This window comes from Xiphophorus maculatus, chromosome 21 (assembly GCF_002775205.1).
Source record: "Xiphophorus maculatus strain JP 163 A chromosome 21, X_maculatus-5.0-male, whole genome shotgun sequence".
Taxonomy (NCBI): Eukaryota; Metazoa; Chordata; class Actinopteri; order Cyprinodontiformes; family Poeciliidae; genus Xiphophorus; species Xiphophorus maculatus.
The window spans coordinates 7,575,800-7,779,085 of NC_036463.1; the positions used below are offsets into that span (position 1 = coordinate 7,575,800).

General features: G+C 37.3%; 10 protein-coding genes across 17 annotated transcripts; 5 read left to right on the forward strand and 5 right to left on the reverse strand.

Moving 5' to 3' along the window:
• The first annotated feature begins 40,248 nt into the window (after positions 1-40,248).
• On the forward strand, positions 40,249-49,814 carry oprk1 (opioid receptor kappa 1). Of its 2 annotated transcripts, none has more exons than XM_023325931.1 (4): positions 40,249-40,509; positions 40,813-41,059; positions 45,338-45,690; positions 46,261-49,814. In XM_023325931.1, the coding sequence occupies exons 2-4, from the start codon at positions 40,833-40,835 to the stop codon at positions 46,788-46,790; spliced, it is 1,110 nt and encodes a 369-aa protein (XP_023181699.1). In that variant the 5' UTR covers positions 40,249-40,509; positions 40,813-40,832; the 3' UTR covers positions 46,791-49,814. The 2 variants fall into 2 exon arrangements, with proteins under 2 accessions (XP_023181699.1, XP_005798611.1); XM_005798554.2 differs by having other exon boundaries at positions 40,251-40,509; positions 40,813-41,074.
• A 1,055-nt stretch (positions 49,815-50,869) lies between these two features.
• LOC102227507 (charged multivesicular body protein 5) lies at positions 50,870-54,871 on the forward strand. The gene is made up of 8 exons (XM_005798555.3): positions 50,870-50,938; positions 51,532-51,636; positions 52,975-53,021; positions 53,281-53,374; positions 53,454-53,525; positions 53,684-53,792; positions 54,319-54,434; positions 54,524-54,871. Exons 1-8 carry the CDS (start codon positions 50,870-50,872, stop codon positions 54,572-54,574), a joined length of 663 nt encoding a protein of 220 aa, XP_005798612.1. The 3' UTR covers positions 54,575-54,871.
• fastkd3 (FAST kinase domains 3) lies at positions 53,732-61,412 on the reverse strand. Of its 2 annotated transcripts, XM_023326663.1 has the most exons (8): positions 61,325-61,412; positions 58,426-59,911; positions 57,045-57,130; positions 55,932-56,106; positions 55,782-55,851; positions 55,236-55,350; positions 55,037-55,142; positions 53,732-53,808 (listed from the first exon to the last, which is right to left on the reverse strand). In XM_023326663.1, the coding sequence occupies exons 2-7, from the start codon at positions 59,879-59,881 to the stop codon at positions 55,044-55,046; spliced, it is 2,001 nt and encodes a 666-aa protein (XP_023182431.1). In that variant the 5' UTR covers positions 59,882-59,911; positions 61,325-61,412; the 3' UTR covers positions 53,732-53,808; positions 55,037-55,043. The 2 variants fall into 2 exon arrangements, with proteins under 2 accessions (XP_023182431.1, XP_005798613.1); XM_005798556.3 differs by lacking the exon at positions 53,732-53,808 and having other exon boundaries at positions 54,914-55,142.
• An 889-nt stretch (positions 61,413-62,301) lies between these two features.
• Positions 62,302-67,549, reverse strand: LOC102228027 (myosin regulatory light chain 2, smooth muscle minor isoform). Its single transcript, XM_005798557.2, has 4 exons — positions 67,462-67,549; positions 65,474-65,678; positions 64,476-64,637; positions 62,302-63,227 (listed from the first exon to the last, which is right to left on the reverse strand). Exons 2-4 carry the CDS (start codon positions 65,655-65,657, stop codon positions 63,055-63,057), a joined length of 519 nt encoding a protein of 172 aa, XP_005798614.1. The 5' UTR covers positions 65,658-65,678; positions 67,462-67,549; the 3' UTR covers positions 62,302-63,054.
• A 4,482-nt stretch (positions 67,550-72,031) lies between these two features.
• Positions 72,032-99,507, forward strand: myom1 (myomesin 1). Of its 4 annotated transcripts, XM_023326321.1 has the most exons (40): positions 72,032-72,120; positions 72,406-72,580; positions 74,077-74,211; positions 74,324-74,498; positions 76,410-76,567; positions 76,733-76,825; positions 78,162-78,250; positions 78,455-78,496; positions 78,699-78,860; positions 78,974-79,135; positions 80,370-80,511; positions 81,050-81,249; positions 81,487-81,540; positions 81,619-81,743; positions 81,823-82,006; positions 82,827-83,001; positions 83,092-83,213; positions 85,142-85,159; positions 87,109-87,305; positions 87,398-87,524; positions 88,341-88,525; positions 88,615-88,729; positions 88,820-88,976; positions 90,238-90,344; positions 90,426-90,470; positions 90,562-90,698; positions 90,797-90,941; positions 91,475-91,534; positions 91,691-91,758; positions 91,846-91,959; positions 92,639-92,726; positions 92,800-92,838; positions 92,927-93,032; positions 93,193-93,356; positions 93,470-93,506; positions 93,939-93,961; positions 94,197-94,252; positions 94,357-94,572; positions 98,175-98,316; positions 98,394-99,507. In XM_023326321.1, exons 2-40 carry the CDS (start codon positions 72,435-72,437, stop codon positions 98,591-98,593), a joined length of 4,710 nt encoding a protein of 1,569 aa, XP_023182089.1. In that variant the 5' UTR covers positions 72,032-72,120; positions 72,406-72,434; the 3' UTR covers positions 98,594-99,507. The 4 variants fall into 4 exon arrangements, with proteins under 4 accessions (XP_023182089.1, XP_023182090.1, XP_023182091.1 ...); XM_023326322.1 differs by lacking the exon at positions 85,142-85,159; XM_023326323.1 differs by lacking the exons at positions 72,406-72,580; positions 74,077-74,211; positions 74,324-74,498.
• Positions 99,508-100,128: 621 nt separating this feature from the next.
• Positions 100,129-115,838, forward strand: lpin2 (lipin 2). The gene is made up of 20 exons (XM_014468602.2): positions 100,129-100,326; positions 104,999-105,199; positions 106,083-106,178; positions 106,785-107,074; positions 107,143-107,259; positions 108,307-108,430; positions 108,542-108,995; positions 109,388-109,487; positions 109,628-109,815; positions 110,797-110,890; positions 110,979-111,048; positions 111,125-111,208; positions 111,412-111,491; positions 112,006-112,156; positions 112,881-113,029; positions 113,604-113,690; positions 113,775-113,927; positions 114,156-114,270; positions 114,361-114,464; positions 114,556-115,838. The coding sequence occupies exons 2-20, from the start codon at positions 105,008-105,010 to the stop codon at positions 114,698-114,700; spliced, it is 2,793 nt and encodes a 930-aa protein (XP_014324088.1). The 5' UTR covers positions 100,129-100,326; positions 104,999-105,007; the 3' UTR covers positions 114,701-115,838.
• emilin2 (elastin microfibril interfacer 2) lies at positions 115,735-131,736 on the reverse strand. The gene is made up of 9 exons (XM_014468613.2): positions 131,479-131,736; positions 131,257-131,382; positions 129,973-130,154; positions 128,138-129,886; positions 118,899-119,093; positions 118,773-118,817; positions 118,635-118,685; positions 118,435-118,551; positions 115,735-116,678 (listed from the first exon to the last, which is right to left on the reverse strand). Exons 1-9 carry the CDS (start codon positions 131,601-131,603, stop codon positions 116,347-116,349), a joined length of 2,922 nt encoding a protein of 973 aa, XP_014324099.2. The 5' UTR covers positions 131,604-131,736; the 3' UTR covers positions 115,735-116,346.
• A 506-nt stretch (positions 131,737-132,242) lies between these two features.
• On the reverse strand, positions 132,243-152,585 carry LOC102219806 (structural maintenance of chromosomes flexible hinge domain-containing protein 1-like). Of its 3 annotated transcripts, XM_023325880.1 has the most exons (47): positions 152,274-152,583; positions 151,272-151,347; positions 151,036-151,191; positions 150,855-150,937; positions 150,363-150,496; positions 150,128-150,242; positions 149,716-149,835; positions 149,468-149,631; positions 149,286-149,379; positions 148,987-149,194; positions 148,789-148,912; positions 147,741-147,918; positions 147,445-147,648; positions 147,245-147,358; positions 146,286-146,395; positions 146,024-146,106; positions 145,787-145,897; positions 144,060-144,134; positions 143,839-143,958; positions 143,611-143,752; positions 143,422-143,524; positions 143,058-143,130; positions 142,678-142,817; positions 142,469-142,594; positions 142,165-142,389; positions 141,920-142,065; positions 140,843-140,928; positions 140,637-140,755; positions 139,892-140,053; positions 139,397-139,525; positions 139,202-139,278; positions 138,165-138,322; positions 137,966-138,075; positions 137,819-137,880; positions 137,492-137,579; positions 136,711-136,842; positions 136,402-136,557; positions 136,202-136,328; positions 135,399-135,518; positions 135,099-135,184; positions 134,883-135,002; positions 134,631-134,812; positions 133,858-133,982; positions 133,600-133,670; positions 133,351-133,519; positions 132,780-132,935; positions 132,243-132,705 (listed from the first exon to the last, which is right to left on the reverse strand). In XM_023325880.1, the coding sequence occupies exons 1-47, from the start codon at positions 152,370-152,372 to the stop codon at positions 132,581-132,583; spliced, it is 5,883 nt and encodes a 1,960-aa protein (XP_023181648.1). In that variant the 5' UTR covers positions 152,373-152,583; the 3' UTR covers positions 132,243-132,580. The 3 variants fall into 3 exon arrangements, with proteins under 3 accessions (XP_023181648.1, XP_023181649.1, XP_023181650.1); XM_023325881.1 differs by lacking the exon at positions 145,787-145,897; XM_023325882.1 differs by lacking the exons at positions 132,243-132,705; positions 132,780-132,935; positions 133,351-133,519; ... (5 more) ...; positions 135,399-135,518; positions 136,202-136,328 and having other exon boundaries at positions 136,408-136,557; positions 136,701-136,842; positions 152,274-152,585.
• Positions 152,586-154,808: 2,223 nt separating this feature from the next.
• LOC102220065 (structural maintenance of chromosomes flexible hinge domain-containing protein 1-like) lies at positions 154,809-181,968 on the reverse strand. Its single transcript, XM_023326549.1, has 47 exons — positions 181,586-181,968; positions 178,726-178,801; positions 178,471-178,626; positions 178,278-178,360; positions 178,044-178,177; positions 177,818-177,932; positions 176,210-176,329; positions 175,966-176,129; positions 175,772-175,865; positions 173,810-174,023; positions 173,569-173,689; positions 170,836-171,016; positions 170,142-170,345; positions 168,773-168,886; positions 168,125-168,234; positions 167,791-167,873; positions 167,537-167,653; positions 167,299-167,385; positions 167,098-167,220; positions 166,862-167,006; positions 166,664-166,766; positions 166,487-166,559; positions 166,105-166,244; positions 165,348-165,476; positions 165,038-165,262; positions 164,765-164,907; positions 164,386-164,471; positions 164,184-164,302; positions 162,727-162,888; positions 162,517-162,645; positions 162,341-162,420; positions 162,043-162,200; positions 161,820-161,929; positions 160,447-160,508; positions 160,106-160,193; positions 159,719-159,850; positions 159,485-159,637; positions 159,273-159,399; positions 158,634-158,753; positions 158,378-158,463; positions 158,171-158,287; positions 157,912-158,093; positions 156,873-156,982; positions 156,311-156,381; positions 156,058-156,226; positions 155,825-155,968; positions 154,809-155,057 (listed from the first exon to the last, which is right to left on the reverse strand). Exons 1-47 carry the CDS (start codon positions 181,685-181,687, stop codon positions 154,951-154,953), a joined length of 5,868 nt encoding a protein of 1,955 aa, XP_023182317.1. The 5' UTR covers positions 181,688-181,968; the 3' UTR covers positions 154,809-154,950.
• Positions 181,969-182,943: 975 nt separating this feature from the next.
• On the forward strand, positions 182,944-188,535 carry mettl4 (methyltransferase like 4). Its single transcript, XM_005798559.2, has 8 exons — positions 182,944-183,344; positions 183,493-183,558; positions 183,944-184,301; positions 184,489-184,558; positions 184,911-185,085; positions 185,165-185,268; positions 186,104-186,195; positions 188,202-188,535. The coding sequence occupies exons 1-8, from the start codon at positions 183,120-183,122 to the stop codon at positions 188,393-188,395; spliced, it is 1,284 nt and encodes a 427-aa protein (XP_005798616.2). The 5' UTR covers positions 182,944-183,119; the 3' UTR covers positions 188,396-188,535.
• Positions 188,536-203,286: the final 14,751 nt, after the last annotated feature.

A 203,286-nucleotide genomic window follows, 5' to 3' on the forward strand; every position in this document is an offset into this window, starting at 1 on the left:
TTATACATCTGCTTCGACATGAAGAGTTTTTATTTTCAGTCAGATGGAGGTTTTTGTTTGCAGTTTTGGCCTTGGAGATTCTGAAGTTTATTGCTTCCATTCTGTAAAGTCCTGCGTGAAACCCTGAACTTATAAAAATAAATCCCTTTTACGCTGAGCTAAGTTTTCTCCAGTAGTTTTAAGCTTGTTGGTTGCTGGATTTATTTAGTATATTTTGTGTTTATGTCCTGTCCCTTCCCGACTTTCATTCTACGGGTTGTAACACCAAGAACATTTCCTAAAGCACCATTAAGTCCATCATCCAAAAAATAGAGTACAGAGTAAGAACATTGTCACAGTTTCATCAGTTTTATGCAGACAAAAAAAGCATAAAGACAGTTCTAAAAGTAATTGGAGATGTAAACACTGGACAGAGAACCAATTTCAAACATACAGCCAGTGCACCGATGGAGTGATTTAGATAGAAATATGTGTCCTTGAATGACCTAAAAAAATGTTTGCAAATATATCCAATTTAAAAGATTTGTAGTGCATTGGTGTTCAAAGATGCTCTTCATCCAATCTATTTCTGAATGTGCAAGGCTGGTCCCTTGAATGAGTTGTAGATCGATTTGCAGTGAAAAGTGCTTCTGAAAAGTAAGTACTTCAGTGAGCTGAAAATAAATGCACATCAGCCTTATTCACAAAAACTGCTACAAAACTTATATTGTTTTTTATCTTCACAATTATGCAGATTTTGTGTTGGTCTACCACATAAAACACACTGAAATTTGAAAAACAACATAAATTGATATTGCAATTATCAATGTTCAATATCAAATTGCAAATTGATATTTCAAATGACATAAAATGAATTTTATGCCATTTTATGTTGTAATGACATAAAACTCATTACAACATGTGACAACAATGAGAGGCCATATCGATAAAGGGGCAACACCTGTTTGAGAATCAACTAAAAGAAACCGATTGGGAATATGCAGAGTCAGAGATCCTCTATGCCTTTTTAAGAAGTTACAATCTGTCAGAGGAACATATTTTAACACATGAAACTTCCTTATTTTAACAAGATACGGCTCCTCAATTTAATGCTTTGCTTTAAATGCTTCCATCTAACATGACCACACTTTAAAATCTTGAAGGGTGTGAATATTTTTACAAGGTGCCTTATATTAGTCTCCTGGGAGACAGACTGCATTTATGGGTTGTGTGGAGCTGAGAATGGCTTTGAGAAGGATATCTCAGATTTTTATTTATGTGTAAAGAACTTGTAGATGATATGAAACCTGCTAATATTTACAATCAGGTGCATCAGTAGGTTTCTACAGAACTATAGAAGTGAGCACTGCAAGGTGCCTCTTTAAAGCTGAACAGAGACTGTTAAAACAGTTTGAACGTTTGTAGCTCACTGCTGCTGATTGATGTAATCATTTAGAGGGAAATTACAGATTTTGTAGCACTTATGAGTAGAGGAGCAACAATATTTTTACAGCCGTGAGGAAAATCTCGCGGTTCATTATTTTCCAGGATTTGTTCCAGCCTTATTACTGGATATTCTTCAGGTGTTTTTTAATTTTCTTTTGGTTGATAGGCCAAAAATCACAGCAGCAATGTCTGAAGGCTTATAATGGAGGTTTGCTATTACTTTGGTTAATGTGCCAGAACATACTGAGCTCTTCTCATTTCATTGTTTTGTAAAACCTCAGTCATCTCCCCACAGCAGTTCCTCCAAACTCCCTCAGCCATTTTTGAAAGGACTGCCAGTCTTTTTGAACAATTCACCCGCAGGCTTTTGTCCATTTGAAGTCATCAAGCCATTTGAGCGCCTGGGTGAAATCCTCGGGTGGCTGAAGTTTTGACACCACACCACAAGGTTTATGACATAAGTTTATTCCTCATGTGACTACGCAGGTTCCTGTTTTATTAACTTGTCTTACATTAAATCTGTCTGCTTACAGTGACCTCATCACTAATCAGCACACCTGGCATAGGCATGTAAAATAAATTAATCTATTTCTTTACACCCTGATCATAATGGAAATATTGCTGCAGTTCTCAAGCAATGAACTTTACCTCCCTTTTTTTTACCTCCCTTAACTTCCTCCTTAGTGTACATAGTGAGGTAATAAGCATGGCTCCTCTTTAAGCCTTGGCTGGCACACTTTCTGTTGTTTTCCAGTTGTTGCACTGACTTGAGTTCCCTCTATGAAAATAAATCTATAAAAGCCTTACATGTTTCTTTGTTTTTCCTGTTTTGAGGTGTATTTGAGAGAAATGGGAAACGGGGGTTGTTATATTTACAGGAACACAGGAAGTTACAAAGTGACAAAAAACTAATGTCTCACTTTCAAGCCCACAATTAACTTTCTTAATGCTGAAGTTGAAAACTGATTCTAAAAAGTATGGACTTTTTCAAGTGAACCAAGATTAAAGGTATAAAAATTTTCTCCTAAAAATCTTCATTGTCAGATTATGCTATTGATATTTAGAACAATTACCCATTTACCCCTTTTATTTCATCTTTACCAAGGGGTTCAAACAACGAGAATAGTGGTAAAAATATAAATTGAGACACATCTTATGTACGGAAATGTTTGGCATTTATTGACCACCAAAACTTGCATAACATACATGTTTTCTTATTTTCTCACTACCAAAACTTTCAAATTTTGCATTTTGAAAATGGTGCCATTATACAGCATACTACATTTATTTGTTGTGTTTACCCAATAAAGATCAGTTGTGTGAGCTGAGTCCGAAGACAGCTCACTGACACATTAGCATGCTTATTTTAAGAGTCATGTCTCAGTGTTTGTGGCTGATAGGTGCTTTTTATATGTTCTAGATAAAATTTTGACAGGATTGTAATTACCTCTGCCATGTAGGTTAAAACATGTAGGGTCAGCCATGTACCCATACAAGGAATGGAGCTCCTATTAGCTGGCCACCTGTCAGGCTGATAACTATTATTAGGATGGCAGTTGCTGGTTGTCAACTCCATTAGAGTAAAGAGCAGTGACATAAATTATCCATAGCCTGAACAAAGGTATGAGAGAAAGACTCAAGAAGCAATCATTCAATGTTTCAAATCAACATCTAGGGATGCAAAAGTCAGGAGTTTCTTTGTTTATATGAATACATGTATAGATCCAGTCACTCAAGGATGTTTGAGCAAGTAGGATATTTGCATTATTATTGATGTTTTCTTCTGAGGAGATAATATTATTTGTCCCTTTGTCTTATTCTGTCTACATCTTGGATGAATTATGCATACAGTTATTGTTTTCTGGCAAAATGTAATCCACATCAATTCCCATCTGAGGGGTCTCTGAAAACTGATGTTTCCAACTTAATACATTTTAAAATATCTGCTATGAGCACTCAAGGAACATTTGTCAAGTCGAGTCACATGTAGAACACTTGGGAGTATCAGAGTCTGGGGATGGAAGTGCTGAAATGGAAAAGTGTCCCCAGCATGCTTTATGTGTGAAATCATTTATTGGAGATGACAAAGAATGACTGAAACCACCTTCATTCAATAGAAAAATTACACACAATGGTTTATGAAGCCTAGGCGCAAATTCAAACTGGAAGACTCTTTAGCCCCACCTGCATCATCCAGTCGGCGTGTCCCGCTCATCACCGCTGACCTATCAACGCTGGACGAAGCCACGTCACGTCCAATCACCGACCAAGGCCCAGTTGATAAGGACCTCCATCCATGGCATCTTCCGCTTTCCAGCTGCGCTCAACCCTCCTCCACCTCTTCTCCACCTCCACTCTTCAGACTCCCATCCTTCACCGACCCCCACCACCAGTGTCGGGTCCCGGGGGATGACATTCCTAACCTACATCGGGAATGCTCATCCGAGCTGATCGCAATTCACAGCTCATTGTACTCAGCCGGGGCCTGAGCGCCAAAGAACTTTAAATTCATGCATGTCAATAAACCTTTTTAATCACTGTTTTTTCCGTCTGAGTCTCTCCAGATTGAAATGCTTTTATGTCCCCAACAATTTAGGATTGTGATATGTATGGTGAAGTCATTATGATAAATAAAAATAATTAAACAAAACTGTGTTTTTTGTTTCTCCATCTTGAAAGCTCAGGCAAACATTATGGTGGGTTTGGTTTTCATAGAGTCGGAGGCAGTTTCACTGTTTAACATTTCTGGAGCAAAACAAGTAAGACTGAAATCACAACACAAGATAATCTGTAATAAGGAAAACTAAGCCCTATTTGAGAAAGTTTCGACAGCTTTAAAATGATGAGTGTAGGTGATGTATTTGTTCACTGCTGCAGAAATACAGTTAGGATTTATTTTAGGAAACCTTTATGTGGTCTGAAACAGCATGTTTTACTGGAAACCAGTAGTCCATTCATAGTCCACGGGTTCTTTAGTTGGACTTAACTTTTTACTTTGTTTCTTTGGATAATTTCCCATCCCCTTTCACTTACTCTTGCCATCTGCTCTGTCTGCTCACCGTGTTCTGATTTGTTAATGAGAACTCCTGCCTTGCATTTTGATCATTTTGTTCCCTGGCAGACACTTTGTTCATTGATGCCAGTTGTTTTATGATTTTCTCAAGTTTCAGGACAAATTACCCAATTTTTCAATTAACTCAGTCTGCCGTATGATATTGCTTATGTTGTCCATTGTGTAGGTTATTCGTAACGCTAGCATCAATGCAGAGAGGGGGTAGAGTGGTTTACTGACAGTAAGAAAAGTCTTGAGTTTGATTTTAGTGGGCCTCTTTTGACATCTTATGAGAAATTGCAAGAGTTATATTCACTACAGGAACAGCATGATCTCCAAATTATTGATTTTACATTACCTTGAGGGACAGGTAATTTATAACTGGATCACAGAAAGACAAATCATGTCAAAGTGTTTGTAAACAGCCTTCACCGTTTTAGGATAAAACAGATTTTTCTTTTTGTGGTGCTCACCCTTTGACCTGGAAATCACCATGCTTCTCAGCAGTAACTGTGATAAACTTCCCTCATTGAAAGCCCATTTATTTTGCCTGATGATTAACTGCCTTCGTCTTCCTCGTCGAGACGTTGGAATCGGAGAGTTTTGTTATTGGCTGATGGATGTGCAGCATGTTCCGCTTTGACAAGGCTTATTAGTAAGAGTAATGTACTGCTGTCAGAAGGCCACCTCTGCCCTCCGACTGATTATATGTACGGCTGTGTGGGATGTGCTGTTTGGGTTTCTTCGTCATAGTTAAGAATAGGAGTAAGTGTGTCATGCTGCTTGTTGGTGGATGTGTGAACACCATGATGACAAATCAGAGAAACATCCAAAGCCTTCACTCAGCTGAAATATATCTGAAATGACAAGGATAAGACTTCAGAGGATATTAATATAGCAACATAAGAACTGCCATGTTACAAAAAATGCTACTGTTATTTTCATTTTGTAGAAATTAGAGCATAGACACACAAGCTGCTCACAGAAGACTACAGTTCTGGACAACACAGAACTTGAGCAAACCTCAACAGGCAAGTAACTCAGCCCATCTGGCACTTTTTTTTCCTCAGAAATCCCAGAGATTTACTTTAAATCTCAGCCCTAACAGTTTACTTCAGCCCTCTGTCTCCAAACTGAAATAATGGTGCCAAACTATGGTGCTCGGGAAAGATTGCACTCCAGCTTCAAGCTGATTAAATTGGTAAAAGCATTTCTTCACTTTATTTCAAAAAAGGGTACAAGCTAAAAAGTACCTTTCACTTTTAGGTTTTAATGGTCTTAGAAAATTGAGTTCAGAATTTTACCAATTCAATCAGTTGAAAAGTGGCTTTAATCTTTTCTTTCGAGCACCATGATTATCACCAAAATATCAGTTTGGAGGCAGAGGGCTAAAGTCAACTGTGTTAAGATTGAGATTTAAAGCAAATTAGTGGGATTTCAGAGAAAAAATGGTCATATGGAATGACGTAATCTCCTGCCATATTTATCTTCTGTATACGTTTTGGATCGGGATCGGGTCTCTGCTTTTTGTAGATGATGTGGTTCTGTTGAGTTCATCAGACTGATATAAGCTTTATTTTATTTTTAATATTTTGGTCAAATCCTAGTTTAGATATTCATAATCTTTACGTTCCTAAATCTTTTTGATAATAATTAAAACATTGGAAGTTAAATAAACCTCTGACCATTTCAGTTAAGTATTTTTTAAATAATCAATAATTACATAAAGAAGGTGAAGTAAAAGCTCACATTTTAAATAACCCCTGTAAAACAGCAGCATTGTTTCATTAAAATGGTGTGTAGCAAAACAATGGAGGGAACATTTCACCCCTCACTGAATGAAACCCGTTCTATCCACGAGCCAAACTCAAATCTGCTGAAATTTTCTGACAGCAGGAGTTTTCAGAGCAGCTTTTTGAGATATTTTAGGAATAATTGTGTGTCATTCTGCAACTAGCACGCCTTTTCTTCCACCATGTAAGTGTTGATCTGTAAAATGTCAGCAGAACTGTTCAGTTTGCTTTAATATTTACCAGCTGTTGCTTTAAGATCAATAATGTCGCATTAGTTGGCACTGAAACCCCAAATCATAAAATGTCTTTGGTTCAAATAAGGGAATTGCATGGATGAGGTTTTTTTTCTCATAACAGTTTTTAATTATTTAAGGAACATTGCTAAATTGAGACAATTCTGCATGGAGTTTGCATGTTCTCCCTGCATGCGTGGGTTCTCTCCGGGTGCTCCGGCTTCCTCCCACAGTCCAAAAAAATTACTGTCTGTAATTGGTCTCTCTAAATTCTCCCTAGGTGTGAGTGTGTGTGTGCATGGTTGTTTGTCCTGTATGTGTCTATGTTGCCCTGCGACACACTGGCGACCTGTCCAGGGTGTACCCCGCCTCTCGCCCGGAACGTAGCTGGAGATCGGCACCGGCAACCCTCCTGACCCCATTAGGGACAAAGGGTGAACAGAAAATGGATGGATGGATGGATGCTTTTATTTCCTCCCTCTTTGACTATTGTAATAATCTTTTTATATGTTTGAATTGTAAATATTTGCCTGACTTGCAAAATGTTGCAGCGAAGCTGTTGATGAAAACTAACAGAAGAGGCAAGAAGAGCACACATTACTCCTGTTCTTGCCTTTTGACTTCCTGTGCTCTTGAGGATTAATTTTTAAATCTTGGTTTTAACTTTTAAGGTAATCCAGCTTCCTGTGTACATTCTGGACATTTTGGATCCTCTAGCTTTGTCTAGGACTCTGAGGTTTTGAGATAAGCATTGTTGGCTGTAAATCAAACCTGTTTTAAAACCTGTGGAGAACGCGCTTTTTGTTTGGTGGCTCTGAGGCTTTTGAGCGCCCTCCCACTGGAGTCTGTGCTGCACAGTCTACACAAACTCTTAAGAAAAAACTAAATATTTTTATCCAGACAGTCTTTTTGCTTAATGTTTAAATTATTTGTTTTAATTGGTTAGCCTTTGCAAACCACTTTGTGATCTATTTGTCTGTTAAAGGTGCTATAAAATTAAGTTTACTTACTCACTTACTTTACTTGTAATTTAACATCTTCCCTCTCAGTGTACCATGCCTCTGGACCTGGTTAATGAAGCTGACATCTTTTTTCTCCCTCAAGCATTTTGATACCCTTGAGATATTTCTGCAATGATGATGTTTCATGCATTTTTCTAGCTTTTCGCTTCACTCTACCTCCTCCAAATAAAGTTTGAATTCTGAGTGAAAATGTGAATGGAGTAACACATTTTAGTACAGTACCATCTGTCTGACAAATGCTAGATGCTTTAATTGATTTACTTATACTCAATACAACCTTTTCCGTCTTTTGCACCGACTCTCATTCAGATTTCCAAATGTTTTATGGTCACGTGTATAAAAATCAATCATCTAAGCATGGAGATTACTTCTACAAAACTTTGGGAAAAGTTGGGTCGCTTCACAAAGTTGAAGCAATTGGAAAAGCTCCTACACCATGAAGGGTAGGGTTGAATTTTACAAGTATGTGGGTCAGTTTTGGTGCCCTATCCACTAAGGAAAAAATATTTTGTTAAAGGAAATAACAGTACATCAATAGGTAGTCCTATACATCTTCATGCATTGTAGGCTTAACACACTTTCTAGCCAATAAAGCCTAAAGGATGGAAATTGACAATTGACTATAACCTTATCATTTTCAAATACTGGAATATTGTTACATGACTTGGGTGTATGAGCTATATATAAAGTGCAAAATAAAAAAAACCCACCTATTTATTAAAAAGTGAAATAAAATCTTTGGTGTCTTCTCAATAATAAAGACCGTCTGGGTCAGCATCATATTAAACCCTATTAATAACAGGATGCCATTCTAGTTAATGTGGAAGGCAAACTTTTGACGATATATTATGTATACTTTATCTAAAAAGGCTCATTATTATGCAATGGCAGGTTACTTCTACTTTAATGAAGGGATTAGATAAATTTGCATATCTTTGCTTCCACCTTTTATATATATTTTCTTTTGAAGGTCATTTTCTGTTTAGTTTCACTTTGCAGAAACAAAAAGACAGGCAGCAGCTACATTCCTGCCTCGGCTCTGAGTTGGTCAGCTCCTTTGCAAACAAATTAATTAGACCACTGTGAGGCTGCTTTGAGTAATGGGATTTGTGCCTTATTCAGTGAGATGGATTAACCACATTCAGTCACTAAAAGTCTGACTTTTCTTACTGTTCAGAAACAAAGCAAAATGCATTAGGGTTCCAAATGAATAAACCATATTATCTTAATTATGGTGGAAAATATTAATAGTACAACAGTTCACAAGAGGGGATATGAAATGGAAGAAGAAAGTTATGTAAGCTGAGCCACCAAAGTATTATTTGGTACACCTGCTGGTTGGATATTTTCTCTGTGGATACTGACTAAAATGCTGAGTTGAGATTCAGTAAAAAGGATAAATAAACAATTAAAAATGATTTATTCCAAAGAATTGCCGTAAAATAAATGAAAACACCTGCCGAGGTGTGTATCTTTGCTAAAATGCCTGCAATTAACATTTTTTGTGTAAATAATGGTTGATCTTGTGTTCATTTGCTGCAAATTACATGCAAAATTGATTGCAGATGGTTTTCACATCTGCAATTCTTCAGAAGCAGCATTTCCAAATCCTGCTGTGAGAAACTCCGTCTCGCTCGTTTTTTTTTTTCTTTTTTATATGTTATCCTCCTTCAACACACCTGCTTCAAATGCATGAGTCATTATCTGGTCTTTGTGAGCTTGATGACAAGCTAATGAGGCGAGCCTAGTAGTTGAATGGGGTGTGTTGGAGCTGAGAGACAGCTCACACTGGAACAGCAGGGGGCTCTGAGGACAAGGATTAGAAAAAACACTAAGGAGGTTTGAAGGATAATGTTGTTCTTTTTTTCTAATAAGCATGAGTGCTGGGTAGTAATTCACACCAGGTGAATGTTAAAACTGGAAGGACCCATACTTCCATCACTATTTACTAAATATTGTACTTATGTTTGCCTTTGATTGTTGAAAAATTTTAGATTTTTACAAAATAAAAACAAAAACTAATTTATGGACTGTCCTGCAAAACTGCCAATGTTTCACCACTACTTGCAAATCTTTTTTATTTTGTTCTATTGGTTCTTGCTGGCCTCAAATTTTATGTTTATAGCTTTTTGTTCATTTTTGTTCAGTGAAACTTCTGTTGTTGTCTAAAATATAACTAACATTGACATTTGTTGTGTTTTTTGGTCAATCCTGTCTTATCCCGCACACCAGGCACATCTCGCAAATGTTATTAAAGTTTTGAATCCTTGTAATCTCAATAGGCCTTCTTCTACCTTTTTAAATAACTTATTAGTCACACTCCCCCTTTACAATATTTTAAAATATTTGTTTTTATTTATTTATTGTAAATATAATTTTGTTGGACCCAATAAGAATACCTGTAGTTGTATTGCAGCTGATGGGACTCTTAATAAACAAATTAACCCTCATTTTCCTCCTATGCAATCCCACTCATCTTTTCCCCTTGTCTTTGCAGCTCTACTTGTCCTCTTTTCTTTTTGTAACATATTTTCATCAGACTCCTTCTCTTAATCACAATATAAACATTGTTGTTCTCAAGCTACCTCTTCATTTCTCTCACTTTGTACATCTCTTCATCACACTAATCGTCTACATTCCTTCTTACATCGCCTAATCATCAATTTCATCCTTCTTATTGTCATTTATGACCCTTCCTCCTCCGTCTCATCCTCCTCATCACCCTTAATGCTCCCCCATGGTACAGTCCGAAGCCAAACAGTCGATGCATGATCACATGATTTTGGGACATTCCTATTCTCACACAATTTACTGTATATATACAGTTTGTATTTTATGACTAAGATTTTAAAGCAACAATTTACAAGGATGCAACACTTTTTTGTCAACTAAATAAACTCTCTGACATTATAGTAGAAATGCGTACGTCACATCACCGGCTTTGAACCCTGCCTTGCTTTCTTCCCCTCAGTTCGTGGGTGAATTTCAGGTTTTGATGACACCCACTTCAATATTTTTATTTCCTGAAGGTGCATTCAGATTCTCAGATGCATTAAGCCTTTATTTTCAGCATCCTATCATTATTCCCCCAGAGGCACTCTCTGGTCATTTACAGCTCCACTTCAGAAAAGAGTCAGCGCTATTGGATCCAAAAGCCTTATTGCTCAGCAACAGATGCAGCCGATGCGTTGAATCCATGTCTGGATGTCATTGTTGGAGCAGCTGGGCTTTTAGAAAGCAACACTGGGCAGAAAATTACTCCAAACATGTCAGGCTACATCAAAATTGTCTTGTTGCAACCTTGAGTCATGCCTGGCAGTTGTTTTATTTTATGTGGAATGGAAGATATAATTTATCCATTTGTTTTTGGCACATAAATGACCATATTTCAATTGTCCATGATAAACCATCTTAACCTATTTAGGATTTTCAAGTTAGAGGCAAAGTGATTTGTTAGATAACTAGAAAGAAAATTGAGCTGAAAAATGAAGATTTCACTTATTCTCTCTGTGAATAAAAAAATAAATGAAGATGTGTAAGGCGCTGCAGTAGGGGGTTCCTGTGAAGCTTCTGCTTCATCCTTTTGTTGTCACTTCAAAGAGTAATTCCCAGTGGAGTGATCTCTCTCTCTCTCTCTCTTCTCCTTCCTCTCCTCCCTGCATAAGAAAGTTTTGCCACTTGGCCCTGAAGGGCTAAAATGTTTGAACTCTGTGGGACACAGGTGCATTGTCTACCAAAAACAAGGTCTTTCAAAATGCTTCAATTAGAATATTTACTTCTGGAAAGAAAATTAATATTTCTATGCATGATGGGAAGCTGGAGGAAAAAAATAAACATAACCACTGCTGACTGCAGACTATTTCCTCCATCGCATGGAGGGATTGAGGGATGGATGGATAAAAAGGTTTGGGTGATGGAGTGGTCATATTCGCTTCCGCCATCTCCTGGGATAAAGCTAAATATTCCTACAATATCTCCAGTTGGTGATCTGCTCTGTAATCGTTTCTCAGTGGGAGGTTCATAAAAATCCTTCTAAGAGAAAAGACCAGGAGGCAAACCAAGCCACTTCGACGGGCCGTTATTTTGAGCAGTAGTTCCACCCCAAACGTGCCCCAGATAACAGAGAACCTCATTTTTGCTCCTTGTACTAAGAGACATGTTAGTCAGTCAGGACCATCTCTTGACCTCAAGTGAGGTTTGGACTTGAATGAACCTGTAGATCAAGAACTTTGCCCTTCGACCCAACTCTTTTTTTAAAAACACAGCAGTCTCAGACTCAGCTGCTGAAGCTTGCTGAAGGAGTTACAGTCAAGATGGGAGAGACTCCGCAAACAGCAACTGTTACCGAAGTCAAAACTTTGTGGGAGAGTGCCAACAAAGAAGACATTGTTGAAGGAAAAGTCATAGTAAGCTTCAATTAGAGTTTAGCAAAAGGCAAGTGGGAGACTCCATGGTGAATAACAACCAGTTTTGGGTTCTACAGTGGACCTCCCAATATTTGAAGACGTTAGGAACCACAGCTGCCGGCGAATAGCTGAAATCTGAGAACATTTGAAACCCCTTCTAAGAACACTGATAACTGCCTTTCTTAGTAGTTCAGCACTGCAGATGCTAATATGAACCATCTTCCTTATCTCCACCCTTAGACATACAACCAGGGAAAATGAATGGGGCTTTAAGATTGACTGCTTTGTAAATACCAGCCAATACCATATTTCAGCTTCCCAACCTGCATTTTATTTAGAATATTTTAAATATGCTGCACACAAAAAATAGCGAACAGGCAAATTGTTTTTGATTTGGAGCTACATTCTGCCTAAGTAAATGTTTTCCTGTGTTCAATTTAGTCACTCTGCTGATGCAGCCATGAAGAGACTTGTGGTGTATCATTCTTCAATAAAGCTGAAACTTATTGTATCAGTGCTGAATCCTTGCATCCATTAGGAAATAAGAAAATCATCTCTGTGCAACTAAAGGTCAGTGTTTTGGTAGGTTGGCCAAGAAATGGAAAGCTGCAGCAAAAATGCATGTGCTGATGATTGCTTTCCCTGTAATGTTCAATTTTACACAATCCAGCAAATGGCCTTGGAGATCTTGGAGATTGCTGGGCGGTTTTAATAAAGTGCGAAAGGTGCCTTTCTGATTAGTCATCTGAAACTTAATGAGTTTTCCTTGGGATGCCATACAAGGGCTGAGTTGGTCCAGATTATGTCTCCTGGTACCATTAACACTCATATCCTTGATATTTGTAATTAGTGAAGGTGGAATTGGTCACTTTTACAAATACTGAACATAAACTCCCTTAAAAATGTTTATAAAGCCAGCACAGAAGAAATCCTCAAGCATAATAGGCTTTTAGACATTCTTGGTGAGCATTATTGTGATTAATTTTGTGTCCTCTAACAAAGAAAGGAGAAAACTCAATCTCAGCCGTCTCCATTAAATTCCCACCTATATAGTTCTAAACTCTGCATGTTTTGTTTCTGACTTTGTGGTGGCACTAAGCACACTTCAAAATCACAAATGTTAAAAGTAACGTCACAGCAAAACTTAACTGTCTTAATAGTCTTGATTAGTCTTATGCTGTCATTTAATTCTACTAACATATCCTTTGTGTTCGGTGATGAATCTGCCACAGTCTCCCACTGATTAGAAAGCAGCATCCATGCATGCTATTTTCCAAACAAAACGCCTCAGAGGTTGAAACACGAGAGCACAATGACAGTCAAATTAAGTCAATTAATTTGAAATACCATACTTTTGACCTTTGTGTGCAGTAACCTTTTCTTGCCCAGCTCGTTGCCTGACTTTGGGTTAAGTAGCTGATCAGCTTGAACAACCAGGGGTTCTGAGAAACTCATCTAGTACATTTCACAATACCTGCTCCCTAATTTATCTTTCCATGAATGAAAGCGCTCCTGATTTATAAGTCATTGGAGGGCTTATATATGACAAGAATAAGGGCACAAATTAAGTTTCTGTCAGACATCCCTGCGGGGAAATGTTCAAAAGCAGCAGGGTGACTTTTTCACACAAACTGAGCAAGAGTGCCAGAAATTTGCTATTCCAAAACTCTACGTTCCCCCACCTTTTAGCGTTTCGACCAAACTTCCTGTATGCAAACACTTTACGAAGCGGTGGATCCACAGAGAACACCGGTAACTTTAACTTTAGCTACTGATTTGCTTTCCCAGAGATCATGCTGAGCAGAAGTAAACAAACTATATTAATGAGTCCCACATTTGCAGTGCTTTTAGGATCAAAGCATTTTTGTGCTCAGCTGAAAGGCTTTTCCAGGGCCAAACTTTATTTGACAACTTTCACAGTGCAAACCATTTCATTAAGCAGTACCTTCAAGTGTATTTTAATTAGCAGGAGCAATAAAAAAGCTTTTCCCTTCTAAGCTTTTGTAACCACCTTCCTTAATTTCTCACATTTGTGAGTGATCATTTTTAAAGCATATGGCCATCAACGTACCTCCATCACTCAGGTCTGATTAAGGTGGCTGTAAAACTGAGAGTGGATCTATAAATACGCACCAAGGCAGCTCTGCTGCCCTCTTTAATGTATTGATAATTCAAATGGACCTGACAGCACTTAATAGAAACGCACTCCCACCACCTTTAACATCCATCTCCATCTGATATATTTATTCACAAGTTCTGTGTCATCCTCTGCAAGCATCTGTACAGAAATGACAGAGGTGATGACAAGAAATGTCCGTTTGCATTCCTAAAGAGAGAAATACTAACACTTCCAACTTATTTTGTCTATTCTGGGGGAAGTGGATCCTCAAGTTTGCTTTATTTTTTTTCTTTTAATTTTTAACATTCATGACTCCACCCCAGATGATATAAACACACCTGCTCCAATATGAAAACCCGTTGATGTAACCAAGAAGATAAAACAAATTCATCTAACAACCCATGAAACATCATGAAAGGAACATTCTCCAGCTTCCTGCTGGGCTGAAAAATGTCTGATTGCAGAATTGTGACTATTTTTCTTTTTATTTAAATGGAACACAGCCTGTTTTTCACAAGTTGAAATAATATTTGGAGGTTCTGATCAAATGTCGTTTTGTTGTTGAGCTTGGTGGGAATTTAGAAACACTGTGTTCCCTCATTTCCTCAGGATGTGTTTTTGAATATGGCTGCACTGACAAATTACACTCAATAAAAGGACAAGCTACAGAGACAAAGCAATATATAAATCTCAACAACCACCTAATTCTTTTTACTAAAAGTGCAAATAGCTCAGATGAAAATTTGCTACTAAGCAAGAAAAAAGCAGTTTAATTTTCCGCTGTTGACTGTAGAGTGAATCCAACATGAGAGTTGATGCTGAAGTTTTGAAAAGATCATAGTACGAAGGCTTTGAGTTTTCTTCTCTGAACTAACTTTCCTCCTTGCTAATCTAAACTGCTCACTGAATAAGAGATGTGAAATGCACGGGACTGTTCATAAAAGTGGCAGTAAAATGAAATTTCTCTGAGTTTTTCTGTTGATAGTGGCTAGTGACACCTCAATTTATGCTGTGAACTCCAGACAAAGTTAAACTTTTAATAAAATGTTAGAGATATGGCAGGGCGAATATTAAAACTGCCATAGTTTACTCTGACGTAACTGATCTGAAACAGCTCCATTAAAATTATCCACAGCACATTACTGCTCAGGTGATAACATGTCAGCCTCAGTGCATCTGCAGGGGCGTTGATGAAACCACATTCCTAATGTGGGAGCACAAAAGGTTCTCAGGCAAATCACTTATTCTTTTGGCACTAATGCACAGCCATGTCAGCCTCTGCTTCAAAACGTACTGTGAGCTGCTTCGGACATATGTTATTAAGTGCATGCTGGGGAAAAAAAACTACTTTTGCCGCAATTCATGAGGTTAATCCTTCTAATCCTTCTAATGGTTTGTGGTCACATAAACACACCTATGCACTCGTAATGTTAAACTCTGTACAACAAATTGTGAAGCAGTAATTAGAGCGCAATCATTGCAGACTAAAACCAATGTCGACTTAATGTCAGCAATTTAATGTTTACCTTTGACTCTGCAGGGGTTCTTATGTATAAACGTCTATTTAATTTTGAAGATGACATTATAATTTCAATAAAATGGGTTGATAATTTTTAATGACACTTGTGAAAAAGTTAAAACACCCTTTGTCAGTGATTTTTGTGGACATCTTGGTCAGCTACAGAACCTATTGGTAAAAAGACCTGTTGTTGCGCAACACCCCCCCCTCCTTTCTGTCTCTACTCTCTCACTCTCGTACTTCCTCTTCTGAGAGGGGAGATGTGCTACCAGCTCTCCATCTAACGGGTTAATTGAGTTTCCTAAATCTGCCGGGATTTACCCTGTCCAGAACTGAAGTAAACTCTGTTTAAGCTGGTTTCGAGAAACGATTCGCCTGGTTTCTGACGGCCAACATCCAGGTGTCCCACCCTTCTTCCCCCTGTGAATTAGCCAGACTGAGCAGCCTACAGCCAACTAGTTTCACAGAGCACACCTGTTAACGGTCGCTCGTTCTCTATTTTACAACTTGCATTTGTTATTGAACCAGGTAGGTTTTAGTGACTCGGGCGAGTCCCAAGGATGACGTTTTAAATTTGGGCTACCAGCAACCTAAAAACATTTTAAACTTTTTCCTCTCCAGAATCAAACATCACCGCTATTTTACAACCATCAAAGAACTTTAAGGTGACTCATTAACTGAATGTCCACAACATCTTTTAGATTTTCTTTATGCTAAATATTTTATTAGTAAGGCATTTTTGCAAGGGTCAGTACAGCTTAATTCAGTAGCAGAAATAATCAAATAAGTAAAATCAATCATCTAGTCTATCTTTCCCTACTGCTGACACTGAAAACTAAAAAAGGAAACCTTTGAGAGAGACGGATGGAGTTTGGTGTTTCGAACCCCAGACCTGGCACGATGATGAAGAAGGTGCTGCAGCAGGAGGAAGACGCCGGTCGATGAAGGCCAGGATCTCCGCAGGTCTGATGAGCCTCCTCTCCGCATGGATGGCGAGGTCACACAGGACTTGGTGCTGGCAGGAAAAAAGGCACCAGTTCTTCTTCTTTGTCTTTGCCTTTGCCTTCATCTTTGTCTTTGGGGTCTGAACCCAGCCGATGAGAGAAGTGCGATTCGAAGCCACAGGTTGCAGGGCTGACGGGTTGGTCTCCATGAGAAGGACAGTCTTCGGCTCCGTGGCCCCGGCTCTTCTTCAGCTGCAGAGTTCTTTGTCCATCTCGATCTTGGCTCGAAGCTGCCCGGAGGATCCAACAAAAGGTTCCTCTTTTGCACTCACCTTTTATAGGGTTTCTTTGGCTAGCACTGTTGCTGGGCTTGTTTCATTGGCTGACTGCTCAGACAGATGATCTCATATCCATCACTGTCTTACAGACATTATGTCCTGATGTCTGTGCTAATGTCTCAACAAAACAAAAGGTTCCTCTTTTGCACTCACCTTTTATAGGGTTTCTTTGGCTAGCACTGTTGCTGGGCTTGTTTCATTGGCTGACTGCTCAGACAGATGATCTCATATCCATCACTGTCTTACAGACATTATGTCCTGATGTCTGTGCTAATGTCTCAGAGTTGCTCAACCTCCTGTCCATTGCCTGCACAACCTTTCACCTACTCTCTAAATAAGGCGTTGATCATCTCTGCTCTCCTGTTAGTTCCTTGCCTTTCACCTTTCACCTACTCTCAACATATCAGTGATGTTTAATTGCAGTTACACCTTTTACACCATTTCAAGTTCAATGTCAAAATCACATTTATATCACATTTATTTTCTTTAGCTTCTCTGATTTGGCATTCATTTATAATTTTATAACCATAACTTATATCACATTTATTTTCTTCAGCTTCTCTGATTTATCATTAATTTATGATTTTATAACCATAACTTATTAATTATACTTATTATAATCCTAATGTGAGTTATTACAGATGTTTTTCTGAAAAGAAACCAAGAATAATACATGATTCTAATTATTTGATGCAAAAGTTACAGTTACTTGTTTTTCTTGTAACTGTTCCCACAAATGTAAGTGTAAGTATTATTACAAGTAAACCAATATTAATATAAGTATTTTACTTTGAATCTTATCCAATTACTCAAAAATGTTTAGATTTCATTCTTTAAAACTTTACCTTTGAAATAAAGAATAGTCTCAGCTATTTTTATAAATCTGCAGGCTGGAACTTGCTTCCTCTTTTTCCAGGAAACCTGCGTTTCCTGTTTAATGACTCTCTCTGACTGACTATGATTTCTTATGATTAAATAGAGAAAAGTAGAATTAAAGCAAAGCTTGCATGAGACAAAAACAACACACACAACTAGATTTATTTTATTGACACTTAAGTCTACTGTTGGGCCTAGATGTCACTTGAGTGATTCATTTTAAAGATAACTTTATTTATTATTACTGTTAAACTAACTTTATTGACACTTAAGTCTACTGCTGGGCCCTGATGTCACTTGAGTGATTCATTTTAAAGATAACTTTATTTATTATTACTGTTAAACTAAAATCTCCAGCATGGGGAAGTGGGATGAGCTCGGATTTTCTTGACAGACCATAAAATGTAACTTTTTGCAAACTCAGGATCTGGCTTGTGTTCAATGTACAGCAGAAACTAGATCTTTGAAAATGTGTTAGGTTCATCACAATTGTTTATTTTCACAAAATGCCACAATAATGAGTAGAAGAAGTTAAGTTTTCCATCCCTGTAAAACAGTTTCTAAAACCTTCGGATGTCATAGTTTTGTAAATAACCATATTCACTTCATTTTGAGGTGTTTTATCTCATGATATCCTCAGTCTGCTTCTGATTGGCTGATCAGCCCCTCATGATGACTCCTCTTCCAGAAGAATTTTCTTCAGAGGTAAAATTATGATCTTCATTGTTGATCAGTTCTAAGACTGACCTTAAGTGTGTAATTATGCAGTCATATTCAATAAATTAAAATATTAGTGAAAAGTTGAGTTACTTCAGTTCACTTAGTGAAACCCATATAGATTAATTACACACAGACTGAAAATTTTAAGGCTTTATTTCTGCTAACTGTGGTGATTTTTCACTTACAACTAATAAAACCAGAAAAATTATACACAGAAATGTTGCTTTAATGAATAAAGGCATGCTTAATGTTGCTACTTTCAAAAGGTACTTTTAATCTGAGAAACAAACCTCACCAGAACACATATTCTCTAATTTATTAAATATCACTGTAGTTACTAACAGTGTACTCATGTCACAATACAAAAGTGTTACTTTTAATTACTTTTAATTTCTCCAATAATGTACTTTTCATACAGGATCAAAATGAATCTATTTTTGAAACATGATTAATATTTACCGCATTAATTTCCCATCAAACATGTCAAATTGTCACGCATGGGTGACTTGAGGGCTCCGTTAATTTTGAAGTTAATTAATATGAATTACCTCTGAGAGGCTTGTTAAGTCCTGGGGGCTTCAATTAAAAAAGTGGTTTTAGATTTACATTTGAACATGACCACAACACAAACTAAAGTTCATCTGGAAAAACACCTGCTTGAGCATGTTTTAAGAATCCTCTAGTCACTTCTGCAGGAAGGTTTATGACTCTCCAATATGCATAAAGTGTCTTCCGCTGCATTTCCACTGAGTACATAAAATAAGAGTGTTTTCAGGAACTGAAAATAAATGGCTTACTTAGAGGGAGAAAACAAATTGTCACTCACTTGTCTCCCACTTGCAAATATAAAAATATTTAACCAGAGAAGAAAATGTGAGTCGCACAACAGATTTACTGAGGACATTCTAATTCATGCTATTTCCTCACAGTAAAAATAGTTTAATTCTGAATTAAGATTCTTATTACGGACTTGATCAAAGTCAAACATTTTTGTAATGTTTAAAATTAACCCCAGACATCAAAGTATGGAAAATACTGAAAGACAAATAATCTGATTTTGACTTAAAATTAAACACTTTTACAAAAGCATGGGATGATTTTAGCAGCAACACCAGAGCTCAGAAAGAGTTGATGTGTCAAGGTGAGTAAGATACTTGACTGCTTCTGTTTGAGATTTATTGCTTGGTGGGATAAATTGGTGAGATATTTTGACGGATAAACCTTGACTGTTTGAATAGTAATATAATAGCAAAACAAAAATGTAAATTGAAAGCCGTAAAATGTGCTATTCAACTTTCGAATCATGTACGCAGGAGATTTTAAAGTGTCTACAAGGGTCTTTGGGAAACATCAAATCCTGTCATTTCTGAAGTGTGTGTGTGTCATTTTGCACATATATATTGAGATCAATGGTGTGGAATTTATAGTGTTTTGCTGCATTACTTTTCTGTCTGATTTTATGTTTACTTTCATATTAACTAACCAACTGATGTTTTAGTGCTCAATGAGTAGTCGGACAATTACCACCTGAATTAGTCAGTGATGGCATATGTTCCACATTTAAGTTTCAAGCATCCCGAGTTGAGTGAAGCATCTGCATAAAATAGCTTAGGATTAAGTATTGTTGTTATTACTTATTTGATCCAATGTTTGCATTGTAATTGCATTGGTTTTGTATGTACAGTATACTGTATGTGCGCAATGTTTTGGCATGTCTTCTACACAGTAAATCTACACATTAGTGGAAACAGAAACAAAAAAGAGTAGAAATTACAAGATCTGACCTGTGATTTGGACCTGGATGTTGCCCAGCTGTGTATTGCTTTTTTCATAATTATAGCCTATTTTTAAAAAGATTTTCTTAAGGAGTGCAGCAGTTGTCATGGTTAGACAACAAGGGAGGCAGGGGCATTGTATCGTCAGACCGTCAGTTCCCGAAACACATACAAAAAAAAATCATTGTAAAAGCACACATGAGATCAATGTGACCCGGCTGGATGAGTCTCTTAAGGTCTTGTGATGGTTAAACTCCTATAAAAACAATGTAATTTTTTTCTCAGAGGCTACATTTGGTCAAGCTCCGCTGTGGCAAAAGCTTTAATTACCTTTCTTCATGTTTGAGTGTACAACACGCTGAAGTTGTTCTGCAGTTTTCCAACACAAATATTGGGTTTTTCATGCCCTTGCCCAGAGGCCTCCTGTCTCAGTGTATCCATGTCCTACAGTCTCAATGCTGCCTGTGTAGAGCAGAGGGGGTAACAAAGGGTTATTGTTCATCTGGCCTAGTTACCTTCTATTACATTTTCAAAGAAATGTAATCATAAAAATAAAATTAGATGGTGCTGATGTTTTCTGACAGCGACCATGTGAGCATGTTTTTTTTATGAAAAGCTCTTGGAGTGGAACACGTTTAATACAGAGGACAGCGTGGTGCATCGGGGGCCTGACCCGAAATGGCAGGCTCTCTTTGTTAAAAGAGTAATGAACACAAAATAGCAGGATGATGCTTGTCTAAACTCATAATAAAGCTAAATACATGGGTTCATTCTTTGTTTGATGAAAAGATTTTTTAAAAATCCATTAGTTGAATGAAATTTTGAATGAGATGATATTGTAATAGAATTTTTTTTCAGTTTTAAAGTAGTGATATAATGTATTTTCAAAGCACATAGTGTCATTTTATAGCACACTTAACTACATTACCTTCAATTACCCAAAATAAATTTGACTTTGTGACATATTTTTTTCTTGTTCTCACAAGTCGAGTTTCAAAAAACAAAAATGTTAGGAATGTGGAAAGAATCAGATGGTGCTGTTTAGGGTGAAGGAAATGAATGTCTGAAAAGCTACATCTTAGAGTAATTTCATCAAATTTCACAGAAAACACCTTAATATTTCCAAACATGCGCTCTGCATCCTGCAGGGTGAAACACACCATCTGTGGGAGAAAAATAGAAAACAAAACAACTGAAGTCTTATGTAATATCAGTAAATATTCCTGACATACACTGAAATAGCAGTATGTTGGCTTTCACTGTGCTCTGTTGGCTAAATCATGAATTAAATACACCCACATATATATTTGCTTTCACACCCATCAAGGCAAACAAAGCTCTATATAAGTATATATGGGGATGAATGAATAACCAAACAGTGCACAGAGTCGGGAGGCACCTCAAGGCAGCAAGATGTGGAGCCAAGTCGCTGAAGTATGCATCAACCCTCCTATTGATTTTGTTCATTGACAGGTCTCAGTTCTCATTAAGTCACAGGCATGGATCAAAACGCTGGATGCTTCCCAGGTGGTTGCTGGTGGAGGATCACAACAGGAAGTATTAATGACTGATGAAACGAAGGGACTGGAAAACCTCGCTTGCTGTGGGGAGGAGAGTCCTGGTGGCAAAACAAACTATGATATCAATCAAAATGTCTGAATGTGCTTTGGAACAAAGTACTGGCCTTTATTTGTATGAACAGTAAAATAAACAGGACAAATTCTGTAGGGGCACCGAACAGGTTATATGACCACAGAAAAAATTATTACAGAGACTCAGGAAGTAAATCTGATGCTGGGAAAAAGAAGATTGCTTCGGACCTTTGCTCTACCTCTGATAATATCAGCCTACAGTGGCTTTGTTTTTACAGTTTTACTAAATATAAAGAAATGCTGCAGGGTTGCACTCAGATTGTGTTGTGACTCCATGTGAAGTGGGACTAAAAGTCTACATAATCCCACGAGAATGCCCGATTTTTGTCACTCAAAAAATGAAACCGTGATGCAAATTTTTAAAACTTTGTTGCTCTTAAATGTTATATATCCTGAACAATTCATTTAGAAAACGATTCAGTGAGAGGAAAAAAATGAAATTACAGACTCAGACACACATGAGTCATCTGGTTACTCATGTGTGCATATTTTTAATCCTGTAAAACCAAATACAGTGGGATATTGGTGTTGTTGGCTTTATTTCAGGTTCAGTGGTCACACATTTTCTGTGGTATGTAGCTCCAAATTGTTTGTAAAAAAAAATTGCCAATTTGTAGATATTTTTCAAAGTGTATAATTACAATATCCAAAAGAAAAGAGCTGGAAGCTGAAATACTTAGGTCCAGTGCTGCTTGACACGTTATGGACTGGTGTTTGTAAAAAAGCCTATCCATTATTTTTCTAGCCAATGAATTGAAATCGAGTCAAACGATGCTTAAAGCGGCATTCTTTTTTAAAGTGAAACAGTCAGCTGTTAACATGTATTTAGAAAGGATTTGTTTAACCACTAAAAATATTTATTGATGAAATATGCCATGTGTAGAGATTCCCTGAAAATTTGTTTAGCAGAAACTCTACTGGATGAAAAAGGTGCAACAACCTGGTTGCACAACCGTAACTTAGTCTTTTTGTTTAAGCAACATGAGCCTGAATTTGTATTTGATTTAATCGCTACAATACTGCTGTCTTCCTCCTATTGTCATGGGAAAATGATAAAGGCTTACTTGGTGAACAACTTGTTATTGTTTGCATTTAGGAGCTGAAAAATGAAAACACAGAACTTCCATCCAAAACTGTAAGGCTCTTAAAATATCTCTTTACTTTTATTGCTGATACTCTGTTTGTTTGAGCGTCAACACAGACACATTTATTTGTTCTACTCCTACTTTGCACATTTGCTTTTCACTCACTATTTGTTTGGGCGAATGGAAAAGAAACTACTTACTGAGGTTACATAAAAGGTTGAATTTTGAGTTTAAAAAGAAGCTTTTCAAACCAAGAGATAGCCCACTCCATCTCCTAACAGAACAAGTAATAGTTACATTAGTACACAGGAGAAAATGTTCCAGTTTCACAGCAAAGGCAATGACTATATTTTCCCTCTCATTTCCTTTCTGTGTTGACACTCAATCTACCTGTCTGCCTGTTGGTCACAACATCAAGATCGGAAGCCTCTTTACAAGATTATGTACTGCTGAGATTGGCGATTTTGCTCCAACTTGGTGTAAAAAGGAAGAGGGAGAGGCAAGGCTGTTTGGCCATTGGCAAAGAGATCAGGTTTTATTACTTATTCAGCAGATTATTGGTAGTGAAATGTATTTTAGATGCCTGCTTTATTCTGTGCAGGGTTGCATGTGGACAGTTTTCAAAAATATGGCTTGGAGAGTATCTATTGCTAGAAGGGTGCAGCTCCCATCATCAATCAAACTACAACTAACAGCAGACAAATTACTTAAATACAAGGGTTTATACTGAAATACTCAGAATTAGATAGTAAATTTAGGGTTTTTGGACTGTATAATTAAAATGTGATATAAAATTACCTTTCCTTTATTAACGGGAAGAATATCAAAGTTATACCCCTAATCCAATTTTGCTGTGCCATTTTCTTCTCCAGCTTTCAGCAGATGATAGTTTACTTTTTCTGCACAACCTGCATGACAAGAACAGCTCTTCTGTTGCCTATTACAACAGAAGAAAACACCCTTATGGTTTTATACTACAATTGTCAAATCTTCGGTAGTGGTGGATAATGTTTCAAAGCCAGCAGGTCTCATTTGACAGTTGCAATATATTTTGTTCAATAAAGTGTCAACAGGGTTTTCATTCATTGGCAAAGTAATTGCCAATTAGTTCTGGTTTGCTGGGGGAAAAAATTTGAATTAGACAATTTTTTTCATCCATTAATGCCAGAAGGAAGCCTCCTGGCACAAATCTGTACAAGGTAGAAATGCATGTGGGAGTTTTCTCTGAGCACTCCAGTTTCAGTGTTTTTTAGGATTGCTTGTGTTGGTCCCTGTAATGATCTGTCAACTTGTTCATTGTGAACCCAGCGTCCAGTCCATGCAGTGTCTAATAAGAAAAGTCCACCTCTCGTAATCCTGAAAAGGAATAAGAAGGCACAGGAACTGAATGATTGCATGTCCATATCACATTTTGTTTGCACAGGATCATCTCCGCCAGTCAGAGACACACAGGTCAAACAATAACTCAGACACGCACCCAGAGTACCTGGAGAACCACACATGTCCAGGGGGAACATACAAACCCCAGGCAGAATGACTCCAGGCCCAGAAACTAATCCAGGACCTTCTTGCTGCAAGGCAACAATGCTACAAACTGTGCCAGGGTGCAGCCCAAATAAATGTATGATTTGAAGCAAATAAACTTGATTTTTGTTCCTTTTGTTTGCTATTGAAAGAAAATTCCAGACTTGCCACAGATAAACTGAAAGAATGTAAAAAATCCACTATGCTTCAGTATGATGTTCTACATACATTCGTTTCATCTTTTATATTTTTCATGATGATTTATTTCCTTATCTGGTCCCATGTGATTCAGATTAATAACTTCTTTCCTCAAAGCAAAATTTACTCGACACAAATTTATAAACATGCTTCTAAATTTACTGACTTTATTTATTTACGATTTTCAAAAATCCAGCTACTAAGATTAGTAAAAGGTTTTACAAAAGCTAAGCCAGTTTCTTTAGTATCTGGATGAAAATTCCTCTAAGTTCTTGCTTGTTTCATCACTTTTGGCCGCTATCTGAGCCTTCCATCACATCAGCATCTCTTCCCCAACTTCTCCACCACATCTTCCCCTTAAATTTCCCAACATCCCCCATCTTTCTCAGTGATGTAGAGGACTGCCTGAGAGCAGTCTGGATGCCCAGTCATTGATTGTAAATGTCCTGGGCTCCCACATTGCACATTCAGCAGCTTTGGAGATGATCAGCCATTCCTCTGAGTCATAGATCAAAACCGATGAGTTTCACCAGCTCCGCTCTGCAGATAGCACCGCATCGGGCCGAGGAGACTCTGTTACATTCACACAACAGGATGTGTTGTATTAGTAATACCGTGAACTGGTGGCTGTTGATTTCCAAACTCTTCTGATCTTTACATCAAGCTGCTGTTCTGTTTTCTGTATTACGTTGACTTGTGTTGTAGTATGGCCATTGGGCTGTGACAGTGATTTATTAGCAGACTTTCAGAAGAGCAAATTTGTTTTTGTTTTTATTTAATTACAATCGTGGGGAAAAAAACTGGATTCAGTGTTTACTTCAAAAATGTCACAATTTTTATCTGTGGTAAAGAAAGTAACTTACATTAAACTAATATTTAGCAGAGATTTCATATCTAACACTTATATTCATACCTCCCAGTATGCACAATGTGTGACGAGAATTTCTTCATCTGTACCTGCCCACTAGGAACTGCTAGGACTTACTGTTGACGTCTGGAGTCTCTGACTAAAGAAATAAATGATTTACTTTATGTTATTAGATGATTTGAAACATTTAAGTGTGACAAAAAAGCAGGACCAGAATATGCAGGGGAACAAATACTCTTTTTTTTTTTTTTACATTTCTGTGTGTAGTTTTCATATTCCAAAGAGACCCACGTGTCATAACACCTATTTTCAGAAAATAACAGGGTTACCAAAATAATGGGTCACCTCACAATTGCTGCTTCTGCCCATCACATGCAGTTTATGGTCAAAAGACCACAAACAGTGCTTCAAAATGGATCGTACCGGATTTCCATTGGCATGTGGCCGTCCTGTTACAAAGTATTCTAATTAAATGAAGGTCATTAATCTGTCAGTTTAACAACTTTGTGGAAGCCAAGACGTTCAAGGATGAAAAACTTTTATAGCATGTTGTTTGTTTAAAAAGTTGTAACAAAGCGACACTTTTATAGCATCTATTAAAATTAACAGAACAACACAAAAGTCTGCCTGCAACACTTTCCATTCTGTCCACTCAGTGACGAATCAGTCTGGCTATCGCCGCCTTTGACTCAGCTGCTCCCGTTGATACAATTTAGAGAAAACAATTTATCCCTCTGACCTCTAAGATGGGAGATTGTAATGCCAGACTCTTTGTTTCTTTCCTCTCCTTGAGAAGCACACCCAGGCATTTCAGAGTTGGGCAGAAGAATAACACCTCTCAAAAAACAAACCAACACACTCAACGTCTCAACATATAAGCTTTATGTATCCAGGACAGAAAGCCTCCAGGGTAAAATAACTGCAGTCGCATATGAACATACATATTGTTTTTTTCTGTTTCTGCCACGTTACAAGATGGAGCTCTGATAGTACATAATAACACACAAACACAAATCCAACCTTTCAGCAACGACCTCAATCTACAAAAAAAAAAAAAAAAAAAAAACAAACGTTAAAAAAATCACTGTGGATTGGAAAGTGGGTAATGATGCCTGTAGATCTTTATATCCGAGAGGAAACTGACAACACATAATGACCAGCGTTTTCTTTCTGTTATGCATTTTGTTTGGTGGGTATGATTAAAATCTAAATGAGGAAGGTTTGGGGGCCTGAGGTTGCACTGACAACACAAAGACAAATGTGCTATGCACATCAACTAAAAGTTGCAGAGCCTTGGAAAAGTATTTAATCCCCTTGAGTATTACAATCACCATCTTCATTGCATTTTTAGGGAATACACAGATTGCAAATAATTGTGGAATAGAAAGAAAATTATATTTGGCTTAAAAATGTGTTAAAGTTAAAAATCTGTAAAATTAAAAAAAAAATGGATTAAGCCCCCTTGGAATATGGCTCTGCATTTTTCATATCCAGAGAATAAAATCTTTGTCCATTCTGCTGTGCAAAATAACTCCAACTGAGTCAGACTGGTTCGAGAGTCTGTTAACATCCGTTTTAAACCCTTGACACACATTTCAATGAGTTTCACATCTGTACTTTCACTGGGCCAGTATGCTCTGACCTGAATCAATCCATTGTAGCTCAAGATGTGTATTTAGGGTTGTTATCCTACTGGGAGATGAACCTCCTCCCCAGTCTCAAATCTCTTACATCCTTTAATTGAGTTGCCGTATTTAGCTTCATTCAACTTACAATTAACTCTGACTAGCTTCCCTGTCCCTGCTGAAATAAAGCTTCCCCATGGGACAATTCTGCCAAAACCATGTTTCACCATGGAGACATTGTGTTCAGGGTGATGTGCAGTGCCAGTCTTCTGCTACATAGCATTTTGCATCAAGGTAAAAAAAAAAAAAAGCTTGGATGAGAGCAGGTTTTTCCATGTTTGCCCTTTCAGGACCAGAGTAGAGAGGCAGTTAGTGGCACTTTTTCAACAGAAAGAAACAAAAATAGGCAAGCACTAAACGTTGCCACTTAGAAAATTGCATCAGCCTTGATCTAATGTGGTCTATTCTCAATAACAGGTGTGTCAATAACAGGCTTCTTGGACAATTGTTCAGTCAGCAGGAAACATCATGATTGATGATTTCTTTTAATTGTTCTCCCTGCTGCTCTTCTGCAAAGAGCTCTATATAACACAATCTGTTTAAAACTTTATCCCTGAGCTGTTTTCTGAGTTTCCTGACCTTCATGATGCTTTTTATTCACCAATGTTCTCTGAAAGAAAACATAGAATACCTGGATTACGCACTGAACTACTTTGATTAATTAGGGGCTTTTAAATATTGCACTGGATTTTATTTAGGGGTGTCAGAGTGAAGAGAGCCAAACACAAAAGAAATGACATCCAAGGACACAACCCTGTTTAAAGGCACAAACATTCCTATATTGTTTTCTTCATGTTCTAATTAGATCTGAGAATCCCCTCTGACCTTCCCTGGGTGTTGGCGGGGGCGAACAAAACATGTTAAGGTATCCATCTGTCCTTTTCATGGCTGCAAGCTCAGACCAAGCTGTGAAAGATACTCCACCATCCTCCCACACGCTTTCAGGAAAGCTGCAAAACACAGAGTGCTGTTAATGTCATCAGCGCCGTGCATGAGTAAACAGCGAGATCGATTGGGCCTCCTGTCAGAACGAGATCAAAACATTTTCACACCATGTGGGTAAAAATGATCGATCTGTAGCTGTCAAGATGAACATACATATCAGAAGACCGAGCTTGACAGAACTGGCCTTATGGGTGTTTTGAAGGGTGAAAAAACTGCAGTAAATGGGAGCTTACTTTTTATTTGTAGCTTGTATGAAGTATTTGTGGAATAGAGAGCCACAAATCCCAAACAAACATCACAAGTTGCATGTGATTCTATTTATTGTTTAACCAAGCAACATGGATCCAAAATAATCTTCTTCTGATTCTATTTAATCCCCCTCTGTAGGTATAATCTTTAATTTTGGGTCAGAACGGTTACACATTGACAGTTTTTTCTTTAAGCTCAGCAAATCGTGAAACTGTGCAGGGAAAGGATTGGATTGTTTCTGAATATTAATGTCATATTGATTCCCAAAGGGGAAGTCCTTCTGACTCTGCTATCCTCAGAGCAGGCAACAGGTCAGATGTCGGATAAGGAAAAGGAAGTATATGATTGAGAATTTGTTCATGAGAACCGAAGAAGTAAACTGTGCATTCAACCTATAGGTCTAAATAATTCAAAAATCACATTTTAAGAGAGCACAAGTTAGCCAAAAAACTTCTGCAAAGTTTTAGATTGTACAAAGGTACAATCTAAAAAATATCAAATAACTCAGAATAAAAGCAGAAAATAAATTTAGTCACATTTAAAGCCTGAGTATAGAAGTAGGTGTATTAGAAATCATTATAATCATCAACTTTATTTGTAAAGCACTTTAAAACCATCCACAGCTGAAAAAAGTGCTGAACATTAGTAATAGATAAATAAGATTAAGAAAACACAACAAAAGAAAACAGATGAGATCAATACCAATAAAAAAATTTTGTGAAATCGTCTTAGTTGGGTTGAAGGCCTTAACTTAAAAATAAGTTTTCAGACAACTTTTAAAAATGGACAGTGATGAGAAATGTCTAACATACTGAGAGGGTTTTTTTCCCCCCAACATCTAGCAAGTGCTACTGCAAAGGTAATTGAAAATGAGGTGGAAGTTGAACAGTAATGGGACACCACACTCAAAATTTTTGATTAACAAGGAGGCCTAATAAAGTAACCAAGTGTTACAAAGTGAAATAGGCAATAAAAAAAAAAAGAGTAAATAGTTTTGTTAATTTTAAGGCCGGAGTAAATGAACCCCAAACACTATAGATAGTAACAGATGGTTAACACTAGAGGAAGGATAATTAACACAAATAAAGGATTGAAAGCGTCATTCTGAGGGTAATCAATCTGTATAATGTGTTTCACTTGGTGAAATAAATTAACTTTTCAATAATGCCTCAAAAATCCTGGCATACCATATAAAAAACCTTGTTGCCTAATGTTCCAGGGTATTTCTGCTCTACAAAAGAATATCTAGGGGCGCTTTCCAAATTACATAATTGATTATGATAAAGAAGGTTGCTGCTGGGATCAAAGTTGACAGGTCGCATGTTGATATGACCTTCATCCTTCTTGATTACGCACATTTGGGTGATTCCATTTTATCACGGCCTCATGGGCTGTAGAGTTTTTCACATGATCTTAGCTTGACAAACTCCCCCAGTTTGGGGGTAACATCTCTTGACTATATCAATAACTTTACTTCTCTGCTGTTGGGTAGATATCATGCTTTTGGAGAAAAGTTTCCATTATGTTTAAAATCAGCCAGAATATGCCCAGATTGGATTCTATTGCTAAGATCCCTCAGAATATCCCCACAGCATACAATTCATTTTTTGTAAATTGGATTACTCCCAGGTTTTAAAATGTCCAGCCTCAGATGTCTTCAAAGGATTACAGCAGTCTGGATTAGATTGGAATGTCTATGATGTGCTGCAATGGCTGTGCTTCGGTACAATAACAACAATAAAGCATTCATTCATTCATTCATTCATTCATTCATTCATTCATTCATTCATTCATTCATTCATTCATGCAGAATAGACATTCACATGCTATTTGATATGTAAGTTAAAAGCTCAGTGTTTACTAAAGGTGGTTTGTCTATTCTGAGCATACAAAATAAAGAGCAATAGGAAACGTATGTACATGTATATGTCTTTTTTTCATAAAGAGAAGAAAAAACAAAGGCAGGTTGTGGTGGTGTAATAATCCTTACTTTGTTTCACAGCAGACTAGCTGACCACTCAGGCAGTAAGGTGTTCATTGTGTTCACCATAATGACAGCCTGGGGTTGGAAACTGTCTCTGTGGTAGCTGGTTTTTGCATAAATCGCTCTGTAGAGTTAACTTGAAGGTAAAAGGCTAAGCAGTTTGTGTCCAGGATGTGTGGGGTCTGCAGAGATGTTAGCTGCCCTTTATCTGACCCTGTGCTTCTTGTGTTGCCATAGGAAGCATAGAGTCCATCACTGGTTCAGAGAAAGAAATCAATTTGAATAAAAATAGATAAGCATTAATACAATGTCTGAAATTCTGTATTGGAGATTTTAACTGCTAAAAAAGCTGACTGAATGTGTAGTAATTTGTAGAAGTCTCTCATTTGTGTCCAATGTGATCAGCTTGATTGACCACACCAATAACAGATACTGATACAAGGCAGGGGAAAATGACAGCACAGTGATTGTTTGGTGTAATCAAACTGACTTTAGCTGATTTTTCGAAAAAAACAAAAAAAACTTGATGAGATTTTTGGCAGAACTTGTTGTGTTTGTATTTTGGGATGCAGTCAATGTTTTGAAAACAAGTATTTTGAGTCAGACCATCACACAAATATGCTACATGCTCAGATTATAACTAGAAATAACATTAGTTATCATAACTATGCAGATGATACACAGTTGTATGTTACAATGTCACCCGATGACTATAAACCCATCCAAGCACTGAGAAGATATTTAGAACAAATCAGTGCATGGATGTACTTACAGAAACAAAACTAAAGTTATTATCTTTGGATCTAAACAGGAATAATCAAAAATCAGCACACTACTGACACTAGACACTACTGATTAGGCCCTAAATCTGGATGTAGTGATGGATTCAAACCTGAAGCTTCAGAGGCACATAAAGACAATTACAAAACCAGTTTTCTGTCACCTGAAGAAAGTTTTAGGAATTAAACAACGAATGTTCAAACAAGCTGTGCCAAATTTGGCAGAATGTCAGCACAGCATATTTTAGTTAGACCAATATGAATGCAGATTAAACTGCAACTTTCATTTTTCTCTTTCCTGTTACCCAACAAGCCCTGCCTGTATTAAAGAAGCTTAAGCTCCAACTGTTGTATGATAAGTCTGGCTGGAAGAAAAGATTTGCTTCCAGGAGGGAAAAAAGCATGAAAAAAAAGACTGATCCGTTCACTTCAGGACCAGAATAAAGAGCCAGCAGAGTCCCATACGCAGACCAGAGAAGCATATGAAGCTTCCAGCAGGCAGCTGACCTGTTCTGTGGTGGAGGATTGAGTTCACGGATGTAACCGCCTGACAGATGCTGTTTTCATTCAACTTCCCATAGTTTTAGTTCTGCAGCTTGTTTATTCCCATCACCAGCTTATTTCCATTCAGTGATGTAGCCTATCCCAGCATGTACTGAACATTTCCCATTCTCATCTTTTCTTGTAGAAACACTGGAAATTCAGCAACACTGTTTTTCTAAACATCCAATCAAGAGCAACTGAACAAACAGGTTGTTTTTCCTCATATTTCCTGAGACTCAAATCAGAGTCAAAAATACAGAATTTAAATTTGTTGATAAATATACTATAAAGCCATCTGCAGCATGGATGGCAAATGAAGCAATGACTCTGTGGAGCCCATTTTGAGCTCCAAAACTGAGCATTGTAATAAAAATTCAGATGCCCTGAAGTTAAAACTAAGCTTTCATAAACCCATTAAAAAGACAAATACATTCATAAGTTATACAGTTTCTGAAAGGTTGTTTAGTGAATCAATTAGCATGAAAAGATGCATATAAATTGCTAAGTCTTCACATGGTGAAAATAATTATAGAAGATAATGGGAGAAGAAATAAATTTGTTACAGTTTGTATCAGCAGAAATGAGTTCTTCTTAATAATTTTTGACATCACAATGTTTCCCTTCAAACAATAATTAGTAAAATAAGCACAACCCACTGTGAGCCTCCAGGACTGGACAGATGAGACTCTGTAATGTCCACAGATATAAGCCATGATGTAGTAAACTGGCCATTACACCAATGAGGACATATTGTGCATGACTCACATTATGACCTACTACACTACATATCAGTGCATTAAATCTCACTAAGAATGACCAGAGGCATCTGAGCTACAATTCTGTTTGTCTTTATTAGAAATGATTTCTCTACATTGCCGAGGAACTTTGTTGGACATGATACAAAAGGAAGATGAAGCTGTTTCTGAATAACTGCATAAAGTCATTACTGTGAAAGTGGGTCACTCTTTTACGATTTTTACTTGTAAAAGATTTTAAAACCCATCTATTCTTTTCCTTCCTCATAACATTTATGCACTACTTTTTCTTGGTAGATCACATAAATGCCAATATGATAAAATGAAGATTGTGGCTGAAAAAGTTCAGAAACGTGCGAATACCTTCGAAAGCCATCTTACATGTAGTTGATCATTAAAAATTATATATCTATATTTATACAGCAAATTTCACAGATAAAATGACAAAGGGCTTTACAGAGTGCAGGAGGTTCTGATGCGATTACCAGAGAGGGCAAGCAGAAGAATAAGGAATTAAAAGATCTGTGTTGTATTTGGGGGCCTGTCCATTAAAAGCTCAAGACTAATTTCTTTAATCAATTCTAAATTTGACACAAAGAGTCAAAGTAAAGAGACTAAAACTTGTGTGATGTGTAACCATCTGAGACAAATTGTGGTACAAACAAATTAAGTGTCATTCTCGATATTCATGGAGTCATCTATTTGCTTTTTTTTTTTTGAGGAACGTAGCAGCAAATTATTTATATAAATATTTGTCTACTTGTAGATTTTTTAGAATAGAATAGAATAGATTTCAACTTTATTGTCATTGCACTGTCACAAGTACAAGCAACGAGATGTAGTTTGCATCTATCCAGAAGTGCTCTACGAGATATAAATATTTATTTACAGATGTACAAGACTATGTATGTATGGACTATAAGGGGTTATAGCAAGATATATAGATATTGTGTATAAATATAAATATGGGAGCTATATGCACAGATTATACAGATTATACAGAATATACAAGAATGTTAGGGAATGGATTATAGATAAATAATGGCAGATAAAATTTACAGGTTGTATGTGTGTGTGAAGAAAACAGTCCGTGATGTGTGTGTGTGTGTGTGTGTGTGTGTGTGTGTGAGGATAGTCCATGTGTTACTGTTGTATGAGAGGATAGGGGAGTACAGTCCTTATAGTTTATGTTTTATGTCAGGAGGCGTTCAAAAGCGTGACAGCTGTGGGAAAGAAGCTGTATTGAGCTAATCTAAAATATCCTAAAGAAACTACACTCCATTGGCTGCAAAGCAGCCAATCAAAGAGCAGCATTCATTTCCCTTGGCGCTGACTTACTGCACCCCAAGAGTGATGATAAGGAAGACTGCAATTATTAGCTTCTGCAGAAGTGCCAAGATGTTTTCCACTGTGTATATTTTAGCATATTAAGGTATATTTGTTATTTAAACAATTAAAATAGGCACTTCTAAGTGTTTGTAGAAGGACTCTCAAATATTCAAGTATTTCAGTTATTCAGGAATAGTTTTGATCCATAAACCATGCGAATAGCAGGGGTCCACTGTAGCAGCATAATACTGTGCAAACACAGAAAAAAATAAATAAATTGTATTTTTTTTATTTCCACATAGTTAACCATGGGTTGCGTGGTGAAGCAGTTGGCAGCACTGTGTCCTTGCAACAAGACAGTTCTAGTATTGAATACCGACCTGTATTCAGGTCGGAGCATGCATGGGAGAACATGCATGTTCCAATTCAGTCAGAGCCACAGGTTCCCAACAGAGCAAGCACAAGTTAAAATAAACTTCATATTTTGGTCTGACTGAATGCTGTTTTTTGCATTTCTTCATGTATGACTGCATAATAAAAACATTGTCCAAAAACAGATTTGGGAAAAATTTTCTGTGTCTGTCTGAATCATTCCATTAGTTTAACCCTGCTGATAGCAGCCTCCAGTAATAGGTGCCATATGTCCATTAATATTCCATCATGGATCCCTCCATCTGAAACAGCTTATAAAAAAACATCTGATTTCAATCAGTTCCAGGCACAACCTTGAATTTATTATTTTCAATTTTATTTGGTGGTTTAAGCACGTCACCAGTCAGGGGCCAAGTCAAAGTTTATTTCTATTGCACATTGAAAAACAGGGTATAAAATCACCTGAAGCAAATAAAAGCTAAATAATAGAAACAAATGAGTAGCAATATAATAAACATTAAAATATTGAACTAGAACATAAAGTCAAAGCACAGAAGTGTTTTTGTTTAATGATCCTTAAAATAACAGTGCATGGGTTGCAGATTTAGAGCTGATGCGTTGTCTATCAGTCAATCAAATTTTATTGTATTTGTATTTATTTTGAACAAAAAATAAACAGAAGAGGGTTTATCTGATCTTGCTTTTGGATGAAATATAGATCTTGTGAAGCCAGTGAAAACATGTTTTCTTCCCAGTGTAGCTGCATAACCCTAGAGACAAATGCACTTTACGCATTTGTGCAACTCTATCCAGCTATCATTACACTTATTTTACCAACGGTGCCAGAGTTGTAAGACAGAGAGTAGTAGTAGTAGTCGTCAGCCACACTGCAGGGGATTCTTTGGAGAACATAACAGTTTCATACAGGAGGGCTTAAGAGCTCTAGCTCTAGGAACAACAGTGAACAATCCATCAAAAGATGATTCTGCTTCTGCTGAAGTGAGGCTGAACACTTCAGAAAATGTTTTTGAGTCGCTCCTGAAATTCAAGATTAAAAGAGTTTATTGCTTGCAGATGACGCCACAGACGCAAACAGGAAAGACTGAAACCAACAAACAACAAATCTTATATCTATTAAAATATAAGAGGGGATGCAAGAAACTGATGTGACTCTCATATTGACCTTTTCACGTTAAATGTTCAAGTGGCAGAAAAATGCTTTTTGTTTTCTGTTTTTTGGTCAGGTACCCTGAGGCAGGTCTCAGCTGGGAGCAGCAGGATGGAGTGATGGGGGAGTTTTAAAGAGTCCTCAGTATAGATGCAAACTTGTTCTTTTCTTCACTTCAATGCATGTTGGGGGGGGGGGGGTTGTAGTGACGATGCTACATCAGAATGCAATATATACAGTACAGACCAAAAGTTTGGACACACTTTCTCATTGAATTCAATGAGAAAGTGTGTCCAAACTTTTGGTCTGTACTGTAGGTTGTGAGGATGTGAAATGCCTGGGAAAAATAGCCGTGTCTGTTGAACATCTTTCACATTTTGTGACTTTCTAACCACAAACATTTAAGTAATTTTGCTGAATTTATGGACCAAGACAAAGGAATGCCGTGGTCCTCTGAGGTTATGGACCACAACCACCTACGAGAAGCTAAAATCCTTGAATAACCGAGACTCCCTCTAAAAATGTTTACAACTGCCTATTTTGTTAGTTCAAACCCCAATTATACCTTAATATGCATTAATATTCATACATACTAACTGTTGTGGCTCTTGTACAGAAGTTACAATCTTCCTTACTTCTGCTTTTATTCTTTCAAATGTTTTAGATGTTCTCCATGAAAATATCTGCAAATAGGTGAATGTGAATATCGAACCACATAAGTGGGTGGGGGTCAGCTGTAATTTTAAAATATAGGAGCATTTAAGGAGATATTTTTTTATTGGTCCAAATACAGTACTTCTGACGAGGAATCATCAGATTGATTATCATTCATTTGGGGCTTTTAATAATTTACTTGGACAACTTGTTTTTATCCACATTGCATGTAGCTATAAAGCTTTAAAATAAAAAACTAATGTGAAGCAAGTTTGAATTTAATATGAATTTCCTCTCATTCCCACAGGTTGTTTAAATTTTCTTCCTATCCTTGTGGCAAAAACAAAATCTATGCCTCATCTGGCATTCCTCCAGAATGTATTTAGCTTGCCATGAAATTGGATACTGTTACTGAATCTTTTACATATTTTCTTTTAAAATTGTGGTCCAATACTTTTTTTTAGAAATTAAGTTACACCAAAGCGTTATCACGCAGAATTGTTTAACTGCCATTGCTTTGAAATAAATTCAGTCACATTATAATAAGATAACAAGTAAAAATTAGTTTGTTTTCTTGTTTTAAGGAGATATTAAACTCAGTAGGTAATTTATATCTTGCTAAGACCAAAATATGTCTTCGTTTAAATAAGAAAAGTTGCAACAATAAAACAGCAACAACCTTTTTGTTAGAATAATTATGTATTGTTATCATTCTTACATTAGTAATTTTACTAGTTTGTTTTTCATTCATAGGTTTAGTATTCACACCCCAGAGAGGAAGATTCTGTTAAACTGTAGACCTTGAAGCTGCAGCTGTTTCTAATCTAGGGATCCTCCTTAAAGGGCTTGTGTGTGTTAGTTACTGTGTTCTCTCTTCTTGTTACTTTAGAATAGGCCCCCTTGATTTATTACCTCCACGTTCCATTTTTTGTATTAAACAACATGTTCTAATGCAGAGAGTCAGGACGCATGGTAGACTCCTTGGAGAAGTGGTTTGCTATGTTTTCTCCTTTTGCAAAAGACTCGATTGAACACTAAAACGTTGTTTGTGGTTGTCTTTTTATAAAGGTTTGAAAAATACCTATCACTTTTTGTTTGTGTTTTTTTTAACATCCATGTGATGATGATTGTTTTGCCTACTTCATGTTGCAAGGCAGGTTCTGGTAAAGTATTTTTTTGATTCTACAGGCCTGGGTAGTGAAATTGAATGAAAATCTGGTTAATTGATTAGGGATTACATTTTCAAACATTGTAAGGTTGACTGGATATCGTTTTTTTCCCCCAAGAATTTAAATAATTTTTGAATTGCTTTTTGCACCTAGTTAGGTTATATTTATTTGGTATTGAAATGTGTTTGATGTTCTCAAATATATAAATAAGAAATAAGAAATGTACTCATGGACCAAAACTTTTTCAAGGCATTTGTCTGATCTCCAGTGCTTATTCTAGATGAGACATGTCACCACAAATCCAGCTATTTCCATACTCACCACTGATCTGCATGTGGGACCAACAACATTCAAATCAGACCACTCTGATGTTCAACTGTTTTGAATGGTGAGCATATTACTAAAGAGGAAAACAAGAATAAAGGCTTTTGAAAGATGAGAAACCTCCCTTCGCTTCTCCTAGAAGCTGTATAACCTTCCAGTCATGTGGAAGAAGATATTGTGTCATTGAATCATGAACAAACCATGTGCAACAGCTTCATTTCACAGGCAGTGAGGCTGCTGATTCCCCACTTAAGATTCATCTGGATGAAAAGAAATGGAAACCAACAAATGCAAGAAGTAATTTTATCATAAATAAATAGCACTGGATATTTTTGATAACTTTGTGTATCAATAATTGTACACTTTTTGTCCTTCAGAATTTTGTTTTACCCTATAGTTCCACTTTGTTGTTGTAGCATTGGTTTGTTAATAATTGTGCTATATTAGCATTAACTCGATAAAGTGGCAATAAAGTTTCCGTTTTGATAGAAAGGAGCAACTTCAAATCATGTGTACCTTTGTGCTATAATCTTGTTCCTTTAGGTTCATTTTTACAGGATTTATCCATCCAGAGGACCTAATTCTGCTCAGAAGACCTTCCAAGGATTTAAAGTTACACATTATTCGGAGTGTCCTGAAATACTCAAGCTGTTCTCTTCTAAATGGTCTCACATTGTGGAATTATGGGTCAGTTTCCTCGCTGGTTGGGTGGTTAAATTTCCGTCTGCGTAGGACCTCAGTCATACATCATCCCTTTTTTCTGTCCCTGATTTTTTTTTTCTCTGTCCAGTAAAGCAGAAATCCCTTGAAAAGTGCAGTGCTGTGTCCAGTGAAAGTGGTTATGACCCTCATCAGAGCACACACCCGGGGCTGAAAGCTCTCCGATACACGTTTCATGTCTTTTTTGAGCTCTCGCTGCATTTCACAATTTAAACACACTCTTGAAAACATGATGCCAAGGAATTTGGAAGCACAGCTGGGTCTCTGCTGTTGTCTCACGTACAGCTGACAGATATTTATATATGCTGAATAAAGACTCATAACCTTTTTTGTGTTTCCAAACTTAAATCAGGCTAATTTGTTCTTGTTTTAGGTAATTTAGAATAACTAAGGTTATTTCTGTTTGCTAAATGTCAGAATGAGAGACAATGTTGATTACATTCTTTAAACTTTGAGTTTATTAGACATTTAAAAAATGTTGTAAACCCCAGATGATAATGTGATGGCTTTATAAGCTCCTTATCCTGCAATGTTTGAGTACATTTCAGAATTGATATATTTTTATTATGGAAAAATGAACTGAAATGAGCCAACATATGAGGAGGACAAGTACAAGAGTCTTGCTCATTCTTGGATACTATTTCCTGAAGGTACCATGTTCAAATAATTATATGCAAATAAGCACCAGGAGAAAGTCCAGCCATGATGAGGTAAAAGGTTCTGTGTCCCGGAGATGAATGTGTTTTGGTGTGAAGTGTGAGAGTCAACCCCAGAGAAGAAGCAAAAAATCTTGTGAAGATGCTGGTTGTAGCTGATAAGAGAGACTCATGATCAACAAGGCCTGCACCAACATGGGCTGAAAGGACACTCAGAGTGGAAACACAGCTACATAGCAAGTCAGAGTGCAGTTTTCAAATGCACTCACGAATCAAAAAACACAAGTTCTGGACATGTCCTGTAGTCTGATGAAAACAAAACTGAGCAGTTTGGCCAAATCTAATATTATTAGAATGAGAAGAAAACAGGGAATCATGCAAGCTTGAGAACGGTGTAGTACAGAGGTGGCAGCATTATGGTGAGTTAGTGTTTTACTGCAGCAGAGACTGACTGGTGGACTTTACAAGATATATGTTGTCATGAGAAAAAAATGTTATGGGCCTTCTAAATAGACACTGAAACTAAATAAGTATACAAATTAGCTACAAATTAGTGACAAAAAATGTAAGTATTATGTATTTTCTAGGCACATAACGCCATTTTATAGCACAATCAAGTAACTATGTTACCTTCAGTTGTTATTATAAAGTTTGATCAAACATGACTTTGCAATTTAATGCCTTGAAATTGGGCCTCTGTCTCTTTAAGAAGCTGCTGCTCTTTCCAAAACTTTGCCTTTACTACTTCACCAGAATGCTTCTCCATTAAGCTTTAACATCATTCTTAGGAGCGCTGCACTAAGAAGTTTGTATGTTCAGTAAATCCCTATTGTTTTTTTATATTAAAATGGAAAAAAGGGGAGTAATTTTGAATATTTGATTCATCTACACCACACTTCTGATCATTTCTTTCAACACTTGATTTTTTCAAACTATTTTTTTTTTTATTACTTAAAGCCTTCATTGTATAGTTTCATGTTCTCTTACCTTTACAAGCTGACTGAACAAACTTTCCACCAACTGTTGTCGCTTGTTATCACATTGTTAAAAATTAAAATAAAAATTCAATAAAATTCAATAAAATAGATAAATAAGACAAATAGTTGTTTATGCATGCTCCATAGATGCTCGGGAAAATATGTTTGGAGAACGTCCCATTAATCATCGGGGTGTATTTTATGAAATTTCCCTATACAATTTAATATTTTATGTCTCCTTCAGACACTCGGAGTACACAAAGCAGGGATGTCCTGCTTAATGAAGCCGAACGGTTTTTCCTCAGTTATGACACAGATATTGCGGAGAGCTCCGCGCCTGCCTCCAGGTTATTGTCATCACTCTGTCATCTCATATTTTGTGTAAAACGTGTGCGTGCCCTTGTGTGTGGTGCGCGTGCATGTGTACGTGCTGGCCAGGTCTAGTGTGGAGAGCTGATAGCGCCCGCGCGCGCAACCCCTTCCTCGCGTGTGCACGAGGGTCCGCATAGCCGCCGCCACCGCCGCGTCTGCTTTCCGAGCGCGCAGAGCCGTCGCCAAACTTTGATAAGCTGAAACCTTCAAGCAAAGGAGGGAATAATATTTTTCTTTTTCTTAGTGTACAGAGTCCCCCGCTAATTTTGTGTGACAAAGGTGAGTAAATCTCGGGAATTGTCAATAGATGTGACTGTATGGTGCGTTTTTCTTTTCTCCTTTTGACTTAATTTCTGTTAGGATAATTCATGATCCACAAGTGTCTCCTGAATCAAAAGGTGTTAGTGCAGATCGAGTATTTTGCATTAACATGCTCAAGCGTATGCTTTTTTTAAAAAAAAAATGTTCCGCATGGTTAGAGAGATTTGGCCACTTTTTGCGCATCTCTGGCATTGTCGCGCCTATTTAATTTTAGGTCCCACTTTCTTCTTCTTTTTTTTTCTTTCTTCCTTTGCTGCCCAGCTTGAGAATACGATCTGGACATGGAAAACACACCAGTTGAAATTTTTAAAGAAGAGAACAAGTGCCTGTCCGGGCTGCTGGAGGACTGTCCGGTGAATTCCTCGGTTTGGATGTCCGGAGACAGCCGCAATGTGACCCGCGATGATGAGAGCTGGGAGCAGGAGAGCATGTCCCCCATCATCCCCATCATCACCGCGGTGTACTCTGTGGTGTTCGTGGTCGGCTTGCTGGGCAACTGCCTCGTCATGTATGTGATCATCAGGTGAGCTCATGTTTCAGACGCTCATTTTGGTTTGGAAAAATGAAATAATAATAATAAGATCATCATTTTATTGCAGTCAAACATGGAAGAGGGATTAGATGGAAGCTGAATAAATTGGAATACCATTAATATCAGTAATTCACTTCAAAAAGTAAAACTCATTATAAAGATTTCTGAGATATGTTTCAAGCATTTTTTTTATTTGGATAATTACTACTTAGGGTTAATGAAAATGAATAATTTAGTTTCTTAGAAAATTACAATATTACCAATAATAGATTATTTTTAGTACAGAAATGTTAGTCAGGTGAAAAGTGTTTTCATGTACTGTGCTTTAATGTGATGTGGTTTGGAAGCGATCAGCCTCCTGGTATTGAGGAGCTCAGATTGCTTTATTAGTGTTTGTTATCTTGTCTGTGTTGTTGGGTCTGATGTCTTTGATGACTTTGCTTTTGCAGCTTTTTTTTTCTACCACTCAATTTTCTGCTATTTTGCATTACTCTGTGGACAGCCAGTATCTTTAACAATGCTGTTGCTGGTTACCCTTGTTGTGGAGGGTGTCACTGACTGAATGTTGGACATCTTCCAAATAAACATTGTTCCCCATGATTGTGTAGGCCGTAATGTAGGCGTAGCAGTTCAGAATTTGGTGGCTTTCATTAGCTGTAAGCCATACTGATTGGAAAAATGATACTATACAATTATATTATAATGTACTTAGATACCCTTCTGGTCCTAACAATATTTTTGGAAGCATTTTTCACTTTTCTATGTAGGCAGATGTTTTATTGATTAAAATGAGGGTTATCTCAACATCTATGGTGTGGCGTTTATATTGAGTGCAAACAGGTAACTAGTTTACAAATGAACTCTAATGTCATTTTCAGTCAATAGTTTTTTATAAAACTTTGGTTGGACTTATATTTGCTTTGGGGTGCAGGTGTACCACAAGGCTCAGTCCTTGGTTCACTGTATAAGCTGTGCATAAGCAAGCATTACAAATGAGTTTTTTAATGCCTTTTTCTTTTTTGCTTGCTGTAACATTAATTGCCCTTTGAGACATAAACAATCCTGAACCAGGATTAGCAAAAGCAATGAATGTTGAAGTGTAAAATGATTGTTATGATTTAACACTTTCCCTCCCTTACACAAATAAACTAACACAAAGCTAAGTATTTAAATGTTAGATCATTTTTACTTTTTTCATTGTTCCTGTGATGTTATATGTAATAAATGATGTATGTTATTTTATAATTTAAATTATGAAAGACACATTTAAGCAACAACTTAAGCATATATTTATTCATTTGCAGCAATGTTGATTCTCTGTAGAGTGAAATCAGAAACATTTGAAATCTTTACATAATTAAAGGGTCTGGTCATCACAGACAGAATGGCATTTAGGTGAGGAAAAGGTTAAGATGTGTGTTGTCAGTTCCAATTCAGCAAAAAACTTGTGAAGCACAACGGCACTGATTCGATTCTGCCTCTTTCAGAGACAGAAAAGAGCTTGTTTTATTAATCCAATAACTCTCAAGACCTCCAAAATGCAGCACTAGTATTAGATAAATCCTTTAACGTCAGGTGAATGGGATTTTAATTACAAGTGAAACTGGTTCTGTTTACTCACATAGACATCCTGCATCTCATTGGACATTATTTATGTTCTGTGAAGGTGACAAATCTTCCTTTTATGTAATGTGAAATGCAGACGTGCCACACGGGATGTTTCAGTCCGTAGACAATTACTGAATATGGGATTGATCGCTCTTACCTGTAATTGGAGGAAAATCTTATCACGTCGGTTGCAGAAAAGATGTCTTATGATGGAAATGCTCTGTGGAGGACAATTTAACTGAAGGGAAGAAAAGGTTTCATGATGACTAAGTGGAAACAAAAAAAATAAATTACACTAATAAATGAGAGTCACAAAAATGTTTTGTTTACCTGAAACACTTTGGAAGGAGCTGTCGTTTCATATCTTTCCTGTCTGGAATTAACACTGCAAAATATTTTTGCAACTTTGGGTCCCTTTTTATAATCCAAACAGTTGTAAATAAGTCACACCAGGTCCTGTTCTTTAAGGAATGTCAGCATTTTTGCTTTCAGTCTCTGAAACACAGAAGAAATTAATTTTTTTTCCACATGTAAAATACATAACTTCCTGATAATCCACTTAACGATTTAGATTTTCTGTTGGTAACTCATTGTTTGTATTAAGTTGACTTAAAGGCTTCTAGGAAGTTTCTAAATAACAAGCCTTAAGATTTAGCTAATACACCTAATAGATATATTGGCACAGTCATTTATTCTTTCCTATCTTGCCTTCCTGAGAACTCTAATAAAACATTGTTCATTACAATATGGAGTATTTGTTACGGGGGCTGTTACAGATACTGAATGTCTTGAGCAAGATCAATATTTCACGATAAAGGCAAAAGAATCTATAAGAACATCATAAATGCTTTTGAGTTTTTTGAAGCAATTGAAAATTAGAGTATCAAACGGCTACTTTTCTAGCTTCCTGTGGCAGCCATCTGCACTGCTTAGAAGACACGAACATCTCAGACTGGAATCTACTGTAATTGTTCACTCACCTAATTTTCAAATGCTATAAGGGAATTACAGTTCTTAACTTTTAATTTCTACCCAAGAGTTTTTAGCCATTTAGCAATCTTTGTAGGTATTTTGTAAATAATCTTTCAAATGTACATAATTCCTCACCACGTCTAATAAGTGGTTCTCAAAACACAGATTGTGAAAAAAATCTGAAGCGAAAAATTGACATTTCTCTTCAAGTGCATTTCTGTATAAAACAAGTCCACAAACTGGAAAATTGCTTGTCAACTCTGCACTTTCTTTTGTTGTGCCTGCCCCTGAAAGTGCTTTTTGTGCTGCCTCGTTTCACTGAGCTTGTTTGCTGCACTTTTTGGTGGGTCGAACGGACATCTGCCTCAGTTTGTCCCAGAAAACCCGAGTGACAGCTCAGTGCCATCTGTGAGCCAAACCCAAGGGCCAATTCAAAGAACACTATACTAAAAAGTCTTGTTCATTAGACAAACAGGAGTAGACTGTCTATGCGTGTTTTAATGAGTTCTTTTTTTCTGCTATGTATGAATAAGGTCAGGCATTTGTAAGTCTAAACTGAACCTCTTTTCCTGATATGTCTTAAATCTACATTAGAATGGGAACAGCTACATTTATTTCCTTTTGTGTTTATGTAAGCTTGATGAGCTCTGAACAACCAATAGCATTTCATTATTTAAATTATGTTGTCCTGACATGTATTCATTATTTCAAATAATTGTTCTTTAATTTTATAATCAGTGGAAATAGTAATGTCTTCATGCGCAGGAAACATGATTTCTCAGAGTATGAAGGATAAGTTTTACAAGGTCAAAACAAATGGATCTATGTATGGAGTAAAAAAATATGTTTATTTCATTGCTTTTTCTGTCCAGAATTTATGAAAATACCAAACTGCAAAGATGGCTTTTGTACATAGCTGAAAAACATTTTCTCTTAGTGTGAAATGAAAGTAGGAATGGTTGAAATGGAAAGGGAATGAACTGACCCAGACCTGTTTGGTTATACTGTAGTCAGTCTTTAAGTCTGAATGGGAAAGTTCGGGATTTTTACGTTTCCTGGTTCCAATATGGTTGCTGCTCCTGGCAATGCTTTTAAAGTTGTAGATATTTTTTTTTTCATCATTTCTGATCATTAAAAAATGTCTTGCAACAAAAGTTCCTGCCACTCGGGTGTGAGGTTGTTCTCATATCCAAGCTGAACAGAAGCCTAAGCGAACCCCACTACAGAATAAAAGATGAACTGTCTCTTTAAATAAAATGATCCCCACCAAAATTTGATGATTTTTTCTTTTTGGCCGAACCTAGCTTTTCCATCAGTAGCTCTACTCTCGACTTTTGTTTTAAAACCTTAAATCAAGCCTTATGGGTGAACTTTGCTGAAGCCACTTTACTGAAAACGCCATCATAATTTAATGAAGCTTAAACAAACCGATTACATGAGGTCTGCAGTGAGCAAAGCACCATACATGACAATGAAGTGTGAGTCAGGCAAATTGTATTAGAGATTCAGGAAGGGTTTCTGGGTTAATGCACACTGTTTAATACTTAATGAGTAAAGAAGAAAGGTCTTCCACAGAGAAACGAAAGCAATAAGATGCTGATGATTCTGTCTGACTGAATGGTTGACTTGAGTCATGTCTCATCAGGACAGCCCTGTGTTCTGCATGTTTAACAGATACACAAAGATGAAGACAGCCACCAACATCTACATCTTCAACCTGGCGCTCGCAGATGCTCTCGTCACCACCACTATGCCCTTCCAGAGCACCGACTACCTTCTGAACACCTGGCCGTTTGGGGAGGTGGTGTGCAAGGTCTTCATCTCCATCGACTACTATAACATGTTCACCAGCATCTTCACTCTCACCATGATGAGCGTGGACCGGTACGTGGCGGTGTGCCACCCTGTTAAAGCCCTGGACTTCCGCACACCCATCAAAGCCAAGATGATCAACGTCTGCATCTGGATCCTGTCCTCGGCTGCAGGGATACCGGCTTTTGTTCTGGGGGGAACTCAGACAAACAGCGGTGAAGAAATGCTTTCACTCCTCATTAAACTTGCAGATTATTTTCCAAGCTCAAAAGGTTGTCTGTGAATTTTGCTAAAGGGATTTTAGGAGCAAACAAGTAATCTTTTATTTGTTAGTAGCATTGTCTGAATACACTTTCCCAAACTACAAATCTGAAACAAAATTGTATAAGGAAGGAAAAAGGACAGAAGCTACACAGATAATTGCAGCATATTTTTTTTGTATTTTCTAAGAAGTTAATGGAAATTTGCATTCTGCGTTATTTAATTTTTGAGTTACATTAAATGATTTATCTGCTCAATGATATTTCATTTTGTTGGATATATGCACACAGTATGTCCCTTTTTGACACACAATGGGCTCTAACTCACTTACACCTTAAACTGACCCTGATAGGTATAGACCCCTGGCTAGTTTTTAGGTTAAACTAAAGAGAAAGAGCAAACTGTTCCCAACTGAATGCATGTTTCATTCATAACAGAGTGGTGAAAGTGGAACTGTATTTACAAACAAATAAAATCCTTTCTTGTAACTAAATAATCCTTTTTTTCATCCTTTCTCTCTGCAGACATAACTGAATGTGCCTTACAGTTCCCAGAGCCGTACTCCTACTGGGACACGATGATGAAGATCTGTGTGTTTGTGTTTGCCTTCGTCGTGCCTGTGCTCATCATCACCGTCTGCTACACCCTCATGGTCCTGAGACTGAAGAGCGTCCGGATGCTGTCTGGCTCACGGGAGAAGGACCGCAACCTGCGGCGCATCACACGGCTGGTGGTGGTGGTGGTCGCCGTGTTCGTGGTCTGCTGGACGCCCATTCACATCTTCATCCTGGTCAAGGCACTTGTGAGCGTACCCGAGACCACCGCCATCATGGCGGCGTATTTCTTCTGCGTGGCTCTGGGCTACACCAACAGCAGCCTCAACCCCATCCTCTACGCCTTCCTGGATGAGAACTTCAAGCGCTGCTTCAAGGACTTCTGCCTGTCAGCCAAACTGAAGGGGGACAGGGCCTCCGGTAGCAAGAAGATCCCCAGCACAGTCAGGGCTGCCGCTGTTCCCCTGGAGAACCCAGATGGGACTAATAAACCCACCTGACTAGCGGTGGAACTGTCTTCAATTTCCCACATTGGAAAAGAAGATTCGCATGATCTGGGCTTAACGCACATCACTTCAGTGATGTAGACTTACTCTGCTGTGAAAGCTGATCCCCCTCTTGTTTTTAGAAACACCATAAGGCAGAGCCAAGCTGCCAAGATAGATCAAAATCTTTCACTTAAAACCACATGAAAGTCATCTGTTTGACAATTTCATCCTCTTTGGTCTTAAGATTTTGAAGTTAATGTCTGAAGTTACAGGTGGATTCAAAGAAGACATAAAAAGTGGATGAAAGTTTTCTGTAAGGGGGATACAGTGGAGCTCTAGTTATGTTTATGAATTTGCTGGCCCTTCCTCTCCCCCAACAGCCTTATATGTCTAAGAGTTTTTACAAATGTCCATTCATTGTTGGAGATGACAAACTTTAAGATACCACATATATTTATTGTTACATAATCAGAATTTCCTTCAGTCCCTCATGGCATATTTTTTTAAATAATTTTTTTAGTTTTTATGCATTAGCCAAATCTCTTTGGGGCCCCCAAAGGGGTCTCACTAAAAAAAAAAAAAAAATTTAACAGATTTTTTTTAACAGTCTCTATAGAGACTACACCTCTGGTAGTCTTTAGAACACACTCATAGGTATTTTTCAATATGTTTACACAATATGAAAGAGCTGATGAATTTATTTAGAAAGTGCAACATATATATTAAATTGATTCATTGAACATTAAACACATCTTTAATGGTTGTGGCTTAAAGTCAGTGATGACCCAAGTTTCAACTTTTCTGTTTGTATAATGTTTCTTGAGAACAGTTAGAAACAATGTTTAATCCAGAAATCTGATATTATGGGCATTTATTAATCACATATTGATTAATTACACACAAACTTATTTCAGGTGTTATTTCTGTTTGTGTGATGTTTGTTTTGTTAAAGCTATTGGAAACCCAACTTTCTTTTTATTGCCAAATCAGAAAATTACATAAGACCAATCAAACTGGGGTTTTAATACAAAAATGTGTTATAATGGTCATTTATGGTTTGCATAATCATGAGGAAGACTGCTCACTTGAACAGAAGGGTAAGCCAAAAAACATGATTTCTACTAAACTTGTCTGAGACATAAATGAAAAGCTGAGTGGAAGGAAAAAATGTGTTAGAGCAAGATTCCCATGTGACAGAGATAACCGCAGCCCCAGCCTGTGGAAAAAGAACCACATACAAATGGTTCTTTCACCACAATTGAAGTAGAAGTTCAGGAACTTCAACTTTTACCTTATTTGTGTGACCAAATTCCTGAACCAGAAATGTCTCCACTTGAAGCCCGAGTTGCTGTATTTTAATCTGCCTGGACTTTGTGTCTCTCCTCTCCTCCTCCTCCAAACTCTTGAGACCTTGATTTCCAAATGAATTGCAAAATTTACTTTCATCTAAGAAAAGGACTTGGACTACTGAGCAATAGTCCTGGCTTGGCACAATGAATTCAACAGTTCATGCTTTGATATTTATGTGTGTGTGTGGGTTCTTGAGTCTACAACACCGCAGTTATTTGCCTACCTTACTCTCCTCCATTTTTTCTTCCACTCAGTTTTCCATTAATATGCTTTCATACAGCACTCTGTGCATAGACAACTTGTTTAGCTGTTTTTGGTTTATTCTCCTTGTGGAGGATGTCAGTGGTTGTCTACTGGACAATAGTCAGGTCAGCTGTCTGCCTAATTGAACATTTCTGTTTTAAAAAGCCATTTTATTAACGTTATGTAAAACTTGAATTGGGTTTTATTTGCTGTAAGCCACGATCGTTAAAATTGACAGAAATCAGGAGATAAAAAATGTCACTCTGTGTGTATTAAATGTATATAATATATAAGTTTCAGTTTTTTATTTATAAATCTAGAGAATAATTTTTTACTACGGTAATTTATTTCGATGCATCTGTTGATCCATATTCTGTAGCAAAAATTTAAAAAGTACTTCTTTCATAATTGCTCATCTGTTAAAAATATCTGTGAAAAAACATATTAGTCTAAAAAACAAACAGATGACTGATTATTATGACCATTGCTAACTATGTCCAAACTTCTAATTTTAATTTCCTTCAGTAAGTCTAATATTTGCCAGCAGTGCCTTCAACAGTCCAGGATAACATGATTGTCGATGTGAAGAATGACTGGAGCCAATCGGCAAGTTATGTTCAAAAGATTTCCTTTTTCTATGAATTAGTTTGGGCTGTCATTGGTTTGGCTGCATGAAGCCCTGGCAGGGACCGTTGGTCAAAAGCTTTTTCGCCTCTGTGAAATGTGTGAATGGAGCTGATTGGTCACAGTGTGAGAAAACTGACTCATGGATGGACTTGGAAGTCAAAAATAGTAAACGTACATCTGCGTCACAACAAGCTTGCTCAATGAGGGAAAAGAATGGAAAAAAATGAAGGATACATCCTGGACTCAAATGTGCATTTATAATTTGTCTGAGGGCTCTCCATCGGTTTTGACGTCATGAATGGTGTCCAAACTGATGCACTGTAAAATTTTACTCAATGTGATGAATTAACCTGTGCTTTTATGGCTTTTACAGTGATGACAAGTACTCTTTCTCATGTTGTGCAATCTAATCATATGAATGGCAGACTTTACAAGTTGTGGACCTATAGTCTGTTATAATACCCACACAATAATGCAGTGTGTTTAAAATTTTGCAAAGATTACAAATTGAACAACTTTGCACAGTCATCATGTAAATAAACTGTACTCGTAGCATGTGAATCATCATCGATGTGATGTAAAAGCTGACATCAGAAGCTAAAACATGATTAATGGACTGCTGTTTGTTTCTAATGTGTTGCAAACAGACTGTTTGTGTAAAATATGTAGAAATTCAACAGCTAAAAATATTTATTTCTAATTTTCTGGCTGCTACATGTATATTATGGAATAAAACCAAAAAAGAATACATCTATAATAACAAAAAGGACCATGGATGCATAGTTTTTTTCTGTTTGTTATGATCTCTGTGTGCTCTCTTTAAATCTGTCTGCTCTCATTTGTGCAGGACGTGTATAGTTCCTGTCTGTGAAGCTGTCAAAATTAAAGCAAGTTTAATAAAGTAAAACTAATTCTTTTTTCTTGAAATGAAATTCTCACACTGCTCTCTGGTTTTAATTAAAAATCACTGTGACAATGAGAAATATTACGTGCACCACCATTTTAACTCAGCATCTTCGCTTACTTGTTCTAGACTTTTTAGATTGCTACAGTCATTATTTTAATGTTTTATATTGCGAGTTAGCAGCGCCACCCAGAGGACAAAGAGTGGTACAATGGTTGGAAAATTAAATTCCATTGATATTTCACATAAACTAGACATAGTGGAAGTACAGGTATTATTGGTTTCAAAGACAGACTGTCAATATAACAGCATGAAATAACCATGTCTGTCTTTTTTTAAATTATTTTACATTGTTGTGTTATATCATCCATTTAAATTATTAAGTGAAAAACAAAATATGGAAAAGCAACAACAACAACTATAATAATAATAATAATAATAATAATAATAATAATAATAATAATAATAATAATAATAATAATAATAATAATAATAATGATAAGTATTATTGTATTATTTTAATTTGTCTTTGTCTTCGATTCCTTGAAATTTCACATGACACTTTTGTTATTGTGCTTTTTTTAATTAGCTTGAATAATCTTTTAGCTATATATATATAGCTAAAAGATATAGCTGCAAAATAGCTATATATAGCTGCTAAAGTTGGCTAACCGACTGTTAGCCAACTTTAGCAGCTTGTAATTACAATTAGAATATAGACTATAGCTGTTTTTATTATAAGTTGATATCCTTATATATTTTATATTATAGATTTATTGAATATATATACATAAGCGCCTGCAAAATAAACAAACACTGGATGGGAGAAACAATTAAAGGGCGGTGCTGAATATGTCATGATCATGTGATTCTTCTGACGTCATCCCAGACTCTTCCGGGTTATTTCTTTAGGTAAAACTGTGGACTTCGCTGGCTTTGTGACACTTTTAACTATAGTACCGCCGAGATGAATCGTATTTTTGGCCGAGGGAAAGCCAAAGGGCCCCCACCAAACCTAACGGACTGTATAGGAAGTGTAAGTAAAATCCTGTAGTTAAACTTTCTCAACGGGGAAATTTACTAAGTAACCTAAAACCAACATGGATACCTGCTAACCGACTGTTAGCCAACTTTAGCAGCTTGTAATTACAATTAGAATATATACTATAGCTGTTTTTATTATAAGTTGGTATCCTTATATATTTTATATTATAGATTTATTGAATATAAATAGCTGATTGTTTACCTGACGGTGTTTCTTCGACCTGTTACCTTGTAAACAAGACGTGAAAACAAAACTTTCTATTCTATTGTTTTCTGTTCGGGTAATGACTCAGCGTTATCTAATTGCATGATTTGGTAGTATTTTTTTCAGCTAAATCAGAAAAAAAGTATTTTTCTTTTTCAAAACCATGTAACATAAACCAGTTAAACCGGTCGGTTGTATATATGCTATATTATTATTAGCTGACAGAAGCAGAAGAAGAAAATACTGTTACATTAGCCGAATTTAGTAGGTTTTTATCTATCACTCTTTATGTAGGTGAGAATGTTTGGCTTGGAATTTGTCTTGTAAGATTACCATCTGTTACTCTAATATTCTACTGTTTTGTTTTGTTTTCCGTGTAGGTTGACTCCAGGGCGGAGTCCATTGACAAGAAAATCGCGAGACTAGATGCTGAACTTGTCAAGTACAAGGATCAGATGAAGAAGATGAGAGATGGGCCTTCAAAGGTGAGGTCAGCTGTGTGAGGCTGCTGTAAACGAATGAAGGGGATTTTTTTTTCTCTCACAACTGCATAAGAAAAACAAATAGATCCACACAGATTACACCGGAGGTATGACTAACATGTAGGAATGTCTATAAGCAGATGACTGCATGTTTAAAAGAAGTCTGTGAGATGACTGCATTTTTAAAAATTTAAATAAAGGTGTTTTGTTTTTTATTTATTTATTTATTATTTTTCCAGTAGCTGTGCTCACAAAATTTTTTCAAGAGTTTCAGGACAAAGGATTCCATTTCAAAGAATGTTAAAAGCTCCATTACATCATAACAGGATCATGCATGTATGCTGGAAAGTTAACCTAAATTCTGTGAAAATGTATGGCAATCATTTTATACTTTATAAAGGCTCTGATTTAAAAGAGAATATTTATCTTAAAATCTGTATATTTTTCCAGTGGTTAAATAAGTATCAGTTAATTAACTTGTAATAGTTTATTAAGCTTAGTCTCTAGAGGAATTAAACTAAACTGCCAAAAGTGATCATTGTAAAGCATATTTATGCTATAAATTCTATATGCGATTAAAAATGAGCACTTATAATAAATGAAAGCAGAATATTAGCCATGGATATTGTTTGTGTCATCGTTGTACCTCTTGTTGACTTAGTAGAAATATTTGCAAATTCAGCCAAGGGTCATAAGTCTCTTCCACAGTTAAATCACAAAGTTTTACACACAAATAAATATCAGTGTTTGTCAAAAGTTCTCAAAGATAATCAGAAATCAGTGTTGCAGAAAACAGAAAATGTGTGAAACATCTTTGCACTGCCTTTCACACTAAAACTATAATTTTTGTTGTCTACTTACTAGAAACAGCCAGATATGGACTTAGGTTTATTATAATATCTTGTGCTATTTATTCCAATAACCATAAAAGTGACTATTATAGTACTTTTTAGCATGGCATGGTTCCTCAAAGCCCCACAAACACAAATACTGCTCTTCAGTTTTTGAATCTAGATCAAAAGAAGCAACTTACTGATTATTTAATAGGTTGTTCAGGACAGCAGTTTATCGTTAAACAGCACACAAACAGAAAAATATTTATTCCTACGCTCACAGAACCAACTGTGGGGGGAAAAAAAGAAAACCCGACTGTACTTATAAGTTTTGGGATATGTAAAGCACCATACTGTGATTTATTGTTGTTACTATATGTCAAAAATCTCATTACCATTAAAGTATTTTACCAATAATGATAAACTGAGTGGTAATTGCCCAATCTTACTACTTACACCATAATATTCTGTCAACATAACTTCATGAGTTTTATTTTCTGCTCTGTAGAACATGGTGAAGCAAAAGGCCATGAGAGTTCTGAAGCAGAAGAGAATGTAAGTCATTTTATCTTATATTTTTATCTTATATCTTATATTTTTGTAGTGTTAATATATAAATTAGAGCTGCACTATTGCCTTGCAGCAGGAAGGTCCTGGGTTATAACCCTGACCTGCAGTCTTTCTGCATATAGTTTGAATGTTCTCCATGTGCATGTGTGGGTTCTCTCCAGGTACTGCTATGTATATATAAATTACTCCTTTTAGGTTTTGAATGTTTTTACTTTTTAGTCTAAGATTTATAATCTATTTGCAGGTATGAGGGGCAGAGAGATAATCTCATGCAGCAGTCGTTTAACATGGAACAAGCAAACTACACAATCCAGAACTTGAAAGACACTAAAACCACAGTAAGACATGTGGCCTGTGGAATTACTGGGAAAATATATTTATTTTCTTGGTTTTTACTAATGGCACAATTCTCTTCAGGTTGATGCCATGAAAGTCGGCCTCAAAGATATGAAGAAAGCGTACAAGAACGTGAATATTGATAAGATCGAGGTGTGTATGTTTGTTGGTTAATTCAGTAGTTACTGAACTAAAAAAGCCTTAAATTAAGGTAAATAATTTCAAATAAGTTTACATTTGTTTGTGTTTTATTATAAATTAGTAAAGTGAACTTAAGAGTTGTGTTTCTAATTGTACTATTTAATATGAAGGATATCCAAGATCAGCTGGAGGACATGATGGAGGATGCAAATGAGATCCAGGAGGCGATGAGCAGGAGCTACGGCACTCCGGACATCGATGAGGACGACTTGGAAGCAGGTAAGGCGAAAAAATACTGTAAAATATAACATCACACTTTCTGTAAAACTATGAAAACTGTTACTAATCTAGTGATCAAATTGTAAATATTTCACTAGAATAGAACACAATCCACAGAGTTCCCTCAGTCTAGAATTTAAAATATTTTTTAGGTCAAGTATAGGAAAAGAAGATTAGGAACTATTTGTACTTCAAAACATATCCCATTTTTTTGTTTTAACATTGTGTCCATATTATTTATCCAAAATTGTTCTCTTGTTCATCCATGAGTTTAATTTTTGTGTTTTTCATAAACTGTGTGTGTTGACATTTGTACCAATCTGAAGTTTGGATCGTGAGCCAGACAAAATCATTCCAAGGGCAGCAAAAGGAGGACATGATGGAGGACATAGTTAGAACGTTAAGAATTCTAACTAAAGTATTTTATTTAGATTGACGTAGAATATAAACGCTCCCTTGTGAGAGCCTTAGTGTAATAAATTCTATTTTAATGCGATTGACCATTTAATGTGCTTTGTGTCTTCAGAGCTGGACGCCCTGGGAGACGAGCTCCTGATGGACGACGACAGCTCCTACCTAGATGAGGCTGCGACTGCTCCCTCCATCCCAGAGGGTATCCCTGGAGACAGATCCACCAACAGGGTACCAGATAACTTCTGGATTTGTTTTTTAAGTTCATGTGAAACATTACACTCTTTATTAAAAGGAGATATCTTTTTTGTTTGTTCCAGGATGGCGTTCTGGTGGACGAGTTCGGACTTCCTCAGATTCCTGCTTCTTAAAGGAGTAATTTGATCAAACAATGTGCAAGTTTTATATGTATCATATTATTCTTTCCCCTTTTTTCTGTATTTATCCAACTGACGCTCCAGGTCTTTGGAGACAGCGATGAAAACCAAAGCATCTTCTGACTGATGAATGATAGAATAGAAAGTTGCAATCAGGCTCCTTAAAGTTTATGATCATGTTTCTTTAACTGGACTCACTTTAGTATGTCTGAATGTTTGGAAAAGGGTTTCTCTTAACTTTGTACAGTTTCCGAAGTTACAAACGCAATAAATTATATTTTTCAAACTGAACCAAACTGTGTTGCTGAGATCTTTCAAAACAATTATCCATTGTACAAAAAAAGCCACTTTAATGATAGGTTAAATATGTCATAATTATTAACATATCTTCAAGACATTGCTTTTTTGGCAGGGACTGTAGTTAGCAAAAATAAATATGCATTTCTTTAAGCAAACCTTCTCATCACCAGCTCAGCCTGAATGTATGAGGGAAGATTTTCTGGTGAAGATACTCCACCACTTTGCTCATGCTGCGATATTTTTCAAACTCATAAAACGGAATCTGGAAAAATAAAGACAAATTTAAAAACATAAGATTAGCAAGCAGCAATCTACGCAGATGAAGCGACTAATCATTTAGTGGTGAGGGTCTGACCTGCACAACTTCATAGCCCAGCAGCTGCAGATGTCTCTGCTTGATGACCTCTTTCCCAAGAAGCTGTCTTACATTAGTTGTGAACCTCTTCCGTCCATCGATACATAGAGCTATCCTGGAATAGATTGTTTCATCAATTCTTTGTAGATGGTTTTATTTTTTCAAATATACATGAAAGGTTTAAAAAGGTGGCTTTAAAGTGGTACCCCTCAATAAGATTTTGAACAGCAAATCAAAGTATAGTTATGTGGTAAAATAGCCTAGTCAAAGTCCAGACCTAAATCCAGATGAAACTCTATCCTGAAGAAAAGGAGTTCTTTAGATATGTAAATCTGGTTGCAGTAAGGACAGTGAAAGTTGGTTTTAGAAGACACTTAGAAGGGGAGGAGCATAAATGTACACCACACCTTTCAGATTTATTTTCAAAACTCTTTTTCTCACACTTCTAAATTATGTACAACTTCTTGTTGGTCAATAAAATACACTTAAACCTGTGCTTGTAACGTGACAAAATGTGGAAATATTCAAGGTGTCTAAAACATTTACCTCTTGTACACTTCATCAGTGTGGCTGGCAGGCAGAACGTATCCCTCCTCATCGAGCTTTATCTCCACGTCTACAACAATAACAAGTTAGTCTGCAAGATGAGCCTTGAGAAAGACATGAACAAAAAAAAACCCCAAAAAAACAGGGTACCCAGCGTGTAGCAGTACGGCGTGAGAACTTGAGATCCGAAGAACGATCGGTCTCCGAGTAAATCCACCAGCCCCGATTTGACCGAGTTATACAGCTGCTGATCAACCGGCGTCTCCAGGGAGCGATTGGACGTGAGGAAGGACTTGACACGGTACTTTGGAAGGAGCTGAGGACCCTGATGTTGGGATTAAATATGAAATTTAAAAAACAGTTAAAATATGACCACAAATAAATAGAATTAAGGAATTCAAGACTCTGAGTGAGTCAATACAGTGTGCATTTTAGCTAGATGGATGGTTTAGGTTTTTAGAACAAAAGTATTTAATTGAATAAAAGTACAACTGCACAGGACGCCAAGATGCAATATTTAGTATGTAGTACCATATAGATTTCAATAAATATATAGAACTTAATGAGTAAGATCAGAAAGCTTAGCGAATGTGACAATGGGAAAGAAACAGTAGTGTGGAAAATGCAATTCCAAAATGCAGTTACGTTATTGTACAGCAATGTGTATAATATTTTTTTTTACCCAATTTAAGCGCTATAGTTGAATTATGGTTGTATAAGTTTCACTAAATAGTAAACAGTAAAGGACATATGCAAAATTCATGAGAGCACACTGCCCTGTAGGCTTTTCTAATCAACTTTCTACAGGTTTTCTGTTCTTAACATTCACTTTAAAATATAAAACACTACAGTTTACTATGTACTTGTAGCAGAAATTATGGCAGAAAGTCATTCTTAAACCTGTAATAAATAAATTATTTTAGCAACAGTAGAAATAATTGTTGCTTTTCCACTTTTTCCAAAAGCAATCAGACCATTATACAGTTTTCGTAAGTGTTCTATTGAATCTTTACCAACAAAGAAAGTATTGATGTTGTATTTTGTTTCATTCTGAAATTACGTTTGATTATTGAAATCCCACAATGTCGCATTACAGTAAATTACATGGTAAATATGTTCACATCTGTGTTCCATTTATTTTCTGAAAAAAACAAAGACCTGAACCTGTAACACTGCTGCTAATCTGCTGGGTGTGTATTCAGGTTTCTGTCACAGTTCGTTCTTGTTTGGCTCTCCAAGTATTTAACCGTCTGAAGTGTTTACCTCGTAGATGGGACACTCCAGCTTCACGGTCATGTAGAGTTGAGTCAGCTGCGCCAGAACCGTCCGTTCAATCCTCAGGTCCTGATCTGAGGCACAGAAACATGTTGCTTTCATCAAGAATTCAGAGGAAAACTGCTTCTTAAGAAATTAGAAAATCATTAAAACGTGTACTTATTTCTGTAATTCAATTTAGAAAATGAACCTCATATTATACACTCAGTTCACATTGAATGAAATGTTTCAATCGTTTATTTTTGATTGTTTTGATAATTACAGTATTTTTCGGATATAACCTATCTTATGGATTACACAGTCACTGACACCCACCAGCCTGCTTCATCTAATCATGTTACTGGAAAATTTAGCGGAAAATAAGCCCCACAAAGTGTGGTAGAAAACCGCGCACCACCCACGGGGATACTGCTTTGCTGAACTGGAGTCGGTGCTTCAAGAGACACCATACTAGGGGTCTCAAGCTGCAGGCCTCGAGGGCCGCAGTCCTGCAGTTTTTAGATGTGCCACAGGTACAAAACACTGGAATGAAATGACTTAATTACCTCCTGCTTGTGTAGATCAGTTCTCCAGAGCCTTGCTAATGACCTAATTATTCTTTTCAGGTGTGGTGCAGCAGAGGCACATCTAAAAGTTGCAGGACTGCGGCCCTCGAGGACTGGAGTTTCAGACACCTGCGGCTATGTCTTCCCTGGGCTAGGGAGAAATAGGACCAGACTTTTGCTCACTGTCCAAATTCATCTCATCGGATGAAAGAATATTATATTTGAGTTGGAAAATTATGATTCCAGAAAAAACTTGGACACAGTATCAATGCTGCTCGATATCTAGACCAACGTTTCCACAGTCTGTGATGATCTTAGGAGCTGGTCCATGCGCTGGTGTTGGACCGCTGTGTTTTATCAACTTCAAAGTCAGTGGAGCACTTCATGCTTCCCTCTGCTGACAAACTTTATAGAGATGCTCATTTTGTTTTCCAACAGGACACCGAGTGATGTTACATTATATTCTACCACACTTTTTCCTTCTACTACATTTTCCATCAGTGTTTATGAGGAGCCTGCTTCTTTTAATCAATTTCCCTCTTTTTGCTTATCCTTCATGTGGACAATGTCAAGTTAGCAGTCTTCCCAGTAATTGTGGGTGTAAACATCACATTACTATATTAAAAACACTTTATGATTTATTTTCTGTGATATGATTTCTTTTTAAATGAATGCTTTATTTTTATTAGCTCCATAATCATCAAAACTAGCAGAAATAAACGTTTGAAATCACTCTGTGTAATGAGTCTATATACGAGTTTCAATTCTTCAACTTTTCGGTGATGTTCTGATTTTCAGAGATTCCCTGACAATGTATGTTTCACCTTGTAGTTGCTGCAGGAAATAACTGCTGAAGACTTTAGAGAGAAAGTTGACGGGGAACCTCTCGACCAGGGTGCAGGCGTGCAGCAAGTTCAGCAGCATCCGAGGCTGGAACTGAGAAAAACGAGTGTGCAGGATGGTCTCCACCTTCCTGAACAGCTGGCCGACGTTGGGCGGAAGGTAGCCCAGTTTCCCAAAGGCCATGATCTGCCTGGCAACCTGGCTGGTGCTGTAGCTGTCCGCCCGGTACACGAAGTTCTCGGCGACAGCATTGAAGACCGTCGGGGACAGGATCCTCCTGCGGCTGAAGAACTCCGTCACCATGGATACGGTCTCTGGGTGCGAGGTGAAGGCCATTTTAGGGACGTGCTTCTGCATCGCGTCCACAAAGTAGCGGTCGCTGTGGCCGAAGTGGATCAGAGCGGCCAAGACGTGGCTGAGCTCTTCGTCGCTGAAGTGAGGTACGTGTCGCACGGCCTGCTTACACAGACCGATCACCAGAGGCATGGCCTGCTTCTGGTTCAGAGCGACGAGCGAACTCAGCACTCCGCTGACCGCAGGCGGGTCCATCCTGGAGGTGACCGTCACCGCGTGGGTGTGCATGGCGTTCAACAAGTCGCCGTGCTTCCCATCTTCACCCACACACACTTCCAGAAGTCTGTAGACGGCTACGAGATCCGGGAGGCTCCACTCGTCGGGCTCCTGCTTCTGGATCTGTCCCATCACCTGCTCCAGCATGGCGGACCCTGGACCTTCCATGGCCAGCATGGCCTGACCCAGCATGCACAGCTCTCCTACCGCCATTTGCTCCCCGTCGAGCCGTTTCTGGCTCTCTGTGACCAGGCGCACCATCAGTGTGCTCCAGGGATCCAGAAACAGGCGGGTGCAGGCAAGCAGCGCCGACACCAGCCCTGCTTCTGTTAGCCGCTCCGAGTCCTGCTCCAGCTGGAAACAGAGGGCCCTGATGGCATCCTTCTCCAGCACCGACGGGTCTCTCAGCGCGGCGCCGTCCTGCTCCAGGTCAGCCACGCGGTGGAGACAGGCGGCTGCCATGGTGTCAGACAGGACATCCACCGAGCACAGCAGCTTGAACACCTGCCGGGAACTGGAGCAGCACACCAGCTTCTGGTGGAAGCTCTTCTCTTCGTCAGAAGAGGGTCGGTGCAGTTGGGTCAGACGGAACCGGAGCTCAGAGTCTCTGTGGATTCCCACAGAGCTGCTGGCGAAAAACGACGGCTCCCTGACTGTGGTGGTCACATTCCTCGAGCTGAAGTCCGTCCGGAGTTTCCTGCAGCCGTGAGTCTGGATACAGCGGGCGGCTGACGTACAGAGACAGGCAGCGCAGGAGGAACGGCCCAAACTACTGCTGCAAAGGAGCCTGACCGATATGAGTCCAGCAAAGTAATGATGGATGCTGAACTGGAGAAGCTGAAGGTTCTGAGTAAATTTCAGGGCCATCAGTCTGCTCCTGAACTTTCCCGACGTCAGCTAGAACAAGAAAAAGGACAATATTTAAATAACAGGGAGGGCTGGGAAATATGGCTTAAAATTAAAATCTCAGATTTTTTTCACACCAGATCCGATTTCTGATTTTACAAGGGTTTTTATTCTTACTTTCTTTTCTAAAAATAAATTACAAATCAAATCAAAAAGTTACTTTTATTTCCGTCATTCCTTCTGTGAGTTATATGACGGAGCATTAGGGTCACGTTATGAACATTTTTGTTTAATTACAAGAACGTAATCATAATATAAACAGGATGAAGTCGCATTTTACCAGAAAAAAAATCCTAAAATTACAAGAAAAAGCTTTTTACTTAAAAGAACGAAGCTTCGACACAGTTATCAACACCCGATGTGACCAGCTCAGTCCGAGTGGTTTTTCCAAAAATTTAATCTTCAAATACCAAAAATTTGATTACTCAATAAAATCGGTTTATCACAGAGCCCTACAGATAGGTGGAAAGCTCAAATGCAACAGAAATAAACGCAGCCCAGCCCAAGTCATGAGCAAACTCAGCAGCAATAGACCTCTAAAAATACTAAAACTATCACAAAAGTTACGTTTGTTTTTAGTGCAAGTAATACATTGGAGGTAATCATCCAAAAAAGGGAAAAAGGGATGAATGATGTGTTGAACGTTTTGTCAGAGAAGTTGTCAGACATTTGAGAAAAAGCTGTACGAAGCCCAGTTTGTAGTTTGCCAAAGTTGATTTAGGGGGCAAAAATCTAAAAGAAGGAGAAACACAAGTTTAACTTTCTATCTTAGATGTAAATGCTGAATGTTGAAAACAAAATGTTATCAGCAGCATCCTGTGGAGATGCTAATTTATCTGTTCAAAGTTGAAGGGAATGTCTAGTGGATGCAGTTATATACGAGCATGAAAAACACTTCCTCTCCAGGAACTACTCTGTTTGTCTGTCAAATGAACCTACATTAAAATACACCTTAGTTTCTACAATGTGGCAAACTGAGTAAAAGTTTAAGGGTCACGAACACGGGAGCTGATACTTATTTGCTGTGGTAAATTACAATGGTTATTATAGATGTGTAGGCCGCGTACAAATTTAAACATGACTGATGTAGAGATGATATTAGTTCAGTAAGTGGAGGATCCAACAAATGTAATTATTTTAGGGTCACTTTCAGTCTTGGACAAAAACAATCTAAAGAAAACAGCTAGAATTCCTTTAATTCTCAACTCTCCCTCTGCACCTCTTAACTAACCAACCTTGAGGGCTGCTGCTAGCTATATTAGCTAGGTTTAGCGTGCAAGTTTACATCTGGTTTTAACAGTAGCCGGAATGTTTTTGATGCTACAAGTGAATTGTAAGATATAAAGTTTTATTCCCAGCAAGAAAAGCATAAGAAATTTTGATAGGGAGCAAATAAATTCATACCTGAACCTCCCGAGAGCCGCTGAGGGTCAAACCGGTGCTGACTGCAGTGACGCTAACAACGTTTTCCGGATGTTGTGTTTACGTTCCCTCATAAATAATAGTACTTTCGAAAACTAGATGAAGTTTGTGAACTTCACGTTAAATTAAACGTAGAATAAATCCCACAGCATTGCTACATTTTCCAATTTGTAAAATGACGAAATAATCAGGCTGTCATTTAAAAAACAGATAACATTGTACCTAACAATGTGTTGCTCCTCATGTGCACTTTTGGGATTTCTATCTTTTGAAGGGAGCTCATGAAGGTATCACAATAACTTTCTTTCAGACACTAGATGGCGATAAAGATACATCCAAACCTCACATAACATCATGAATACGCCAAACTTGCGGTTCGAACATAAATGGATTAAAATGTATCTTTGTCACGCATTAATTATTTCAAATGGATTCAGCAATTGTTATTGCTGAATAACAATTCACTAGGTCAATATTTTTGGACAGATTGGGATAATTTTGAATTCTCCAGTAACGGTAGTACAATTTTTGGCCAGAGCATGTCATATAATCAAACGTTAATTTGTTACAATATCCATGCTTTTCTCCTCAAGCATGTCTTTATTTCCTATTAAGAATTTTAAAAATAATTTTTAAATTCTTTTAAAATAAGAATTTAAAAATTCTTACTTTTAAAATAAGAATGTCACACAAGACCTGCGTGAGCAGTGTTCAAGCATATTACTTTAAAGTGAAGTGGGCGGAAAAACGCAAAAGCAAGTCAAACTTCAGCAATGGGAGCATTATGAAGCAAAGCCCACACAAAGCTCAGCTTGCTATTGAATTACTTTAAATATTTTTAAGTCAAATAAAGAAAATTAATTTGTTTGAACTCACCGTGTTTGTTAAAAATAAGACACATCTGAAGTGATCCATATAAACCTGAGAGAAAGGCACAGGACTATAGGGGAATAACCATCATCAGTGAGATTTTTTTTATTGGATGATATAAATTGAGCTCTGACTCAGCAATAAAACAAAACTGAATGAGGTCATACACTGTGCAGTCTTCATTTACAGCTCAATGTCCTTGTCTGTTGCATTAAACTTTTTATTACTCAAGACTTAAGATTAACAGGCAAAACCAGATAGTTCATATTTGCATTAGCACAAATTTCCCTTTATGCAAGTTTAAAGATGGCTGCCACAACAGTATGCTCTAGAACCACCACCATTTCCAGTCGGATCTAAAAGAATCCAGCTTGTGCAAGTCAGAACAAGCCGAATAAGTTTAGTGAAATAGGAGAGCAGACTTGTCAAGACAAAGTTGGTCCACAAGAATGCAATTTACACCGAGTATATTGGAGGGGAAAGACAGAATAATGCACTTTGTTACATATGTAATTTATGGAAGGGAAAGTCAGAAAAATATAATTTGATAGAGGGCTTTATTTTAAAAAGTTTACATTATAAATGTAAAAATTCAGCTAAACGTGATCACATGAACTGCAAAGTCATAAATCCCTTCGAGATACTAATGTTCTGCCACGTCTTAACACGAGATTTTACAAACTCATTTGGCAAAACTGCAAGTTCACAGCAAACAGAGTGGATAGTTATTGCTTTGGTTTGTATTAACGGGGCCTTTACTGTAAAGTCGAGACATGCAGCATGATCTAGCTGACGGCAGAGAGGCGGAGGCAGGTCAGAGGAAACAATCTGGTGTAGGCGCTTTAATCGTCCTTATCCTTGGCACCGTGCTTTAGGATGCGCGTGAACTCCACATAGTTGAAGTTATTCTTCTTGTCTATGGGAGCCTCCCTGAAGAGCTCGTCCACCTCCTCATCTGTAAACCGGTCGCCCATTGTTGTGAGCAGCTCCCTGAGGTAATCCTCTGGAATAAAACCTAATGCAAACAGTTAGAGAGCAAGGATTATAATAACCTTGTGATGAAATGCTTATCATATGATAGAATGCTCACAAAGCTGGGTAAAACAATTAGAGAAGGCAACACCGTCTTCTGGAAACCTTTTTATTTTCATTTCAAAGTATTTTGCATCATGCTGATGAAATGAAATCCACCGTGTGGCATATGCATAGCATTTTATAGTTTCAAATTCATAATTATGAGATACAGTAACTTTACACAACCACTGAAAATGACTGCTTGGACTTAATATTTGAAAGGCTGAAATTTTTCAGGTGAGATGTATTGTACTCTGCATCCCAATCATATATTCAGATTTTCTTTGTCATTTAAGGCTCTGACTTTGTCCTCCTGACCAAGATCAAAAAGCTTAAAAGGTGGTGAGGAAATGACCATAATCAGAGAGAAAGAAAAACTAGGAGAGAAATTGAAATTATGGTAAAGTTGCGTTTTCATAAATGCCTGCAATCTTAAAAGAAATCCATTTCTTAATATAATAAAGTATGATTTATGAAGTACCATGTGCAATGTTTTTTAAAACAGTTTACGTTTGAAACAATTCTTAAGCTTGCTTCTGATTCTATCATTTAATACAAGGTATTTTCATCATCATTATTTAAACTAGAGTACTTTGTCCTCTAGTTTTACAATTTAAAATACCTATGTGCAACACAGTAGAAAGAGATGAAGGTCAAATAATACTCCAAGTATTTTCTGTTAAAACACCCAATAGTGTTTAGTATTTAGCCCATAAGGTGCAAAGCGAAGTCTACAGATCTTTTCTAATCTTCTGTTCAGAAGCATCAAATTTTCAACATAAGGCTTCCCAATGACAATGACTCATCTCATTTGCTGCTGCGCCACAGTTTATTGGCCATCTACACCAAAACCATTAAAAACCACAGCTCCAGTTCAAAACACTGGTCTAAGAGGTTCTGGGGGACATAAAAGCAGGCAGACTGACTTTCCAGATTTTTTTTAACAGATCTTAAACCATGTGTGGGGGGGGGTTGTCAGTAACTCCAAATCTAAAACAATCAATAGGTAGGGCTTAAAGTTCAGTATTGATGTGGCAAATCAAATAAATCAATTTAAAAAGAAATTCTGTAAAACGGAATGTGTGAATATTTGCCCATTTCAACATTTATTTTAGACTATTCAACAATGTGAATGAACTCTGCACTTTGAGACCAATACTGGTAATATAATAAATGAACTCAGATTTACCTGTTCCCTCCTCATCGAAGCAAGCAAATGCATTTCTGATCACATCCTCAGGGTCTGTGCCGTTGAGCTTCTCTCCAAACATGGTGAGGAACATGGTGAAGTTGATTGGTCCAGGTGCTTCGTTCATCATGGCCTCCAGGTAGTCGTCATTTGGATTTTTCCCTTTAAAAAGACAAAAGGTTCTTAAAATTAAAATGTCAGCAATTTAAAGAGTAGAAGGTGAAACATAATGGTTCCTCTTTGCCAGATAGCTTTATTTCTCTGTTTGATTGAAGCCCATGTTTGTTAGCTAAACAGTAGACAAATTAATTTGCATTCAACTTTTCCAGTTTCTGCATATTCACCAGTAAAAATAAACAAGCTGGTCAAAACTTGAATGAGAACCTAATTTTAAATTAACCAGTTATCTGCTGCTTTGTTTTATCGGTTTTATGAGTGGGAACAATACTGATTGACAGGAACAAATAGGCAAACACAAGGGCTTTAAAAACATTCATAATCAAGAAACAATAACACAATGAAATGGCCTAAACATGAGCAGAAATAAAATGGACATATGCAGTTAACTGAGGCAGTTTTAAGACCTTGGGAATATGTTAATTCAATTTTAATCTTTATTTAAAAAAATCTAAAGCAACAAGAAAGAGAAAAACAATTACTGATGACTCCATTAAGTAAATATTCAATTGGGAAAAAGTCATTGTCATTACTAGAAGCTAAAACAAAATTATCTCAAGTTTGCTTTTAAAAATGAACTGCAAGAACCACTATGGCTCGAAACCAGAGCTAATTTCTCATCCGATCAGTTTGTCTGTTAAAGGTGTGGCCACTCACAGTCCAAAGCACACCACAGTTCATTTACAAACAGGCATGAAAATGTAATACTATTGCTTGCAATAAGAGCCCAAACTATATTAACTAATGTAGCATTATTTGCAAAAACTGAGTCTCACTAAGTTATGTTTAAAAAAAAACACTAATTACTACATTTTACTCACCCAGTGAGGCGAGCATGTCATGAAGATCCTCTTTGTCGACAAAGCCATCCCGGTTCTGGTCAATCATGTTGAAGGCCTCCTTGAACTCCTGAATCTGGGACTGGTCAAACATGGCGAAGACATTGGAGGTGGCGCGCTGAGGGCGCTTCTTGGTGGTCTTTCCCTTTGCCCTTTTGCTCGACATTGTGGCTGGTTTAGTATATTTCTGGAAAAGTAGAAACACAATATTGTTATAGCTCAGATCAGTGGGATGACAAAGGAGCGCTGAGTAAATAAAAAGATAAACAGATAGTTACAGTGCAAAAAAAAAATAAAATCATTCACCCCTTGAGCTGCAGATCAAATAGTGAAAACAAACCTTTTTTCTATAACATTAAATACACCAAAAAGAAAAACTGTCCCACTAACACAAATAAATGGTGGTTTAATAAGCAAAAAACAACTTTAAGGTGTCTAGGCCTGGTCCATATGAGTATATCTGAAATTATCTTTGTATTTTTTCTTTCAAAAAGATTCTTTTAAGTATGAAATAATTTTCAAGAGTCTTTATCTACACAAAGACAATAAACCATGAGTTATGGCAGACTTGAATGTGGTGTAACGCCGTCATCAAAATTCCCCAAAACAAAAAGGGGAGAGAGTGGATCATTAAAGCTTGATGTTTTAAAAAGACAAAAGGTTCTTAAAATTAAAGTCATCTGACTTGCCTGGTGGAGAAGTATTAGGATGGAAGTATGACAATCAGTTACAAATAGTTGCATATTAGTAATCCACTCTGAAATCTAATAAATGAAAAAAAGAAAAAATAGGTCTATTTTTTTTTCTACAATTGTTTTCTCTAAATATTTGTGTGGTTAAAAATTGGTTATAGACTTATAATAAGCACCAGTAAGATGCTCCAAATGTATAAACATCATTAAAAATTTTAAATATTCACATCAGCATGTGGTTTTTTACATACTGGTCAACTCAAATGGTTCAGACCAGTTGCAGAAAAAGATTATGATTAAAAGGTGCACCAGATCATGCTGCTACTCAAAATGAAATTTTGTGATGCCATATCTATCTCAGAGGCTGTGTAATTTAATACCGGAGCAGTAAATCCCTGGAGTTGCGTCCCTGGCTGAGCTAAAAATGGAAATGTTGCTCAGCTTTCTAGGTTGGTTAGCCTGCTGCCTTCACTGGGAAAGTTACTGATGTGAGGACGGATGCCCTTATCAGGAAATGTCTGGAATGCAGACTTCCACAGCTTTGTCTCGACATGAGACTCTGAAAGGCAAAGTCTCATGTCATTGAGACATGCGGTAGTTTTGTCTGTAAAAGGCGCTTAAACTGTATTTACAGCATGAGCAATTAAGAACTGGACACAAAAAAGTAAAACAACCTAATAAATTCAGATAAGATCAATTTAAACAAATTTCAATGAGTGCTCTAAACCTATTTTTAATAGCGCCTCATCAAACTACTGATTTCACAAATACAACAATAACTATTGACACATTTATTATCTACCTTTATTTTGTATCTTTGGACAAATGTCCAACTGTCACAAACGTGACTTTTATATAATTTCTTATTAATAAACAGCGGTAACCAACAATTAGCAGGTCGTCAAACCTGTTACCTTTTCCAAATCTCAAAAAGTGCTTTGCGGCCTAGTTTAAACAATAAAGTAAGCACAATAAACGCGAGCATAAGATTACTACAGCAATATTCTTTAACAGTTTAAGCAAACAACCACCTTTTCAAACGGCACCCGGTGGCTAAATAATCAAATTAAAAACGTTATGCCATAATGTTAGCTGGCGTGAGGTTAGCTGTGCCGCTAACTGTTATTATTGGTCTTAGCCGAGCACGACAAAACCATACATTTTGGCGTTATTTTCTAGTTAAGCTTAAAAGGATACAACTTCAATACAACATAGATATGTAAAGGAGATTTTGTATTGCTAAATTATGTTTAGACCTCAATTTAAATGCTTTCTTACCTTCTTACGGGGAAATAATGTTTAAGCTAATCAGCTGCTGCTTCGTTTCTCAACCACCGCCCTTTACTTCCTGATGCTGTGGGTTCAGAGCTGAACACCGGAACAAACCAAGTACATAAATATGGGGGTGACCGCCGTTTATAATACAATTCTTTCTCGTTATAAAACAAATGTAAATACTTTTCACTTATAAAAAGGTTTAAAATTATTGATTTTATTAACGTACTTATAGAAGTTCACTTGAATAGCTGAGTTTATACGGAAAATAATGTAGGAATTTCTCAACCTTCCCCCGGTTGAAAAAGTGTAACTCCCCATAAACGCTTCCTTTACATTCTTGGATATGCCCTTTTAAGGAAAGGAAGCAGATATCCTCCTTTGTCTTTCGCAATTCCTAAATCGAGATAAAAAATTTAAATAGTCCTCCCGTGCGAGTCAAATATAAATGCGTCTCAATAAATTAGAATATTATCGAAAAGTTAATTTATTTCAGTGATCAAAATCAAAATATAAAATTCATGTAACATATGGACTCATTGCACACAAATTTTGTGAGTTTATTCTGCTTTTTTAATGCTAGTTATTGAAAACTCAACTTTTAGTTCACCTGAAAATCTGAATATTACATTAGACCGAATAATAAAGAATTGTGAACAGAAATCTGAACAGAATGTTATGGACATGTGTCCAGGAGATATTGACATCCTCCACCAATGGGTAAACATCAAAAGGTAAAATTCACCAAGTTTTGTTTCCCAGCGTATTGATGGAAAGTTAGGTGGGACAAAAAAATGTAGTAGAATAACATTCAAACCATGCACACATACACACACACACTCATACCTGAAAGCAATTTAGAGAACTGACCTAACCGTCATGTTTTTGGACTTTGGTAAGAAGCTGAAGTACCTGGAGAGAACTTAAACAAGCACAGAAACATGCAGAAAGACACAAGACTGGCTTCTCTAGATTTGGTGTTGTTTTTGCAAATATCCACAATATAAAATATCTTATGAATGTATATTCATATTATCTTATGTATTATGTATTTCATAATACATGTATTATGAAATACATGTATATCTACATATGCATATCTCCATTGTTGTGTTTCCTAAAACATTTTTTGTGTTCTAAACCTGCTAGGAGATTTTTTGTCCTATATGTTGCTGTCAGGATGTAACCTTAAACACTTATTTGTCAAGTTTTCTTTTCTTTACCCCAAGTAAGACATGACGTTACTTGAATAAGATTAGAAATTAAAAATTGCTTGTTCATTTGCTTAATTGAGAGCATTAACTGAAAAAATGATGTCATGATGGATATTTATAGCTGCTGCCTGTCCAGCAATGAGTAAGACAACTGTTGTTTCAGCAGTCATTGTTTTCAGAAGAGGCTTAGAGTTTCCAGGCTTTAAACGTGACATGTGGTTGACTCAGTGTTTAAAATAAGCCACATCTGTCTTTTATGTCTAACTAATCTCTAGTATAATAACAACAAAGTTGGACATGTGCTGTGATATGTGACCTGCTGATTTTAGTTTTGATACAAGTAGTTTTGGTCAAGTGCTTCTCAGTTTGTATCTTATCATTTTATCTGTCTTCGTTTAGTCATTGCAAATGGTTGCCTTTACCAAACTAGTTTGAGCTGGAGATTTTTTTATTATTTTAAAAGGGGAAATGTTCCTCTCCAATTTGTCCCAGTAGTTCAGTACAACAATAGCGCAAATGCAAATTAGGAGGACGTTTTTTTTTTCTTTTCAAAATTTATTTGGAGGACTATTGCTTCCAGCTTGGTATATTGTGATTTTAAAGAAGTTAAAGAGATGCGTGACTTTGCTTCCTGAAAAATACCTAAAGACACACATAGAAAGCATATTGTAGTAACAACCAATAAACTTGCATCTGTAAAAAAGTGTTTTATTGAGCTTTGTGCTGCAAAAATATCCAATATTTGTGCTGCATGTTAGTAGCACTATTGCTTTGCAGCAAAGACATGGATTCGAATGATTGCATTGAGTTTGCATGTTCTCACAATACTTGGGTGGGTCATCCTAAGGGTCTCTGACTTCCTCTCACTGCCCAAAACACACATCTGTTTATGCTGTCTCTGTGTTGCCCTGTGATGAAGTGGTGAGCTGTTCAGGGAGAACTCTACCTCCTGCCCTATGACCACTGGAAATGAACACTAGCAGTCCCCTGAGACTCTATAGGATAAATGGGTAAACACAGTGGATGTTTGGGCATTATAGTTCAGCAATGTAAGCATACTTGTCTGATACTGGGTTTGCACAATCTGTATATTTCACTGCTTCACTACTGACTGTTCCACATACCAGCTAATGCAGCACATTTTCTGCACAAATACTTACATACTTTATGTTCTGCTTAGTCTATGTTTCTGTACAATTCAAATTTCTACTTGTTGATTACATTTTGTGTGCCTTATTACACCTTATTATTAATGTATTTTATATGGCATTTAGTGTTGGCAGAAAAGTAAAAAATTCATTGTATATAGAAACATGTTTCCTTACTGTGTGTAAGACTTTAAAGCTTTGAATTTCTATCGTTGTAATTTTTGTCTCAAATTTAACCATTAGGGTGCAGCGTTGTAGCAGGAAAACTCACTGTCCTTGGTGATGTTATGAAATAATTATTCTGCCTGTTTTTCACTTACAGTTGCATATATTATCATTTCTACAGTAACACTGCTGCTTTAATCCAAAACAGATAATTAATTTGTTCTTGACCCACACATAAATCAAATGTTTAGACCTATTGCAATTTTGTGCAAAAGTGTAAAAAAATCATTTTGTCGAAATACATTTTAATGTACTTTCTTATTATTTTGTGTGATAAACCAACATAAAAAGGTGTTGGAGGAACATAGTAAATGTTTTCTAAATAAGCGTTTAAAAACTGTGCAGCACATTGTGTTCAGTTTATTTACCTGGTGCAACTTCCCTTTCCCTGTAGTAAAAGAAGAACAACATGCTGCCACCACCATGTGGTGCTGCCACCACATGGTGGTGGCACCATGGGAATGGTGCGTTAAGGTGATGTGCAGTGCTAGCTTTCTATCACAACACACAGACCTTACTACACATGCCTGCTGTGTCCCTTATCTAGCTTGTGGCAAACTACTAGCAGTATTTTTGATGGTTTTTCCAACTCTCCCACAAAAGTTAGATTTGTAGAGTGCACAACTAATTATATCAAATCAAAACAAAACAAGTTCCAGCTATGTTGTCCTCTTTGTGTCTCGGGTGACCTCCCACATTTAATGGCTGGTTGATTTCTTTTAATGGGCTCACATTTCACATGACTGCCACAACATTTTAGCTATGCTGTCATGCTGACCCTCGTATTATGTGGGAATGTGATGGATAAAGGCCAGAAAAGATGGAAGGTCCCTAAACAAAAGCATCGGAAATGTTGTCGGATGGAAAATTACCGGACACTTGAGTTAATTTCCAGGATGACGCTGAAATATCTCCGGCACCTAAACTAAATCTGTCCACCTGCTGTTGGATGCTTTAATCAAAAGGGAAAGATATGTCAATCTGTTTATTCCAACATCAAACACAGTGCTTTCTGAAAGAAGTTATACCCCTTAATTCTTTTAATTCTTTTCCATTTTCTCCAGGTTTTGCTGGATTTTGCTTTGTGACAGACCAATGCAAATAGTACTTCTTTGTAAAGTAAGAATAAAATATTTCTTTTAAACATGGGATCAATTCTAAGTATAGAGTCAATATTTTGAACGGCAAGACTGCAAAATGCAGTACAGAGACAACCAGTATAACTGAGCTTAAGTAAACATTACCATCTTCATCTTACACAAAGTTTTGATTCAAAAGTGGAACACAAATTCATAACACACTTTTCAGTTTCTATAAAAAAAATAATATATATATATATATATATATATATATATATATATATATATATATATATATTTTCGATCCAGTTCACAAATATGCACAACTTTGTGATGATCTGTGACACGAAATCCCAATATAATACACTGATGAATATTGATCACTTTGATATCTAGTCTTTTTTTGCTGACTGCTGGGGACAAGAAGGGACATTCATTTTCTAGCAATGAGAGAGGCTGAAAAAGAGAGTGACATAGTGACTGGTATTTGTTGAATGTGAAGGAGTAACAATAGCATAGCTAAAGTTAGCATCAGTCACAGCTGAGGCTGCTGGAGTAAAAAGCAGGACAAAAGCTGCTGAAGGTTAACTAACTCTGACAGACAGTTGGCCACAGTGCAGATGGTAAATTAGGAAAATGTAAAAGTGCATCAGCTTAGAGAATCATTGGGGAATATTCAGTCAGTCATTGGACTAACTTTAAAAGCAGATTTGTGTTTACCTTCACACCACAGTTACTGGCATGAAGACCTGCACCCATAAATGTGTTCCACTATCAGAGTCGACTCGGCTCCCAGCTATATTTATCTCCACCCTCTCCTTAAAAGGCCGTGACTGCAGCTTGGACACTCTGGCCTGAGCCAACATTATTTTGGTTGTGTAGACCGCAGCACTGTAAGCACCTACCTGTGGGTTTGCTGGGCTATCAAGCTGTAACGAGTGGATTTGGATCTTTAATTTTTCTGAAAAGGTTGGAGTTTGAGGGATTTTGTACAGGGTAAGTGGACTCATGTGGGGATGAGAATGCAGCTTGCCAGGTTGTAATTGGTGCATATGTCTGATTAAGCATGTCAATGAAGTGCCTGACTGTCTGAAACGGATGTCTTTGAAGCAGATGCTGCAAGTTTCTTGATGCTTGAGCCTCTCTTTTTAAATCAAATCATCTAGAAGTGTTTAAGCTACAGTTATGTTTTTTTGTTATCATGAAAGCTAAATTTATGTGCAACAGCAGAGAATAAAAGATGATGAACCTGCTGTCTAACTGAACTAACGTGACAAACAGAAAGACAAGAAGAATCTCTGGGCCGCATCATGTCTGGATCAATACCCTTCTACCAGAAGCACCATCGCCACTACGACCGTAGCTACCGTAGCACGGAGGCAGAGTCTAAAATGAGGCACTACCAGTCCAGCAGCAGGTACTCTGCTGGAACCAGCCTGTCCTCCAGCAGCAGGGGGTAAGAAGGAGGATGAAGAAGATTGGGGTAGTTAACTACAATATCCAAGGAAAACCCTACTACCTTTCTAACACCTCTGCCTTCCCCACCCCAGCTGAGCTGGTTCACCTCCATCAACCCTACTGGAACTCTTCCCAGTCAGAGCTTTGGGATCATCTTTCCTTTACACCAAGTAACCACTTTTTATCCCTCTTAATTATTCCTAATTTCACTTTGATGAACCTTCATTCAAAACTGAAGATTATTCTTGTCAGTATCAACTCAAAACTGGTTGGTGTCCTGCATGCTGGCCTTTGCATGCTATTCCGGAGATGCAGCGAGTGTTTTCATACAAAATGAGACTAACATTTAACACATTCATCCCAAAGTAACTAAAATTTCACCACCAGGTCACATTTGTATTGATTGTTTTGGCAGTGTTTCTGAAGGTGTTTCTAAAGACAAAATAGTTTTTGTATGTGTTTCATTGTGTTAATGTGCGATATGTTCCCAAAAATATTAAAGACTACATAAGAATTAATTGAAATAATGAGAGAAATGTTGTAGATGATTTTGAGCTTATTCAGACTCACAAACATTTGAGAGGAGTACGCTATGCTTTTCCTTTCCCTAGTGCATAAAAGCTTACAGCTTAGTGACAAGCCAACCTGCTGAGTGTGAACAAGATCAGGGTCTTTAATCATCTCATAGCCAAAATTTTAGAAGATTGGCACAAAAATGGTGCTGTGGTGACTAAGGATAAAATGAGGAGGGTTATGAAGTTGACCAATTATTGCCCCGATTTACCTACCAACACAATGCTTATTTTACCCAGCACTTTTGATAGCTCCATTTGTACCAATATCTTTAAACCATAGCAAATGACTACATTTTTGTGAATAAAGTTGTTCTTTAGGATCTTTTTACAAGTTTTATCTTGGAAAGTCAAATGAATGCGCAAGTTATTTAAAGGGTATTGACCAAGACAGACATGGAAAAAGAGAGCTGCTCATAACTGATTGCCCTACTTTGTGGAGATTGCTTTATCGCATACTTCAAATACCAAACCCCACTTCCACACAATCACAGTCCCTAATAAAATTAAACAGAGCAGAGTTTAACCAGGATTACAGTGGACAGAAATGTATTGTTTTGAATGGAAACATTGTAAACAGAAAAGCTAAAAAGTGAACTAAGGCAATACTTCTTGGTCGTATTCATTCCTCTTGATTTTCTTGCAATGTCAAGCGGATTAGCTGTTTCAATCTCAGGATTTGGAAGATTTTAGTGAGTTAGTCAGGCCTTAATTTTATTTTTCATTATGGTAGATTGGAGCTAATTCAATCAAACTGTTTTTGGTAGGTATAAATATGCTGCAATAAAGACTAAACTTTCTCCATCATTTCATGTTAACCTACTGCTAATCAATTCCTCGCTTTACCTTTACCTTTACATTGTTTTATAAAATGTTGCACTGTCTGGCTTGTGCCAGACTGATGCTATTGTGTTTGTCTCAGACTTAAGGTGTCTTCTCACTCGGGACTGGAGGAGAACAGATTAAGCCCCTTACCCAAGCGATCCAAGCCATCTTACTTGGCTCTTGACAAAGAGAACCAAATCATCGGCTATGTAGTGCCCATCTTCAGGGGCAGGTAACAAAACGTTCACCACATAGAAAGTTCCGCACTATCTTGAGCTATTTCAGTTATGTTAATTCTTACTCCTCTAAACCCACTCCTGGTTCTGCTCCGCTGACACCAATAGTCAAGAGTTTGCTACGGGATTGTCAGACACAGAGGAGGCCAGAGTGAGAGACACGGCTGCATACATGGCCCGCAGGGACTTGTTTACGAGTGGTCTGGAGATGGAGAGGTCAGAGGTGATTTCCAGGAAGGAGGCCATGCGTGAGTCGGCTGAACGCATCTCTCTGAATAAACGGGTCAGTGCCATGTCATGTTGGTATTCAGATAACCAATTTTTGCCATAGTCAATAAAATCAGGCTAAGCTTTTCCTGTTTTAGGTCAGTTAGAATAATGAGAATAATCTAAATGCCAGAATAATAGAGTAATACTTTATAGATTTTGTTTTTATTACTATCTTCAAATTCAGAAGTTTCCTTTCACTAAGATCACTATGATTACTATGCATTTCAACAATGTGAGGTTTTCCAGGGTGATCATTTCATGTCTTTGTGAACTTCTGATCAGTTAAATCACCACACCTGACCTGAATGGAGAAACACATGTAGGTGTATTTTAGGGCAGCACCTCAGGGAGACTCTGTCCACACTACTTGTGGATGTCATAGGCAAAATATCACAAACTGTGGCCCTCCAAAAGTCTGTTTCATCCTTGAGCAGAATTTCCAGATGCCTCAAGGTTAATCTCTTCAAACAGTTTCACACAAGTATAAATACCATAGGAATGCCCAGCCATCATACCGTTTAGGGGGGAGATCAATGTGTTTTGTGTATCAACTCAAGAACAGATGCTGAAGACTTTGTAAAGAGGCAGGCTGAAGCTAGTAAGAAAGTGTCATTATCCACAGTGAAACAAATCCAGTACCAACATGGGCTGTAAGACCAATCAAAAAGGAGTGGTATTACACTCCTTTTTGAGTGGGATCAGTGCTTTGTTATTCCCTCATCTAGGCAATGTGAATCCCTAGACGAGGGAATAACAAAGCACTGATCCCATTCAGTTATTCAAAAAGAAACATAACAAGCCGGATTACACTTTGAATGTCCATTCAGGGGCAGACCTTGCTTTAGAGTCATGCGTGAAGAACATCATGTGGAGGTATTGAAGCAATATTTTAAGACATCAACCAAGAAGTTAAAGCTCCAATGGAAAATAACACTAAGCAAGCATAGTGCTAAATTAGTTACAAGTAGCAATGTTAATGCCTAGACTAGTGAATAACAAAGCACTGATCCCATTCCAATTCCACCAAATACTAAGGAAATGTATTTAAACTTTGGAGTTTAAAGAAACTAATGAAACTAATAAAACTAATAAAACGTTCAATCTTTTTATTATTCTGGGATTTGCCAAACACAAAACATATTGTTAATCCTCACTGGCCTGAAACAGGAAACATTTAGTATGGCTGAAAGTCAGATAATGACAGTCACTTTTTACATACTGTAGGTAAGCATCCAGTTTTAGCTGAATGCACACTAGCAATAATATCTGTACATACTGTTACAGAATCAATGCAAGTACTATTTAAATTCATGCAGATGTTTAGTCTGTGCTGATGAAGATTCAACTCATCCTGTAACAGTAAATGACTGTAGAATCGTTAAACTCCTTAATATAATTAATGAGACGGTAAAAGCAAAATAATGTTGAATGCATTTGGTAAAGGAGATTTTCTTACATCATTTTGCACAAGAAAGTTATTTATATATCTGAGTGATTATGTGAAGTAGTAGCTGGGCCATTTAACAAGCATTAGAAACACGAGTTACCACCCTTAGAGCCTTTATCTGTCTCTACTCTGCCAGGCAAGCTCACTAGTGGGTGACAAATTCTTAAGGAGATTGCTTTTCTTGAGGTACATGGAAGCAGAGTCCCTGAGGTCTTGTGCTGGATGGCATGTAGCCACACACATCCAGCTAAAATTAGAATATATTCAAAATCATGCACTGCACTCACTCTTAAAACACATGCTGTTGCTTCAAGGCTTGCATGTGCATCTGAAATTAAAAGACGTGCAGAATTTGCACTGTTTGGGTATGCAATGTGAATTCCTGCTGCATTTATGGAGCCTTGTTTTGTTAGGGTTAGATGTTCACTGGTGGGAAAGGTGAAATTATCCTGAATGTTTTTCCTCTGCTATGTTTAGATCCATGAACACGAGGAACACTTCAAGAGGATGAACGAAGACAGCCTGATGCACACCCCGGAGTTTGTGATTAAACCTCGCTCCCACACTGTGTGGGAGAAGCAGTGTGTGCGGCTGCACTGCACTGTCAGCGGCTGGCCTGACCCCAGGGTCATCTGGTAGGCCACAGACATAAATCACCTAGAACATAACCTCTAGTCATTCCTGGATTTCCTGACCTCTTTCTAATTCTTTATGAACATTCTCAAAATTCTCTTTCCTGGCTCTTTTAAGTCTTCTCTTTTTATCTGTCTTCTGTCATGTTTCCTACCTCCTAATCTAAGGTACAAAAACAATGTGGCAATTGACCCACTTGCCAATCCTGGCAAGTTTAAACTGGAGAGCAGATACAATGTGCACTCGCTGGAGATTAACAAGTAAGTGTAGCTTCCCCTGTCAAACTTAAAACCAATTATATAGTTCTTTACATACAGACTTACAGGGATGTAAGTTACTTTCCACAGGATAATACTTACAAGAAGAACAATGCTAACCACCTCTTAACAAAATGAATGTTCTTGAATCAACAAAATAAAAACATTACTACATGGTTGATATAACGTAAACAGGTATAGCAAGAATGTTAGGACATCCCATGACATATTTAGTGGGTTTCCTATAAAATGTAGTTTGAAAAAGCAATTTCTGGGGAGGAATAAATTAATGCACCCTCAGTTATTCTCACTTAAACGCCTGAAATCACACAAAGGCATAATACATCAGTTGCTCATGAGGACAATATTGTTAGTTAGTATTAATATGTGAATATTTGTTTTAAAATAAAATATACATTAATTTACCCAATTGAATGTTTGTACATCTCCTCACTATGAAGATTTCATAATGGAGAAATGTTGTTCACTATCAGACTATGTTCATACGACCCATATGCAAACTAGATTACAACAATAACATGTCTGTCTATTGGAGTTAAACACTTGTTTGTAGGAACTCAGCCAAATTCATGTAGCAAATGGGACTGAGATAGAGTGAGAATTTAAATTTTGTTTAGAGAAATACACTGAAGCATTTCAGAAAAAATCTGCATATGAAATTATCGCCACTTTTGTTGACACAGTGCCCATGTTAGAAAGTGATTTCATGGTTTGTGAGGAACTTGTTTTGGTGTTTGTGACTTAAAATGCACACATCTCATCTTTAGAGTACAAGCTGAACACACTATTTATCTAACTAGATGACTTCCTCTCTAAATCTTGCTAGCTAATTAACTAGTTAGCATGGAAAGAAGGAAAGATCATGTAAAGCATTATTCTAAACTGTCTATCTGCATTTCCATTAAATACCTCTCGGTACAGCCTGGTTGGAACTCTGGACCCATCCATAGGTCACATTTTGCTTCTTACGTAAACAACCAAACTCACAAGGTGGGCTGAATTTCCTGCATATTTTGTATGTGCCAACATCAGATTCAGTTTCTGGTACTTCACCCGACACGTTCCTTCAAGTACAGCGGCCCCATTGCGTTGGATGGAAATGACATCACCAGTGGTGTCTAGTTATTGCCAGCGTATTCCTGGCTCAGAGTTTTGGGATGCTTTATGGCTTGGGGCCCACATCGTTGGTATTATGTATATACAGTATATACATAAGAGGTTTGCTGCTGGAGTTACAGAGAAAGGGCGCCAAACCTGTGAATCCCTCATTGATGTTATGTGCATATTATGCACACTGATTAATGGTTTCATCTTGCAGATGTGATTTTGATGACACTGCCCAGTATCGTGTTTCTGCCATGAATTCGCAAGGAGAGCAGTCTGCATTTGCCTCTGTCGTTGTCAAAAGTAGGTTTCACCGAAGCTCAGCACTATCACAACCCCCATAATCACATATAAAATTATTTAAAGGCACATTTAAAAGTCAAAACTAGATATATGCTCTTGTAATATTTTCTTAAAATACTGTACATACAGTTCATCCTGACTGACATACAACACTGTGTGCTGCGTACTGTAAGTATTTATAGCAGCTCCTGCTCTTTTCCACAGGGTTCAAAGGTGAAATTGATGAAACACTGCCAGTGCCCAGACGTAAGTGTTTATTTCCCGCATCGGTTTTAAAATTTCTGTACCGTTGTTGGAGACAGGACACTTCCCAACAAGTCTAATCTCATTGTTACTTTATTCCTTTTACTCTACTGTCAAATTAAATATAGTAAGCAGCATGAAAAGATATCTAGATGTCATGCACAACATATAGTTTCCAATAACTAGTTGTCTTCTTTGCCTCCAGTCGGCCCAGTTTCCGAGTATGGCATCACGTTCCAGATTCACATCGTTGATACGTTTGGAGTGTCGTTTGGAAGAGAGGGGGAGACCATGAGTTTGGGCTGCACAGTAATCATCTACCCAGCTCTCCACCGCTACCAGCCGGAGGTTCAGTGGTACAGAGATGGTGGGTAGAGACGTATTACTACACTGGCTCACTTTTAAACCCTCGTCCAACCTGGTATCTTCAGTTTACGTTACTATAAATGCAATCACCACCTTCCGTGCTGTGTCTTTCAGATGTGCTGTTGTCTCCATCTAAATGGACCCACATGCACTGGAGTGGAGACCGAGCCACGTTGACACTCACCCACCTTAACAAGGAGGACGAGGGCCTGTACACTTTGCGCGTCGCCACTAAGTCTGGATACGAGACCTACTCTGCCTATGCGTTTGTCAAAGGTAAACCTCTTTTAAGGATATTTTATCAGAAAACGTTAGAGGTGAAGTTTTAATTGTGTGTTTTGGCTAAATTTGATCCACATATGTTCAAAACAATGCAACAAACCCAACACATGTTATTTGTTTACATAACTTAAATAGTTGTAATCCACGTCAACCCAAGCTTAACTCGGTGGATTGTGTCTCAGGAGATCAAGGTCACAGTCACAACACCACACTCACCGGCACCTGATAATGACGCTGTTTATTTATCAGTGTCTGAATGTCATTGAGTGGTTTTAAATAGGATATCTCTAATGGAGGCACTGCTGAGCGTCAAGTCTCTGGCATGTGTTTGAATGCCATGGAAAAAACAGGTCAGTTGAGCTTATCTTTGTTGCCTTCAGAGACATCCTGTCAAACATGGTTTCAGCATCTGCACACCAGTCATGCTGAGCATGAAGAGGTTATGAAAATAGACCCTTATTTCTCCCTTGTGGCAAGCTCATGGTTGCCCAGAAAAAGGAGAGGCAAGGTATGATCTCCATGACAAAAACACTCTGGTCTTGGCTGCAGTTATAATATTCTAAGAGGGTTTATTAATGGAATGAGTCTGGCTGTAAGAGCTGTGAGATTAATAAAGGCTTTCAGAAAGAAAGGACACGCTGCTCAAATTACTCAATGTGCTAACTTGGATATTTGATGTTATCTGCCTCACAAAGTATGCAAAGTATATTTTTGCTAATTAATAATACAAATGTTGAATATTTTAAACTCTTTTTACGAGCAACTGTTCCCTCTGAACATTTGACCCCTCTAAATATTCATTGTTTCAGAATTTGCAGTAACAGATAATGTCAAACTGTTGTTTACTGTCATGAACGTGAATGGGCATTAGCCTTGAAATTAACTTATGCTGACTTTGACATGTTAACAGGTGTCTGGAATATTGACCAAAGTAGTTATTTCATGATATGCCAGATATAAAAAACAAAATATTTCTGAAAATTATCGTTGATAATTAAGCACTTAGAAAGCAGCACTAAAAGTCAATGCGATAGCCATAACTCCCACTTGCTTCAAAAAAGCACATTGACTGAACAAGTATTCACGAATATAACTCGTAGAATAGTCAAATGAAATTATACATTAATACCCAAAAGCTTAATTATTCCCTTTTCTTGGCGATTCTAGTGCCTGGAACATAAAGAAATACATTATAAACATACTTATCATGGTGATATTGTATGCTTAGATGCAGATGCAGAGGTGGAAGGTGCTCCTGGAGCCCCACTGGACGTACGCTGTCTGGATGCCAACAAGGATTACATTATTGTTACCTGGAAGCAACCAGCTGTTGAGGGAGGAAACGCCATCTTGGGCTACTTTGTTGACAGGTTTGTAATTTTGCTCTGGTTTGTTAGCTTAGCTAATCCTACAAAGCACTATGTCACATGCTCACGTTGCTGATAGTCTATAGATAATATTTTTCTTTAAGAATAAAAATACTACCAAAAGGAAAATGTTTCAAAATAAAAAGGATGTGGTTCATACTAACCTTGAGTGAGTAATTATTGAAACGTAAGCAAAACAGTGCAAAATTACAGGCCACAGATTTCCCATATTACTGGTAAAAAAAAAATCAAAAAAGAATAACAACTAAGACACAATATCACAGAAGTTGCATTTGTACTTCTGTGTAATGCAGTAGCAGATAAAGTATGTTTGCCTCAAACATGTTAGAACCTCTGAAAGAGGAGGAAATTTAAAAAATTGTTACCTCAGTAAGATGACAGACCTTAACCACAAAATGTTTTATTCAAGGCTATGACATAAAACAATTCTTGTCATTTTATGGTTATCAAAAGTAAAGCTGCAAGTAAAACTATATTGTCAATTCAGTTTAATATTCTGCGGTTGTGTTGTTATGAACAGATGTGAGGTTGGAACAACTCACTGGGTTCAGTGCAATGACACTCCGGTCAAGTTTGCCCGTTTCCCCGTCACTGGTTTGGTGGAGGGTCGATCCTATATCTTCAGAGTCCGAGCTGTCAACAAGACCGGGATCAGCCACCCGTCTCGGGTCTCTGAACCGGTGGCAGCAATGGATCCGGCCGATCGAGCCCGCATGAGAGGTACTATACCCAGGGGATCCAGCTTTACTATGTCAGTGGTAAAAAAAACTTTGGTAAAAGAGCTAAATTCATTGAGATTCATGATCTTATAAAAGTAAAACATGCTGAGAAAAAGGAAAACTACAGCTAAGCCCTTCTCAGTTTGAAGGTAAGCAAGTAGAAAATATTGAAAATGGAAGATGAATAAAAATCAGGAAATGGTAAACATCAAAATATAATCAATGACATTTCTGTCAGGCACTTCTGCACCCTGGACCGGCCAAATCATTGTCACAGAGGAGGAGCCTGCAGGTAAGAAAGTCACAGTACTGGATGTCATGTTGCTTACCTGAGGATTGGGGCCCATCCAACTCATCCTTTTATGTCTAGAGGGCATTGTTCCTGGCAGACCTCGTGAGTTGCAAGTGACTGAAGCAACCAAAAACTATGTGGTCCTGAGCTGGAAGCCTCCTGGAGAGAAGGGCCTTGAAGGGGTCATGTACTATGTGGAGAAGGTGAATATTAGCAAACTTATTTTTTGTTGCAATTTTTAAATTTTAAAATCTGTTTGTCGCTATCGGTTTTGTTTGTCAGTGTGTCTCGGGCACAGATAACTGGCAGAGGGTGAACACAGAGATCCCAGTCAAGTCTCCTCGCTTCGCTCTGTTTGATCTCGCTGAGGGAAAGTCCTACCTGTTCCGTGTCCGCTGCTGCAACTCTGCTGGTGTTGGCGAACCGTCTGAGCCAACTGAAGCCATCACTGTGGGCGACAAGCTTGGTCAGAAGACACAGGAACTTGCAGGACATATATTTTTTCTGGCACATAGTATCACAGATGCCTTTAATTTGTTTAACAATGTCTTTGTGGAATCTTTATCCCGGAGTCAAACACTTTCCTGACTAAAAGTTCAGTTAAAAACAAAATAATTTGGGACACTTTGCTATCCTCGATCTGGTTCAACTAGATCTAGGTAGATTAAAACTGTAGGTTTTGATCAACATACAGTTGACTTAAAAATTCTCATACCTTTAGCAGATTTAAATTTCAATTCAACCAATAAACTTGTTTCTGAATGCAAATTATGCATGCATTAATAGTGGAGATGTGGATACAATGAAATAATAATAATAACAAATCTCTGTTTTTGTTTTTCTTACTTTGAAAATATTTACACCCTTTTTATTATCCAATGGAAAGCCTTTATTATCATTACAGTAATCATGTGTATTATTTGATTTGCCTAAGTAGGTCACATATTTCACCCAATGTTTCTCTAAAACTACCAGCAGAACAGCATAAACCCAGTATTCTGGGTAAAGACATAACCCAGATGTTTTTTATGTATAAAAATTCATCTTTCCCTCTAAAAATCTAAATATATTTATAAATAACCAAGTCTAACTTTGACATCATGGAGCCAAAGAAACACCTTAAACACACTGCCTGCCAACTCTTATATTAACTCTAAATCCTTAATCACTTCTGCTTATCTTGAAACCATTAATAGTATTTCTAACTTATTGGTGTTTAAGAGTAATGAACATCATTATGTAAATAAATATAGTAGCCTAAAGATATGAAACGATCTCATCCGCAGATATCCCATCGGCTCCGGGGAAAGTCGTCCCCACCAGAAACACAGACACATCCGTCGTGGTGAGCTGGGAGGCGTCTAAGGATGTCAAAGATTTGGTGGGGTACTACATTGAGTGTAGTATTGTTGGGAGCGATGTGTGGGAGCCATGCAACAACAAGCCTGTTAGGGCAACAAGGTAAAACTACTTCTTTTATACTCTTCTGATATTAATCAGATATAAATCAGCATCTGTTATGGATCATAAATTCAATTTACTGTCTTGCAGGTTCATCTGCCATGGGTTGATTACTGGAGAGCAGTACGTGTTCAGGGTGAGGGCTGTGAACGCCGCAGGGCTCAGCCAGTTCTCCCCAATATCAGAACCAGTGGAAGTAAAAGCTGCGATTGGTAAGTGAAAAAACATCAGTCACGGGATAAACTATTATGTTAATAGTCAGAAATACTGGAAATATTAGATTATTCAATCCTTTGCATAAAATTGTCATTTGAACTATATATTTTATATTTTGTATTTAGTAGGAATACCGGTAAATAAATTAAGAGTTAACTAACTGGGTGAAAATAGATCACTTGTTTACAAAATGTCTCCTGAATGCACTCAATAGTGTGACTTTTGACATCTCTTTAGTTATTGATCCCAAATTCAGAAACATATTTAGTTTGCTGGGGAAAAGTGATGGAAGAACAACAATAATAGTGAAACTGTTATTTTGTCAAAAGTGTTTTCAAATCTTCATCTGCACTCCCACACTCTCCCACTCTGTCACTCCAAAATTTTGTTCTACACCACCCTGTTCAGCTGCATCCACCCTACAGACTCCTCACTTCCTGCTTTGCCTGAAGCAGGTTGGGGTCAGGAGTTGTATACTTCCTCTATTTTGGATCAACTTGATCCAATTCAGCGGTCGTTACAAACCGGATCAATGTGGTACACCGTTTCCCACAATCCCCCTTTCCTCACACTCACCTTTCCTGGGTCGAGATTGTGTTGGTCTACGCATGGTGCTGAAGGTACCAAAAGATGGACCCTCCACACCCTGACAGATCTTTTAGACTACTCCATATTTTCTTGTTCTAGAATTTGCTTTTGAAGCTAACTTAGCAAAGAATTGTTCTGATTGTTTTAACATGCTATATTTGTCAATGCAAAGTTTTAAGAAATTTCTTCTGTTTTCTTTATTTTGTCACACTTAAATGTTTGAGATCATCCAACAAATGTTAATATTGGAAAAAAAACAATAAATACAAAAGGCTCATAATTTAAGTCTGGACTTCGAGTAAGCCATTTCAAAACTTTAATTTGGTTTGTTTAGGAACTCTCAGATGTAGACTTCCTGGGTAATGGGTCATTGTTTATTCTGCACAACCCAAGTGTATTCAAACTGAAGGTCACAACTGATTTCCAGGCTTTGTAACATCCAGACTGATTTAGGTCATTGAATTTGTTGCTCATCTCTTCTCTTCTGAAATCTTTTAGCTTACTACATGGTCTCAGATGAGTTCTATGTGCAGGATTTTTTAATTCTACAGATATGGCAGTTATCAGGCCTAGGTGTGTGTCTAGTGTAATAACATTAAAGTGTGACAAAAAAGCAAAATGAGAGGAAGTCTATTAGGGGACAAATACATTCTAATGGCAGCTCAGCATGTGCAAAAGTATTCTAATCGTCAATAAGCACCTCTCTGTTCCTAACAAAATCTTTCTCCAGCATCCTAACTAACAAAGCCTTTAGATGTCTGTCATTCACTGGCTGATTTAAAGCTGAGAGTCTTTTTGTACTCATGAAACACACTCAGAAGCAATGCCAATGCATTTAACTTGCAGGCAGATGTTTGGTAAATGTGTTTTGCTTTCTATTTGTCCAACATGTGTTAAAATTGATTATTAATTTTAATAAAAGAAAAAAAAAATCCTAGAAGACACCCAAACAAGAACAAATAACTAAAAATATCTTCCCATTAATATAAAGTCATGTTGGAAAAAATATTGTTCATAAAAATACGACCATAGCAGAACAATGAGTGCCTTGTTGGCATTGTTTTTGAACATCATAAGTTGTTGGTGCATGTTCTCATATTCCTAAATCCTTCTCACATGGATGTCACCTACTGGTCATCTTGTCTTCATTTTCCCTCCCAGTCAGATGAAGACATTGCTTTGTATTTTACAGGCTGATGTGCTGAATATTGTGTTTATGTGTTCATGTTTTTTTTTCTGTTGTTGTGCTCCATTATTGTTTTGTGATTTAGTTGCAACATATTGTGGTTGCCTGGTTTAAGTCATTGTTTTTGCTTTTCTTTGCTAACACCCATAGGGGGCGGCATTCCACATGGTGTGTTTTCGAAGATGGGGCCGGGGGGTAACGCGTGCCCACTAACCGAGCACGAGCCACGCTGGACGGACAAGCATGAAACTGTCCAGCCTTCCCCTTTCACTGTTGAAAGGCACAATAAACCTCAGGCTGACACTGAAAGCGGAGAGGGGGTCAGGGTTGCTGGTTCATGGTCTGTAGACCAGAACCCCCTCTCAGAGTCAGGCTCAGTTTCTGAATTTCTTACTGATAAAATTTCAGCTGTACACTTTGAGACAGTCATTCAGATTCAGGATCAAACTGCTGTGGTGGACAAAAAACCCGGTGGCGCACGTAAGTTCACTGTAGAGGGTCCTGGTAAATAGCAGAGTGCAAAGACCAGGAGAGAACCTGAAACCCTTTAGTGGATGCTGCAATAAATGAACAGAAAGAAGCATAATATATTTATATATATATTTTTATTTTCTGTCACCCAAGTTTACTGCACCTTGCAAAGTACACACGTTCATGCCCCATGAGCTATTTCACATAATTTTGCCACCACAAACTTCAGTCTATTATTGGGATTTTATGAGACAGACCAATGGAAGAAAGCGCATGATTATAAAGAGGAAGAAAACTGTTACACAGCTTTCAGATTTTTAACAAATAAACATTTTAAAAGTGTGTCATTAGGCCTTTTGAGTCAGTACATTGTAGAACCACGTTTTGCTGCAATTACAGTTGCAAGTCTTTGTGGAATGTTTCTACCAGCATTGCGTACATCTGAAGACTGAACTTATTTTTTCTTCTTTGAGAAAAGCTCAATCTCAGCCGAATTAGATGAAGTGCATCTATAGACCTTAATTCTCAAAAGTTTTAAACAATTTTGAGGTGTCGCTGGTAACCTGTTTAGGAACTATTGACTGCATGCCTCCATTTTTCCAATGATGGATTGAACAACTCTCTGTGACATGTGATGTTGTGATGTTGTGCCCTACTTTAAACTTCTCCACAACCTTATATATAAACGTGGTCTCTAACAAACCTTTGAGACCCTGACAGTGTAGATAAATTTAAATTATAGTTCTTAATCATATGACTTCTGAAGGATTACAAACGCATGCATGCCTCTTAAAATTCAATGGATTTTATATTAGTTACTGTATAAAGGAGGCTGAATGCCACAAATAGATAAAAACCACCCCCTTCTTCACAAAGATGCATTACTTTCTAGTGATCTGATGCATAAAATCCCATTAATATACATTAAAGTTTGTGACTATGTGAGAAAGGTTCAAGATCTATTTTTTTTTTTTTTATAAAACTCTGTACTAAAATTAATATAAATATGACAAATGGAAAACTCCACCTGCATTCTTCTGTATTAAAGGTAAGTCTTCACCAGTCCCTTCTTTAACTAAAAACTTATTTGTTAACTTAGAACATAGTTCCTTATCAGTACTTAGCCCTAAGTCACTTCCCGACTCCTTCGTCTGTCTTCTGTCACCTCAGCACCAGCTTCCTCTCTCCTGATGATTGCCCCTGAGCACTTTAACTTTCAAACATGCAGAAACTTTTCATGTCTGGAGTCTCTCAGTCTGAGTCGGCCCCAGAAATGGACAACCAAGAGCAGGACACTTGACCTTTCTGGAAATGAAACACTCCAGAAATCCAACTCTTGGGACACTATGAGCCCAATTCCAGCCAAAAAGTACACCAAGTTCACAGTTACACTCTTAGTTGTGTTTCTGTAGTGCCCATAAACATTATATGATATTTAACTGAATATGAGGGTATTCTATATTTGTTGTGAACATGTTCAGTATTTAATTCCTTAGTAACATATGTAAAGGAATACTGAAACAGTTTGATTTAATAAAGATGATGAGTGCATTAGACCAGATGTGGTCAGTTTCCTGTTATTTCACTTTCCCATGAGCACAGTCTCTGTGGAGGCGATGGTGTTAACTTGAAGTTCTCTGTCCCAGCTTCTCCTGCTCCACCCTATGGCATCACAGTTCTGGAGTGTGTGCGCGATGCCATGGTGCTCTCTTGGAAGCAGCCGACTTTCATTGGAGGAGCTGACATCACCGGCTATTTTGTAGATTACCGCGAGGTCGTTGATGGCGTGCCGGGGAAATGGCACGAGGCCAACGTGAAGGCTGTGAGCGAGAGGGCCTACAGGGTGAGCGCAGGGGAGCCCTTTCTATTTTCAGATGTTTTGTAGCTGTGTGCATGACAGCAGGTAGTTTATCTGGTTGTGTCTGTGCCTGCCAGGTGTCGGAGCTGCGGGAAAACAGAAAGTATCAGTTCCAGGTGCGAGCTGCCAACATGGCGGGCGTCGGGATCCCATCGATGCCCAGTAACACCTTCCTGTGCGAGGAGTGGACCATTGCTGTACCAGGTTGGTTGCTCAAGCTGGAACTATCAAGATCCTGAAAACCCTATCTCAATCTTAATTGATTCAATTCATTTGAATCAATTAAGATTGATGATTGATGCCTACAATTAATCAGTAGCGATTATGCTTTGGTTTTGTAGAATCCAGACTACTGGTCATATTTTACTTTAAACATTTCTCCCCAGTGGAAAACATCCTGGTATTGATCAGTTACTCGCTCTTAAAAAATATTTAGGAGAGAAGCCGACCCACAGCATTATGGATTCTCCACCATACATAATAATCAAGGACATGGTGTGATTTTCCACATTTTCACTATGTCTAAAAAACTAAAAAATGTGGTATAAAATTAAAGGTTCAAAGATGTCTACTGCTGTAAAAATGTGGTAGAAAAGTTGTAAAGGTTAAATTTCAACATGAAATATGGACAAAAAGTTTATATTTACTGAAAGACACTGTATGTAGCTGCAAAATAAAGGCCATGATTGGTTGACTTAACAGTTATTAAAAATGTGTAGTGTTACTCTGTATTTGGATTGTTTGCTACTTATTCTAATTTTCAAAAAGATCATAGATGTATAAAAATTAAGGACATTAAATGTAAACATCTGAGAAGAGACTTTTATCACAATATGATTAATTTAACCAACAAATCTGTTGTCATATATACTGTAGAATTATACAGACCAGAAAAACAAGATTGCAAATTATTTTTACTACTTGTACCAACAAATCATGAATAATCCTTTCTAGACTAAATCAGTTTACAATTGAAGCCAAGCTTCCAATTTTCTAAGACTTTTACATATTTTCCTACAGGACCTCCTCACGATCTGCAGGTTTTAGAGGTGCGTAGCGACTCCCTGGTGTTGCTGTGGAAACCTCCTGTGTACCAGGGCCGCGATCCGGTCAACGGTTTCTACGTAGACATCAAGGAAGGAGATGCACCAGGGGAAGCCTGGAGGGGCGTCAACACCAAGGCTGCAGAGAAAACGTACCTCAAGGTCATAACCTGTAGTCCTTTTGGAGCATTTTCTCCTAAAACAGGTCTGTACAAGCTGTCTAATCTGGCCACTGTCTCTAAACTTTGCAGGTTAAGGATCTTAAGGAAGGACAAACGTATGTGCTGAGAGTGCGTGCTCAGAATAAAGCCGGTGTGGGCAAAACCTCAGATGCTACAGAGCCAGTCCTAGCTCTGACCAAACCTGGTAGGTAAACGGTGATAAAGGGGCAGATATCATGAGGGTATGCTGGGAATGTGAATGTCCTGTACTGGTCATCATCTATTTGGCTTTCAGGCACTAAGGAGATAGTCGTGGAAGTCGATGATGATGGTGTCATCTCCCTGAATTTTGAATGCTCTAACTTGACGCCCGACTCCAAATTTGTGTGGTCCAAGGATTATGAAGAAATCACAGACTCCAGTCGCCTGACCACAGAGACCAAGGGAAACAAGTGAGATGACTCAGTCTGTCTTATGACATTCAGACTAGAAAGGATATGGAAACCTCCTTATTTATTGGTACCTCTTGTGTCTGGTGACTCAAGGGGTTTTGTTTCGGCCATATGATTTGGATCATTGTGTATCTATTTTCAGTTTTCTGGCAGAGAGAACCATTTTATTTATATGAAGCATCCTAATATTTCAAAGAGTTCATAATACCATACAGTCAAACAAGGTCGCCAGGTATTTGAAATTAGAAACAGGCCCGCAACATTATAAATCTTCCACCATACTGACAGTGAACATTAGTTGCTCAACTGGAGTGTTTGTTGCTGAGTAGCTCAATCTTTATCTCATCTGAAATAAAACAAACATTTCAGTAGTGTTTTATAAGTTCCTTATGTTTACATTTGTGATGGTAGTACAGAAAAACTGTTTAAACGGCATCACTTTGTTGGCTTGTGGATTTAGTCCAGTGGTTGTCATGGAGACTTGGCGACCTCTTTTGTTGCTGCAGTTCTCTTTAATGGAAAGCTTTGGAGAGTTTTTCCCTCCCTTCCTGCTCACTGTGTGTGGTTGATGTCCCAGTGTGTGTCCCCGCTTCAACTTTGTTCAACTTTATATTTATTGCTCTGGCTGTAGATATGGTCAAATTCATTCATGTTTCCTAACATTTTTGCGATACTAGGATGATATTTCATCTTGTCCTTTCCAGGTTGACGAGTGGCTGAGAGAAATTTCCATATTTTAAGTCCTTGTCGCTAATTTTATAAACTTCTCCTATAATTTGTTTTGGTGTAACTAAGTGCTGATATCAGATTTAACAGCAAATAAGTGATGTAGATCTAGCGTGATAACAGAGCAGGAAATAAAACTTTATGGGAGTTGAGGACTCTCGCCACCTGAGGATGTGTGTTACTTAGGAGTTTGGTTTATCTGGATCTAATGTGTTGTTATGTCTGTTATCTTATCTTTAGGGACAGAAAATAAAAACTACATTTTCCATGTTTTTAATTTATTTTTAGCATCAGATGTGGTTGTGACCATAAAAGTTTAATTTCTTTAAAGGCTTTAGCAGGGTGTCACCAAATATAGAGTGTGCCGCTTTTAGCCAACGAGTTGATAAAGAAAAAATGCTTTCAATATTTTATATCCGTTTGCATCAGTATTATCCTCGTTTGTTTCGATGACGTTCACATGTTGCTGTCATTGTACATTCAACTTCAGATTGCATAAATCCTAACACAAGGTTTGTGTTCACTTTGTGTTCAGATCCAAAACCGTTTTCAACAGTCCTGGGGAGGAGGACATTGGTGTTTACTCATGTCTTGTCACCCATACTGATGGTGCTTCATCCAGCTACACTCTCTCTGAAGAAGGTGGAAACTTTTTCTTTTAACAGAGCAACAAAAGAACAGGTCAAGCCCCAGTTTCAATCATAATCTTTTGTTGTTCCTCAGAGCTAAAGAGGCTGCTGGAGGTCAGTCACGACCACAAATTTCCGAGTAAGTGCTTCAAAATTTCTCTGAGATGGGACTTTTTCTTTATTTCTGCCCATTTCTTGTAAGATGACTCTACATTTTCTCTTCACACCAGTTATTCCACTGAAGTCAGACCTGGCAGTCGAGTTACAGGAGAAGGGCAGAGTGCGCTTCTGGCTGCAGGCGGCGCAAATGTCAGCAAACGGCAAAGTGGATTACGTTTTCAACGATAACGTTCTCTCCCAGGGAGATGTCAGTGAGATGTTCAACTCTTTTTTTCATGAAAAGTTACCATTTGTAATAGGGAGGAAAAGAAAAACATTGCGTTTTAAAAACAAATTTTCCTACAGAAATACAAAATGAACTTTGACAAGAACACCGGTGTTATTGAGATGTTCATGGAGTCTCTGACTCCTCAAGATGAAGGGACTTACACTTTCCAGCTGAACGACGGAAAAGCAACAAATCAGTCCAGCTTGGTGCTGATAGGTGATGGTACGTTAAGTTGAACAAACAAATGGAAAACATTTCTTACATTTGATTGAGTTACAAGCAGAAAGACCCCTTTCTGTGTTTGCAGCAACTGCATGAAATGTTATAGAGAAAAATAACTCTTGAAAAAGAGGGTTGTACAAAGTGCTGTTAATACACTTGTCTGTAACTGGTGTAAAATACTTTTTTATGTAGCATCTTCTACATTTACAGATTAATGTCAATGTAAGTGTGGAGCATGCTTTGGGAGCGTTTCACCACTAGAGGGCAGAAAAAGATCTGTCAAATTATTGAAGAACTGAACACACACAGAGCCTCACACATAGATGAGCTTTGCCAAAGGGAGTTTAGCCTCTAAAACAGTTAAAATGTAATTCAAAACTCATATTGTCATTTCTTATTCATGTTAATTAAGCCCCATCCTCCTACAGCCCCTAACCATCAACATGTTTACTGGATTATGTTATTGGAATAAAACTATTCCTCTATATTTTGAGCCAAAGACTCTGACCACTGTTTACTCTTTTTGCTTTAAGTGTTCAAGCAGCTGCAGAAAGAATCAGAGTTTCAGAGAAAGGAATGGTTCAGAAAGCAAGGTAATGTAAACATACACAACAAGAATAACTACTTTTCGATTTGAGTGATCTCCACTTCCTTTGTCAAAGAAGTCAGAAAATCAGCTTAGATTCAGAATAAATCAAAACTTCTGTTGTAACTGACAGTCAGTACTGACATTTCTTTACATGTCTCAGGTCCTCATTTTATTGAAGGCTTGAGTTGGGAGGTAACGCCAGAGTGCTGCGTGATACTCAAGTGCAAGGTGAGTCTTAGACTTAGAGAAGCACATTCCCCTCCACGCACACTTTTTTGAATACTTCAAGTCTAAAAATACTTGGCTGCATCCCAGGTTGGCAACATAAAGAAGGATACCTCGGCTCTGTGGCACAAAGACGGACATCAGATCAAAGCCGATGAGCAACTCGGCTTCACAGAGGGAGTTCTCAAACTGGAAATTGCCCAGGTGAGAAAAACCTCACTACAAGAAAAATCTAAAAATGCTCATGACTGCATATTTTAATAGTTTAAATACTTCTATATGAATTAATATGTACAGTAGACACTGTCTTAACACTGTTACACAAGCGTATTTCCTCAACAAGGAAAATAAATGTAGCTCCTCGATTGACTGCTTTGCGAATACTGAACCACACACAGGTGATGATCCACTGTGCGTCAAACAGGAGAACATCTTAAATAATTTTATGTTATTTTTTTTCATTTGAATAACTGTGTGAAATGCATCTTAGATATATTGACATATGTAACAAACAAGATGATGCTTTGGCAACTTTTAAAGCACAACAATAATTCATTTGATGCTTAGTTTTATTTCTAGCAGTATACCATAATGATTTAAAACAAATGACATGTTATATAGAGTTCTCTGTCTTTAAGTTTAGCTTGTATCTTTCAAATGTCAAATAATTAATCCTTCACTATTATGGTTGATAATAACTCAGCTGTAGAAGCAGCAGACTATCCAAATGCTCCATTTTCTGTTATACCTGAAGAGGTTTTGGTGCTTTTGAAAATTGAAATTAAACATGAACCACTAGCATGTTTTCCAATTGTTACAAATTCAAGGTCCTGCATTCCATTAGAGATGCACTTGCATTCATTTTACTTTCCTGTTTTGTCAGATTTCCAGAAAGGATTCTGGTGTGTATGAGGTTGTTCTAAAGGATGAGAGAGGAAAGGACACATCCACACTGAATCTGACAGATCAAGGTAACATTTCCAGAGTCAGTCTGTAAAAACAGCTTGTGATGCACTTTGCATCACCTTTTTAACTCTTTTTCAGGTTTCAAAGACTTGATGAATGAAGTTTTCAGCTTTATTGGTGAGGAGAAACATGTTTTCTGCATCCTAATCATCATTTCTCAAAACATAACTGTTAAAAATAACCGTTTGGTTGTCGCTTCTTTTAGCTAATTCCTCCACTCCACTGAAGATCACAAGCACAGATGAGGGAATTCGACTCTACACATTTGTCAGCATCTACAACGACTTGCTCCAAGTCACATGGCACTACAAGTCAGTTTAACACTGGGAACATGCTTCTCTTCTTTTTATTATCCAGCAGATACATATAATTAACACACACAGAGAAAGCTTTGTGTGCATCTTCTTGCTTGTTTCTATTTTTCAAAGCGGTCTGTGTTTGCACGCGTTTTGCCTTTCGTTTTTCTAACAGGGACTCGGCGATCTCCTTCTCTGACCGTATAAAGAGCGGGGTGGTTGGAGAACAGCTGTGGCTTCAGATCACAGAGCCCACAGAGAAAGACATGGGAAAATATGCCATAGAGTTTTACGATGGAAAGGGCGGTCTCAGGAGAACAGTGGAACTCTCTGGTCAAGGTGATTCTCAAGGACTTTGACGAGACCTGAGCTGTACTCAGTTTTGATTTGTGAATGTCTCTTAGCAGACGTGTACAGAGCAGATTAATGAAATGTTGTTTTTTTTCTTTTAGCATTTGATGATGCTTTTGCAGAATTTCAGAGACTCAAGTAAGTTTGTGCTAACCTTTCTGTAACTTCAAAGTGGCCATGTTATTAGGTACACATTTTGACACCCATAGAGTATGGAGTCATTCACGTAAGTTTAGAGAAAAAAAAATACCACTAGGAACATTTTATTATTGCATCTTTAACGGACCATATCCGATCCAGCAGCTAAAAATCTAAAAAAAAACAACAAAAGAAACACATTGTCTTCAGCTCAGATGAATGTCTCCGTCTTCTCTCATTTTCTTGTTAGAAAGCACTTAATATTAATTTTAGCAGCCACATTAAATATTTCTAACATGCTACATGCACAGTGTTCTTAGTAAATAGTGTGGTGAGTAAATATAAAGCTTTACACAAAACCTCAGTGAGTTTGATCCAAATTATGGCTTTGATTCTTGTTTTAATTTGTTGCTTTCTTCTTTGTATCCTCAGAGCTGCAGCTATTGCAGAGAGAAGTAAGTATTAACTTCTTATTAAAGTCATAGTCGAAGCCCTAACTGCTTGAAGAGAATAAAATCTTTCTTACAACCTTTTGTAAAATGAGCACCTGCATGGAGACATGTCTTCATTGTGAGATAATGGCACAAGCCACATTTACTTCACTCATTTTTAGACAATGAAATAAATGAGACACTTTAAGAGGTAAAATACAGGCATCTTAAATTAAATTAAACTGTTCCTTATGCTAAGATCGTGCTCGAGTGGCAGGAGGCCTACCAGACGTGGTGACTATACAGGAGGGCAAGGTAAAGAAACAGTGTTGGCCTTACAGTGGCCTTGTCTCCATCTCTTCTATGCAGGACTAAAAGAGGTGCTTTTTTTGGTATATTTGTACATTTCTCTACCTCAGGCTCTCAATCTCACCTGCAACATTTCGGGCAACCCGGTGCCAGAGGTCACCTGGCTGAAGAACGACAGGGAGATCACCTCCGATGAGCATTGCATCCTGAAGTTCGAGTCGGGCAAGTTCGCCAGCTTCACCATCACCGGCGTGAACACGTCGGACTCCGGCAAGTACAGCATTCTGGTGAAGAACAAGTTCGGCACAGAGAGCGGCGACTTCACCGTAAGTGTGTTCATCCCGGAGTCAGGCAAGAAATAGTAAAAGTGGTCCAAGTCTTATCGTAAATACCTGTAAATGGAGTTCACTGGAAGGAAAAAAAAAGAGCAGGTGGATGTGTTGGCATTCAGTGTCTAAATGAAACTTGAAAGGTGCTGCATCTGAACTTGAAACTTAAAGCAGTTTCTGTGAGAAAAAGAAAAAAAAGTCAAGCTAAGAATTGATCTCCACGTTTCGTCCAGCACTAACTAATTTGAATAAATATGGCCATTTCTTCCGAATCCAAATATTACTGCTGCAATTTCTGTTTGTGTAAAGTTGTAGCATGCAGAATAAAGTATTAGCTTTAGAGGAATAAATAAAACTTCTTCACTTAACAAAAGAAAAATAACTGCTAAACTGTTTGAATCAAATGCTTTGATCTCAAAAATGTTAGTTTACATGGAACGTCAATCAAAACATGAATGTTTTTACATTTGCTACAGATTTTTGCAAGCTGCGCTACTCACCAAGTTAAAAACAATCAAATAACAAAAATAGAATGTTCTCTTTTCTTGAATCTCTTCACAAATTATAAGACAACTGATAAAGTTAACATTAGTATAATTTCTTGATCATTTCCCAGTAACATAAAACAATAAAAGCAAAAAACCCAGATCTTGTCATTAAGAAATATTCAGCTTAAATATGAGTTCCCCAGTTGAACATGAAGTTAATATTATTGGTGTGTTTTTGGTGCAAATAAAATCAGTAGCAAATGTGTTAAAACATGAGTAATTTCATTAGATTGTATGTTTCTGCCACTTTAAATGTGACACCCTGACATCACTTTGTTCCACTGTCTGCACATTACTTTTGATGTTTTTCACTGTTGTCATGACAAACCCATCACAGTCACTGTTATTACTGATGACAGTAGTTATCGCTCCACTTCCTGTTGCCCTGTTTCCTGATTAAACTAATAAATATTGGCATGTATCCCCACTTTGTCCTCCCTCTCCTTTATGAGTCGCCTCACTTTGATTACAGCGTTCACCTTTCTCACTCCACGCTCTCCTTTCAGCTCCCTCCTTTGTTCCTGTAGGCACAGTTTCTGTAGAGCTGGAGAAACTGAAGAACTACCACCTGCATGGAGACATGTCGCCTCAACCCTGCAATAAAACTTCATTTGTTATAAGAGAACCAGAGAAAATGAAGCAAAAACAGGAGTTAAGCAAAAAAAGAAACAAAAAAACTAAAATAAATGAAATTTAAAAAAAAAAAAAAAAAAGACCAAGAGTACAGACCAAAAGTTTGGACACACCTTTTAATTCAATGAGTTTCTTTTATTTTCATGACTATTGACATTGTAGATTCACACTGAAGACATCAAAACTATGAATAACACATGTGGAAATATGCACTAAACAAAAAAGTGTAAAACAACTGAAAATACCCCTTATATTCTAGTTTCTTCAAAGAAGCAACCTTTTGCTGTGATTACTGCTTTGCACACACTCTGCATTTTCTTGATGAGCTTCAAGAGGTCGTCACCTGAAATGGTTTTCACTTCATAGGTGTGCCCTGTCAGGTTAATAAGTGGGATTTCTTGCCTTATAAATAGTCATGAAAATAAAGAAAACCCATAGAATTAGAAGGTGTGTCCAAACTTTTGGTCTGTACTGTACACAGTATAGACCAAAATTGCTTATTTAGTCTTGTAGAAAATATATATATATATATATATATATATATTTATTTATTTATTTATAAGTAAGCAATGTTATTGTCAGAAGCTTTAAGTCATGATTCATGGAATTTTATCACCATAAAAGTATAATAATGCCTTCATACTAATTCATGCTTAGTGGACCAAAAGTGTTCAGAAGTTTTTTATTACTTTTGAATAAAGATGAACAGGATCATTAAATCTGTACCAATATTTGAACGTTTCTAAAAATGTAAAAACTTTCTGTTTATTTAAAACCCCTATCTCAACTTTTCTGATCACATTTACCTTAATACACACTGCTGAAATCAACTATTTACATAAACTGTATAAAAAAAATGACACGACTGCTTTTTTCTACTGTCTGACATTTTATCAGAATGAACTTTAACCTTTTTACTTTTTGTTAAGTCTTAGAATAATGAGAGAGAATCTTTGAGATGCTTTTTAAATAGTTTTTATGTAAGCGTATGCTGATTCACAAAATTAAGTTAATTAAAAATATGTTTTAGAGTTAAATCTGCAAAAAGAAAAAAGCAAAAGATGTTGAAAACATGCTGGCTAATGCTGGTAAAATATCATCGCTGTTCAGAGTAAAATAGGTTCTGTATCAACATGGGCTGAAAAGCCATTCAGAGAAGAAGACATCATTACACCAAAACATGAAAGATTACAGTTTGCAAATACACTAAGAAAAACAACTTAAATTTCTGGAGACACTTCCTGCGTTCTCATGAAACATTGTGTTTGGTCATAAAGACCATAGCTACATTTGAGTGTTTTTCTGCAGCAGGGACTGCATTTTCCCAAACAAACAAATTAGGTGAAACGCCTGCACAAATGGGTTCCAAATGGACAGTGAACTACAAATGATTGTTAATGTGGCTTAAGGACAACAAAGTCACTGCTTCAAAGTGGCCACACTCCCTCAAATCCCATAAAACATGAGTGGGCAGAGCTGGAAAGTGTGTGAGATAGGTAGTTTACAAATGTGACTCACATCTGTGAGGAGGGATTGGCCAGAATTCCAGGAAATTATTGTATTATTGTTTTCTCTTGTGGAGAGAAAACCCAGGTTGCAACTCATGTACTTCCAAAGGCAGTTCTACCAAATACTAAAGGAATCTCTTATTATTTTATGATCTAGCAAATGGAGACCCTAATCCTGACCTAAAACAGAAAGTTTTGTCTGTTTAAATGTCAGAAAATGAGAAAAACAAGGTTATACGCTTATTTTATCCAATGTAAACAAATGTCTAGTTTGTTTACTAGACAAACTGCACTACCAGACATAAATTGGTAGTGCAGTTTATCTCAATATTTTCATTTGTTTTGCTATTTCGTTGCAAATTGGAGCCATATTTTCAACCCGTCAGAGCTCTACTCTCAAACATGAAAGTCTATGTTGACAACACATAAGGCATTGGACACTTGATCAAAGTCCTTCTGAATATATTCTATATTCCTTTTAATTCAGCTTCTCCTACAATGATTTTTACTTGTAATCTGAACAGCTGCAGCAAAAATATCTGGGCCATATGTAAAAACCATGTATATATGGACAATCTGGAATAAAATACATTAAATCAGTGTGTGACGAAGACCAAGTCAGACCGATTTCCTCATCAACAAACTTCAGCAAGCATTTCAAGACAAGACAATATAAAAACATAATTGCTGCAGATTTGCTTATGGGAAATATAAAGCGCTCCGAAAGCACCATTTATTGGCAAAGGATGCATTCACATTAATATATTGAGCATCTTGGTCATCACTGACAGGTCAGACCTCAGTGAATGGGTAAGTATGATGATCAATTTTTAATGACTTTATGATGATTCATTCTGTCTGCAGAGCTTCATTACATGAAGATGTCTTACCTCATTTGTTCTTCGTCCAGCTCGAGATCACAGAGGGGACGCCTGACTTGGGCGTGACCTCCTACTGGACTGATGCTGAAGGAAATGTGGTTTTCAACCCAAATACTCCAGAAGAAAAAATGAAAACCTCAGTCACAGGAATGAAAAACCCAAAACGAAAAGGTGAGCAGACTTATACAAGCAAGAGTCATCTGTACGCTACAGGATGGTTTGTTTCACTAAGAAATATCCTCTTGCAGGGTCCGTAGCTAGAGATCCTGCTAAAAGGATGGAAGACAAAAAGGAGGGCAGCAGCAGCAGCAGGGTGCTGGAAACAGAAAAGATGACGGATGATGCCCCAATAGAGACAAAATCTTCAAAGTCAGACCGACCAGTGGATGCTAAAGAAATTCTGTTGGAGAAGTCATCCTCTGCTGAGACAGAAGCCAAAACAGCCTAAAACACCACAGAAAAACTTTTTGACATAGAAATTGATTGTTAAATGTTAATGATAATCTCCTTTTTAAGATACAAATTTTAACCAAGCAGGATTTTTGGAATTCACACATCTTTATGTTGAATTTTTCTCTCTCTTTTTTTTTTTTTTTTGCAATGGGCAAGATCTTATCTGTCAGAAAACATAGGAAAGAGGCCTAAAACAGATGAACAGAGAAAACACATATGGCACATTCTTGTGGTGAAACAGCACAATTAGGTTAACTTAGTGAGGAAACAAGTTAGTTTCACAGTGTTTTTGTCTAATTTTTATTCACTTACAACAAAACAGTGACAATTGTAAAAATTAAATGGAAAAAATGTTGTTACCACACATCTGGAGTTGATATACTTCGGAATTTCAGCTAGCACAACAACACAGGCAAACCTGGATTGTTCACGAGGTTTACTTTGACTTTTTTGGGGAAATGAAAACAGCTACTTCCCTTCCCTCCATAGAACGTGTGAATAGGACATTGTATTTCTGTTTTCCTACAAAAGCCCTGCACAAAGCTTCTTTTTCATCCGCATCAACCTTTTTTTGATTTTGCAACGTGTCTGTGCAGTTGATCTATTTTGGAATAAAGCCTTGAAAATCCACCACCTGCAGGTCTCCTGTTCTGCGGCTGAGTGTGACTTCTGTTCTTGGATCAGAAAGCATAAATAAATTGACAAATATCGTGTAAAGGTTTAACAGACTGCTGTTTGGGAATGCATCATGCTCTATTTGTTCCTGTTTGTAATCCTGTTTTTGATCACAGCATGTAAATAAATTTGAATATACCAAGAGAGTATTTCTGTTAATAACATTTATATTCGTAAATGTAATCAATCCAAAAACTCTCAAGTGTGATTAAAAGCCAAGCTTCATGAAAGAAATACATTTATGAAACTTTTTTTTCTTACAATTGACACTACTAACATGAGGTACTTCTCTGTACCTCATGTACAGAGGTACAGAGACTTGTCTTTGTACCTCTGTACAAAGACTTGTCTTTTTTAAAAAACACTGTTTAAAATCTCTTTCATTTAATAGACATTTTTTTCAGTCGAGCCCTAAAGAATTTGCAAACTACTATATTTTAATAAGTCAAATGTGCAGAATCCCTTGTTAAGTTTTGTCAATAATTTACACACCCATTGCCCCACAGAAAATCTCACAACTTTATTTGAATAAAATATTGAGCACTCATATTTTGTTCATCCATCAATGTTGTTTATATCTGCTTATCCTGACCTAAAGTAAAACTTCACTCATAAAAATCATAATATTTTTTTAATTGGTTTGTTACTTGGCCCTCGGGTACTTTTAGCGTTTTTGCACAGAAGACAGAAGCTTTAGACGTCACTATCCCAGGATATTTTAATACTGTAAACCTAATTTCCATACTAAGGAATCTGAAAATAAATTACTGCGTTCAATATGTTGTAATTATATAACAAGCTGTCGCAGTTCAGTATAATATGGTGGCTATTATAACTTAAGTAATTGTGGAGAAGAACGCTCTTTTATCAGCTTCATCACCTGTCCTGCGCGACGCTGTCTCATCTGCGCGTGCCGGTCACGTGACCATCAACAGAAGCGGCAGCAGGAGGGCGAGGAGCGGAGGAAACTGACAAGTGCCGGTCGGAGGAACAGATAAACGGACCGTGTCTGCTACCGTCTGCCTGCTACCGGAGAACCTCCATTCCCTGCAGGTAGGAAGATTTACGCGCTGCGTCTTCACTGTACGCTCCCTTAACAGGTTCAGAAAATAAAAGAAAACTCTGATTCCCGTCTTTGACGTCACTGAAAGGTTTCCGACTTGTTATTTAAGCAGCATTTAAAGTTTCGAGCCCCGAATTTTAACTAAACCGACATAAACCGATTCTAGTTCACAGGTTAACTTATGCTTTATGTAAAAGAAACGTTATTACTTTGTATTGTCCTCTCATAAAACTCCTGTTTGATTACGAAAAACCTCGCTGGAGATAAGCATCCTAGCGTCCACTCACATTACTGGTAGATTGTGTTCTTTACGCGTAAATGAGATGATGATAAACATAAATAACATTTTCTCCCATGCTATGCTGGCTGATGCAGGCTATTTCCCAGAAACCAGATGACACAGGAAAGCACACCCCTGCTGAATGAGTTGATTAAATTGTTACTTTCAAATTACCCAACTACCTCCGGAAAAACCCCACTGTATACATATGGGTGTGCGTGCGTGTGTGTGTGTGTGTGTGTGTATACAATCAACTCATATATATATATATATATATATATATATATATATATATATATATATATATATATATATATATATATATATATATATATATATATATATATATATACAACTGGCTTATCCAGTGAATAACTACATTAAATTAGCCATGAGCCATTTGTTGGAAATAACAGTCACAAACTCAGGAGGGCAAAAGCAGCCATGGCTGTCTTACAGTCACATGGGGAAGCTGTCCAGTCAGTGGGAGAAACGTGCAATGGCGGGGAAAGCTAGATTTGGCCTAATCTTGTTAACGGGATTAACACTTCTCAAGAGTTAGTAATGTCACCTCACAGGGAGAGAGAGAGAGTGAGGGAGTAGATGGGACCTTGGCGAGCTGAATTTCTTTGATAAAGTGTAGGGCACTTTGTGCTGTAACCCTCCTAGGACCCAAAAATAAACTCTGTAATTAGAATGCATTAAGGCTGATATAACAGACAGCTCTTTTTGAAAGAGTAAGTGTGGCTTAATGTCACTTAGCAATGAAGAGTATAAATGTTTCAAATGTATGTTTTCAAATAAAAAACATGTTTATAACAGTGGATGTAGGTTGACATTTATTTCAGTGGTAACAAGGGGTATGGTTTTCTACTGGATCTTCTTACTTTCACCATGCTGTGGTGTTAGTTTAGATCCAGTGTTTCCCAGTGAAAGCTAAAGTTCAGTGATGCCGTGAATTAACTGATGTTGAAGTTTGAAAACTGGGTCATTTTTTGGGAGAACTACTAATATAAGCATTTTAATGGGTTTAATAACAGTGCAGTAAAACACATGGAACAATATAATATTACTAGAACATTGTCTGTCATGCTGCTAGAACTGCAGATCAGCTGTTGATCTGCAGGTAGTTTTCCCACAACACTATATGTTGTTGTGGTCAGAAAAGTCACCTAAAGCAAATGCTATGATGTGGTTAATGCAGTGGTCTTCAACTGCTTTCCTTGAGCACCAGAGTCATGCAACTATTAGATGTGTTCCTTGTCACACATGCTTGAATTAAAAGACTAACCTACCTCACTGGCATGCAGTCAAGTTCTACAGAGCTCTACTAAAGAACTAATGTTGGAGCCAGGTGTGCTGAGGACTGGACCTTGAGGGCACAGGGTTAATTAAGGGAAAGTAAAATACTGACATTATCTACAGTTGAACATTTTCTCATTTACTTGTCACCGAAAAAAAAACAGGAAGAACAGTTAATGCCTCATCAGATGTTTTGTGCTGATGGGGAACAAGTAAGAAATAAAAACTGCTTTGAAGAAAGCAGTTTCTTAGCTGGTTAACTTTATGCTCACAAACAGCTTCCATGGTTTGTCTATTGACTCTTTTTTGTTGTTCTTTTTGTTGAGTCCAAGATTTTCCCCATAATCTTCTGGCAAAAAGTGTTTCTAGCTGAGAGACTGTTCAAATGCAAAAAATAGCATTTGTTACTGTTTAGGAAGTAAAAAGGTTTTATTTCCTAAACATCACATTATTATAGGATGGCACCACACCAGGTACTCAAATTCCAAATAAATATAATGCAGAGTTGTCTGGGGTGGCTTAGTGTGCAACAACAGACATATCTGCTTTGTCTATTAAATTATTATTGATCAGGTCTACTGTAATGTGCAGGGGTAGCCACAGAAGCACAATGCTCAAAATGTAATGTCATCAGTATAGAAGACCCTGGCTCTTGATGTAACTCTATTTTTAATTACTAGGCAGCCAAGTTTGTTGTTCTGACATCACTGTGTAAGAAATTAGTTTACATGTCATGTCATCAGAAAACTGAACAAGTTCTTTTAGTCCACAATGGTACGAACATCCAGCTCTTTCAAGCGATTAAACTATTACTCAATCAAAAAGAGTAAATTGTGCCTTCAAGCTGTTTTGCAATGTTTAAAGAGATTTCTGGTGCACAGGATGGTGGTGACTGGGGCCTGGTGCCAAGTTATGTAAGCATTTTAGAGTTCAGGTTGGGGGTAATTTTCCCTCAAAGTTCATGCAGAAGGGTCTAAGAAGCTGTGGCACTGAGAAGAGGAGGCTAGCAGAGGAAAATGCTGTTGTGGAAAAGTAAGTAGTTTACCTTAATGATGCTGATGTAACATGGAGGTCTCAGGAAGGATACCAGCAGAGCAGCAGAAGAACCAGCAGCTGCACCTTAAGACCCCGTGGACTCTGGTTAGTTCAAATCATGGCTTTGCTGTTGACTAGGAGACATCCTCTTTTCTTCCTCTGTGAAACTCTGTCATTGTATAAACAAATGTTGTATGGTTGTCAGAATAAGGAAACAAAAAATAATGACCAAATTGAATTGATTAAACCTTGGGAGGAAGATTAAACATGTCTGAAACGGTTTAGACTTTAATTCCCTAAACCTTTTATTGTTCATTTCTTTAATGATTTTTAAGAGGAGCAATTTGTGAACAAGGTGTACTTGCTTGTGAGTTTATTTGTGAGTTGCATTACAATGTATTGAACAGTTTACAAGAAACCTGCTTGCAATCAGAACTTCTGAACAAGGTGGGAAAATATACTTTTGTCAGCGCTGTCTTTTAGGGATAAACAACAGGAACCAGAGAAAGGAAGGTGTGTTGGGAGCAGCGATGACACAGGCTTCAAAACATTACCCTTATTTGTTGTGATATTAGGAGAGTCTTTCCTTTTATCATACTTTCTGTAATGCTTTCTGTTATATCTGGCTGCATTTAGACAGTTTCAAACCAGAAATGACATACACAGATATTTGCAGACACACTCCCTGAAGCACCTAAAACATATAAACCTGACATGGAAGTAATTATTTCCTGCCTCTTCACTGTATACCGTAGATTGTTTGGTTTCGATGCAGAATAAGAGGAAGTGTTCACTTTAGAACTGAAAGTATGTTGAATATGTACAAGACTTGATACCAATGGCATCATATTAAGTTTTGGGTGTGAATTGTTGTATTTCCGCTTGCTGTTAGTATGTAGTTCCTTTACTTTCAAACTAAACTGTCAAAAGTCATAAAGAGAGGAGAGCAGCGGTTTTTATTGACAGGCCCAGTTGAAAACTGAACCCGAAGTACTAAAAATATCTTGTGACCCAGTTTGGACCAGCGTAGCTCTTTGGTTCTGGATCTTCATGAAACCATTGGCAAAAGACGAGTTAATTAATCAAACAGACTTGCAGCCAAGACGCTTGAAGCTTCTTTTCAATAAGATTTAATTTAAAAAATGGGTCATGAATATTACAAAGTGCTCCTTTCTGTTCCAAAATACGATTTTTTATTAGATTTCATATGCTTAGTATAATTTAAAACCATTTAAATTGTCTTATAAGCCAAATTTTGCAAGGAGACCCATTTATTACCACTGAAAAGAAAAAAAACAACAATGTAAAAGCCTTTTGACCTGTTGCCAATCTCAAGCTAACATTTTAGGAGAAATTGGCCTCAATGTATTTAAATCGCAGATTAATGTTGCTGTTTGATTTGAAATGCAAAAAAAAAAATGCTTTACTCTACAAAATTAATCTAATTTTCTGTCAAGATCAGACACTCAATGTATGTCACTGCGAAGTCTGTTTTAGCTCTACTTGTTTGGATCTAATTGTCTGTGAGACAGTTAACCTTGTCAGAGGCAGTGGTGCACCGCCTCTTACCCCAATTTACCGTGAAAATAATCTGGCTTCCCTGTAAATGCTGGGCAAGCAAAATTTTTAATAATTTCAGTTTGCAGACTTCATCCTTCAAAGGATGAAGTCTGTTAACTTCATCACCAACTAAGCTGAATTTATAATAAGTTAAGATGCTAAGAGAGTCGTGCACAGCAACTTCAAACTTCTGAACTATCGCTTTAATATTTGATCCAAGTTGAGTTGACTTTTGGATTATTTTGGATCTCTCACCTCTACATCCTTGGTTGCTGTAGCAGAGCCCCTGATTAAATCCTGATCATTTCTGGACCGTTTGAAAGGGAAATGGAACAGAACCAGTGTGTTTAGGGGCAGGCTATTCTGAGCAACAGCAGCCTTCTTACAGGGACAGTGACCTGATAGGCCAAAATAAAAATGTCTTATAGTCAGAGTTTAGTCAAATGGAACAAAAAATAATTCGATTTGTTTTATTTTTCTTACAGGTGAACACCATGAACTATGTGGGGCACCTGGCAGGCCAGGTTCTGGTGACGGTGAAGGAGTTGTACAAAGGAATCAATCAGGCCACCCTGTCAGGCTGCATTGATGTGATTGTGGTCCGACAGCCTGATGGGACGTTCCACTGCTCTCCCTTCCACGTCCGCTTTGGAAAACTAGGAGTCCTACGCTCCAGGGAGAAAGTGGTGGGTTCCTAATATTGGTTTAAATTAAATGGTTGCAGCTTTTTGGGATCTCTTTAGAGTCTTTTGGGAAGATTTTGCTACAGCCAGACACTGTGTTCACTGTTACTCACTAATTGCAGCCAGTTTTAACAAATGCTGTTTTAGTCTTGAGTAAATTGTTGGATGATAACTTTGTACTTTAACTGGACTAAAAATATATTCAAGTAGTGCTGCATTTACTTAGTACAACTTTTGGACACTCTTGCCAGTTGGACCAAGTCTAATGTAATGTTTCTCATAAAGAAAACTATAGCCAACAATTCATAGAGTGCAAAGCAGCTATTTGTTTTGAAGCCCACAACAAACATTTTCCCTCTCTCCATCTGCAGCAGCCTACTGAGTACTTTGAAGGGAAGAAGCTAAAACTCAAATCTCAGTTTGCCCCATTCAAAAAAGTAATATTATCTGCTGTAGAGTTACACGAGTGTTACACCGTGCAGGAAGTAGTCTGCGGGTTTCACTGGTGGTTTAAAGCATTTATTTATGTAGAGAGGGCACATGAGAGAAAACACACTTGCCTTGTATTTCTTTACTGTGAAATTTCTGCATCTTGCAATTTGATTGGGTTGAAGATAATTTCTTCATGTAACATTTCTCATGCTTTAGATGTGAATAAACTATTTCAGCTGCATGCTATATGCATGCATTTTTACTTAATGCGCAGGTAAAAATCGTCCGTCTGTTTTCTGTGGCTCAGCTCAAAGCTTCAGGTAAATCTGGGGCACAGAGCTATGCTAAGATTGTGGTTTTCTGTTAAGCCTCATTGTTGTTTGTTTCAACCTGAAGCAATCTGAGTATGCCTCACTGTAAGGTGCTGTGTTGTTGTGAAACTATGGTTCTGCAGATTGACATAGAGATCAATGGAGAACCTGTGGAGCTGCACATGAAGCTCGGAGACAATGGAGAGGCCTTTTTTGTGCAGGAGGCAGAGCGGAGCAATGTGAGTTTTGCACTTTTTAATTACAATGAGTTAATTTTACCTTTACAATAACTTGCAAAAATATTCATCCCACTGAGCTCTTTCATCTTTTGCCACCTTACATTCAGAAACATCTGTGTTTTATTAAGGCTTTTTGTGACAGTGTAGAACAAAATAGTGAGTAATTGTGAAATGGAAGTAAAATGACATGGTTTTAAAAACGTTTTCCAAAAACATCTGCAAGTGTTTTTTTCCACCAGTGTTGCACACAGAGAAAATAAAATGTCTTTGCAAAACTTGAGCGCCTTTTGCCACATTTTCAGAGTGCAGGACTATTAAATGCCATGTCAACAGACTTGCTGTTGTGCAGTACCCCTTAAATTTACAAATAAAAGAACAGTTGCACTGGGCTTCATCAAAGTGAGAAGGGTTTCAGATACATTTACCATGGATAATTTTCCCTTCACTTCTCAGCGATGCGTTACTTTGTGTTGGTCTGTTACATGCAATTCCTGTGAAAAGCTTGTAGTTGTAATGTGACAAAATGTAAAAACAATCAAACGGTTTGAAAACCTTTTCAAGGCACTGTCTTTTTTGGTCATTTTGTAAATATACTCTCTGAAATAGGAGATAATTCCTGCCCACTTGGTGACGTCACCCATCCCCCCTGAGGAGGTTCTGATCCGGAGCAGGGAAGCCAGATGTGTGGGGTCCACAGAGAGCTGCCAGCCCCCTGTTGTCCCAGAGCCGGACTCGGCAAATCCCCAGCTTTGCTCAAGCTCATCCGGCAGAAAGAAGAAGCGACGCAGGAGGAAGCACAAAGCTGAGCCACGCAAGGAGGAGCCAACATGTGCAGGAGGAGAGCAGGAGCTGTGTGAGTGCAGCTCAGATGAGGAGCAGCATGCAAACAGTGGAAGGTGAGCATAAACTGAACTCTGATCTGCTGTTCAGAAACTGTGTTACTAATATTATTCTCTATCGTCAGGGCATCATCGCCGTCAATAGTGAAGGACAACGTGGAGCAGAGGCAGCACTCGCCTCCCACTGTCCTGGAATGGGACAGCTACCCTTTCTCTGATGGGGACTGGTCTCCCTGCCCCATGTACGAACTTCTCATTCCATGCACAAACATTCTTACACCTCCTGAACTTTCACATTTTGGCATATTACAACCACTAATCAATTTCACTAAAATGTACAGAGCTGAACACCAAGTGATTCATAATTGTGAAGTTGAAGGAAAATGGTGAACAAGGTCTACTTTTGGGTTATTTAATCTTAGTCTTAAAGGCCTCATAGGTCTGTTAAAGAACATTAGTGAAAACGCATCATGAACGCCAAAGAACACAATAAGCCAGGGAGCATTAATGAAAGAGACCAATTCCATTCCTCCAGAGCAACTATCCAGTAACTTTTAGACAAATCCCTTTCATCCCTTTCCTTCTCATGGCCTAATAAAAATCCAAACCTAAATCCAACAGAGAATCAGTGGGAAGGTTTGAAAATACTTGTGCTAAGATGTTAGATTTATATCCCAGAATACTTGGATCCAGGGTGTTCATGCATCCTTAAAAAGTCTTAAATTTATATTTAAAAATGTAAGCTGTCCTTGAAAAATGCTAATCACATGTCTTAAATTTTGTTCTGGCATGATTATTTTTTATGTTTTTCTTGCTGGACTCTTCTGGCTACATTTTGAGTCACATGCAGACATCTTCATTGTAATTCTGCCACCTGTCATGGGTGAGTGCAAATGTATCACCGGTTGGCTAGACAATGTCAGTTTCAGCCCATAAAAGGCAGCAGGATCCCCCAACTATCCCCAATTCAAGCTGATATTAAAAAAGTCTTACATTTGACTTGTTGAAACCTGCAAATGAATTATTATTATATGAATTGAAAATATGTTGTTTGGAAAGTGTTCGTGACATTTCTAAAACATTTTAGATTTAATTCTCGACAGATTTTCTTTCACGTCACAATTACTACTTTGTTTTGCTCTACCACATAAAGTAATAATGTTCAATAGTTGTGAATATTTTTAAAGGCAGCTGTAATTATAATAAGTCAGGCAAATAAAAGAAAACAAAACTCTCCCTTGAGGTCCTGGGAGCTGACTCAGTGGAAACTTGTTTTTTGCTTGCATCAGGAATCTGTCCGAACCAGCCTCGCCCAAAAGTGACTCTGAGCTGATGGTGAAGCCGACAGAGAACATGTTTAGGTCTGAGTCGCACATGCAGTGGAGCTGGGGGGAGCTTCCTGAATCAACAAAGGTGCGGATCATAAAGTTACAACGATGCTCTCACTTCCACCACACAAAGACTTACTCAAAACAAGTTTTAATGATGTGTTTCTATATTTTAACTGCCTTTGTCTGCGTCCAGGTCAACAAAAAGTCTGAGACAAAGACAATGAGCATCACCCCGTCAGAGAGCACACATTTCAGAGTAATTCTGAGCTCAGTGGCCATGGAGGACGAGCCGATTGTCCAGCACAGCCCATCAGAGTCCGTTTGTAACATCGTGAAGCCAGAACCTCGGACCGTTAAGCCTCGTCAATGCAGCTACAGCCCACAGCTCCCTGAATCACATGGTGCAAACAATAAGCAAGACTTTTCAGATAGAAAGTCGAGCAGCTTTTTCTCTCAATCAAGTCCTGCAATCTCAAATTCCAACTCAAATAACGTACAGAAGCCAAAGTGGACGTCTTCGCCTCCTAGTCACAGGAACAGCGGTTCTGCTCCCAGTACAGGAAGCAGTGAAGCTGGAGAGCCTCTGACAGGATGTCCTGATGCAAAAGCTGCATCTAAGACCACAGACTCACCCGGCAAAAGGAAAGGTAACGGTCTTTATGTCCTGCTCTAGAAAATCTCAATGCTTTTTGTACTTTTCAGAATGTAAGTCTAAAAAGAGACATAATGAAAAGGTTATTTTAATCCAGCTCAACACATGTATTGCCTCAAAAGAAACACTGAAGACAGAAAGTTGATAATGTCTTAGCTGACTTCCTCCAGATTTCTGTATGAGACAACAACTACACCCAGTTTGAATGTATGTGGATGCTAACAGGAAGGATGTGGTTTCTGTTTGGGCCCTTAGTTCAGACTCTCGTCTGGGACTCCTCTTTGTTCACATGCAGAAGTAAAAAAAAAAAAGAAAAGGAAGTGAAACAAAGTGAAGTCTGTCATTGCTATGAAGACATTCAGAGTTTTTGTTTTCTCTTTCGAAAAGTTGTGAGGAAGAGGAGCCAACACCAGGGGCCTGAGGATATTTACCTGGAGGACCTGGTCGCCCTTGAGCCGGACGTTGCCGCTCGGTACTTCCCAAAAAGGTGCAAAACTGGAAATTCTCAGAGATTTCAATGCATTTATAACCAGCCTTCAATGTAAACAAACAAAATCCCAGCAGACATGACATGGACTGTACACTCCTATGATTTTAATATCTGAATTTGAACTGTCCATATTCCAGTGAGACTGAGCCGGTACCTAAGCACTGGGTGGAGACGGGCCGGCGCTCCGGGTCCCAGTCCCCCCAGTCAGTGGGGAGCGCAGCGGCAGACAGCGGAACAGAGTGTCTGTCCGACTCAGCGAGCGACCTGCCTGACGTTACGCTGTCGCTGTGTGGAGGCGTGGCCGAAAACTCAGAAATCTCAAAAGGTGACAGGTTGTCTTTATTATGAACTATAGCTATCGCTGCTTTACACTGCTCATTGTGAGGAACTAGTTTAGTTTTTCTAGACCCGTCATTTACTCCCCCTCTCTTCGCACTGCATCTCCACACGAGAGTACTGACTATTATTAAATATATAAATTTTGTTAATCCAATCTCTTAAGCAAAGTTTGCATTTTCCTCTAAAACCTGATGCGTCGAGTAAATATATTGTAAACATCTTATATTGCAATTCAAAATGCATTTAAAGAATAATAAAATGTGTTTAATAACAAACACAAAATAAATGTTTTTTGTACAAATGTTTTTGATTGGAAGGAGTTTTAAATGTGAAACAGCACAAAAGCTGTAAGCTGAAGGTTCAGCGAAGCTTGATAGAAACATGCCTTATTATTACTGCTTGCACTGTTGTAGACATTTACCCTTATTTTAATGTTTTTTTAAACCATATTTTTGTATGCAATCCTAATTTTGAGATGTTTTTTTATAGAAAAATAAAGCTTTGAGTCATAAACTCATGTTTTTAGCCGTTTCTGGTATTCATTATTTGCCTATTATTCACAAATTCCGATTCAGAACAAATTATTGTCTCTCGAAAGGGAAATTTGTGTTTATAGCAGTAATTAAACACATTAGAGCCAATAAAACATAAAAGACAATAAACAATAAAAAAAATCTGGTATAATAAAAGCTTACATAAAACATCCAAACTAAAAACGTAAGAAAAAGTCTATAAAGTGGTAATAAATTAAGAATCATAGACAAAAATAGGATTTATACAACGACCTCAACATGTTTTACATATCATTACTGTGCCAGTTAGCATGTCTTTTAGTTTGAGGGAGCATGTTTTGTCCGTTTAGTAGGCGGAAGAAGAAATTATTTTAAAATGTGAAACAAATCAAAATAATCTGAAATTTCATTTCGAAAATGATCTGTTGGCTGAACCTCTGTCCGTTTTTGTTTAGAGAAATTCATGGAACACATGATCTCCTACAATGACTTTGCTGAGAATCCAGCAATCATCGACAATCCAAACTTGGTGGTCAGAATTGGAAACCGGTGGGTCTCATCAGCCCAGCATATATCCCATTCCACATTTTCGCTCAAACATCTTAAGATTAGAAATCAAAATATATTTCTTTTCTAGATATTACAACTGGACTCTGGCAGCACCTTTGATTCTTTGCATGCAAGCTTTCCAGAAAAATCTTCCGAAGGTATCGTCTGGTCTAACGCGTTTTTCTCGTGCTGCTTGAATAATTCTTTCTCATAATTGAGTTATTTGAATTTCAGACGACAGAAGAGGCCTGGGTGAAGGAGAAAATGCCCAAAAAGTCCGGACGGTGGTGGTTCTGGAGGAAGAGCAGCACAAAGCAGGTGAAAACTAAAATTGGTTGTGCAACCTTATGACTCACAAATGTGGAGGACACTGGAGTTCCAGTTTGCATTGCAAATGAGGAACACATTGCCCAAAAGCCTCAGCAATCTCATCATCTTAGATTTGCATCATTATATAAAGGCATTTTCTTGTTAAATAAGCTCTCCCTTTTAAAATATTTACATCTTCTTCGTGTTCTTAGTTGTCAACTGAGAGCAAGTTGGAGAGACAGGAGTCTGCGAGCAGAGAGAGCCCTGCCCTCCACCAGGCCCCAGATACCCAGTGAGTCAGCAGCCGGGCCGCATTCAGAGTCCTAACAACAATACAAAACATGTCAACACGAGTTGTGTTGGGTAAACAAATTCCACACAGGACGGATTAGCATATTAGTCAGTGCTGAAGTCTTGTGACTTACAAACCGATGACCAATAAACTCATTAAGGAGCAGAGACACAGAAAATATGTGAAGAATAGATGATTAAACTCACGTGCTTCATAATTATCAGAAAACGTTTTTCAATTTGTAAATTTGAAAGGTAATCAGCATACATACCTGCAGGGTTAAGTAGAGGATATGAAGTGTGGTAAATGTAGATGAGTAGATATGCTGCCCCCTGGTGTCTGTAATTGCTTCTTGCCAATTCTTAAGTTATTTGATAATAAATTCACTCTGAAAAAGAAAAGTTCAGATAAATTTTAAAATCTTTTAATTTGACACGACTTTCATACCCATGATGATGTGTGTGTTTGTGTGTGTGTCAACTTGTCACCAGACCTGTTTGTCTCTGTACTGCAGGCAGAAAGCTTCAGAGTGGTCCAGTGATGAAGAGACCAAAGAGCTGAACGTTGCGGCACCATCCATGAAACCCACTGAGCGCGTGCAGAGTGAAGGAGCGGCTACATGTCATTCTTACAGGAAATCCCTCCGTCTGTCGTCTGATCAGATCGTAAGTTCACCAGTGTGAGCTGCTTGGTTTAGAAAGTAACAGGGGAAAAAAAGGTTTAACTTGTGTGCCTAACAATAATAAAATCCTGCCATTCTTCATCAGAATCTGTGTTTTGTGGAAAAACAACAATTTAGCATTTTGAAATGAAAGAAAAATCAGGTACCAAGTACATTCTGGATGCCTCCAGGAGGTTAAAAATGTTTTTCTTACAAGTGAAAATCAACACACAGCAACCAGGTCACCAGAATATTTATTGAACCATTATTGCTTGGGGCTTTTTAAGAGTCTGCGCTTCACTCTCGCCCTACCTTCAAAGTAAACTGGAAAGCGTGTAGAGCAGCGTTTCCCAATTCCGGTCCTCAGGCCCCCCTGCTCTGCATGTTTTAGATGTGCCTCTATTCCAAAGCAGCTGATTCAAATGATTGCATGACCATCAAGTGCTGCAGAAACCTGTTGATCACCCATATATTCAATCCAGGTGTGTAGCAGAAGGGAAACACCTAAAACATGCAGGGCAGGGAGGCCTGAGGACCGGAATTGGGAAACGCTGGTGTAGAGGAAGCATTCAGTTTTATTGGATTTTCATATGTTCAGTAAATAAAATTAGAATATGCATTATTGATAGCATCACTGTATGTGAAATTAATCTATATAATGTGTTTCACTCAGTAATATTCTAATTTATTTGGTGTATTTCAGCTTCTGAACTGTTTACCTTTTTCAGGCCAGCCTGAAGCTGAGAGACGGCCCAAACGACGCCACGTTCAGCATAACCACTCAGTACCAGGGAACCTGTCGCTGCGAAGGAACCATCTACCTGTGGAACTGGGACGACAAGGTCATCATCTCGGACATCGATGGCACCATCACCAAGTATGGAAAATAAACACACTTTTCTCTGAAAATATAAATGTAGAACAGGCTACTGAACATGAAGCCATCAACTGATCAAATTCATATTTGCAGAGTTTATTATTATATATACTTTTGGAGTGATTGAGCTCAACCAGAGATCCAACATTTAAATCTTTGTTAGTTTTGGGTGCCCACACCCAAACACCTCCTTTAACAACTTGTTCATGTAACAACTAATAATAATGCATATCAGATTGGTGTTGCTTAGATTCGGTGAGTTCACTGATTGTAAAACAACCAGTCAATCAAATTTAAATTCTCATGTTCTGATTATCAGCAGACATTTTTAATTTCTAGCCTTCTTCACCACTCAGAATCAATTCGATCTCTTGATCCACTTATACCTGAGAATAGGCCGGTTCCGGTCATCTGCTGAGCAATCGGTGCAACTCCACCTAAAATTCTTATTACATTGACAAGAAAACTCAGTCTGCTTTCCAAAATAGTTTGACCTGGTAATTGTTTCCATTTCTGATGAAGAAAGAAAAAGAAAACAAATAAGAAAACTTTGTCCTCACACATTTCTTTACAGATCAGATGTTTTTGGCCAGATTCTGCCTCAGCTTGGCAAAGACTGGACTCATCGGGGAATCGCAAAGCTTTACAACTCGGTGCATGAGTAAGACCAATCGTCTGCACCCATTATCACATCAGGAAACGTTAAACTAAAACAACTTAACCAGCGAACATCTGACTTTTGCAGGAACGGCTACAGGTTCCTGTACTGCTCGGCCCGAGCCATCGGCATGGCTGACATGACTCGTGGGTATCTGCACTGGGTGAATGACAGCGGCACGCTTCTTCCTCAGGGACCTCTCATGCTTTCACCAAGCAGCCTCTTCTCTGCCTTCCACAGGTGGGAAATCCTCTGACTTTTATCTGATCAGCAGAGATGCTGATGTTTACCGACATGAGATCTGCATCTGCTGGAGAAAATCACACAATGAAAATTACAGTGAAATTACAACTGGAGCTTGAAAATGCAGATCTGTGCATTTAATCCTGTTTTTGAGATGCATTATGTGCTTCCAGAATCAGCTACGGTGTGTTAGAGGATTCATTTATGATACTTTTTTCCTTTAAGAGAGGTCATTGAGAAAAAGCCTGAGAAGTTCAAGATCGAATGCCTCACAGACATCAAGAACCTGTTCCACCCAAACACTCAACCTTTCTATGCTGCCTTTGGAAACAGGGAGAATGTGAGCAGAAATACTTTTACTCCTGCACTATTAAAGTTTTTATTTTAATCTGTATAAAATCTGTTTGCTTTTGTGTTCCTTCCTCATTAGGATGTGTTTGCCTACAAACAAGTGGGTGTGCCTGCGTGTCGGATATTCACAGTGAATCCTAAGGGGGAGCTGATCCTTGAGCAATCCAAAGGCAATAAAACATCGTAAGTAGCGACAAATCACTTTCTGTCAGCTGTTCCTCCCATACAAATGTTTTAATATTTTCTCTTGTGATGCTTGTTTGTAACTTGGCAGCTACAGCCGGCTGAGTGAGCTGGTGGAGCACGTTTTCCCACTGCGAAGCACTCAGCACTGCGCCACCTTCAGCTGTCCAGACTTCAGCTCCTTCTGTTACTGGAGGCAGCCGATTGCAGAGGTGTGCTTCGAGGAGCTGCTGTGACTTCAGAGATGCTCTGATTTAAATCCAAAACTTAATGGCTGCTAAAGCAGCATCTTAAATATTTTCTGATGTAGGGTCAATGTCAGGGATATATTTATGTACTCCTTTATTTTTAAATTAAGCAGTGCGTAAACTGCACAGAGCATATTTGCACTTTTAGATTGCAATTTAGAAGGCAATATTTTGCACTTAAAAATCAAGCTTTTATCTTGAAGTAAAATGTCACTCAGTGAAATGTTTGTGCAGTTGTAGAAGACTGTGAAATATTCATCTGCATGTAAAACTGAAGCTTGCCAAGTGCATATTTTGACACAGTCTTTAAAGGTTCAACTGATTGAACAGTGTCTAAACTGACCAATCAGAAGACTGCTTATTTTGTTACATTTAGAGTCTTCAGGAAATAACAGTTCTTCTCGATGTTTTACTGTCCAACATATGTGACGTTTTATGCACTTTAATGGATGAACGACAGTCCCACAGCATTTACCCATTTTCATACAAAGCTTTTTGGATTCAAAATGTTCATATGATCAGCTTATTATCTTAAGAATCACATTTTCTCTTTCCAACCAAAGGCAATGAAAAATTGCCTTTTGTTCTCCTAACAATCTCTACTGATTGGTTGGTGCTATAATTGGCTCTTGAACCTAAAAGGCTATACACAGATTCCTGTTTTTTTTCTGTAATTAGGATCACAAACTGCTAAAAAACAAAAAATACTTTTTCTACAGTTGATCAACAATTTTTTTCTCATGCAAGAACAAAATATTTTTGTGCACATAAACATTTTTTGTTGCAGTTTCTGTGAGTTGTAACCCAAGCACTTCTGTAGGGACTTAATAGAGTCGCTGTCCCTTTAAGGCCTTACGTGTTATTTACTTTGAACTGAAATGCTGAGAAGAAACATGTTGTGATTTGCTGCTTCAAATTGCAGTAATGTGTCTCGAGTCAGTAAATGAATGTAGATCCTGCTGCTGCTTGATAAGTATTTCTGTAAATCCATAGTTAGACTCAATTTCACTGTTCATTTTTAATGAATGTTGAATTTTTTTTTTTTTTTCCAGAAGTTTGTGTTCTTAGTAACAAATGTCCACAATTTACAGCATTCTTTCTGTGAAAGTGACAAGCTTTGTGTGAAGAGACCACACTTTTAACTTATATTAGTTTTATGAAACTTTACTTTTGCTGACCAATTAAGAACTTTAGTTATTGCAGGTCATTTCTATAGATTGCTCAGACCAACTTGTGGGCATCTATTATTTTTTGCTAGAAAGGCACACAAAAAAATTACCCATTAAATTACACATTTGTTCAAATTTATGAACAAGTAGTAGACATCACATCACATCCCTGTGCTGTTGTTTTATTAAATTGTGAAAACATGTCTTAAATTGAAAAAAAATATTAAAAAGACTGCATTTAAAACTACAAAGCTTGTTTATATTTAGCCTCTGACAAGATGTGTGCGTTTCGATTCTTTTGAGTCATGAAAGCAAAACAAAACATAGAAACTACATATTAGTCCTCATAATGCAGACCGTCTCATTCGCTTGTCTTAAATAGAGTGTTGCCATGTTTTGATAATTTAACCCAACCAGGTGAAAATGCTCCGTCTCAGTTGTTTGCGTAACAAAGAGTCAGAGCAGCTACCGTTTTATCGGGCTGCCGTACAGAAGCACAGCACTAAAAGATGACAGCATCTCCGGGGGGGCAGAGATGGCGAGTTTCCCAGCGGTCAACATGAGTCCCATTCGGTCTCCTTGCTTCATCGAAACAACCAAACTCAGTGAGGTCGAGCCGCTGCAGCTGCATTGCTCTGGTGAGAGCGCCGCAGTGACCTCAGAGGAGAAGCCTGCCGAATCCAGCGTCTGGATAATTCTGTTGGACACTGACAGCACGGCTCCGACCTTCTCGCCTCTCTGGGGGACAAGCACGGCCGTCACCAGGTAGCGACCATCTGTGGGAGCGGTGAAGATGCCTGGAATACAGAGAGAGATGATCTGTGGACACTGATTGTTATCAAAGATGTCACGAACCTCTGGGATTTTTAAAAGCCAAAAGAGAGAATTTGTATTAGTGTTGCTCAACCAAGGAAACATGTCCAGAATAAAGGTAGTCTTGCTCCTCAGTGGTTCAAGCATAAAGCAAATTTGCTGGCTTCCAAATTTCTACAGGTTTTCTGCTGGGGTTTTTTGTCTCATTTAAATGTCTACTATCAAACAAAGTTTAAAATCAGAATAAGATAACTGGAGTACAGTGAATCCCTGTCTACTCATGGTTCAGTATTCATGGATCCACCTCTTCACAGATTTTTCTTTGCACAGTAACTCAAATTATATGCAAAATAAAGCCACCTATTTGCGGAAATTTTTGCAGAGGACATCTACAATATTCATTATTCCAGCAGCCCCCTTTCAGTTATCTTTCTGTTCTGCTAAGGGAAAAGAAAGATTATTGCCACCATATTGTCTCTAGACGTGGTTAGATGGGTTCCAGTGGCTTAGTCAGACCTCTTACTGGAAGTCCTGCGTCACCCACTTTCCTTTCCTCTCCTTCTCTCCTCAGCCACACCCCTCTGTTAATCCCACACACGAGGGCTTCTGTTTCTCATTTATTGGCAGATGTAAAAGTTGTAAAAATTGATGGTTTCCTCTAAAAGGCATAAAAAACTATCCAAACCAACCTGGCTCTATTTGAAAATCACAAAAGCACCTTTTTAATAAATGAACTGCGTTTATCAAAAGATTTTTATTCAGTTTCACAGGACACACCCTGGCTCGCTTGCTTCTAGCCTTGTGAATAGTAAAGAACTGTCACTGGAGGAAGAAGCAGAAATGACTTGACTCATAAAAAGGAAGTCATAAAATTCTCCACATCATCATCAAAGTCACCAATTTACGTAACTGACAGCCAGGACGAAAAACAAGATGGATACAAAAAAAATAAGTAACTTCCTGCACTTTTACCCTAATAAAAAAAGACCGCAACGTCATCATAATCACATTGTAAATACCTACAACCATCCATCCATCCGGGGGCAAAGGTCATTGATAATATATAATAACTAAACTGCACCCTCTCCTCCATTTGGTTCCAAGTGCAACCTGACCTCTTCATGTCTGCTTCTAAATGTCTTCGCCAGATGTTTCGAGGCCGTCCTCTCTTCCTCTTTCCTTGAGAGGTCCAGGTCAGAGGTCTCCTGGTGATGTCATTAGTGTACAGCTGATCTATTGCCAGTGTCCTATGAGAAAATGCTCTCCTACAGGCAGATAGTTTGTATGTTGTCAAAGGTCAGTGCTGCTAATTTGATCTGGCAAGTGAATGTAGAGAATCTCTAAGATGCAGCTGCTCATGTAGGTTTGCAGTTCTTTGGGTCTGAGATCCGTAAAGGAGGACGGAGTTAGCAGAGGTGGTGAAAATACAAACTTTCCAAATTTTCTTTAGTTGTTTGAATACCTCCTTGTCTTTTTAAATGTGAGTCTACACATGTACTGTACATCAGAGCCATACTGTCTACAGTGATGCTGCTGTGAATAAGTATGGTGGATCCCCCAAAGCCTGATGGGTTCAGTCAGTATCGGTTTTTGATATGGGTCAGAGAGGAAATTGCTCAGTGTGACTTTAGAAAAGGAGGTGGAGGCACAAGCAGCAAACAGAATCTAAGTTATGTCCTTTCTGCAGGACTGCGCTCTTTCCCCCTCCAAATGACTTTTCAAGAGTTCGTGTTAAGCTACCTGTCTGAGGGTCATAATGTCCTCCATCGTTGACCAGCACGCTGTTGAATCGGATTATTCCAGCTTCTTCATGGAATGGTGAGAAAGTCAAACCAGCCGAGAAGGACACCTTCTCACCTGGAGACCAGGACAGGAAATATATGACATGAGTAACCATAATCCTAACAGATTCAGGCTCCTAAATGATTAATTACTCTAACCTGAAGCTGTGTTAGTTTTCTGCTTTGGAGATCTTGGAGGCATAGTCACATCTGTTCATAAAATAGCATTGGAATCGATTATTTGCACCATAGAAACTCAATTCTGATGCAACATGAAACAGTTAAAGTAAAATATACCTGACATTAGAGGTATTCTGGATTTTAAGGTGTCTTTTGAGGTAGCTTTGGATAAAAAACAATGAAAGAAATTAAATAATATAGAAGAAAAAACATGCAGAGCAATTTTATTTGAATGTGCATCACCTGGAGCTCCAGCAAACCCCTGAACAGACATCATGTTGAGGTCCGTCACTTTGGTCATTTCTCCTGGTGGGCCTGCCTCTCCTGTCTCCATCACAGGTAGATGCTGAAGGGAAGGCTCTGGAGAGACAGCTGACACTCTAAAACTCTCAGCTGAAACCTGGGGAGATCCTCCATCCACCGGTCCAACACTGGCACCTGAATAGAGCAGGGACATGTGTTAAGACTGCAGGTTAGAGGTTACACACCAGATAGATTCAACTGTATAAAGCTGTAAAAATGTTCTAGCTAAACACACTTTCCACTACAAGGATTGTTTCAGTCTAATTCTTTTTAGAGTTTTTTTGAAGTGTTAAAAAGACTGTAATTAACTGCAGGTGGCTGTAGGCATTGTTCTTTTTTGCAAATATTTAACAATTATGAAATTGTTCTGCATTTTTCTCTTTTTCACAGCTTAAACTTTGACATGTGGAACACATCTGACATGCAAAACATTCTTGCCTTGGTACATTGTTTTTTCTCATGTCAAAATAATTTTTAGTCAATTTTCTGAAGATGATTTATGTAGAGGAAAAAAGTTTTTTCCAAATATGTGAGTTGTTTAAACCTCCAAAAACTCTTCTCTTAGGATAAAACTATTTTTGTACTGAAATGTACATGCAATATGTAAAGAGACAAACAAAAAGATTTTTAAAAAAACCAGCCAAAACATATCTTTCCAGACTGACTTTTAGATTACCTTGAGATTTTTTCTATATAATTGAATATTCAGGTTATTTGGGCTCTTTATCAAAGTTGTAAGTAAGTTTGTCCATTGTTCTGCTTTCAAAACTAAATTGATTTTAATGCAGTTGACAATTTTAGACTTGATCATAAATGAAATGCAAATTTGAGTTTCATCTTTGTTTATGGAATAAAAAACATTGTTAAAGATAAAATATGCACATTATTTTACATCATTTTATTTACTATTAGTAATTTTTACAATGATATTCTAACATTTGGAAGCCACTTTGTGTTGCATTTGACCCTTTAAAGAAAACCAACCGGCTGATTGTACGGTTTCCAAAAAATAAATACATTTCATTAAAGTTTCCGCCAAAAAGTAGCTTTATCCGATCTTTATCTGCCAACACATTTCAAAATGTGACTTTTGGATTCATTGTGATGCTCAACATGAAACAGACCTAGGGAACATTACTATACTGCACACACATGGTTTATCTAAAGGCTTAGCAACACCTGTCCAAGTGATCAAAGCCACGAGGCCATAATTGTTGCTAATGTTAGTCTTTCCAAGAGCACATTTTATTGTAATGGCATAATGCTGCAAACTCCCTGAAGCATTACTCAACCCAGCCTATCTTGGCTGTCTCCAAAAGCAAATAATCGTCAAATAAAATCTACAATCAATCCTGAGTGTTGAGAAAGGAGGCAGCTGGACTTTTTCAGCCTTGAAAATTGTTTATTCATTCTAAGAATGAGAGCTCTCATTGCCTTAATCCTAACCCTCAAAATTACTGAGTGTCTGGATTAGCTGTGGTAAAACCTTATAGCCATTACATGTCATATGAGCTGGTAACAATAATTTAGATTATTGTTCAGAGATAGATTTTACAGTTTAATACAAAGTGTGTCTGTCCAAGCGTATTTCAAATCTAACCCAAGTTTCTTTTAGAAAAGACTCTAGAAATAAATGTCCATTTTATGCATTACCATCCAAACATGGAATGCCAATAAGGCTGATTAATTTACATAACAAAGCAGCGCTTTCTACTCAGCTCTACACACATCAGAGTAGCCAAGTATGACTTTATAAGAAGTCTGTCTGCATAGATTTGCGTGATGGACGCAACATTTCAGTCTCAGTTCCATTTTTCTAGTAGTGCTGCATGTGTGTCTGAAAAGTCTGTAACAGCCTGGTTTATCTGGTGCTCATATTGTTTATGCTGCAGTGTTGAATGAGCAGGAAGGTGGCTATTATTGGATGGCATCATGTTTCCCACTGCCATTAAAGCAAAAGGTTTATATGTAATAGTGTGACAGGGGTTTTGCAGTCATCAAGACTTTGATTTATGTGATCTTGAATCTTGTATAATAAATGAGAAGATTAACAGTCCAGCGGGTTTTAAGTTTTGTTAAACTTTCATAGAAAGACAGTGGAGGTCTTGCCTCAGTTAAGGTCAGAATTCATGATTCAACAATGAAGACTGGGCAAAAATTCAACTTTGAGTTCAATTTAATTCAATTCAGTTTGTTAACATAGTGTTAATTCACAACAGATGTTATCTCAAGGTACTTAACAAAATTAAAGATGAAGTCAATCCAATTACCTTAATTATTGCAAGTCAAAACATTCTTATTGATCCTAGTTATAGAACAATGCAGCCAAGTTCTGTTGATGGTTCAAATTGGTTTAAGAGTTTTCTATAAGAGTCACTGCAGTTTCACCATAAAGAAAAACTCCTCTTTAACAAGAAGAAACCTCCAGCAGAACCAGAACCTGACGTCCTTCTGTCATAACCGACTGGGGATTTGAGAAAACAGAGTAAAGACGCATTGCAGAGACAGAAGCCATGAAGTACTTTTATGCATTTGTGCATATTACTAAATAGTTTCTTAAATATAATGTTACTGGGTTCATTACTATAATAATATATATTTCACTCTATGTTTTGTATTATACCTTTTTGCAGTAGGATTGATTAGTATTTTTCTGCTTAGATAAACATCAATTTTCCCCCCTTGTCAGTTATTTTAACTTACCATGACATATGCATGTGTAATAGACCTATTCCTTGCTTATGCATATGTTTTTCTCTGTTGTTTGCAGTACAATACTCTTTAAAAATGCTGCTTTCTAGACCAGGTAGTTCCAGTAACAGAGGGAATGTTTAGTTGGTAAATTCAAGGACTCCTCTCAGAATATCCCGGAACGCAGTATTTATAGCTGATGAGTTAAAAGCTAGATGACTGTTATTTTCTCTCTTCAAGTTCATAATGACAGGCCTAAATAATCATTTGATGTAAAGGTGTTAATGGGGCCTGTTGCTGGTCTTGGATAATCACAGCTGTGTGTGACAGATTTGAAACAGTGAGTCTAATGTAGTATGTTTTTCTCAGGAAATTTATGTATTTGTTGGTATAAGTTATTACAAAAAGAAAACAAAAGATATACTGGCTATGAGGGGAAAGGGTAAATTCAGAAAAGTCTGCCTGTTTGACGCAACAAATGCTGGCAGACTAACTGAACGTCTCACAGTAAAACAGCACAGGAGGTAAGCCTGCAAGTGCGCTGACCATGTTGCTCCTCATATAAAGCAAGGTATGTCGTCCCCTTTGATCTCAGCAATTCAAAAGTGATTTCCGAGCTGCTGCCACAGAGATAAAAGAGCCAAGGACAGGATGTGTATCTGCATGGTAGAGTGTACTTCTGGATAAAAGAGGTGAGCTGTAAACAAATACAGCTGGATCTAAACGTGTGTTTCCCTAACCAGTTCAGGGAAGGGAAATCCTCGCTGTGTTGTTAGTGATTTACCAGCCAGCAGTTTATGATTACAGCAGTCTCCTGTGTCGCAAAAACAGACACATTCTACTTTATAAATCACTTTTTAATAATGAGTGCGAGGCTGCATATTGACTTTATGAGTCACCAAAACACACTGGGGCCTTAAAGCTTTGATTTAGGAACCCATAGATGCAACCTCTGTGTTTAGTGGCCAAAGCAAATCTCTGGAGAAAAGAGGAGAGAGAATGGCAATATATTTATCAGCCCTGTCACAAACAGTCTGACAAAAACCATCAGGATCTAAATGGAGAGTAACAGAAAACAAAAGCTGAAGACTTTACTGTTCCTGGATGCCCTCGGCCAGAAACCGTCGTATATGTTTGCGAAGTCGTTACGTTTGACTTGTGGGGAAGATTTGTTATCTTATCTCACACAAGTCACCGGTCTAAGAGTCTAAATACGTCATAAGCAAAAGAGCATTACTCCCTTATCTGTAAAAGTTTCCGTAAAGAGCTCTACATCACTGCCATTATAGGCCTGCTCCAAAAACACAAACAGAAGGACTGCTTTATTACAACTGAAGGAGGTAGAAGACTTTCATCTAACTTTCAAAAACAAAGCAAACTGGGAAGTTGCTTACAGTACATTTTAATGCAAGACCATCTGTATCTGTAAAGTCAATGGGTGCTGGGTGATGGCATGGGCTTGTAGGGAGTAACTGAAGTGCACATGGAGAATGAAGCAAAACATGTTGTGAAAGCAAGCCCAGAGCCTTTCTGACTGGCAATGAATTATCACAGTTAATTCAAAAACGTCATAAATTCCAGGTTTCAAGTCGGAAAATTAACTGGGACTCCCCATGAAGTCTGAATTCCAGTTGGGAAAGTATCTCACCAACTCTAACCTCAAAATCAGATTGTTGTAAGTGCAATGTCCTGCAAAGGTACCCACCCTCTTTGCCCTTTTGTGTTACCACATTTCTATTGCAATCACATACCAGAATATATTTTTAGGATGTCACAGCTCAATTAGTGTATAATGGTGCACGATACAGGTGCTCTGAGGACCTCAGAGGTTTGATGGAGAATTTTAGTGACCAAAAAGTCTCATGAAGATTCAGGAACACAACAGTGTAAAGCAGGGATTGACTATAAAAAAGTATCCTACACTTTGAACATCTCATAGAGAGCACTGTTCAATCCATCATACAAAAATGGAAAGAGAAAAAGAACTGCAACCCTACCAAGACCAGAGAAACCACAAGCTTTTGTAATTGAGGAGGAATCCACCAATTATCAATAAGATTGGAGTCACAGGCAGCAACCTAATGTTACCGCGCTTCATCCATTCTTAAATGGATGATTTAAGAATCCATTCTTAAATGGATGATGATCCCAAATACATTGTATGTATTTGGGATCATTATCCTGTTGGACAAAATGTGCCTACTGTTTAGCTGCCTGAACCAGAGGACATTGCTCAAGATGTTCAGGAACAAAGGAGTCATTAAGTACCAGACTTACCATGAACCAGAACCTGCTAAGCCTGTTTAACAACAGAAAACTTTAACTGCCTCATCTGGACAAACCAAATATCATCTGGAGAAGCACTCCATGACGAGATGAGACGAAGATTGAGCTGTTTCACTTGAAATCACAAGACGTCCATTTAAAGAAACCGGGTTAAGGCTTTCAAATGTAAAAATATTGTATCAACTGCCAAGCAGCGGCATGACATGGGTCTGTTTTCCTGGTAGTGGTGCTGGTGACGGTAGACAACCAAACGAAATGAAACTAACATCTTCAAATAAACACTACAATTAAGATTTTATGCATTTTACTACTCTTCTGATAAGATGTGTAGTAAAATATCCAGCCATAATCATGGCAGAAGCTTGTGCATAGCACAGACAATTCAAAATGCAACATTAAAATGTCAGATTTATGCTGAAATTCATCCCCCTGATGAGGGCATGTACACCTCTTACTCGAACTATAACTGAGAAGACGGATTATTCCAACCTAAAACTTAAAAAACAAAAACATAGATGAAGTTAGCCCACTCTCAGGCCAGGATTCTAGTTTCCGAAGTAAGTAGATTGCAGATTTCTGTGATTTCCACCCGATTGGGCTGGATTTTACATATAAAGCAAAGCCTAAAGGCAGAAAGCTTTTTGACAAGCAAAAACTGAAGACAGCTGTGGAAAAGTCAAAGCACGACTAAAGAGAAAAGCTCATCTTCTGCAAATGATTCTGAGCAAAGTATTAAAAACAAACAATTACAGCTAATACAGAACAGTCAGTAACCCTATATTTACCAGGTAAATCTGACCCAAAAATGCTGCTGCCCTTCTCAAACAAACTGGATTATGTTTTCACAAGCAGCCAGTACAACAAAATATACCAGGGTCTAGATATTTCCCAAATTAACTGTGTTCTTTTCATGACTTTTCAAGCAATCGTAAATATTTCCAAGAATGACCCAGTTACAGTGCTGAATGCAAGAAAATCACAACTGCTTTCAGTCCTCTTGATAAAGATTAACCACTGTGTGACATCATTAGTAAACATAGTCATGGGCGGCCTCTGGGAACACATTTCACCTTTTTTTTTTTTCTCAGACAGACAGTGAACTCGCCACAGAGGTTTAAAAACTTTACAGGAAACCTAATCTTATCAGTAGAAAAGATGCCAATGTCTCTGATGCTAATGTTCATCCATTAGCACTTGAACACACTAAAACTATTGGCTTTGAAATGAAAAGTTGTCGATTAGTGAGAATCCATGTTGAGGTGTGTGAAGAAGACTGTGACAGAGTAACCTTTTCCAGCCTCTTCAGATAAGCTCAATGTGAGATAAACGAGAAGACAACAGAGAGCACACAGAGTAGCTGTTAATAGGAAACAAGAGAGCAGATCTCAAACTAAAATATGTTTCGAACAGAAAAAACTGTTAAATGACATAATTGCAAAAAGCCTCAGGGTGGAGTAACAATATTTCTGTGTCACTGTACAATCATTTTTCTGGCAAAAATGTGAAAAATTACATCTCAAGGTGTAATTTTCATGGAAATCTTGTAGAAACCGTCACATTCAACTAAACAAAGACAGTCTTGTCAAGTCATTCCAAACTGGACTGCATGCTAAAATATCGGGACCAATAAAACAGGATGGGAATGGAGCTGCTCAAAAAGGAAGAGCTCTGGCACCATAACAATGTGGAAAAGCTCCAAGTTTGCACTCACAACGGTAGGAGTCCAGCTAGTTCTCATAGGTGTCATCAATGTGTGGATTCACATCAGAAACATGCTAAAGTGTGAAAATCTGTTGGTGCAAAAACATGCTCCCAGTAAGAAAAGCCAAGCATTACTAAAGATTGAAATGAATGATGAATGAAAGAAACATGGATGCTAAGGCTTGTCGACCGTGCTGCAGAGTACGTCATTTGGGTGGGACAGCAACAGCTAAATTGGCAAATTATCCTGTCATGAGTCAAACTCTGCGATGGACTATAAAAACGTGTAAGGTAAAAGTTTAACAGTGCTACAGAGACATCTAGTTAACACATGCAATGCCGTACACAAGCATTAGTCCCACATCTGCCATCAGAAAAGTCTGTTCCTATGTATTTGTGAACAGGACGTTTTAAGTTCTCATAAAAACTGTCAACTGGATTTAGATCTAGACTTTGACTGGGCCATTCTAACACGGAAATATACTTTGAAACCAATCCACAGTTTTTTTTGCAGCATGTAAGAAGTTTAAAAGAAAATTAGTATAAAATAAATGAACACTATTGACCATGACCACTTTGAAAATGTCAAACATACTCTGGCTCTATGGGGGGACATTTAAAGCAATTATGGCCAATTTCAAATTTTTGCATAGTTTCGTAGCATGCCTTTCAGGTGTTCCTAATATATGTTGAAAAATTTAGTTTACTGATTAAATACTGAAGGAGGTGTACTCATTTTGCATAAGTTATGACAGAGCTGCTTTTATGATGGATTGTTTTTGATTATGCCAATGAAGCCCAGAGACTTTAGCTTTTCAGGTAATGGCTTCCCTATTTCTTATGATTATTTACAGTTATTTGTAGAAGCTACACTTGTGTTTCAAGTGCAGTGTCAAGTCAGAAAAATCCAACAGAACGTCCTTCAAGGGACTACAGTGTATCTGACTGCCTCAAATGTAAAACATAGTCAAAGATGGAGGAATACACAACTTATATACGCTTATGATAGTTTGCGTCACTTACAAAAGCTTCATATGTGAACCTCAGTGTTTGAACTTGGAATGTAAATTGATACTTTTCAACTACTTGTCTTGCTTGCAGCATTTAGCTTAGCACATCAAAAATGGGCAAAGTCCAAAGATTTAGTGACTTGCTCCTAGAAAGAGCTAAATTAAATGGTGACATTTTATAGCTCTGTGCTGCAACTTCCAAAAGCAGTAAAAAGCATCAGTGTTGTCATTTAGCCAAAAGACTATCACCTTTAAAAATAGCTTCACTGGGGTTTGGAATGAAAATGCAACAATAGAAGTGAGCACATGGCTAATTAACATATTAGAAAAATCAATCAAAGCTTTGTCTCAGTGCTAATGTTAAAAAAAACAATGTTAATTTTTTCTCAGTTAATTGCTATAATCATTTTTTTTCCCCACAATGATCTTCAAAACATTGCAGCCATAAAAATGCAATGTTACATGGACAAATGCACACCCATAAAATGCACTCCTGGATGCAAAACTGAGTCTGGTTAGCAGTAATTCCTGAAGCCAAAGCGTTGCTCAACACAACATGGGGTCTGTTAAACCAGGCATGTGTCTTCAATCAAGCTTGCCTGCCTTAAATGAGAACATAGCTTAAAGAATATTCAACTTCCCCCATTCTCTCACACGCTGAAAAACAGGCCAATAGTGGAGACTATAGTGGGCAGCACAGTCAGCACGTCATAAAGGAGTTAGCAGCTCAGCTAAAAGGTTTACAAAAACATTAGTCATTCAATGCATTTTTAAAACATTTATGTTTGCTAAAACATTAAAAACCTTGAATATTTGAGCAGAGATCAAAATAATTTCAGTTAAATCGAAATGTTTATTTGCTGGATCTGGTCCATCTCACACATCAAATATAATGAACCCTAAAGAAATATCAAAAAATATACATATATGTTTCGTTTATTTCTGCATTTTTTTTTTTTCATTTTACTGTGGTAGCTATGTAAATTGTTCATGCTTAAAAGCAATAAAATGTAAGGCGTTCAGAATCAGAAGTGAACCAAAAAGAACCTTGAAGATACTTATTCATCCAAAGATGTAGACACGTCTCTGTTCTGACTGTAAATAAATGTCTTCAGGCAAAGTTAAACTGAACTCAATTATCTTTAATTCCACAAAGTTCTACTAGAACCCAGAAAAGAAGCTGGTTCTGAAAAAGTTACAGTTTCTGAACCACCCAGGTGTAATTCCTTCCTGTCCTATTATCAGGTTGTTTTCTGGCACCAAACCTCCACTTCAAGAAGTATTTTAACATCTTGAAGTTTTTTCTTTCTTTTTTAAAGTTCAAAAGATCTGAAACTGAGAGAAATTATACATTTTGTTTAATGAGACTGATAAGACTATTATTATATATGTTACTCGTACATCATGTGAAAGCTTTACTGAGATATTACTCCCCATCTTGTCTGTACAAATCTGTCACTTCATGTCTGATTTGCAGGACAGACAGCTTACCTTCCTTCCCAGGAGAGCCATACGTTATGGTGGGAATGTCTTTAACTATGTTCAGGATTTGATTTTGAAGCGTCTGGCACTTTCCCCTCAGTCCTTCGATATCCTGAGAATGAGTTCGGACCGTGCCGTTCAGCTGGTCCACGCAGCTCCACAGCCCAGTGATGTGCCTGTGCAGGCCTTCTTTGATCCTCAGAAGGCTGATGGAGATGGGGTCTAGCTTGTTGCACAGAGCCTCAACATTAACAATCCGGCTGCCCATGCTGGCGAGTTCCTCCCCCATGTCGCGAGTCGTTTCTCTGCATCTGTCATTGTCAGCTTTCACCTCCCTGCCCAGCTCATCCAAACGCTGTCTCAGCTCCTGGTGTTGCACCCTGTGAAGCTCCAAAAGATCATCAGCCTCCTGCATGGCCCCGTCTTTTGCTAGACTCCAGGAGGAGCTCAGATTCTGCTGCTTCACTTCACCTAATCCTGAGTCTTCTACTCTGTCCAGACGGTCACTTAAGTCACTGTTGTCAATGCTGTTGTTGATGCTGACGAGCTGATCCTTCATGAATTCAAAGTCCCTCATTTGTACATTCAGATGTGTCTTCATGTCATCTACAGCAGATTTATAGCTCTGAAAGTCTTTTTGAAGGTTTTCTAAGGCAGTTAAATTAGCTTTGCCCTCTCCTGAGCATGGACGGTCCAGATTGTTGACTTTAAGCTCCAGATTATTAACTGAATCCTTTAGAGAGTTAATGTCTTTCAGCAGAGCATCTGGACTCCTAAATGTGAAGCTTGTGTTTGTTCCTGCCAGTTGGTTCATGATTTGGTCCTGAATGGATGCCAGCTTGTTGTCCAACGTCTTCTTCAAGTCTTTGACGACCTCTTCCTGCTCGTTCCGAAGGTTTTCCCCTACAGAGACACACTGCGCCACCAAACTCCTTTGAGTTGAGTTCAGATGGTTTTCAAGGTTTTGCAGGCGAAGCAGAACAGAGTAAGAATCCCCTGGTTGTGCCTTCTGTAGATCAGATACTTTTGTTTTAAGATCCTGGATCTCTTTACGGAGGTCTTCTTCCTTTGACTCCATGAGCTCGGTCAGGCTGAGGTAGCTGGACTCCTGTCCTTCACACTGTTCCTGAACTGAGAGGATTTTATAATCACAAGAGTTCTTCAAGTCGGCCATTTTGACGTCCATGCCCTCCATCAACTCTTCTCGCAGAGCGCTGATCTTGCCGTCCAGGTAGGCTCGCAGGTCAGCATCAGTGCCCGCAGGGGCAGGTTGGGCTGTGGATAGAGGATTCTGACCAGTCTCAAGTAACAGACGAATTTGTCCGTCGTGAAGGTCAACTCGACCCACTAAGTCATTCAAGATATTGCTCTTTGACTCCAGATTATCTGCGATTTGGTTAATCTTGTTCATGACCTCATCCATTGACGTGGTCTCTTGACCAAAAGAGAAATCCTGCACCTGGAAGCTCTCTGTCTCCCCCCTCTGAGCACTGGCAGGCTGTTTCAGGTTGCTCAGCAGGGTAGCCAACATCTTACTTGCATCCTCCTGGAAATCCAGCCTCAGGTTGGAGGCCATGTCTGTCATTCTGGCCTGCATGTCCAGGACCATCTGGGACAACTGCTGCACCTCCTCCTCCAGGTGTTGCGCATTCTGAGGTCTTCCTTGACTCTGTGGTGCCGTGGCAACTGTTTGACCTCTGATCTGCCCCTCCCATGTTGATGGATGGTTTCTCTGTTGCTCTGTCCTCTGATTAGGAGCTACATAACATTCAAACAATTAGGATCCTGTCATTTCAATGTTTTTAAGCATTTCAAATATTTTAAATATATTCTTAGCTTCTGACCTTGTGGATGTGGAAAATAGCCAGAGTTTGAAGAGGTATGGGGCAAACGGTCTGCTTGGAGAAGTTTCATGTCTTTCACCTCCTTGCAGTCGTAACCCTGATACCCCGGGCAACACTTCCACTGCAGTTCTGTCACAATCTTGTAGCCGATCTTGTATGTGGGCCTAAAATGTGTTTGATATCTACAAACAAATAATAAAATGATAACATAATAAGTTAAATGCGAGGATTCTCTCTAAATACAGAGAGATTGTTGCAAAGCAACAATCCTAAACATTCAGATTCATTGGAATGTTCATGTTTTACAACAGTCTAATCAAAGTGCACACCCACTTTTATTGGACACACCTCTGCAATAAATTCCTCATGTAGGGAGGAATTTCATCTTTTGTTGCAATTTCAACAAAAGACGATGCAGAAAAATACTAATTAATAGATGGATACAAATGTATGCCTCACAATTATGAACTACTTTTTGTTAGGCCGTCATATAAATGTATTAAACTTTTTTTTTTTTTAAAAAGGCATTGCATCCTTAACTGTGTTTGACTACAACAGTAAAGGATGCAACAGAAATTTATTTATGTAGTGAAATGAATTAAGTCCTGAAAAACTTAAGAGCAAAAGCATGTATATTATGGTTCATCTAAGGGATGCTCTTAGAAGAAGCATACAATAAACTATCTCCAATTTCTTTTTGCTGTGTTTCCAACCAGCTACACAATCTTGTAATAATGCTCTTGAGATTTTCTAAGTTTATTTTTTGCTCATTCCTTTCCCCTAACCATGACAGCAAATTTTGCCAGTGAAACATTGTTGTAAAAGATTTAGCGACCAGTTTTTGCTATTTAGCTAAATATGAAAGGTAAGCTAAATATCAAAAACTGGTCGCTAAATCTTTCGCATTAAAAATGTACACTTGACCATACAACAATGTTTCATTTCTCAGAGTTGTGTTACAGGTATGGCATAATTTAGTAGACCTGTCAGTTTCAGAAAATCATTCTTCTGATTAACTGAGTTAAAATGAGAGAAAAATGCAACCAAAATCAAGTAAAAACATTGTAAATATATATATATATATATGGACAAATGAAAAAATAATTTTAAAAAATCATAAGAATGTCTGCTTGGATCAGTTATAAAGTGATGTGTGCTACTGTAGATCAGATGATGTTTTCTGGACAGGTCTATCTACCAATTTGTCGTATTTCTGCTATTAACAAACTACTTGCTAAATAAAACAAGTTCTCTCCGCAATAACTGTGACTTCTGGGAACTTACATCACTTGTTGCACACAGTTTGGCTGCTCCGGTGGACAAGGTAAAAACTCCGGTTGCGCAAAGCTCTCCGTGCCTCCAACCACAGCGCAGCTCACATTCTTGTGCACAACGTAGGCGCACCAGTTTCTGAAAAGAATGGCTTAAAATGTTCTGTTCTGTCCTTTGCACTAACGTAATGAAATTAATAACAAACAAAAAAAAAAAGACGTGCAGCTTACTCACTTGTTTCTCTGTCGCGTTTCGGGGGAAGAATACGCGTTTCCCTGAAACATGTTGTAATGAAACGGTGTTCCACTGATGAGAGGGAAAGTTATTAGAAAGTTTAAGAGATGCACTTCCCGCTTCATGGTTAAGAATATCAACACTAAACACCCTGCAGGAAGACCTCAGATTATAATCAGCAGTGACCGAGCAGATTGGAAATCAGTCAGAGATTGTTTCTTCTTCTCTGCTTTGCACACATCCGAACGCGCTCCTGCCTTCCAGCATCTTGGATGTGACGTTTCAGGACCCCTCCCCGCCCCCTCAGAGCCGAACAGATGCGCCCCCTTTTCCACTAGGTAAGAATTGTTTAGACCTTATTAGCTGTAAATCATCTGCAATCAGTCTGTTTGTAAAATGAGTCTTGCTCAATTTCACAAGAAAAATTAAATTTAGGCTTAGGAATTATAATTAATGACCTTCAAGAAGTAGGCATGGCAGAGATTAAGTTAAATATTATCTTTTAAATCAACACATGAAACGTGTCGTGTCCGATGTATTGAAATTGTATTTTAAATTATTAAAGAACTAAAAATATATATTATTTAAAATTTAAAGAGGCACGATTTTGTATTTTCCAGGCATACATTGTCCACAGCACATTCAACATGTTGACATAAGTTGTTATAAAACTGATACATATATCAAATATGACTTAAAATAAATTTGACTTTGTAATTTACAATTTCTTTGATGAGGAAATAACATTATAACATATAAAAAACATATAAAAAAAGTAGATGTTACATAATATTGCCCCATTAACACACATAAAACAATAACACAAAATAAAAATTGGCTGCCAATCTTGACATTTCAGAGATAAAAAAGAAACAGAGATGACCTATCAAGGACTTTTAACAGATGGCACAGAAAAATAAATATGTATCAGTGTCTCCTACATCAAAACAAGTCCAAACACTAGTATAAGTAGATACCTCTGTAAGCTGATTCAGTGATCATTTTTGACTTTTTTAAAAATCACAACATAAAAAAGGAGGGAATTAAGAACTCATCAGTATGATGGAAAAAAATGCTTTTTACTAAAATTCAAAGTTAAACTTTAGTTCATTTCAGAAAACGATCCTGGCTCATCCATGGATCTCTTTCTTTGACGTTTTGAAGCGATGCTAGGTGACTCCTCAGAGTTTCCAGAAGCACGTTTTCCTCCTCTCACTGGCACTGATGCTTTAGAGAAAACAGAAACCTGCTATTTTAAATTAATTCCAAAATAAGATAAATAAAGCAAATGGAAGACATACCAAGTTGTTTGTTAATCTTTTCTAGTTCCTCATCCATCGCATTCATCTGTATTTTTGCCTGGAGCATTTCATCCACCCATTTTGGGCAATGGTGATTAAGATCCTTTTCTGCTTTTTCTATTTCTCCCACTGCTGCACAGTACCGATGAAGCACATCTACCATGAAGAAAAACATGAATAAATAAGTGTTCTATGCACAAACACATTTGAAGAACTGTATCTTAATATAACCAGTGCAGAATCCTGATTCTCATCATTGTCTGCCATTTTATTCTAGATTTGCTACTAGAAATCTATCTATTTCCTATCTATGACAGTTTTTGGCCAATTTCAGCTGTGACGTCCTGCTTAACTCCAGATTTTATGCAGAGAAGTCTATTGTCGGATTAATGACTGCATTAACACTTGGCAGCTGCTATTCCTAAGTCCTATGGAAGAAACAAGATGAACCTATTGACAAATAGGTTCCTTACTGATTAATTAATGACAATAATAAATATTAAATTTAACCAAACAATATTTCAACAACAGGATGAATAAAAATGCTGTAACATGAGACTGAAAAAGTCACCTATTTGTTTCTTCAGTTCTTCGTAACTGTCTGGTAGAGGAGCTCCAAAGACTTTCAGCTGGTCAATCGATGGCGCTCTATTCTGTGCACCTCCAAATTTGCCCTTGTTACTGACTCTTTCCCCTGTTCGGGTCAATATGGTGGGACACTGTATACACTTGTGCACAAGCTGCAAAAGACAATGCATTATCTGCTAAACAACCTCCTGCTGGTTAACATGGCAGAATCCTGTCAGCTGAAATCACTCACTGCCTTTCTGTAGTTGGTGGCAGAGAATAAGTCATCCATCACAATCGTGTCACCAAGAAGGTTCTTAAACACTGACAAAGAAAACAAGAGGGAAGCTTTCAGATATGTGACAGTTTACCCAAAACCCTACTGGAGTGAGAGAGTAATGTGGAAAATACACAAACAACAAACAGAGATACCTGGGCAAAATCTCAAAGTTGAAAAAACTGAAAAAAAACATCAGAGGTCATAAACTTGAATCAGGAAGAAAGTAATCACCTGTTATCAGATTATTGCGATCGCAACTCAGCTGTTTGTCACGATAAATCAGGTGTTTCCTGGCAAAGGTTGGGTTTCCAGAAGGTTTAAAAAGTTCTTGACGGTTTTGTATGTGTGGCAGGGGTCTATAAGACATGGTAGATCATAAAAATGAAATCCAAAAGAAGAAATTATAAATTTGCAATATTGCATAATGGGTCCTCGTTGCCAACTTTGCAAAAAAAGGCACAAGAAGATGACTCTTTAACAATTTTAGAAACATTTCTAGATTTGATTTAACCAGTCATTTCAGGTCAGGTCATGATTTTCCCAGAAATCAACTAAAAATTATTTTTGCTGTAACTGATTTGAAGCTCTGTTGTCAATATTATTTTATCAAATATAATTGCAGATCAGAAAACAACTTTGTCCACAATAGGCAGCAGATGCTCGTCACAATATGTATACAGCGTTTTATTAATCAAAACAGCTTCACTGTTGGTTCCACTTATAAAAGTTGTCAACAATGTTGCATATCAGATTGCAGAAATTGGTATTTTTTCCAGACTTTGTCTCCCCCTTGTGGCAATAGTGCAAAAGCGATGCTAATGTATACCCTGTTTGTCTTCACAGGAATATACATGATTCAGTAAACACACAGGAAAAATAATTATAGTAAAATATTACTAAAACTTTTAAAAAGACTCAAAATGTAACTCTTACAATGAATCAAAAATGTTTATTCCAAGAAATTAAATTTTATTTATTTATTTTTTTGCATAATATTGTTCTACCTGTCTTGCTGTTGCACAAGAATACTGTCGAGGGCCATGACCTGCTGATTGCCCTGTGTGTCTTCATAGAGTTTCTGAGCTGCTGCTGTCGTTGTTGTGATGACACAGTCCATGTCTCCCTGCAGGAGCCAAGAGATGACCCTTGCAACATCTTCATCAGCAACAAAGGCCAGTTCACCAACCTGCAATCAGCAAGACAAAGCCTGTAAAAAGGGACCTCTAAAGGAATACTGCTTTGAAAGTTCTCGTCACCATTCCAAGAACGTCAGGCCTGCTGAATTCTCTATGAATGGAAAAGGTTCTTCTTGGAGTTTTCTCTATTCTTTCCACTTCAGATTTCTTCTGCTCTAGGCATTTTTTACTATCTTCAATCTGAAAAAGTTAAAAAATACATGAATGCCACCTCAAAAATAATAAATGACTGCAACCTAAAGAGAAAAATAAAAGTAAAAGTACTCCAAAACGTACTGATAATCGGTGTTCTGTTTTTATGCCTCTTTCATTCAGCTCATTTCTGAGAGAAACTTCTTTCCTTGTTGAGACTTCGACATTTTCTAGAGTGAGAAGAGTATCTTAAGCTGTAAACTACACAGAAACTGGAAACAAAAGTGATAAATGGGGCTGGGAGGAATGCTGACAACAATTTAGTTCAGAAAATTAAGAATCAATCCCAAGCCGAGATCTGAAACCAGAACCTCCTTCTGGCAAAGCAACAACGCTCAGCATGTAGCCCACATAGTGAAACAGTAAACTACAAATATGACTTACTTTTAAGAAAATCCTTTTTTTTACTAATTGTATCAAAGTTTTTATTGCATTCTTTAATAGCCTCAGTCAGTTCATCCTTCTTCTTCATCAGTTGAATTTTTTTTTGTTGGTTCTCAGCATCTGAAAGATCAACAGAAAGGCCAAATTCTTCAGGACAAAGAATATACACACCAAAAGCAGTTTTTTGCAAAAAAAAAAAAAAAAAAGAGCATTGACATGCTTCATTATACGTCTAGAGCAGTAAAGCAGGTTTCATTTTAAATCCAGCTGAGTATTTGTTTTGAATTTCTCATCTCAAGTAACTATAACTGTGATTACCTGATAAAGTTCATAGTGGATACCGTTTCATCACCAACGTGGATCAGGGACATAATTTTGGTGGCTGGATATTATAAACATTTTTGTGATCTTAACAAGTGCTTTTTCAAAAGACACTTGTCAAAAGAGTGTCAAAACATATATGTGAATGTCAAAGCCCATCAAATATAAATGATCTTATTTGACTGTTTTAGAAAGAATTAAAAAAGCTTTTGAAATGATTAGTCATAACCTTAAATGTGTTGAACTTTTAATTTGATCAGGTTTAATAAATGTATTTAAGAAATACATTTATTAAACCTATCCAATAATTTTTTCTTGATTGGATAAGTGAACATTATTTGCATCTAGTTTCTTTATACAAATAAGAGCAAGATTTATTATTATTTGCAAGCTAATAATATACTACATATAACTATTATATAACATTATGAGAAATTGTTAGGAATGTACCAGTTTTAGACAAGCCAGTTTGTACAACGTACCGTTGTAAAAGTGGAAGGGCAGTTCAAAGGGACTCAGAGATGTGGGAGGATTTGTCACTTCTGGCTTGAAGTGGAGAATATATCTGCTTCCATTGTCACCAGGACTGTTCTCCATGATCGCTAAACTCTAAGGATGATATGCAGCTTTTTATAATGACAACAACCTTATAAAAATGATTTGTCCAGCATATATTACTCACATTGATGAGGGCACTTCCTTCTTTTAGCTTAATTGAAATGGTGTTAGTTTTTCCATCAAACAGAGGGAGGCTTCTGTTTCTTTCTTCTTCAGGACACTTTATTGAGATGAACACAGTTCCATTCAGGTTCTGCCCGGCTGAATTTCCAAACTGATCCTGGAGAAAAAAAATCAAATAAAAAAATCAAACAAACTCACAGCTGTCAATTTGTCAGTTGCAAATTACAAATACAGCTTTAAAGAAAGTTAGAAATTCAAAGTTGTGAAGTGCAACAAGCAAAGCTGAAGCCATAAGAGTACTTGAGCTCACTGTTATCTTCAAAGTCATGTTTTCAACCAAGATTCGATTGGCAATGTCTGTACAGTAGAAAACAACTGGAGTTTGTTGTTGATAGTCAGGTTCTAGTTTGATGGGTTCATTGGCCACAACTGTTACACTGATCTGTGAGACAGAAAACAATCCAGAGGTCAGCCAAGGATTTGAACTGAAGTTTTAAAACATGTAATTGAAAATAAATTTATTAAAGTGAACCTTGAGCGATCAGATCATGCCTTGAATGTATTAAAGGGTTAGTTCAGATTTCTGGTGTTCCTTCATCTGTATTAGATCAATGTCATTTCCTTGTGAAACTGCTAAAACCGAAATTAATTGGGGTTATGGAAGCTAACACCAAGTTGGATGTACATATTGGGCTTTGATTGACTTTTACAATTTAAATCAATTCGAACTGAAAATGGTCATATTAGTGGGACTAGTGATATTAATGATTTCAGCAGAATGGTTACGCTAGGTGTTTCCTTGAATCAAACATTTCCTGTGTCTCTACCTCATTAACTGATTTGTCAGATCACCCAATTGAGATTCTATAACAAATGTCAGATTTGTAAAGCTTAAGAATAGGCCATCTTTAGCGCTGCTGGATGCTTTAAATTTTCAAAAGGCTTATTATTACAGATAATGTCACAAAACCCCCAAAAGCCTGAACTAACCCTTTAAATACAAGAACAAACACAATAAAAATGATTAAGGCATGTGATGACAAACTATTTACGCTTTTTGACTTTAAACTGTTGATTAAGTTCAAACCAACCTGAGAGCTAAGATGATCTTCTTTTTTGTTGGTTTGTAGAGAAAACTCTACAGTGTACTCCCCAACACACGTTGGGATGTCTTCTTCTCTGTAGTAGAACATAAATGCAATTTTCTCACTTTATAGAACAGTTTTGTGATATTTCTTTTACACTTTAGATTCACTATTTAGCTTACTTGATACTGAAAACTGCCTGTTTTGAAATCATTGTCCTAGTTTCAGATTTATTGTAAATACATAAGAGGTATCAACTGTCAAATTTGGCAATTAAGAAAGAAAACCAATTAAAACATAGGTCAAAAACAAATTATGTGTAAAGTACATCACCTAAATTCATAACAGTCCTTCCTCTCATTTTCAACAGGTGTTTTGTATTTTAGATCAGTGACCTGCATGAGGGCGAAAGAAGAGCAATATTAAATTAATATTAGACACACTGAGAACAGTCTCTTTTGATGATATCTAGTCGTTTACCATTGTAGGACGCATTGATGGTGGTCCCTCCCATAGCAACATGGACAGATCTGCACGTTTAAAAGCTGTCATCGGATTCCCTTTTTCAGAAATCACTATCACTGAGAAAACTGAAACATATACACAGCTCACCTAAATTTCCTGCACTGTTAAAATAACAAATAAAAAAAGACACTGCCAAGGACTAAGAAATACAAACCTGGAAATTTGCCTCCAGCAAAAAACTTGCCATTTTTGTCAAAGTCCACTGAGAGTCTAACGGGTTTGTTGGGATCAGGGAGGAGAGTGAGGTTCACTGATGGACCAGCAATGGATTTACCATTTATGTAACCTTTAAACTCCAGGGCATAATAGCCTCTAGTGGACAAAAAAAAAGTAAAAACAGTTGGACTTGTGATGAACAGTGATTCTATTCAAATTCAAAGGTGTGGGAAAACTTTAATGAAATAATCTGACATATTTAGGAAGAATACATTAAGTTATGACCAGTCTTTATTAAAGACAAGGAGCTCATTATGGACACAGCTTGTAATCAAAGCTGGGTTTGCAAGTGGAAACTGGATTTAATACATCCAGTATTAAATGGATGTATTAAATGGATGTATTAAAACCATTTAATACATCCATTTATGTATGTATATAATGATTTATATACATATATATAAATCATTCAATGAAATCATTCATTATAATATGAATGATTTATTTAAATGGAATTAAATCATTCCATTTAATTCCACCTTCACCTCGAACTATAAAAAACCCATTGGGAGTTTACGACAGGGATTCTGGAAATGACAGCAGCACAGAAACTGTTTTGTGAATAATTTGAAACGTTAACACCTGTAGTAATAGTAAGATCAGGTTTTGTCTGTAAGGAGAGACATACATTTCTAAATCATTCAAAAACTCACTAGGAGGAAGCAAGCATGTACACATTATGACAAGAAACCAGTAGCGACATAAAAGTAGCAGAATCATTTTCTTGACTTAAAAAGGCCAGAATTTCAAATTAAAGTCTAGTTTTTATATCAGTTTATTCAGCAGTTACTGAATGTTTAGTTTAAATGTTAGAGCTTTATCATTTAGAATACCATATTTGTACTGACACAAGCTTAATATAACATATCTGCTATTTATAAAGTCCAGTAGGATTTGAAAATACTACAAGTTTAGATTTTTCTGCATTTGAAACAAGTTAACAAATGTGGTTTAAGATGTGTTTATAAGACTTACATTGATCCTTCTACACAATTAACTTTGATACAGGTCTTCTCTTCTGTGTCCACAGGAGGTAAAACCTCTGTTGTCAACTGATAAAAAGAGATTTTATTACATTGATTAAAAACAGCAGAGCGCTCTATTTATGGATTTTCAGTTTAAGTTACTGCAGATAGCTTAATGTCTTTAAGAACATCTTTTCAAACTAACTTTTAGTGTCACAGGAGAAGGTTTTATCTCAACATGCATGTTCTTGTCTGGAGAAGGATTTCCCCACTCATCACACAGCTGGAGAAGGAATGGTGTGGGAATATCATGACCATTCAAAACCTGCAAGGGCTAAGTGACAGAAAAACAACAAAATAGTTATACGTTTGTGATAGCTGCTCATTTTCTGTTTAAAATCTTGTGGTGGAGGCTGTTTATCTAAGCCGTAAACAGGTGAAAGTCTTGGCATACCCTGGACAGACACAAGTTTATTGTAGGACCAACACAAAGAAATGTGATGATGTTCTGCTATAACATAAAATCTAGGTGGTTAGTTAAAGTTGGCTGGAGAGTAAGGCGCTTCACACACAAAAGCACATCTCAATGTTTTCTGCAACAGACAGAAATTCACTACACTCATGCTCAGTCAACATCAAAAGCGAAGATTTTTTTCAAAGAAAACAAAAAACTATTAACCATTTTTTTCTAATTCTTTACCTGCTCCAGTCTGCTGACCAGTTTAATTTGGGAAGGAACTCCTGCTGTCACTTCAAGGACAACATTTTTCTTATAATCTTTGTAGCGGAAGCAAATCACTCTGGGTCCAGGAGACCCTGAGTCAAAACGGACTCCTATCGCCACAACACAACTGCAGCTCTCCTAAAAACAGTGAGGGGCTTTATTAACGTCACATTTACAGAAAATATTAACACATTGATTGAGGACAGTTATTTCAGAAAAAAATTACATACTTTATCTGTTTAAATTCATCATTATAACAGTTGACTGAATAACTGAGAGGAAGTCCTTTATCAAAAATAGTCCTGTTAACGCCCAGGACTACTCTATGTGATTTTTATAACCACCTGGCTTGGAATTATGTTTTGATCTGATCTGGTTCTCTTTGTGAACTGCTTCCTTCTATTTTATTGTAGCTAAACCATAAGGACATCCATGCAGCCATACAGAACAAAAAACACATAACTAAGGGACAAATTAAATAAAGAGAGAGAGAGCAATGTAAGAAAGATATAACACTAAGAACACTATGCCAAGCATGATAGTGGTAGGGTCATGTTGTGGGGCTCAGTTTGGTTCTCCACCACAAAAATGACCTCAAGCATTTAAAAAATGCATTTTGATTCCGATTGTACCATTAAGGCTATATGTTTACTTTAATTTTGTAAAACTGTAAAAATTCAAACCCAGGTTTGAATTTTAATTCAAGCATCTGTGTTCTTACTTTCCATTTGAAGTCAATACTTGATTTGTCAAGACCTTCAGCTTCTGCAGAAAAGGATTTCCCACAGGTGGAGGTCAACTTCTTGGTTACATTAAAATACTGGTCCACAAGTTCCAACTCTGTGTGAAAGGAGAAAGAAATAAAGTCACAAAAAGTGAAGATTTTTGTAAATCTAATTTTTTTTAAATGATTAGGTTTAAGCTTACTGATGTCTCCAGATAAGGTTTCACCAAGTTTCACAATGCTTTGAGGCAGAGTTGCTTTTAGCTCTGCTGGTTCATCAGGACAGGGTCTATAAAACAAAATAAGTATGTAGATTTGAAAAAAAATCAAACATAAATTTAGGGGAAAAGCTGGACTATTTTAAAAGTACAAAGTAGGCACATCCAATTGATAAATGCAACAAATACCTACTATAAGAATACTCTGCTAATTACACTCTCAGTATTAAGAGAATGCACCAATTGGCAATGGCAGTGTGATTCTGATTTAATAGGAATGCACACATTCCTCAGCAGGTCTTCACAACTTGATCATAAAAAATAAATTTAGGCTCAATAAAACTAAGTTGGAAACACAATCTTTGAGAACGTTAGGATAGGTCCATAGACTATACAAAACATGTTAGTTATATTTTTTGCACAAAGTCATTCTTAAATAATGAAATTTAGCCTGGTCAGTTCTACATATTTTGAGCTCTTTCAGAATGAGGAGTTTTAGGGACTTTTGTCATTTTAAATTAAAATGAGCTGCTGCTGGCCAAGGCCCCAAACTCAAAATTTACATTTGGATGTGAAGATGGCTGCAAACAGATGCACAATTAGCAGGAGAAGAGCCTCCAGCACAACCAACAATATTAAAGAAAATGGTTTCTGGATGGTAAGTCAACAACAAAGCACTTGTTTTTTTCCAGCATCCATTGTAGAGCAGGGTGGTGCTTGGCTGGAGTTGTTATGTGAGGGGCTTTGCTTTCTGATTAAGAGGTTTTTGAAATGGCTCCTTTTCCAGACACCAAAAACCAGGAACTTATTGCCAAAAACAAGCTGGGTGAGGTTTTAAAGCACTGGACCTGTTTGTAGAAGCAGTAGAGACCCAAATGGAGGTACAAAAATGTACAAAATATGAATTTTGCATAATACGCCTCCTTTAACATCCCCAAAATACTCTCTAAAATATACATACACTTAGCAGGAACAATATCAACTTACATTCTCCTCAATATGGTTCGTAAAAGCCTGGAAGTTCTTTCAGAAACAACATCACAACCATAGAGTTGAGCTTACACAATTTTGAAGCAGAAAGACACATTCTTCTTTTTCTGGTAGGAGACCTGGTAGAAGTGCTCTTCATCCACATGGGTGGGAATCTGTAGATCTGGTAGCCTGCCATTTATCAGATCTTTCTGATTAAAATCTGTTCCCCATGTGACCTTAAACAGACAGAAAGCATAGATTCAACAATAGGGCACAGAAAGACACAAAAAAGAAGTGGCCTTAAGAATAACAATATAAGCAATCTATTAACACACCTGAATATTGGAGGCAATTTCAGCAGTAATTGGGGACTCTCTTCCAGCCTCATCATACAGCTTATAAAACAACTTTTTCAGCACTGCTCCGGCTCTCCACGTTATCATTTCATTGTTCTTCAACACCAGCTCTTCCTCGCCCTGGGAGAAAAGCTCCATCCGCGAGATCTGCTTGCTGGGCATAACAATCAGCTCTCTAGTCTCTGGTGCAACCTGCTTCTGACTCTAACAGAAAGCAGAGAAAAAGATGAAAATACTCTGAAACTGAGAGTGTACTGCTGGAATATTTGTCTCCTTAACTTACAGGTAATTCAAATCTAGCTTTAAGTTTTTGAGGCTCTCCATTGATAATTTTTTGCTTTACAGGCTTTGTCACAAGCTCAGCTTTTCCTGCGCTGCAGTCTATCAACACCAAAGGGAACCCAGGAATCTGAAAAGCAAGACAAACAGCAAACATAAATCTAAAGCTGAAGAATTTCTGTAACCTTTATGATTGTCAGAATATGTCCATACCTGGCACTGAACTTTCAGTCTGGGGATGCAAGTGATGTTCCCAGCCTCATCATGGACTTCAATCTTAAAACTCACCGGGTTTCCATTCTCCACTTCCACTGGGTTTGTTTTTGGCTTCACAAGAAGTGAATGGGGATTTCCTAAAATTTTAATATTCAATTGAACCATTGATTCATTCTTTGACAGAAAAGATAAAGCACTATACAGGGAGTGCAAACAGAAATCTCAGGGAATTATGTGTTTCTGAGAATTACTTTTTCCTTTATTTATGGAGCAAGATGTTTTTATCTAAGGACACAAACAGTGTAGCAAGACTAAAGAAGGTGAAGTATCCATAATGCAGGGAGAAGACTATGAATTATTAGCAAAAGCAGTCTTACCAGGATGAAGAGAGATTTTCACAGTCTGCGTATCATGTTTAAGCCCAAGCAATGTCACTTTCAGGTCATAATTCTGAAGAAAATATATAATATTATTACTTTACCAAAAAATACACAACTGAGACAATTGTTTAAACACATCAGATTATGTCTTCTTGGGATGCACAACATTAGACAAACATGCAATGGCGATAATATTGTAAGTACTGCAGGAATGATGTCAGTTTGAAAAAAGTCACATTTGTAACTTTCCTTGTTTCTCATCTGATATTACATTCCTTTCTTTCTCTGTAACCTTTTGAACCGTCACTGTGTTGGGGTGTGATAATTTATTGCAGTGAGGTCCACCCAACAAGGTAATTACCTTGACTGAGGCAGAGTTTGGGACTTTTCCCTTGACTTTGACACCTCGGATGGTTAACAAGACCGCACTGTAAGTTGTCGTCTCATAACTCAGTTCCAGACCACTAAAAGATGAAGTGATGACAAAGTGACAGAATAAAAAAATAAATACTGAATGTACTAATAAACAAAATACTTATTAATGACCCACCTGCTTTGAAGAGTAGGTTTGTAATTGGGAGGTATTGTTGGGTGGTCATAACAGTCTTTCATGTGCAGAGGAATGTCAAATGGCACTCCCACACGTAAAGAGGAACTAAACTCCTTAATAGAAAAGCTCTCTGCAATTCCCTCTAAAGGGACAAAAATGACTTAGATGTAAATCTGAAGGAAACCAAAAGTTAGTCTCTTATAAATTAGCAGTACAAATTAATTTTACCTTTGACTCTAAACTCTTGCTTGTATCTTGGAAGCTCTCTGCCACCGTAGACCGTGGTAATGTTGTCATTTAACACAGCATTTAGAGTCAGTGTGTACTTCCCCAAACTGCGCAAGTTTCCTGCAGAGCACAGGAGTCATTAGTAATCTTTGAGTAAAAAAAAATAATAAAAATTGGTGTCTTGTGTTATCAATAATATAAAACTGAAAAACCAAACAAACCAATTGTTGTGAAAAAATGTCCTTTCTTAGTGATATAGGGGGCAGTAAGAAAAAGAACCTCGTCTTCTGTAGCACCTGTGCATAAAAACAAACAATGGTTTATTCTCTGAATAAGATACAGAGAAAAAGCTTAACATAACCACACTTCTCACAATTTTTTTTCTCACAAAACTCCATCCCTCTCTCCCTTTCCTCTCATCTCTCCTTCTCTTACTCCCTCACTCCTGTAGGGCTTATAGTTGTTCAAATTACTTGGGTTCCCACTTTCATAGAGAGAAGTATAAAACCGAACTTACAAACTGAAGATATTCAAGCTGAGCTAAGGGAAAGTTAAAGGCTCAGCACTGTCACTGCTTTTTGTTTTTAAAACTCTACAGCAGGGGTGTCCAAACTTTTTGCAAAGAGGGCCAGATTTGATAAAGTCAAGATGCCTGGGGGCCAATAGTTTGTTCGGACATTTTTTAACTACAAAAGTGTCATGCAAATACACACTGTTATAAAACAATTTTCATTGTCACAATTATCTTTATTTTTCAAATGACAAAAAAACAAATATAAGCCACTCAGGCAAATGAGAACAACTCTAAAAACCCAAATTCTGCCTTTCTTTCATATCTGGAGAGTCAGATAACATTGAACAAACTGTATGAAATACCTTAAATTTACATGAGTTTAAAAATATCTTTGCCTCAAGAACATTTTAAACAGGAGTTATAAGTAATGCAAAGTTGTCAGTTATTATTAAATCTTAAAACAAGTGAATTTTGCTCTTGTCATTTACAATATCTACAGGTTCATAACCAAATCTTACTCAAGAGTTTAATAAAAATAAGTGCCATAAATCCAGGTGCATAAATGTTCTTTTGGCTCTTCACTGCTGATAGTGACAGACGTTGCCGTTCAAAACACTCAGTTTCATGTCCTCAACTCTCAGTGCCACACTGTTACTGCCAGGCAAACATTTTTCCCAAATTCTTGCTTCTTCTCAGGGCAAAATGTTCTCCACCATTTTCATAACACAGTCTTTGATAAATGTATCTTCAGTAGAAGGTTTGCCATGTTTAGCTATTAACATGGCCACTTCGTAGCTTGCTTTGGTGGTATTTTCTTTTGACCCAGGCCCAAAGAAATCGCTGTTGTGATGCCAGGGCAGCTTGGAGCTGCTTCAGTTTTTCAGCACGGTCACTTCCTGTTAGCTTGTTGTATGTGTTAGCATGTTTACTCTGGTAGTGTCTCTTTACGTTGAAATCCTTAAACAAGGCAACCGTCTCATTACAAATTAGACAAGCACAATTGCCTTGATTTTCAGTGAAGTATTATAATTCCCATCTCTCTTGAAAGCGGCGGCCCTCACTGTCAACTTGTTTTCTTTGCAGTGGCCATGGCAGAAATGAGTGGAGAGCGGTTCGCTGCACGGAGGCAGACTGATAGTATTAAAGTGGTGCTGCCACCATTTGGTGAAAGGAGGAATTACAGTTTCAAGTTTTATGATTTATTTATTCTGTTTCACAGTGCAGGCGGGCCATAAATAATACATTATAAAACCGAAGCTGGAACCGAACCGGGCCGTATAAAATCTGACCGCGGGCCGTGATTGGCCCCCGGGCCGGACTTTGGACATGCCTGCTCTACAGCATAGAAAACTTTGTTTTAATAAAGGAACTGATTTAGCGTCAAATGTAGTGAAATGGAATATTATTTTCTATTATAAATTCACATAGTCCTACCATTAAACACCACCTTGAGTGAAACATTCAGCTGTATCACGTGGGTCCCTGTCTGAATCCTTGATGAGATGGAATCTCCATCACTGTTTAGAATTTCAACTTTAATAGGTCCTGAGAAGAAGTTTCACAAATGAAGATGAACGTACATGACTTTTTAGGACAGATTAAAAATTATGTTTTCTGTTTAATATGTTACGGGGGAAAAAAAACATGCATGCGGATACCACAACATTTTACCTATCGGCGTGCCAGCAGGCAAGACAGCATTTTCAAGCAAGTCGTTGCCCTCTGGCCATTCAACTTTTAGGCAATCTGGGAGCCTGGAAAAAAGAAATTATTTTTTAAGGAAGAATTTTGTGAACTTGGGAAGGCTGCACCCTATTAAGACAAGAAAAAGTATAAAGAAATAACATAAATACATTTTTGTTTCAATAAAATAAATTCCATACAAAAAAAATCCACTTTGGAAAAGTAAAATTTGCTCTAGTTTTTGCCTTACTTCTTCCTTTCATTCTCAATGTGTTTTTTGATGCTTTCATCTGTGGCAGTCCTGTCGATCTTAGCAATGGGTATGACCTTGGTGATCTCTTCATAAAGTCCTTCAGGCTCCTATAAATTAGATTTTTAAAATGTTAACATCTTGAAAATAAGTTCAAGCAAGTCAGAAAACCGATTTGCAAAACTGTCTGAATTATTTCTCTTTGTGCTGAGGTTCATGTTGAGGACTATTCCATATACACATAAATTAAATTAAAAATAATTTTACTAGTCCGATCAAATTTATCTGTAGAATGTACTCCAAACCCCTAAATTTAGATCCTTTCAGAAAAATACTTTGAATCAACTGACTTAGTTAAACCAGCTGTGGAAGGAGGAATAGAAAATATTTTGGCAAACTATTAGGATATGAAGGATGCCACAAAATATAAGGTGAAAAGACAATTCTCTCTCACACGCTCACTCGCATTATGTTATTATTATGTTACTTCTTCTGCTCTCTTTGGTTTTTCTCTCAATAAAAGTTACATTTCAGTACTTGTGGACTACTGCTTCTTTGTTTTTATCTGCTCTGTTTTCCCCTGGTCTTAACAAATGGCCACTCATACTGAACAAGATCATGTTGGAGGTTTTTCTTGTTGATGGGAAGTACGCCATCTGCTGTCAGGAGGATGGATTGCAATAAGGTCAATGAATTCCCCCTCTATCAGCATGGTTTTCTTAGAAAGGAAAGTTTCAGTAAAATGAATTTGACTGCATTTTATCTGTCTGACTGACTGGATTGATAAAAAAATATGTTTCTTTACATTATGTTATCTCTTTGTCTTGCAATGTGCTCAGCGTGACATTTGTTTATTTAAACCTCATAAATAAACATTGAATCGAAATATCTATCCATGATGGGTGCATCTGTGTACTTCAGTCAGTAAGTCTCATAAAAAGAGTTGATTATTTCCTTACACGTTTGATTTCCACTTCTCCACCTGTGGCAAACACGTCTCCTTTATGCTCTCCATACAGAAAGAATCTTAACACGGTACCATAAATATTTTGTGGTGCCTTCTGAAACTTTACCTGCATGGAAAAAAAATGTTACAATGAAGAACATAAATGAGTCTATTCTTTACATTACTATTCTATGAAGTTTAGGAAGCACTTACAATGTCCCCTGCATTGTATCTTCTGCCATGTTGCTCGATAGAGGAGAAAACTGCCCAGGGATGTTGCTTTTTCTTGGTCTCCACTTCTGGTCGTGTCACAGTTTCTTTGTAGTCAATAAACTTCACCTGTTTGTCGAGCATCTCGTGACAGTTTTGAAGCCACTGTGTAAACTGTTTCTGAATGTCCCCTCTTCTTGGGGATTTCTGTGAAACATTCAGAAACAATCGTTCACTTGAATGAATGGTAAAAATATGTTTCTGCTATGAAATAGTATGACAATAATGCAGATGGTTGCCTGAATAGGACATGTAGGGGTGAAATGTGTGTCCGGTTTCTCCAGCTGCTTCTCCAGTTCCATGAATTTCAGCTTGGTTGCACTGACGCGAAATTTGCCGTCAGTGAAAAGCACCCCAGAAAAGCGGCTATAGCACTCTGCTGGTAATCTTGAGCCTTTCTTTTGGCACCAGCCAAATCTGGAACACAAAAATAAAATAAAAACACAAGAATAAAAAAAAAACAGAATAATAACTTGATACATTTATCCCCAAATATGGAGGGTTAGTAGTGACAAAATTAAATGAATAAATAAATCACTAGGTTATTAAATAAATGTACCATGAAATAAATAAATACTGAATAAAAAGTGTAAACAATCTGTTAAGTAGACTATTAATTAATTAAATATATCATTAAAAAATGCATATATTCTTGCAGTGTTACCATGGAATAATTTTACCTATCAAGCTCAATTAACATTTTCATTCTTGATCATTGGGATTTTTCTTCAGTGTCTAGATAATATGTTCTCTAATGTGGATTGATTTATATCTCAAATAGATTTATATCTCAGTGAGAAATATTTAAAATGTAATGGTATTGTATCCCGATAACATGTATTTGCTATAGACTGATAGACAAAAATTTAAAATTTTTACTAATTATTTATATAAAAGGATTATTTAATACAACTGAGAAAACTGCAAATTCATTTTCTGCAAAACTTTAACCTGTAACATTTGCAAACCCTAAACTTTCCTGAATCCGAATTAGATTATGGTCATTTAATTATGCTAAGTCCTTATTGTTGTGTCCATTTATGATTTGTTCCTAATTTTTTAAAGATCATGTTTAGATTTTATGAATGATTTCATAATTGTTTTTTATTCCGAACCAAAGTAAAGTGATCCATTTTGTTCTGCTGAAGCTGTTGTCATGACGTTAATCAAATATCAAAATCCTCTTAGCCACAAGTCAATAAACTGCTGTATATACCCCAGTGTGGAAATTATTTAGAAACATAGTCTGAAAAATGAAAATGATTCCCATAACAAATAAAAACTCACCCAGGAATGGTGGTGTAAGGGATGAGCCGTCCATTCCAGAAACACTCAAAAATGTCCCTCCTTCCTCTTGCCTGACCTGTGTCTCCAGACTCCCTTTCATTATTATCATCATCCTCACCAGGCGCTAAAACAAAAAACAATATCCTATTGAGATGTGTTTTCCTCAAGTGAATTATCGACCACGTTACATGTGGATACCTTGATTGACATATGGATTTTCAGGGTAGGTCTCTCTGTCATAGAGGAACGGATGATATCGAAGGACACCCTCCACAATACCGTTGTCTGGAGTGGTGGCCCTGAACTCAAATGTGTCTTTGGCTGCATTTATGAATAGAGTCTGCATGTCGTCTTCCACTTGTCTGAGATTAATCTTTTGTGGGTTTTTGGAAGCACACAAAGTCACCTGATGAATTTAAAGAAACTGGAACATTAAAATATTTTAAAGACATACAGAAGTTGTCAAACCAGGTAAGAATTACTGTGATCAAACTTACAAGAATGTCAATTCTTGGGAGGTTGTCTGATTTTTGAGATATGTCTGTTTTGCAGTTTCCATTGACCCCATGAATGTAGTAATGATAAATGTGACTGAAACCCATAAAAAAAGAAAGATTATGATCATGGCCCACACATTAGACTTGTACAGACTTTATATCAGGTGGGTGAGTAAACTCACGCTAGCTCTCTGGTCCACTCCTTAAAGTTATTTTTCAGGTAATCGATGTGCTCCTGAAAGATTCCTGTGATCACAACCACAGTGAAGCTCTTTTTCCCAGTTTCTTCAGCGATGATGGTATGAAGAAATTGCTCATCATCAGTTATGTGTGAGAAGTCACCAGGCTGCCACAGAAGGAGAAGTTGTCCTGTTCACCTCAACATTTCCAGAGTAAATTTTTTTTAATTTGAAAAAGTAAAAGCCCTCACCATCCTGTGTAGAATTTTGCTTCTGTAAACGTCCTCTTTGTTCTGCTCCTTTTTCTGGAATTCGTCCTTTGATAGAACCAGCTCATGAACATCTGGAGAGCCTGTAGGTCTGCTGATCATCTGTTAATTGTAAAACATGTATACTTCTTTTCTTAGCCATGTGTTTTTTTTCTGAATAAGAAAACAGAACTTTTCACTCCAATTCATTTTATATAAAAATCCACAACAAAATAATTGTTACTTCCACATCTGTAATTCTTTTAATGGAAATTTAATATAATAATCTTTCTAGTTTGTAATTTATTTGGAAAGTGTATTTCCTCACATGCATTTGTATGTTTCAATATATAAAAATGGAAGTAATTTCTCTAACTCCTCACCTGAAATGACTTTAAAATGCTAATGGACTTACTCTGACAGCATTCCCCATGTGGAAAACCGCTCGTTTTCCTCCAACTCCGAAAAAGGAAATGTCGCTGTTGAGACTGCGAGGTACAGGATCAGGATGAACATATTCCTCTCCTTCACTAAATTCCACCATAAATGAGATGAAATAAAACATGAGTAATATATCAGGGTTCTTAAACAGATTAATGAAAAGCTTATTTTTTAAGAAGGTTTTTCAAAACAACAACAAAAAATACAACCTTTCAAATGTGCTGTTTTCCCTTGTGAACTTAGAGAGTCTGTAAACGGCCCAGTTATTGAGCTGCTTGAAGGTCATCCCACACCCATTATCCAAGACAATGACAGCAGGTTTCCCAAATGCTTTGTTGAAAATCTGTCCAGAAAGGAAAGGAAAAAACCCTACAAGTTATGCAGAATTATTAAAACAGAATTCAGGGGTTTCTACTTTGGTTAATACACAATTTATTGTGCTTAGCAAGTTTTCATTCATACAAAACATGTACACATTTTGTCTCAATATAACCACACACTATTGGGTGTCATGTTGGGATTTTAGATGAGGTTACAAAGTAATTCATAATTGTGCGGTGGAAGGAAAATTGATACATAATATTCCAGATTTTTGTGAATAAATGCTTAAAATCATGACGCTGCTTTAATCTAGCACCCTAAAAACATATATCAAAAACTTTGAAGATAGTAAAATTCTAAAAGTCAAAAGCAGAACCAACCAGCCTTATCTCTATACTCTTGACTTCAGTGTTTTTTGCTGTGGCTGAAAGAGCATTGTCCACCAGTTCAGCAAGAGCACAGGCTGAAAAAAAAAAGACACAGCCACTAAATGGTTAAGGTTATAAGCTGAATTTTCTGTTCCCAAATTATGAGCACCTCTTTGACTACATTAATACCCACGCAGTGATTTCTGGCCCTCAATAAAGTACTCATTTGTCCCACTTTCAATCAGTGTGTTGTAGTGAGGAACAAAATTGATCTCTTCCTCGATTGAAGCTGGCAGGACTTGGTCCATTTTTCGCAGCAGATAGAGGGTTGTGCCATCTTTCAGTTTTTCTGAAATGAGTGAAAGAATAATATTCCATGTTCTAATTAGTGTCTTCCTCCATTTCATAAACTTGAACAGGTTTACTTACCAAATTTATTAGCATCCACTATTATTCTGTCAGTTGTGGTCAACACAAATGAATCATTTGAAGGGACAGAAAATTCCTGTTGGGACAAAAAAAAAGATATAAGATCCAGTTAAAGAATTTTGGAGAACAGACACTGATGGGGGATGAAAACTCCTGGCCATTTATTTGGGTTGAGGTCAGTGGTGCTCACTCAGGGAACAGGAACATGATAGAAAGTCCTGCTTTTATTATTTAAATGCATGGAGAATACTTTGTGTAATTCATGCAATTTTTATATTAACTTAAGAGTTATATGTGGAGAATATAAATACACAGCAAATTTTAAGTTTTCAATTTTATAAAGAATGGAGAGGTCTGTAATTTTCATTGTAGGTACACCTCGACAGTGAGATAATTAGGATTCTAAAATGCTAATTCATTATTCTAAAAATCATAAATAATGAATTTATGGACTTTTTTTCTGTTCCTTTTCTCACTGTTGATGTGCATTTATCATAAAATGCTACCCTAAGTGTATACTTATAATATTTTAGTGCTGACATTTAGCATTAAAACAAATATCACTCTTTTAAAGTTGACAATAGTACTTATAAAATATACGTTTAAAAGTGTTAGAGCTTTTTTTAAACCCATATTCTAAAAAGGTGAAAAAGGTGAAAACACAGTGTGACACTTAAACTTTATATGTCTTTACTGTGAGTTTGTCTAAAAACGCCACAGTTCAAGCTTGTCATGACCTGAATTACTAGAATGGCGCCAAGGCAAGTATCTGCATGCATCAACGATTTCTCTTAAAAAAAACCAAAACGTAAAAATACTGAGTTCAGATCTTAAAACAATGAATTAAAAGCTCTTTTAACTGTTAAATAGTAATTTCACACCAAAATGATTCTAGTGTAAGTAGAAGTGCCAAGTCAGTCTTACAATTCCCCTCAAGAGATTTTCAATTGCATTCATATTTTAGCAAATGGCTCCTCCCAAAATAATTATTACTATTATTACCTTTTGAACAACTTGAAAAAAGCCTTTGAAGTCCAAACCGCTGGTTTTCAAAGTTTTCTTGATGATCTTTTCACAGCGGCAGTCGTTCACTTGGATCATCTTGTCTTCCTTACTGCATTGAGACTGCAAGAGCGGTAAAACTGTGTGATGTTTAGAGATTGGCCTTAATGCAAAGTTGAAGAAAACATAAAAACTTATTTATTCTCTACTCTGTTCCAAAGCATATTATTGAGCAAATCCCGGTGGAGATTAAACTATTTTCTATCTGGCTTCGAGCATGTAGTATCTCCATTAAGAAATGCCCATTTCCTGATTCAGAGATTGTTGTTAATAAAGTTCTGCTGTTAGAATCCACCCACTAAACATAGAAACACCTACTGTAATTGAGAGACACCCACCTGGGATGTGCAGAAAGCTCTTCTTTCTGCTGTCTGTAGGTTTCAAGTCTTTTCTGTGCTTTGTAATAACATGGAGCTTTAGCTGACTGCAATGACTTTGGCTCATACAAGATAGAGGAAGGAGATCACAGCTGGTTAGACATCAGTGGGAAGCATGTTTAGTACAAGGAAATGACAAACTTGAAAACAAGAAAAATTCTTACTTGTCTGACAAAATTGATCACTTCCCATTTTGCATCTTACTTGGTTGCAAGCTTTTCCCTTTTGTTAATAATACAGCAATGGCCCAAATCTATGGTTTTTCTTGTATCTTTATATTTTAACAACTTTTCTGTTTGTTTCAGATTTATCTTTCATTTCTGATCTTTCTTTACACATTCAAGCACTTTTATTTTTTTACTTGCTATAAATCTGTGGCTCGGATTTTATGTCAGGGGTGGAGTATCTGCTATCAAGGGTGTGGAATCGTGATTGGCAGCATGCCCCGCATGGCTGAAGTGTCTGCTCCTATCATGTCGCTTTAAAGAAACATGGGACGTTTTGATCAACTTCTTGGCCAAGTTTCAGATTTTATACAAGTTGAATTTTCATTGCTGTTTCATTTTGAATAATTATTCTAATCTTTATTAGCAGGGGATAGAAGAGGATGCAAGTATTTAATTTCTTTTCTTCATAAATGATTGTCACCTGAATGTGGTCTTAAAGTAACTGATGTGGCATTGGGCTGTTTTTTGAGTGTAACGTAAGGTTAGCATTACACCGATTTATCATTTTTTATCCCATCTTGGAGTATCAGTGGACATTTCATCTCTTGGCAGTTGAAATGGGGCCCATTCTCTCCTGCCATTTGTACATTTTTGCTGTAAAAATAAAAACACTACGTCTTTGTGAGCTCGCCCTCCCATGTGGACCAACTTCCATAAGTGAGGTACTTTAGCTTATTAGAGCCAATTGTTGGCTGCCTGGAAACCACCGAGATGATTTCATATGACTGTGAAACATGTAACCGCTTCTTTAAACTTCAACACTAAAATGTTTCCTCACTAACTGACTTCTTGCTAACTTTAATGTGCATTGATTACTACAAAGGCAATGTCATTTTTACTACAGTGTGAATGCATTTAGACTGTACACCGAGGCTGCTGGGCTCCAACACCTTGGGATTGTTTCTTGCCTTGTGCTTTAATCATCAAAGTGTATTCACAACTTGTCATAGTTTGGTACCTAGAAATATATTAAAAACAATGCTGTGTACACTAAACATTGAAAATGATGTTGGTTGGAATAAGAATATTTGTAAGTTGTCTTGTGGTTTCTTTTTTTTCCTGAAAAATAACTGTATTCTGTGCCATAAAATTCAATTTCTGATCTGATTCTAATACGAGTTGGATTTGTACCTGCTGCCCAAGCAAGAAATAACTTTAAATGGCACTTTCTTAAGGGATATTTTGGCATTGGTAATCTCCAGACTTTGTGGGATCTGTAAAAACAAAGCAAAAGTTTGGAATATTTTGTCATCTTTTAAGTTAAACTTGATTTCTTTTTCTCCTCTTGTTCAGATTTTTTTTTCAAATGCCAAGACTTTAGATTAAATAAAAGGTAATCCAACCAGTGATGGAAAAAAAACACTATTTAAATGTGAAAATTTAAAAAATCTGAAACAAACGCTGTACTGATGCAATCAGTTCACGGAAATCTAGTTCACCCACTCAAAATCCCATTTATTTGGGAAGTGCTCACATGTCAATATTTCTACTGTATTTAATTTTGTGTTGGTTTTTGCATCAGCAGTTTCCTCAAATAATAATTAGGAGCAACTACCAGCAGTTTGAAAACTTGTCTTAAATGTTTTGTTTCTTCAGCGCACACGTCTAAACCCGACTCGTCATCCAGGATCCTCTGCTGTTCAGTTTTTGAGACATCAACACTCACAGCTATTTTTCACTTTCACAGACCTCTCTCTTTTACACAAAAAGAAAAAAACTGATCCAGATATTTTGGGATATATAAAAACACCATTAGTGACTGTTTCATTTTAACATAAGAAACAATATGTGCATATGGGCTCATTTAGATTTTGCACTTCTAAAAAATGAATGCCAACATGAAAAAATAGTACACAAAAACACAATTTGGAAAAAACAGTTTATTTTTTAGAAACAGTGACTTCACTGAAATGTGCCTGTCCTCCAAGTAAATTCACTTTAGAAGTTGTAAACTTAAAACATTCAAGATGGATTAAAAAGAAATACAAAAAAACAACAAAATCACAAGTTGAGCTAAAACCTCTCTGGCGTATCCCTGGATCTTTGTCTTGGGCGTTTTATCATGAGGCCAGAAGGCTCTGAAATGTCTTTAGGTCCTCGTTTCCCTGATCTCACTGATGCTGCAGGAGAAAGAAAAAACAATGTCTGAACAATCAGTGAAAAAAAATCTATATCAAACAAGGGGTAAAATGATAACACTAAAGTTAACTTAAAGCTTAAATTTCTGAAATTTTTCTCTGGACCAACTTTCTTACTTACTTATCTACAACACAAGTTCCAAAAGAACCTTTTAAGTACCAAGAAATGTCCTGCTAAGTTCCAGAAAAGTATCTAGTTAAAAATCACATCATAACACATGTTCTTGAACGTATCCAGTAAATCAAAGGAATAAGACCTGAATTAAAATAAGCTCCATTAAAGTCCCAGGAAAGTAGCTGTGAGGCACCTGGCAGGTTTCAATGAAGCCCCATAAAATACCTTGTAGGTTCAATAAAAGTTTCAGAAAGTACCTGTTAAATTCTACGAAAGTTCAGATTAGCACTAGGTAAGGCCATTGAGAGTTTTGAGAAAGTGTCTTTTGTGTTCCAGGGAAGTAGATTTAGATTTAAGTAGAGAACCTGTTAAGTATCAAAAAAGAGCCTGGTCTAGGAAAGTACATGTTAAGTTTAAGAAAATGTGTGGGTAGTTCTATTAAAGAAAATGCTTAGGTTTAGTAAAAAAAAAAAAAAAAAAACAATAGTAATCTGGTAAATTCCAGAAAGGCTTCAGGTAAAATACAATATCTGGTAAGTTGTGGAAAAGTTCTACTAAGTATGAAAACAGGAAATACAACGTTTGTGGAAAGCATGATCCATTTTATGGAGTGCTTCGGTAAAAACAATCTTACCAAGCTGCCTTTCAATCTCCTCAAGCTCCTTCTTAGTTTTCTCCATTTCTTGTTGAATTTCACAAAGCTTCTGTATCGTAATATTACGCTTATCTTCCTCGACTTTTTTCTTCTCCAAAGTTGAACGATATTGAATGAGCAACTCTATTCAACAACAAAATTAACAATATAATACGCATAATCTGACTCAGCAGTCACAAAAAAGTTCATTAAGGAAGTGTAAGATCTATCACCTATCTCCTTCTGCAGTGTGTAATAGCTTTGAGGTAGAGGGGCTCCAAACTTCTTCACTATGTCCCTTGGTGGTGCTTTATTCTGTGCGCCCCCGAACTTGCCACTGGAGTGGAGCCTGTTCCCGTCCCGGGTCAATATGGTGGGACAATAGTTCTTGTTCTGAATAACCTGTGAACAGAAAGTCATTTACGGGATAAAGAAGCCCTGCGGAGGTTAGCATGGTACCATCATCTGTCAGAGAGATTCACTCACCGCCTTCCTGTAATTGGTGGCAGACTCTATGTCATCCATGAGAATAGTGTTACCGAGGATATTTTTAAACACTGGAAAGGAAATATGAGGAAAACCTTCACATATGAGGTAAACACTCTGATGTTTAGATTAAAATTAAACAATAAAAAAAATCCTCAAATGGTTTTAATCAGATGAAAGAGGACAATGTGCAGCTGATTCCACCAAAGCTCTCAATAAATCACACATTTTATAAAAAGTCGTGTATCATTCGAATGTGTTGAATGCATTGCTTTTCTGTAAAATTGTTGACAATTTTCCCAAAACAACATTACAAGAATCTAGACAAAGATTTGCACACATTTGTAATGGAAACACAGCTAGTGACAGATGCTCCTGAGGAGGACTCTTCTGTGCAAGTTTGGATTCCAGGGGGAATTATTTACACAAAAACTTACTTTAACAGCAGACGATCGGACCTGGACAACATTTAAAAATCTACAGAAGCTACAAACTCCTGGTAAAAACCCCCGGGGGCAAAACAATTATAAAAAAGAAGAGAAATCAGCATATTCCAGCTCACCAAGCTCACAGCTCTCCTCTTCAGTGGTATAAATCAGCAAGTTCCTCGCGTAGAGCGGGTTCCCAACTGGACTGAACAGTTCACGACCTTGTTTTATGTGAGGTAGAGGTCTACAAGAAATAGGCCAAATAACATAATTAAAGCAAATTTCTCCACTTGTACAGAATTTCTACTGGGTACTTTCAGTTTTAATGTTAGTGAGATATGTTTTTATCTGCTTTTGAGTTAAATAAGATTCTGAAACGGACAGGAATAACTGGAAAACTCCAATGGACCCATTAAAAACCTCTTACCTTCTGCACACAGAATTTTCTAGAGTTCTCAATTCTCTTTAGGTCCCTTTTTAAAGTGTAAATGCAGAAAAACACTTTGAATTCATGACATTTTCACAATACACAGGAGTAGCAGATGGAAAAATTGATAAACAGATGCTTGAACTGGTCAACAAACCAGGATGGATTGATGGATGGACTGAGCACACAAGGGAAGGGATGAATAAACAGGAGGATGTTAAACAGATGGAGGGATTGATGGACAAAAAAATGGTGGATAAACAGGGATAGGTAGAAAAATGAAGAAAGGATGTGGACAGAGAAAATGTGGAATAGATAAAAAATGAATGATGGACAAATAGCCAAGATGAATTAAATAATGACAGACTGATGGTTGAACATACAAATGGACAGTGGACAAAACGGGATAAATGGATACATTGATAAGCAAAATGATTGCTAGACAACTGGATGAATGGATAATATGGATGAAATTGGAAATATGGATGGATAAATGAACGGATGGTCAAAAACTGACGTTATGGCTTTAAACTACAAATATTCTCTTTAATTTATAAAATTTTTCCTATACTGATGCAGAACTGCAGGAAATTGAATCCCATACTTTTCCAAATTGAAAAAAACGAATATTCAGGAATAATGAAATTATTTCAACTCAGTTAAACTTAACTGAGATTCAGTTTAACCTTTCCCTAACATAACCTGGTAGTGATAACATTGAAACTACTGTCGAACTGTTGCTTTACCTGCTTCCTGGTTGCACATAAATGCTGTCGAGGGCCATGACCTGCTGCCTGCCATGTTCGTTACGGAAGATCCTCTGAGCTTCTGCTGTCGTCTTGGTGATGACGCAGTCCATTTCTGAAGACAGGTGCCAAGAGATGACCCAGGAAGCGTCCTCATCGCTAATATGTGCAAGGTGGCCAACCTGCATCCAAAACATCAAATGATTTAGACATCTGGCGCCTGAATAAAAAAGAAAATTATTTTAAAAGATTCCATCACCTTCCCAAGGATATCTGGTCCACTGCGGTTAGACAGAGGAAACACTCTCCTGCGAGTACTCTCTATCGTTTCCTTTTCAGCTGTCTTTTCTCGGAGTAAGCTGTCAATATTTTGGATCTACAAAGAGTTAAGAGTAGAAATGCTAGACTCAGAAAAATCCACAAGATTACGATTTAAAGAGAAGAAAAAAAAATCTGGAAAACTTACAGATGAAAGTTGTAAAACTTTAATTTTGCTTTCTTCCAGCACTTTTTTGAGGGTTTCCTCTTTTTTGTTGGCATCCAGGACGTTTTCTTACGGGAGGAAAATGTTTTAATATTTTGCAGCAACAAAAAGCTGGGAAAGTGGTTTTATGCATTAAGTTGGGAACTTCTCAGGTTTTAACATTAAATCCCTTTTAAATGCATAATGTTAGAATGTCTGAAAGAAAATCACAGGTAGAGGTCAAAAATAGAAATCTTACTAGTAAGCAATTCACGAAGTCTGGCAAGCGAGGAACATTTTTGGTTGACTTTCTCATAATTAACGGTCAGCTCATCCTTCTTCTTCGTCAGTTCAGACACTTTTCGTTGGTTTTCAGAGTCTAAAATGTGAAAAAGAAAGATGAACATTAACAAGAGCAATACTACCCATTTTTAAAGCTGGTTTTGTTTTTGCCTGATCAGACTTCAGGACAAATTTCTGATCCCAACCTAACTGTCTGTTTTTTTCACTTCTTGTAAATAATCTGTTCATTATTACTTCTGTTTTTGTAATTTATTTTTGTGTAAATCTACTTGCTATGACTTGCCTTTTACTTTGTTGCAAGCAAAGTTTCCCAACTGAGGAAAAATAAGTTATTTGTAACTTATTCTATACTAATGGAAGATCTAACTTTCAAATTGATTTGCAGTATTTGAGCAATGATGAATGTCTCCCTTGTTTATGTTCATAGGAGAATTTAGTAGGAAATGATTGAACTTCTGTCAACACGAGGAATCATTTGGTTTGTTTCCAATGCATTCATATTCCATGAAATTGACTAAACAGCTCCAACAGATCCATAAATCTCTTGCATATTAGTAGGACAGCTCTGTTATTAACAACCATTTATACAATGTACCGTTGTAAAAATGGAAGGGAAGTTCAAAAGGACTCAGAGATGTTGGAGGCATCGCCACTTCTGGTTTGAAAATGAGAATGTATCTTCGTCCGTTCTCTCCAGGACTGTTCTCCCTGATCGCCAGCCTCTGGCAAGAGTTGTTACGGTTAATATGACATAGTGTTCTTCATAATGACTTCATGATAACATCTCTGATTAGGAATGTTACTCACTTTGATGTGGATGCTTCCATCTTTTAGGTTTATTTGAAAAGTGCTGACCTCTTCAAGCAGAGGGAGGTTTCTGCTTTGCTCCCCATCAGGACACTTTATGGAGACCAACACCTTGCCTTTCAGGTTCTGCCCAGTTGGATTACCATACTGATCCTGAATTAATTAAAGGAAATCAGTGTTATATCTTTCAACAACTTCCGCTTTAAAAATGTAGTTTGAAGGACTGAAGCTCACCATAATCTTCAGAGTCATGTTCTCAACTAAAGTTCGGTTGGCGATGTCTCTGCTGTAGGAAACAACTGGGGTTTGTGGCTGACATTCAGGTCCTAGCTTGAAGGGTTGATTGGCCACTACATTTACGTTGATCTATGGGATGGAAAATAATCTTAATAAACAATATCACGTTGGGAATATAAGGAGCATTTTTAAAGATTCTGAAAAGTTGAGCCAATGTTGATTCACAGCTGCCAAAATAAATCACCTAGCTTAAGAGGATTTATTTTTTTCTACCAAGCACAGCCTTATTTGAATGTGGCTGTGTTTGCCAGCTGAATTGTGTTAACAAAAAAAAAAAAACAAAGCATGTGCATCATAATGCATTACAAACGCATGCAAACCAACCTGATTACTGAACAAGACTTCTGTTTTTTCAATCCGCAGGGAGAATTGTATGGTGTACATCCCAACACTTTGTGGGATTTTTTTATCTCTGCAGTGAAACAAATCATAATGACACATTTTTTACATGATTTGAAGGATCAACTGTCTTGTTGGAATAAAATGGTAGTTTTTGAAACAAAAAACATGCAAGAAATTGTAAAAGCACCAGATTATTTAAAGAACTGTGGCTCATTATTCAACAACTATCGTACACACACATCAGCAATGCTTTTAGCAAACAGGAAAAAAATCATTGCTTTGCTTAAATTTACTCAACAAGACAAACATTACAGACAAGTTACCTAAAGTAATAACAGCATTTGTTCTCATTCTCCATCGGTTTACTGCACTTCAGCATAATGGCCTGCAGATGAGGAACAGTTGGATGCCTTGTGAAATTATACAGATTGTCACATTAAAACAACAAACACTGATGAATTTTATTAGTTACCGTATTTTTCGGACTATAAGGTGCACATAAATCCCTATATTTGCAAAAAAATCGGCAATGCGCCTTATATTCCAGTGCGCCTTATGTATGAACAGTGTACCGTATGTTTTATTACGACTTTGGCAAGCAACGAAGCCACTCCCCTTGATTGTCGAAGCATAATCACTGCTGGTCAGAAACCTCGTGGAGTCAGCTTTCTATGCCGTCTATGTTTTGGGGTGGCGAACCACTTCTCAACCGTCGTCCGAGCTTTCATGAAGGCCGGAATCATCAATGACCAGCCAAGCAACAGCAATGAGACTGAATCGGATGATGACGAGAGGGATCCGGGCTTGCTTGATGCCGCTATCGCCCAACTCTTAAATTCCGACACCGAAGACGAGGAATTTAATGGATTCGTAGAAGATGAATGACTGAAAAACTGAGTGTACTTTTTTGTGTAATATTGACAGTTATTGTTAATGGTTTGAATAAAGTCTGACCTATCCGACTACCGTATTTTGTTTCGCTTTATGTGCCTTGTAATCCGGTGCGTCCTATATATGAAAATAGATCCGTTCACTGATACTGCGTCTTAAAATCCGGTGCGCCTTATAGTCCGAAAAATAAGGTATTTTTATGACCCACCAACACAAACCAACCTAAATGTAAAAAGCAGAGGAATGGTTAATAATTTTATTTTATAAATAAAAATCTGAAAACATGCTTGGTCTGGACTTTGACTGGGTCATTCTATAGATAATAATGCTTTTGTAGACCCGGTAGCATGGTTAGGATGAATGTTCTGCAACGTAATGGTGAATTCTGACAACCATCTCCATCTCCACTAAAGAAGCACATCCCCACAGCATGGTGCTACCATCCCAAAGTTTCTCAGATGTTCCCACTTGAGCATCCAATCAAACCTACCAACCATGTGCTCTTGGTCTCTATGATTCTATTTTGGCAATTTTGTAGTATGGGAAGCTTCTTAAACCTCGCAGAACATCTTCATATATACTAAGATTAAATTACTCACAAGTAATTTAATCAAGTGTACTTCATTGTCTCATTGGCCCATTTCTTAAGCAACTGTCTGCACTTTATTTAAGATATCAGAATAATGGGGGCTGATCAAATGCTTACGCAACGATTTTTGATTTTTTTATTTGTAAAAATTCTGAGAACAACATAGGATTTTTAAGCAATTTGTTACATTGCCTCTCTTATTTATAGTCAACTCACTGATTCTGGACGTGGCAATGACTCTCCCCTCCAATACCACATGGACAAATCGGCAGACTTAAAAGCTGTCATCGCACTCCCTGCATCAGACACCACGGCCACAGAAAAAACTAAAACACAAACACACACACAGCTGAGACTCCACTTCACTGGATTTGTGTGGGATTATTTCTCACTAAATAATCCTGAAGATTTTAATTAAAGGATATGGAAAAATACAAACCAGGGAATGTGTCTCCAGCTAGAAACCTGGCACTGGTGTCGTAGTTTACAGAAAGTGTGACGGGTTTGTTGGGATCAGGGTTGATATTGAAGTTCACATGTGGACCAGGGATGGGTTTCCTGTTAAAGCACCCTACAAATTCAAGTTGATAGTATCCCCTAGTGGAAGAAGAGAGCAGAAAGTGAAGTAGACATTGGATCACACTCACTTCAAGCCATTTCCCAAAATAAAATCTCAAAGTTTGTAGTTTTCATAATACACAAAGCAATGTTTATTTTTTTAGTATGTCAAGACTTACTTTAACCCTTTCACATTAACAACTGTAAAAGCTGCTTTTCCTTCTGCATCCACAGGTTGAGAAGTGACAGATGTCGTCACCTGTCAACACAATATTCAACAGCATCATTCTTTGCATCTCTCTTTTTAAAATGTGACAGATACAGATTGATGTCTTTTACTGGCTTTCCAGCTCACCTTTACTGTTGAGGGTGAAGCTCTTGTCTCCACCACCACTCTCTGGTCTGGGGAAGGGTTTCCCCACTCATCACACAACTGCACAACGAATGGCGTGGAAATACCTGTACCATTCAAAAACTGCAAAGGCTGCCGACAAATAAAAGAGAAAAAGATGCAGGCTTTTATTTAAGTTGCAAACCAACAATTGTGATAAGTTTTTATATTTACCATCTCAGGCCCACTGAGGAGTTTAAGCTTGGAGGGGATTCCGGCCGTCACTTTAAAGTTGATATGTTCTGTGTAGTCGCCGTAGCTGAAGCAAACTTCTCTGGTCCCCAGAGGCCCTGAGTTGAAACGAATTCCAGAGACTGCAACAGAACTGATGCTCTCCTTAAAATTAAACACATACAGAGAGGTTCAGAAGAATGTTCTCTTGTAACAAAGAATTTTGTACATTTTATTAATATATATTTGTTTAAAACTGAAATTATCCTACAGTGTCTGTTATTTTGAAGGGGTAGACAGTTTTTGTTATTTTAGTGTTCTTTTGAGGTTTTGTAATTGTATTTGAAATATTTTTCACATTCAAATATACTGCAGTCATTTTTATTACTTTTTTTAATGCTTGTAGAAAGGGTATCTCTGTTTATTTTTGCCTTTTTTCAGTTCTCCTGGAAAAAGCTTCTACTTTTTTGCCTCTCTCTGATACTAAGACATGTTCCTTTTTGGAGTATTTTTCTTGTCAAAAATACATACATTTGTTGCTCATGATTAATCTGTAAAAAGAGTGAAACACTGGTTGGTGACTTTTTCAGGCATACAATAAGGCAACATATTTACAAATAAAATATGTGCTTCCAAAATTAAAAACTGTTATTTAGGTAGCTTGACTTTTGAATTCTTGGGTGCCTTTTTTAACACTCACAGTTCTTTCTAAGACAGAGACACAAAGTTTAAGTATGGTCTGCTATACATCAAGAATTTTTTGAAGTTCAGCACAGATGGCCTGGCGTTTTGACCCTGAGTTTAGAAAGGAAGCTTTGTTATAGAGTCTAGGAGGACAGTTTAGATTCTGATAAGCTCTGGGTGGAAAAACAGCAAGGAGAGAGGAGTGCCTAAGACCAAATAACCAATCTCCTGCTGCTTCACGATACTGTATGAGTATATTTGGGTGAGAAGCTAGCAGAACCAGACCTTACCTGCTCCTCTGTATGTGTATATATGTCCTCCCTGTGTACAGGATTAAACATTGCTCATAAAAGTTTTGCTGACATGAGTCGGGTTACTTAGCAATTGTTTGCCACCACAATTATCTCCAGTGTTCATTGGGGGATGGGCAGCACATAATAAGACAACATGGAGACACTCAGAACAGACACCCATGCGCACACACTTACTCCTTTGAGAAATTTACAGAAACAAACTAACTTAATAGTCACATAAATATTGGAAAACTGATATTTTGGGCATAAAACATTTAACATTTATACGTTTGCGTAAACTAGAAAATTAGGAAGAAAAATGTTGACATCCGATGTAGGAACAGTTGGATTTATTTTTCAAGTTAGATGGAGCTCCTGCACCACAAAAAATTTTATAATCAAATAAAACATGGACTTAAATAGGTTCGATAGCAGTATTTAAATTCACAATCACCTTATTCGTTTGTGCATTTGTGTCCCTACCTCCCATATGAATGCAATGTTCGATTTATCGAGACCCTCAGCTTCCACAGCCATTGACCTCACACAGTCAGAGGTCAGGCTATTGGTGACATTGTCGTACCGGTCCACAAGCTGCAACTCTGAATGGTCAAAGACATTAAGAACCACATTTCATAAAACTCTAAATATTAAAATTCTTTTGAGTGATCATGGGCAAGCTCACTTATGGGTTCAGTGACAGTTTCACCGAGTTTCACCGGGTTCTCAGGAACAGTTGCCTTCAGTCGCGCTGGTTCATCTGGGCAAGGCCTTTGAACAACACATGAACAGAAATGCAAACCAATCTCCTTTTTTGACCAAAAAATGCAGAAAACCATGTAAATTTATATTTACTTTGCAATTATTGACAATGTTTGTTTTTTTACAGTTTATAGCCTCAGATTAAAATAAAATACAATGAAGTTTGCATTTTTAATGACAAAATGTAAAGAATTACAAAGGCAGTGAATACTTTTACAAGAAACTTTAAATTCTGATATCAACTAAATGTATTTAAATGATTTCCTATATCCTCATGTGTTTACCAACCCCTTGCGACTTACACAATGGTAAAGCTGAAAGACACACTGTGGTCCCGGTAGGAGACCTGGTGGAATCGCTCTTCCTGGACTTTTGTGGGAACCTGAATGTCTGGCAGCCTTCCCATCATCAAAGCCTTCTGATCAATGTCTCCTGTCCAGTTAACCTTAAACACAGCCAGGATGCATCAAATCAACTTCAGAGGCACCAGAAAATAAGTCACTTTAGCAAAGACGTACTAAAATGTAACACAGTAAATGCAACAATATGTACAACATAGTGAGTCCCAAACACACCTTGATGTTGAAGGCTATTTTAGGTGTGACCTTCACCTCCTGGCCAGACTCATCATAGAGCTTAAAAAGGAGGTTTTCCAGCATCCCTCCAGCTTGCCACTGTATCTTTTCCTTGTACTTCAGCTCCAGCCTTTCCTCTCCCTCACAGAAAAGCTCCATCCGGGACACGCGACAGCTTGGCATTACCTTCAGCTCTGTTGTGATGGCTACAACATGTTTCTGACTCTAGAAACCAAAACAAAAAGAAACACAGAAAACTGAAAGACTGTAATCCAAAAGTTTAATGGTGGACCATTTGTTCTTAACTTACAGGCATGTCAAATTTAGCTTGCAGCATTTGTGGCTCTCCATTGACAATTTTCAGGTTTATAGGCTCTGTCACAATCTGGCCGGTTCCTGTGCTGCTGCAGTCTATCACTGCCAACTTAAGCTCTGAAATCTAAAAAGAAAAGTTCATTAAGACACAGTAGTAATTGTTTATTTCTCAAAACAAAACCAAATAAAAAACACCTAACAGCACAATTATGCAGAGATATATGTTCACTAGTCACAAAACATTCAGGATATTCAACTATATGGTGAAATGTTGACAGAAACTTGGGCCTCTAAGTTGCCACTAGATGATGACATTTTTGAAGTAGTATGGCTTAGTATAAAAAGGTGTAGGTTAGCAGCGTTTTGACTTGATATCTCTGCCCAACTTTAACCCTAGTTCCTCTGGGACGATGCATAGCATTGATATCTCCAGCAGCAATGGCCAGCCAGAGATCAGCATTGAGGCAATCTCTGGCCTCAATGCCACAAACAGCTTCTGCCATTTTTGAGATCATGGCCACTGTGGTTATGTCCCTTTATTTAGGTTATGTAGCACACAAATTATGCTGATGAAAGTAATTTATAATGACGGGAACAGTTGGATGTTACCTACCTTAAATGTGCCTAGGATCAGCTGTTTAAGTTAATTAGTGCATTTAAAATGCAATTTAATCAATAGATCAAATATCCAAAACTTTTTGTGTGTAGTGTAATTCTCAAATTGTTGTTATTTTTACACCAAAGTCTTGTACCTGGCAGCGAACTATCTGTTTAGAGTTGGCTGTGATGTTTCCAGCCTCATCGTGAACTTCGACAGTAAAACTAACTGGGTTTCCATTTTCCACTTTCACTGGTTTTACTTCCGGTTTCACAAGAAGGGAATGTGGATTGCCTGAAACAGAAATAGAAAGAGAGGGAGACTTGGAAGTTTTCAATGAATTTACATGATGCCAGTTTCCAGATGTGGCTTATTACTATGTTTTATTGACTTTCAATAAAGTCAATAAAACATTGACTTTATCTGTCTCATATAATGCTGTTATGATATGGCGACACTTTTAATAAATATGTAAAAAAATATATTTTGTAAGTTACATGCTACAGCTTTAAATTCATAAATAAAAGCAGTCTTACCAGGAAAGGGATTGATCTTGATAGTCTGTGTTTGTTTTTTCAACCCTGGCAGTGTCACTTTCAGATCAAAGTTCTGCAAAAAAAAAAAAAAAAAAAAGAAAGTTTTTGAGTATTACTTTATTTTAAATATCCACTAGCTCTTATATCAAACCAGAATGGAGATTATTTCTATGTTACCCTGGACTGTTGGTAATTCTGGACTTTCCCTATGATTTTGACACCTTTGATGGTAAAGCTGTTCCCACTGGCGCCCATTGTCTCAAAACTCACTTCCAGATCACTGCACAAGCACAAATAAAACAAGAAAAAAAAAATCAAAGACTAAATATACATTATGAAATCATGTAAATATGAATACATTTAAGAGTGACTCACCTGCATTCAAGAACAGGCTTGAGATTTGGAGGAGGTTTTGTGGGGTGGCCATAAGAATCGGTCATCTGCATGGGAATACTGAACGGCACTCCGATGCGCAGAGTGGGGTTCAGTGGACCAATAGTAAAGTTCTCTGCATTTCCCTCTAAAAGGACAAAAACACCAAATGTGTCTGCCTGATAGAGTGTGGAAGAAAATGAAACTACTTCCATATTGGTCACATAAAATCACTTTACCTTTGACTGTGAACTTGTGCTCGTAGCTCGGAAGCTCTTTGCCGCCATAGGACGTCTTGGAGTTGTTGTCACTTAACTCAGCTTTTAGAGTCAGAGTGTACTTCCCCAGATTGACCAGGGATTCTGCATTGAAGGAAACATTTTTTTGTTGTTATTCTTTTGGGTTGTGAAAAATTCAGAAGGGTAGGATGTGAAACAAACCATTTTTTTTGAACCAGTGTCCATGGGTAGGTACATATTGGGCACTGAAATAACAAATCTCTTTGGGTTGTTTGACTTCTTTGGGACCTATGTATAAAATAAGAGAAATCTACACTAAGAGACAGAACAATAAAGAACTTAAACAAGCAATACAAATGAAATACAGTAAGGTAATGATAAGCTTGAAATAACATCTTATATAACACCAGTCATATGACTATGATACATCTGATCTTACCATGAAAGAATATTCTGAGTCCAACATTCAGTCTTATCCCTCCGCCTTGACCCCCTGTATTAATCCTGGATGAGATCGATTTCTCATTTCTGTTAAGAATTTCCACAGCTAAGGGCCCTGAAACGATGCAACACAGAATGATTGTTAGCTTGATTTCTTAAAGAAAACAATATTTGAGTTCAAGATTTTGATAGGAGTTGGCACAACAGGAATTTACAGTAAAATAGGAAAAAGTGAAAGCAACAACACGTTACCTAGAGGAGTCCCAGCAGGAATAATAGCATTTTGTGGCAAAGGATTCCCTTCAGGCCATGTGACGCCCAGCTTTGCTGGCAACCTGGAAACAAAGCGATGATCCCAGTCAAGATCATAATAAGACTACTTATTTAGAAAAAAAGAGTACAATGCAAGATTCAAGAAAAAATTAAAATGAAAAGTTGAATTTGTATATTTCATGTTTCTCTGCAAACATTAATTTATTATATACTTAATATTATATAATTATAATACTTAATTTATTGCATACTTTTTTTACACTAATCAGGAGAAATTGTAAAACATTTACACTTTCCACAAGAATTAACTTACTTGTCAATGTCGGTCTCGATGTATTTCTTAATGCTTTCGATTGTAGCAGACCGGTCAATCTTGGAGATGGGTATAATCCTGGTGTAATTGTCATAAAGCGCCTCTGGCACCTAAACAAATGTGACATAAATCTGAACATGTTAGAACGATTTTATTTAATTATAATGTAAAGCTATCGGTTTCCTTTATCATATAGATTTATTTATTTTAGCCCAATATAACATTATGAAAAATCACAACATTGAAGAAAGCTAAAAATATAAAATATTTAGCACAAAAAAAAGCTCAGTATTGACTAATAGCCCAGTTTACTCAAATTTATTTAAAATTTATTTAAAACATAAAATCTCATATTTATGTGAATAAATAAATATTTATTCATTTATGTGAATAAATATGAGGGGTTAAAGAATACATAAACTTTTCTGCACAAAGCATTTATTGTAATTTAAAAATGTTCTAATTTGGAAGGTAATAAAATAAAACAGCATAAAAATATCATAAAGAACATCTTGACAATAAAAGATCCAGACTGAAAAAGTGCAACTTAATTAAGAAGAAAATATTTCACGTGAACAAAATGTTTTTTTTGTTTTCGTTTGACAGATAGTTCATAGCTTTTTCAAACTGCATAAATCTTTTACTTACACGAGTAATTTTCACTTCTCCACCAGTGGCAAACACATCTCCGTCATGATCTCCATACAGGAAAAATTTATTCACTTTGCCGTAATAAATCGGCTGAGTTTTCTGAGATTTCACCTGTGTTCAAACATAAAAAATATTAAAGGAAGAAGCCTACAGCGGAAAACAGGAATTTATATAGATTTAAGAAAAAATTATTCTCACTGTCTGACAATAAATCTGACAAAACCTTTTATTTTGTAGGTCAGTTAAAGTTATCAAAATTATCTTGCTCTGCTAAATGAAAATATATTGATGAATAATTTCAAGATTTTATTTTCAATTTTCCTTATATTTAAAATTTTTTACAGCAACTTTTGAAAATATATGACATGAGTCAGGGTTAAGATATCTTTCTCTCACAATAGTTTGCAATTTTGTCCAATTCGTCCTGACAAAACTGGTGTATAAGCCTGTAGGCTGCAGTACTCTGCCTACAAACTTCTCTACCGAGAGCAAGTATTTCTGATGGCCGCTAAAAGACATTGAGCCTACTGTCCTTAACGTTGACACTATATTGATGGTATGCTAGAGTCACTGTGCATTTGGAAGACGTATGTGTGTCTGAGCTTTAACTTCCTGACTCAAGTCATAAAACATTAATTCAGTAGCATCACATTTTGTTCTCTCCCCATTCTGCTATTTATTTTATGAAGTGCACCAGTCCTTCCTTTACTAAAACACACCCACAACACGATGTTGCTACCTGTGTACAAACACAAGCCATGTTTGTAGAAGAAAAGGTCTTTGTTTTGTGTGACGTTGCAAATTCTAGTCAAATTATAATGGGGTGTTAGAGCATTTCAGACCATGTCTGTACAGAGCTTCTTTCACAGGGCTTATCTGTCACTCTTACCAGAATATTTACAAGCTTTTTTTTTGTTTGTTTATTTCTAGGGCTGACATACACATTTTGTTCTATTGATTTTAGAACAAAGAATTGACAATATGATGGCTTGAAATTCCAGTGGAGTGTAAACTTCCATATATTTCTTTGAAATGATGAAAGAGGCACCTTCAAGCATCTGGAAATTGTACACAAAGAGGAACCAGACCTGCAGACTTGCTTTTGATTACTTATGATGTAGCACAGAAGCAGTGTGTTCGATCTTAGTGTATGTACATTTCAATAATTGGAGAAAGTAAAACTGTATCTCTTCCATTTCTGGCATTTAGGAAAAAAAAACTATTTTGGCAATCCTAACTCACCTATAGTAAAACAAGTATTTGACATAGCATCAGACAGTGAGAAAAATGTTTGTATGTTGTGTATATCTATCTGAATATCTTCACTGAAATATGTACAATTAAATATTAATATTGGAACACTTACAAGATCCCCTGCTTTGTATATTTTGCCATCTAATTCAATAGTGGAGAACACCGCCCAGGGATACTGCGACTTCTTAATGGACACATCGGGTCGTTTCACAGTCGTTTCATAGCCAAGGAACTTTACCTGCTTATCAAACTGACTGTGACATTTTTCAAGCCACTGGATGAACTCTTTCTGGATGTTTCGATTTTTTGAGGATTTCTGTAAAATTCACAGTAAAAATCAGAAAAAAAAGCATTAGATGCACTATATTATTCCACTACAAACACTACATATAGTGTAGATAATGTAGTTTTGTTTTTTTTCCTGTAGCTCAGAGAACCTACTTTAAAATACTTTTGAATACTGAACAAAAATTAAAGTTGTCATCTACTCTGGATCTTCAGAATCAGAACCGAACAAGTAGAATAAAATTTTTGTGCTCCAATAATCTGAAGTAAACATCCAGAAAACTGCAAAACTGTTCAAATACTTTAAATCAAAGCTTTAAATCCATTTGTTTAGTCACCTTTGATTAGTAGCAGGTGAACATGGATTAATTCTTGTCTAGATTGGAAGTTTTTATTATTTTTCTTTATTTTGCCACTCTAGTGCAATGTTTATTGTTTTTCATTATGTAAAGCACTTTGAAATTCCTTGTTGCTAAAATGTGTTATACATGCAAACTTGACTTAAAACTCTGAATCATCACCTGAATGTTAAAAACAGGGGTAAAAAGATTATCCTTGTGCCTCAGTTTCAGCTCCAAGTCCATAAACTTCTGTTTGCTGGCATTGACCCGGAATTTGTCGTTGGTGAAAAGCACCCCAGAGAAGCGGCTGAAACACTCCAGGGGCAATGTACTTTTATTGGGCCGACGGCACCAATCGAACCTGGAACACAAACAGAATTTTATTTTTTTTATTTTATTGTTTTTCGCAGAAGCAACATTAACCAATAGTCTAAAGTGGTTCTAGTCAATAACTTGCAAGTGTTCTGGGCTACTACAAATAGTGCTACACATTTCAGTGTAAGCTGTTTTGTTTGATTGCTAAGCAAACCTCTGTGTTTCAGGCTAAAACTATACATGTGCTCCCATAGGCAAAGACTGGATCACAAAACAAGTGGGCTTTTAGGTTTTTCAATCCAGTTCAATGCTCCACATTCTATTGTATATATCGTTCTTCATGCTTATTTTAAAATACAAGAATCCAAAAGTTCACAAGAGAGAAATGGAGGGATGGCTGGATGGCAGTAAGAAAGGTAAAAGAAAAATACACTAATGGAAGTTATGTGTTATTTAAATTATAACTGCTAATTTGCTTTATTTTTAAACCTTTTTTGGTTTTGCCATGTCCTGGATGGCTGAGACTCTATGAGTAGGTAGAAATGAATATCTGGGAAGTATCATAACGTAAACATAACGCTCCAAGCACAAGGGTTTTAATAGAAATATAGTCAGATTTTCTATGTGCGTGTGGTTTTAGAAGCTCTATGTTGAAGATGGGAAGAAATAAAGGCATACATTTCTGTTTTTCTATCTGCTCTATCTCTGCTCTCAGTTCCCACATACTGAGCTGTTGGCTAGTTGCAGCGATCAGCCCCTCCCATTTCAAACTCTTCTCATTAACCTAAGAGTTAAAGAACTAAATATCATTGAGATATTTGCTACCTTCTACAAGCTTAAGTCTATCAAAGCAATGCAGCCAGTTTTGCTAGTTTTGATTCAAGGCATATTGTGGCAGTTTATTATGATTCAGCCAAAGTAATAAAATAATGAACTACAGTCTGATTTTTATTGTTAACATGTTTCTTCCTATTGAGCAATGAACGTAAATAAAACTTACTGCGTCTTTTGCTGTAAGTATTTACTTACTGGAGGGTTTTCTGTTTGTGCTGCAGAGCCACAGCTAGCTCCACACTTCAGCGGCTCTGACTGAGCCTTTGCCGTCTGTAACAAGTTGGACTAAACCATTGTTCTAACAATGTGGACCTAAAAACTTATTTCTATTTTTGAAGATGGTGGATTTATTTTGTTCTCTTCTGCCTCTTCATATTGTTATTTGTTTAAATACAAAGGTTTCTTTTATGATTTTTTGGGGAGGAAAATTCTAGACTTTTCCAAGATTGGGGGGGTCCGGATCTCCACTGGCCCCCCCAGGATTTCCGCCCAAGGAGGTGAGCGATACAGACTTCAAGTTTTATCAAAATGTTGTGATATTATTGTAATAATAAAAATGAAGAACTAAAAACTATTGATCATTTTTGTTTTTATATAGTGCTGCATTACACAGCAATCATAGCCCCACAAATACAAATGTTGCTCTTGAAAAACATTCGTCAAAACTCTTCTTTAGGACACGAGTCACGTAAAGTGTCATTTGTATCACTAAACAGTGCACAGTAACTGCATTTAATCACATTTTAAAAGTATTAATATTTATTGATACTTTCATTGAACAAACAGTGGCGAAAATAGCAGAAATAATCTCAACAATATAGACATTTTTGTGGAGTTTCAAACATCATTACCGGTAATTGGAATTTACTATGACAACAATAAATCTGAATCCTTATCACACTAAGAAATTGTTAGAACTGTAAATATTTTTTATCCCATATATAGTTAAAATTAACTTTAAGGACTGTGAGATTCTTTGTATTATTCTCCTTTGTATGTTATTATGAGAGATGTCTGCAGGAAACTGCAGGCAGCGTGCCAGATTGGAAGCAGATACCAGCCACTCTGGAAACAAAACTAAGAACTGTTCTTAGTAAAACACCCAAAGGCTAAAGGATCAAAGATTGTGACCCAGAGACACGGCAACTGTTTTGAAGTTGTCACATGTACTAAGACAGGAGATTGCATTGTATAGAAAGATTTCTGACTGTGTGTTAGCAGCTGGTTTTATTTTTTCATCTCTTTTATCAGCTGCTGGCCAATGTAAATTAGGTCTCATGATGCAAATAAAGGAGAAGCAGGACAGGATTCTCAGAGCGAGTTTGGAGACTGTGAAAATCAGACCCTCCTCTCTGCTCTCCTCGCGAGTAAAATCTGATTCATTTGTCTTTCTTCTTCTTTTGTCTATTTTAAGGTTGTAGACCTGACAGAAATGTATAACATTAAATGATAAACAATACAATAAATGCCCACCCTTGTATTAATTTGATACTGATTTATCAAATTATTGTGAGTTGTAAACATTTGTATGCAGGTGAATAAAAGAGATTATGGTGTCTAAAGAAAGGTTAAATAAGCTATGCTAACTGATAGAATGATTACCAATGAAAGGATGAGAAAGAGAAAAACAGAAATTCAGAATAAGACTATATAATAATATGCACAAGAAAAACAGCTGCACATGTCCCAGTTAATTTTGAAAAACATTTGAAGTATACCAAAACAAAAAATAAATGTTCAACCCATTCATACGAATGTATTTACTCAGAAACTGTGGTGTAAGGGATGAGTCGTCCATTCCAGAAACACTCAAAGATATCCCTCTTCCCTCTGGCCCGATTCATGGTTCCAGACTGATTCTCATCATCATCTTCCTCAACAGGTGCTAAAAAACAGAAGCATTTATTGTATTATCATTTAATGTTATACATTTCTGTCAGTCTACAACCTTAAAATAGATCAAGCTCTGAGAAATATTTTCATAAACTGCATGAGATCTGAATACCTTGTAGAGCATTCAGATCTTTGGGGTAGGTCTCCTTGTCGTAAAGAAATGGATGATATCTCAGGATTCCGTCCAAGATGCCACCGTCGGGAGTGGAGGCCTTGAACTCAAATGTGTCTACAGCTGAGTTTATGTACAGGGTCTGCAAGTCATCCTGCACTTCTTTGAGATTCTTCTGACGCAAACCTTTAGGCGGTTTCTCCCGCAAGGTTACCTGCCAAAAACAATTTAAAAAAAAAGCATCTGAAATAAAGACACAAGCTGAGATAAAGTGAAGGCGTTTTTTTTTCATAAAACAATGTAAATGGCTACTGAACTGTTTTTTTTGCATCTTGACTAATTTAAATCTATAATTCTGGATGGAATGATCACCTCTTACCATGAGTGAGACATTTATTTCACAAAATATTTAACAGTAATATTTATACTTTGTTTTGTATCTAAACCAAACAGTCTATTAATGCCCTTGAGAGGCTCAGCCAGAGTTTAATAACAATAATAATAGTACTTTATTGATCCCCTAAAGGGGGGGAGATTTTGATCTTCTCTAGCATTTTGTCTCTCATCACCTCTTCCAGTGGAGCCAGCTTGAACTGACTCAGCCTTTCTTATCAATTATCAACAGACTTAATTTGTTAAGTCTGTTTAAGTCTTTCACCTTCATTTACTACCCCCAGCACACCACTGCATTGAAGATGGAATTAGCCACTGATGACTGATAGAACATGAAGAGCATCCTATTGGAGATGTTAAAAGACCTGAGCTTTCATAAGAAATAGAATCTGCTCATGGCCTTTTTGTAGAGCACATCAGTGTCCGTAGTCCACTGTAGCATCCAGTATAATGTAAAACCACATCTGCCTCTGAAATGGAGATTGGGAGCAAATGTGTTTTCTTGTTGCAGAAACTGAACCATTTCCTTGGACTTGTTTACATTAAGCAGGAGTTGGTTCTCTCTGCACCAAGTCACAAAATTATCCACCAATGTCCTCTACTCCACCTTCTGTCCCCCTTTCACACACCCCGCGATAGCCGTGTCATCTGAGTACTTTTGCAGATGGCACAGTTTGGAGCAGTGATTAAAGCCTGCAGGGTAGGTGGTGAATAGAAACAGAGACAGTACAGTTCCCTGGGGAGCTCCAATGTTACATATTAGACGGTCTGATTTGCAGCTCTGTAATCTCTCATACTGAGGTCTGGCTGTCAGATAGTCGATGATCCAGGTGATGAGTGATGCATCTACATCCATTTTAGCTAGCTTCTCGTGTTGTAATCCTGACTGGATGGTGTTTCAGGCTGATGAAAAGTCAAAGAAAAGGATGCGGACAATGGTGTCAGGTCTGTCGAGGGAGGAATAGGCCCTCTGCAGCAGGTATTTAAATTGTATCATCCACTCCTACGTGGGGCTGGTATGCAAACTGGAGAGGATCTTGGGCTGCATCCACCTGTGACACTTCTGTCAAACCGGTTAAAAAACTGGTTCAACTCATTAACTGATTTGAGATCCCAGCAGGGTCGTTAGCTTTCCTCTTCAGTCCTGTGATCTCTCTCATCCCAGTCCAAACCTCTCTAGCACTGTTTTTTTTCATACACCTTTCTATTATACATAGCTCTGTTTTCACACAAAAAATAAACATAAATAAATATAAATCCAATTAAACAAATGGCTGTTTATCCAACCTTACTGAGGTTGATAGGATCTGCAGGGAGGAATGAAACAATAATACTTAAAAGACAGATTTTCCAAGGATAACCTGAGGTTAGTAGAAAAGAAGAGGACCAAAATGGAGCCCTGTAGCTCTCCGCTTATTAAAAAATATTGAACAAAGCCTGTGATTTAATTTGATGCACTATGAAATAATTAAATGTGAAAAATGTGATCAGTGGTAAAAAAAAAAAAAGTCTTTGGATGAACAATACAAGAAAAAGAAAACAATTACTGCAATAGTCAACCAAACTCACCACAATATCAATATTTGGACTGACGTCTGATTTTTGAGACTGGTCCATTTTGTGGTTTCCGTTGACTCCATGAATGTAATAATGATAAATGTGCCTGAAATAAACAAAAACAAAACAAAAAAAACAATATTATGTCCTATGCTTCTGAAATGCATGGGTTTCATACTCTATTTCATATGAGTGTGCAAGCTCACGCTAGCTGTCTGGTCCACTCGTGAAAATCATCTTTTAGATAGTTGATGTGATCATGACAGACTCCTGTTATAACAACAGCAGTGAAGCTTTCCTTCCTGGTTTCCTCCTTGATGATGTCCTGAAGGAAGCACTCCTCGTGTGTTATGTGCGAGAAGTCACCAGGCTGCCGCAAGAGAGTAAAATGAGATGTGCAGCTTGCCTTTATCAACGAATTCATCAAACACTTTCTTTAAAATCTCTCACCTTCCTGTTTAAGATGGTTCCTTGGTAAACATCCTCTTTGTTCTTCTCTTTTTTCTCAAATTCGTCCTTTGATAGAACCAGCTCATGAACATCTGGAGAGTTTCTTGGTTTGCTGATCATCTGATAGTTACAAATGCTATGGTTAATTATACAAATACATAGATTTTGTTTTTGATTTTTTTTTTTTTTACATTTCAAAAAAATATTTGTTCAAAAATTTTGGGGGGGGGAATTGTGTTATTTTTGGTCAGTGGTGGTTTCAACCTTGTCCCTCTTTAATAGATACTAAAAACTATGTTGTCTCCAATAACTACATATTAACAATGAAATTAAGTGATTGAACTTAAATTATATTCAACCGCTTGTGCTTAATCAAAAGCCTCATAGTTTTGCTATTGATTTATATGCTCAACCAGTACTCTGCTGCCCCAATGGAGACTGGATCAAAGGTGTCAGATCAGACAAATTTTTCTAATCAGGGAACATTTCTCCAATTTTCTCCAATTGAAATCATCCCTTGTCCACTGCTCTCTGGACAAGGGGTTTCCTCATCCCACTTTGCATCAGCAGGAGGAAATCCCACAGTAGTGGTTTGGCAGCACCAGAAGCAAAACCAAGTCTGAGATCATACTCAGATTAGAATGTTGTTTTTTTATTCATTTAGTTAAAGGTGAAGCTTAAGTCGTTTTTCCTCTCAGCTTCCTTGCCAACGAGCAGGTACATTAAGAACTGGACGGGACATTGAGGATCTAAAGAAGTGTTCCGCCAGATCTCTGGGGAATTTGTTTTTGGTATAGCAATACCTGCCTGCTATTGAGGCTGCACACTACAAAAGGTCCGGGTCACCTGTGACCAGACCAGACATGCGAAAAGGGATTTTGTTACCTTTTTCATACTGATCTCTAAAATCTCATATACAGACAATTTTATAAGTATGATGTGTGTTTGAATGGGCGCATATCTATGAGAAGCAATGTCTGTTGCTTTTCACCTCCACTTGTGGAAACTTGTGTAATTATTCATTGCCAGGGTTTTAAAATGTTATTTTATGAAATCTCTTTTACTGGAAGACTTAGCTAAGAGGCATCGCGGTAAAGTTGGTACTTCTGGAAAAATAATCCATTAGGCAGACAAGACCAAAGTAGAGCTATTTGACTACAATTCATAACGCCATGTTTGGTAAAACTAAATAACCTATCAGCACACACCGCTTCTACTAACTGTTGAGCATGGAGGTGGAGGTATAATGACTTGAGCTTGTTTTAAGGCTACAATTCTTTAGGAACATTAAATCATGTATTTGACCATCTGAATGCACAACCAACAAAGCAATGCTGTAAACATCGAGTTGGCCAGAATTCCTTCTCAGAGATTTGAGAGACTGATGAAGTTACACAGAAAACTTCTGCTAAAAGTGGGATAAGAGGTATTGAATCATGGTGTGTAATTTTCACCCACAGAGCACCTTTCTGCTTAATTTTGTTCTCCCATTCTGTCTGACATTGTTTTTAAAGGTGTAAGAATAATGTTTATTTGTGTCCTGCAAAGTCATCACAATAATCTAAATAAAAACAACTCATTTTAAATGGTTTTCATAAACACACTCACTCTGACTGAGTTTCCAATGTGGAACGCTGCTTGTTTGCCCCCAACTCCAAAGTAGGATATATCACTGTTGAGACTGCGAGGTACAGGATCGGGACGAGTATAATCTTCTCTTTCACTAGATCCCCAAAAGGATTTCCAAGAAACAAGACAGGTAACGTGACAGAATTATGTTTTTGTACAAAAAGTTATTAAAGTGGACACACTCACTGGGAAGTCTACAACAAACCTTTCAAATGCGCTGTTTTCCCTTGTGAACTTAGAGAGTCTGTAAACAGCCCAGTTATTGAGCTGCTTGGAGGTCATCCCGCATCCATTGTCCAACACCACAACAGCAGGCTTCCCAAATGTTTTGTCAAAAAGCTGGCAAAAACACACACATTAATTCACTCCAGTCCTAACATTATAACAAAACTGAACACAAAAGTTAAGGTTAAATCAAGTCTGCATATTAAGAACCAACCAGCCGGATCTCTATCGTCCTGACTCCTGTGTTCTTAGCTGTAGCCGAAAGAGAGTTGTCCACCAGCTCAGCAAGAGAGCAGGCTGGAGGAATAGAAGACATCAATATAAAAAAACAAGAAACACAGAAATGAAGAAGGTTATGATCACACTATCTTAATTTCTGGCTACCCATTTACAACATAGAAACTCACGCAGTGATTTCTGGCCCTCGGCAAAGTATTCAAATGTTCCGCTCTCGATTAGCGTGTTGTAATGAGGAACAAAGTTGATGACCTCCTCAGCTGCCACTGGAAGGTCTTGGTCCTCGCTTTGCAACAAGTAGAGGGTGCTGTTATCCTGAAGCTCCTCTATAAGGAGACAAAGATCCAAATTATGTTTTTACAATCAGTATTTTTTTTTAAATCATTTTCATGAGTCTCTTCACTTTTCAGCAAGGATTTACTCACTAAATTTGACATGATCAACAACTGTTCTGTCTGTTGTTACCAAACAAAAGTTTTGCCATGGAGGAAGACCAAATTCCTGTGGGCAGAAAAAATATATATATTTCAGCTTTATTTAAGATGAAACATGCAGTTATTTCCAACGAACAAACATCTGTTCATCACATTTTACAAGCAAAATAAGTGGGTTATAAACAAGGAAAACCCAGGGAACGTAAATACATTTAGGAAAACATTTCTACATACATGTGTTCAGTTTAATACAGACTTAATAAATACACAATAATCCCATTTTGGGCTGCAACTGTCTATCATTTTAGTAATCAGTTATACTGATGATTAATCAGATTTAAAATATTGCACATTCAGCAGATTTTTCATTTAACCACTTAAGCTGTTTTATACAATGCTACACATTAAAAGATGCAAATAATTTGTCTAAAAAAAAAACTCAAAAAGGAACCTTTTATTGCCTAAAATTCAACAAAATAGCATTCCTCTAGTGCAGGCATGTCCAAAGTCCGGCCCGGGGGCCAATCACGGCCCGCGGTCAGATTTTATACGGCCCGGTTCGGTTCCAGCTTCGGTTTTATAATGTATTATTTATGGCCCGCCTGCACTGTGAAACAGAATAAATAAATCATAAAACTTGAAACTGTAATTCCTCCTTTCACCAAATGGTGGCAGCACCACTTTAATACTATCAGTCTGCCTCCGTGCAGCGAACCGCTCTCCACTCATTTCTGCCATGGCCACTGCAAAGAAAACAAGTTGACAGTGAGGGCCGCCGCTTTCAAGAGAGATGGGAATTATAATACTTCACTGAAAATCAAGGCAATTGTGCTTGTCTAATTTGTAATGAGACGGTTGCCTTGTTTAAGGATTTCAACGTAAAGAGACACTACCAGACTAAACATGCTAACACATACAACAAGCTAACAGGAAGTGACCGTGCTGAAAAACTGAAGCAGCTCCAAGCTGCCCTGGCATCACAACAGCGATTTCTTTGGGCCTGGGTCAAAAGAAAATACCACCAAAGCAAGCTACGAAGTGGCCATGTTAATAGCTAAACATGGCAAACCTTCTACTGAAGATACATTTATCAAAGACTGTGTTATGAAAATGGTGGAGAACATTTTGCCCTGAGAAGAAGCAAGAATTTGAGAAAAATGTTTGCCTGGCAGTAACAGTGTGGCACTGAGAGTTGAGGACATGAAACTGAGTGTTTTGAACGGCAACGTCTGTCACTATCAGCAGTGAAGAGCCAAAAGAACATTTATGCACCTGGATTTATGGCACTTATTTTTATTAAACTCTTGAGTAAGATTTGGTTATGAACCTGTAGATATTGTAAATGACAAGAGCAAAATTCACTTGTTTTAAGATTTAATAATAACTGACAACTTTGCATTACTTATAACTCCTGTTTAAAATGTTCTTGAGGCAAAGATATTTTTAAACTCATGTAAATTTAAGGTATTTCATACAGTTTGTTCAATGTTATCTGACTCTCCAGATATGAAAGAAAGGCAGAATTTGGGTTTTTAGAGTTGTTCTCATTTGCCTGAGTGGCTTATATTTGTTTTTTTGTCATTTGAAAAATAAAGATAATTGTGACAATGAAAATTGTTTTATAACAGTGTGTATTTGCATGACACTTTTGTAGTTAAAAAATGTCCGAACAAACTATTGGCCCCCAGGCATCTTGACTTTATCAAATCTGGCCCTCTTTGCAAAAAGTTTGGACACCCCTGCTCTAGTGTATGCTTTATCATTTGTAGCTAAAAAAAATACTTCTAACATCAACATATGAAAAGCTCAGTCCTTTCTGCTTGACATAAGATCAACACAGTGCAGGGCTAATCTATTGACTATATTTTGATTAACCAGAGATTTTTATTTCCTATTTTGTATCTACAGAGACAATAATATGGCCAAGTTTCCTTTTCCTAAATCCTTATCTAACACGCTCATTCTGCAGGTTTACGAGGGAGACTGGTGCCTAGCTCCAGCAGTCAATGGGCAAGAGGCAGGGCAATACAGAGACAGAACTAAAAGTCATGTTTTTGGACTGTGGGAGGAGATAGAACCCACACATGCACAGGGAGAACAAGACCCCCGCCCCATGACCTTCACGCTGCAAGGCAACAGCTACCACTGTGCAGCCCAATTTTAATAAAATATGTTTAAATATATATATTTTTAATTGTTAACCAAATGACAAAATCAGTCCAATAAACATAAATCTATTGCAATATAAAATAGCATTTGCATAGCACTTTATCAAGTCACAGGACTCCAAAGCACTTTCCACTACTTTCAGTCATTCACACGCTGATAGTGGCAACCAACATTGTAGCCACAGCTGCCCTGGGGCAAACGGACTTTCCGTTCCAGGTCTCCACCTCTGACCACTACCAGGAGGAAAAGTTCCCATGTTGGAGAGGGGTTCAAAACCATACATCACCATCACTGTCACATGACCAAATTCCACAACTGCTCTTTTACTCATAAGCAAACAGCAACAAGATGGAAATAAACATTTAAGAAATGTTTCAAAACCAGATTGTCTAATTAATTATTGTCCGAAATATCATACAAGGTGAGTCATTTGCGTCACTTTTCCTTTTAAGTTTGTCAAAGATATTTGAGGCTTTCCAAATACCACTTCTTTATTTATTTATTTATTTTTTACTAAATATTTTCCTTTATACTTTATTTTAAGTCAATTCTACCTTATAGGGTGATATGTAGCCATTCCTTTAAATCTACAGTGACGTATCTTAAAAATAGATACCAAGAACAAAACTGCCTTAGTGGCCCTTCATGCAGCCCCAAAACAGAGCAGAGAATCACAACTTACCCTGTGTACAAGTCGAAGAAAGTCGTCAAGGTCCAAACCGAGTTTCAGAGTTTTCTTCAAACCCTGCTGGTATTTGGGTAGGTAGTTGTACACATTAATCATATTGCTCAGTTCTTCCTGCAGCAGCCCAGAGGAACGGTGCACCCCGTCAAACTTTCTCCGAGATTATCGACCACTTTGCTGCAGAAAACGTTTCGAAGCACCTTGCGACATGTTCCTACGTTAAATAAACCGTCTTCTGTGTCTTGTCTTTGTAATGTTAAGCTGCTTCGGATATTCTTTGCCAGAGAGTACAAAAAGCATCAATTTTTCTCGTGCGTGATGTTGCTACGAGGGTTTACGGAGAGAAAAAGCGTTGCTGTGCTCGAGCTCCCGGTGGGTCTTCCGGCTGTTTTTCCGGATCCTGTTCGTTTAGTTTCGCTCACAGGAAAAGATTGGGCTCTTTCGGCTTCTAATTGTGCCCTCTTAACAAGTCAAGTGAACCTTTTTTTCATTTAAAGAATATGAAAAAGTTTAAAGTTTCTTCTCATAGAATGACTCTTCACAAGTAAGTTGAACTATTTTAGCAGCTTTTTTTTATTTGTCTTTCAAAATCTTTCTTAAGAATGCCATTAGAATCAGAATCAACTTTATTGGTCAATTCATACAACTTGACTTTGGTCCCATTTTCCTGTTAAATGCAGACATTTTAAATTAATGTAGATGATTTTGGTGGGAAATATTTTTTGCACTGACCGGAGAAGGCAATAAGCTGCACAAAATGCATATTTGTCTCACAGCTACTGAGAAACAAATCACAAAAATATGACTCTTGTTCTCCAAACTCTCCATTGGTGAACTGTTAAAAGGAGAATCACATTAAAAACTACTTGTGTATAAACCATTCAATGACCTTGATCCTCCATATACAGTATGAGATGTGTTGGTCATTCAGGTCCTTATGCAGTAGTATTTATGTAATACCATGCATTTTGTCCAAATCAGTAGAAGCTGTTACAGAATATCTCTGTTTTTAATGCAGGGCCGCCAGAGGGATCAAAGGTCATGGGTATTCAATGTTGATTTTAGCCCCTGCAAAGATTTCTCCAGATTTTCTGAATCTTTTGATGATATTATGGACTGTGGAAGGTACTATTCCTTGCCACTGCACGTTGAGAAACCGTTTGAACATTGAATATCTCATCTTTGTTATGTATCCGATTGAGCACATGGGTTGAAAAGTATTTGCAAATCATCATAATCTGTTTTTATTTATGTTTTACACAACCTCCCATTTTCATTGGAATTGGGTTTGGCGTTACCTTTCTTCGTTCATTTAAAAGAGCCGGCACATTGAGTCGATTCGGTTACCACCAACACACATGTCGTCAACACGATTCACTTCCTGCTAGGAGCGGATTACGTTCTTACGCTTTCCTTTCAGTATCGTTTACAGAGAAATCTAATTTTCCACACGGCGCGGCTCCACAAGACTAAACAAGCAAATAACCAGTTCTTTAACGATCCGCCCCGGGGTGAGCCTTCCACCTTCGTGATGTCGGTGGTGCTTCAGAGCAACTCAGGCTGGGTTCTGGACTCCCAGTCGCTCATTGACCGAGGCTACACGAGGTGCATCACATGGACAGGGCATCAGAAACCACATGTCAAGTGCAATTTTAAAAGACAATGCTTTCACATATTAAAGAGTCATTACAACATGAGTGGGAGAGTTGATGGAGGGCACACTGTTATGGCGCAAAAAACAGAGAAATCCGCAAAGGTAGACTGTTTAAGCTGCAGGCTAGACCTCTTTGAGTGTAAACAAAATGTGTTGAGGCTTGTTCTTGGGTTGATGCCATTTAATATACACGTTTTAAAATGATAAGTAGTTCTGTTATCAGTATTTAATAAAATGTTTTGGATTTCAGAAGCGGAAACGAAAACACGGTGAGCTCAACCAAGGAGAAATTGATGCAAAGGCTTTCCATGAAAAGGTGAATAAATTTTGACTGAATATCAAGTCCAGGGCTGTGCAAAACTTCCCGAAGCTTCTTCTCAACTTGCTGATGCCTTCCTTGGTCTACAGGATGGTATTTTTATGTATCATTTATCCTTTACATACTGTTAAAATATTATGCACTACCACTAAAATTCCAAAAAACACGAAGGATAAGTTTATTTGCAAGGTTCTGTTTTTAATGACATTAGTGATTAAGTTTCTTCACTGAGTTTCTTCAGAGATAATTGTAACATAATTATTGTTTTTGAATTTAGAGTCCTTTATAAGAATCTAATAGGATGTAGCAGCTAATAGAATTATGTCAATAAAAAAGTGTATTATTCAGAAAACATGATATGTCTATATATCTGTGGTAACAGATCAGGAGCATTATTCTGGAAGGAACCAAGGCCTTAGTGGACTCTGCCCAGTCACTTGGATACCTGAGTGGAGAGACAGAAACATCCCAAGATCCTCTTCCCTCCCAGGACTGCAGACTAGCAGCACTCTGCGAGATAGCTAAAGAGCTTCCTCTGGTGGCCGATGAAGAGCAGGAGTGGACACAGTCACTTCTGACGGAGGAAGGCGGTGCTTCACATGTCGACCTGTTCTCCCAGGTGACGGAGAACAGCCAGGCCTGGGCAGCAGTGGTTCCACTGATAGGAGAGGAGTATATAATACCTCCTAACACTGCATTCCTCCTCTCTGATTTCACAAGAATACAACCACTGGTACAATGTGAGTGCAATAAAAAAAAAGTGAAATCTGGAAAATTATCAGTTTTATTAAAGCCATCTGGAAAACCTGTTGGTCACTTAAATGGTTTTAGGAAAGCGATATATTTTTTTCCAGCATAATGTTTAATTCTATCATAAATTCTGCCAGGAACAATATTACATTTCTATGCCACTTCTCTCCCAAATAGGTGGGAGGAGATTTGATGTCATCGTCATTGATCCACCTTGGGAAAACAAGTCTGTGAAAAGAAGTCGCAGGTTATTTGGTTTCCACACGTTTCATCAAGGCACTGTGGTGGACAATTAGAAATGCTTAGACAAGTGAGAAGAAGTTCAAAAGTGAGGAGTAGGAGGCAGCACAAAAATATTTATGCTTTCTCCTGACTGTCCCTGTCTGTAAACAAGCAGTATCCATTTACATACACATTCAGATGTTCACCAAGCAAATCCATATTACTTGCATAAAGCATATAATTAATTTTGATTGCAGTCTAAGCAGTTATTTGCAATATTGATCCTGCGTACAGGGATATATAAAGATATATTTGCAATATATGTATATATACAGTATATCATGTTGAGTTTGAGCTCATACATTTTTTCCATGAAGATACAGCTCTTTGCCTTCATCCCAGCTGAAACGCCTTCCCGTCCCCCTTCTGGGATCTCCTGGCTGCTTGGTGGTCACCTGGGTAACAAACAGGCCCAGCCACCTCCGATTTGTCCGTGACGAGCTGTACCCACACTGGGGTGTAGAAGTTGTTGCTGAATGGTTCTGGGTCAAGGTAGTGGACATCTAGAGCTAAATGATTTATGGTAAGTTTCACAGATGGAGGTTATCCTAACTAACTTTTCGTCCTTCAGGTCACCACATCGGGGGAGTTTGTGTTTCCTCTAGATTCACCACACAAGAAGCCATATGAAGTGCTGGTGCTGGGTCGGTATCGTCCTGCCAACGACCACACGAGGTGTGACTGACCTTCATACAGTAGCCTGCATTTTGGGTACAAATCTAAATCTGAAAAGTGTGTCCAGCATTTATATTCCACCCTCTTGGGTTTTAGAACCACTTTTCATTGTAATTCAAGTCCGCATGTGTTTTTAGGTGCATCTCCACCAGCTTTGCGAAACATTTAAAGCTCATTCAGACTGAACAAAAGACATTTGAGAACATCAATTTTCAAGTCTTGCCTCAAATTCTCAATTAGATTTACATCTGGACTTTGACTAGATGATTTTTACATATGAAAATGCTTTAATTTCAACCATTTCATCATAGGTATGGCTGTGTGTTTAAAATTGTTGTCCTGCTCAAAGATATGGTGGAAAAATAAAATTATCCAAGCGTTGTTAAGGTGAAAAACAGGTACATTAGTGAAGCTTATACAAGATGAGAACAAAGCCAGCGTGTTAGAGACACACAAAGTCAGTACAAGTCTTCAGATATTCAAGAACAAGAGAAGTGCAAAATATTTACAAGACAGACAGGCAAGTTGCCATGAGAACCGACGTTTCTTTATCTTTATGTCTTGCTGCTGCAGAAACCAGCTTTGGCAGTTGACCTTTGGCATGGCAAGCAGAAAAAGTTATTCCACAGATAAGCATAACACCTGTTAACGTAACACATGTTTATGGTGTTATGTTTGTAGCTAACACAAGCCACTATGAGAATTGTGCATTCAGAGATTCAATAGGCTATAAATACTGGGCTTTTGCAAGTCATCTTTTGTGTTTCCAAATTCAGAGTTTTAGATGAGGTAAATCCAGGTGATACTTACCGTACTTATGTTTTTTTTGTTTCAGCCCTTTACAAACCGCAAACGTTCCAGTTGAAGATAAACGTTTGATTGTGAGCGTCCCCTCAGCTTTGCACTCCCAGAAGCCATCACTGTCAGGCAAGTTCTTAAAGTGTGGTGTTTTTTCTGCACCACTAGAGGGCAACGCTGCAGCATTGATAAAATCTAAATGCAGGACGACTTCCCTTCACACCACTGACTCCAACTCTGGTGCTGTTTGTGTTTTATTAATAAGGACAGTACCTACATGAGAAATTATGAACCAGGGAAGCACCTCTTTATGGAAACAAAACTCACAAAATAGAACTATATATTGACTAAACATAGTCAAAACATGAGCTTCTTTTTGAATGTTATTGTTGTAGACTAGAGAAGACAATATACTAGTTGTCTATATTTTCCATATTTACATATAATGGAAATCGTGACAGATCTGACTTGTCAAAAAGTAAACTTTTACATCACACACGTTGGATTTGTCTCGATTGCTCCACCTCCAGTATGCAAGTGTAAGAGCTTGGCAAAGCATATGCAGGAACTTAGAATAAGGAAGGCTTGACGTCAGCTCATTCCCTCTCAGGGGAATGCAATTTATGGTGCAGTATGGAGGGTGAAACATGGCTGCTGTTTGCTGGTACCCTTTCAGCAGCACAGAAAAGCTCCCCTCCCGTAGAGCTAGAGGGAGATTATTAAAATACATTGATTTAAATCATAATGATGCCTCCATGGAGCTGGGACAGCATAGAGATTCAACAGATTAGGAAAAAGATTGCGCTCGGTTTCCATGTGTGAGTCTTTGTTTGTGTCAGTGGGTCTCTGCAGGTTTCATTCACAACTGGTTTGTTTGTTCCAGTTGATCTGCTGTTGCTGACCTGGAAGCTTTTCGTTAGGCAATGAAGAAAAAATGCACCTTCATTAAGCTTCACTGGATGATATTGAGTGATTAAGCAGCACTGGAAACTGAAAGCAGTTTTTTTTTTTGGAGGGGGGGCGATTTTTTATGCATTTTGTTGCAAGAAGGCTCTGCTGGTTGTGGGTCTGTCTCAGATCTTTTAGTGTTATGACAGAAGAATGATTCCTATAAGTTAAAAAGTTCAATTCAGATATAAGAAAACAACAGGACAGGAGGAGAGCCCAAAATAGCAATGTTGTTCTGGATGAGTGCACTGAAATGTTAATTCTTATATTTTATTCAGAGATATTTAGATTTTAATCATGTTCCACAACTTTAAAAATAAGCACATTTTACTTACTTAATCTTGAAAAGAGAGAGAAAAAAATATCCACAAACTGGATTAACTAAGACTTTGTAACTTGTTCAGAAAGAAAAGACCTCTTTCTTTTTTCTATTCGCTTGTGCAGATGTGTCGTCCCATTTCAAGATTTATCATAGTGAAACTTTTTCTCTCTTTTCAACTTGAGAGCTGAGTCATGAGTTAAGGACGAGTTAGTCACTGAGCTGCATGTTTGGCATTTCCACACAGGGGCTTTGTCTCCCTGACGGACACAGAGAGGGGAAAAGAAGTAAGGTTATTCAGCACATATAGGTTAGATGGGTTTTGGGAGCAGACTTTTGAGCTCATTAACTCCCTGAGTGTCGGCTCAGGCAGTGTCAGAGTAGCAGAAAGCAGGGGAAGTGAAACGTATCTGTCAGGTGTTCCTCTCCTGGAATACAAGCACTTATAAAGCCAAGGTCACTGGCAGACTCCTCACAGGGAGGAAAAAACTGTTCAGATGTGTGAAGGAGTTCTGCAGCTGCCTCTTCTGTCTTCAGCCTATTACAAAGTAACAAGTGAAGAGCTTTTATACAAAAGATCCATGCAGGGGAGCAATGGGAAACCCAGATTGGATTATTCTGTGCAGCATTCCCAGTGTGTTTTGCATAAAAATCCTATTTTAAGGATGCTTTTCTTTTAATACACTACTATTATTCTCAGCACAACTGTACTCTACACTATACAGTAGAAGGTGTTCCTGGAGCTAACACAAGGCAGTGCATTATCCTACGTTATTGAAATGCAAGAAAGATGAGCTGTTGTGTGTTTGGCCACACATTGTGTGTAACAATCACGGTATCATTGTTTCTTTGTCTTAATTTTTCACAGAGGTTCTGAAGTTGTATGTTGGAGCTGAAGCCAAGTGTTTGGAGCTGTTTGCACGGAGTCTTCAGCCCGGGTGGACCAGTTGGGGAAACGAGGTGCTGAAATTTCAGCACATCAGCTACTTCAACCTGGAACCTGCAGATACCTCTAAAGCCGTGGCCACAGAAGACACTGCGGACAACCCTGCAGAAACATGACTGCAGATATCCTGTGAAAAGTGACTGTCTTACTGCATCCAGCCTTACTAGTAACTGAGCAAATGACCGAAGTTCAACACCTGTCGGCTGTTTTTTTTTCCTTTAACTTTGTTTTTAATAAAGATTTTGCTGCTCCTGCATCGCTTTTTGATCTATAATCTGCATGCATGTGGGACCTTTGATTTATCTTTTTTGGTCTGGATGAATCTTAAGGTAGTGATGATGTTGTTTGAGAGATGAAAGCATTTCTCTGCAGCTGTTTTGAACCCAACTACTTCCCACACAGCAATCAGACTCCCAACTCTCCAGGTTTTTAGCCTTTTGAGTACTCCTTGGCACAGCATGTGTCTTAGGGAAGATCAAAGTATTGCTATTTTTACTCTTTCTATGCTGTTTTAAGCTGAATTTCTAAATGCGGTTGAGAAAAACGTTTCTGAAACAGAGGCTTGTGCTGCAAGAGACGGTCTGCTTCTAAAGCATCATCCACAATTTCTCCACAATTCGCTTGTACCATCAGTTTCAGCTAAAAACAAATGCTTTCACATGTTTAACTGGTCCTTTGCCCATTGGGTGGAGTCTTTCTAATAAATGTGGTGGAAGAGCATGGCCTCATCTTCCGCTCTCTGAGGAAGATGAGGATGAGTTATTGTCTCTGCAGCACACCACACATCAAAGCTAATGAAGCTAGAATGTGACTCCAGCAAAATCACCTACATGTTACTGTCATCATGCTGTCCATCTACAACACATAGACTCATAAACAGACACATATTGTGCATATGAAAGACGACAAGCAAGATCATACTTGGTTCTGAACCAATTTCTCACTCTTTTGCACCATATCCACCATGAGCCTTTTACATTACTGCTGTGCAGCCAAACTATGTTGTAATCTTTTGAAGTGATCAGCTATTTTTGCTCTGTGGTTAGCACATCTAAGTGACAAGCATCACAAAAATGTAATGGTAATGCCATTGAAGTTGTTTCTACATTTATACTGGCAAAGGATCTCAATTTACATGAGCAGAACCTGTAAATGACTGTAGGCGATGTCTTCATGTTTTTAAACATTCATATCAGTCTGCAGCTCAGATGAAACTATTGTAATCAGATTATTTAACTAACAATAGCCTGTTTAAAATGTGCAATTGTTGCAAGAATATGCATTTTTATTTCACTTGACTTCACTGACATCAGTCAAAAGTCTGAATAAAATGTGTTTTGAGAAGTTGTGGAGGAGAGGTGCTTGAAAACCTCAGTCAGGTCTCCAAGGAATTTTTTTCTGATTGTTTCCCTTCAAAGCAAAAAGCAATCACATAAAGGAGCCTTGATTTTTTTTTATTAATATTCTCATTCTATTCAGAATTTATTATTACATTCATTCAAAGTCACCTCCATGACTCATGTTGGTATCACTTGCTTTTCAATACCATTTTTTTGGGTTTACGTGCTTTATTATCTGTCAGAGTCTCAAGCTCTGTCAGAACTTCATCTACAAAGGTTTTTGTTCTTTGGCTATTTTTGTCAGCTGTTTATAAAAATAATCTATTAGTCTTCATGATGCCATAACTTCAGAATAATTCTTCTTTTACTTTATCTTCCTTTTAGTTGTTTTTTTGCTCTTACACGATGGCCAGCATCTGAGATTACGTCATCGGTTTCTAAAAGATCACAATGCACCAAAGAATGAGGTCATCATCTCTCTCGCAGGCGCCAGTGAAAGCTGGGGTTCCTGTCAAACTAAAGATGAAGCACCAGCACAAAGACCTCACCACACAGCTCCCCTGCTCCCCTGATGGAGCCGCGAAAAATCAGCAACCCAGTGTCTTTTACCAGATCCACAGTAGTTCTTTTCTTTCATTGTGTTCTGGCTACCCTTTGGCTAGCTAGTTTTACTGTGAATATTGAGATTAATACACAGACATTACATTGCTAACATGCTGATGTTGACTTTAACACTAGCCTGAGAGGTTTTTTTGTGCTAAAACTTCAGAAAATACAAACATTTTCTTTTTCTAAAAAACAGTTGAAAACAGAAGTTTGCAATACCTTTAAGTAAATGTATTTTTTTCTTTGTTTTCTTACTGTCTGAAATGAAATTATGATAAAAGTTTCCTGTCTCAGGTCTGTTATAATTACCAAGTAAAATTTCCTAAATTGCAGAGTATTTGGAGACACACTTTGTACATTTTTTATTGTCCTTAAGCCAAGATGGAAGGAACTCTAGGTATGTTTCTGAAGGGCGAATAACATTATAATATTTTGTAAAGCACAAAAAAGTCAGTTTTACATAATGCTGCTCCTTTAATATTTCCACATGAAGTTCTTCCTGTGGAAGGCCATCAATTTTGTGAAGTGAGCATGTTCCTCTGACAGAAAAATACCCCCACAGCCTGATGCTGCCAACACCATACTTCAACACAATCAGCCAAGTCAATGTTTTGTAAAAGCTATGAAGCCCTGATGTATTATCAGGGCTTCATAGCCCTGATAATAGGGCTGATAATAGATTATTTTCTGAAGTATTAGAAAATAATAGGAGATGGAAAAAAACCCAACAATATATGAGTATTCTGATTTTAGAATGGATAAAATACTTTGCCCCAGGAGAATATTGCACATCATCAGAGGCAATTCTTTTCAAACTTTCCAAAAGATGTTATGTTTAAAGGGTTCCAGGAAAATAATGTTCCAAATAGTACCAAGCTTTGTCAATAACTTTGCTCACAGGATGAAAAACAAATCCTGTGGTTCAGAAACAGCCGCATAGCAGACCAGCCGTCGTCAGGGCCAAAATCTCCCACAGGAGGCTGCAGGCAGGGATTGTGGAGATAATTATTTCCTAAGAGGTGCTTCTTCTTCCCGTCTGCTACTGTCATAAAAACGCCAGTCCTACATGCTTGTGTTTACTAGAAATACTTTTATTTGTCTGGCTAAAATAGCCATGAAAGGGCAGCACACTTAGTAGTTTCATCAGTCCTCTTCAGAGGGAATGTGTAATCTGCAGTGGAGCGTGCAAACCTGAAGACATTTCCCAAGGTATACATTTATTACCACTAGCTCTTGATGTTTAAGGCAGCAGCTTTAGTATGTTGTTACATTTCAAAAGAGGAGTTTTATAATTAAAACTCAACACAGGTTTCTATAAAAGACCTGTTTCATTTTTCATCTAATTCTACTTTTACTATAAAAGGAGCAGCGATATCTTAGTTGATCTATTTTCTATTTTATTTTAATACTACTCACCGTTTCAAACTAGTAGTCAAAATGGCTTTTAGTTATTTACTAATATGTATTAAATAGTTTCTTTCCCCTAAAAGGCTTAGTTTTTTCAGAAATTTGGATAACCTGATACAAATTTTCTCATTTTTTTTCCCTTTTTCATATTAAACTTACATGTTTTAGATTATCAATAACATTTATATATCAGACAATAGTCTGAGTAAATACAAAAAGCGGTCTTCGAGTGAACAATTCAAAAGAACTTTTGTTTGAATCCTGGAACTTCTTGTTGCAAGACAGCAGTGTTTACCAACTGCACCACCCTGCAGCCCCACACGGACCTTATCACTGCAAAACCAAAATCATGAAATTCTTTCAGTAGAACCCGTCTGACAACTTGAGGTAGGCTACAAATTCTCAAAGGCAACACATCATGGCGCAATCTAAAAAAACAGGTTTGAAGCAAAGTTTTAGAAATCGAATACTTACTTTGAGACTCCTGCGAACCAAAGTGAGTCATTATCCACAAATGGAGAAAACACTGTACTGAGGTAAACCTTCCCAGGAGAGGGAACCTTAGGTTGAAGAGCTGAACAAGACCTTAATTTAAAGTATATGAACATTTTGGAGTGACCTGGTCAAAGTGCAAACAGTCAGATAGGTCATTCATGCTTAAAAACTCTTGTGAAGAAGAGTGAGACAAAAATCCTCCTCAAAGATTGCTTTAAAAGCAACAGCTGCTTCTGCCAACGATGGCAAAAGTGGTTATTAGATTTAGGGGGCAATCACTTTTTCACATAAAGCCAGGTTAATTCGAGCAGCTTTTATCTCATTATTATTTAAAATCACCATCTACTTTTCACAGCGCTGTATTTAGCTGTGGGAATACATATCCATGTTTGTTGTGGGCTTTCTTGTGCCATCAAAGAAATGTTGCTGTAACAGTAAACATACTCCAGGCAAATAATTGCTTTACCACGGGGGAGGAATATCTGGTGATGCAAGACTTGTTTTCAACTGTCCTGATCTGTCCCCAAGTTGACATCATCATCAAGTCAAAAGTTTACCAGCTTTGGTGCAGTATTCTTCCTCCAATCTGAAATGAACCTGTGTTGCTTTTTTTTTTTTTGCTGCAGTGATATATGTATTTGTCATGGCTTTCTATTCAATGAGATGTTTTATGAATTAATTAAAAAGTGTTTTCTGCATCAAAAACATTAATCTCACCAGTAGAACCTGGTCAAAACACAACACATTTGTAGCTGTTGGAGAAATAGAGTAGGTGCTTTTCACATTGACACGTGTTTGAGATAACGAGTTGAGTTATCACTCAAAACGAACTTCAATACCAAGTGTGAAGACACTTTCTTAAAATTATCAAGAAGTGAGTGTGATATTACTGTAGGTGTAGTCCATGTCAAATCCCAACTTGTAGCACTTTTCTTTCCAGAATGAGCATTAAGTTTTGCCCTGTAATAAGGAAATCTTGATATTAGCTACTGTGCGTTTGTCAAAGGTTTAACATTATGTAAGAATGGAATAATAGTAATAATAATCGGAGATTCTTAATTGCCGACTGGTCTAAATAAGAACCAGTACAACTCCTCATTTTGCTGTTGTCTGCTGCATTGGGACAGAATTCCTGATCCGATAAATTATTGTAAGCTGGATATGTTTCTGACATTTCATGTCACATCCATGCAGATGATATCCAATTGTACCAGCTGGAGAACCTGTGTTTTCCACTCAATGGCTCTTAAACACAAAACAGACTGGCCTTATAATAACTCCTAGTCACCAATAATCCAAAATCAGCCTTCTTTTTGCCCAGAAACAAAATCTAATGTGAAAAATCTAGGTGTTACGTTTTGACTCCTCATTAGAGTTTGACTCACACACCAGATCTATTTCTTGTTTCTATTTTGTTTTTTATTTAAAAGATGAAGTATGAGACATGGACTCCCGAGGAGCTCCAGAGAATATTACTCGTGATTTTGTGTCATCAAGTTTGTTGGACTAATGCTCTTTTTACCAGTCTGGATCATCAGTTTCCCATCTGCAGCTCTGTTTTGCTGACTCTTTGGAGGTTTTTAAAAACAATCTGAAAACTATTTTAATTTCCCAAGATCTTGTGTTATGGTTTTATTGTGGTAGGTTAACTTACCCATAATTTATTTTGTACAGTGCTTTATGACTTTGTGACTCTAAAAGGTGCTTTATGAATAAACTTAACTTCTTTTACATGTATGCATGAAACTCCTCATCTCTTTATCTTCAGCTAATATCTTTGACAGCCAACTCACAGCTGCCATTTTATACTGAAAGGGCAATGTACCTGAAACTGTTCTTGAAGGCTGATAACAATCCTTTTGCCTTTGTTTCCTAAAAAAGGCTAATTTATATCATTTTCAGAGACTTCCCAGTAGCCTGCTAGTCCCCGTTAGCATTCAGTGCCAGAGGAGATCCGAAGCAGATAGACAGATGGACAGCTCCATCCATATTCATTCAGAAGGTACCCCCATGTCTCTCATGTAAAGATCTGTCTGTCGGAGAGCAGCGTGTGTCGGTGAGTCAACAAAAAGGTGTCACGGAGGGGAAAAAAAGGACTATTTGTGCGCCTGAACACGAGCAGTCAGTCCAAAAGTCGCTGAAGGAGATAAATTTGGGGTTATTAGCAGTTTAGGTGTCAGAATGGCTGACAGGTGGATGGCAGAAGGCAGGAAATCACTGTGTGCCAGATTTACAAATCCTTGGGCTTTGTTAGAAAGAACAGTTCATGAAAGCTCTTTTTGTTTGCCTTTCAGTTTAGCCGGCTTGCTGTATTGCTTCCGTTTATTTCAGGAAAGTTGTGAAAAAGCATGTAGCAAAGCAAGATTCTCGTCTGAAGCTGTAATTTCTATTTTAAAATGGTATTTTTTAGCATAAAATAAGATTAGTATAAAGATTCTGATGCTTCGATCTTTAGATGGAGTTTCAGCAATGGGTTGCTGCAGGTTATTCCAGTATTCAAAGTGTAAACAAACTAATGGATATTTTTAAATGTGAAGGAAAATTAATCTCTGCTAGGGAAAGACATGCCAACTAATTGGCCAGGAACCCCTGCTGAAGGTGTTTTTAATGCTTAGGATGCTGGTAAAACGACTAAATATTAATGAAGATTTATGCAGGGTTTAAAGCATCTTACATGCTTTCATGTCTTTTGAACTTTTCCATATTGTGTCATGTTACAACCACTATAAATTTATCGTTTTAGGACTTTATGCACTACACAAATACAAATTCATGTATAATTGTGAAGCCCAAGAAAATAATAAATAGTTTTCAGTTCATAAAGGTACACTTGGTTGCAATGGATTTAATTTAGCTCTATGTGAGTTAAGGATGTGCACCGTTCAGATTTATTGTTTGTAAAAAAAAATCCCCACAATTTTTTTCCCTCATTCATTGTGGACTACTTTGTGTTGGTCCATGACGTTACTATAGAATACTTTTAGATTTGTAGCAAGAAAATGTTGAGAAGATCAAGAGGTATGAGTACTTTTCCAGAGAACTGTATTTTGGGAGAGAATATTTGACAAAGCCGATGGATTATTTAAGAGACATTTGTTTATTATGATTATTTAAGTAACAAAGTTTTTGACCAAAATAGTACAATAAGTTGATTAATATCTCACCATAATTCCCTCTTTCCTACAGCTGCTGTGTTGACATAAAAATGTCCCTGTCTATTATGCAATATTCCAAAAAAGAAAATTATTTGATGATATTGCAAAATCATCAAACAAATTAAAATAAAATAATGCAGTGGCTTCCAGATTTACCACTTTCAGGCGGTCTATCTTTGGCATGAAATGGGATTCATAGCAGAAAACTGAAATCACTTCATGACCTTTTGGCTCCATGTTATGATAGATCCTCAAAAAATAGACTTTCATCTTCCCATGTAACAAAGACAAGCTTCATTCTTCACTCTTCAATTATAGCTCTGGATGTACAGTGCACATCCTTGGATGGTTTCCCCTTTTTGTTCCTTAATCAATCACTATCAACAAAATGTGGCAACAACAAAACATTCTTCTCCACAACTTTATTTCTGACCCTTTAAGTCTTATCCTGGGTCCTTGTGCTATCACTCATTAGAAATCATCTAACAATTAACAACTATCTGAGCCCAGATCAGCACCGAAACGTTCAAGAAATGAGGCATATTTTGATATTTAGGTCTGCATGGATTCTAAACAAGGAATAATTTAGAAATATTTCAACAATGAAAAATGTACCTAAGCAAAAGCAGGAATTTATAGAAAGGAGATTAAGGAGGGTAAATCAAAACCAGGAGATAGCCACAATAACCACACTGAAATGTCTCATTTTCAAGAGGGGAGAGAAAGATCCAGCTCATCAGCTTGCAAAAGAGAGAACAGTCTTGTTAGACCTGACTGTCTAAATGCTGAAATGCTGTGAGCTTTGGGAGAAGTTGTTCCTGTTGGATGAGACTTTAAGGTGAAAGTAAATGTCAAAGGAGGAAAAAAGGCCGGTAATTAAGCACTTTGCTAGCTGTGAAGAGCAGTTAGTGATCAAATCATTAAATCATCACATTTCATTTTTTTCTTCTTTGGTGAGTGGGCAGACCTGTAATCATTAAGAAGGTGTTGCAGATAAGTTCATGAGGAAATCCTTTGTTGTGTTCTCACAAGTGCCAGTCATGTATTGACTGAACAAGTTCAAAGATGGTCCAGACCACCTGCAGATTACCTAACTTTAGAGCAATGGATGCTTTTAGCCTTTAGTTTTCCCCCCTTAATATCAAATTTTTCAGTGAGTCTTGTACTGCAGAAAGGACATCAAAGTGGATATCTACCTTTACATGTTTTGTCTACTCTTATACAATGGTGTTAATGAAGGGGTGACATGGATGAACATGGAAACTTAAAATAAATTTGACTTTGCATCATAGCGTGTCTGACATCTTAAAGTTGGGCTCTGTTTCTTTAAGAACCTCCTACTCTTTCCAACACTCCCCCTTCAGCACATAATCACAACAATGCTTCTCCATGTCATCCAGCTGCTCTTAGAGTAGTTCATAAGCTCAGTAGGCATGCAGTTTTATCAGGAGTTTCCTAATTAGTGCTGCTAGTCAGAGTGGGGCACCGGTGCTATTTGAGGTGGAATCTCGGCTGGAATCTCTCTGGAAGCTCTATGGCGGGGATTTGGGTAAAAAGGCAGCACATTGTATTCCTGAAACATACATAAATAAGTCAAAGTCACACTCAAGGTAAGTTTTTGATGAAGGAATGACATTTTAACATGATATAAATCTTAAGAAAGTTTATTTTGCATAACACTGCCCCTTTAAAATACACAGGAAACAGCACATGGGAACAAACAGTAAATGTGAAGAAAACATGATAGGATACACAGTATCATATAAGCAGAGCAGGTAATGACAATGTTCAAATATCTTTTAGATCTCTAAGTGCAGAAGAAATCCCAATTAGCTGATTGCAAATTACAGACCTCATCAAAATCTTCATGTTCATTTTCACTAAGCAAAGAGTTTGAGATGAAAATATGTACTCTGAATAAAAGCAGCTCTAATAAGTTAAATGATATTTGCACCCTCGGTACAAAGAACTAAATACAGTGTGTTGTTCAGTGGGTGTGGGAGCGAGATCTGATGGGAGGTGGGGTGTTCCCAATGGGCCACCGGCTCTTGTTAAATAATAATAAATCACCTTCTGACTATGGGAGATGTGAATCACCACATCAAAGGATTTAATAAGCTCTATAAAATGACAGTAACCAATTAGTGATCAGAACATCAGATCTGAAAACAGGAAATGGACACCAGGTGAAACCAAGACTAAACTTGGCCTCTTTAAACACAAGATGCCACTGCTATCTGAGGTGACCTTGGCCTTATTGATGCTAAGTGTGTTTCCATGGGCCAGGATTGTTTATTTGGTTTTGTGTGAATTAAACGTCTATACAGAAAGGATTATGGTCTTTGTGGTTCTCAGATCTTTTCACTTGGAGGATTTCAGGAGGCTTACAACAACATGAACAAATCTAATTTGGTGAAATTGAAACATGTCTCAGTGTAATGAGGAGTCGTACCTCTGAACAAATTTAGTTTCTGCTTATTCATGAAAGCCTGGCTCTGAGCCAGCTCCTTCATGATTCATCTAATTATGTTTGCAAATCATTTAGCACAAAACCAAAGAAACCAATTCATCTCCCACTGATTGTTCTTGACTTCTAAATATGAAGACATGTTAATTTGAATAACTTATGACATTTCCAAAGTTGTTATGGCATTGAAGAACAACAGAAGTTGTATTAGTTCTGCCACTATGGAGGATTTTCTAGATTTTCTACCCAACCTGTCCTTTTGTGATTTTTTTTTTTAACCATTCACTTGTTAATGTAATTTGGATAATTGTTATTCAACATTGTCAAAATTGTGCTTATTCTTAGAGGCAGTAAAATATATATATTTTTTTTAGCTTTACAACATATTATGTTATTCTCTCATATTTACTGAACTTTACCTGAAAATTAGGTATTTCTAGTCCTATAACTATTGTGACCGGTGGGGTGAAATGGGTGTTAAGTGATGTCTAGGTTTTTTTTCTTATATTTATTTTCATGTGCTGATGTCATCGGCCTTCTGGGCTCTTCCCCTTTCAAGTAAACATACAGTATGACGTTTTTGGTCACCTTCAGCAACAGTCACGCACTTTCAAATGCGTCAACTTGATTTTTTTTTTTCCTCCAAAACATTTCCCATTGCCTCATTGTTTTATCTATGGGACTTTCTGATATTCTTCATCCTTTGCCCTCTCTTGTCTCTTTTCCACTTAGCTTCACCAATACAGTCAAAATAATCCCTCCTCCTAAACTTTGGAGCTCCAGAGACCAGGAGAGCAGATGCTGAAGTGACGGCATGTCATCGCTGTCCCATATCGGTGACTCACTGAAGCCACTGTGTGCCCCGGCCTGTCATCCGGCCTGTCGCTCTCCAGTGCCGGGCCACTTGGCAGCACAATGTTTCACCATCTCACCGTTGTTAACACCAGCTGAAAATAAATCTTTAGTTCTTGAAAAAAGTAAGAACCCCTAAAATATCTCCTGCACAAACATTCATCTTTCACAAAAAGAAAAAAACAAAACAAACATAAAATGTTAAACATGTCTGTATGTTTGTGACCGTCTGAATCATTTCCACTTCTGGTCAGATTAATAGTAAGTGTCTTAGAAATGGATTTCTCTAAACTGCCGGAAACACTGTTATGTCATTATAAAGTCCTATTTAAAGCCTGGAGTGCAAGCTGATGGGAACAAATGGAATAAGGAGGCCATTGATGTGGTTTGAGATATACATCTTAAATCCCAGAGAGGTTTATGCGGTCTGGCATCTGTCAGGGTGCATTAAATGCCATTTGTTCCAATAACAGCAAACATTTAAATTTGAATTTGTGTTGTAATAAATGTCAGACTTGAAGATAGTTTGATGTTGATCTATGTAAGTAGGAAGTTCCAACACTTCCTTAAGCCTACAGGGCTTCACAAAGACTGTTCAATGTAATGTATTGAAAAGAAATCTCACATTTGAAACCAGATGTTTATATAAACTGAAGACATTTTTTGTGAGGATAAATTACATTAAATTTTATCTTTTTTTAGTTCAGTTATATTGTATATGTATAAAACATTCAAAAATAATGAAAGATTGTTGTTTTTAGACATTTTTTTTAAATTAAAAATGCATTGACCAAACTTTTAATAATGCTAGGCAGGGAATAATATTAGGGAAGAATATATCTATTGATACTGACACCATTTACTTTTACCTATTTAATTTTTTTTTTTTTTAGAAAAGGGAATGGTTTTAAGTGTTTTGAAAAAAAAGTTACATGCTGTCCAGTTTTGAAGGTTAAAAACTCCCATTTCATCTGGACTGACCAGGGTAAAATCAGCAAAAGTGGTCATAAATAAAAGTTTCAAGCCAAATCTGCTTCTGAAATCCCTAAAAAGAAAAGTTTTCTTACTTTCCTTAATGATAATTCAAATTACCATTACCTTGGGAGAAATAAGTGGTTGATAACTTCCCAGTAGTCAGCTCAATGCCGCAACACCAACTCACAGAGTCTGAGTCAATACTCTACAAAGGTCACTCATTGTCTTCTGTTGCATAAAGATCTGATCTATACAGCAGTGTGAGTTGACTGCTTAAACTGTGGCACCACTGCTGCCTTTGTTTGCACATCGATCAGCTAAACTGAAGATTTTTTTCTACTTAAAAAATAAAATAGTCCACCTTTTGAGATAAAGACAAACAATTGGTAGTTAAGCATAGAAATGCCAGTAAAAAGCAGTTTTTATATGATGGAAGTTGTATAATGTTTTAGCACCACATACAAGAGTCCTTGAGAGTCTTGGCTTTATGAACTGGAGGTTGTCCTTGACGTAACGTGAAAAAAGAAACTTTGATAAGGGTCACTGACAGTGACTGATGTAAACATGTCTGAATGACCAGGTAGCTAGCTTGCACCAAAGTCTGGCAACATTACATCCTTAATTATTACAAGTCTGCATCCTACACTGACAAATGTTTTATTTTATGGCTAATCTGATTTCTTTCTTAAATTCAGTCATTACTTCACATTTGATCCTCACCAAGAGAAATTCCAGATGTGGTCAGAAAAAATTAATAAAAGGAAGGGCTTTATTTCCTGAGCAATGGATCCATTTAAGTGTCATAGGTACAGTAAATTTAACGATATCAGGAAAAATTATAAAGTGAATGAGGGAAGTTCAGGCCATGTTTAGATTAGAGAATCTTTGAAGCAACTCTCAGAAGAAACAAACTGAAGAAGTTCAATTTTTCACAAAACAATTATTCCACATTCTAACATTTTAACATAAAATACATGATTTGTCTGACTGTTGTCAGAAACTATTTAGACAACTATTAAAGTGAGTTTACTATCAGTCAATCAATCAGTGTCATAACAGAGGCGAGATTTCTGTATATTTCTCAGTGTTTAAAATTCATTGCGAATCCATTAAATTTATCATTTTAACAAAAGAATTAACATAATCGTTCACACATCTACTAGAGGCTTTGATTTACACAAACAGTAAGTGTGTTAAAAAGTATTTTTTTGTCATCTTTCAAAATCCCTGTGTGAAAATGTTTCTTGGAAAACTCTGAATAAAGAAGGATTTATTTCAAACAAGCTCATAAGATGAGTATGTGCACATTGTTCAGGAAGAAACATTGGTTTCAACCCAGTTTGGGAGTTTGTACCTTTCACAAAGACTCTGAACCCTAACTGATTTTTGACATTGTTGCTTGATGTTGATACTGTATGAAGGAAACCTTAGCTTGAAGTATAATAAGGCATGTGAAGTATAGACTGTAACTGTTTTAGTAAAATGTTGCATAATTCTATATTTTCAGCTTACATCAGTCAAATGAAAAGCCACATTCAGACAATCTGATTAGTTTCTCTGTTAGTCTTGAGTCAGAGGCATTTAGTGAAAGATGGAAAAAAGTTTTTGCTTCCAGGGATGACAGCTCTGAGGACACAAATTCCTAGTTACACAAACAGTTTTCTGGGCAGCGTTCCTGAATCACATTTAGTGCATAAAAATATAAAAAATGCGGAACATTACGTTTTATTCAACAGATGTCTAAACAAGAGACCAGCGTCCTGCATCAAATTAGAAGATCAGCCCTAAGGAAAGACCAAAGACGTGCGTGGGATTTCATAATTTGTCACATTATCAGAAATTACCATAAGCGGATTTCAATAAGTAAATATGCCACAGTCAATAAGAAAAAGAAAGAACAAACGGTTTGGCTGGAAATTCTTTTTCTAGACCCCGAGTCCATTTTCATCTTGTGGAGTGGAGCTTCTGTCCAGGGAAAAGTGTCAGAGACGACATGACTTATCAGCCTGCAAGGAAAACTCCTCAAACAGATGTATGTGCTAATGTGAGTTAGCAGCAGGTCGGCCCTGCAGAGAGCTTTCTCTTGTGCCCTACTTAACCTGTCGCGGCCAGTCTAAGATCGTCTCAATCAGGTCTGCAAAGGCACAAAACAGAAAAGTCAAGAAGTAAAGGCGAATCAAACATTAAGAGGATTAAGGGGGCACAGAGGTACTTTTTGTCCTGAGACATCTATCATGCAGGAGAACAAGCATCTGTCTTTGTGATTTCTTACAGACAGCAGAAAAAAAAAACGGATGAATTTGACACTTAACTCCAATGTTTTTGATGGGAAAAACAAGGGGATCATTGAATCACAACTTTGTGATCTAAACTTCTGAACTGCTGAGTTCATGACGTTAATGCCTAGTTCAGATGAGGGTCTTCCATAGATTAGATTTAGAAAGAAAAACATAGATTTTCTCTATTTGTGAGGCTAGCATTAGAAAACCACCGGCGCTCAAACAAATAATATTATTTAATATGCATAGTAAAAAAAGACTATAAAAATAAGAAATAGTAATGAAAATTTAAATTAAAACAGCAAACTGCTCGGTTGCCACAAATCTTTTCAGTCTATCACACAAACCCCCCTAAAAGGAAACATCAAGGTTTCTAGTCGTACCATGATAAAATGTGGAAAAGTTAAAGAGGTATAAGGTTTCCAGTAGGCAGCCCTTGTGTGCAGTGGCACAGCAGAAGCATTGAGATGACTGATTTTCTAACACAACACCGGGATGGCGTCCCTCCTTCAGAGGAGGGGGTCAGGGTGACATTTGACTACAGCTCCAGGAGGGCCAGATGTGCCTCTTTGATGGGAAGGTGATGTGCCAGCTCAGAATACTAGCATACCAGAAACAACATGCATGAAGGGAGAACAGCCTCAGGGTCCATGGGCTGCTGTCCTCTTTTTAAAAACCTGCTGGGCAGTTCAAATCAGATCACTTATACACGACTTTTCATACAGTTCCAACAGCACTGGAAGGAAGGATGTATCTCTAACGCTGAAATCAATCTGCACAACATCCCTTTTCCTGAGGGATATAAATAAAGCGAGGAAATAAATAAAGTGGGCTTTATCATATGCTCGCTGTCAATTAAATGAAGATCTTATCAAAGCCCTACAGCTTTATTAAAATGCTGCGCGATGACAGGCCAATAACCTTTGACAAATTAATAGATTTTTGACAGACAGCTTGTGGCAAAAACAGCAGTGGGAATGATCCGACTCTGGTGAGCTCGACATTTTAATAGCACTTATGCACTTATTATAAAGTGGATGTGCTGACTCACACTTCATCAAAAACAAAAATTGAATTGAATAACTTAGATTAAGATCAGAAAAATTTTGAAAGAAATAATTAAATAATTATATAAGAAAAAACCCAAATATGTAGACCATTATCACAGAGAGAAAGTCACTGAAAACTATTTTCTAAGGTATTTTTTAAATTAAGTCAAACTCAGAGTCTTACCTTGGAGAAGGTTACACAACACACACATACATTTTACTCACTAATATAATATTACTTTCATGCGTCAAATAGATAAAAAAAACTAACATTTTTTAACCTATAGAAAAAATAAGAAACATATATATTTTCTTAGAATGGAGTCGTCTCTGAGTTACTTTTTAAATTAATAGTTATATTTAAAATAAATCTTCAAATAAC

What these genes read in the sequence shown, in the direction of transcription:
- oprk1 (XM_005798554.2), top strand. Translation starts at nt 40,833, where the DNA reads ATGGAAAACACACCAGTTGAAATTTTTAAAGAAGAGAACAAGTGCCTG. An exon ending in GTCATGTATGTGATCATCAG is followed by an intron (nt 41,075 to 45,337) that starts GTGAGCTCATGT and finishes CATGTTTAACAG; the next exon opens with ATACACAAAGATGAAGACAG. An exon ending in GGGAACTCAGACAAACAGCG is followed by an intron (nt 45,691 to 46,260) that starts GTGAAGAAATGC and finishes TTCTCTCTGCAG; the next exon opens with ACATAACTGAATGTGCCTTA.
- LOC102227507 (XM_005798555.3), top strand. Translation starts at nt 50,870, where the DNA reads ATGAATCGTATTTTTGGCCGAGGGAAAGCCAAAGGGCCCCCACCAAAC. An exon ending in TGAGAGATGGGCCTTCAAAG is followed by an intron (nt 51,637 to 52,974) that starts GTGAGGTCAGCT and finishes TCTGCTCTGTAG; the next exon opens with AACATGGTGAAGCAAAAGGC. An exon ending in TGAAAGACACTAAAACCACA is followed by an intron (nt 53,375 to 53,453) that starts GTAAGACATGTG and finishes AATTCTCTTCAG; the next exon opens with GTTGATGCCATGAAAGTCGG.
- fastkd3 (XM_023326663.1), bottom strand. Translation starts at nt 59,881, where the DNA reads ATGGCCCTGAAATTTACTCAGAACCTTCAGCTTCTCCAGTTCAGCATC. An exon ending in TTTCCTGCAGCAACTACAAG is followed by an intron (nt 57,131 to 58,425) that starts GTGAAACATACA and finishes TCTGTGCCTCAG; the next exon opens with ATCAGGACCTGAGGATTGAA. An exon ending in GCCGTACTGCTACACGCTGG is followed by an intron (nt 55,852 to 55,931) that starts GTACCCTGTTTT and finishes TTATTGTTGTAG; the next exon opens with ACGTGGAGATAAAGCTCGAT.
- LOC102228027 (XM_005798557.2), bottom strand. Translation starts at nt 65,657, where the DNA reads ATGTCGAGCAAAAGGGCAAAGGGAAAGACCACCAAGAAGCGCCCTCAG. An exon ending in TGACATGCTCGCCTCACTGG is followed by an intron (nt 64,638 to 65,473) that starts GTGAGTAAAATG and finishes GTCTTTTTAAAG; the next exon opens with GGAAAAATCCAAATGACGAC. An exon ending in CTTCGATGAGGAGGGAACAG is followed by an intron (nt 63,228 to 64,475) that starts GTAAATCTGAGT and finishes TGTTTGCATTAG; the next exon opens with GTTTTATTCCAGAGGATTAC.
- myom1 (XM_023326321.1), top strand. Translation starts at nt 72,435, where the DNA reads ATGTCTGGATCAATACCCTTCTACCAGAAGCACCATCGCCACTACGAC. An exon ending in CACAGAGGAGGAGCCTGCAG is followed by an intron (nt 81,541 to 81,618) that starts GTAAGAAAGTCA and finishes TTTTATGTCTAG; the next exon opens with AGGGCATTGTTCCTGGCAGA. An exon ending in TGACTATACAGGAGGGCAAG is followed by an intron (nt 94,253 to 94,356) that starts GTAAAGAAACAG and finishes TCTCTACCTCAG; the next exon opens with GCTCTCAATCTCACCTGCAA.
- lpin2 (XM_014468602.2), top strand. Translation starts at nt 105,008, where the DNA reads ATGAACTATGTGGGGCACCTGGCAGGCCAGGTTCTGGTGACGGTGAAG. An exon ending in AGCTTCCTGAATCAACAAAG is followed by an intron (nt 108,431 to 108,541) that starts GTGCGGATCATA and finishes GTCTGCGTCCAG; the next exon opens with GTCAACAAAAAGTCTGAGAC. An exon ending in CACCAGGCCCCAGATACCCA is followed by an intron (nt 111,492 to 112,005) that starts GTGAGTCAGCAG and finishes TCTGTACTGCAG; the next exon opens with GCAGAAAGCTTCAGAGTGGT.
- emilin2 (XM_014468613.2), bottom strand. Translation starts at nt 131,603, where the DNA reads ATGAAGCGGGAAGTGCATCTCTTAAACTTTCTAATAACTTTCCCTCTC. An exon ending in CTATTTTCCACATCCACAAG is followed by an intron (nt 129,887 to 129,972) that starts GTCAGAAGCTAA and finishes AATGTTATGTAG; the next exon opens with CTCCTAATCAGAGGACAGAG. An exon ending in GAAAACTAACACAGCTTCAG is followed by an intron (nt 118,552 to 118,634) that starts GTTAGAGTAATT and finishes CCTGGTCTCCAG; the next exon opens with GTGAGAAGGTGTCCTTCTCG.
- LOC102219806 (XM_023325880.1), bottom strand. Translation starts at nt 152,372, where the DNA reads ATGATCCAAGTGAACGACTGCCGCTGTGAAAAGATCATCAAGAAAACT. An exon ending in GACTGAAAGTTCAGTGCCAG is followed by an intron (nt 142,595 to 142,677) that starts GTATGGACATAT and finishes CTTGCTTTTCAG; the next exon opens with ATTCCTGGGTTCCCTTTGGT. An exon ending in AAGGAAGTGCCCTCATCAAT is followed by an intron (nt 136,329 to 136,401) that starts GTGAGTAATATA and finishes TATCATCCTTAG; the next exon opens with AGTTTAGCGATCATGGAGAA.
- LOC102220065 (XM_023326549.1), bottom strand. Translation starts at nt 181,687, where the DNA reads ATGATTAATGTGTACAACTACCTACCCAAATACCAGCAGGGTTTGAAG. An exon ending in AACAGATAGTTCGCTGCCAG is followed by an intron (nt 165,477 to 166,104) that starts GTACAAGACTTT and finishes TTTTCTTTTTAG; the next exon opens with ATTTCAGAGCTTAAGTTGGC. An exon ending in TCTTTCAGCTTTACCATTGT is followed by an intron (nt 164,472 to 164,764) that starts GTAAGTCGCAAG and finishes TGTTGTTCAAAG; the next exon opens with GCCTTGCCCAGATGAACCAG.
- mettl4 (XM_005798559.2), top strand. Translation starts at nt 183,120, where the DNA reads ATGTCGGTGGTGCTTCAGAGCAACTCAGGCTGGGTTCTGGACTCCCAG. An exon ending in CAAAGGCTTTCCATGAAAAG is followed by an intron (nt 183,559 to 183,943) that starts GTGAATAAATTT and finishes CTGTGGTAACAG; the next exon opens with ATCAGGAGCATTATTCTGGA. An exon ending in AATACAACCACTGGTACAAT is followed by an intron (nt 184,302 to 184,488) that starts GTGAGTGCAATA and finishes TCTCCCAAATAG; the next exon opens with GTGGGAGGAGATTTGATGTC.